The sequence below is a fragment of the Boleophthalmus pectinirostris genome, unplaced genomic scaffold (assembly GCF_026225935.1).
Source record: "Boleophthalmus pectinirostris isolate CB_2022bp ecotype Guang Dong unplaced genomic scaffold, ASM2622593v1 HiC_scaffold_9, whole genome shotgun sequence".
NCBI classification, from domain to species: Eukaryota; Metazoa; Chordata; class Actinopteri; order Gobiiformes; family Gobiidae; genus Boleophthalmus; species Boleophthalmus pectinirostris.
Genome location: NW_026571541.1, coordinates 18,718,867 through 19,007,224, shown reverse-complemented (window position 1 = coordinate 19,007,224; position 288,358 = coordinate 18,718,867). Strand labels below are relative to the sequence as shown.

At 37.2% G+C, this 288,358-nt stretch overlaps 18 protein-coding genes and 1 pseudogene across 32 annotated transcripts in view; 9 read left to right on the top strand and 10 right to left on the bottom strand.

The window, feature by feature from the left end:
* mmp13b (matrix metallopeptidase 13b) overlaps positions 1-3,228 on the top strand; it is a 3,807-nt gene extending 579 nt beyond the window's left edge. Inside the window, exons 3-11 of the mRNA XM_020926769.2 lie at positions 192-319; positions 409-557; positions 713-838; positions 1,219-1,374; positions 1,474-1,594; positions 1,798-1,931; positions 2,010-2,169; positions 2,633-2,736; positions 2,834-3,228. Of these exons, the coding sequence (XP_020782428.2) occupies positions 192-319; positions 409-557; positions 713-838; positions 1,219-1,374; positions 1,474-1,594; positions 1,798-1,931; positions 2,010-2,169; positions 2,633-2,736; positions 2,834-2,934 (1,179 nt within the window). The 3' untranslated portion in view covers positions 2,935-3,228. The remainder of the gene's footprint in view (positions 1-191; positions 320-408; positions 558-712; positions 839-1,218; positions 1,375-1,473; positions 1,595-1,797; positions 1,932-2,009; positions 2,170-2,632; positions 2,737-2,833) is intronic.
* Positions 3,229-14,755: 11,527 nt separating this feature from the next.
* On the bottom strand, positions 14,756-24,157 carry tsku (tsukushi small leucine rich proteoglycan homolog (Xenopus laevis)). Of its 2 annotated transcripts, none has more exons than XM_020926869.2 (3): positions 23,878-24,157; positions 18,589-18,903; positions 14,756-17,367 (listed from the first exon to the last, which is right to left on the bottom strand). In XM_020926869.2, the coding sequence occupies exons 1-3, from the start codon at positions 23,905-23,907 to the stop codon at positions 16,627-16,629; spliced, it is 1,086 nt and encodes a 361-aa protein (XP_020782528.1). In that variant the 5' UTR covers positions 23,908-24,157; the 3' UTR covers positions 14,756-16,626. The 2 variants fall into 2 exon arrangements, with proteins under 2 accessions (XP_020782528.1, XP_020782529.1); XM_020926870.2 differs by lacking the exon at positions 23,878-24,157 and adding an exon at positions 23,457-23,611.
* Positions 24,158-27,239: 3,082 nt separating this feature from the next.
* On the top strand, positions 27,240-37,600 carry gucy2f (guanylate cyclase 2F, retinal). Its single transcript, XM_020926801.2, has 18 exons — positions 27,240-27,978; positions 29,099-29,397; positions 30,288-30,639; positions 30,742-30,826; positions 31,300-31,396; positions 31,995-32,120; positions 32,211-32,291; positions 32,757-32,933; positions 33,438-33,594; positions 33,724-33,873; positions 34,155-34,303; positions 34,770-34,933; positions 35,425-35,617; positions 36,076-36,250; positions 36,642-36,740; positions 36,812-36,906; positions 36,982-37,067; positions 37,519-37,600. The coding sequence occupies exons 1-18, from the start codon at positions 27,240-27,242 to the stop codon at positions 37,598-37,600; spliced, it is 3,306 nt and encodes a 1,101-aa protein (XP_020782460.2).
* A 1,992-nt stretch (positions 37,601-39,592) lies between these two features.
* On the bottom strand, positions 39,593-43,669 carry serpinh1b (serpin peptidase inhibitor, clade H (heat shock protein 47), member 1b). Of its 3 annotated transcripts, none has more exons than XM_020926859.2 (8): positions 43,555-43,665; positions 43,114-43,145; positions 42,406-42,555; positions 42,128-42,320; positions 41,762-42,032; positions 41,569-41,667; positions 40,895-41,127; positions 39,593-40,426 (listed from the first exon to the last, which is right to left on the bottom strand). In XM_020926859.2, the coding sequence occupies exons 3-8, from the start codon at positions 42,522-42,524 to the stop codon at positions 40,124-40,126; spliced, it is 1,218 nt and encodes a 405-aa protein (XP_020782518.2). In that variant the 5' UTR covers positions 42,525-42,555; positions 43,114-43,145; positions 43,555-43,665; the 3' UTR covers positions 39,593-40,123. The 3 variants fall into 3 exon arrangements, with proteins under 3 accessions (XP_020782518.2, XP_055004026.1, XP_020782519.2); XM_055148051.1 differs by having other exon boundaries at positions 43,114-43,206; positions 43,555-43,599; XM_020926860.2 differs by lacking the exon at positions 43,114-43,145 and having other exon boundaries at positions 43,555-43,669.
* A 5,531-nt stretch (positions 43,670-49,200) lies between these two features.
* Positions 49,201-94,404, top strand: gdpd5b (glycerophosphodiester phosphodiesterase domain containing 5b). 2 transcript variants are annotated; one of them, XM_055167024.1, is made up of 17 exons: positions 49,201-49,605; positions 66,224-66,402; positions 74,132-74,235; positions 76,049-76,142; positions 77,046-77,105; positions 77,855-77,953; positions 78,644-78,737; positions 81,392-81,537; positions 83,029-83,111; positions 85,889-86,039; positions 87,437-87,658; positions 88,170-88,330; positions 88,783-88,930; positions 89,116-89,198; positions 91,894-92,009; positions 92,694-92,927; positions 93,304-94,404. In XM_055167024.1, the coding sequence occupies exons 2-16, from the start codon at positions 66,286-66,288 to the stop codon at positions 92,708-92,710; spliced, it is 1,695 nt and encodes a 564-aa protein (XP_055022999.1). In that variant the 5' UTR covers positions 49,201-49,605; positions 66,224-66,285; the 3' UTR covers positions 92,711-92,927; positions 93,304-94,404. The 2 variants fall into 2 exon arrangements, with proteins under 2 accessions (XP_055022999.1, XP_055023000.1); XM_055167025.1 differs by lacking the exon at positions 49,201-49,605 and adding an exon at positions 61,002-61,144.
* Positions 94,405-94,542: 138 nt separating this feature from the next.
* hspa13 (heat shock protein 70 family, member 13) lies at positions 94,543-98,689 on the bottom strand. Its single transcript, XM_020926778.2, has 4 exons — positions 98,525-98,689; positions 98,081-98,421; positions 96,971-97,184; positions 94,543-96,413 (listed from the first exon to the last, which is right to left on the bottom strand). The coding sequence occupies exons 1-4, from the start codon at positions 98,547-98,549 to the stop codon at positions 95,680-95,682; spliced, it is 1,314 nt and encodes a 437-aa protein (XP_020782437.1). The 5' UTR covers positions 98,550-98,689; the 3' UTR covers positions 94,543-95,679.
* A 5,778-nt stretch (positions 98,690-104,467) lies between these two features.
* LOC110162006 (SAM domain-containing protein SAMSN-1-like) lies at positions 104,468-112,878 on the bottom strand. Its single transcript, XM_020926866.2, has 8 exons — positions 112,647-112,878; positions 111,700-111,771; positions 111,018-111,146; positions 110,179-110,281; positions 109,313-109,461; positions 107,920-108,141; positions 107,216-107,366; positions 104,468-105,504 (listed from the first exon to the last, which is right to left on the bottom strand). The coding sequence occupies exons 1-8, from the start codon at positions 112,701-112,703 to the stop codon at positions 105,353-105,355; spliced, it is 1,035 nt and encodes a 344-aa protein (XP_020782525.1). The 5' UTR covers positions 112,704-112,878; the 3' UTR covers positions 104,468-105,352.
* A 2,362-nt stretch (positions 112,879-115,240) lies between these two features.
* On the bottom strand, positions 115,241-125,967 carry LOC129412607 (uncharacterized). Its single transcript, XM_055166682.1, has 9 exons — positions 125,806-125,967; positions 121,874-122,050; positions 120,236-120,282; positions 118,571-118,611; positions 117,945-118,031; positions 117,346-117,440; positions 117,129-117,237; positions 116,084-116,508; positions 115,241-115,291 (listed from the first exon to the last, which is right to left on the bottom strand). Exons 1-9 carry the CDS (start codon positions 125,833-125,835, stop codon positions 115,241-115,243), a joined length of 1,062 nt encoding a protein of 353 aa, XP_055022657.1. The 5' UTR covers positions 125,836-125,967.
* LOC110161958 (P2X purinoceptor 5-like) lies at positions 125,894-134,945 on the bottom strand. The gene is made up of 13 exons (XM_020926800.2): positions 132,970-134,945; positions 131,939-132,089; positions 130,979-131,050; positions 127,824-127,899; positions 127,661-127,757; positions 127,521-127,601; positions 127,277-127,418; positions 126,997-127,133; positions 126,839-126,932; positions 126,458-126,523; positions 126,257-126,339; positions 126,121-126,195; positions 125,894-126,010 (listed from the first exon to the last, which is right to left on the bottom strand). Exons 1-13 carry the CDS (start codon positions 133,104-133,106, stop codon positions 125,977-125,979), a joined length of 1,245 nt encoding a protein of 414 aa, XP_020782459.2. The 5' UTR covers positions 133,107-134,945; the 3' UTR covers positions 125,894-125,976.
* On the top strand, positions 134,162-138,409 carry LOC110161989 (uncharacterized). 4 transcript variants are annotated; one of them, XM_020926839.2, is made up of 11 exons: positions 134,162-134,239; positions 134,940-135,287; positions 136,738-136,836; positions 136,909-136,965; positions 137,256-137,333; positions 137,416-137,442; positions 137,667-137,810; positions 137,913-137,960; positions 138,048-138,095; positions 138,182-138,208; positions 138,282-138,409. In XM_020926839.2, the coding sequence occupies exons 1-11, from the start codon at positions 134,179-134,181 to the stop codon at positions 138,338-138,340; spliced, it is 996 nt and encodes a 331-aa protein (XP_020782498.1). In that variant the 5' UTR covers positions 134,162-134,178; the 3' UTR covers positions 138,341-138,409. The 4 variants fall into 4 exon arrangements, with proteins under 4 accessions (XP_020782498.1, XP_020782497.1, XP_020782500.1 ...); XM_020926838.2 differs by having other exon boundaries at positions 137,241-137,333; XM_020926841.2 differs by lacking the exons at positions 136,738-136,836; positions 136,909-136,965.
* On the bottom strand, positions 137,801-143,901 carry tmem150c (transmembrane protein 150C). Its single transcript, XM_020926901.2, has 8 exons — positions 143,716-143,901; positions 142,860-142,946; positions 142,710-142,763; positions 142,585-142,617; positions 142,418-142,482; positions 142,218-142,345; positions 141,587-141,764; positions 137,801-140,039 (listed from the first exon to the last, which is right to left on the bottom strand). The coding sequence occupies exons 1-8, from the start codon at positions 143,730-143,732 to the stop codon at positions 139,840-139,842; spliced, it is 762 nt and encodes a 253-aa protein (XP_020782560.2). The 5' UTR covers positions 143,733-143,901; the 3' UTR covers positions 137,801-139,839.
* Positions 143,902-144,159: 258 nt separating this feature from the next.
* dhx40 (DEAH (Asp-Glu-Ala-His) box polypeptide 40) lies at positions 144,160-152,415 on the top strand. Of its 2 annotated transcripts, XM_020926798.2 has the most exons (17): positions 144,160-144,489; positions 145,046-145,191; positions 145,281-145,400; positions 147,614-147,850; positions 147,958-148,024; positions 148,119-148,250; positions 148,615-148,714; positions 148,792-148,878; positions 149,217-149,399; positions 149,741-149,821; positions 150,003-150,160; positions 150,976-151,090; positions 151,171-151,279; positions 151,366-151,460; positions 151,556-151,625; positions 151,846-152,074; positions 152,249-152,415. In XM_020926798.2, exons 1-17 carry the CDS (start codon positions 144,318-144,320, stop codon positions 152,365-152,367), a joined length of 2,220 nt encoding a protein of 739 aa, XP_020782457.2. In that variant the 5' UTR covers positions 144,160-144,317; the 3' UTR covers positions 152,368-152,415. The 2 variants fall into 2 exon arrangements, with proteins under 2 accessions (XP_020782457.2, XP_055004008.1); XM_055148033.1 differs by lacking the exon at positions 148,119-148,250.
* Positions 152,416-154,539: 2,124 nt separating this feature from the next.
* On the top strand, positions 154,540-164,448 carry akt2 (v-akt murine thymoma viral oncogene homolog 2). The gene is made up of 14 exons (XM_020926908.2): positions 154,540-154,903; positions 155,926-156,057; positions 156,124-156,255; positions 156,347-156,458; positions 156,972-157,125; positions 157,945-158,076; positions 158,154-158,219; positions 158,298-158,366; positions 158,442-158,564; positions 158,643-158,771; positions 159,457-159,671; positions 160,574-160,661; positions 160,756-160,858; positions 161,230-164,448. The coding sequence occupies exons 2-14, from the start codon at positions 156,012-156,014 to the stop codon at positions 161,307-161,309; spliced, it is 1,449 nt and encodes a 482-aa protein (XP_020782567.1). The 5' UTR covers positions 154,540-154,903; positions 155,926-156,011; the 3' UTR covers positions 161,310-164,448.
* A 1,792-nt stretch (positions 164,449-166,240) lies between these two features.
* On the top strand, positions 166,241-172,027 carry ccnp (cyclin P). 3 transcript variants are annotated; one of them, XM_055147701.1, is made up of 9 exons: positions 166,241-166,337; positions 166,951-167,121; positions 168,018-168,116; positions 168,199-168,315; positions 168,378-168,476; positions 168,565-168,702; positions 169,419-169,577; positions 171,120-171,298; positions 171,627-172,027. In XM_055147701.1, exons 2-9 carry the CDS (start codon positions 167,068-167,070, stop codon positions 171,790-171,792), a joined length of 1,011 nt encoding a protein of 336 aa, XP_055003676.1. In that variant the 5' UTR covers positions 166,241-166,337; positions 166,951-167,067; the 3' UTR covers positions 171,793-172,027. The 3 variants fall into 3 exon arrangements, with proteins under 3 accessions (XP_055003676.1, XP_055003674.1, XP_055003675.1); XM_055147699.1 differs by having other exon boundaries at positions 166,245-166,337; positions 168,547-168,702; XM_055147700.1 differs by lacking the exon at positions 166,241-166,337 and having other exon boundaries at positions 166,940-167,121; positions 168,547-168,702.
* Positions 172,028-172,775: 748 nt separating this feature from the next.
* LOC110162025 (CLOCK-interacting pacemaker-like) lies at positions 172,776-178,194 on the top strand. Of its 5 annotated transcripts, none has more exons than XM_055148056.1 (5): positions 172,776-172,865; positions 172,940-173,121; positions 174,331-174,495; positions 175,112-175,296; positions 175,875-178,194. In XM_055148056.1, exons 3-5 carry the CDS (start codon positions 174,339-174,341, stop codon positions 176,760-176,762), a joined length of 1,230 nt encoding a protein of 409 aa, XP_055004031.1. In that variant the 5' UTR covers positions 172,776-172,865; positions 172,940-173,121; positions 174,331-174,338; the 3' UTR covers positions 176,763-178,194. The 5 variants fall into 5 exon arrangements, with proteins under 5 accessions (XP_055004031.1, XP_055004033.1, XP_020782546.2 ...); XM_055148058.1 differs by having other exon boundaries at positions 172,818-172,865; positions 173,019-173,117; XM_020926887.2 differs by having other exon boundaries at positions 172,824-172,865; positions 173,019-173,121.
* A 143-nt stretch (positions 178,195-178,337) lies between these two features.
* LOC110161955 (sodium- and chloride-dependent GABA transporter 2-like) lies at positions 178,338-188,010 on the bottom strand. Its single transcript, XM_020926796.2, has 15 exons — positions 187,797-188,010; positions 187,566-187,710; positions 186,887-187,021; positions 185,879-186,019; positions 184,050-184,134; positions 183,820-183,952; positions 183,280-183,414; positions 183,052-183,155; positions 182,328-182,452; positions 181,766-181,878; positions 181,193-181,330; positions 180,604-180,706; positions 180,049-180,149; positions 179,808-179,978; positions 178,338-178,439 (listed from the first exon to the last, which is right to left on the bottom strand). The coding sequence occupies exons 1-15, from the start codon at positions 187,803-187,805 to the stop codon at positions 178,338-178,340; spliced, it is 1,740 nt and encodes a 579-aa protein (XP_020782455.2). The 5' UTR covers positions 187,806-188,010.
* A 1,756-nt stretch (positions 188,011-189,766) lies between these two features.
* Positions 189,767-211,441, top strand: LOC110161953 (alpha-2-macroglobulin-like). The gene is made up of 35 exons (XM_055166681.1): positions 189,767-189,849; positions 191,772-191,952; positions 192,343-192,496; positions 192,562-192,614; positions 193,243-193,263; positions 193,677-193,842; positions 194,519-194,603; positions 194,674-194,797; positions 195,272-195,377; positions 195,437-195,546; positions 195,643-195,810; positions 196,212-196,442; positions 196,887-196,950; positions 200,602-200,747; positions 200,832-200,981; positions 201,394-201,534; positions 201,604-201,697; positions 203,437-203,539; positions 204,209-204,434; positions 204,983-205,109; positions 205,456-205,577; positions 205,644-205,695; positions 206,565-206,648; positions 206,878-207,054; positions 207,138-207,213; positions 207,878-208,034; positions 208,114-208,188; positions 208,559-208,721; positions 209,289-209,476; positions 209,668-209,880; positions 210,567-210,682; positions 210,790-210,880; positions 211,043-211,111; positions 211,179-211,284; positions 211,364-211,441. Exons 1-35 carry the CDS (start codon positions 189,773-189,775, stop codon positions 211,426-211,428), a joined length of 4,281 nt encoding a protein of 1,426 aa, XP_055022656.1. The 5' UTR covers positions 189,767-189,772; the 3' UTR covers positions 211,429-211,441.
* Positions 211,442-212,710: 1,269 nt separating this feature from the next.
* Positions 212,711-225,646, bottom strand: LOC110162022 (ATP-binding cassette sub-family G member 4). The gene is made up of 14 exons (XM_020926883.2): positions 225,538-225,646; positions 222,335-222,452; positions 221,125-221,257; positions 220,913-220,963; positions 219,656-219,801; positions 218,842-218,965; positions 218,252-218,366; positions 217,309-217,451; positions 216,421-216,507; positions 215,820-215,988; positions 214,889-214,989; positions 214,232-214,390; positions 213,473-213,591; positions 212,711-212,936 (listed from the first exon to the last, which is right to left on the bottom strand). The coding sequence occupies exons 1-14, from the start codon at positions 225,644-225,646 to the stop codon at positions 212,711-212,713; spliced, it is 1,800 nt and encodes a 599-aa protein (XP_020782542.2).
* Positions 225,647-244,874: 19,228 nt separating this feature from the next.
* On the bottom strand, positions 244,875-244,993 carry LOC129407315 (5S ribosomal RNA; annotated as a pseudogene).
* Between the last annotated feature and the right edge of the window lie 43,365 nt (positions 244,994-288,358).

Here is a 288,358-nt window from a genome sequence, read left to right as displayed (position 1 = left end):
TAAAATTGATACAACTTCAGCTAATATATCTATATTAATTATCACAACTGCTGCTAATACTAACTTTACCACTTAGTCTACATTAGTTACCAAGGTCAAGCAATTTGTAAAGTTCCACAATGTTCATTTCACAATAATGGAATCATATTAAAATAGATTTACTTTACAGAGTGTATGTGGTATTTTTTCAGGTTACGGGGAATCTGGACGAAAACACTCTTGACTTGATGCAGCAGCCCAGATGTGGAGTGCCAGATATTGGAGAGTACAACCACTTTCCCCGAAAATTGAAATGGCAAAACAACAACCTCACATTCAGGTATTTATAACATTTGCATACAATGCATACAGCATACAGTTATGTTTGTGGTCATGAAGTAATGTTATCTTATGCCTCCTGGTGGTTAGGATTGTGAATTACACGCCTGACCTAAAAAAGGCAGACGTGGATAGAGCCATTCGAAGTGCATTCAACGTTTGGGCCAAGGTTACCCCTTTGACCTTTAAGAAACTGAAGGAGGGCATTGCGGACATCATGATCAGCTTTGGGAGCAAAGGTCTAATTTTCTTGTTGTTTTAGCCATGATACTCTGCTTTTAAAATGCCTGGCAGTTTACATGCTGGTGCCTTGTTGAAGGGAATAATAACATGGTTTGAATAGACATTGTAATGACACACAATCATGCTGGTTGTCTGGCTTCTTTGTCTGCAGAACATGGAGACTACAATCCTTTTGACGGGCCTAATGGGCTCCTGGCTCATGCCTACCCTCCTGGACCTGGCATGGGGGGAGACACGCACTTTGATGAAGACGAACACTGGACCAAGGACTCAAGTGGTGAGCAAAGTACACACACTAGATAGAAGTTATGTTTCTTTCTCATGTATATAGGGGTAGATTATGAATTGCACAATATTTGAACAGAATTCTGCCATAATCCCTATTTTTGAAAACAGCAAATGTACTTTTTTTTCTCCCGTGTCTTCCAAATATATTCAGAAGAACATTTGGAGCAACATTTGTACCACACATCAATAGATTGTTTATTCAATTTATTTTAATCCAGATTGATCCATATAAGTATATACACACAAATACGGTATAAATGAATGTGTTCTAAATTAAATTATAACCTTTGGCGAAAGCATTTTTGAGTATTTTCCCCTCCTGCTTCATTCCACTTTGTATTTATTTTAAATTGCTGTTTCTTTGTCCAGCTTACAACCTGTTTATAGTGGCTGCTCATGAGTTGGGCCATGCACTGGGCATGTCCCACTCCAATGACCCAGGTGCCCTAATGTACCCTGTGTACTCCTATGAGGAAGGCTACCCCCTCACTGAAGATGATATCGAGGGCATTCAAGAACTCTATGGTAAAAAAACAACAAAAAAACATAATTTTGTGTTATTTTGAGCAACATTTGGTTGTAACAGAATGAGGTTATTGTGATTATTACTGTTATATCACACAGGACCAAACCCAGATCATAAAAAAGTGAAGCCAAAGCCTGATGCCCCACAGAAGTGTGACCCCACATTGAGTTTTGATGCTGTCACTGAACTGAGAGGAGAGACCATTATTTTTAAAGACAGGTGCAAACACTAAAAAAAATCCAAAATATATGTATTTATTTTTATTAACTAGAGTAGATTTTTACAAAGCAGCAAATAATATGCCTCTTTAATTTGATAAAGTATGACATTTTTCCTCTCTGTAATATTACTAAGAAAATATCTACAGCTCAGAATACAGTTCATTTTTTGTTGTTAATGTGCATTCACTGACATTGTTTCAGATTCTATTGGCGAATCCACCCTCAGTTTGTTGAACCAGAGCAGACCCTGATCAAGAACACATGGCCCTCACTGCCCAATAAAGTGGATGCTGCCTACGAGAATCCAGAAAAAGACATGGTCTTCATTTTCAGTGGTGAGTTTCACTTTTTCAGTCTATGATATCAATACAAAATCTTAGTCTGAGCATTACTATAAAACTATCTTTCAACAGGGAATAAAATGTGGGCGTTGAATGGATATACCCTTGTGGATGGTTACCCCAAATATATTCACAAGCTTGGACTACCAAAATCAGTCAAGAAAATTGACGCAGCGGTGCACATCCAAGACACTGGAAAGACTCTGCTCTTCACTGAAGAGGAATACTGGAGGTAATCAAGGACAATCACAACTTTTACAACATAAAAGTGCCTCTCAGAAGCAAGCCTGAAAATTATACATAACAATCCATGACTGTCAAACTTTGAAAGCGGCTTAAAAAAATGCTAATAAAGAAAAAAGAGATGGACTAGGCAACTATGAATCTTATTTATGTCAAATGGTAAAATAAAAACTTATATGTAATTATCTAGAAATTAACCCATGATTCAGATTACAACTTGGTCAGGATCAGAATCAGGACTAAATAAAAGGAAAGGGAAAAAATAAAATTGCAAATATTGGAATAAAAGTATTTTACTATTTACTTTAATGCTGTCTCCATAGAGATGTTATTGCTTTCCATTTTTATTCCATTAACATATTTATCCTGAATTTATTGAATTACAAGTGACAATCATGTGCTTAATATATGTTTAGTATGTTATTTTTCTAATATCATTGCTTTATTCACAGCTATGATGAAGCCTCAAGCAGCATGGACAAGGGCTACCCACACTCCATAGAGGTTGATTTCCCTGGAATGGGTGATGAAGTGGATGCTGCTGCTTATCATTATGGTACAATTTAGCTTCACATATTTCAAACAAAAACAAACAAAACAAAAATTTCCACACAAAAATGAATCCTTGCTAACATGTTAACTTTATATTTCAGGTTACTTGTACTTCTTCCATGAACATATCCAATACGAGTACAGTTACAACTCCAGAAAAGTCATCCGCGTCCTCAGAGCTAACTCCATGTTAAACTGTTGATCAAGACTCCTTCAGTGATAAGTGTTTCTAAAATTCACTTAAAATACATTTGATTGATTCTGTATTGTACAAATAATTATGCAGGACATGTGGACAACATACTTTACCAGACACAGAATTCTGGAAATTCAAAGACAGTCTTACCCTTGTTATTATATTTATTTGCACATTTATTTATGTCTAACCAAGGACAGATCTTTTGAATGTGATATTTCTACAGTGTAATAGCATTTGCTTTGTATTCGAGTTTTGTTTTGAAAGTTTTGTGACAATAAAATCCACTAAAGACAAGAATTCCCTCTGATCCGTTCTCATGTTTGAATGATATTGTCCCATATTCTGAACAATTTTTTTCTGTTGATCTGTGTATTTTAATCTATCCTTCCAGCTGTTCACAAATATTTTTATTTCCAAATTTTAAATAATTACAACTAAAAACAATTCTCCAATCATGAATAAACAGCCATTTGTGATTACATGTCTTATATGGTGCCAGAATGAAATAGTTCACAGGCACCTTAAAAACATTGATTCAAATAGCCCCTACATGGTGCAGCAAGAGCTACTTTGAAGTTGTAATTTCCAATGATGTCCACTAGAGGGAACTCTTCACAGTAATACAGCAGGACATGAGCCAATTAGCCATAATCTTACGTCGTACAGTTACATAAAAAAAAAAAAAAAAAATTTTTTTAAATTTTTTATCTTTTTGTAATTACTTTCAGAATTTGAGATAGGAACTCAACAGCACATCTTGAAAAAGAACTTAATAATAAATAATATTTTGTGCTGTGCTAAATCTCACTTAATCTGAATGCACAAGTGACATCACTCTGGAGGTGTTCTACATGTATGTGTATGTTGGAATGATCAGCAATTATTATTGTGACATAATGTATATATTAAGAAACACTTCCAAAAAGGTTTTAAGATGTTGGCTAATACTAGCTACCTTGTGAGTGTAATGTTATGTGAGAGGGACTGTTTAACAGCAAAGATCATCCAACCTGCTGTAGTTTCAACAACTCAACTCTGTCTGGTCAGATTGTGGGAATACAGATGACATCAGCTGCAAAGTACCAAAAGAACAGTTGTTTTGTTTGTTTATTTGTTTGTTTGTTTGTTTTGTATTGTTGACGCATTGTGATTATGTGGGGCTTGTCTTTAACATTTCAGACCGTAGCTATAACAGTATTACTATAACTACAGGCTGATCATGTGGATGTTATTACAGAGCAGTGGAGCACTTAGCATAGTTTTCTGATGTCAGCCCAACTCATAAACCTGGCAATTTCTGGCCTGACCTATCTTATATGCCTCAAATTACACCTACACTCATATTTATACTAAAAGTGAATGTATTTTCTTGATTAAAACGTTACTGTCCTGTCATTAGATTATGTCAATGTTACACTATGTCTTTAGGCTCACCACATTGTTTTCATTGGCACATCTGTGTTTAAATGGTAATTGTGTTGTGGTAAACTGCAAGGAAAAGTCATGACAAAGAAAAATGGGGACAACGGAGTTCATTGTTCAGCACAAGGCCGGTAGTGTTACAGCATGCTCCAGGCTCAAAGTCTGCTCCAAATGCTCTGTTCTCTATTCTACAAGTTTTCACTGTAAGCCTCTTTCAAAATGACCATGTGAACAACTCTGAAAACCCACCACAAAATATTATTGACGTGAATTATAATTTCTAATAGAGATGGGACTTTCGGCTCTTTTATGGGAACCAATGCTTTTGGACCTGTTGATGTCAAAGAGCCTTTCAAAAGAGTGACTTTATTCATATGACGTGAGTGTGAGAACTCATTTAACTAATCACAGAGCAAAATGGCTAAGACTCAGGTTTGTTTAAAATGGTTCAGTCTGAGAGTGGGAGTGTGTTTACCTTTGGAAATGATGAAATTCTAAATAAAATGTTATTTTAAAAGTAACTCACCAAAGCTCTCACAAACGCCGTCTACTCTGCTTCTGTGCTGATTTTTGCATTGGTTTAACATTAATCGTTGTAAAAATGCATACAAATTAGAAAGAGTCAGATTCAGTTCATTTAAAAAATGTTATCCCGATCCAACAGTTCACATTAAGGAAACATTCAAAGAGCCAACTCATTCTTTAACATCACATCACTAAATTATAGTGTCAAAACATTGAATCACTGGTTTATTTACATATATTTGAGTACTTGATCATCTTGTGACCCCCATCTTAAAGCTAGCCCCATGATCTAAAACATCTATAAAATGTGCATTGGTCATGGGTTTATTTTGGTGCAACTTAGATCTGGATAAGAAAGTTCATGACAACCTATAATGGAATCTGTTCTTCATACCAATCATTATGTTCATAATGCATACATAAAATGTTTACGTATCAACAAAAATTTTAATCACTATTATTAAGTTAAAATGCCTGAGCTGTATATTTGGATCCAACATTTTTTATATATGCATTCATCAAGTTTTCTTCAATAAGCTCAACTGTATCTTATATATCTGTGCAAATGTATCATTGACCATGTGTCTCTTGATTGATATTGACAGAAATTTTACCATATAAATTGGTGATGCAAACCTTACTTTGTGATCAGACTGAAAAATGAAACCCCATGTGCACTTGTGGGTTTATTAGTTCAGTATGCTAATTAATACTCATCTCATAGAAAGAAAGAGGTGAACCTTCAAAGAAAGCTCCCTCTTGGTTGTCCTGTGTTTCTGACTGAAAGCAGATGGCAAAGCAGTGTGAGGGCTGGGGAAAGTACCTCCTCAGACCACTCCGTAAACAAAAACAAATAGTGTGCATTTCTACGCCTTCAGGTGGAGCTATTTTTCTCTTAATGGGCTTATGTTACGTCATTTTCTGATCTATGTTATAATGATGTTTCCTCATCAAAAACACACCTACAGTTGTGCTTAGTTTCATTCACACACGTTTAACACACAAACCCTGCATATTTAGGCTTTCTTCTCTCAAGGTCGACCTTGTAATGTTGTGTGTAATTCAGGAAATGCTCCATTGTGTTTTTAACTCCATACTCCTTCACTAGAATCATGGATACTGCATAATTTCAGCTGTGGAATTGCCAATCTCTACTGAATTAATAGTAAAAGATGTTAACTGCTACATGACATGGAGCAGAGCATTATGAACTTCGGAGATGCAGACAGACTAGTAATGCAGGATTACTCAAACGTGTGAATGAAACAAAACATAATGACAGGTATTGTTTTTGATTAGGTAACAACATTACAACATAGCTTAAGGCTCACAAGAGTCAATTTTAAGTGCATAGGACATTTACCTTTTAATTATTTGTATTTTATTTTATATTTTATATTTATTTTTAGCCTATTTGAACTTATTTATTGCTATGTTTATTTTACCCGACTGGTGCTGGTATGTGGAGAGAACTTAAACTAGTTCAGAACTCTCATTTAGTATAACCAGAAGCTCTTTACAGCTGCATCTTAAACCAGTTCCTATTTACTTGTTCCTGTCTTTAAAGTTCCTCTTATCTCTTCTGCAGGTCATCGTCAGGTCACTAAAATGTTTTCCTTTTTATACCCTAGGCAGTATCATTGGCTCTGTTGAAATCTTTGAAAACAAAACACATGGAAGCACAAACAAATGTACAGTTTTATCAGTTTGAATAAGCAAGTGTAGTCATGTTCTCGACAAACAAGAGATCATCTACTTCAGTTGTAACTAGTCTATTCAGAGATCTCTTACCTCATAGAGAATACACTAACATGAATGCTTTTATATAACTGACCTCTTGGAGATTTTTTGACAGTCCCTTCTGAGAAACTAGATTTATAGGCTTACAGAGTGAACATATTGTGTGGTTTATAACAAGTTTCACTGTTGTTAATCTGAAATCTAAAACCTTGAGCTGATGTCTGACACAGTCCAGGCCTGTAGGGATTCGTTGTCACAAAACATTGTAAAAATGCGTTCACATTTTTTTTGTATCGTAAAAGAATTATAAAGCAGTCTTTTTAAGCATGTTCAGCAAACACCTGGGGGAACACAAAAGCTTTAGAAACTTCTCATAGTGGAGCTGCTCTCAAGTTTCACTGAGAGAGAAAAAGTAAGATCATGAATTTAACAATGGGGTGTATTTAGTATTTGAGTAAAGAGAAAGGACTGCAGGATACTTGAAAATGTATCTATTGAAATAAAAACAAATAACTGTAAGCATGTTTGAGATTTTTTTGGTTCTTTTTGAACACTTTTGTCTAAAGCTTTCTCCCATGGTCCCAGGTTATGGTTGTGGTTGTAAAATTGAAGGCAAAGATATCTTGTCCTCAGGCAGACCAGTAATGATCTGGCAACACTGTGCCAATGCCCTGAAAAAACCCACCAACAGCAATTCAATACTTGACATCAGCACTGATGACATGAGGCACTAATGGATGAAGGTCCTGGTACATTTGTGGCTCTATCTTCTCAGGTTTTTATCATTTAATTGATACTTTGCGGCTGATGTCATCAACATTTCCTGGGGTGTGATGCTAACTGTAGGCATGCTCTGTCTGAGGCTCTTTGATCTGTCTTTATTTCAACACAATCTGACCAAGAATCTGAAAGAACTCACTTAGTTGGAAATACAATAGATGAACTGATTTTAAAGCTGAGCTTAACAAGCCTCTTTCAAAAAATATTCACATACTAGCATTAACCAACAGTCACACCTAAGCTTTTCTTGAGTTTTCAAACCTTTTTAGCTGTGCTTGTTAATGTATGCATTGTGTCATCACGGTAACTGATGAACATTCCGCCATACACATAGATGTAGAACACCCCCAGCACGATATTACTGGAAATAGTAGTACTCTAGCCACAGTTACTCTGGGGTAGACCGACAATAGGCTCTGTGCATAATATCACTCAGCAACTTCTCTTATCGCGACTACTTCTTATCCAATTTCATCTCTATGTGGTTTTTGCAGTCGTCAAATGAATATTTCGAAATATGTCAGTGAACAGGAAACTGCAGGTGGATGTCACTGACAGTGTGTTAAAAAGTACACAAATAAAGTGAATACTTGATACTTATTCTGTGTTTAGAAAAAGAGTTGTTTGTGTCTCAATGCAAACACTAATGCTAATAAAACAACACCACAAACTGAAGTATTCTGCATATAAAAATAATTGGGCAGTCTTTATTTTAATTAACTTGAATTTTATGTTTTACAGTTTGAATACAAGTGAAGGCACAGTACCACATTACCACATTATCACAGTCACCCCTGTACATTTATTCTTGGCAATGTGGATGTCTTGCCTAAGGACACAATGACAGTATATATGAATGTCATTGCAACTACAGCACCCAGGTATCACCCTGAACTGAATTTACCATGAGAAATTGCAACTATCCTTTTTATCAGATTGGTGAAAGTGGATGTAAACATAATTCAACCTGGAGAGACTCAGCCACACACAAGAGAAAGTATTAGTAAACTTGATTGAATGAGTTCTCTTTGGTGCGCTGAAGATATTGGGATGAAGTCATGGATGATTAGATGACGTTTAGGAGATGTCTTCCCCCCAGGTCTTTACACTAGCTTCATTACTTTGAAATCATGTATATTGTGAGACACTTGCTAATCATGTTTTGACCCAGTTTTGCAGTGAGATAGAGAATATCTTGAAAATGACCCGTTGTGCCGTCTTGGTGATTAGATGTCCTTGTATCTGCAGGCCTGATAACATCACTTAAAATCCCAATGAGCACCATGCTGTTGTCAGGCCTCCTCCTTTCCCCGGCAGGGAAGATAAAGAGGCTGTATCTATCACTCCAGACTTAGGTTTGTCTGGTCACATCATCTCTGTCCAACTAGATACTACATCTTGCATCACAGTTAACTATTTTTATAACTGAAATTATGTTTAAGATGGTTAAAAGTAGTGAAAGAGTTGCCTATATATAGTTACTTTGGTTTGGTTTTCATGTACTATTATCGAAACACATTTGGAATTTGGGATTTTTTTTTTTTGTCTCTGCGAGAATATCATAACAGCTGCTTGTAAGTCATGCATATTTCTCTCTCTCTCTTTTAACTTTACACACTGACAGCCTGTCTCCTGCGTCCAGCTAGGAGACTTCTGTAGCAGATTCAGCCTGTAACTTATCTTTGATTGATTTCCCTCAGAGCAGAGTGCAGACTGTAGAACATGCAGTTAATTCAGTCTCATGCCTCTCTGTACAGACCACAAAGACTACAACATGTGACTGGTGCTTCTGAGGTTTTCAGATGGTGTGCTTAGTTTAGTCCTAGTGTGCTGGTTTAGCTCTGGTTCCCATGGCTCAACTTTGTTTTTGTTCACTTGCATTAGTTTAGATTTGCACTCATTTTATACGGGATTAACCCCGGAACAAAACATAGACTACAGCAGTTCTACAACAGGACCAATCCCACAGAGTAAATGTAATACAACAATGTTAGGGCGTGGTTTTAATCCTTATTATTCTTTCAATTATTCTCCCTTTAGTTAGTAATGCATTTCATAGGTTAATTTTTGTTCCTTGCTTTATGAGTTGTTCAGACATAGTATAATATTTGGTTAATTAATCATAAGACTAAATCCTGACCTGATACTTGGTATGACAAATTTGAAAAAAGTTTGAAATGACTTGCCAGTTGCCGTGGTTAAAAATATAGCATCATGAACCTCTCTGCTTTTAATCTGATTATCTTTGGTTTGCTTTGCTTCGCCACAGCTGACGTGAGAGGGAGCTTCCATACACTTAAATATATAGCTATGTTTTGACTTGGTCTCAGTGGACTTTAGGAGACGACACATCTGGAAGTGTTTAGTGCAATGGGGTCATCCTGAGACAGCCTCCCCCAAACTGATGAGAAATGACGCACACAAATCCACACCAGCTTAGCCAACAACTGCTTTCACAATCGTGAAGGTCCTGGTGACAGAGAAGCATGGTAAGAGTATTGTCTAAGTTTGTTTTAAAGAGAATCTATGGAGAAAATACATGGTGCTTTAAATAAAAATGAGTTGTCTTGTCCCATGTCATAAATTTCACGAGTCCACACTCACAAATATTTAAAACCTGCATATCTAACAAAGAAAGAAAAGTTTGACACTCCAAAAATTCTGAACTTTTTTGTTAAAAGGTAATTTACTATTACTACAACAACTACCACTGCTACTTCACCTGTTACTACTACTAAGCCTTAATCATTATTAATAAAATATTTGTTTATTATTATGGTTGGGTATCATTAAGAAGCTGCTAATATGATCTCGACATCTCTATACATAGACCACAATATGATATGTATCTCGATACAGTGAGCTTCCGATTTGATAAGATATATTTCAAATCGCCCCTCCTTGAACCGTCACCTTATCGTGGTGGAGGGGTTTGAGTGCCCGAATGATCCCGGGAGCTATGTTGTCGGGGGCTTCATGCCCCTGGTAGGGTCACCCAAGGCAAACAGGTCCGGGGGGACGGGTCAGACGAAGAACGGTTCAGAAGCCCCTATGATGAGTGTACGAGCAAGGCCAGTTACGTCGCCCGGATTGGCGTCACCGGGGCCTCACCCTGGAGCCAGGCCTGGGGTGGGTGCTCGCCAGCGAGCGCCTGGTGGCCGAGCCTCCCCCCACGGGGCTCGGCCGGGCTCAGCCCGAAGGAGCGACGTGGGGCCGTCCTCACGTGGGCCCACCACCCGCAGGAGGATCCATATGGGGCCGGTGCAGAGAGATCTGGGCAGCAGTCGACGGCGGGGGCCTCGGCGACCAGATCTCCGGACATGGAGACTAGCTCTGGGGACATGGAATGTCACCTCGCTGGGGGGGAAGGAGCCTGAGCTTGTGCGGGAGGTTGAGCGTTACCGACTAGATATAGTCGGCCTCACCTCCACGCACAGTTTGGGCTCTGGAACCCAACTCCTTGAGAGGGGCTGGACTCTCCATTTCTCTGGCGTTGGCCGCGGGGAGCGGCGGCGGGCTGGTGTGGGCCTGCTCATTGCCCCACAGCTCAGTCGCTGTGTGTTGGAGTTCACCCCGGTGAACGAGAGGGTCGCGTCCCTGCGCCTTCGGGTCGGGGACAGGTCTCTCACTGTGGTGTCGGCCTACGGGCCGAACAGCAGTGCAGAGTACCCGGCCTTCTTGGAGTCCTTGGGAGGGGTACTAGACAGTGCACCGACCGGGGACTCCGTTGTTCTCCTGGGGGACTTCAACGCCCACGTGGGCAACGACAGTGACACTTGGAGAGGGGTGATTGGGAGGAACGGCCTCCCTGATCTGAACCCGAGCGGTGTTTTGTTATTGGACTTCTGTGCTAGTCACAGTTTGTCCATAACAAACACCATGTTCGAGCACAAGGGTGTCCATAAGTGCACGTGGCACCAGGACACCCTAGGCCGGAGGTCGATGATCGACTTTGTAGTCGTGTCATCTGACCTCCGGTCCGCGTGTCTTGGACACTCGGGTGAAGAGAGGGGCTGAGCTGTCAACTGATCACCACCTGGTCGTGAGGTTGGGTTCGCTGGCGGAGGAGGAAGCCGGAAAGACCTGGCAGGCCCAAGCGTGTAGTGAGGGTCTGTTGGGAACGTCTGGCGGAGCCCTCTGTCAGAGGGACCTTCAACTCGCACCTCCGGGAGGACTTCTCCCGGATTCCGGGGGAGGCCGGAGATATGGAGTCCGAGTGGGCTTCATTCTCGGCCTCTATTGTCAATGCAGCTGCTCGGAGCTGTGGGCGTAAGGTCTGTGGTGCCTGTCGCGGCGGCAACCCCCGAACCCGGTGGTGGACACCGGAAGTAAGGGATGCTGTCAAGCTGAAGAAGGAGTCCTATCGGGCCTTGCTGGCTCGGGGGACTCCTGAGGCAGCTGACGGGTACCGGCGGGCCAAGCGTGCTGCAGCCCGTGTGGTCGCGGAGGCAAAAACTCGGAGCTGGGAGGAGTTCGGGGAGGCCATGGAGGAGGACTATTGGACGGCCTCAAAGAGATTCTGGCAAACCGTCCGGCGCCTCAGGAGGGGAAAGCAGTTCTTCACCAACACTGTTTACAGTGCGGGGGGAGAGCTGCTGACCTCGACTGGGGACGTTGTCCGGCGGTGGAAGGAATACTTTGAGGATCTCCTCAATCCCACCGTCACGTCCTCCGAGGAGGAGGCCGAGGCTGGGGACTCGGAGGCGGACTCATCCATCACCCTGGCCGAAGTCACTGAGGTGGTTGGCAAGCTCCTTGGTGGCAAGGCTCCGGGGTTGGATGAGATCCGCCCTGAGTACCTGAAGTCTCTGGATGTTGTGGGGCTGTCTTGGCTGACACGCCTCTTCAACATCGCGTGGCGGTCGGGGACAGTACCTCTGGACTGGCAAACCGGGGTGGTGGTCCCTCTGTATAAGAAGGGGGACCGGAGGGTGTGTTCCAACTATAGGGGGATCACACTCCTCAGCCTTCCCGGTAAGGTCTATTCCAGGGTACTGGAGAGGAGAATCGGCCGATAGTCGAACCTCGGATTCAGGAGGAGCAGTGTGGTTTTTCGTCCTGGCCGTGGAACACTGGACCAGCTCTACACTCTCCATCGGGTGCTCGAGGGTTCATGGGAGTTTGCCCAACCAGTCCACATGTGTTTTGTGGATCTGGAGAAGGCATTCGACCGTGTCCCTCGTGGTGTCCTGTGGGGGGCACTCTGGGAGTATGGGGTCCGGGGCCCTTTGCTAAGGGCTGTCCGGTCCCTGTATGACCGGAGCAGGAGCTGTGTTCGCATTGCCAGCAGTAAGTCAGACCTGTTCCCAGTGCATGTTGGACTCCGCCAGGGCTGCCCTTTGTCACCGGTTCTGTTCATTGTGTTTTATGGACAGAATTTCTAGGCGCAGTCAGGGGCCGGAGGGGGTCCGGTTTGGGGACCACAGGATTTCATCTCTGCTGTTTGCGGACGATGTTGTTCTGTTGGCTTCATCGAGCCAGGACCTGCAGTGTGCACTGGGGCGGTTTGCAGCCGAGTGTGAAGCGGCTGGGATGAAGATCAGCTCTTCCAAGTCCGAGGCCATGGTTCTCGACCGGAAAAAGGTGGCTTGCCCTCTCCGGGTGGGTGGAGAGTCCTTGCTTCAAGTGGAGGAGTTCAAGTATCTCGGGGTCTTGTTCACGAGTGAGGGAAGGACGGAACGTGAGATTGACAGGCGGATCGGTGCAGCTTCGGCAGTGATGCGGTCGCTGTATCGGACCGTTGTGGTGAAGAGGGAGCTGAGTCGAAAGGCGAAGCTCTCGATTTACCGGTCAGTCTTCGTTCCTACTCTCACCTATGGTCATGAGCTCTGGGTAGTGACCGAAAGGACGAGATCGCGGATACAAGCGCTCGAAATGAGTTTCCTCCGCAGGGTGGCTGGGCGCTCCCTTAGAGATAAGGTGAGGAGCTCAGTCACACGGGAGGAGCTTGGACTAGAGCCGCTGCTCCTCCACGTCGAGAGGAGCCAGTTGAGGTGGCTCGGGCATCTGTTCCGGATGCCTCCTGGGCGCCTCCCTCGGGAGGTGTTCTGGGCATGTCCCACCGGGAGGAGGCCACGGGGAAGACCCAGGACACGCTGGAGGGACTATGTCTCTCGGCTGGCCTGGGAACGCCTCGGGGTCCCCCCGGAGGAGCTGGAGGACGTGTCTGGGGTGAAGGAAGTCTGGGAGTCCCTGCTTAGGCTGCTGCCCCCGCGACCCGGCCCCGGATAAGCGGACGAAAATGGATGGATGGATGGATATTTCAAATCGATTCAATACAGGTCGATAAAAAATTATGGCTAAATCATGGCCCTGAAACTAAATAACTGAGTAAAATATACCAAAAAACATTTGATATATCAATACAGCAGCCCACGATATTGATACTGTATCATCACATTAACTGATACAATATATCGATATTTCACTATTTTTGCACACCCCTGTTCATTATGGATTAAAACTTTGCTCATGCTTTATTCATGCTAATTAATTAAGGTGTAGATATTATAAAACAGTACCAGTCTTGGAGGTGAAAGAAGGGCTTTTTCTCACTGCCAAAAACAAAATAAATCAGCCAAGTGTCTCTGGTGCATTTTCTCCTTGTCTTCCTGCTGTAGACACCTCTTTGGCAGGACACCAGCACACTATTTCCTGCCAAACCAAGCCATGTATCTGCACTCAAATGTCTTAAACCATTTAAAGCTACAATTGGAGTATTCTTCTCAAGTAAACTGAACTAAACATGTTAGTAGGCCTCTCACCATTTTAAATACGATATAATGGTGAAGAAAATATAGACAATAAACAATAATACTGAAACTAATTTGTCACCGACACAATAACCCTAAAATAGAATTATCCCCAAAAACTATTCTAAATATCATTAAAAACATGACATATAAAAGAAAAAATAACTGAATGAGACACTTATAATATTGACCCCTAAAATGCTTGTTTCATCTAACATATATTTAACGCTAAGTTGATATAGTTATCTATCCTGACAGGCCTACATGTTAGAGAATTTTTAAAGGGCCAGAAATGTTGTCAACCCAAAACCACTATTTCTTAATATAGAAGGGCACACCCAGTCAGACAGTGATCATGCCCAATAATGTACCAAAACACACACTTTCAAGCTTGATGATGCAGTTTGACTCAACCACACAGTCATTTTCAGTGACTGTTTACTTCCCTTGGACACATAACATTGCCAATTTGAAACAATTTAACATGTATTTATATAAAGAAAAGTAAAGTGGATGCAGTATTACATTTTCAAATTCTTAGTTTGTAGTATTATAGTATATTTTGTTTGCCATAATAGTTTTTTTTTTAATTCAAGCAAAAGTCATTCAAATGTTTTCTCAATTTTATTGTAAATTCTTTGTTTTAAGCAACACTGTAACAGAGTCTGATAATATCAGATTTATTACATAGAAAGCACTTTGTTATGTACAACATAATTACAAACATACAAATATAAACCTCTACAAATGCAAAATGTAATATTCAGTTATCAAAATCCCTTATACCACCTGCAGTCCTGAGTCTATAAAGTATCCACAGGAATGTTGCACAATACATAACCACTATTTATTTTGATACTGTACTATATATGATAGGGGAGTTGTCATGCAGCTCTAGTATCCACGCAGAATAAGATTAGTCAGTCCTTGTTTGGTGACTAATTTGGTCCTGACTGAAGTTGCACAATATAAAATTCAACAAAGTCAAAGGTAAAACAGTTCATTTCAGTCAGTCAGTCTATAAATGAAATACATGAGTAAATCTTTACATTTTAATTGTAATAATCAATTATTATTAACCAGTAGTATATAGGAATGGTATGTTTAAAGTGCCTATGACAGATTAGACTACTCATTCTTCCAAAACACAGTTAAGATCATCATTATAAAATGAAATTTCACTTTTTTTTCCCAGTTTGGCCAATGTGTTTAAATTTTACTTCTGGGTTGGAAATCATGACATCACACTAAGGAATTACTATTACCGTTACTGTTAACCTCGCAACCATGATGTACTCTGGGCCAAAACTCCTCTAATATACACTGATATTTTTATATGACAAATAAAAATACAAGAAAACATCTTTATTTTGTTGAAATAATGTTCAAAGTGTCTGAAAAATGTGTTTGTGTGTAAACTGTGACAGTATTCTCCCTAGTGTGATGCCATCAGTGTGGAACTCACCACTTCCTGTAATTTAACATATTTTTCAACTTTTCTTCTCAAATTGCTTCTTGACTGGTGTAAACTATAATTTATATTTACAACAGTTATTATTACACCAGATTAAGTCAAAATTAGATCATCTTAAAAACCTGTCATATCCACTTTAAAATTTTAATTGCAAATACCATAAACAAAGCTAAACGGTTGTTGTCACTTTATTAAAATAAAGATTGGCCTCATTAAAATTATATTAATCATTTTATGGCTCAAAAAAAACAAAAACAAAAAACATAGTGGTTATAAGTGTGGTGGCCTATTGACACTTTGCAGCTGATATCATCAACATTCCCTGGAGGTGCAAACTGTAGGCTCTGCTCTGTCTGAGGCTTTATTAGACTTTAATCTGTGCTTTATTTGAACACAATCTGACCATAAAGAACAGATTTAGCTGGAACTACAACAGGTGAGATTACTTTTTACTGTAAAATAAGTCTCTCACACATAAAGTGATAGTCACAAGCTTTTTGTTTGTTTTTCAGTTACTCAAATTCACAATTTATGATAAAAATCCTAAATAAAACCACGAATGCTTGTATTGATCACAGACTCCTGAGAATGTTATTTAAATCCATTTTGTAATTTTTCTTGAGTTTTCAGACATTCTTAATTTTTGACAGTGTTTGCTAATGTGTGCATTGTGCAACCATGGTAACTCAAACATTTCACCATTTGAGATACATGTAGAACACTCCCAGCATGATGTCACTGCAAAATCCCAATAGTGTATCAGTCTTAGTTATGTAAGTGCTGAAATGTATTACTACTAGAGTAAGTGCAAAAGGCTTTTGTTTGGTCATGATTAGTTCATACTTAAATGAGTATTTGTAAGTCTACAACAAAGTTCATAATAGTTTCCAGTCATTTAGAACATCAAATATTGACTCAGTTAGAGATGTTTGCATAACAAGATTCATAAGGCACACCACTGGCACTGGGAATCATTGCACTGGGTCAATTGTTCTAATAGCCTCACAAACCAATGCCCTCCACGTTACAGTTCAGCATCTCTGTAGGTTGTAGTTGTCCCAGGTGCAAGTGGAACTGCCCTGGCTTCTTTGTCTTCCAGCAACGAATATTCTGCCCCAGTTTGATGCTTTTTATACTGGGCAGGTGAGCAAGCATTTCATTTGGCAACGACACCAGTCCAGAGTTGGACAAATTCAGCTCTTGCAGTGAGTCTAGTCCAGTGAACACTTTAGGATCTAAGTTTTTAAGATATGGGTTGTTAGAAAGATCCAGAACTTGCAGGCTTTGTAGACCTTTGAAAGCAAATGGTTCAATGTCCTCGAGGTCTTTGCTGCCACTGATGGACAAATAAACCAAATCTTCTAACTGTGAAAATGCTCCTTCTTTAATGCTTTTTATAGGGTTTGCGTCAATATTAAGGTACCGCAATGGTAGTCCAGACAACTTTGGGACACTTGTGAAGAGATTGGCAGTCAAGTTCAAGCTTTGAATATGCAACATTTTTCCATGCGAGACTGTTGACATTGTTGTAAGTTTATTATTAGACAAATCCACAGTCACTGGTTCCCCATTTACTTTGGTCGCAAACACGTTCATGTCAAAATCTGCAAAGTTGTTGTAGCTTAGATCCACCTCGGATAGTGGGAGGCCAGAGAAGAAATCCGGTTCCAGCGCTGCCAGACTGTTATGGCTCAGATCCAAAGACTCCAGATAGCGCAGCCTGGACAAAGCATTAGGGCTTACCTGCGAACGATAAGACAATTACAAAGTAGGTAAAGGGTTTATCAAGATCTTGAACCTGCATGTAAAAGAAACAGGTGAGAGGTAGAAGATAAGAAACTACACAGAGGCCAAAAAAGTAGTAAGACATATTATGTAATGTAATAAATGTTGATTGATTTAAAACTGGATTTGCATACAACTCAGTTACCTTTTCCCTAGTCATGATTGAAGTTAATGTTGTATTCAAATGGCAAAATCAATATTAAAAGTAATCAAGAATTAGTTGGCAAGTAATAGTTGTGTGTCTCCAGTGCTCTGGGAACTGTTAATATAATCACAGCATTACATATCATGACAGGTTCGTCAAGGTAGAAACCAAAACATACTGACATAACTTTCACACAAATGAAAACGTGTAATTTAAATGGCTGCTATTATACATAACAAAATATCTAATCTCCAAGGACCTTAGTAACAATATAAACCAGTTAATGCAGTTGTTCATCTCTCTAACATGTTCTGAATTGCTTGTTTTTCCTCAACAGGTTATGCAATAATATTAATGCTTCTAGACATTGTAAACTAAATCATTACAATTGCACAAAGCTGCACTGTAAAAGCCAGATTAATAAGAACTCTGACTGCAACTGTGACTAACTGACTGACGAAATACAACAAAATTCAGTTTAGGTATTTCCAGTATTAGAATATATACAGCACTGGCTTTGTAATACCAGTACTTGAATGATAGTTTTATTACTTTAACAAGTACGTAAAAAGTAAGTAATTAATTCATAACCTTTATAAATAAAAATGACTATATTTTTGTGAAACCAGTAAATAAACATTAAAAAATCCATTTGTGCAGAGCTGCCAAGTAACTATATATAGCTTTCTACATAGCATAAATAATAATATGGTTCCTGTGAGAATATTCTATTTTGGCAAGTTTGTCATATTCAGTAATTCTCAATTCAAAGCAGCTCTGTGCTCAACACTTTTTCTAATCCACTTCTCCTATTGGTCAAGCTCTATCATGCATTACTGAGTGACAGATGGCTTTAACCAATCACAGAGAAGTGTGAATTCTTAAAAGAACCAAATGGCTTTAATTCCCTTCTACATCCAGTATAATTAGTATACATGAATAACAAAATAAAATCAAAATTGTGATCTAGACTGTAAAAAAACATGAACTTCTTATTTGGTCCCCCAACAGTTAAGTGTGTTACTGTTACGTACTGTTGTAATGTGGTTGTTGCTGAGGTCTAAGCTAACCAGCGTTGTGTACCCCGGGCCGGACAGCATGGAGTCAGTGAGGGGTCCCATGATGGAGATGTAGGACAGGTCCAGGTGGGCAGTGTCCAGGGGGATGGGGACAGGCATGGTGGTCCCACGGTCCAGCCCACTGCAGTCCACTCTGGTCAGACTGAAGCTGTCGAACAGGCCGAAGCTCTCCACCTCACAGCGGCAGCCTGGGTGACAGTTCTGAACCGTGCTGGACTGGACCAAAGCCAACGAGGAAACAGCAATCCACAACACGAGAAGCATCATCGCCTGTGGGAAGAAAGAGTGCTATTACCGGTGATAACTTTATAACTACAGGGATGTTAATATTTTATAATTACAAGAATATCACATTTAAATGGAGCTAGAGTAAATTCAGCCTGGAAGAACCAACTTTGCTCCAGTTTAGGTGCTCCTTAGCCTTCAACACCTCACTCCAAATACTCCTCCCCACTGCTCGTCGCACCACCTCCTGTCCAATCAGAGTCCAGTCTGCCCAATTTAAACCCACATTACAGATACATGGCTGCTTTGGTTTGTGCCACACCCCACAACCTCCCCATCACTGCCTCAGCTTCTGATCGTTCCTTTCACTCTCTTCAGCCTCACCTCTACCACCTCCAGTGTCCAGGCTCCGTGGGGAAGACATCTCCTAAACTGAATTTATTCTAAAAAATCGAATCGACCACACCCTTTATCGCAATGTCTTCTGCCTAGGTCTGGGCGCCAAAGCAAACTCAATAAAACTACTAATAATTTCTCTTTGTGTCTGTCTGAATCTCTCCAGTTGAATTGTGATTCATTTAAAAAGGTACACACAGCAGGATAGGAAAATAACTCTAACCCCAAGTCACACTCCTATCAAGTTAAAATAGTAATAAACGAACATAGTAGGCTTTACACAAAATCTAGAAGTATAAACTAGGTCAATCTGAATGCATTTACTTTAGGACTACAATGATCTTAAAGAAATAGTTACCTTAATGTTTAGTTTGAACTTATTTTAAATATTTTTAAAATACTTTGAGTATTTTCATGAATCCATAATTGTGTAATTGAAATGCAATGTAAAGGTAAAAAATATAGATTGTTTTCTCCCTGTTAGCATAACTGAGTCAAAAATGTTTCTATGAATGTAAGTGTGTTGTAAGTGAACCACAGACAAACTAGAACTTGAAAAAAGAAAAAGTTTGTGGGTTGGACATTGGTTAAAATGAACATTGTTCCAGAGTCTAACAGACAAGCAGATTGTTGTGAAAGTTTAAAATTGCTAATGTTTTACAGGTACGACATAAAATTATTTGGAGGCTTAACAAAAACACTGTTTTCCATTTGTAATCCACAGCTTGTACATGAAAAACTAGCATCGCCTAAATGCTTTAGTGTAACATGAGCAGACCTAGTTCTTACAGTTTTAGTCTGTACTCTGACTTCCCAATGGGTGTGACCCAATTTCTTTAATCAAAGCGTTCATTTGCACTGTTTTAGTTGCTTAGTTGTTCTTGGAAAAATGCTGTGTAGTATCAAAGAGGCACTTCTTTTCTTGGGGCACATAATTTAACAATACAAGACAAAGTAAAACTGTTAGACTGACATTTCACAGCAATATCATCAATCTTTCACCAAAAATAAGAAATTAGAGGAAGATATTGTGCAAGAAAAAAAAATCTCACATCAGCTAGGTTTTTTCATTGTCGATGGTAATCTGCAGATATTTTTAGGCTGATATGTGGGGCCGATTTTGAACATTTTCCTCAAATTATGTAATTTCAATTTACTACAAACTCACCCACATTCCTTTTTACCGCAAACCTATAAGAAAGATTTTGTAGTTATGTTTTCAGCAGTTATCTCGTCACACTAAAGTTTTCAAATAAAGTTTGTGTGTATTTTTTAGGCAGCAGATCGACCAAAACAAAATATTAGACAGTGCTGGACATTTCAGGCCATAGCCAGTGTGCTAAGAAGTCAAAATTTCAGTCCAATATATCTCTAGACCTAATCTTGCAATAAACTACAATTCAAGTCAATAAATGAAAGCATGGTGCCAATAATCTACTCACTTCAAGTAAAATAACAAAATATTTACCTCACTTTCTAGATAAAAATAAAGGCAAACAAATAGATAGCATTTCCAAGTACAGTTTACACATAAAGGTCTCAGAAGGTTGAGATGACCCAAGGATGACACAGCAAATATGAGCCCTACACAACAGTGTGACTACAATTAATCTCATCATACCTTTAGCAGGCTATGACGTGAATAATCATCTTTGTATCACTTTGTTTAAACTTGTTCAAGAAGAACTTTATAAGCTTTTTAAACATGCGTTGTTAAATGCAGGTCATTGTTGATTGCATGCGAGTTCACTCTGTTTGGATAATGCTGCTATCAGAGCTGTAACAAAGGTTAGGCTTTAGTTATGCAAGACAAGGCAAAAGTAACAGACTTTCATGACCCGTTAGCAAACGCAGGCTAAGTACACGTCTCAAAGTTCAACAGTGTGCAAAGATCTCAGTGTAAAGTTCAACATCTGTCAACTTGCTTTTGAATTTTTTTTTTTACATGATGGTCCACAAGTTATTGGGTCATTGTATGTTAACAAGATACTTCACCAACCTTCACTGGTATGAAAGTGGTGTGTGAGAGGTTGGTGGTGATAGTAGGTGCTGGGAAGAGGTCAGACTGTAGCCATTTCCATCAAATAAACAACAGTGTGAAGCACAGGCCGATCTGAATTTCCTGAGGTTACTTCTTGTTGTGAGGCAGGAGTGTTAATCAGTACTTTGCATGTTGTCAGTGCACACCGAGTACTTTATGTTTGAAGTTTTCTGACACCTATTAACAGTAGGGATGCACCGGTCCAGTTTTTTCACTTCCAATGCCAATTCCAATAATACAGCTTTAGTATCTGCCAATAACCAATGTAAACTGATACTGGTGCAGAGACAGAAAACAGCATGTATTGCCTTTAAACAAAAATTACTCAGGACAAAACTGATCCAAATGCGTTATGCAACTGTTATTTATCCAAGTAACCACCAATATCCGATCTAGCTAATGTTTCAGTATTGGCACCAATATCAAATACCAGTATCATACCAGTGAATCCCTAATTAAAAGGACAATTTTTTTTTTTTCATTTTTGGTGTTGATTCAGATCACTATTAGATGCCCTGTGTTTCAAGCAGCTATTTGCAATTGAATAGTTTGATACAAAAAATAAATGAGTCAATGGAATACTTGTACCCCAAAGAGTATATACTCCAGTGCCATTGCAGACGACACAGAGGCTTTGTTTTATTTATTTAGTTGAACACTACTTATTCCCTACAAGTACCTACTGCATGTCTTTCCATATTGTAAACATCCAAAGTCCTGCTACCAAACCACACCGTAAGTAGACTAAACATGAGAAAACCAGTGAAAACAAAAGCTGTTCCATGTTTTTACAAGTCTACAAGGTGGTCATCAGACTCTCATCGTCTTGTTTCTTCCGCTCCTCTGAATTTGTACCTCCATCTGTGGCTTCACTGACGGCCGTGAACTCTTGAGACCAGGTGGTGCTTCCAGACTTCCAGTAATAAATCTCATCTAATAACAACTCCTTGTCAACAGCATCTCCCTTCAAATCTGTCATAACTAGGCCTGTCATGATAATACATTTTGAAGTGCGATATATTGCTGAAGTAAATATAGATGATAAATGATAATACTGAAACAAATTTATGCCACTGACAAAATAACCCATGAGCAGATTTAAGTCACCACAACAAGTACAATATTATTAAAAAAAAATTCATGAGCTGCAATAAATAAATAGCAGAATGAAACACAACAGTACTTAGTTTGCATCTGTAATGAGTCACAGAAGTTATTCAACCTTATACGGCTTAAATTTGATCAAAAAGCTGTAGCTGAGCCTAAAGGTAAAACTCTCACTTGACAAAGGTTTGTGAAATTACGCCCTGACTCCTTCTCACTTTAACGTTTATTTTCACACAATGTTGTCATGGGAAATCTTGAGCCAGCTTTCATTGCATCAGACGAGATTTTTACACTTCTAATTAGGCTAATAAATTGCTATTTAGGCTACGTCCCAGTGCCATTGTCACCACTCTTTACTTCAAAGCACAAAGCTGAAAGTGGTACCACAATAATCCCTTTAAACCACATAAAGAAAGTGACTGGGAGTTTAATTAAAGTGGAGGCCCTTCAGGGGTTTAAAAAATTAGGCAGAACCAGAGCTGAAGTTTTGTTTTTTTTTGTGAGTAAATACACAAAGTTAATTGTGTATGGTTTTGTACAATGTTTATGTTAGGGTTAGTCATTTACTTGACAAAAAAAAGGCATGGTCTTTTTTTTTTTCTAAACTAGGGTATCTCGCTTTCATAATCAACGAATGCAAAAGAAATGCTCAAAAGCTTAGAAGATAAAACTAAATAGTGAACTTACTTCCCTCTACTAGCCTTCTACTAACTTGTAGCAGTATATAACAATTTCATATTTGAGAGATGCATAAAGAGATAAAAGGTAACTCTCATAATTCCTACAATAGGCTATATTAAAACTGGTATAACAACTTGTAGGTCTATATTCACTTAAATTTAATATATCTCCATAATAACACTTGCAATGTGAATTTGTTAACATATTAACAATAATTCTGGATATTAAATAGAAGAACTCTGATGCAAACTCTGAAATGTGCTTTCAATTTGTTGCATCTGTCAGTGTTACCGCCTACATCTGTTAATCATCTGAAAATGTGCAATGAACAAAACCACAAACTCCTGTCATAGTCTGGGAACTTTATACTTACATAGAAATCACCGCAAAAATCACATTTATTCCAGTGATGCTTGTGAAGCGCCGCAAATCAAAACACTGACCACATAAAAGCTTCGCCTACTGATCTTTAGTTTACCAACCCCGCCCCTCTGTCTGCTGTCAGTCAAATCTTCACGTGTTGAATTACTTAACACCAGTTTTCGCACTGGTTTTAGTTATAATGACAGAACTCTGGTCAGTTCAACGAGGACAGTCCAGGGGCGGTTTCTTAAACACAAGGCAAAAGTGAAATTTGATCTGACCACAGAAGAGGTCCGGGCTCTTGCTTTCTCCTATCCCAAACCACAAGATAACCAAGATTTGCAGGTTAAACGGCTCATTAAAAATGCATTCAATTATCGTTTCTACTATTTCTTATATATTCACAAGTCTTACTTTGAGTTTGCACTTACTTTGGAGACTTTGGTCCAAACTCGCCACATTTTCGGGGATTTTCACTTCACTGCTCCCATTTTCCCAAAGCCCGCGCAGACAGCAGCTCCTCGCTCCCGCTGAGAATGCACTCTGTCTCGGGCTACATGAGTTTATGGCCCGCGGTCTGTCCGTCTCATTCACCGCATTAAACTCCACCACAAGAGCTGTGTCTGCTGCTGGAAACACTGGGACACATTTCGTCTGGCCCCATCCCATAAAGTCCCGTCTGCTGCTGGCTTCAGTTTGGCACGTGTAAAGTTTGCTTCTCTCGCATCAAAATTACATCACTTCCGGTTAAAGTTAAGAGCTTTATATAGTTTATTTTTGGTAATGGTTTATTCGTTTGAAAACCACAAATTCACCGGAAAATAGGTCATTGAAGTAGTTTAAACTAATCATGAGAAATATGGTGTAATTTCACGTGGTTAGTTTATCTTAAATCTAATATCAAATGCAAGTCACTTTTAAAAGATCATTGTAACTTGGATAACTTAGCTAATTAGTTTTCAATATGCATCTTGTTAGTTGCATGCATGAAAATATCTGAATAGTATGTCGGTCTTATAGCAGACACTATATTTCGATATATAATAGTTTCATTAACATAAAATGTAAGTTTATTTATTGCACCATCGGATTTGTATTTTGAAAACCTCAGACAAGCAACTTCCGGAGTCTGTCTTGCACTTTTGAGCGTCCTCTTCTGGCTGCTTAAGGATCGGAAATCCCAGAGGAAAAGTTTTGTATTTGCGAAACAAGGCGGTGGTTTGTTTGATTTGGCGTCTGGATAAATCCGTTAAAACATTATGTAAAAAGGAAACACTGAAGTTTCCTGTTGATGCTTACGTGCAAAAGAGCTTGTGATGGTCCAACAAGATACTACAGGCCCATGCGCTTACTACATGCAAGAAAGTATTGGGATGTGTTGAAACTAGCCTTAAGAAATGCTCACGTTTGAACCCCATAAAGTAAAAGTGCGACTTGCAGATTTGATATGATGTCATAATTACATTGGTTATAATTGTTGTTATTGCATGATTTGATAGGGCTAATGGCAAATTAGAACAACTAGTTTTTAGAGGGATAACGCCAACCTTTTTATTTTTAATTTACAAATATAAAAAGCAATTTCATACCACAATTACATATTGTATTGATTATTGTTATTGTTAGACATTGTTTCTTTAAAATTTCAGTTTCAAAAAGTAAAGCAGTAGTAGTAATAGTAGTAATCAATATTATTAATTGTCAATTTTGTTGTTACCAAGAATATCCACTAGATGGTCCCAGTGCGTAAGAATATGTGATACTCTCACAATATAATCTTTAACTATATCTATCTAACTAATCTCTAACTATATATATATATATATATATATATATATATATATATATATATATATATATATATATATATATATATATATATATATATATATACTGTAATTTCTTACATTTTATATACATTTTGTAGCCATTAAGGTGTCAATATATTCAGGCCTGTATGAGTCTGTTTCCTCATTTCATGCTTTCATTTTAATGAGATATCCCCAAAAACTGGGGGCCTGAAATATTTTGGATGTCTTTATGCATACTAATGTACTGTTGTATTTATTTCATGTTGTGTGCTTTATCCATAAAACCACATCATTATCAATATACCTGGAATTTCAACTCACTGCATAGCGTGCGCTGATTCATCATTTGTGGCTCTATTCCTGGAGCAGGACAGTGGTTTCAAGGTGTTACTTTAAGAGGCTCAACAGCTTATCTGGGATATAGGTCAACAAAGGTGCAGGCACTGTCTCGAGACATACAAAATATTAATTAATTTACATTTTATTACTAATGATAATTAATCTTTGAATTAATATTTACATTTCTCTTTGATTTCAGGATGATGATGCTTTCTACATAAAAAAAAAAGACATTCAAAAAATAAGACAGCCAGACAGAAGAAAACACGTGACGGGTGAACTTGTATGTCTGTCTCTCACTCTACCCCCTCCTCCCCATCCTGTACCTCTAGTTTTATTATTACTAACTGACCTATGATCTATTCTTGCTTTATTTAAGGAAGATATTATTATTATAATAAACCATTTTTGCCTTCTTGTCTTTGATTTTGTAAATAATGTCAAAACAAAAACAATCAGCCAACATAATGATTGGTTCACATTTCAATGTTGTGGAAACTGTTGTGGCTGCTTGGCTGGTTGCGTCTTTTCAGAAAAAGCAGAAATGACTGACGCAGGAAAACCATAGTTGAACCTGTGGGACCTCAAAGGAGAGCCCTTCGTTATCTCTAATTACTCCCTCTCCACTGGGGTTCAAATTAAATTAATCTTCTAGACCTGCACTGCTAACATGCTGCAGCAATTAAAACAGGTGACTGAACAATGTGGCACTGTCTCTACGGCAAAACAAGTGACCTTAACTACACCTGGAAATCTCAATGCTGAAATTTGAAAACTTTAGTCTGATATATTTGACTCACTCACTTTTAGAGCTGCCACTAGAAAATAACTTCTTACAAATATTGACATTGTAGCCTTTTCGTAAGGAAGTTTAGTAAGTTCATCTTGATAGAAAACAAATTTTACATAAGGTTTTTGTGGGATCATTTTGGAGATCATACCTCTAAATAAAAAAGTAGAAAATAGTAGATAAATTAGCTTGTAATTTTTCCAGTAAACATGAAGTGACTGAAGGGTTGTGGCCTCAGCGCAGCCTCTGTTGCCTGCATAATAATAAAGGTTTTAGAGTAGACTAAGGCCTGTTGTCAATCCTCTTATTTTGTGCTGCAGTGAAAATGGATTAGCGAGTAGCACCTACATTTTGGCCCCAGGTCACTTTGTAAAGATTTGCCTGACTGGGCCTTGAGCAGACACTTTCACCTTTATTTAAGTTTCACTTCTTAAATTTTCACTTTTTCTTGTGTCATTGGAGTCTTGTATGTTAGCTAACTCCTGTGATTCTTCAGGTATGGTGCGCTGCTTGAGGGGCCCACAGGAGCTGCACAGAGGAGGTGACTAAGTAGCTCTCCAGGGTGCTGAAAACGCAACCAAGGCAGCTGTCCAGGGCTTCACCTGTCACTCTCCTTCGGGCCAACATTAAAACAATGGCCTTTCAGAAAGAACAGCAAAAGTTGATAAGGTGATGTTGATACAGAGAGGGACACATGCAGAACTGGACTGATATAACATGAAATGGTAAGTACTATTTTGTGTTTTTTATACAGATATTTTCCTCCTTTTATAAATACAAATTTTCTTGACAAGATCTATTGACTTCAGCTGTGAACAAAATGTTTCACTAGCTTTAACACACTGGAAGTACAATGCAACAAATTCCTCCAAACTTCAAATGGCCGCTATGGGAGACCAGCCAGCCATGTCCTCCAATAATTAAAACAAGAACTACTTTCTCAAATTTCCCAGTTTATAACTTCCCGCTATGGATCCTACTTGGAGTATTGACTTTCCCTTGTTGCGTGCACTGTTTAATTTTCAAAGTTGGAGTTTTAGGGCCTTGGAACTGCGATCCAATTTATTACAAGGCGTATCCTACTGCAGCTGCCAGACTGGCTATAAGCAGGATCAATGGCGATCCCAGTCTAGACTTGGGCCTAACCATGGAGTTTATCATCTTGCAAGAACCATGTGAAACGTCAAAAGCCCTAACTGCATTTATTTATTATGAAGAACAAGCTGATGCATTTGTAGGACCCACCACCCCTGGATATTGTACAGCGGCGTCACTTTTGGCCAAAAACTGGGAAAAGGCTCTCTTCTCATATGGATGCATAAACTACGAACTGGATAGAGCAACTGGATACCCAACTTTTGCCAGGACTCTGCCTGTAGCCACCGATGTGTTGTTCACTGTGTTCAAACACTTCAGGTGGGCTAATATTGCAGTGGTTTCTTCAAATGAGGACATCTGGATGGACTCTGCAGGAAGAGTGGCCACAGCTTTGAGGAACAGAGGGCTCCCTGTGGGTCTGGTGGCCTCTGTGGGCAATGAGACAGAGATGGAGGGTACACTGAAGAAGATTGAGAATACACCAGAGATTAGAGGTGAGTTTGAATATTCGGCCAGTCACGATTACTATATTGAGTTATTGTTCAGTGTACGGTAGATGGAACAATTCCATGTGCGTTTTCAGAGGTCAGTATTTATTGTGGGGACTTTTTCTTTGTAGTGGTGAACTTTTTGTTATTTTTTTGTTTTATGATCAGATTTGAGCTCTAGAGGGCTGAAGAAATAACGTCTCCCACTCACTATAGGTTAAAAAATATCCATATTGGACATTTAAAATATTTTTTGGAAAGGACTTTAGATTTATTGTGTCAGTAGTAAAAATTACTCTCAGTATTATTGTTTATTGTCTATATTTTCTTCAGCAATATATCATACTTAAAATGTTTTATTTCAATCATGATTGTTATCATCCTATTGAATATAAGCATAAAGCATACATGTAGCTATTTGTTGTATAATAGTATGTGTAGTTTTGTTATTGTGGCAGCCTTCTAAAATGATTTTTAAAAATCTCAAGCAGATCTCAAAAAAATCACAATTAGATTATAAGTTTATATGAAATGTTACAAAAACAACTTTTATTTTATTTGAACAAATTTCCTATAAAATATTATTGGCTGCTTTTGCTAGCCTGTTTGAGAATTACTTTTTCCAGTCCTAAGTTTTATTAGACAGGCCATAGTAAGTGTGAAATGTGTGAGGAGTAGGAGAGACCAAATTACACTGTGAGGTCTGCACAGAGCCTCCTATTTCATAGTATTTTGAAAATCATCATTTGCAGTGCACTTTGTCCACATTTTAGATCTAGTTGAACTGTAGTTAGCAATCCATCAGTGTGCTCATTGTGGTAGGGTTAAAGGTGCACAATGCAACATTTCCACCAATCAGGTGATTCCACAGGTGACATGGTCAGATCTGTGTAGAACTAAACCTGCTTATAGTAAGAATGTTTTTCAAGGTATTTTTGAGCAATAAAAACATGTCAAATTGAATAAATGCATGGTCAGTTTAATGCAATAGTATGTAACAATCCAGGAAAGCAATAAAATCTCCATGGAGACAAGCAGATTGCGAACCCCACTACCTGAAAAGTTACACAGTACACCTTTAAGCTTGAACTGTTTTGCTTCATATGTTTTTCCGTTTGTGCTGTAGTGATCATCATGTGCATGCACTCGGTGTTGATTGGAGGAGAGCAGCAGGCCACTTTTCTGCTCGCTGCTCATGAGAGAGGTTTTACGGCTGGAAAGTACGTCTTTGTTCCCTATGACACCCTGTATTACAGCGTGCCCCACAACGTCACATACTTCGCCCTGAAAAACAACAGTCGGCTGAGAGAAGCCTATGACGCCGTGCTTACTGTTACCATGGTGTCAGACCCCCTGTCTTTTCGTGAGGCATTTAATGCTGCAAAAATGTCCCAGGAAGTGACACTAACCGTGATGCCAGAGCAGGTAGGGATTATTTATATATGCATGTAGTAGTCAGAGATAGCATCTAGTGTAAACACTTAAATATAAGGTATGTAAAATACTATAACTCACTATATTAAAAGTACAGTTTTTATTGCTTAAACACTGAGTGAACTGCTAAGAACTAAAACAAAAAAATCTATTCTCACTCATGTGTGTATAGACCTAACTGTTTTATGTATTATGCAACTCTTTAAATCATGAACATATTCATACATTTGTTATATTGAATATGCACAATACACTTAGCTAAAGATAAAGCTTGGCTGATATTTGCACCTTTTAGTGTATTGACTATCGGCCTTAAAGCTGCAAGACAGGCTGATATTTTATTTTGGCTGACCTCATGCCTAAAAATACCCATAAAGCTTTATTTGAACACTTCAGTGCAAAGAAATAACCTCATTACATGTGACTATGCAACTCTCTTCTAGGTTTGTGGGGTAAAAAGGACTGTGTGTGAGTTTGTAGTAAATTTTAATTAGATAATTTGAGGAAAATAATCAAAACCGCTCCTACATGTCATCACAAAAATATTGGCAGAGCTTAACGGGTTCTTTTGATTCTAAACAATTGGTATTGGCATCAGCTATACATGACATAATATTTGTCACTAAACAGCAATACTTTAAAATCAAGTAATGTTTTCTTTAGCTTTCTACTCACTTAATAATAATATTTAGCAGTTGTAATATTTCCTTGTCTATCATGCATGGATGTATACTTCTTTTTAAAAAAAAACCTGAGCCACACTGTTTTGTATATCAAATCTTGAATTAATTTAGGTAATTAAAAAAATAAAAATCTTAAAAAATTTACAATTGTAATTTTTTTTTTGTCTGAATTTTACAACATGTTTATTTGTTGTCCAGGTAAACCCTCTGTTTGGGACCATCTATAATAGCCTCTACCTTCTGGCCAAATCCATCCACAGTGCCCGGAGAGCAGGCATGACACTATCCGGCTCTAATCTGGCTTATTTCACCAGAAACACTGTCTTCAATGGATTTAACCAAAAATATCTTGTCGACAAGACCGGGGAAGTCAAAACCAACTATATCATACTGGACACTGACAAAGGCTATACTCTGTACCAAACCTATCTCGTGGATCTTCAGTCTTCTAAACTACGATTTGCTGGAAAGTCAATTTTTTTCCCTGGAGGAGGACCACCACCGTCAGATTCAATCTGCTGGTTTGACCCCCTTATTCCCTGTACTGGAGGTAAATTTGTAGCATGTATACTAGTTGTTTGCATGACTTTGAATGCTTAAAATAATGCAAATTTTATTGAGAACTGAGATAGCATTTTGTTTGTTTTTATAGGCGTGCAAGTGACATACATCATCATTGTTTTTGTTGTCACCTTTTCACTGGGTCTTGCGGCTCTTGGAATAAGTTTATACATAAGGTATTTTTGGGGGATTTTGGCCATAGGGAGTCACTATACAATATCAGACTCAGAAAGAAGTTCATTGCCAGTGAAAGTGAACAAAAATAATTAACTAGCTTGCTTCCTTTGATGATATGCAGTTTCTGTTGTAATTGCGAATAGTGGAAAGCACAATATATATACAGTAGGCCCAGCACAAGAGTTAGAAACAAACTGAATGCATTGTGAAACAGTTTGACACTGATAAAATTTGTAATGTAAGATCCCTGTCCTTTCTTCAAACTATTAAAATATAACTTTTACAACAAATACAATTTACAAAGCTTTTATTTGTTAAGAAGTCTGTATAATCCATATGTAATCCTTCTATTGTTATTTATTAAGGATATTCCACTATTGTCAGTCACATATTTATTTAATTTAGATTTTTTTTAATGCATGGTTTTCAAGTTGTGATTCTTTGAAAACATTAGACATGTTATAATTCATAGGAGGAGGCTTCACCAAATTCAGCTGATTAAAGGACCCAATAGGATCGTTTTGACACTGGAAGATCTAACTTTTATTAACCCCCAACTGAGCAGAAAGGTCAGTCATTACTTTTAAAGACTTTTTAAAGGGCCTATATTATGCTATTTTCTGATCTGTGTTATAATGTTGTTTCTTCATCACAAACATGCCTGGAGTTGTATTTCATTTACACGTTTAACACACAAATCTTGCACATTTAGGCTGTGTATTTCTCTCAAACAGAAAGCACTCCATGCAATGTCATGTGGTAATGCAGGAAGTGCTCCAAGGTGTTTTTAAAGTCCATACACCTTCACTAGAATCATTTGGAGCATTTCAGCCCGGGAATTACTAATTTCCATTGAACTACTAGTAAAGGTAAAAGGTAGCTCTTAACTTGAAAACCACCATTTTGTGATATCATAAAGTGGAAGAGAGCATTTTGAGCTTTGTAGAAATAGACATCTTAATAATGCACTATTACTATTACTTAAAGGTGTGAATAAAAAAGAAAAAAAACACACAACTCCAGGTGTGTTTTTGAGAAGGTGACAACATTATAACACGTCTTAAAGCTCACAAGAGTAAATTTTGCATAAAATAGGACATTTAAAATAAAAATACCACAAATGCTTTAAGTTTACAAAATCTCAGTTTTATTTATTGTGATCTACAGAAAATAACCTTGGAAGATCTGAGTGAGTCTAAAAGTGCAATAGAAGACAAGTCACAAGATCGCTCCCACTCTCTGAACAGCATGCAGACAGCCACTCACGAGACCACCAATGTCGCTGTTTATGAGGTAGACTTAAACAAAGCGTGATCAATGATATTTAAATCCACTCTCAATCAGTCCACTTTAATTTTATATCTAAACACATTTGCCTTTCAGGGTGATTGGGTGTGGCTAAAGAAATTTGAAGATGGACAGTTTAAAGAAGTGAAGCAGCAAACCACCAAGATTTTCACAAAGGTGTACACCATAGTTCTTATATGTAAATAGACATAACTAACTTACTAGCGCATCATGTTCCAAATAGGAAGTGAAGGTGCTTCTGGCTCCATCGACACTGTTTCAGTGAGCCTCGTCATTATGGTCTTAAAATGTTCGTATTAACCCACTCTATATGATTCTGGTGTTTTTATCCCACTATTTTGTACACAAATAAATTCCTAGAACTGGCTCCAAATTCACTCCTATAACTGCAAGCTTCATGAGCTTCATTTGACTGGAGCCAAATGGTATATGGGTAACGTCACATGCCTTTAGTCCACTTCTTTATACAGTCTTTGATATACATTAATTATATGCATTTGATTAGCCATTTCTTTGATGTTTAATATTTAAAAAATCCAGTTACTTTTCCTGACTTTATAGCATAATGGATCCTTAACATGTTTGATTGTTATGATAATATTTTTTTCTTCATATTTCCAGATGAAGGACCTCCGAAATGAGAACGTGAACCCTTTCTTGGGCTTCTTCCAGGACATTTCGATGGTTGCTGTGGTGACGGAGCACTGTTCCAGGGGCAGTCTGCAGGATCTGCTCAGGAATGAGGATGTGAAGCTGGACTGGATGTTCAAGTCCTCACTCGTATTGGACCTCATCAAAGTATGAAAAACGAAGATTTCTGCCATTAGGATTAGATTTTTTTCTGATTCAAACAAATAAATAGGGTCTCAGCTTGAACAATAAATTTCAACTACAGTGCCATTTAATGCATGAAATTAAAATTTATTCTTCCAGAAAGCTCTTACCAATGTGTTTTTACCATCACAGGATTTGTTGTAAACTCAAAGACTTAAAATTCAATTAATTCCACAGCTCTAATTAGAGTGTTCTCCATTGGTCCTCAGACTTTTTCTACAAATTGTCATGTTATTAGTTATAAGGGAAGTAAGGCAAATACAACAGATACCCGAACTAAACAAAATCCTAAACTACAATCCTAAACTACAGATTTAAAATGGGATTATAAAGAGTAAATACCACTCAGTTGAACCAGTGGCACCCCAACCCTCATGTTTAGTGTCGCTTTTAAGTCGCTTGTATGACCCCCTGACTAACTACTTCTGACAATGTTGTGCTTCATTAACAACAATATTTGCATTCCAGGGGATGAAATACCTCCACCACAGAGATTTTCCTCATGGGAGGCTGAAATCTCGTAACTGTGTGGTCGATGGTCGCTTCGTCCTCAAAATCACAGACTATGGTTTTAATGAATTACTGGAGTCACAGAAAGCCCCGTATGAAGAACCACCACCTGAGGGTAACATACATTTGATTTATTGCTGTATTATTATTATTACCCAACTGTAGGGAGCATCTATATTATACTGTTTATTCTGTACTATAATATAATTTAAACAAGGTTGTTTTACTTTACTTGTCCACCCAGAGTTGTTTTGGACTGCTCCAGAGCTCCTCAGAGACCATTTAAGTTCGCGCAGAGGCACTTATAAAGGAGATGTGTACAGTTTTGCCATTATCCTCCAGGAAGTGGTGGTCCGAGGACCTCCATACTGCATGCTTGGACTACCACCTCAAGGTTATATAGGATATATTGATACAGGATTTTCAAACTAGACATGTGATAATTTCTTATTGTTAATTTGTTTTAATATAATATGTACTGTAGTGTCACCATAGACTGTTTAAAAAAAGTATATATATAGTCTATGAGAGTCACTGATGTGTTTTATGAGTCATGGTAATGATTGTTGCCTCCTACTACTGCCATAATTTCAACTAATATTTACTTCTGATTGAATGACGAGCTTAAACAGAACCCTAACCATGTGACCTAATATTTTAATATCTTGATTTCAGAGATCATCCGTAAAGTGAAGAAGCCCCCTCCGATGTGCCGTCCCACCGTAGCCCCTGACCAGGCCCCTCTGGAGTGTATCCAACTCATGAAACAGTGTTGGAGCGAGCAGCCTGACCGCAGGCCCAACTTTGATGAGATTTTTGACAGGGTAAGTTTGAGTTTGTGTAAAAGTAACAGTTGTATAATAAACTATTACTACTAAAATACTAGAATCAGTATTACTCTCACCCAGGAAGTGCAATTTTTATCGAATTGAGATCCACTATTATATATGTAAAGGTATGTGTTTTAGAGCAGAGTTGTAACTTGGGAGGAATATTTTTTCTGTGTGTAAAATGGAAATTAATATTTTAAAAAAGAAATTTCCTTTGGTCTACATAAGAAAAATAGAATCAAATTGAAAATTGTGATTGATTAATTTCAGAGTACTTTTTTACCATATTGCCAGCCTTACTCTAACCACTATGACTACGCTCCTATGCCAACCAGTATCTGTACTAATCGCTACTAACTACTTCTACACTAACTAAAAAATGACACTGCTCCTACTAATGAAGCAGCTACTACCGCCATATATTTGACTATATACTTGAGTGTCAATTTTCTTTGTCTAGTTCAAGATCATTAACAAGGGCAAGAAGACCAACATCATTGACTCTATGCTGCGGATGTTAGAACAGTACAGCTCAAACCTGGAGGACCTGATCAGGGAGCGGACTGAGGAGCTGGAGGTGGAGAAGCAGAGAACGGAGAAACTACTGTCAGAAATGCTCCCACCGTGAGTCACTGATTTTATTTATACAGGAGCTGATGTAACTCCATGGATAATTCATTTATTTTTAACGAAAGAGTAGAACAGTATAGTGACAAATGTATCAGTGACAGGTGTCATGTAATGTAATGTCTCTCTAAAACACGTGAAATCCAGTCCCATGCAAATGGTATGTTTAATGTTATTGGGGTGTTTCTATTGGACATTAGTCTACAGCTTAGCAAAAATAATAATGTGACTTAAAGTCCATTCAGTTGACAACAATTTATTTGTGTTGTTGTGTATTTTAATCCTGTTTCTACTTATTAATTATGTGAGATAGGAGAACCTGAGATATTGCCACAGAGCTGGTCACAACTGCAAAGGGAAATACTACAACAATTCTGACTAACTTCCTCCTCATTTTTAACAATATTATTCACTATATAATTTCACATGAACGCATCCTATATCAGACTCTCGAGTGACACTACAATTGGTACTCTGCTTCTCTGCAGTTCTGTAGCAGAGGCCCTGAAAACTGGAGCCACAGTGGAGCCGGAGTACTTTGATCAGGTGACCATTTACTTCAGTGACATTGTGGGCTTCACCACCATCTCCTCCCTCAGCGACCCCATCGAGGTGGTGGACCTCCTTAATGATCTCTACAGTCTGTTTGACGCTGTGCTTAGCAACCATGATGTCTATAAGGTACACAATATTATAGCACTTATGTTATTTTAGAAAAACAAGACTGAGTGGGTACATTTACATGGCCAGTAAAATCTGATTAATTAATTAAGTCTGTGTTTTTACTGACTGAGTGCGTGTTTACAGAAAAGGAAAAAAAAAAAAAGGAATATGATTATGAAAAACACCTAGCGACATGTGTCAGGAAATCGTTGGATATTTAGTGGAACTGTTGTATTAGGAAGACAAAGTGCAATTCATTTAAAAAAAAATTAAAACCCACATCAGATTGACTGTTTTACATGAGTTCAATAGTATTCATATTTTGGTGTGCATGTATACATAACCACTGTTAGTACACATCAAAAAATATTCAGGGCATGGCAAAAATTGGCAACCATTGGTATTTAATAAAAATTTCACACACATACCTAATCTTTTGTATGGAATTTGACAGATATAGTTCTGTTTTTGTGCAGGTGGAGACTATAGGTGATGCTTACATGGTGGCGTCTGGTTTACCAAAGAGAAACGGAAACAAACACGCCGCAGAGATCGCCAACATGTCCCTGAACATTCTCAGCTCCGTGGGGACTTTTCGGATGCGCCACATGCCCGACATTCCGGTCCGGATCCGCATTGGGATCCACTCAGGTCAGCTTTCAGCCAACCATAATTCCTGTTATTTAAAGGTATACTATGTTACATTCTGGGTAGCAGGTATACCATTTGCTTGTCTCCATGGAGATGTTTTATTGCTAAAAAATGTCTTAGAAGCATGCACATTTAAGGTGAGTGGGCTCGCCTTTCTACATATTGGAAAGACGTAAATACAATACTGTGTAACATTCCATGCAAAGCAATAGCATTTCCATGGAGACAAACAGGCGGCATACCCTCTATCAAAAAATAAACAGTTCACTTTTAAGAAACACTGTTTAAATCTGGATTTAGTTATCTGGGAAGTATAAATTTCAATTAACTTTTGAAAACATATTACTTTAATTTAAATAAAAAACAAACATTATCACATTTTTTGATGTAGGACCATGTGTTGCTGGAGTGGTTGGTCTGACAATGCCTCGGTATTGCCTTTTTGGAGACACTGTCAACACTGCCTCAAGAATGGAATCTACTGGACTGCGTGAGTTATCCACAACATGAAACATTATTTTTCTTGACTTTAAAAAAAAAATGTTTTCCTATTTTTTGCAGCTTACAGAATCCATGTAAATCTCACCACTGTAAAGATCCTGCGTTCACTGAATGAGGGCTACAGAATCGAAGTCAGGGGCAAGACTGAGCTGAAGGTTTGGCCTTAATATACAATTTATTCAACAACACTAGCAGCAGCTCTTTCATTCATTTGTTTTATTATTTTTCAGGGTAAAGGAATTGAAGAGACGTACTGGCTTGTAGGGAAGACAGGATTTTCAAAACCATTGCCAAAACCGCCAGAAATCAGACCTGGGTAAGAGCTTGCTCATTTACTCATAACATTAAAAAACTTTTGAAAAGCTATTAGTACACATCATCAGTACCATTATTTTACACAACTCATACACAAACTGAAACTGTTTACACCTGCTCCAGAGAGGACAATCATGGATTGAACCCTGAGGAAATAGCCAATTACAAGAGAAAGAAAGCTGAGAAAAAAAGAGTGAAATGATGGAGGTAGTGTTGTATATTGTATGTTTTGTGTGCTCCTGTGTGGTGATCCAGCTGTGCTGTGCTGTGAAGTTTCACTTTCGTGTTGTTTTGTGATCAGCCGGTATCATTAATCTTTTGATCTTATCAACTTAATCTTAAGCTCTGTGCATGTTTCCTTATTTTCCTGACAAACCCTGATATGTAGCTCTATGTACAGTATTTAGCATGTATCTAGAGAACTATCTAATGTAAACCACTGTCTTCTCCAGGGACAATTGGCAAGAGATGGTGACAGAGGAAATCAAGACTCTGTTTCGAAAGGCAAATCGTCTGGTGGACAAAAAGACTTGAATGAGGAGAGCTGAGGACAGACACTGCAGCTCTCCCTGAGGCTTACGCAGACGGTTTTAAGAGGATCGTCAGGCTAATCTGCCTGCAGCCAGCGCAGCAGAACAAGATGGTGCTAATGTAATGAGAGTGATGCATTACTCAGTGCTAGTGCTTGGGCAATGGTCCCAAAGAAGGATGCACTCTGCACTCACTGACCACTGAGTGGTCACCTACAACTAGCATGAACTTTACCAACGTCAATAAGACTGAAGATCAGACATGCCTGTTTCAATCATTAGATAATTACAGTTTTGCTTCGACAAATCCGCCTCATAATAACTCTAGTAGATGTTATGGTTGAGTAAGATTTGCTCTTCAGAGTTGGAGCTTTTGGCTGCTAAATAATAACTAAGACACTTTATGACATCTTTATTGTTTAGAAATGTAAATTAAACTATTGCTAAATGTCAGCAAAACTCAAATCCCCTGTAATGTACTAGTACTAAAAACGCTCACTGTTCCAGTGTTTTAGTACAAACTGGCATATTTACATCATATTTCTTTTAAAGTGTTTTTCGGTCATAGCATATGACTATCAGTTAACTGCTCAGCAGGCTTTTGCTTTATTTGGACTTGCTATACTCTTTAAAAGGATTAAAGGAACACTATTCTTCTATTTTTTGTAACAAGTTTAATTGATTCTCCATAGAATTCTCCAGTTTAACAAAAAAAAAAAAAAACTACTTTAATTTATGTGACCAATATATATTGTCTACAAGCCCTATGAGCACTGATACATTTTCAACTAATTTTATCAAATAATTCTAATATTTTGTTATAAGATTCACAATTGTGTTAATAAACTTTAGTTGTTTTTCTAAATGAAAAATATCATGACAACAGTTAAAGCTTTGTATGCAGATAGTACCGTATTTATTTATTTATTTGTATTTTAAGTTGAACTGTCTTGTACAATGTGTTATCATGGTAATTAAAAATTATTCCTAAATCTAAATAATTAATTAATTATTGAAAATTATACTTTTATAAAACATCACAATTCATGCGTCTTTATTTGTATTTAATTTCATTTGTCAGCCAGAAGAGGGTGCTGTGGACTTGATCAGATTAGAACAATAGTTTTATTCCGATCAAACTAAACTTAGATTTAAGAGCTTTGCCTTAAAATATGCATTACTTGACATAAATGAGTACTATTTGATATTGTGCAGCTTATGTTGAAGTTTTCATTTCTTTATTGTAACATTTATTGTAGCACTCTACTCAAACCACTGTATTTCCTGGTCACCATGAGATCCTTGTCCTCCAGGTTCTATCCTCCTTTAACTGCCCTATTCCCTTTTTATTTTGACTGTGCTAAATGTGTCCTGTGAACTCAACCGTATAATTTAAGTCTGTATGGTTTGTGTGGTTATCTTATAGTTTAATAGCAGAAGCCAAAGCCATGTTTGTTTAGTCTAATCTCCACATACCAGGAATGCATAGATGGAAAGATTGTTGTCATTTGTATTCAAGATTCACCGCACAGCTGTCTGCCATGGCATATTCCCCCTTTTTGCCTTCCCTTTTGGCCCTTCTGGACTTATCACAGTAAATCGTAGTATTATTCTGCTACTATTGTGCAGAGAAACATACAGTATTAATAACATGCTTGCTGTAAGTATTGTTAATATTGTATACTGGCTTGAGACCAGCGTAAAGAAATAATCAGGTGTGTGGCCCTTTTTTCATCTTCATATATTTAGGCAGAAATAATAGCAACGGCAATAGTAGAAGTAGTAGTTTGTCTGTAATAATAGAGGTGTTACTTTGATCCTTCCTTTTGTTTTTATCAATAACTGGGACCAGCATGGCCACACTGACCAAATCCCGGTAGAATTAAAATGTCTAACATTTGTATTTTTCTTTAAAAAAAAACAAACAAAAAAAACAAGCTCCACACTCAAAACATATATTAGTACAAAACTACACAAAAACCATTTGGCAATCAAACATATTTTTCATTTTTTTATTGAAAAATTCACAAAATGATCACAATTTATTCCAACAGCATCTTTGTGGAACATACCAACAGCAACAAAAATGACACAATATGGCAATGAGTGGACATATAAATAAGCACCTGACACATGCCACCTTTCCTATGTGAACAAAGGAATATTTCAGTGCAATCGGTGGCCAAAGATGTCTAAAGAAACTGGAGTGACTGTAACAGAAGTTTGTGCAAAAATCTTTTCTTCTTTAAACGTTAAAGATAATGCAAGAAAAAGCACCTGAATTTGACACCATTGGACCATTAATTGCAAAACAGCATGTCATAGGAAGAGGCCATACTTAATGTAAGCATTTTCAGCTCAGCCTTTTCTTAATGGGCCTCTTGATTGTGTGCATATGTAAAGCAAAGGTATCAGTTCCACAGTTTTGCCTATTGGAAGGTGAGGTAACAGTAAAACCACAAACACAAACAACGTCCTGTCATAGTTTCATTAGAAAAAGCTACCAAAAATACCCAGCATCTGTTCACTATAACTCATCGCGCATCTTGTCTCCCTTTGGTCTAACTACTCGTCCGATGTACAAGATTGAGTTGGTCTTGTTGTCTTTTATTAGGAAAATGAAAGGGTGGTCTGCATAAAAAAGTTTGGGGTTTCTCAGCTTCTCGTTGCTGAAGATGCTGGGGTCGAATGGATTTCCAGCTACATCAAACTCAAAGGCGGAAGCGTGGAAAACGTTTGAGAGGTACAGGTCCTTCTTTCCAGAGATGTTAGATAGATCTGCTTTGGACTTGTCAACCGCCTCAGTCAGACCCAGATCAGCGAGATGTTTCTGTAAAATTAATATAAAAAATTTGACTGAATAGAAATAAGTAAGCAAGTAAGTACAGTTAACTTGACAGTATTGGCATTGTACTGTATATAATAGCTGAACCTAGGTGTTTGTTGATACTACTGATTAGTATTGCTATATGATCACAGTAGTAGTATTTGTTGAAGTAGTTGTTGTTAATAGTAGTAGTATAAGAGGTATAAAATGCATTTATAATTGGTTTTAGTGACATTACTATTTTCTGATATTATTTGACCTCTAATCCATTCAAAACATGCACACATATTTTGTTGAAAGTTTGTAGTATAGTATAGTTGTAGTATGTAGTAGCAGCAGCAGCAGTAGCAGGAGTAATTAGCAATAGTAGTCACAGTAGAACCAGCAGTAGAAGAAATTATATAGTAGTAATAGTAGCAGTAGTAGTACCAGTAGCTCCAGGAGCTGTGGTATCACAGCAGCTTGTATTACCTGCAGGTTATGGCTGACTTCCAGTGAGATCTTGGGCAGGGAGATGGCCACAGCTCTGTTCTCCATCTTACTGAGCCAAGTGTCCACCTGTTTCCTGGTCAGCAGCTTCTCCAGTCGCTCCAGGGGCTCCAGATGATAGGTCATAATGTAGATCATAGAGACCTGCTTCTGCCCCAGAGGCATGTTCAGGACATACAGACTGTTCTCAGTGTCCTCGTAGAAGTCATACAGGCCTGAGGGAAGCACAAAGTGTTAAGTGAATACATTAGCATATAATGTTATGTATATACTAGATTAGTGGTTCCCAAATTGTAGTGCCAATACACAGTTCAAATATTTACTGAATGTAGAGTCAATTTAATGCATAGTTTTCTTTTGGGTTTGTCCTTATCATAGACTAGTTGTAGACCTGGGTTAGATCTGGCACTCAGAATTGTAGTGTGAAAAGTTTGAGAACTGTAACTAGAACATAGGAATGAGAGAACTATCCAATGTAAAAATGTATATGCAAGCAGTCATAAACTCCATTTGAATGTATTTATTTATTTGTCATTATTTGTAAGATCTTAAGAGTTGATTGCCCTGATATTGTTAAACTATGTAGCTTAAAACAATAATAATAAAGCAACATATTGTGAAGCCGTAATAGTAGAGTATACATTCAAAGCTCTTACCAGTGCGGTGCATCATGGGAACTGAAACAGTGAATGAACGGGTGACCAGGAAACCACGGTTGTCCACCATTTTCTCATGGAACTTCTCATGCCAGTGGGCTATGGTAAAAAAAATTAAATAATTTTCAACTCACAGTGCTCTATAAAACTTAATATGTAATATTATGTATCAAAATATCTAATCTCTACTCACGTTTGAAAAACATGGCATTGACAATCATGGCTCCATCAGCGTTCTGCACATCTTTGGTGATCTCTGGCAGTTTCCCGTCGGTGGACTTGGCAGCCCACTCATTAATGGAGTTCAGAGTGCTCCTCTTGTCTCTGAAGTTGATCTTTGAGTGGTCATAATTGTAGTGTTTCTTGCTCATTTTTACAAAGTCGTCAGCGAAGGACACAGAGCTGGGGCCGTATAGACGGTTGTTGATCTTCCAGGTGGTGTTACGGGTTTTGCCATCACTCACCTGAACAGACAATGTAAAGCATGTTTCTATTAATATATATACAGTAAGACATACACATATACTGTGCATCTGATTCACTGAGAGCAGCCCCATACCTCAGACAGCAGCTCTGAAAGGCCAGAGTGCAGGTGCTCGTCCTTCAGTTTGTCTGCGCTCAGAACAGTTTTGACCTGAGCCGCAGTCGACGCTTTTCCTCCCAGAGCAACCAGACCCAGAGAAGAGGCTACAACCACAGGAGAGATCAGGATGTTTTCAACTCCCTTCTCTTTCACCATGTTGTGGTACAGGCTGTAAAAAAAGGTTTATATGTTAAACAAAAATATTATAAACCAGTCATAACCATGTTTAGTGATAATGCTGTGCGTTTTCTGACCTGAAGGCGAGATTGGCGCTGTTATCAGCCAGCGTGGAGGCATGGCTGCTCAGTTTCTTGTCCTCTGCAGAGGACACGAGGCCCAGAAGGCACAGAGCTACAATGTTTGTCATCCACATCCTGTCTGTTTCCAACAGCAGCGCGAGCAGCCTGGAAGAACAAAAGGAAATCCTCATGAAAATACACCTTCTGAAAGCTTTAACATAAATCTCTTAAATATGTGTATTTAGTCTATGATCCCAGAACAATTCTATTGTTTCCAATATTTGAGACCTAGTAAAGAGCCATTCAATGTGTGGGCTGTGGGTCTATAGGGGCAGGGCCTCCTCCTTCAGACATGTCTATGCCACGTCAGCAGAGGCTGAGGCCTGCACAGCTGGAACAGCAGACCACTCAGAGGAGCTCTAACTCCAGACTGTAATATGAACCCTCTATTCTTCACTATTCTTCTCCTCTGGATGCCTCCATTACAAGATCAGTCATTTCAAGTTATACTCAGTGTATGTCCTGACCTTCCAAACCTTGTTAGAGACAAATCACATGCCTGCAGGCTACCTCTAGATCTAATCCCAGTCATTATTTACACATCACATAGTACACTTTCAGCTTTTTAAACACCACTGTTCTGAACATTGCTTTTCCCCATTGAATGGCATGTTATTTGCATCTGTATTCACTGTGTGCAGAGCAGCTTTATATCATGGATACCTTGGGTTGTTTTGAAGTCTGTGTTTTTCATTCTGAAAGACAAGAGGTGTATGCAGTAATCTCCAAAGAGCAAGAAACAACAGTACTGAGGCTCTGGTGGAGACAGACCCACAGACAGCAAGGTTAGATCTTATATTTTTAAATTGTACTTTCTCATGTTAATCTTTATCACTCATTCAGAGTTCATTCAGTGGATGCATTTGACCCAGGAAACAAAAATTAAACCATGTCTAACTATAAGACCACCATGAGACCAATCAGGATCCCAGCTCAACTACAAGAAATGAGTAGAAAATGAAGAAAATGAAGGGCGTGCATAAGTTTCCTTCATGCATCAACTCTACAGTCACTACTTGCATTCATATGGTCGTTGGTAAAACAAAGCAGCCCATTCACTCTCCTCTGCATTCCTCAGTGAAATCAAAGCCAGTTGAAACTTACCTGGCACAGAATAGCAAGATATCTTCTTCTCTTCTTCTCTCGAGTTGTGTTCCGTAGCTGTAGTGTCTCGGTCACACACGGTGGGCCTATATATCCGGCACTGAGAAAGTTCTGGAAGAGGGACCGGAATATTCAAATAAGTGTGTGTGAGCTCAGGAAGTTAGGAGCTAGGAGTTAGGACATCCCCCTTTTGCAGTTTGGTATGAAGGGGTCGGCTTGAAGTCATCTGATCTGGGACCAGCCTGGGAACTTAACCTCCACAGTAACGCAATGCAGAAATTAAAAAACCAAACTGACCCTAAATCAGCTTGTAATGTTAGACTTTTTAAATCTGCTTCTTATTTTATGTGCAGCTGACTCAATCTTGATAACCAGTTTCATCATATGTAAAATATTGATCATATGCTTTCTGAAAAATAAAAATAGTTGCATAAACATCCTCACAACTTTTTGAACTGCACCTAACTGTAACTGCAATAGCATTTGGTAAACTATATGGACGATTTGCACTTGTTAAATGCAAACACATGACAATAGCCATAATAAACAGTATTTGCATGTTTTATTTGTCTATATCTTATCATTGATTGGTAAAACTGGTGTGTAATTTCCAATAGAACAATCCAGAAGTCCCAAATTACTGAGTGCAATGTTCCCCGCAAGTCTGGCCCTGCCCCCCTCTCCTCACTGCCACGTCTGTCCAACTCAGCAGCTCAGGGTGATGCAAAGATGGAGAAGCAACAAAAGGCCTCTGTCTGTCGTAAAATTAATTGGCTTTAAGGAGTTAACCGTCTGGACCGGCGGTTACAATCAGTAATTAGAGTTAATTGTAGAAATATAGTGAAATATAGTGGAATCAGTATGATTATATTAGAGAACTCAATATCAAAACAGTAATCCCCCAAACAAATCAATAGGAGTATTTTGTCTTGATCAATATGAGTAATGCATTGTGATTTCTTTAACATATCTCTACTCTTTGCTTAGAGCATGCAAACTTCATGCTTCACTCATAAATTCCATTAACTCGAGTCCAAAACCCCAAACGACTCAATAATATAATATGATATAATAATGAATTAATAATAATAGTACTTTTCATTTAATAATGTATAAAAAACAAATACACTTTGTTTAAAATTTGGATTTCCCCCCCTTAAACCCTCTTCTCCTATAACAAACATGTAAATTGTCTGGACTTGCCAGTTGAGATTACTGACAGATGGAAGGGGGTTGGCATTTGAAACATCCTGCATGTTGAACTTGTATTAAAATGCACAAATCTGTTTCTTTATTAGTTTTGAAATGTACAAATCACTGCTTGCCAATTAACAATCCACAATTTTTTGTTAAATATATGTTTTTGTTTTTTTCTAGAAAGTATACATTTAAAATTCTTGTTTAAGGTGTTACAAAAACACCTCTTTACCTCCAGGGGTTGTTGACCGTCAAAAGCCCCCCCCAAAAGCAACAGTTTACACTCAAATTCCTCAACTGTGGGCTACCCCTGGGTCATCCAAGTCCATACAACTAAACTAATACACATCTCTCCCTAATGAATGAAACAGCAGCCCCAATAGCATTCACATATAGTAAGACTTCTTCTAACAGTTAAAGGTCTATCTGTGTGGTCCCTCAGTCATACAGGTATGGTCCATAGCAAAACAAAAGAAATTCAATTCTGTTACCTGGGCAAAAAGACAGAATTAAAATTTTCTTTTGTTATAGTTAAAATGCTACATCTGTGAGGAAGGAAACACATCTAATTTGTCCTAAATTAGGAGAACAATATGATGACGTGTGTTTCAGGAAATCTGGGGGATGCATGAAGGTAATTACTATGGTTTTATATACAGTGGAGTAACAAAGGCAGTGGCAAGTACAGTAAGATGGAAGTGTTTGGAAATAGACAGAAATATTGTGTCTAAAAATTTTACTTTACAAATCAATGTTTCATGTATTTAGTTTAAAATTATTTACTGCACTGGACATTTTTATAACTGCTTTTAAACTGTCAAAAAGATTTTTGATCTCTACATTTGAAAGAGACCTTTAAGACTTTTAAGATTTTATATTTGGTATCATTTTCAACCTCTGCACATACTATGTCTGTGTACAATTTAAAGACCAAAATATCTATCTGATGAAAAGGTTTGTTAAAAAAATCTTCAAAACACTTTTTTCCTGACTGTAGAGTTTCGGATTGGGCGGAGCTGTTATATAATTCTCTACAGAGCATCTGAGGACATGAGGCAACATCTGGACGTCATTGCATCGCCCTCAGCTTCGGTGCTCACACAGAGTTGTGGCAATTCGCTAAATTTAGTCTGGCTAATTCTACTGAATCAAAGTCATTTCTGAAGTGGTCTTTATCTTAAGATTTGACCATTTTCCTTTTTTAAAGACAGGATTCAAGTTCAGTGACCAAATAAGGTGATTATTATATCTCTGAAATATAAATATCCGGTATGTGATTTTTCTCAAGGGACTTAGTATGGAAAATGTGAAAGAACGAGGAAAGATGGTTTACTACACTTCTTGTAATAACTCGAAGTCCTTCACTGTTTTGTCCCCAGACAAGAAGCAAAAAACTTTACACTATACATGGATTTCAAAACATCTTATTGTGACTCCTGGTGTCTTTAACAAATCTATTCATTTTCTCCTTAAAATCACACAATTGATCTAATACATTGTGCCCATTAAAATATCAGTAGATGGTGCCATGTATAAAGTAACTGTGCATTACATATAATGTGAGTACTTTCTAGAAAGGTAAGGTAGACTTTGGCAAGATAAAATACTGAGGGAAAACATCACTGTATAATTTGCAGCTACGTTTTGTGGTAAAACTGCAAACTCAGCAACTGTAATTATATAAGTGATGTGGATCTCAAAGGCTCCACTGGAAAAAGGAAAGTGTCAATGATGCAACAGGTCTAAAACATTTCAGAAGATCTGATCTAAAGTTTCAGAGTTTGGTATGAAAACAATACTTTAAAACAAGTTTCTCAGATGTTGTTGAAGTTTATACCAAATGTATTTCATGCTTTTTGCAATGACTAATGAGCTAGAACTAGATTTGTCTCATCCAACTATATTCCACTATAAACTTACATGTTTCTAATACAAAAATATATATTCTTAGTACTTGTATATTATAAAGAAAAAATATAAATTATATTGGAACTAATATAATGTAATTTAGAGCCTTGTTCTTAAGCTGTAGTATATTTTATTGTGATGACTGGATTGGCATTTGCCACGCACAGAACTCAGTTGTACTGCGGACATTCATCCACTAGATGGCAATAAATATTCAGAGCTAATTACCTGAAGCTGAGATACACTATACATGGGGTTCTTTATTCCTGAAAAGACAATCTTACCAACACTCTATTAGTCAAGCATATATATGAAGATTTATTGCTCATTATTTGCGTCACCACTGAAAATTATCTTAAAATGTGCAATGATTTACATGTTGCAGATCTCACACCAGATGTCATACTGGTGTTACTCTGTAGCATCTGTCCAGGTTTGGAACAGCTGATCTTTGTAGCTGGATGGAAATTACTGAAATGTTTTTTTTTAAACAACTTCACAATGTTCAGTTTGCTTGTCCTAACTGAAAACTACTAGCTATTCATATTAAGAACATTACAATTAACCGGACCACATATTGAAATATTGACCGATCCCTTTAAGCAACATGAGTCACAAAAATACCATCATGCTCGCCCAGTGAGCAGACTCGTGGGGTTGTGTCCGATGCCTGCAGCAGGTGGATGCTGGTTGGCCTTTAAGAAAAGGTGAGTTCAAAACGTGCCACAGCAGCCCGTCTCTCTGACTAATGCCAACCTGTGGAGAGACGAGAGGGAAGCCCGGGTCAAATACTTCAAAAACAGACACGCTACAAGCAGGAAGTCCCCAGCTGATAGTGCTCAGAGGCAGAGTGGAGATGAGGATAGAGATCACTGACTGTTTATTAACAAATCATTAAAGGGCTTATATTACAAAAATGACTCTTACGAGCTTTTAGTCATATTGAAATTCTCATCAAACGCATACCTAGAGTTGTGTTTTGTTTCATTCACACATTCTTGAGTAATCCTTTATTATTAGTTAGTCTGTTTCCAAAGCTCAAAATGCTCTGTTCCACCTTGCGATGCCATGAAGTGATAGTTTTTGAGATAATAGCAACCTTTTACCTTAACATATAACTTAACATACATAAGGAAAAATAACATAATATGGGCTCTTTAACAAAGTTTACTATACATAAAAGTGTATAGGAAAAATAAGTGCATGTTTGAAGCAAAGCAGATGAAAATGTACTTAGGACTATTCTGTGTTGTTTATGTATTTACTAGTGTTTATGTATTTTCTCTTACATGCCAAGCAACAGAAATGGGTTGTTATGCTACAGTTTGGTACATGCATATGGAGAAAACAGATTACATAGTCCAGATCTCACATTTTACAATAAACGTTTGTAACAGTCCTACAGTATTTTTTTCGATGTGCATTCATATTCTTCCTATTGATATAGTCCTTGATTTTCTCTTGATAGTAAACCTTTCAAGTTAAGACGGCTACACACAAAACACTTTGATTAGGCTTTTACATATATTTCACTGGCTTCAACTTGCAGTCTGTTTCCTTGGTGATGAACCAGGCAAGAAGCTCTGTAAGATGTATAGTAATCCAGTTTGATCCAACTATTGTTCTGTTGTAGAAATAAATTGAGAAAATGCTATATTTACTTATTGAATGATTGCACATTATTATCACATGTGTTTTGTTACATTTCTTAAAAGGAAGAATCTAAGACACATCTTTAACATCACTGGACACAATCTGACAGGATTGAGCACTATCCCATTTACCTTTTTTATGCCATTTTGAGATATTTTAAATATTTGCCATGCCACGACTTTACCAGTATTAAAAATAATAATATAAAAATATAATACAATAAAACACAAACATTATATGGAGGACCTCTGATAGATCCACAGTAGGCCTACATTGGCAAGTATTCACACCATGCCACCGACAGGCGGCAGTCTGTCTCTGTCCCAATCAAATACAATCTAGTCCCAATCACAGACCAAATTTAATTCGGACCACACCAAAGATATTTGGGGTTTATATTTTTAAGTAATCAAACATGTGTCATGTCATCAGAACGTCTAATGTATTAATCTTAAATAATACATTTTGACAAAAAGGAAAACAACAACAAAATATTAGCCTTACCCTTCGTTGATTTAGGCATAGGCTATGTCATGGTGCTCATACTCATATAAAAAGCAAGTAAGCACAATCAATAATGAGTAATAAAAAGCCAATTTACAGCATATGGATCATGGATCTATTCTGTGGACCAAAGATGCACGTTGTTGCGTTCAGTGACCAAGAGGAGATCTCCCTTATATTGTTCATCGCTGGTGATTACTTGGTCGCGCATAAAATGATTAGCACGTTTTGGATATTAAAGATGGTTATTTAATCCTTGATATTATTTTACTCTTTATTATCGTCAATATATTTCAAAATGTCGAAAAACTATGATGTGAAGGTTACTATTTCCCACTGTATGTGAAGGCGCTCCGTCACTGTACACTCGGGGCAGAGTTAAAACAGACCGACTCTCCTCTCTTGTCTCAGTCATGCTTTGAATTACTACAGATCGGGAACAAACAATACACGGGCGCACGCTATTACCCAATGAAGCCTTCTTTCTATCAAGATGCAAGACTTTAATTCGCTAAACTAAGCAGCCCGCCACTGCCGTCCCGTGCGCAAAACCGAACCCGCTTTTTGTCCTTTTGTTTTCGCGGAGAGAACTTGAGCACTGTCAGCATTTTGCCATCGCGGGACCGGGGCCACCCACCCACCTTTGGTTCGACTCTGATCGGGTTGCTCCAGTCGAGTTATCCCCGCTCGACTCTCCTCTCTGGGGGTACAGCCGGGGGAAGGAAGCGAACACTCAAATCGGTGCCAAAAAGACAGGAAGAAAGAGGAGGGGTACTTAGCCTCGGACAGGTGAGTTACTTTGAAATATTAGCGCTCCTGTTTTCTTGCCTTTACAGAGAAGAATGATAAACGAATAAGCCTTTATATTATAAACTATTATCTTTCTTGATCATATCAGCTTGATTGAAAAGTTGTCATACAAACCGTTTTTTAAGAAAAATATGACTAGACTACAAACATTGTTATTGAATTAGGCTTAACAATTTAACTAATTGCATTTATTTAGAAAACTTTTAAAGAATTAGCCTAATTTTAGTGTACCTGTTAAGTAAATGTAGTAGTAGCACAATTTGAAGTAACCATGGTCACACACATGGTTTGTGTTAGATATCCTAGCTAATTGGGCCAGTTACTTCTAACATGGCTCATAAACTTTATTTTATGTTACCTTCATGTTGCCCATGTATTTTACCTAATTAGCTCTCTGTCTCCACTCTTCATAATTGTGTAATTTCTATTTCACATTCAAAAAGGGGGCAAAATTAAAGGTCTTATGTTACACAAAATGGATTATTTTGCGATTTAAACCGTTATAATGACGCTCCCTCTTCAAAAAACAGACCTGGAGCTTGTAGAAAATTTATCTATTCAACAGAGCTGTGCTTTGTTTCATTCGCACATGTTTAATTAACCTTTATTAGTCTGTCTACATCTCCAAAGCTCAAAATGCTCTGCTCCACCTTGTGATGTCATGAAGTGGTAGTTTTCAAGTTAACAGCAACCTTTTACTTTAGTCAGGAGATACTGGAAATTCCATGGCTGAAATCATCCAAATGGTTGTTGTGAAAGTTTATGGAGTTTAAAAACACATTGGAGCATTTCCTGTATTGGCACATTACATCATAAGGTGGAACAGTGTATCTTCTGTTTGAGAGAAGAACACAACTTTGGGTATGTTTGTGAGGAGGAAACAACATTATAATGTAAATCAGAAAACAGCGTAATATGGGCCCTTTAAAACTTCATTTATTTGAACAATTGCTGCTTGGTCTTCTAAAAATACTATAAGCCTGAGCACATCAAGAAAGCAAATGCCAAGTAACCTCAGGTTTGCTTGCTTTTCAGTTGGTTAATGGGTAGTATCACTGAATTATTCATAGCATTTAAAATGTCTGAAAGGATTGTCATTGATATTAATAGTTAAAATTCACCCATTTGACTTTTACCATCTTGAGTATGTTGCCTTATTTTAGTGCTGCTAGGTGATCTTTCATTAAAAACATGCAGTTAAGGGTCCCAGTGATTAACTCTGCATCGTATTTCTTGACATAGTTAGTTTGGTGGCTCAATGCCCAGTGCTCATATTTTCAGCTCTGTTCAAATCACTGTAAATCATGTCTGCTTGCTCTATCTTGATTTTCCCTTTTGCAAAATGAACGGAATGATTTGTTGCTTCTGTTGCCGTTGTTTTTAAGCTTCTGCCAATTACTGGAGGTTATTAATATAATAACTTGAAGGTTATGACACTTTGTGCAATCGGGCTTGAAGTCATAACTTTTAAAAAATAGGATCTTTTAGAGGTAGTTTTGGTTAACGGCTACCTTTCACCTTTAGTTCAGTACAGATTGGCAATTGCACAGTTGAAATCATCCAAATGATTCGGATGAAGGTGTATGGAGTTTAAAAACACAGTGGAGTACTTCCTGTATTACCAGATGACATCACAAACTGGAACAGAGTGTTTGACAGATGAACTCTAAATATGCAGGGTTTACGTGTTAAAATGTGTGAATGAAACACATGATGAGGAAACAGCATTAAAATAGAGATTAGAAAAGAGTTTAATAATTTAAGTTTAAGTTTCATGTGAATTGGACTATATATGAAACCAATTATCACATCTTTAGCTGGTATTTTATCCTATATGTTTTATGAAATATTTATAATGTTATTTTCTTTGTCTTGCGTTCTGGATACCAATATTCAATGATGAAGGCTGTTCCAAATGTACCAACTGTACCCTACCTAATAGCCTCTCCTACACATTCTTGGATAAGACAAGCTCCAATATAACACCTCATTTGAATGTAGCCTGTCTAGTGTCAGTATCCACGCGGACAGCTCATTTGAGACGTGCATTGATTGTGTGTCCTGTGGTATTACCTTGCTTCTTACGTAACTGCAGTTGTGCTTACCCCTGTCTGTTTACCACACCTTAAATGAGATAACATGCCAGAAAGTCATCCCTGGATCAACTGAGGGAGCTGCAGCTTGGATTACAGTTAGGCTGATACTGGGCAGGGTTAAAATGAAGTCAAAATGTCAATCTCTGTGCGTTGTCAACGATCAGTTATTTTTGTGTAGAATAACAAGAAAACAGTTTTGCATAAAATAGGGCTGTCACGCTAACAATTTTTTGAAACGTGATATATTGCTGAAGTATAGACTATAAACGATAATATTGCAACAAAACCAAACCATAAAACTTATCATCAAAAAAGTATCCTTAATCTATAGTAATCTTAAAAAAAACATGAGCTACAATAAATAAATAGCAGAATATAACACTTTACTAATAATTTGTATCCTTCAAGTTCATAAGTCAACCAAAAAATAGCAAGATTTCCCACTCGTAAGTGCCCATGATAACTATTGACCCCCCTAAATTTTTGTTCCATCTATCATATATTGAACAGTAAATTTATAGTAATTAGACAGGCCTAGCATAAAAATGTAATGCATGTCTTACATTGCTATTAAAACTGTGTTAAATATTAATTTACAAAACTTGAGTCTCTTATTAAAATAGCAGCAGATACAACAATAATGAATTTTTTTGCTTTGACTGTTCTGTCGTTGTGTCCTTGTGTATGGCATTATCCTGTCTTAAACGAGACGAGTCATTTAGATCATAATAAGAAGGTATGTTTTCCAAGGTACCTTTGAGCAATAAAAACAAATGTTTTAATAGGAAATAATATGGATATATCAGTTCCATACTGTAACACCCTAGGCAACAGATTATCATCTTCATGGAGGCAAAGCGGCGAACCCTCGAGAAAAGTTACATCGTGCACCTTTTTAATATTTAAAGTAGCAACCAACATGCGTTCAATAGCTTTATACCCATACCACAACATGGCTCTAATAACCTTCGTGTTTGAAATGGATTAAGTGTGCTTTTAAAGGTAGCATCTGTTTTTGTTGATGGCGATGTTTGGTTCTTTGTATTTCATAAGAGGCCTTGAAGCATACCAAGACAAACAGTGGCAGTTAGCATAATGGAGTCATGCTTCCCCTGTGGTTACAAAGTGAATCTCCTCCATTTCAATTGAATGTAACTTAAATATTGATTGGTGAGGCCCATTTTTTCTTTGGTGAAGCTAAATGAAAAGCCTGAATTCATGGCGGTTTAGCAACCGACCACTCTACAACTAAGGTAGCTATTAAAACATGGCTCCAGATGTTTGTCAGGTTCTTCAATTTTTTCACGATTGTGGTTGTTGATTTAGTATGTTTGCAACTCAAGGCAATGTTTTTCAAAACTTCAAAATGATAGAAACCTTTTATATTTTGAGGCTACATACATATATGGACCTATTGTAATGTAATGCGTTCATGCCGTCTCACATTGGCTAAAATATAATATGTGAAATCTCTGTACTGAAGTTAGGACATGCTAACTGAGACACTTTATTAGATTGAACTCACAATTAGGGCTGTGCAATATGGTAACCAAAGTCACATCTTGATTCCTGAGATTACTATTATAGGAGGTGTTGTCGTAGGATACACTGCTTCTATTTAATGCAGCTCTTCGCTCAAACACAGACACTTTCCCCAACCCACTCCTTAGTGAGTGGCCAATGGAAATAACCAATCACATAAAATGTGAAATTTACTTAGGTGCTAAATATTTAATGGCATTATTAAGATACCAAGTGTACATGGATTGTGATAAAAAAAAAAAATTAACTGACCTGTAAATCTTTGAAAAAATAAAAGATCAATACTGCTGCCCTAAACAAGGATAGTCTATTCCTAAGACAATTCCTGAAAAGTGCTGCAGTGTTTCCCATTAATACTAGGATTATGCTAGCCCTCCCAGTCTGAAACATGCCACAATAAAATCACTTTTAATGACAATGTACTGTTGTATACCGATAAACACAGGATAATTATGTGTGCTACCATAGTCTCAAAAAAAAAGTCCTTCTGAACACCATACTAATTATGTTTATATGTCAATACAACAATTGGATGTTGTACACTACTACTACACACAACACTACTACACAACACTAGTGTCATGTCTTCTACTTGATTTGTCTCCTGTTGAGTCCCATGCTGTTTGTCTATAGTGGTCCCCCTCTGTGTCAAAGATGCCTGACATTTGTGTAAACACCACAAACTTCCTCTATCACAGCTGAGCCATGGTTCAGCAGCATCTAGGGCTTTAGTCCTCAAGAAATTCTTAGTCGAAAGACATGATGGTGCTGGTTGATTAGTCAACTAAAAAGGAAGCATGGCAAAAGCTCTCAAAACTCTTGCATATCTATGTCTCTGACACAAATTGCACTCACAAGACTATACCTCCACAGGAATTCATTGTAAACACAACTAATTATGTAAATACATTTTTACTAGTACTTTTACTGCATAAAGACAGATTAAACTTAAATCTCACTTTTTACACATAAACAATAGGGGTCTACATTCTGCCACTACAGCTACACGAAAGGCTCGACTCTTTAATATTCACAAGGGAACCCGTCTGTGATTGGGGCGATAGTGTTTTCCAAAGTGCTTTATAGTTGGGGTGGCCTCCTTGACAATTGCCCCCTGCCTTGACTGGTCCTCACTTTTGCCTTTCGCCGACATGGAATCTCCGCCACTAAATGATTAGTTGTCTACAATATCGGCTGATTAATGACGTGAACTTAAGGCCTACAGCCTTAGTAGCATCCAGTCAGAAAGGGCCCTTCAGACCAGTAACATAAGGCATGCTTTTGAGTAGGTATATGGTTAAGGCCTAATTGATATAATTGTCTCTGGATTAAAGGACTACAGTGGGCTATTGTGTCTGGGCAACTTGAGCTTTCTTCAAAGTCCTTCTCCTGGTTTCCCATTGAAATAAACAACAATAGCTTTTTGACTGGTTAGCAAGTGCACTGTATTCCTCTCATTCACGCTCCAAATTCCCACCACTTGATCTCTACCATTCGTCACTGTATTGTATTCTCCACCATGATGTTATTTGTATTCAGTCTAGACATGCTATATTAAAGTTTACCTTTCACATATTGCTTCTTGAGGAAATTTCGACCTTATAATGAAATGAATGTTGCTACAGAAGTTACACATGTTCCCTGGGGCTACAGACCGTACAGAAGAGGCAGGAGTTGTCAACCATAATATTGACATGCCAACATGCCAACGTGGAGATAAACCTGATAAAACAATGCCACATCTTTCTATGAGTGTATAAAGTTAACAGCAGTTGTGTATAACTTAGTCTCTGCCAACTATTTATCACATTGTAGAAGCCAGCTCAATTCTTTCTCAGGGGTCATTTATACTAGTACAGTGCAAGTTAATATTCGAAGGAAGACATTTGGAGATAAGACTTTTACTGTATTTACTGTAGTGAGTAAAGACAGGACAAAAATACACAAAAATAGATGTTGTAGAGACAAATACAAAGGTGCATTATGTAACTTTTCTGGTGGAAGGTCCGTGAAATGCTTTTCTCCATGGAGATGTTATTGCTGGAATATTTCACAGTATGGTATTTAACCTTTCTATCTTCATGGAGACCAAACCAGGCCAAGTAACAGGTCAGATCTGTGGAGAGGCAACCCTGCTCACAGTCAGAATACCTGTTTTTCAAGGTATTTTTCACCTATAAAACCACCTGCAATTTAATAAATATATTAAGGTAGATCTGTTTAATGTCATACTGTGGAACAGGCAGAGCAATGGCATATCTATAGAAAAAAGCAGGTGACAGACCCCCAACTAAAAGTTACATAGTGCATCTTTAACTGAAAATGGATCACTCAGCATTGAATGAATAACCCTGTATATTTTTTTATGAACTCATCACTTTTGCTCTTTTGATCACTGGGCTTTAAACAAAATACATTCACATTTTTATCTGTACAACCAATTTACAATTACCAACCCCGATATAATATCCAAAATGTTCTAATTATGTCTGTGTATGGCATGGAATAGTAATGACTCTTTAATGCTCTCTTTTTAAAATAAGGAGATGGAGCTATTCTTTCTTTCAGCACATTATCTCTACCACGCCATTCAGGATTTTATCAGCCAGCAGCAGATGTTACACAAACTATTCAGTCTATTGTTTTCCCTTAAAAGTCCATAGTTACTGTCTCTTGTGGCTCCTCCCATGAAGAATAATGTAATGACAGTTATAAATGATATTCAATAATGTCAGCAGAGGGGCATTGCATAATCTAGAGACTTACTGACCGGCTCAGTGCCACATTGACTCAAACCATAGGAATCTTTTAGTTCAGATATAAAAATGGCTTCTTGTCATACATGGCTATATTATCTTCATTCATTACATTATGTGTGGGTTGAATCTACAGAACAGCAAGTGGGCATCTATCTGTTAACAGAGATATGAGCAGGTTTGACATGGGGCAAATTGTTTAGACGACTAGGTCAGACTGTCTCCAAAACTGCAGCTCTAGTCTTTCAAATAACTTTTCTTAGTCTTTTATTTATTTTTATGGTTTTACTCTTTTTATCTAATTAAGGCAAATACAATAAGAGCAAAAATATGGAGTTAGATAGACGTAGACTTTTGTTTGGACACAGTAGCTCACACATCACAATATAATACAATATAAAAAAGAGCAAAAAATATAAATGTTAATAATAAATTCAAAATAAGTAGCAAAAATAGTGCTGGTGTCAAATAAGAAATAATTACATAAATATATATATATGTACCTGTAAAAAAAAAAAATTGAAATATAGTTATCCAAATATCTCTGCTATATACAAGAGGTTGTAAGAAGAAAACAAAGATGCAAAGGTGAAATAGTGGTTGACATGACAGAAGATAACCTATAATATCAGTCGTTGTACAGTTGTATGGAGTACAGTATGAATGTGGTCCTGTATCTCACTGTTTGAGCGGAGCTGTAGCAGCCTCTTGGAGAATAAGCTCCTCTATGTCCCTCTGGAGTCTGGTGCAGTGGGTGAGAAGGAGTGTCCATGATGGAGAGCAGTTTGTCCAATGTCCTCCTGTCCCTCACTGTGGCAGATGTCTCCAGCTCACAGCCACTCACGTGACCCACTCTATAAATTCCATTGTCTTTTTATTTTTTTATTGTGTAGCACTTTCATACATTTTCTGTTTATGAAATGTGCTATATAAATAAAGTGCATTTGATAGTTAAATTAACTAACTGTAAACAAGGAATAACAGCTGCGTTATTAAACCAAAATGCCTCAACATATTTTGTGAATTTGATGAAAAATTTAATCTATTGAAAAATAATCAATAAATCATTAGTTCCTACTTGACAAACAGTTTTAGCACAAAGCCCAAACACTGAGAAATATTTCCTTCTTGGCTGTGATCTCAAAGCTTGACATTTGAAGCATATGCTTCCAGGCAAAACCTACTTCGTAGCTTTTCTATATTCTGAGTCCATCTTGCTTTGTCAGATACTATCCATTCTCCAGCACTGGTTGCACTGTCTTCTCTATTAAATCACCTTGGCTCTGAAAACAGCCCTTCTAGCTTCTGTGGAATCCTTTAGCTTCAAGCCCATGATTATTTTTATCTTGTCATGACAAATGAGAGTAATATTTCCACCAGAGTTTGACCCACTTCCACCTTTGTTGTTCCATCCTCTCTCAAAATGAGTGGGTGGATTTTTCCCTGACTTTGTTTGCTTCAATAATAAAAGTAATTGAAAGTAATGGTTGCTTCTGTTGCAAAATCGAACAAAGTCATTACATTTACTTTGGAGTTTAGTTCATCAGTGACACATTTTTTCTGATGAACTGTCACTTTGAAATGACAAGACTTAAAAGCTGTGAATTCATTGTTGGCACCTTCCTCCCCCACTATTGCTAAGTCATGCATCCATCAGTATATTGATATGTTCACCTGCCGGCCTTGAACTACCAACTACCAACCTGAATTTTACATTTTTATTACTCTGCGTTGTTACCACAATAAACTGGCTGCACAGTTTTTACTTTTTTCACATGATTCCGAATACACACTTACTTTATGGTCACATTCGAATCACCTGTTTTCAGAAGGGCATGATTGACAGGTGGATTAGCCAATCAGGGACACGCATGGAAGCCTGATTCATCAGCTGGTTTCCACAAAGTGGATCTGATCTCACAGCATTAGAGTTTGTTAACTTGACAGTACGCGGGTACTTTTTTATTTAACCAGTCGCTGCTGTTTGGTTGTGACATATTTAATGCACGGCTAACAGGGCTAACTGGTATATTAAGCTTTTCCCAAATCCTGTAGGAAGAAGGGAAATAATATCTTTCCCCTTGATAAAATTCACCAAACATTCTCTTTGTTCCAGCTTTAAATCCTTGATTTCAGGAATCTTTGCCAGCACAGAATGTATATATCTAGTGTATTTCGATTCCTGACCTAGTCGCTGGAGAGAAATGAAATTGAGTGGAGACACTAGGTAGCGCCAGCCTGGCTACACACATGTTCCATCCATATCAAAACAAATAAGGAAAAAAAATATTCACAAGGGTCTGATAAACATCTTGCAGAATCAATTACCAAAGCACTAAACTCTTTGAATCTGACGTGAGAGAAGTTTGATTTTGTTGATCAGTGAGCTCCTTCATTTCGCAAGCTGACAAACTGAAAAAAATGAAACGGACTGAGGGATCATGTCTGGTTGAACTTGAGACATGACAGGGTCCGTGGGCACCAGACTGATATCCATTTGTATTAAAAATATAGAGAGCGTATTTTGGATTTGCCAGGCAAATCACCTCTGGCACTGCACACAGTTAAAGGAACGTACATGTGTTTTGCAGATGAAGTGTCTTGCCTAGGGACACAACAGTTTGCACTGTCAATGTTTGGTTGGTCAGATCTCTATTCCATTTAAAACTATAGCACAATTAAAAAATAGTTGGCTGCTGAACATGTCAGTGCCTGATCATATTCTATGCACATTACTAAGTTAGTCTCCCCTTTTAAACAGGTTTTTTATGATTACATTTTAGATTCTCCCTATGTGCGAATACATGAAAGTGAAGGATATTAGCACCGACAGTCTCAGGAGTTCTTATGTAACCCATTTGCAGGGGTCCTTGAAAACTTTTGTCAGGCCAGAATGTTCTAGCAAGGACATATCTCTCTCAACTATGTGAGGAGCTCTGAATTTCTGAAGTTCACACTGCTTGCCTAATATTGTATTGTATTGCAAAAAATTTGAGAATGTTATGAAAACTTTTGTTGCATTTTGTAATCTTTTATCTATTTCATTTTTGTATTTTTCTACAGTTGATGTGTTAAAAGTAAAACTGGAAAGGTGTAAGGACCTAGTTGTAAAGAAGGAACAAATACTGCAGTTCCAGGCTCCTAGTTTGTTGCAATGTAATGTTCAATATACGAAACAAGAACTGATCCCTGTGTAGCTACCACTCCAAAAGGGAATTCTGGCTGTCAAGTACATTTTCCACAGAGGTGAAATATGAAGAAATATCAGGCTGGTTGTTTTAAAGATTTTCCTCTTGCTCGCTATCGTCTTCACTTGCTGTGGTAGCATATAATTTTGCTACAAATCAGGTGGCAATGAATAAAGCAATCATAATAAAATCTACTCTTATTCAGACTTCAAGTGACTGTTAATTTATCACTGATATTTTCCCCTCCAAATCTTCTGAACAAGTGCATTTTCTGTACTTTAAACTGCTCTGTTTTGTTACACTTAAAAGCCCATATAAGAAGCCGGTGGTGGTTCGCATCATTGATCTCGTCTCTGGCCTGTCCGGGTGTGATGGCTGTAGCTGACTGGGCAGAGGGAGGGGTCTGTGCTGAGGCTGGTGTCAAACTCTAGCGTGTGCCTTCATTAAATCTCCCCCTTTAACAGCAGAGCAGTTTGGAGTGACATAAATCAGGTATGGGCCGACTGCGGAGTAAGTAATAAAGTGAACAGAAATAAGGTTTAGTTTAGGTCCCAACTCCCCAACAGACCACCACCTTCATACACATATTACTCTATTGGATTTATGTACATATACTGTAGATTCTCTTTGCATTATTGTCATTAATACACTTGGAAAAGCCATCCACCACCACCAAGTGCTACCCTATGCACACATATTCTTAATAAATGTACAGCTTGACCATTTTTAAAGCAGGTGTATTCTGCAATCCACTTTTCAGAGCTTTTCCCTCATTATTTACTCACCCAAAGTTGTTTCTAGAGTGATTCATGCATGTTCGAATAATCTTTAATCTCCACTTTTTAAGATGTAATTTTGGTGATCAGTCCCTGATTTCTTACTTAATTGTTTCATTCTTCAATTTAATGTTCTTAATCAAAATTCCAGACTATTCAGGTTACCAAACACTGACTTTTACACTGTATAAACTTCAGTAGGCCATGTATACATTAACTGTGAATGTTAGACAAATGCATCCAATAATTAACACTCCTAACAGTCAATGACCTAGTGTTTCCAGTCATTCTTTAGTAACAGAGAATAAGTAGAGACCATTTAAAAGTAGGAGATATTTAAAATGAAAATGTATAATATTGACATTGTTTTGAAGAAAATGTAGTTGATATTGAAAATGTGCACATCATCTATTATTAAAAAAAAAAAAAAAAACTATAAAGAACTGCTTTGCTTAAAGATATAAGAGAAACTTCTGTGTATGATCTTTCAAACAAGGGTATATTTATTTTCAGGGTATGCATTTACAAATATACTACTATATAAAGTACTGTGGTATCAAATATCTAATTTCCTATGATTATTGTTAAAAGCAGAAATTTGACTAAAATTGTTAATGGGCTTTTGACATACACTTATGTGAATCAATATCTGGTGGAATTATGTCTTTTTCTGTGCTTCTGATCATGCATATTATCCATTGCCCTTTTACAAAATACTAAGTGATTTATTCAGACAATGAAGAAAGTTTCAGGTGATAATCATCCACGTCTTTCTTGAGCCAGTTCTGTCGGAAAGACCATGTTTTTGGGTGAAAATGCTGAAGCAGTTCCTTCGCTGGTTTTCCTCCAAATGCTTTTGATTGAAGGAAATGAGACAGCAGAAAATGGAGGTGTTTTTTGTCTTTTACTCAAGTTCAGTGTCATCATCGTGACTTGGCGATTTTCTTTCCTTTTGTAAATTTTTCCAGTGAAAATTCTCTGTCCTGTACATTTGTCTGTTGAACAGTGACTTTGTCATATGCTCCTCTTTGTTTCCTGATCCATACATTCAACCTTTGGCTTGTTGGGACCTCTTTGACTGACTTACGTATTTGACACATCTACAATATGTGTTTTTTGATCAGATTAATGCCATACTGTGAAACATCTTCATGGAAAAAGTATGTGACAGACCGTCGACCAGAAAAGCTGCATAGTGCACCTTTAACCTGTTATTACTGCCTCTAGAACAATAATTAGTCCCTATACTCAATGTTTTTTCCAAGTTTCTGGAGTGATGGAAGTTAAAGCAGAACAATTATGCAAAATTGACTTTTCTGAGCTTTAAACCATGTTATAGTTGTTTCCCCTTCTCATTTACCCTCTTTAAGTTATATTTGGATGTTTGAGTAATCTTTAATCACTTATTTTCAAGATGCCATATTGCAGATCAATTCCTGTTTTTTTGCCACCAGTATACACCCAGTGCTCTGTACTTTCATTCTCCCAATTTTATCATTTTAATCCAAGTAATTTCCCTTGTGGATCAATTAAGTTTGTCTAAGTCTAAGTCTAAGTGAAATGGTAATACACGTAGGATTTGGCAGTGTTGCGCACTCATTTTGACACAAATGGGGAAAAAAAATCTTGTACTTGCTTGCTAGCATGAGCAGATATGATCATGAGGGCTGACAACATCATGGGTCTTTGTTGTGATGATGATTATGGAACTATTTTTTTTTAAGCGCAGAAGTCACTGGACTTGTTTCGTTTATGAAGTAATTTTAGATGAAAATGAGATTTTAAAATGTGCAGATTATAACAATGATTGATGGGTGTTGTTGATTCTAACTATATAGCAGGCTCAAGCACAGTAGGTCTTCTTTAATATTAGCTTAGCATTTCCCATTAATTTAGATTTGCATTGTGTCTGTTCATTTCTTGCTGATGGATTTCCAGTAAAACCTCATGCTGTTAAAGGGATTAACTTTGGCACGTAGCTGCAATGCTAACATAACCCAGGAGTAATTAAGTAGTGAAATATGCATGAATCTTCAAGGTGACAAGTCTGTGGTCTGAGCATTTCTCCACCCAATTATGTTAAGAGAAAGTGTATTAAACGACTGATGTTTCCTCGTTTGACTGATTCAGAGGCAATTATGCAAATATTTCGGACTTGGTGCGTCAGTGTTTTTGGTTTTGGCTTTTCCAACATAAACATGTTGCAACATAAACTACAGAAACCAGCCAGATCCAGCAGACAATCTGAACGTTATAATTTGACAAGTGACAACATGGAGCTGCCTTAATAAACTCATAACAAACATGTTTGTTAAAGAAAGGCTGGAGTAGCATGCCAAGACATCTCAAATATTTATGGTTGGTTTTCCTGTGAAAAAATATTACACATTCAGTATTCTCACATATAAAATCTCTTCTCATTTAGATTTTTTTAGATGTGTTGTCAACTGCACAGAAAATGACTGTACACTTGTATTTAAATGATTAAAATTTTTGCATTCACTAAGACCACATCTCAACAGCTATGATGATGAAACTAATGTAATAGATTAAATGTGAGTTTTTATTTTAAGCAAGATTGTAGGTTCAAGATATATTAATAACAAGTTATACTGATTCATGTAACAAGACAGAAGACATAACGGGACTGACACTCAAGACAAACAGTCACTCATGGTTTATTTTTGTGTGGGTAGTGATGAAATATGAGATTGAAAGAAGCTTGACCAGTAGGATTGAATCATTGTTTCTTGGCTATGAAGATGTGTAGGAGCATTATACCCAGGTCTCTCTAATTTTGGATTGATATGACTGACACTTGAATTAACCAATCAGAAAGAAGAAAATGCCATGCTTGATATAATCTACAACATACAAAATATGCAAGTTTGTGACTGTAGTGCTGAGTTATAATAAATTAATAAAAAAAATATTATTTGATTTACATAGACAAGACTGGTGTTAATTATTACCATATATCACAGTTAGATTTCTTTCACTGACATACGATTGTCTGTGGACCTGTCGATTAAAAGCCCCATCTGATTATTGAAGCTTTTAAACATTGATAGGATTCAACTTTGATTAATTGCACAGCTGTACTTGTGACTTCCTTTATAGTTTGACTTAATGGCACAAATGTGTAATGTATAACTACCATGACTGAACATCTCTTCTCCCTCACATTATTAGACCTATTGGTGGACTTGTAAAAAGGGGGCGGACATATGAAACAGTCCTTGATGTTTGGGGGCAGATGTGGATGTTAACTACTCTCTTCCTGCTGTAATCAGTGTCTTAGGCTCTGGGCAGCATCTCATTAGGATCTACAGCAGAGCCACGTGTCCTGTTATTAGACCAACTGCACTGGGGAGGTCAGGACATGTCCCGGGGCCCTCATCTCCACACAGCGGGAGCACAAGGGGCAATGGCAGTCTTCAATGGAGATATGTCATTTATAAGAGCTTATTTATAATGCACAAAGGTTACACTGATGGCACTGCTATAGATAGTGATGTGGTAGTTAAAACATAGTTCGCTCGGGGCTGGTGTTGTTTACAATACAATACCACTTGGGGAAAAAAAGCTCGATACTTATACCACTTTTCATAGCACAATTAGAATGGAAAACACCAAGTATGTGGTTTTAATATCAATTAGTGTCTGAGTATCTACTTTTGACAACCCTGGTGGTAGCTATGTTGTAAGTGGCTTGTAACCACTCAATTTATTAGTATGCAAAAAAAAAAAAAAAAAAAAAAAAGAAAGAAAAGATGAGTAAATTGTATATTAATGGTACTGGACCTGATTTTTACTGTTCTAAAACTAGATTCCTCACATCCTTATTGCATTCAGAGCATCCTAATTGTGATGAGTGCTTTTCACAACTTTCAGGCCAGAGCAGTCACAGTTATGCTAGCATGCTAACTGCAAACTTCCTGATTATTGTACACTTAAAACGTTTTATTTCTAGATACAGACAGTACAGAGAGGACTTATTTTGACCTCAACGGCTGCTTACACAATGTATCTGTACTGGAGCAGGACAAATTTGCTCAAATGCATGGAAAAATTGGATACAGGCCCTTTAGCTGGGCATATGACTGAAAGTTTTTTATCCCATGCTCTTCTCTCTTCTCTTTGAATGCAAATTTTGTGATTATTTATACTCTGATATTGTGATTTTAATGTCTCCCTTATTCTATAAAGCACTTTGAATTACTTGATTGTACTTTTCAAATAAACTTGCCATGCCTTTTAAAATAAGAAATGTGTTTTGGATCTGAAAGTATGATATGATCCAAGTCTTTCTCTGTTGTACGCAAGAGGTATGCAGACTTCAGATTCACGTTGTTATTACTTGCCAATAACAAGCTGTGGAGATGTGTTTTGAAGCAGAACTGCAGCATAACAGGCTGGGTCATGTTTTTGCAAAGTGCGTGAACAGTCAACACTACTGTAATATGATTATCATTACAGCTGAATCAGCAATTGTTCAGTGAGCCACACAGGCTGCCAAGATGATAGGGCACTGTTTTGTGTTTTGTGTGTTGGGAAGAGGCAATCGTATACTGTATGTTGACACTTCAACAACTGTACCATTTGTAGTTGTATACATAAATAAATAAGAAAAAAAAATAAAACCCTCCCATGCATAACCCTCTCTCTACACATTTTTTTGTTTATTTATTTTTTTAACTTAGAATTTGGTTTGATTCACTCTTTAGGTTTGTTAATATTTGAAGATCATTTAGAGATGTCAAAAAGGAGAAAGAAAACAGTTTGTCATTTTTGAGTGTTTTTTTTCTTTTTATAAACCAGAAGAGTTTTATCATCTTTTGTGTTTCTCGAATCAATAATGATTGATTGATTAATATTATTTAAACAGGTACAAGAACTAAAATGTAACTGAGACTTTTAGAAGCAAAATTAGGTCATTTCAATCTAGTCTCCAAAAAGGCAAGCTTAAAGTAAATATATTTTCTCTGTTTGTCTCATATAAATAGATATTATTAGTTGTGTTTCTGAATGTACTTTTCTTCTCTTTTTTATTTTTTCAGAATTTTGTAAAAAAAAATTATTAGCCCGATCTAAGTGGAGAATATTGTCACTTGTTTCTCCTGTAATGTTGTCCCTGTGCATGTTAAGATAGTATTTTAACAGTTTCTAGTATAGTAAATGACAGTGGTGCCCCTTTCCTGACCTTATGGCTGGCCACAGATTGGAGCATGTCTCTCTGTGATGTATTCATAGGCACACAGATCCAATACAGTGTTCAATATGTGGTTGGCTCAATTCATTTACCTTTCTTGGTCTTATTGATGAAACCTGCTCATTGCGTTGGTTGTCACTGGAAACTGCAGCTGGAAAACAAGCACCTGATTTAACCTGTTTCAAAATAACATGCTCTCTCAAAAAGACATAAAAGTAGAGGGCAAAAGTTTAAAATGATGTTTTATGGCACTAAATATAAGCTATGGATTTTGAGAAATTAGATACTGATGTAAACTTAAAAATTATACGTAATTAATGGTGCATTGTGTAACTTTTGTGGTGTCACCTGCTTGTCTCCATAGAAATGTTACACACCAAAAAGCTACATAGTGTATCATAGTGTAAGATTAATCTCAACTGAATCAAAAACGCAACTGGAATTGGTGAACTGTATTATGCCTTAATATGCATACAATTTTTTAGATCTGTGCAAACATTTTCTGAAATGTGATTTTTGTGTTAGCTTCTCAGTTGATATTCCAGTTTTTTGGTCAGTTCTTCTGGACATATTTAAAATGTGAACTTCGAACAGGATGCTATTATTAAAGCATAAATTGCAAATCTATTACAATCACTATGTTCGCCAGAAATATTGCAAGCAGATGTTTTTCCAGAATCATTCAGTAGACCTGTCACAATAATTACTTTATCATACATACATTTTCGTTCAATATATGAAAACTGGAACAGTATATTTTGGGGTCAATATTCATTGTGTTTACTTTAATAACTTTTATGACACATTACAGATGCAAACTAAGTACTATAGTGTGTGTTTCATTCTGCTGTTGATTTTTAAAATTTCATTTTATTTATTTATTTTTACTTTTTGTGGTTAAATCTGCTCTTTGGTGTTTGTATCAGTGGCATAAATAATTTGCAACATTATCATTTATAGTTTATATTTACTTAGCCGTAGTGTACCTTTTATAATACTCTTTTCACCAGTGTTTTCATTGATGCAGGTTCCTGTCTGTCAGTGGGATGTTCGTGGCCTGGAGGCAGCTCAGGCACTGACTGAGGGAGCATGGTCAAACACCAGCCTCTGCAAGTGTACGAGCGACAGCTGTGCTTGTCCTGCATCACCGGGATCTACGGTTGCCGCTGGAAACGATACCAACGCTCCCACGATGACACCACCAAGGTTTGTCCAAAACAGAGCCCTGAAAACTCCAGGGATCCTAAGACTGCAGATGGGGGATGCAGGTAGCACACAGGGATTGACTGAGACCCAAAGTCAGCATTGGAACTAAACCGGGTTGAAATCAGGAGCAACCGAGGCCTAGTATAAATGCAAAATGAGTGAAAAATTTTCTTCCAGAAGCATAGCAAGTAGTCACTGTTGAGCTGTATAGGCAGGGTTTAGAGATCCACATTTTCTTCCTTTAGTAGTAATGCTAATAATGTGTTCAAGATGTTTATTTTAACTGCAAATATTTTCTGTGGCAGCACTGCATATAAAGGCTTCTTCAGGGGAAGCGTGTTCATTTTCACATAATATGGTGTATATCCCCTAGAGTGTTTATCTACTATCGTCACTCAATCTGTTAATGGACCCTCAGTGACATTAGCTCGACCTTGGAGCAAAAGATAATGTTTAGGTCCCTGTATTTTCAGCACCACAGCATGCACAGTTAAACCAATACATCCAACAAACATGGCCAGTACATCAAATTATATTCATTATTTTTTATTATTTCATTTTTTTATTTTTTTTTTATTAAATTGCTGCTTAATGCAAGAATCCCATGCATTTCAGACCATGTCTATAGAGGTCTACAAAGAGTTGGCAATTTTCCCCCTCTATAATTTTGTTGTTTACAGTGAACATTGTATTAGCTAAATTCTAAATGTTCGCTGTCTTTGTGATTGCACCTACTCATATTGCTATTTTAATTTGATTGCAATATAGTGTGCTACCCTAATTAGTATCTATTACAAAATAATTTAATAACATATAGGATAACACATTCTGTAAAGATCATGAATACTAGGAATACAAGATGGAAGCTCTATACAGAAAGACCAGAGATGCGATAAGGAGCCAGACTCATGAGACCAGGATGTAGTCAATGGAGATTGATTGGAAGAAGCCCATGAGATCCATGATACATATAAAGCAAATGACAACTGGTTTAGTACCATCCACTACTCACAGATTTTTCTGCAATCATCTTTAAAAGCTTTATTTGTGTTATTATTAAAATTTCAGAACATTTTCAAATCCCAGTAGATTTATTGAAAATAGTTAAAGTGTGCCTCAACAAATGGATATCAGACACCCATGCCCAAGTCTCCAGATTCCCTTCCTACACTAATGTTGGTTCTTGGTCCTGTATTGATTTTTAAAGAACAATTATCTGAAGGAAATGTCCCTATTGGTTTGTGCTCTCCAGAGTAACCTTGAGCTTTCTACACCAAGGTTTATTAAAGCTCACATGAATCCAATTTCCAGTTTGAAGCCAAGTGCTGACAGACATATTTTTTATTATTAGTTATAGTTAATCAGCAAGTTGTTGTTTCTCTTATGGGCCAAGACTGAGTGATATGAAAACTTGATACAATGTAGAATAATTGAACATTGTTTGTAACTGTACTATAAATAATATTGCACTTTTTAATCTTTCTGATGGAGGGTCTGCTACCTGCATGGAAACATTACACCATATGACATTAAACTTAACTTGCCTTTATTCAGTTATGTTTAATTGTTCAAAATTACCTTGAAAAGCATGCAGCTTGCTTGTCTCCATGGATAAAATGAGAAGTTTAATTCTTTACTGTGGAACATCCTCAGGAAAATAATAACTCTGTTCGTGGAGACAAACAAGTGAGAGACTCTACACCAGTAAAGTAACAAAGTGCACCTTTTTCATGGACAAACTAATTTTTAAAAATTTTATTCTATTATATTGGTGTCCACAAATAAATAGCTAAATCAAATATTTATGCTCCAGGCAAACTCATTTCTGCCTTTCCAATTATTTGTTTTTATTTCCTAATCATATTACAATTGACAAACTATTTTAAACTTGTTCTATTGTGCAGGACTGAAGTGCTAGTTGGGCCTTGACCAGGAGAGGCTCTGTCCTTCACTTTATCTTTGTTTTTCAGTTGTTAAGGACAACACAGAGAAGCATGTCCAGACATAACTTCAACATTGAAGTGAGGACATCCCACTTACATCATTAATTCATGCCCCCATACCATCCTGCAGCAGGCACCCTCCCAGGTCACCAGCTGCTCCAGTAATACAAAAGTTTGCCTATGCATTGTCTAACCATAATAATAGAGATGTGGATAATATTTGATAGCACTTATGATATAAAAAGCATTGTGGTCCTAAATAAAGACGTATTGATTTTTCCTTTCTGAACGCAGTAACTTGATGCTGTGTAAGTTTTTCCTCTGGCTCGTGCTTCACTTTGGACTGATAGGATAGTGCCGCATCAGCACTCTGCCTTTGTTCACTTGTGTGTTTGGATCGTGAATGGGTCCAGTCTCTTTCTGACCCCAGTGAACCAGGCTAAAGAGGAGGACAGTGCATCAGGTGACACAGAGAAATGTCTCTGCTATGATTGTTCACTTAAAGATGCATTATGTAATTTTTCGCTTGGTATAGTATTCTCCATGTAGACAAACAGGTGACACCATCAGACCTAGATCTGTGGAAAGGCAAGTCCACTCAGAACAGGAAACAGGATAACCAGTTTTAAATTCAAGATGAAGTAACTGAACGTCCCAAACAAAACAATAACATGTCTTTGGAGGCCAGCATGCAGCAGACCCTCCACAAAAAATGTTACATAGTGTACCTTTAAGGAAAGCATAACTAATGAACTTAGGTTGAAGACATTGGGTGTTAGGTCATATATCATTTTGTGATAAAAGAAAATGCAGTGATAAGATCTGGACATTTGAACTCATGAAGTGCCCTGCCTCTATAACAATATTTATTATATGAACAAAATACAGTCTTTGTGTCTAAATTTGTTTTAGGTTGGATGGAAACAAATATATGTAAATATTATCATCATTAGTAAAACGTAGCTCAGAGCACACGCCAAGACTGTTTTAACTTTAACTTACTTTATGCATTTGTTACAAATAATGGATTAATATGATACTGGTATAAGACAATGGTGCCAGTACTGGAAAAATTGCTGGATTGGTTATCTGCTTCCAAATATCGGTTCAGCCATTATCCTGGTTGGACATATACACTGATGTCATAAGACTATTTACTGATTGTAGTTGCCCAGAAAGTCTCAGAATGTTTGAACTTTTATTTACACAAAGCTGTTCTTTACTTATTTGGATGATAAATAACAGCTGAATAACACTTTTGGATCAGTTTTATCTTCTGTTAATTTTTGTTTTAAAGAAATAAATGTTGGTATCGAAATCAATATCAGAACTGAACAAATTGGATTATAAATTCATCGAAAGTCCTAATTATGTAATAAATGATGTAACACTCAAACTTTATTCCAAAAAACATTTGGCTGGTTTCATTAACTGTTACCTGTAATTAAATAAGTAGTATAGTAGGTTATGATTAAATACTTAACATCCTGATGTATTAAATAAATTACAGATGATTTCTAGCTCTGCAGCAAAACAGTTCAGTGACAGGGGCCTGCTGAGTCAAGGTGATGTCACTCCACTACATGTTTAACGGTACCAGTAAACAAACTGTGGCCAATCAAGAACACAGGTATCAGCTTCAGGTAACAGGACCCCTCCAAATCACAGGAGCGTGAGACCTGACAATCTCATGTTAAAACAGCTGTCTGCTCATCCATAATCCAGCTACCCATAATGCATTTCGTCCCCACTCATCACTGCACAGAGTATCCAGTTGTTTAGGATGGACAGAGAGGTTTGTGTAGCTCCTAACTGTCTTTATTCAAAGCTCTTTGTAGGAAAACGAGCCACGTCACCACCTGGAAACCGATCCGGTTGCTCAGTAATAATTGAAAGTATTTCCATTTAGCTTTAGTCTTTAGCGTTCAACAACAAAAGAGTCAAAAATAGAATCGCTTGTTTGCCTGTATTTGTGTATGTGGTGTTGACAGGGAGATAATGAACAGTAATCCTGGCTTGTTGAGGGTATCCGGCATTTTTTCTTTTTATTATATATATATATATATATATATATATATATATATATATATATATATATATATATATATATATATATAATAAAGTTGGGTGCATTGATATCATGCTTTTGCAAATTATGTAACTAAACAAATGAGTTAATTATCGTTAATATATCACAAATGATTAATCTTTTTCTGCTTTATGTAACTCTAAGATATTCTGGGTTTTGGGCAGAGTATAAATTACAAAAAAAATTTCTTTGTAAGAATAATCTGAATACGTTACTGTAGTACAGGTAAAATGTAGTGTAGGGCTAAAAAATTATGTTTTTTGTCTCTCCTATTGATCACAAGTTTTCTTATTTTGTCTCCCTAATAAATCAAAAAACAATGTGAATGTCAGTGTGAATTTCCTGAACTTAAACAATGACAACTTTTTTTTTTTTTAAATATATATTTATAATTCAACAACAACAACAACAAAATTCTTCTGAACTCTGACCTCTCAATTAACAAGACCTAAGCATATCACTGACATTTACAAATAACTGAATCTTGATCTTGGTTCAAATTGTATGAATTGCCCTGTCCTTAAGTAGCATGTGCAAAAAACTACTGCTGTGTGTGTCTTGGGCTGGGTGTCTGCTATCGGTGGAACACTTTATCATATAGAGCATGTAGTTCAGTATAAGTCAATGGGTTCTACCTTTGATGTTTTAGCCCAGAGCCTGGATAATGGAGGGGTGCTGCAGTAGACCATGCGTGAAATGCCTGGGACTTATCGGGAAACGCTCTGGAATGTGACAAGGGACTGAGGTGTTAAATCCAGTGAAGACAGGAGCTCTGAGAAAAACATGGGAACTTCACTGAGAAAAGGACCACTACAATTTGGCCTACACAGTTAATCATAATTTAATCAAGATTGCAACAGAGTTATATCCGGTCTTTTTATAGAAAGTCTTGCATCTGTAGGTTTGATCTGGAGCCTACAAACAATTGTGTTAGTTTATCAGTTGATATGTCGGTCTTCTATCAAATGTTAATGTCTCTGGAGTTGTTTACTTGTCAGAAAATTACAATTATCTTTTGCTTCCAAAATCATGAAAGCCAAATTACAGTAGTGTAACAATTCTCGCTGCGCTTCAATGTAATCTGATGTACAGTTCAGTGTCTCAAAAGACAGGAGAAATGACTGGTGTGTCAGAAGCTAGTTCTAGAAAGACTATACCATACCATATGTACCATAACCTTATGGAGCTCACAGTGACCGCTCACCCTCCAGGATGGAGACAAAATTTCTCATACATTTATCCCATAGACTTCAAAAAAATTAAATAAATAAATAAATAATGATAATAATAATTCAAAGTTTGCAAACTTGCTCAAGGCTTATTGGCAATGTAGTATCTGTTTCTGAATCGTTATAAACCTCTAAGTTATGAAAACATTTAGCCAAATCTTGTGTTTTAAATGCCTTTTTTGGACTTACAACAACATATTATGGATATTAATTGGCAGGTAGCCGATTATCCTCCGCGATGCTTTTGAGCTCTTTTACTATTTGAATTTGTTTTGAAAGTTTATGGGAAAAGTGAATGAATGGAAAATTTACTTGCAGAATCGGAGCAGCCAGTCACTGTTGTTGCTGTTACTGCTGTTTCTTCTCGAGAGTACCTTGTGTTTACTTCAGCATTTTCAATATGTTTAAACAAGGTTATGTGGAGAAGCTCAGAGATCTCACAGTGACTGTTGCTGCCGCTCTGTGTGGTGAGGGGCCTGTACAAAATGCCAGTGGTGCACTATGGTAATGTGATGTCAATAGGGCAAGTGAGAGCTGCTGAAATACCAGGGAGCAGAGGATGGTAGAAAGCATAGTTGTAATGATTGTAATAATTTGGTTTATTTCAAGCATTACTTTATCAAACTCTTACAAGGCTAAAATGTTATTATAGTGTTTTATAAAGTCCAGCTCTTATGGGTCTGTATGTGCAATGTAATACACAGATATAATGGTTTAAATGCAGAGATGGGGTGAGGTGAAAGATTGTTACTGAGATGCAGCCTGGTCTTTCACAGGTATTTGAATGAAGTCATTAAAAGCCCTGGGAACTGGAGCTACTGCTTTCATCACCAGTCTGTGTTGTATTTAAAAGTTTTTATCTTCTCTCATTAGCATGAAAAATACAATAAATCAGTCTCAGTTAGAATAAGTTAACAATATGGCTGATTGCTATGTAATCCCACGGTGAGATTTGTTTTAGATTTAGCTATAGATTTGTTTTAACCTAATATTTCAATGTAAAACTACTCTTTACTGGTGGAGGGTGTGCCAAATATCAGTATGTTATGGTGTGATATTGGCTGTTTAATCAAAATAAAATGCATTTGCGCGCATTCACTTGAGACGTTCAGATGACAGTTTCAAGGCTTCAGCTAAATAAAAATACCACGGATAATCTATATTATGTTTCCTCATCAAAAACATACCTGGAGTTGTGTTTTGTTTCACTCAGACACATTTAACAGACAAACCCTGCATGTTTAGGCCAAGTGTTTTCTCTCAAACAGAAAACACCATGTTCCACTTTGTGATGTCATGTGGTAATAAAGGGAGTGCTCCACTGTGTTGTTAAACTCCATACACCTTCACTATGATCATTTGGATAATTTCAGCCATGAAATTGCCAGTCTCTACTAAACAGAAGGTAAAACATGAAAACTATCACTACATGACATCATAAAGAAGAACAGAGCATTTTGAGCTTTGGGAATGAAGACAGACTAATAGTCAAAGGTTACTCAAACATGTGTGAATGAAACAAAACACAACTCCAGATATTTTTTTTTAGGAGGTAACATCATTGTAACATGACTTAAAGCTCACAGGAGTCAATTTTGTGTAATATACTATAGGACCGTTACGTAAAATAGCTTCCGGCAAGTGTCTTTTTAAAGTTGTCTGGTCCCTTGTGTCTCTTCTACTGTAAATGATAAGTAGCTTACAAGGTTACAAGGTGATGCAGAAATGTATTTAAGGATTAATTTTGCCTGCAGCTGTCTTTTTATCATAGTTTAGTCATTTTAATATGTGTAGGTGAAGTGTGAAGCACTTGGTCGACAAGGACAGTAATTAGTCGCTCTGTGCAAAGAAGTCATTAAAATAAGTTGTTTAATTAGGGGAGAGGATAAGGGAATACACTGTCTGTTAATTTCTGCTGACGTGCTGTGGACCAATGAGAAATAACAGATGTGCAAAAGTTAAGAAAGAAGTTTTTGAGATTATTATCAATGCACTATATTATGCAAGTTGATTCTTGTAAGCTTTTCGCCATGTTATAATGTTGTTACCTCATCAAAACACACCTGGAGTTGTTTTTTTTTCATTCACACATATTTGAGTAATCCTTTATTATCAGTCAGGCTACATCTCCAAAAACTCATTACAGATGTAAAATAAGTACTGAAGTGTTTTCATTTTGGTATTTGTTTATTACAGCTCATGATTTTCTAACAATATTTTAAGTTTTAGAATAGTTTTTCTGGTATACTAGTAAATCTGCTGTTGGGTGTTTTGTGTCGATGGCACACTTCAAATTTTGTTATCGTGATAGGCTTACAGTTTAGTCCATATTTGCTGCTTAATAATATTATCCTGATGAAGTTCCATTTTTGTCCTTTAGTAAAATGAGACCATAAATCCCTTGTCTCAGTAGATAAATATGTCTTTGGGGACTGGGATAATGAATGGTGCTGTCTGCTGTGTTGCAGTGGGAGCTGCTCTGGTCCTTCGTCCTGCTCTTCACCTTCGGCCTGCTGCTGCTCTGGTCCTACTTCTGGTGGGAGGCTCATAATGACTACAGCGAGTACAACTGGTGAGGAGACTGCTTTTGTGCATTATGTTTGACCTGTTAGACCTGTTTGTATTTAATATAGTGATAAGCAGGTACGTCAACATAAATTAGAGGCTTGAGGCAAGAAAGCTCACATGGGCCCCCTTCTAATATAATAATTAATAGACAGAGGTTCCACTTTTGGGCCCCTAAGACCCTGGGGACCAGAACAACTGATCCCACCCAATCGTCATGACGTTCCACCTTTTCCCAACAACTTTCAGCGAGAGCCACTCAAGATTAATGTGTATAACTCAATTCAGAGAGCTACATATATCAGTCTGACCTTAGCCAAGTTAAAAGGTGTAACTCATGTAACTTTTAGTAGAGGGTCTGTTACCAGCTTGATCTTGCCTGTTCCACAGTATTTAGTCCTTATACTTACCTATCTATTCAGAGACAACAGGTGACTCACAAGGGCCAAATTACATGTTAAATCTGTGGAGAGGCGAGCCCAGTGATTAAGAATGCAAGTCAAGAAATCAATGAAAACCCATGTTATTGAGTAAATGCAAGATGGGTACATTTAATGCCATACTGAGACATTCCAGACAGAGCAACAACATCTCCATGGAGACAAGCAGATGGTGGATCTGCACCAGAAAAGTTATACAATGCAGTGTATCTTCAATGTCAAGTGGGTAACATGTTGAATCAACATCAATATATCCTCCTAACCAATGAATAAAAAAGTGAAAATGCACAGAAACCATTTTACTGGAAAAGACATACAGTATGGCTTCATACAGTGACCCTTCCCCCACTTGAACCTCCACAATGTCACCTCTACTTTTTATTATTGCGCACTGTCCATCTCTCACACCCTCTTCCACTTGGTCTATAATTATCCTGCCCTCTTTCCTCTCCCATTAATCTCCTAGTTTTACTCCTACCTCTGACAAACTGTATAATTTACCCATCTTGCTATTATACATGTAGTCATATTAATGAATTACAATGAGCCTTATTCTGCTGTAGGCTAAATTACTAGCCATTTGAAACCTCCAAATTCAAAATGGATGTTTCAAAACTTCTCAACACTTCAATACATTATACATAATTTAGTGTGTAAAAACAGTCAGTTTTCTGACCAGTTTGTTCTTTCTGCCATTTGAAAACTACTGTATTTAACTATTTGTATTTGTAACTAATGCTACTAATGCTGCTATGCAATAACATGAAGTATTAAGTAATATGGGTATGGATGTGATGTGTGGGTGGTGTTTGTTGAGTGTGAAGCCTGACCTCCTTGTGTTTGTCAATAATAAATAACTTAAAACATATATAAAAATAAAATAATATGAAGACCCATCCAGGGATGTCACAATATCAAATTATTACTGGGGGGAAAACAAGTATTAATATCATGACCAAACAACAGTGAAATCATAAATTGACTTATATTAGAATCAAATGCATTACAGTTGCTCTAGTATGTGTCTTCTATCCGATATTAAGTAAATTAGTTAATGTGACATAAAGCCAGATGAAAAGCACTTCATATATGGCTTACGTTTTTGGAAAACAGAATGAATACAAATGACATATTTTTGCTTATAAAATTATCACAAGTGTGCCTCCTAGTGTTTCTATAGCATCTATGTTGTCTTAGTAACCCTGCTGTGTTGCTGCACCTACCACCACTGCTCTGAAGACTCTGAATGTAATTACTGCTACACAGGGCCCAGCGGTCATGTCACTCCCACACTTTGTTATACTCAGTGTTTGCACCACAGCTGTGTCCAGGACTTTTAACACAGACCTTTTGAACTGTGCGTTTCTCTTGTTGTGACAGGTTTCTCTATAACCGATCTGGGGAGTGGAGTGATGGCACGGCTCCTATCCTGGCCTCCACCGCTGCAGGGTTCACATATATCACTTTTTTAATGGTAAGTACTAAGTCTAATCAAACATTGTAACCATAGATGGGTGAAAGTAATAACAAATTATGCCTTCATATTGGCACCTGTTATTTAAAGATATGAATATCTAGGGGGTTGGCCCGAAAGGTCATAATAATCACTACACAATAACCGCAAAACCATAACATTGTAGTGTGACACAGACCTAAAATATGTGCCCAAAGTCTTATTAAAGGTGTATAAAGGAAGCTAATGTTAAATGAAGCCATCTGAATGACTCATTGTATTGACCCCTGGTCCATAGCCATCTGTTACCAATATGTTTCAATATGTAGCCCATAGTGTGAAATGATCAATATATTGTTTGGGGTTTATCATTATATTATACTGAAAAAAAAGATGTAACATAGTTGTAAATTTAAGTCAAGTTTAAGTGAAAGTGCATACATTTTTACCCTTAAGTTAGATATATATTTTAATCAACTCCTATTGTAGCTATTTAAAGATTATACACTCACTATTATAATTTTGCCTCTAACTATATGTAGACAAAATTAAATACTGTGTTCATCCCAAAGAAGAGACATTTCAGTGCTCAGTAGCATACAAACACTCATCTTAAGGCTTTTGGAACATTCATAAAAAGTTAATTGCAAGTTACAACATTTTAATAAAGTAAAAAGTATAGTCCACATGCACTTATTGTGACAGGAACCAACAAAGTTAAGGCCCATCACCTTCCTAAGTGCAGCTCTTGTGTCTAGTGATCAGTGTTTGAAGTGGTCCAAGAGAGGAAAGAGTAGTTATAGTTTGCAACATTTTATCATTTTAAAATGTCAGAGTCTACTGAAAATGTCATAAATTGTAATTTTTATTTTAGAATCTAGCAAATAAAGCTGTTAACATATTATTTATCTCTTCTGTTTTTAGGTTTTAGCACTTTGCCACGTTGCAGTTGGCCAACAGTTGAATTTGCACTGGCTCCATAAGGTAAAGTGTTGAACGTGAGACTGCAGCTGATTGTGCTGAGTGGGTGGAGGATAGTACATATTGTTGTTCTCTTTTGTGTACTTAAGCGTGGGAACAACAGCAGATAAAAGGTGTTGATGTGGTATTGTGAATTAAAGATTGAGAGCTTCTCATAATATCAAATGACTTTACAGTATATAATATTTACAAATATCTCTTCACAAGTTTTTTATTCAGATTTAACATTTTTGAAAGATAACACAACATTATGCATTAAAAAAAAAAAAAGCTAAACTCACATACATTATAACCATCCTCCCACCCAAAACACACAGTTCACTCAATTGGAATCATGGTTTCTACATGTCAGAATTCTTTACATTGCACAAAAAGAACAACCAAATGTCTTTTAAAGTCCTCAAGTTTTCCTTTAGATACGGTATGTCGCTCAACTTCTCCTCTGCCAAATTACTGGTACTACATTGAGACATGCAGGTGGCAGACCCCACACCAGAAAAGTGGCTTGAACTTTAACCTGATTTAAAGTTTGTGAGTTAAATTGCATATATTTAAAACTGCAAACCTGTTGTGAATTTACTTTTTGGATATTAATTTATTATTTGTTGTTAGTATCCTTATGTCCTCAGCTGTACCCACAGTGTTATCAGTAAACCATGGAGGCCAGGTGTCTATAAATGTTGCTGTGTTTCTGTTTTGTTTGTGTATAAATAAATTCAAAGTGACTGTGACTTCCTCCCTTGTCCTCACAGATTGGAGTCACAGTGGCGCTCCTCACCACGGTCATCGGGGTGATATCAGTCACCCAAACATGGGGCTACGAGTGGGACATCGTGCCTATCTCACTGCAGGTCAGGAAACCAAACAAGCACAAAGCACTAAGATATTTCACATTTTTATATGACCAAACTAATTCAGGAGAATGTTGGTCTCTTTGTGTCCAGGAAAAAAAATCACCAGTTATTCATGGATGTCAGCTTTCTGTTACATGCAACATATTGGGGATTTTTCCCCATTGAAAAGATATAATATTTAGTTAAAAATCAGTATGTCAATAGTCATCATTCTGAACGCTTGAAATGCCAGCCAACCATAGGTAAGATTTTGATATTAAATATCTACTAGTCCAGTTTTTTAATAGATGGACTAGTACTTACTAAGAATGAAAATAAAACGTGTGTGTCATTTTATGCAAGATTAGGAGCTGACAACCCAGATTCAGTTGTGATGATAATACCTTTTTTAAAACTGTAAGCACACAGGCATACTGCATACTGTTCCATTTAAATTTTGTTATTGAAATCTATGTTTTATTGTTGTGTGAATGAGGACAGAACACAGTTTTGTTTGTTAAAAAGCCAGTAACAATTGTTCATCATCGTGGTTTTCTAGCACAAGCTCTTTGAAGACTCAAGTGGGATCACTTGAACCTGCCAGTGGCTTCAGAATTATAGCTATTAACTTAGAATGAGGTTTCTGATGGCGTGATGTCAGTATTTATTTATTTGCTGACTTTAAGGTAACCCATATTTTTCTCCTAGGCGACTGGTCCATTCCTGCACATAGGGGCGGTAGCAGCGGTCACAGCTCTGTCCTGGATTGTGGCGGGGCAGGTGGCTCGGGCCGAAAAAACAAGTGAGTCTCTTGTAGGGTTGTCAAAAGTATCAAAAATCAAATACTAAAATAGTATTGGAAGTAGAGGCTCATTTGAGCAGTTATTGATACTAAAAAGTGACATTCACAGAACAGAAATAAACTGTTCCTGAATAGCTTTAGAATGATCTTGAGCTTTGTCAGAGCGAGTATGAGACCATGTAGACTAGTATATGCCCATGGACCACTATGGGGACCTACCTTGACGACAGAGGATTACACAAGATATAACACCCCAATCAATCAAACATTATTTATAGAGCCCTTCACAACACTCAAGGTGACCAAAGTATCATGACAACACTAGTCTCTTGTAAAACTGAGATTATGAGTAAGCTTTCCTGATGTGTGAGCGTCTGTTACACACATGAACAGAAGAGTCAATGATTTACAATGTGTGGACACAGGCAGCCCCTCCGCCCTCACTGTTGTGATAACGAACATTCCTACAGGATCACGTGACCATTTCCCAGCCGGGACATTGACTTTTTCTCCTTTGTGGATGACCTTTTTACAGGATGAGTTCCTTACTCGGAACAAGTGATACATTCTTGCATCATGATTTTAATGACAATTGCCCGCCCTTTGAGAGAGAGGGAAAAAACATAATAGTTTTGCGATTTAGGTGACATATTTTAAGTCCCCATGTGACAGTGCCATGGGTTAAATTTTCTGTCATTGCTTCTTTATCCTGTCTAACCTTTGTCACTTTCAAATGAAATTTATAGATGATTTATTTTAACAGCAAAAATTATTTGGTATATATTGTTCTGTGTCAAACTCGCTTAAATATTTCCATTTGTAATTTCCCAAAATTCTCACCCATTAAAGTGCCCATGATGGATTTGATTTTGCTGAGAATTTTCTGATTTGTTTTCCATTTTTTTGGTTTTAAAATTTACTTTCTGATGTGATATTGACATCGCAATAGGGAATTCAGTGATTGTTACCTAGCAACTATATTGTGCACTGGCCTAAAACCCCTCTAATGTGCACTGAAATTATTACTTGACAAATGAAAATATTATTTCAACAAAATTTGAAAAAATATGTTTCTTACTTGGAAGTGATGCCTAATTTTTATAGAATTCTCCTTAGTATGATCATCATTTTGATTTAGACTCTCCACTTGCTGTCATTTTTAACATATTTTTTAACTTTTCTTTGCAAATTGGTTCTTCATTGTTGTAAAACTGGTATAATCCCACCAAATGAAGTCAAAATTTGAGAATCATAAAAACCTATCATACACACTTTAAGTATAAAATAAGTCCCAGTGTTTGTGGATAGTCTTTGTGGATGAGGGTTGTCTGTAACAGGAGATGTGGCCTGGCTCCACCCTATGGCTGACCTTGAAATCTATACACTCCCTGTGTGAGTGTAGATCTCCTTTTCACTGTCTTCAGTGTTGATTTGAACAAACATGTGTCTGTTGTCCATAAGGGAGTTCAGTGTTGAAGTATGTTTCTATTTACAACACTGAAAAAGGCTGGAGATTAGAAAATCCCTATTATAAACACTGAATTTTGTCAAATTGTTCAGATGAAAATTATGAAAATGTTCTGTTCAGTTTTGACATTCAAACTAAATTAATTACTAGATTTTTCTAGAAATAGATTCATATTCTTCAACCTAGTAAGTCATTTGCTAATTGCCTCAAATAAAAAAGCTTTTAAGTTTGGCTGTGTTTTTATGGCCAGTACTTCAGATGTTGGTGCCCTGGGTTAAAAATGTGACTCAGTGTCTTTATCCCCTTTAGTGTCTAATTTTAGGATTAATAGAATATTAAAGGGGACATATTTTGTAAATTTGACTTTTCTATGATCATTTAACCATGTCATTCTCTTACAGTTTTACTCTGACTGGTTCTTGTTTGAGTAATCCTGTATTGTCCTGTATGCTATTTTAGGCTTGAGTGCAGAGAAAATTTCACGTACCCGCCATCTCCAATAGCTTGGTAGTTACTTTTGATTACTGAAAGTCATATCTTACATATAGGGTTCAGATACCTCGCGTTGATATTTTCCAACACTAAAAATAAAAATCTGCTAAATAGAAATGTCACTATAAGGATGCGGAACCTATCGGTTCTGCAGTTTTTACAAGGAGACATTATTAATCCGCTTTAAATAATTTATTGAAATCAATTTGTTTTCAATTCAAAAAATGTTAAGTGATGTAAATATGTTAATAGTTTAATTTTCTGATCTGCTAGTATGTTACTATGTTGCTTCTTCATCACAAACACACCTGGATTTGTTTTGTTTCATTCACACGTTTAACACCCAAAACCAGCATATTTATTTATTTATTGAGGTTTTGTCTCAGACTGAAAACACTGTTCCACCTTGAGTTGTCATTTTCAATCCCCATACAACATTAATGATTTGGATAATTTCAGAACTGGAGTCTCTACTGCACTAAAGGTAAAAGGTAGCTGTTTACTTAAAATATACTACTACATGACATCACAAGGTGGAACAGAGCAGGGACAGACACAGCTCCAGGTTGTTGAGGAGGCAACAGCATTCAACATGGGTTAAAGCTCACAAGAGTCAATTTTGTGTAATATAAGACCTTTTTAAATCCTGAAAGAATATATGTCTTTCTTAACTAATTAAATTTTTTTCTCTCAGTTTTCCAGGTGGTGGTGGTGCTGCTGTACTTCTCTGTCCTCTTGACCCTGTACATGGTGCCGTTGTACATTACCTCTCCGTGCATCATGGACCCCTCAAACCTCAAGCCACGTCCAGAAGTCATTGGCCACCAAGGAGCAGCCATGGTGAGTCAGCTGACAGTCAGTTTACAGTTTAAATTGACTTTGCCGCACCTCCATACAGAGCTCCACAACTGCTTGGATTGCATTGTTTCTTATTACTGCATTGTCTATAGTTTGCTGCATCCACTTTGACAGTTACAGTTAAAGGTCCTGTATATTACGCTATGTTACACTTGACTCTTATGACCTTTAAGCCATGTTAGAATGTTGAAGAACTAAGCCTAAATATATAGGGTTTAAACATGTGTGAATGAAACAAAACACAACGCAGGTATGTTTTTGATGAGGAAACAATATTATAAACATAGATCAGAAAACACTGTGATATGGACCCTTTAAATAAGACATTGAGGAAGAGTGTAATGGTGAAGATTTTTTTTTTTTCGAAAGGCTACTCTTGTTTTCACTGTGGATTTGTACTTAAACCAAATGTATTTAGATCAAAATCTCAAAATGGTTGCTGCAAAAAAATCAAGCTCCAGACCAAATCAAATTCCACGTTATTTGACCCTTCTTTTCCCTGACATTCCCAATAAAATTAATGCAATTATAAACAACAAAAATGAAAGTGTATAAGAATAAATTCACACCTTGCTAAAACCATAGTTGTACATCTACCCAGTCTCTTTCCTATAACATCTCTGCCCTTTTCCTTCTAAAACATAGTATTTCAAAAGTGATAATATTTTATTCATAAGCATTATAAGCCCGGTTACGGTCTCTGCTCCGTTCCCTGGTATTTGTGTAATCAATCACCTCTAGTCTAAATTTAGGTGTGGCTGTACAGGCTGTGAGAGGCTCCCACTGGGTTACACAAACTCCACTTGGTTTCCCATAAGGACTGTATTGATTAAAGCATTATCCCTCTACTGTGTTCTAACCTTCGGCCTTATGAAACCAGCAATTCAGAGAGCGACCTTGGCTTCACTTCTGTTACTTAATTTTTGGGAAAGGAATGTTATTTTAGATGACATCTTCTGGCTTTATGGACATTTTTCCTTAATTTAGTATATTGTTTACTTGATTGAGTTTCTGATGATTCTGTTGATTTTCCTAAATGCATTTGGTGAGGGCATCATGTTTAAATTCAGGCTATTTTAGAAGGGTTGCACTGATACCAATACTGGCAACTGATATTGGTGCCAATCCAGGAAAATTTGCTGGATCGGGTATTGGTCTTATGATACTGGTTCAGCCAATATCCTAGTTGGGCTTTTAATTTGATGAAATAAGACCTTGATCGCCAAAGAATTGATATTGGTACCGGAGCTAATATTTAGCTATATCTAAATGAATATCTTAATATTTTGTGCTAAAATGTGTCCTTTAAATGTATTAGTTCAGGTTTAAGTATCAATAGATGTAAAGGCCATAATTAATTTCATATACATTTTTGAAACCTTAAAGATAAGTTTGTTCCATTTTTATTATTAATTAGGTCTTTTTGCAGCACTTTTATTTATTTTGTTTTTATAATATGTATCATTTTCCCAGCTTGCTCCAGAGAACACGATGTGGTCTTTCCAGAGAGCTCTGCAGATGAACGTCACTGGACTAGAGACTGATGTAACTATAAGGTATTTGCACACAGCACACATACTCACACATACTCACACGGAGAGTTTATCTTATTGATTTGCCCATGTCCCAAAGTCAAACAGAATCAGAGCTGTGACCCCAATGTTCAAATACAGCTTCTGTTTTCCAGTCATTGTTTTTGTCTGTTCCAAGATGACGCAAAACGTGTAAATGCCAATTACATACACTATTATTTAGATCAATACTGTGTTGTCGTTTTAAAAAAGACAGGGTTTTTTTGTCCCGTTGACAGAATAAAATTTCACTTTTGGCATGCTGTAGTCATTCTAGGTTTGGCTTGTTTCCCAGTGCAAAGGATTTGTGCTAAATTATCAAATGGACAGCATTTTGGATGGTCAATTAGAAATGTATACATCTAGATTAAAAGATGATTTAAGATTATTTTTGTAAATCCACAACTGTCTAACTGTGATTACAAACATTGCTTCAATTGCGAAAAATAACAATACAATTAAATAAATTCAGCTTTGTATCCAGTGGATTTAAAAAAGCGTAATCCATTTTTTATGATTAGATCTTTTAGAAATGTACTCGTGCAATGACAGTTAGTATCTGCAAGTGGGACATCAAATACCAAAAAGTAGCCACAAGACACAAAAAAATAAAGCTTAATTGTACAAGTGTAATTTCAGTGTGACCCAAATGATAGTGATTATAATTGAGCAACCCTAGTGTGAGCTGTGCATAGTGCAAAGACATTGAGGCAGGACATGGATAACCTAATGAGAGATGACAGACTGCGCTCAGAGACACTTAAACAAAGGCAGAGGAAGTGGTGGAAAAAGACACTGCACTTTGTGATGTGGAGATAGCATGGATTCACTGTGCGTGTTCTGTCTAGTCTCTGTAACAGTCCTTTTATAATAGACTTGGAGAGAAATCTTAGTTTTCTTATAGTATGGGATTTGTCTCAGACCTGGACTCTTTGGCCATAATAAAAAAAAAGAATAATAACATATTTTGTAACAATGACAATGTTTTATATTATGGGTAGGTAATATAACAATACCAAATAATTGTGTTCTGACCTTTTGATCCATTTTGGAGTAATAACTTAAAGGCACAATGTCTACTTTTACCCACCCACTCCTCCTATTGGTCAGCCTTAGTGATTGACAAGGAGATTGAACATTCTCAGTGATGAGTGACTTGTCAGAATATAGCAATCAACAGTCTAAACTGTGTACAAGGACTGTGAATAAAATTGTGAAGAGAAAACATGATTTAACACCTCTATATTCAATTTAAAGGTCCTATACTTGACAAAATTGATTCTTGTGAGCTTTAAGTCATGTTATAATGTTGTTACCTCCTCAAAAACATACCCAAACATATAAGAATAATCCTTTATTATTAGTCTGTCTACATCTTCAAAACTCAAAATCCTCTGTTCTGCCTTGTGATGTCATGAAGCAGTAGTTTTCAAGTTACCTTTTACCTTTTATTCACTAGAGATTGGTAATTCTAGATCTGAAATTGTCCAAATGATCCTAGTGATGGTGTATGGAGTTTAAAAACACAGTGGAGCACTTTCCTTTAAAACTTCTATATTGAATTTACTGTGTTTTTTTAATGCTTGATGTGTAGCTTGTTGTTTGCTACATGTTTTATGAAGCTTGTTGACAATGCTCATGTTAATTAGCCTCATGCGTCTCTGCTGGTTTAGTAACTGCCTTATGGATGTGTGTTAGTCAGTCTTTGGAGAGGTTAGCGGTATATTATTGGTGTGGACTGCTGACAGGTGAACTCCTGCCTAATTAGACTTGATGACAGCCAGAGAGACGGGGAGCGCCATTCCGGCATTACAGTGCGCTGACTTACAAAATGGACTAGCTAATAGAGTTATGCCCTACTTACTTGCAACTTCCAGATTCTGCTGTTTGCAAATAAGTCAGCGAGATGGGGCAATGATTTGAATGGCAAAAAACACCTGTGCTTGGTGTGTAGCTGTTGTTGTGTGTGCTTTTTCAACTTTTTATTCAAGTCAGGGGAGTAAAGGTGTCAAAATAATAAAAGTTACTGTTAGGATTGCTAAGACCATAAACAGCCACAGTGAAAGCCTTTTCTTTCTGATACCTCTCAATTGCTCAAATATGTGACCAGTGTTATGAAATCAAATGGTCTGAATGATGTGATTGATGTGACTAATGGCTTAAATTTGCTAATTCTCTTATTATTTTTGTAGTTTTTAAGATTATATTTACTAATTGTTAAACCATCTTAACATCCTTACATGGAAACTACAAAGAGAGTTGCATAAGAGAACATTTGGGCAACTACAGTCTGTATAAAGAAGTGGACTAAAGACATTTGACTGAAGGACACCCAGTGGCTGGCTCCAGTCAAATGAAGCTCACGAGGCTGGCAGTTATGGGAGGGAATTAGGATCAGAGTTTCATATTAGAAATAGAATTAATTTACAGACAAAATAGCAAAATAAAAACACCAATGTGTTGTCATGTAGAGAGGGTTAATATGCATATTGTAGGACCAAAATGGAGCAGGAGTAACCAGCAGGAGTTACAGAGAAAGGGGTGAAAGTGAATTGTAGTCTATGTATCCGGAAGTGCTCCCATGCGAACTTCCTATTTGGAACATGGCAGCTAGTGGGCTAGCTTTGTCCATATATATATACGGTCTATAGGTCAAGCTAAGCAAAATCATATCAATGCATTTAAACTGGTACTTAGTTATGGCAACCTCAGATAGAAAAAAACAACTTGTAATTTACTTGTAAATTAATGTTTGTTTATAGTCTGGATGGAGTGCCTTTCCTGATGCATGACATGACATTGCGCCGTACCACAGATGTACAGAAGGTGTTTCCAGAACGACAGTGGGACGACGCATCCTCCTTCAACTGGACAGACCTGCGCCAACTCAACACGGGACACTGGTTTCTTAAGGTAAACTAAAATGTCTATCTTGAAATCCCTTTTAAAATATATAGACAATTTGGCTGTCTTGTTTAAACAATCACACAGTCACTTTCCATCAGAGAAGGAACTGTATTAAAGGACTTCTGTTACGCTTTTTAGGATCTATGTTATAGATCTTCCTCAACAGAAACATATCTGGAATTTTGTTTTGTTTCACTGACACAAAACACAAAACCTTGCATATTGAGGCTTTATTCTCAGACAGAAAACACTGTGCTCCACTGTGTTTTTAAACTGAAACAAAACACAATTCTGGGTATGTTTTTGATGAGGTAACAACATTATAACATGGCTTAAAGCTCACAAGAATGCATTGCACTATATAGGAACTTTGAATGATCCAATTTGAAATGGACTTAAGACAGTGCTTATTCTTTTAATCATAAAATGTCATCCATAGGTTGTGCATCCATACAATGCCTTTGTCAGTGTATATTTGTGAATTGTATCGAATTTTGGCTTGACTGGATTGTGTCCTTATTGTCTAATGGCTTCAGGGTACTCGCATGCATAATTTCCCCATGTTCTTTATGGTCACATTTTGCTGGAATAAATGTCAACATGCTTTTGAAACATAAGCACTTTGTTCTCGCTGAATGATCTCAGATAATTGTTTTAGATACTTCATAAATTGTTGAAATTGAAAAATTGTTCAGCTCAGCTGTGTTTCAAATATCAGTTCTTCCACCTTTTAAAAGCTGAGAGGGTTTACTGACACCAAAACATTTCATGTAAAGGACAAGGTTGCATGGCTGCTCTGTTCCTGGTTTGTCTCTTCTGATTTGCATCAGGATTACTGACTCTTAGTCTTTCCCATTGTGTCTGTCTGTGTTGCTATGCTACTTTTGGGTCTAGTTAAGACAATTCCAGATCATACAATGATTGAACTGTTTAATGTGGAGAAGAATATGACCAAAATTATATATATATATATATATATATATTTATATATATATATAAAACAATAAGATCTGGTGTCTGAAAGTAAACAATGGTATATTTTTATTTTTTGTCAGGGTAAAAAATTGTTACTAGGATGCTAACTGATCAAAATTGAATACTCAGTTTACAAGTATGATCTCAAAAACAGTTGGACCATTCCTTAATATTTTCTTGGATCAATTATCAGAACTAGATAACCATACAAAACTATAGGATTATATTAGACCTTAATATTTGTGTTAAACATACCATCTATTCTGAAAAATGTGTTTTAGGATCAGTGTGGCATCAGATTGTCTAATCCAAATGTCAGTGCTTTCTCAGTAAATAAGCCGATAGCCTGTTGAAGACACCTGCTCTCCCTGACCCCACACTGACCCCCCTCTGACCCCCCTGTCCTCCCTGTCCTCTCTGTGCCTCAGGACGACCCGTTCGGGACAGTACAGACCCTCTCCCCTCACGAGAAACAGCTGATCGGGAACCAGACCGTGTGCAGTCTGGAGCAGCTCCTAAAACTGGCCTCCTTCAACAACTGCACAGTGGTTTTCAAACTGAGGAGACCGCCCCCTGAGCACCCCAGCCACTACAGCTGGATCAACGATACTCTGCAAGCAGTGCTCAAATCAGGCATTCAACAAAGTCTGGTGAGAACATGAAAATTGTATTTTGTTGTTGGGGTTTGTAAAATGCACCCTAGATAAAAAGTAGGTGCAGGAAGAGGCAAAAAACCCAAAAAGACTTATATTAAAGCCTCCACCTTATGAATACATGAAACTGAACATTATAGCCATGTATGACTTAAACACATTTACACACCTTAAAAAAATCATTGCATTCAAACATGGATTAATATTCAATCACTGAATGATTATCCACGAATATAATTAATTTATCATTATGCTGAAATTAAACTGAAAACCTAAATGGACCAAACTTTTTTTTTTTCTTTCTTGCTTGAATGCGTCTTAATGCATCCTTTTATCTTCTGTTAACATCAATTTTTCTGAAGTTTCAATTTTTTAAATGCCATTCATGACAGCTTTAAAATACAGTATTGTAGTTGCCATTGGAGTTTCTATCTGATCAGTGGTCAAAAGTCCTCAAAATGTTACCTATAAACAAAATATTGCTTAAATGAGTTGTTTGACTCATAAGGTGTTTTGGACTCCTGAAGAGGACAGAGCAGAGGTGAGAAAGCTGGCACCTGGCCTGATCCAGACCTCTTTGGTCAAACCTGAGACTCCAGCGCCACTTCAGAGAGAGGGGATCAGTGCGGTTCTGCTCCGGTACAATCAAGCCACCACACAGGAAATTAGGTAAAACTGTTCTACCAACTAGGCTGATCAGTAGATTGCAAATTCATTACACCCAAATCAGAAAAAAGGGGGCCAAATTGGAGCCGTGTTTCATACTAGGAATAGGAATTTATTTACGGCCAATGGTGAAATAAAAACACCAGGGTCAGGTACAGTGGGTTAATATGAACATGAACAGAATTGGAAACAGACTCGATAGAGCCGGAAGTGCCCCCGTGTTCACTTCCTATTTGGAAAGAGGCAGCTAGTGGGCTAGCTATTTCCATTTATACAGTCTGTGATTATTAGTTAAAGTTTGATTGCAGCACAGTTCCAACTAGTAGACACATTTCTGGTTTGTGTTATTTAGACTAGCTTTAGCATGATTTGCCAGATATAATAATGATGTTGCAACACTGACTATGTAACATAGTACAATATAAATGATAAAGATCCATGTTATGTGTTTGCAGAGACTTTTCTCAAAACAACATCAACCTTACTCTTTACACTGTAAATGAGCCCTGGCTGTACTCAGTGCTCTGGTGCAGTGGGGTATCCTCTGTCTCTTCTGAAGCTCCGCATATTCTCAATAAGGTGCCTTACCCCATCTGGCTCATGGTAAGTGTCCCAAATATAAACATATGTGGTTTTAAACATACATAGTCACAGTGCACATGCTATTAAGTGTCTATAAGTAGCAGAGTTGACCACATATTTAATTGATGTGGTGTATAGTTACTTAATCTCTTGCACCCTCTAGTGGACAAAGACCTGTTTTACCGTAGGGATTTGTGTATTTGCAGAAACCTGATGAGTACTGTGTGCTGTGGGTGTCAGTGGAGCTGGTCTCTTTTGCTGTAGTCATAGCAATATTCATATTCCAGAAGTAAGTACAGTCCAATGGTTTCTTTATAATACAAATTTTATATTGCACTTGATTGCACAAGTCAGCGTAAACATTTAATTGAACAGTTTGCACTCATTCAAGAATATCTAAGAAGGAAAGATGACGATGAAGATTTTTAGTTTGCAGTTGGCAACTTCAGTTTAAAAAAAATGGTCACCGAACATGCCTGAATGACTAAGGGACAATTGTACAGATAATTGTAACTCTCACAAGTCACAAGAGATAATAAAGTACTTTTTTCTTAGAAAAGGACATTGATGTTTGTGCTAGCATTTGCAGATGTTAAAGGGTCCATAGTACGCTATTTTCTGATCTATGTTATAATGTTGTTTCCTCATCAAAAACATGTCAGGAGTTGAGTTTTTTTTTTTTTCACTTACACATGCTTAACACACAGGCCTTGCCTAATGAGTTCTTCTCTCACAGAAAAGAGAAAACACTCGACTGCCCCACTGTGTTTTAAAATCCATACACCTTCATTAGGATAATTTGTGTAATTTTAGTCTTGTAATTACCTATCTCTATTGAACTAAAGGTAAAAGATCACTGTTAACTTAAAAACTACCACTACATGACATCACATGGAACAGAGCATTTTGAGCTTTAGAGATGTAGACAGACTAATAATGAAGGATTGCTCAAACATGTGTGAATGAAACAATCTCCAGATATGTTTTTGATGAGGTGACAGCATTCTAACATGACTTAAAGCTCACAAGAAACAATTTTGCGTAATATAAGACCTTTAAAGAAATATTCACGATTTTGGGGGTCAAATTGCTTTCATTTTTGGCAGCAAATTTGACCATATCTTACTTCACACTCTGAGACCTTAACAAAGTACAAGTCTTTTTGTACCCATCAGTATCTCCGTCCTGTTCCCTAGAACACATCTCAAGTAGACTGTGTTCCTTTCTGATTAATTTAAACCAAGCTTTCACTGCAGATCAAGTGAAAACTGCAATCTACCTGCTAAGTTTATTTCTATTATCCTTTAATTTATTGGCCAAAATTATGATAAACTTTATACAGAAGTGTGTAAAGTGTTGTTGTCCCTTTAACTTTGCACTGCGTCTGAACTGACTCTGTCTCTTGTCTCCTGCTCTGTTTTTGTCCTGCTTATGTTCTTCTCTGCTCTGCCTGATGTGCATGCCCCTCTCGGCTGCACTCTGGCCTCTCAGCTATCACACAATCAGGTAATGGGTCCCTCACCTTTAACTCCCTCCGAAATCTTTATTTTACTGTATATTTTTGTCCTTTGTTGCGTATTCCCCTGTCTCTTTCATTCTTTTCTCTAAATTATTCAAATTCATTATATTAACCGAATCAACACTTATATACTATCAATCATAGACTGTATATATAAATGGACATAGTTAACCCAATAGCTGTCGTGTTCCAAATAGGAAGTGAACATGGGGGCGCTTCCTATTGACTTTACATTGAGAAATTGTCACACTTCTCTCTCTGTAACTGCTATAATGAGCTTTATCATTTTTGTTCTTAAAATAGTAATGCACTGTACATGATCATGGTATTTTATTTAGCCATGTTCTCTGTAAATAAATTGCTATTTCTAATATGGACCTGGCTCCAAAGTCACTTGAGCTTCATTTGACTGGAGCCAAACGCTATGGGTGACATCATACTCCCTTAGTCCACTTTATACAGTTTACTGTATCAGTAGCCTCATTGCATAATTGCTGTGACATTTTCAAGGTTTTCGAGAAAATACAAAAATAAACAATAATATGATTAGGGAGGTTTGAGGGGAGTTTTTGGCTGTAAAAATTTTTCTAATTGGACAAGGATAGACCTAGTTACACTTACAGCAGGGTCTGGAGAGTTCTGAATTTAGCAACAAAATTACGTGGCAAGTTATGCTATGAGACTGGTGATATTCAAACAAAAAACAAACAAAAAAACAAACAAAAACTGTCCCACTGATCCTTTCATCTTTACATCTACCCTACCCAACATCTTCTCACACACAGCATTGTCCATCAGTCTGTCCTTTCAGATGCATTCTTTAATTCATAATGTCATTCAGTCTTAACATCCCTTCGCATTATTTTACTCTCCCATTTTCCCACTCAAAGCCATGGCGAAGTAATGCATTTTAAAATTGCATTATAAAACTCACTGTCTAGACATGTTCCTCCACTAAATTCCATTTCACTTCATTCACTTTCCTTATGCCCCTTCCCCTTGTGTTTACAACCTGAGAAGAACTGTGGGTGATTGAATTGAGCAGAGCAAAGTGATAGTGTGTAACTTTCTGGAGGTGGAAGGTCAACTGCATCATTTCTTAGAAATAGTTAAAAATAAGTTATGGCATGCTGGAATATTATATAGTCAAAGGAACAACATTTCCATGGAAACAAGCAGTAGGAAACCCTCCTCCAGGCCAAATAAGAGGAAAAAATTGCATTTCTTCTCTTCTATTAGCATCTCCACAATATCACAATAATTATCATATTATCATATCTTATAAGAGTGTGGTGTTACAGTGCTGAGTTTTGCCATGCTGAGGAATTGATTAGTCATCTCTCATTCTCACCAATAAAAAATCTATTGAGATACATCTGTTCTTGACCTAAAGCAACCTGGTCAAACATGTCCAATCACCTCCCCATACCGTCCTTTATCTGATGTGTCCTATTTAATCCTGCAGGTATCGCTCCAGTGGCATTCACAGCTATAACCCTGAGCAGATCATGCTGAGTGCTGCTGCAGTGAGGAGGACGAGCCATGAAGTCAATGTGATGAAGGAAAAACTCATCTTCTCTGGTAGGTCACTTTTATTCTACAGTTTACCTCTTGTGATGTGCTCATTTAATCTTTAACACAAGTTGGTTCTCAAAATAAAAGTTGTTCTGGTCATCATTAATTATCATTAATTTGAAGTGGCTGTATAGCATTCCTTAGTCTAGACCTCACTATCCACTTTTGTCTTGGTTTACCAATCTTAGTCCTGTTTCATTTTATATATAGTTTATAATCTGTTATGTCCTGCTATTATCTTGGGTTTAATCCTGACTTAGTTTCCAGTTTCATCCTGGGGAAATACTAGTTTTGTTTTGGTTTAGCCCTGGCTCGTAGACTTGAATAACTGTCCTGTTTTTACTTAAGGTTAGTCTTGTTTTGATCCCAGTTTAGTCCTGGTTTTGTTTAGTCTTGATATAGTAGCAAAAGATTATTTATTATTTTTTGGTAATACATTTTTAAGGGTCATTCCTTCTTAGTTTATAGTTGGGGTGCTCCTGTTTCAGTCCCATTTCATTAATATAAAACAAAAACACAGTATAAATATAAAACAAAATACAAGGCTGTTTGAGCAACATTTTTGAGAACCACTGTTGACTGACTGGCTCTTTTCTGAGTTCTTTTAATACAGCCATGGTCTGAGCATGTATCTCTTGAGTGCCCACCAATGTCTGCTTCCTTGTCCACTTCCTGTTTCCTGTGTCAAAGGTCATGCCGTGTTGTAGCTGTGTGCCTCCTCACCTCCTCATCTCCACCAGCATCGCCTCTGCCTTTTACCCCATTCACCTCCATCACAACCACTGCCCCCTAAACTTTATGCCCCCATCCACCCCTCGCCCTGTCTCCATCTCCCCTCCATTTGCTCTGCTCAAGATATCTTCAAGTGTAGGGGAGTCTAAGATAACCCCAAAATGGACTTGTGTTAGTCCTGAAGGGGGAAAGGTAAGAAGCAATGAAGTAGATTTTCAGTTTTACAGGACAAGAAGTTAGCCAGTGTAATAAATTAGTAGTAGCCTGTACTGCAAATGTAAAAAAAAAAAAAAAATTTGTTTTGTTTTTTTTCTTTAAGGATATTCAGCCTACACTTCAGTGATCATTTAAAAAATAGACTTCCTATACACAAGTTAAGCATTTGAATTAAGGTTACTTTTGAAATTGAGCATACATTCCATGTAGACGCCATTTACAAATATGGCTACTGAGGAATCGTTGCAGTCATGTTAGTCCTTGATGAAGTAATTGCAATTATTTTTTTTTGCTTTTTCATGTAAAACTGTCCTAGTATTGACTGCATATCCTCTTCTGTGTTGCCCTCTAGAGGTGGAGAATGGTGTGACCAGTGCTGAGGAGCTGTATACCAACAATGGCTACAACTACTACACCAATCAGGGGATCGGCCAATGACAAGGACACTGTAGCTCCCTGTACATTGTGTAACATGTTTTGCGCATAACTGAAAACACTAGCACTTTTATTGATTCAATTCACCAAATATTTTGTTGCTACTTGATGCTTGGTTTTATGTTTGCTTAACATTGATATCTGTTGTTTTCTATTGAAGCACTGCCTTGGAGATCCTCACTATATTTCTGACTTTACAGCATGACATAAACTGTTCTTGCTCTTGAGACTACTATTATTATTACTGACATAAATATTTAAAATTAAACTAAGCTGTTTACAGAAGCCCTGCCTTCCTCTTCAGGTAAATACCGTCAATGTAAGATAATTACTGATGATCAGTGCATGTGAATAACAGTAATGAGCATATCTAAATGTGAGCTGTTCAAAGACTGTAACACGATAGATGATGAGTTAGGGCTCATCTATGCTCTACTTTCTAAACGCATAGAGACTTCTTCTGTATGTCCTCTGCGTTGTTCTGTCTGTAATCTGGCCCGTCTCCTCAGAACATGTGAAATTTTAGTCACGGAGCTGTACATGCGCTAACCGCTGGGGGCAGTAGTGAACACAGCTCGACAGAGGAAGCTAGTTTTTTCAAAGGTGACTACAACCAGCTGCAAAACAGATAAATTCTTCTCTGACTTAATTGTCTTACCTTTTTTCCAACAGATGCCAAAAACTGCCTGGGCACCTCCATGTTTGTTTATTTGTTGCTCTATTTAATTCGTTTTGTTCAATTGTCAAACTGACTTAGCGCCCTCTGATGGCTGTTTAAGAGAATGCAGCCTCGACATTACAAACGTTTGGAAGTATAAAGGCAGCACGGATCTGTTTACACACGGCAGTGGAGCATAAATGAGCCTTAATAGTATTTTATGTTTAATGTGAATGTTTGAGTTTTTTAATATGTTCGATGTATTTTTGGTGGGAATGTATTTTTAAGCTTGGCTGCAGTGCCGTTGAGTGTTATTGTAAAGTTGAATTGCGTGACCAATGAACAATATGACAGTAATAAACTGTGTCATTGATAAAATTAAGTCTAGTCATTCCTTACACAACAATGGAATGTATTCTAAGATGGTGATAAGTTATTTGTTTATGCAAACAAGAAACTACAGATATGTAAACTGTGCCACAAGTAAATACTAAACAATTCAGTTATATCAAAGCTTTTTAATTCCAAGGTTTAAAGAAATTACATAGCAAGTAAAATAAAAATAGCAAGTATTTTTAACAAACTAAATAAACTGCTCAATTTAAATTTACATTTGCTAACAGTACAGTATACTTCATATTTCATTAATCTGTATTTGACAAACCAGACAAAGTGTATGCAAAAAAATAGCAGTTCATACATTTGTAAAAAACACACAAGGCACTATAAGCCTTTGGTCCTGCAGTTGGACAACCACAGTTGACCTGCCCATCTACAGCAGGACAAGCACAAAGCTTTGATGGAAAAACTAAAGTAACAATGAGGTTGAGCCGGTCAACAGATGGAAGTCCTCAAAGTGCAACTCTCTCCTCTTCAGTCTCTATTGGAAAATGTACACTACCAGTCAAAGGTTTGGACATATCTTTTCATTCAATGTTTTTTCTTTCTTTATTTTTACAATTTTTTTCATTTTTTATACAGACTTCATACATTTGAGGTTGTGTCCAGACTGGTAGCATAAATTCTAAAGTACCGACTTTTCAATAAGGATCTCATTTGACACTATTTTTTCTATTTCATATTGCACTGGAAATGAAAAATAATGGCCATTACAGCCTCTCTGCATGAACAGTAGTTGACTGTCAAGGAAATGCAAAAAAGTAAAAAAAAATGGTCCAAAATTCACAAATGTGTGTCCACACAAAAAAGCTTGTTATTAAATATTAAAATAATTGACACTAACCACTTTGTCATGTGTTTATAATAGACAAAAGCTAATTTTTTACATTACAGTATGAATAATTTTGGCTTAATTGGACATGTAAAAGTAGCTCTCTTTTGAAAAAGGCACATTCGCTCTCACAATCATATGGTAAACAAAATAAATTAATAAAATAAATACATATAGATGTACTTGTTTCTTTAAAAAGGTGGTTGGTTGGTTGGTCTTCCAGATAAACAACTATATTTCTCTTTCACATTAGACATTATACCCCTGGCAGTATTGAGCTTAATAACTTCCCTTTCTTCAGAAATCCAGAGGATCCTGGTGATGCTGTGCAAATGGGGCTCCAGTATTAAATATTAGAGAAGCATTAACAGTATTGAATGCAAGTTCTGAATAATAAAAATCAATCAGTTCAAGTTCGTTTTGCGTAAGTGTCTATTAGGGATCTCTAAAGCACTCACTTGTAAAGGCCAGGATCCACCCATTATCCCTGCTTGAATGGCTACACCAGTGACCACAGCCAAGTCTGGGTCTACCGATGTATTGGGTTCCTTCCCAAAAAACTTTGTAATAATTTTCCTGATGCGCGGTATCCTGGTCGAACCTCCAACCAGGACAATCTCATCTACTTCCTCTTTTTCCAAATGTCCTTCAGCTAAAACAGTCTCAATGGGAGTTAAGATTTTCTGGAAAAGGTCCTCGTTGAGCTCTTCAAATTGTCTGCGAGTTATTTCGGCATTAAACACAACCTTTTTAGGAGGGGCAGAGCTAGCCTGGATTTGAAGGTGAAGTGGTACACTGATAGTAGTTGTTGGAAAGACAGTGAGGTTGAGTTTAGCAGCTTCCACAGCCTGGCGCAGATGGTGAATATCTTCTTTAAGGGCAGGGGTGACACCAAACTCTTGTGTAACACGGTCTTTTGTAAACTGAAGCAGGCGTTGGCTGAAGTCCTGACCTCCCAGTTTGTTGTTTCCGGCCATGGCTCTGGTGAGGAACATGCCCCCCTGTTTGTTGAGCAGAGACACGTCTAGAGTCCCACCCCCCAGGTCCACCACCAAAACATTGAATACATCCACCTTATGCAGACCGTACGCCATGGCAGCTGCAGTTGGTTCATTTATTACTCGCAAGATCTCCAAACCTGTAAAAATAAAAGTAGTAATACAATTTAAAAGGGTATGTTAAATCAGCATATATAACTTGAGGACACAAACATCCATCCATTTTCTTCCACTTTATCCAGAGCCGGGTTGCGGAGGCAGCAGTCTGAGCAGGGAGACTCAGACTTCCCTCCGCACACACACTTCATTCAGCTCTTCCGGAGGGATCCCAAGGCGTTCCCAGGCCAGCTGAGAGACGTAGTCCCTCCAGCGTGTCCTGGGTCGTCCCTGGGGCCTCCGTCTGGTGGGACATCCCCAGGAAGGCAAACAATGTAATTCAATTTGGATTGCAACACAGTCACACAACTGGAAAAATACAGATAGAGGAATGCTTGAGATTTCCAGATCCAAACATCTCTAGTAATTGTGAGGCAGAAGTAGTAGTAATAGCCTAGACATTTTAAATATCATTAGGAAATAGTCCAGGAGCACCCTATGCTGGCCTATCATGACTCATATCACTCTTTCAGCCCCCAAAGCTGGTACACTGCACGTTTTAATCTCCTTTGCAGCCTGCTACATTATAAAAGGGACTGACCAGCGAGGTTAGCAGCTCTGATGGTGTAATTCCTCTGGCGTTCATCAAACTCCGCAGGTACAGATATAACTGCTTTCTGGATGGGGACACCCAACTGTCGCTCTGCCATCTTCTTCATCTTGAGCAGCAGCCTCGAGCCGATGAACTCCGGGCTCACAGTGAACGTGTGGTTAGTGGAGATCTCGAACTCAGCACTGCCATTGTTATTTATCACCTGAGGACAAATCAGAATCATTATTATTAACAAATGAGCAAAATTTGCATAGTTAAGGATCAACAACTGTATAGCAACTGTATAGCAAACACTTCAATCAGCGAATCTGCACAGACCACATTACATCATACATTCTAATGAAATTTAATTGCAATAATATTCTCAACAATCAAGTAAAGTGGTACGTTGAATATTATATACAATATAAAATTACTGGAAGTGTTACACAAAATTGTTTGCAATAGCAATAACATTTTGACCTCTCCCTACCTGTCCCAATAACTCAATCACTATATCAACTCAGTTGGAACAATATTTAATTGGGGTGAATATTTATCTTGTGTACATTTTCTTTGCACGACTGGGACATTTTTGGTTATTATTTAGCTATATGATAAGATTTAAGTCATAAAAAGGGTTGAATTAATTTATAAACTTCTATGACTCATTACTGATCCAAACAACTATAGTGTTTCATTTGGCTAATTATTTATTGCAGTTGATGATTTTTTAAAGTATTTAAAAGTTTTTTGTGGTTTAAATTTGCTCTTGGGTTATTGTGTCAGTGGCATAAATTAGTGTCAGTGTTAATATTATAGTTTATCGTCAGTATTTACTTAATCAATATATCATATTTAAAAATTTGTATCATGACAGGTCTAACCTCTCCAGAACATACTGAGTTTCTTAACTATTTGAATTGAGCAACCATATGGTCTAGCAATGGTACAAGCCTTGCTCATGGTTAATAAATGACACTGTATTTCAAGAGGTTACTTTGGCAGTGTTGCTTGCAGTAGACCGTTGTAATATTACTGTCACACAACAAAATCAAGTTAAACCGCCTTTCGCACACTCCTGTCTGGTAATTTCCCCATGATGTAAAACAGTCTTACCTTAAAAGGATACCGGGCGCTTTCCCTCTCCAAGACTTCAGACTCAAATATTTTCCCTATAAACCTCTTCGCGTCGTATATCGTGTTTTGTGGGTTGCTGTCTGCCAGGTCTACAGCCTCGTGTCCCGCCAGCACCGCGGTGGTCGTGAAGGAGACCGCGCTGGGGATGCTCTTTCTGCCCTCTTCATCCGCGATCACCTCCACCTCTCCACTGCCCGGGTGAAAAACGCCTACGGAGCAGAAGGTAGTACCCAGGTCCAAGCCGATCACTTTGGGTTTAGGAGGTGGTAAGTACTGCTGGCCCAAGTAACCAGCCAGAAACAGCGCCAGTATTACGGAACCTGTGATAAAATACGCAGGTGAATCAAACCATAATCAAACCGGCTAGCATTGCGAAGCTAAATACATCAACATGAGAGAGAAAGAGACGTTTCTGGCACTTACCGATCATAGATATTTCACCCGCCATCGCACTACGTTATCCTCAAGAGGACTGACGCTAACATGTACAGTTTATCAATATATTTGCCGTAAAGTTCGTACCAGGATGTAAGATGAAGCAAATGAGACTTTTCTGACCACCAATAAACTACACGTCAACGTTACATGCGCTGCGGTGCATTCTGGGTAATGTAGTAAAAGTAGGCTTGCTTTTCCAACACGAATGTGCCTAGCCTTTCCAATTTTACTTCAATTCCCATGAACGCTTGCGGTGTATCGCATACAGAAATTCTCTGCGCCATGCCTGAATTATCAACCAATTGAAGTATAACGCGCTGTTTATTGTTTATATTCTACTATTACTAGCCTATTATTCCGCTATTAATAAAATATTACTACTATTAATATGATTATATTCTACTACTATTACTACTATTAATATAGGGTGATCAGATATTCAAAATTAAAAACTGGGACATATGGTTAGAATAAATTTGTGAAAAGAGCGTAATAATTAAATATAGCCGCAAGCGGCAATGATCGGCCCTCGCTACGCCCCGCTCCGAAAACGTAAATTTTCACTGAAATCGGAGTTTATATGCGAAAATTTGAGTCATTTGTATAGATGCAAAATTCCATAAATTTTGTGTAAGCGACATGCAATGTGGGCAGAGTTGAATACAAACATACTTTTAAGAGGTTCACTTTACCCTGAGGCAACAGAGCTGCTCCTGTGACACCACTAACTTAATAGAAACTACAAAACATTGGGTAATAAAACTTGTGCAGAACCGAGAATAACCTGAGTACAGCTGCGTATGAGTCTAATAATCTGATAAACATTATGGAGGCATGGATCTGCAATAAGATCATACCCTTCCATAGATGGAGGACGATGCTCTGGTTGTGTTTGTACCATGTACTTATACCTGTGTCTTGTAGCTCCACTGCGGTGCTTCGGGTGAAAGTTCCGCTTCTTTCTCGGCCTCTTGTCTTTCTGCTTTTGGCCCATCTGCGGACAACGAGCCTGGGCTCACAGACAATAACTAAGATCTCATGAGACAAAAGTACAAACCTCAGCTAAAAATGAGTATTAAAAAGCTAAAAAGATTATTATCTGAATATCACAACACGTTTAACAAAACCTGAAAACGAGACAAGCTACCAATTACCATAGCAACGGTGTCTGGGTCAGCTGACCAGAGTAGGACAGGTTTAAAATTTTTCAGGAAAAAAAAACAACTCTTAAATAGCCTATCCCATAAAACAATCAAGTGGGACTAAAGAAAACCTTCATTCTGTTGTTTTCAACTTATTTAAAAATAAGGGAATGTGACTCAAAAGTGAAATCAGAGGCAATTTAAATTTATCTGAAATTTCAATAAATCACAAATTTGGTCAGTTATCAAAAAAGGACACCTGGATGCAATGTATTTTGTAACTGGAGATTTCTGTTTGTTCTGTGTTTGAATATTGTAAATCCGGAGGTCTGGTTCTTGTATTCCTTCTCCAGCAGATGACACCAATGCACTGGGCTATGTGGAGTACTTTGTTAGATACAGAGCCAATTTCATAACTTTTACCTTGCAACCATACTGTGAAAAAAGGGTGTGTCTAAAATTACACAATAGTTCAATTATCCCTTTACGTTCACTTTAAGTTCAGGATAAAAAAGGCAGGTTTTATGCCGAAGCAACCCTCTCCATTTATCCAGGCTGGGGACTGGCACAGAGGGACACACATAGCGTCCTCTGTGGCTGGATTAGACCCACCGCCCATGCTTGTATAGACTTCGTGTGTTAGTAAGCACATGCAGACATACTCACCATAAACAGCAGCCTTTGGACCTGTGAAGACAAGTTAAAAAGTTAAGTAAAACAGTGTAGATCTACAATGAGAGGAGTCAGAAGAGTTTGGGTTAGAATTAGGGATGGGCATTCGATGAAATTTTCTTAATCGATCGTCGGAAGAATTAACGATCGATTATCGATTAATCATTAAAGTTTTTATATTAAAATGATCATCATTTTTATTACTATCTGCACTACTAATCTGCATAAATAAATTCAACTTTACGACATATAAACCGTAACGACTTTTGAGCCACATCAATCCGTTTGACATTATAATGTGTTTAATGCAGTTTTGCGCAACTCTCACAGAAACGAAACTTAAAACCGCATCGCTAATTTGCATAAACTAAGCAAAGACAAAACTACAGCTCTTGTGCACTGATGCGGTCAATTTCTGTCGGATTAAAAGACATGACTCAGTGTAATACAGGTTAGTGTGACCATATTTGCGTTTGTCAAATCCAGGACACCGTACGGGGGGTAGGAGGTGGGGACTTGTCATCGATGTTGCGCGACTCTCACCTGGCAAAACGTTTTCCCACTGGACACCGAAACATATGTGCTGCTTCATACACTGTGCGCATGGCCTCCCACTTGTCCCGAACGCAACGGAACGCGTAGAATTTCTTGTACAAATCATGTTAAATACGCATTTGTGCTTCAGTGCGTTGCAGACTGACCGACTGTTTCTGTTTGTGTCTCGCTCCTTCTGAGTGCAGAGAGCTACATGTACGGAGCCCTGTTTGGTCACGCTACGCACAGCAGCCTACATTTGGTTTGTCGATTAAAATGAACGTAATCGATGAAATTCTTAATGATCAATTATCGATAATCGACTAATCATGCCCATCCCTAGTTAGAATTGTCATTTCACAAGAAACCCCCAAAAATTTTTACAACATACACAATGGCAATATTAACATGAGATTTAACCTTTAGCACTGTAAAGTTAATACAGTGTTTAAACAGAAATGTCAATGTATTTCAAACTGGTTAAAATGAACAGACCCTGTGCAAACCTATGGAAGAGTTGGATTAGGATACTACAACTAGACTTTCAGTTTAGTGTAATGGTTAGAACCAGAGCCATCACACTCTATAAAGCAGTCCAAATCTGGCCCACGTTTAGACCAGTTCAGACCAAACCAAATGTAAAACATACACACAATCCAAAGATCAAGTCAGTTTTCAGACCTTTTTAACTCCAAATGAAACTGTTGAAGGGTTAGTTTACAACAAGTAATTTCAGTTTCACCCAACCATAACATGTTTTACCAGCCTGTTTAAATCTGGCCCATATTTAGACCAGTCGAAGCACACAACAAAAACACAGAAGGGCCAAAGCCCAAATGCAGCCTGTGGAAATTATGGTATATAATTTTATAATTATAACATTTAATCTGGCCCACATTTAGACCAGATCAGACCAAAAGAGACCAGCAGTCTCCATAAAAGTGCACCAACATTTAGAATATGGCCTGCTTTCGGACCAGTTTAGGCCTAAAACTAAAGCCTTAGACTGTAAACATAAAATCCTCAGCATATTCAGGCCTTGTTTTGAGATGATGATTCACACAGAAATGTCACCTACCTGAGTTAAAGTCTGCATAAACAGACCAATAAAACCAGTGAAACCTGCAGCAAGAAGAGATCCCTGTAAGCTTATATCGGTCACAAATGCAACATCAAAGGGTCAGAACTATTACATTCAGACCACAAAAAAGTGACAGAACACAAGGGCCTCAACCCTTGGAACAAAGCTCAAGTGAAGATGAGTGGCTGAGCACTCACTCACAGTAAGAAGGTTCCTTTCTGCACAGGTGTATGGCAGTAGTTCATTGCTCCTGATGAATGTATCAAATGCAGAGGACAAAATTCCCTCAAAAAGGATTACTAAAATATACTGTACCTTAAGATTATTCCAAATGATCTGTTTTTTAAAAGATGTGGGTTTCTCCATTTGGTTCCATTTTCTTTGGTTTTTACTTCCTTTGGGCTCCCATCAACATTACATGAGTGAGGTGTTAGAAAGATTTCACTTTTGTGCACAAATTCCATAAAAAAAAGTTTCTTTGTATTAATTACTTTAGAATCCTATCTTTTGTTGTTTGGTTTCCTCTCTGGTTTCCCTGGTGCAGTTTGTGTTTGGGATTCTCCACTTCTGTTCGGTCCTGTTTTAATATTTAATGCTTTGACTTAATAGCGCATTTGGTACTGAAATTGTTGCACTTCTGTGTGTATAATCTCTCTGGAATGGGTCCAAATCTGAATTCCTCCACAGTTCTTATTCATTCCATATTTTTTTATTTTTTTTCTGCTTCAGCAAAATGGGAACAACTCTTTGAGAGTACACTGACATACAGCTATTTGTACTCACCTATTAATGCAGTATGTGTGTGTGCGTGTGTGTGTGTAATGGGTTTAATGTTTGACTATTCACATTATATATATTTACAGTATTTACAATCCTTTGATTGTTTAATAAACCATCTTTTCTCAAAGGAGTGATGTCTTTCTTCATAAACTCACTTAAATACATCCCCGGTATAAATGTAATCCTTTATCAATTTAAGAATACTTTATTAATAATTAATAATCTCATCAGTTTTTGAAACTTTAAGGTAATTTAGTCTATTTTAGATGTATCCCAGAAATATATATATATATATATATATATATATATATATATATATATATATATATATATATATATATATATATATATATATATATAAATATTAAACATAAGTTTTCGTTTTTAGCAATAAGATTTGGATGAGAATTATTAGAATAACTTGGTCTGAAATTCCAACAGTTTGATTACCTGTGCGTAATCTGCTTGGTACGTTTTGTTAGCATTAGCATTAGCAAAGTGTCTCGGTTGCTAGGCGACGGGGCGGCTCCGTGGGCTATACCGGTCACATTTCAGCTACGGTGAGGGCTACAGCCTTCACAGCCTTCGAAAGCTGCCGCCCTTGAATTGGGACACGGCTAAAATGGCTAATACGAATAAAAAATAAAAGTTTATCGTAGATATGACGTGTATCCGGTGGAGGTCACGTGTTTCCGGTCTGGAGTGGAGCTCCACTTTCCCCATGTGTCTGCATCCAGACCCCTCTCACCCGACCCGGTACAGAACTCTGCCTTGGATGCATTGCTCCTTGTTTTCGCCATTGTCTTGACTTTAGTTAACTTATCTCCATTGATGCTGCCAAAGTTGACTGGGCGACTTGCCACTTGCACAGTTCTACAGTGAAACTAACAGCTGATCACGGCAAAAGTGAGGATTTCAAATATACATTTCAAAGCACTAATTAACAGTCTTTCTGCCCCAGAAATACACTACATTGTGCTCATGATAAATGCACAAATACAACAATAGATGCATGCTCTCTATGTATTTTGAAAGCATGCATCTATTGAGCGTAAGCACGCGTGCCTACACTCACGTAGAGTTTCAACAAATAGGTTGGATCCTGTATTTTCTGAAATGTACGCACTCATGACGTGCTCCTCCATAGAGCCCGTGCCACGCGCATACGTACTGCTGGTGCTGCCGGTGTGACCGCCTTTTGCACTGGCGTCCGACTGTGGTTTCTCGAAATTAAGCATATAAATGCTGGCACGTGCAGTGTGGCCAGGCCCTAATGCAATTTTTTCTTGTGTGGGGGTTGGAAATTGGAAATAGCCAAAAATGAGAGAACCACGAATTTTATTATTGGGGCAAATTTTCCTGAGTTTTCGCCACTGTTCACTAGGTGACAAATGGGTGGGTTGGTTAGGAGAACAATGTTCCACTTTTGTCTTAAATTATAAATTTTCGGAAACCTCTGTCGCATTCGAACATCATGGCTTCACGTCAATTCACTTCCTGGCCACTCTTAGCATCGCATCTCTTTGAGATCATGGATCTATGTTGGAGATACTAATAGGCCCTTCGCCAACCCGTCGCCAGCTTCTGCCGCTCGAGTCTGATAACATTACTAGGCATTCGGTCCATACACTACTACTATTAGATTTGGATTGAACAGAAGTGTGGGTTTTTTCGGAAGGTTCAATGCGTGTCCTAAAAAGAAGCACGAGAGATGGAGAATCCGAGAGAACAGGCCACTTTATTTCAGCATTTCCATTGAGAGAGATTCAAGTTGATTACCAAGTACAACTGCCACCCCGGAACGACGTCTCTGACCAACTCAAAATCAGGGGTAGCTTTATACTACATCTTGACAAAACATTAACTTGTTGATTTAGCATATACAGCAAGAAAATGAACAATACTGCTGACCCAGTACACCTTATCATGGGTGGGAACATGCCACTGGGTCCACATATGTCAGTTTTTCTGCTTCGTGGCACTCAAAGTACAGAAAAACATGTTCTTTATGGCACTCAAAGTACAGAAAAAACATGTTATATAGACCTATAGATAGTCATACGTGTTTTCCACCGTGTTGTCATTCCAAAGTCCATAATATTGGGTGAATTAGCATGACCAACACATAATATTTCCCACAGAAGCAATAAACATAATTATTGCATTATAATTTATTTTATTTTGTAGGTTAATTACAAAATGTACAGAAAATGATACACACACATCTGGTTCACAGACTTAAAAAAAATAACATTCGTATTTTTATAAAGATATTTACACCCAATATTAATATGATAGTTAGCGAAAAGGAAATTCACAAAGAAATATTAACAAATAATCAGTGATAAATGGGCGACATGTTATGTAAGTATGATAAATTATATATAATATATAAGAAACATGGATTTATACAGATAAATACACATGTAAAATAAAAAATTATAATGTACAATTGATTCCAATCAGTAGCATTTTTTAAATTCACAAACATGACAGTTCTACCAAATCTTGTGTGCGGTTTGGGCCACTTGCTTCCTTCTGTCATGTTATTCGGTGGTATTCAAAGTATTCAGTTTTCCTTGTAAACAAATCAGTTTTGAGTCCTCATGAGCTCACTGCCTCCGTGAGCCCTTCAGTATCGTCTTTGGTGTCGGAGCATTCAGATGGGATGAAGCAACCTGAGTCTCGGGGGCAGTCGCTGTCCTCTTCCTGTAGGCTGTGGGTCGATTTATCCTCCTCTGTGTCCACAACATCGTCTGTGGAGATGAGATTATAAAATGAGATGAGGTTATTAATTATAAAATTATAAAATGTCACCAAATTATCAGCATCAGTAGATAGATAAGTGAATAAAAATTATATATATATATATATATATATATATATATATATATATATATATATATATATATATATATATATATATCCATTTCATTTTTGATAAACACTTCCTATGTGGTATATATTTATATGAAAAGCATATGATCTGGGAATATGCCAAAAAAATAAATAAAAATGTAGAAACCAATAGATATAAATATATATTTACAGGCAGGCAACAAAAAGCATGATTTTAATAATTCCCAAATAGGAAGCACTAATCCTTGAAACTACTGTCAAACCACTAAACTAATGGTGTCTGGATGGTGTCTGTAGAGCCTGATTAAATGACTGCAGTGTTATGAGTGAACATGCGCTTGGCTTGGCACACTGCAGCCTACCCATCTGCCAGTCACAGAGCAGCCCATACAGGAAAATGACAATGAACAAACTAACTGCAATGCACACATGACATAGGGCAGAAGTAAAATGGAAATTGATCAAACTTGGGTATATTAAATTAATATTTTGTTAAAAAAAACTATTCACAATATGAAGGCAACATAAATCGAGGGTTATAATTGACACAGGGACTGATGCTACATGAGGCAAAATTATTTTAAAAATCTATTGAAATGTGACTATATTATGCAAAATCATTTCATGGGTATCACGCGAACAGTTATTCCTTTACTTAATCTTGTAAAGCTGCTAAATACATTGATTATCAATTGCAAAAAAGATATTAAAAACATATATATTACACAAAATACTACTGAAACTGCACTCCCAATTTAACTGTGTCCGATTGTAGGAGTTTACTTTTTATTTAGACTTTAAAGCTTTAAAATAAACAGACGTCTAATTCAGATTACAGGAACAGCTTCTGTCTCTTAAGCACTTTCTGTCTGAGTCACAGGAAATCATTGCTAAGCTCCTCTCAGTAGGCACAATGCTTTTCTGTTCAGACTGGCACCCAGTTTTGAAACAAAGCCCTAAATCCCATTTAAGTTGTCCACTGTTTTCATTTGTATTTGTTAATCTTACTTGAAAGTAAACTAAATGTGATGCTCAAAAAGCAGTAGTGTTGTGGGTTGTGCCATAACTTCATGTTAGTACAGCTCACCACTTCCTGCTACATGGTTCACTGTATTATTCAGTAGTAAGTATTAAGAAATATATCCTCTCAGCTAACACAAAAGAAAAAACTATATGAAGTTGCAGTTCTGGGAAAGTGAAGTGCCCTTTTTAATTTTGTGAAAAGAACTGACAGATTAGATTTGTCTTCTACTAACTTTACTGTGTAACATTTTGAGACATTTTTGTTATCCCTTTTATTGGAATGTTCCACACTAAGGAATCAAACTTATCTATCGTCTACTACTTGAAAATTCTCTCCACAGATCTGATCCTTAACTTGGCCTGGTGGCGTCACTTACAAATTTCCTACAATGACTATTAAAGTTGACCTTTACCTTAATCTTTTCTCATGGAAACAGATAGAAAAGTTTAATGTTCAGCTATATATAACAATCCAGGCAGAGCAACAACGTCTCCATGGAGGCAAAAGGTGACATAGTGCACCTTTATTGTTGCTGTAAAGATAAAAAACAGATGCACATTCAGACATGATTATTTTCCTCTAACCTTCTTCAGTGTAGTGGAGATCAGCAGCTGCCAGCAGCTTAAGTCTGTGCTCAGGGTCTTTGACGTTGAGTTCAATCAAATGTTTCTCCTGAAGGTGCCTCAAGTCCTCCACAGTCTGGTATCCGTTCAGCAGCAGGGCAGAGGCATACTCCTGCAAAAAATAACAACAAATAATTTGACCTATTGCATTATATGTATCTAAACTGATTACACATGACTTTATAGCCACTGAAGAGTATCATCATCATGGCATATGTTAAAGTAGCATATAGTATGAACATTTTGCTGACTGAGATCAATTAAGTATCTGTCTATGAAAGGTGATTCAGTTCACATGCGTCACTGAAAAACAAACAAATCTGATGCACGATCATGTTTGATCAAGCTCGAGACGAAAAGAATGGAGGGGGGCCAAACTTGTGTTATTCTGTGTAAAAAATATAGAGATATCATTTAGAATTTGCCAGGCAACCATGCAATGGAAAATGTCACTAAATACATCAATTTAAAAATATTATTTTCTTTCTATTCTCATAATACTAATGGTGGGAACCTGGTGTCCAAAGGATCTCATTTTATTATAGTTTTTTCTGGTTTGAAATATCCATCTTGCATCAATATTTTCTTCATTGATGGCAGCTGATCTTTTGTCTGTATTACTGACAATGATTTTCTGTTTGATACCAAGTGAACTTTGACCTCACCTCCAGATTGAGCCGTTCCAGTAACTCCAGCAGAGTTTTGGGACGTGGCCTTTTACACAGTTTCTGCTGTCGGATCACTGGAGGTTCTTCCTCTTCCTTCTCTTCCTCTTTTTCCACTAACATGTCCACATAAATGAATTTGAAGTTTCCCACTTTGTTGTTGAGCATGCCAGTCCAAATGCCCATCGGAGGCTTACTGATGATGTTTATAATGTCACCAGCCTAAACAAAAGACAAATGCATTATTTTACTGCAGGTTACTTACATTATTATTTGTTCTGTTTTATATTAAAGCAGATATGTGAATCTGTGTTAAATGTTGCAAAAACAATAAGACTACTAAAATTTAAGTATTTTTTCAGTTAGTCTGAGCCAGGTCTACACCCACTCTTAACCAGGCCCACTGCAGGATTAAGTCTGGTCTACAAGTGGACCAGGGTGAACGTGATCTAAACTGCCATTTAAGGGGAATTAAACCACAGCAATCTTAATCTACAACAAAGTCTACTACATAGTGTGCAGTGGCTGAAGCCATAGTGACAATTTCAAAGTACCACAGTATAGTATCACTTATTTGTTTTACACATGCTGCTGTATTCTTCAAACTGACATACCGTATTTTCCGCATACTATTAAGTGCTCTGGATTATAAGGCGCACTGTCATAGAATGGTCTATTTTCAAACTTTTTTCACAAATAAACCGCACCGGACATTAAACGAAACACAACAGTTAGATGGGTCAGTGGGACTTTGTTTGGCGTGTTTGCAGTGACTCAGTTGTTCAGTTGTGTCTAGAAGCGTATAAGCGTTGTGTATAGGGTGCTCTGGATTGCGGACACGTAGTCGTTTTTTGATGGGGTTGGAGGCTTAAGAGCGCGCCTAATAGTGCGGAAAATACAGTAACTTAAACTGATTGTGCAAGCAGAAACATAAAAAGAAGAAAAAACAAGGAGTGACCAAATTGACCAAGTCACTAGTTTATCTGCAATTTTATCTATTTGTCAAAGCTAAGCCTTCTTCTAACTCTGTTGGTGTACCTGGCAAAGCATTGGAGTTGCACACTGTATCCTGGCTGGAACAATAGTAGCATGGACAATGGATACACCAAACACCTTGAAACTACCGTATGTAGTCATTTGGAATGACATGAGCCATCTCATGTAGTTTTAATTAATAGCTAAAATATAAGAGTGACAAATGTAATGATCAGTCCAAACAGAATTTTTTTGTTAAACAGGTGCAGACTTGAAAACAATTTTGCAGATATGCGAAGAACTACTAGTCTACACAGTTACTCTATAGTGTTTTTGCTTTTTGTATTCACTGTAAACACTGTGATAACTATAACTGTGCTTTGACTTGTTCAGGCCTAATAATAAAAGTTAATAATACCTTCAACTTCAGAGAGTCTGTGTCGTAGGGGCTGGGCACAAAGTCTGTGTGGACACGAGCTCTTCCACAGAACTGTCCCTGATATGAACCGTCCTCCTCTAGCTTCACACTGTCCCGCAGAGCAGAGGCCACGGACTCACTCACTCCACCTGAAAACACAGCAACAGTCAATATACAAGACTCTATTATGAACTACTATAGGACAACTCAAACTAAAGTATTCACTGAGGGAGCTTGTAACGCAGAAGAGTGAATCAATATGTACAGCAATTTTTAAAAATATACAAAAACTAAAAATGGTTTTATATAGTTTTCATAACTACACTAATATCTTCAGTGGGATCAAAATATCTGGATATACCCATAGACTGTATATATAAATTGACATAACTAACATAACTAGCTGCTGCATTCCAAATAAGAAGTGAACATGGTGGCACTTCCGGCTCCATCGACTCTGGTACAGTTGATTTTACATAGAAAATTTATCACCCCTCTCTCTATAACTGTGAGCCTCCTCATTTTGATCTTAAAATGTCCATATTAACCCTCTCTGCATGATCCGGGTGTTTTTATTTTCTTTTCACAGTTTAGTGTGTAAATAAATTCATATTCCTAGTATGAAACTTATAACTGCTAGCCTCGAGAGCTTCATCTGACTGGCACCGAACACTATGGGTGACGTCACACTCCCTTAATCCACTTCATACAGTCCACAGATATACCCCAAAATAATTGACCCATAATATTGACCAATGTAATATTAAAAAGGAATAACTCAAAGAAATAATACTGCATCCCTCATTAAAACGTTTGTATTCTGTTATTTTTTAATATAGTTTATGTAAGTAGTATTGGGTACTTACTAGAGCAGCTCTGTGCACTGTAGAGACTCTCCAAGGAACGAGCAGAGTTTTTCTCAATGGGAGCTCCACTTTCTGCCTCTGCCTCTCTGTCTGTGTCATTCCCCTTGAATAAAATGAAATAAAAACTTTACTAAAAAGAAAACTTGATGACTTGGCAAAAGGACAAAAACAGTTATATAACTACAAAAGCTGACTTCAGGATCTTAACAATCCACACATTGCATACATTTATTTATCTTGTGAAATGGAAAGTGTGCTTATATTTTTTGACCCATGATGCAGCATTAGTATCACCAAATTATATAAATATTTAGATCATTTTTCTTTTATTAGACATGATTTACTAACTAAAAATGTATTACTTTCATACAGTCAGTTCAGTTCAATAATGCAGATAATGGTTTATGTTTTTAAAGAGTGATCATGTCATTGCTATAGACTAGTATACACTCAAATTGATTCTATATTTTTAATTCATTCAAAGTCTTGCAAGCCAATGCAAAAAAACAAAAGTTGCGGATTTCCCCTTCTTCATATCTTATCGTGAAAACCACCTCCACACTTTGAAAGTTTGTGAAAAACAGATCAAGGATGTGGACTGTTAGAGATGTGAGAAAGTGATAGAGCTTCTCGAAAATACTCTGTTCCTAATAAATCTAGTGATAAATACAATCATTATTACATTTATGAGTGTGGATAATGTGGTCTGTATAATTTCTGTCAATTCTGTATAAAATAAAAATAAAAGTTAGATAAACAGTAAATAAGAATAGAAACTAAATTAATGACATAACAAAAAAAAATCAAAATTTATAATAATGAGCCTTGATGTCACTCACTGTTTCTTCAGAGAGGGACTTGTTGTGTTTTTTGCCCATCCTTTTGCGCATGGTCAGAGAAATCACTTTTATTTTCTTCCCAAGTCCAGCAGATTTATTTGAGTCTGAAGTTTCATTCTCTTCTATCATCTACAAAGATACAGAAAGTTCATTCAAACAAAATGAAACCAAAAAAGATTTTAGCACCTGGAAAATGTGTAACATCCTGTACAGTGAAGGGGATTTTATTGCTTCAAAGTTTAATACTTTTCAGCACAAAATTTCCATAGAATGATTGAGGCACAAAAAAAAGCTAAATCACCATACAATGAAATTATCATTAGTTTGATTCTTTACTACTGTGGAGTTGCACTATTTCAACCTTACCAGTTGTGATACAGATATGCATGGGTTTCAGAATGATGAAAACTTATGATTGTTGCCATAGTGAGCAACAAATTAAAACAAATTATATTTATTTTGAATGGGAAAAGGTCCTCAGGAAGTTGAACCTATGAACTGATACTTTGTTAAAGCGACGATTAGTTATTTGACAGGCTGACCCATCCCCATTGTATTCTCACATAACACCACTAGATGATGTCTATGTTCCTGAAGTCTGATAGTGTACAAGATTTGATCTGACAGAAGAAGACCAGATTTTTAAACACTTTCACAGTTTTTTATATTCATAAATACCAACCCCATTTGGTCCATTTTCTTCTGTTTTGGACGGTGAATGGTGTCTGTCAAATCTACCAAAGCTTGTGGAGCGCTGTGCAAAAGGAAACAAAAAAAATGGAGTCAGCAAAGTAAATACATATATATTTTAAAACTGTTGTGTGAATGAATCTATGCAGAAAATATATGACTTAAATGACAAGACAAAATGCAGTTTTTGTGAGTACAAGATATACACCCCCCATTTCCCCATCCACCGGCCGCCACATTTTTTTCATAAACTAAAATTATAATCTCTCCCAAATCTCTCCATCCACACAGCAGCCGAGCCACAACATAATCATATAAATGAATAATCCCTGGAGAGCCTGGTTAAATATGAGCTACACTCCTAGATAGTCTCTGGTTTACCACAGTGCACAAATACAAGCCTCTGCTCTGCTTCCTGTTAGAAATCTATACCTTTTGTCACAATTAAAATATAGCTATTGTCAAGACTCTATCAGGTACCATTTGTGACACAGAGGCTTTTTATAGCAGTAATCAGCTGTAACACATTTTAACAGATTTACATTTACATTTTGGATAGATGCTTCATTGACCCCAAAGGAAATTCAAAACAAACATAGCAACATAGAAAAGATATTTGAAGTCATGAGACTAGTCTTGATCTTCATGGTTTCATTTTACTATATAATTATAACTTAAGTCTGATAAATTCCATATAATACACTCACTATGTTTGTCAAAGTCACAGTGCATTAGCAAACAGAAAATCCAATAATGTATTCATAGATTGAACTTTACAACAGCAAGAAATATTTAAAATGTGAAATAAAAATCTAAAATAACCAAACTAGGACTTACAGATCACTGACAGCCTAAATTCAAATACTTTACAAATAAAAGTTGTAATTTCTCTTTGAACTGTTCCTTCTCATATATTATATTAATTATTACTGTACATACCTTGGGTTTGCAGGTCTTTGCCTTATCTGAGACATTGGATGCTGCCCTATGCAACATTTTCTGTATTATACTATAACTATTTCTACGAGTACTGCTATAATTATTACAGCTACTACTGCTACTACTACTTCAGACTGTCTTGGCTTAACTCTTCTGGCCCTAATTACAGTAGACAGTGAATTGACTGAGTTCTGGGCTCTAGTTGCTTGACTTCCTTTGTGCTAACAGGATGTGAGGCAATAGAGATGGTGGTGCGCTCAGAGCAGTATCGCTTTGAAGGGGAAAATACTGCTTAGCTGAGCATTTGTGGCATGTTGAAGAAAACATCAAGAATCAGTTCCAGTAACCTCTGTAATAAGACTGAAGATTTTGTGGTTTTGGTTATATAAATGTGTATCAGCTACTGCGTCTCACAATTAAAATGTGGTTAGTTCGAGAGTTTCAGAAGTAGGCAGGTGACAAAAATATTACTTCAACACACATAAATGATGATAAAGTTAACTATTCAAATTAGTATAAAAGTATTAAAACTACTTGGGTATCTATGAAATTAAATGCAACTTTTCAAATCAAAGAACAAAAATCCTTCTTTTGATGGAAATAGTACATTTCAATCCTTGAAATACCAATGAGGAAGTTCATTTTGGTAAGTGACGTTGGACAAGTTTTCTTTTCTTTTTTTCTCATTTATTTCTTAATTTTGGGGTGAGGACCTTTTGGGGAAGTGCTGACTTAAGTATGACAAATATAGAGCTATGCTGAATTTTGCTTTCTCTTGTTTTACCACTTCCCAATTTGTAAAATATTAATGTAATGGGAAGTTTTAATTGGATTAATTGGATGAATTTTCTTTTCTTTAAAATCACAGCCAATACTGATATTACCCTATTTTCTGATCTATATTATAATGTTATTTGTGTAATCCCTCAGTCAGCCAGATAGGATCCATAGCAAAGGAGACATTTTTGTCCAGTTGACAGAATTGAATTTCTCCTTTGTTATTCATCAGCATATTTAGACTGAGTTCTTCTATCAAACAGAAAAACACTCTGTTCCACCTTGTGATGTCATGTAATAATACAGGAAGTGCTCCACTGTATGTTTAAACTCCATACACTAGAATCATTTGGATAATTTCAGCTCTGGAACTAAAAACCTCTACTGAACTAAAGGTAAAAGGTAGCTGTAAACTTGAAAACATGATGACATCACAAGGTGGAAGATGCAGACAGATAGTGATAAATAATAAAGGGTTAAAAACATGTTCTAATTAAACAAAACACAACAGTGGGAAGGTAAGTTTTTCAGGAGGTAACAGCATTATAACATATCTTAAAGCTCACAAGAGTCAATTTTATGTAATATAGGACCTTCAAAATGTATGACATAAAAAAAAAAGAAACAAAGACACTGGCCTTGGCTTGACAGTGCTGACGACGCTGAGGCCATATTGGAGTTGCCACAGTGTTTACACAGTGGCAGATTTCACTTAGTCATCGACACAAAAGGTACTTCTGCACAAAAGCCATTGCTTAATCTGAGCATGCTCCTCTCAATTCAGATTACATTTTCCATAAATTTTACTGCAATGGCCTGTTTTCAGAGAGTTCACACTTACCTATATGATATTCTGACCATCATAGTTAAGAGATTACATACAATTACAATACAATGTATTATATGAATTAGTCAAATGGATTTGCCATATGAGGTCAAACAGGTCAAACTAACATACTGACAGGCTTGGACTTGACTGACTCTTAATATTTATTTGGGTCAGTTTTTTTTTGTTTTTATTATGTATAATTCTAAAGGTGCATTGTGTAACTTTTCTGGTGGTTGGTCTGGTTGGTTTCACAGTGTGGTATTAATTATATTAATTAATTGTATTTATTGAAATGAAGACTTGGTTTGATTTTCTACAAATAACCCAACTGGGAGCTTTATTGTTGTTTTATTATTATTATTATTTTAATGTCAAAAATATGTTAGTTTGAAATAAAACCTTTCATTTGGTATCTTCTGTTAATATGTAGTGGATGCTTTAAAGTCATTAAATGTGTTTCCACCTCTCAAATTTGCATTAACTGTTATGCATATACACACAAAAAATACCTCAATAGAGCGTATAAACTTATATGATACGATATTTACACATTATAGCATTACAAATAGCTTTATATGTTTCAGTGTTTCTTATTTTTTTCACTGATAGGGTGCAATTTGAAGACTAAACTTTGTAATAAAATAGTGCAATGTATTCTTTTGATTTCAGAAAAGTAACTGTATTCTGAATACCATACTATAAATGACAGTGTAATATGTGATAGTTCAAAATGCACATTAAATATAAGGTTCTATTGTAGTTACCCAGAGGTCTTTAACTCTATGTCATACCGTCTGTCTTAAGAGGCTTCTGTCCTGTGACACTGCACATCTCTCTACAGCATCTATAGACTCTTATAATCTCACAGGGATCATCCTTTTCATCTTGGGCGCTTCTCTCTAAACTCATGTTAAGCCTGAGCTTTGTGTCGTTGCACTGCACGTGATGCCCATAAGCTCTGAACGGGTCAGAGAGAGAAAGACAATGGTCAATCTGTGATGAGATCAGCCTCCGCAGGAAATAGGATGACCACAGCACCCTTTTATGATTAAAGGACCCATATTGCCCTATTCTCTGACCTATGTTATAATGTTTCCTCACCACAAATATACCTGGAGTTGTGTTTTGTTTCATTCACATGTTTTTAACACATAAAGCCTGCATATTTAGGTTGAAGTCTTCTCTGAAACAGAAAACACTTCCACATTGTAGTGTCACATGGTAAGACAGAAACTGCTCTACTGTGTTTTTAAATTCAATACACTTTCACTAGAATCATATGGATAAGAGGTAATTGTTAACTTGAAAATTACCACTACATGACATCACAAGGTGTCAACAGAGCATTCTGAGCTTTGAATATGTAGACAGACTGATAATAAAGAGTTACTCAAACATGTGTGAATGAAACAAAATACAACTCCAGGTATGTTTTCAAAGAGGTAATGACATTATCACCTGGCTTAAAGCTCACAACAGTCAGTTTTGCATAATATAGGACCTGTGAGTTTGATTCATATCACATTTGTTTATATAGTAACTGATTCAGTGAGGACACAATGCCAGGTATTTTTGACATCTTAATTATTCAGAATTTTTTATTACCAGCTATTTGATCTTTGATATTGTACTGTAATGTGTGAGCTATTGTTTATCAGTAATTTCCTTTCAATAAAGTTTTTTTATAAGTTTAGTCTTGACATTAATATACTGTTCCTTTTCTAGGGACAGTGGTAAGTTCCCTGTTTGTGCTTTCTGTTTATATATTGCTTGACTTGCTTATAACCGAAAAACAGTACTGAACTGTATTATATAAGAGGTGCAGTCTTACATTTCCTTGGGTCAGTTCCACATCAGTACTGGACCGTGGCACTCTGGGAGGAAGTTGAGGCCTACTGTCCCGTTTGAGGCTACTGTCCTGGGAGAGTCCGAGCTTCTCCTGGCGCTGGTCCCAGTCCTTCTCTGGTGGTACAGTGAGGTCCTGAGATAGAGCCCTGTACTCTGTGAGGGGCCTGTGGCAGGTGTGGGGGACGCTGCTCCAGAGGGGGCTGGCATCTCCGGGGTTACTCCAGCGCTGGGCATGGGTGGGTGTTGCTCCCCCGGGAAGACTGACTTTATCCAGACCTCGCTTATGGGTGTTATTCTCCTGAGCAGGAAGTGTGGAGCATTTGCCCAAATATGGTCTTCTGTCGCACCTGTACTGTACATCCAGGAAGTTCCCAGTGAGGGGGCTCATGGCACCTGGTGGAGATTGCACTAAAAAAAAAATAAAATAAATGAACTCAAGTAACTCTTAATGGGTGTGAAGAGATTAACTGTACAGTATGAGCAATAGCATTAGCAGAAGTAGCATATTAGTCATCATGCCACCAAAATAAGAACTTTAAAACAAGCATAAAAATTCAGTGGTGAAAGAAGTACAAAATTTTTATACCTAAGTAAAACTACAGATACCGGAGTACTCAAGTAAAAGTAAAAAGTAAAAGTATTAAAGTATCCATTTTGTTAAAGAGTAAAAAGTAAAAGTATTTTGCAAGGTCTTATAAGGCTTAGAATAAAAAAAAATAAAAAAAATAACTGAATTTATTTTTTTTTCTAGCTGTTTTCATTACTATTGTTTGTTTGCTCAAACTACAAATAAACCCTCAGCCTTTTCAGCAGGTCTCAAACAATAAAAAAAAAACAACTTTTATTTTTATGCCCTGTTCAGAAATGTAGTGCAGTAGAAAGTACAGATATATATAATTAATACTATAAAATGTACCTAAGTATACATTTTACTTTACATAAGTACAGTACTACTTTTACTTTGTTATATTCCACCACTGTAAAAACTCCACATTAGCTCAGAGTAGAGTTGATTTTCTGCTGAATACCTCTGGAGTTCTGTGGCTTCTTCGTCCCATCCTTCCCATTTTTTGTAACTGGCTTCTTCCCACTCTTTTGGCCTCTTTTGACTGTATTTTTTGAATCGTGACCATTGCTCTGAAAAAGTTGTCATAGTACAGTTACAATTGAAATATCACTAAATAAATAACTTACATTTTTCGATAACATGTGTTTATGGTTATACCAAAAAGTGTTCTCATCTACCTGACTTGAAGGAGGCTTCTCCTTTTTCTTTGAGCCGGTATGATGCGCTCCCTTTCCTCTTTTGTTTTCTGTTCTGTGTTTTATCCTTTTCATTTCTAAAAGACAAATGACAAAAATTATATTTAAATATTTAAAGTGCCTATATTACACCATTTTCTGATCAGTTATAATGTTGTTTCTTCATCAAAAACATACCTGGAGTTGTGTTCTGTTTCATTCACACATGTTGAACACACAAACCCTGCATATTTAGGAATTCTCTCAAACTGGTAACACAGGAAGTGCTCCACTGTGTATTTAAACTCCATACACCTTCACTAAAGTCATTTGGATAATTTCAGCTCTGGAACTGCCAATCTCTTCTAAACAAAAGGTAAAATGTAGCTGTTAACTTGACTTAACCTGATATCACAGGATGGAACAGACCATTTTGAGCTTTGTAGATGTGAACATTACTCAAACATGTGTAAATGAAACAAAACACAACTTCAGGTATGTTTTTGAGGAGGCAACAGCATTATAACATGGGCAAAAGCTTACAAGAGTCAATTTTATGTAATATAGCACTTGTAATGAGTTCTACATACATTCCCACTCACCTTCATTGTGATGGTGGAGGGTTTGGTTTAAATCTTCTTGACTTCTGGCTGGTTGCCAAGCAGATGCATTATTACAGCCTGGACTATCTGTAATTTAAAATGCAAAAGAATGATTTATCAGTCTAAAGTTTTATTACACCCTTTCATTCAGTGTTTGTCTTTATTTTTACTATTTTCTACTATTTTCTTATTCATTTTACATACACACAGAAGACAAATATATGAAACAAGACATATGGAATTATGTTTACATTTTATATTCAAATCCTTTGCTTTGTCATGAACAATTAGTTATGTAATTTTCTTTACTACATAATTCATCTTCAGCTTCATGTATTTGATGTCTTCTGTATGTGTCTAAAATGCAGAAAGGAGTTTAAAAAAAATTTAAAAAAAAAACTGAATGGGAAAGTGTGTCCAAATTTTGGGGGGCTGGCAGTGTAAGTGAGAAATGAGTGTTTATTGATACTAAAATCAAGGAAAATAGTCAGTTTATTTCTTGTTACTAATGTACATGTTCTTGTCAATAATGTGCATGTTCTGCTTTTAATATCTTGTGGAAAAAGATTTGTTTCATTATATATTTGTATCTCTCCCATATTAATAGTGTTAGTCAATCCACTTACCAAAAGCCTCATTGTCTGATGCGGATTTGGATATTTGTGTGCTGAAATAAAAATGAAACAAGCACATAAAGCACATTAGATTTAAATCTGGTTTGTTTAGTCTTTAATGATCCAATCCCAGCTCATCATTCATATCTGTATGTTGTGTATTGCATAGCTATACTAGTACTTAGCATTTGAGGCTATAGGCTAAACAGTGAAGGTGTTGACAGCTCAGAATTAGTGGGTGGGCTTTGAATCCTCTTACATCAGCTCGTCCTGTGTTATAATCTGAACTGGTCCATTGCATCACAATCCTTCTCTTCAATAAATTGATTAAACATCCACCAGTTTCAACTAATATCTTCCATGGACATTCCCAATGTAGACTCCCAGTTCAATTTTACTACTAAAATTTGTCAATACTGAAATTTGACAATTAAAATTTCATTTAGTTAAATTCTAAACATTTACTTATTACTTTATTTTCTGATCTATGTTATTGTTTCCTCATCATTTGTTTCATTCTCACATGGTTGACTTCTGGTGCACCTTGTGATGTCATGTGGTTAGGCAGGAAGTGCTCCAACGTGTTTTTAAACTCCATACATCTTCACTAGAATAATTTGGATGATTTCAGCTTTACCAATCTCTACTACACTACAGGTAAAAGGAAGCTGTTAACTTGAAAAGTACTACACTATGGCACCACAGGGTTGAACAGCACATTTGGACCTCTGGAAATGTAGACAGCCTAATAACGCAGAATTACTCAAACATCAGTGAACAAAACAAAACACAACTCCAGGTATGTTTTCGATTAGGTAACGACATTATAACATGGCTTTAAGCTCACAAGAGTCACTTTTGTGTAATATAGGATCCTTAATTTTATTACACAAAGACACGTGTAGAAAATATAGTCCAGTATTGTAATTGCTGCTGTTAAAAGAAGAGTACAGATGGAGTTCAGTGGAGCAGCAGTCAGAAGGATTAACCCTGAGTGAAATTAAACAGTGAACCTTTCAAGCCATAGTATTACTACAGTGTATGGGGAAAACCCTTTCACTGCTATAAATAGGATATTTTCATTACTGCTGGATGCATTCAACAACACATAGATTTAGAGTGGGACTGGGAATAAGATCTAATCTAAAAACAACAAACACATTCAGAGTTTCCTGAATGTAAATTGATAATTCAACATTTTATGCTAAACATTATTAATATTAATATTTGAATGGATGCAAAGGCTGCAATTTTAGAGAAGTACCATTTCTTCCACAAACAACAAAATAGCCTTTTTCACATATAAACTGCTAACTCTGTAGTTTAGAGCTGTATAAGCAAAACGCATGTGATTCTTGTATTCGTTTGTTAGGCCATATTTAGTCAATTCTAAACACGTTTAAAACGTAACTTTTAACTAAATCATATTATTAAAACATAATTGAACATTGAAATTACAATACTTATATTAGTACTAATACTACTAGATATTTTTCTCAAATGATTCAGCTCAGACCCTATTGTCAAAATGTAAATTCTTAACCTTGTTTTTCATTCATATCTTCATATTTTATGCTTTTTAGACCAACATTCCAGACCACCCACAAATTGGTGCCAAGATGAAATGGTACCAGTTATTTGTTATTTATTTTACAGCTACTGGTCGTGCTAGCTCACCTTCTTTTCTTTTTGTTGGAGGTGGCAGTGTTCATCTGAGGCATGTCCTGGACACAAAACAAACAAAAAAATAAACAAATTGTCCAGATTAGATTTAGGCCCATTTAATTTATGTAATCTTTGGATTTAGCAGCAGCTGTCTAACAGTCCATCATTAGGATTTTTAAGCAGCTTTTTAGTCCAATCTGGTCATTTTGTCACTCCATTTATAAAATTATTTAGTGCCACTTCTTTTACAATGCCTTTTTAGTATTGTCTTTAATTGAATGAAATGAGAAACCAGAAATGAAACAAATGTTTAAATTACAATAACATCAAATACCAGGTTGATTAAGACAGGCATGTCTTGAACTGTGCATAACCAGAAACTTGCTCTGAAGTGACAACAGTGTGTAATTTGCAAGATTTATTTATTTATTTATTTTTACTTTTTTCAGTTTTTTTCATCTATTTCCCCACTTCCACAACAATATTTATTTCATTCATACTGATCAAACACTCTGTTACACACTGTGTAACTTTTCCAGTAGAGAGTCCACCACTTGCTTGACCCCATGTTATTTTTTTCCTGAAATGTTCCACAGTATGGCATTTAATTTAACTATTTCTATGGAGACAAGCAGGTCATCATCACCAGGCCAAGTTACAGGTCAGATCTGTGGAGATGTAGACTTACTCACAGTAGTGTGCAGGTGCATGTACAACTTCAAGCTAATAAAGTTAAAACAAAATTCTGACTTTGATGATTACAGCACAAACAATTATAAATTCTCCTCATTCTTAAAAACAAAACAAGCTGACTACAGTGAATAGAAAAAATTTTTCAAGAACATAGAGGACACGATTCAAATTCAGACTCCCACGAAACAAATAAAGGACTAGACCAGGACCAAGCCAGAACCAAATCAGGACAAAGGCACTCGGACACTTTACAAAGGATTAAAAGACATGAAAAAATTATCGGCAACACATAAAAACAATAATACAGAGACAAAATGAACAGTGAAATCTGAAGGGGAAAGCTATCCTGAACAGATGGGGTTTAAGTCAGAAATCTGTTGCAATTTAATTCCCAATGATACAAGATTAAAGAATGAAAAAACTTCTGACCAAACCACATTTATACATGCAATAAATAAACCATACCACAGGAAAAAATGACATATTGTATCTTAGAGATGCACCAGTCCAGCTTTTTCTGTTCTGATATCGATGTCAATACGTTAAATATCTGTCAATCCCCGATATCATCCCACACTAGAGCAAAGACTGAAAATATAATTTCTTTCTTTTAAACACAAACAGCATGAGGTAAAAGTTATCCAGATGAGTTTTGTAACTGTTGTTTATCAGTTAAAGTAACTATAGAACAACATTTAAAACTATTACAAGTTTTTTTTGGGCCAATATTGTCCAGTAAATTGTCTTATCACACCAGTTTATAGACCAAAATGGGACCTCAACTGAACTGATATTCTGGGAACTGATATCTGATCCATGGAAAATTTGCAATACTGGCACTGATATCCAACACCAGTATTGTATCAGTGTTTCCCTAATAAACTTGAATGTCAAAATTGACATACTGGTGAAATACTGTATGAAACAATAAAGCATTCAAAAATAAACAAAAGGTACCATAGAAATAGACCTCCCAGATCCTCTCCATTTCTTCTTGTCTTCAAGCAGAACTGCAGGGCTGCCGGAGCGACTCACGGTCCGGCTGCAGGGGCGACTGGAGGCTCTGTTCGGGACTGGCTGTGGAGGGTCTCCAGAACTCTGCACCGCCTCATACAAGCTGTCCATGGACCCCTCCTGATACACACATTTGCAATACAATTATTAGGACTTGACAAGGTTTAAAGGGCCTATGTTACACAAAATTGACTTTTGTGATCTTTAAGCCATGTTATAATACTGTTACTTCATCAAAAACATACCAGGAGTTGTGATTTGTTTCCTTCACAGGTTAAACATGAATCTAATATTGTGCTTTATATTTTTTATGCTTTATGTAATAATTTTGGGCAAATGCAGTACACAGCTGGGTCCAGTCAAGCGGTAACGGAGGGAAACAGGGGCAGATTTTTTACATTCAAATAGCTCTTATTCAGAAACTAGAGGGACTATTGAAATAAGTAATGTATTAGAATGTAGGAAAGTTAGCACTCCAATAGGGTAAAGTTAACCCTGCGATATTCTTTCAAGTTGTTGACAAAAATTTTTAAAACTCATGTCAGTAACGGAGGGAATGAAATATGCAGCACTTTTTGGGCAATAAATACAAACAGCGATAACTAACGGTTCTCACTTACATATCCTTAACAAACTGGTTTGAATATTTGCTTAATATACTGTTCTACAATATGGTACAAGATTAGGTTGAAAAACCAGTTACTTTTTGAGTAATGAGATTTTTTTATTAAGAAAGGTCATGGTAACGGAGGGAAAAGTAACGGAGGGAAAATTGTGCAAGCAAATAGAAGGTGCATGATTTTGCATAATTTGTCATCTTTTTTCTTCCGAATACTTTAATATTACTTCAAAATGAATGGAAACTATTTCTATAAAATATGTCAGTCCTTCCAAGCAAATTTTTATCATTTTAAATAGATTTTCTTTTTTTTTTTTTTAAATCATGTACCTTCATCAACAGTTCAAAGATCAAATAACACAAGATATGATTAAATACATCAATTTATTTACATGATTTGCAGGTCTTTGAAATTTGGGAAATAATTTTGTTCCATATTGCATCCAGGTATATTTAAAACGTATGTAACTTTAGAACCAAAAATGGTACAGAAAAAAGGTAAACAGTTTCATAAACTAGAGTACACATGCTATCTGTTGAATACATTTTTATATCAGATGCATTAACTTTAATTTTTGGTCTTGCTGTATACTTTTGCTTGACCGGGCCCAGCTGTCAAAGGTTCACAAATGAATCTGATTATAAAAGTCCTCCATGATATGAAGTTTATGAATGGAAGCCACACCAGAAAATTACATCATATTTTCATACAATGTGTAAATAAATACGGTTTAAATTTGCTTGTCGTCTGTGCATGTAAAGCCAGATTGAAATATGTCAGATAAGATTTTGTATTTAAGATGAAAATGTATTCTAGGAGTAATATCCTCCTAGAATACATAGGAAGGCCCAGAATTTTGTGGTACACTTCTGCTAACAAAACAAATACATTAACAAATACTTGATTTTGCAATGTAGTAATGACTCTTCTTGGAACAGCGCCCTATGATGAGTGCACTGGTGTTGTTTATTATGGCTGGATGGCTCTTAATAATCCTGTCAGTGATCGACATCTGGTCAAAGACAGGTCTCTACATTCACGCCCCGTCCACGTGGAGCTGTGCATCTGCTGCAGCATCTGAACAGCCATATGGGGCTTCCTACGCAAACTGCAAGTATGTCCAACACAACTCAAAACATCAACTTTATTCACTTTCAATTTACTTTCTCTAGGTGCATTTATTAGACTTTTATGAAACTTTGTAAATACTGAGCAATATGTGCAAACAAGTTAACAACAACAACAACAACAACAACAAACCCTAACCCTAAAAGTCTGAAAGTCAAGAGTGTGTAATAGTGATCCAAACATATATGCACATAGGCCTATTACACACCACAACAAACAAATATCTCTTATAAACAGCCATAATGTTATAACCTAGTTCAAATGTGGCAATGAAAATTGTGATTTATTTGTTTGAAAAACCACAGCATAAAAGTCAATGGTAAAATATGGACTACGTAACTTTCAGGTCATCTTCATGAAGATATATTATACTCACAGTAAGAATCATGATAATCTATGGTAAGAATGCACGTTTGTCAATGTAAAAAAAAGATTGAGTAGAATAGGCTATACCCAAATGACCAAAGTTAACATATATAGAGTAAATGATTTTAACTTTAATAGTATAAGCCTGAATAGTCTATAGCAGAATAATGCCATCACTATGCCCCATAAAGAAGGCTGGACAGTAACTTTACCAGCTGGATCTGCTACATGAGTTGTTGCTTTACGTGACCGAACCCTGCGCACCCGTACCAGACCAGTGCAGAAGAAGCTTTAGCCACACGTACCAGTGAGAAGCAGAAGAGGTTCATGTTGGAGCGGTCCTGGAGGTTCTGGAGGAGAGCACGGGTGCAGGACAGAGCGGTGACCGGACACAGAGACACAACAGCGGCTGCCTGCGTGAGTGGCGCGCGGGTCGCCTGCTGCTGTCTTTCAGATTAATACCACAGTGAAATCCCCGCGCTAATCCAATAGATGGACCACCACTCTGCTCACTGTCGACAGCACGCCCACTATAGGTAGGCTACGCGTTGTTTTTTGTTTTGTTTGATTTAGTCAGACTTCAAGTGAATCAGCTTTTTCCCATAGTGTGTCCAAGGAATCCATAAAAATAGTTGGAAGATAATTGGCCCACTTGGATTTTCACTTTTTAAATAGCCTAGCTTTACCTTTGTAACCTTTTTCTTGTGCATGCGTTTTAATGAAAGAAAACAACGCTTTTAGTTGATTTGATTTTCGTCTCTGTTTAGTTTAGTCTATAATTAGCCTATAATTAGTTTAATTGCCACATTGGCTCGCAACACGTGATAGCTATAGTGTAATTGGTCCACAAGGGGTCGCTTTCCCCATGTAATAACCTTTGAGTTTTTTGTTTTTTGAGTTAAGACGTTTTGCGCCTCATCCAGTCGGCTTCTGCAGTTCTGGTCAAATTAAAACACTGTTTTATATCCAGCAGCATTCTGATATATGAAACAAATCTCAACAACAGGTATGTTTTTGATGAAGAAACTACATTGTAACATAGATTAGAAAATAGCGTAATACGGGCCCATTAAATGACATTATTTTAGACTTCTGAAATTAGGGGGCAGCAATTTTTAACTGAATCTGCAATGCACACTTATGCATCCCTGTAATGCCAGGCCTGAATCCAACGCCCCTGCCCAGATTAAGAATAGGTGTGAGTGTGTGAGGGCATCAGCAGTATCAGTCTAATCCGTCTGCTTCTATCTAATATGCAGACAAACAGCTGCAAAGATTACATGTATGACCCATTTTCACTCTAATGTGTCAAACCTTTAATACACATAAAGAAATTCTGCTCTGACACTACTTTTCATTCGGACTCCGCTCTAGCTCACTGTATCTGTGTCAGTGAATGTACCTGTAGAAGTACCTGAAATGTACATGTTTTTATACAGTCAGTTATTGTGAATTACAATGCAGAATAGTCATGTTCAGGTTAAATGCTGTTAGATTCAGTGGTGGAAAGTAACAAAGTAAAAGTAGTAAGGCATTGTATTTGTGCAACATTTCTGGTGGAGGGTTCGCCACCTGATGTCTCCATGGAAATGTTATTGTTTTGTCTAGAATGTTCCACAGTATTGATTAAACCTACCTATCACAAGGGAGACAAGCAGGTTACAGCATTACGGCCCTATTCACAGAGAGCATTATAGAATTTCTGAGCAATACAAACACCTGTAATGAATAAATAGTAGATGAAAATGTTTAAAGTCATACCATGTTGCATTCCAGGCAAAGCAATAACATCTCCGTGGTGACAAGCAGGTGGTGGACCCTCTGCCAGAAAAGTTGAGCAATGTAGCTTTAACAAAAAGTATTAGCAACTTGATGACCAAATGAGAAAGGGACCCCTTTACCCAAAATAATTATATTTATTTATAGTCCTCTTTATTCTTGAAGATAAAAAAATTTCCTCTGATTTCTAGAGGGGAAATGGGTAAATACAACACAAGAAGATATAAAATACAATATATTAGCAAATTAGTAAATTTTATTTTTAATACATAAATTGAAATTAAGATATAATTTTACTGGTTCAACTTGGTTGGGTCTGTGCTATTCCTCCTGTCCTCCATACTGTTGTCTTGAGATGTGCCTTTTGCTTTTCTATTAAGAAATACATTAGCAGTTACAGTATCAAATGTAAACACGTACAAATGTGGATTACCTTTTTTCCTCATATTTCCTCTCTCGATATGAGGTGCTCTGCTTCATCAGGTAGAGGAGGACCATGTCACAGAAAAAGGCTCCCTGGAAAAGAAATTAATTTAATATAAAATACTATTGCCCGCAACTACTACTAATCTACTACTACAAATATTTTAACTATTATTAAGTAGACTACTATATGTTAAGTGAGATGACTTACCGCGCCCATCAAAGCCAGCCCTGAGCCAACATTAATTGCTGTTGGGATGATGCTGAATTTGCCTGCCTGTGTGCAATAATTCAAATACAAATAGAATATCAATCCAGTGGTTCTCAAGATGGGGTTTGGGGACCCCTGGGAGTCTCAGGGCCATGTGTCGGGGGTGCCCAAATATTGTGATAACACTGAACATTATTTAAATACTACAATTTCTTATGATACACAATCCCAAAAATACAATGTTGTGATGGTAATAACTTCACCAAAAGATTAGGCACATGAGAAATTTATCTGAATTGTATTCTGAAGAATGATATTTTCATACCAATAAGGAGTCCCTGGCCTCAAAAATGTTGATCTAATCTAATTTCACATGATTACCTTCCCATGTACCATGATGTTGAATCTCACTCCATACACTTTGAACAGGGAGCGGTGTATCTCACCAGTGTGATGCTTAAAATAGCGTGTGTGTCTGTGGAAGGAGAAACAAAGCAATAGCACTTATATTCATCTCATAAAACAAATATGAACCTTACCTGAAGTTGAACCCCATTGCAATGCTTCTGTTGGAGACGCTGGTGTCCAAGCGCGTGAAGTAGTACTGTGGATGGCACTGGGAGTATCCTTTATCAAGATCACAGTCCCAGTCAATCATAATGCCAACTGACCCGCCCTGCAAAACACACTGTCAGTAAGAATTTTGACGGATAATTCTAAAGTCATTTGACAATCCATAACATGACATTTATGTAATGATTTAATTGAACATAACCAAAGGTAAACTTGCAGGTATAGTATACTAGGATGTGTCTTTACATATATAGCCATGTCTTGAAAGTTGTAGCCTGCTCTCCTGGTGATGTCTCCAAGCCGAAATATGGGGCAGTAAGGATGGACCTTTTCATTGTATTGGCATGCCTTTAAGTACGATTCGTCACTAGTTTCCAGAACATTAGACCTTAAATGCACCAAGATATTGTAATAAATTAATATACATATATTTTATTGTTTTGAAGACACTAATAAGTTAGGTAGATTAGAAAAGAGTAAAAGATCTTACTTAGAAAATGAAAATTTAGGAAACTGTATGAAATTCTTGATGTAAATAGTGAAATTTTCTGCATTTGCCAGTAGTGCTCGCCTGTAAAACACAACATAATATAATATGAAGTAACTGTTTAAAATATATTTTAGGCTTACCGTGGTTTGTATTTCTTTTCAACAGGACACCAGCCATAGATTTCACATGTCCCAGTTGAATTCACATCACCGCTTATGCACCGACCGCTCATCAGTCCTAAGGAAAAACACATAATGGTAAATAAAATGAAAAAGACTTTTGTCAATCCTATTTGAAAGTTACCATTTCCAGCTACAACTGTGTGTCCTTCTCTACAGTCTGCATCAGATGCACAGTGACCATCCACAACCTTTGAGCTCTGAAAATAAAACAAATCATTGAAACCATTATTAATACTTTGTTGTCAGGTGCTCCCATAGAAGTATAATAAGATCCATGGATGCTCCTTAAATTCACCCATAGTTCTGTACTGAGCAATACAACTCTTATCTAAACATTGAGCCCTCTAGTGGCCAGAGTGAGACATGACCTCTCTCATGGCTGTAGCCCATGGAACAGTTTGAATTGAAAACATAAAAATTTGGTCTGGGTTACTTTGTTGTTATGCCAAGTGTTCTATAATGTTTAGGTATAGTCCAAATTAACAAATTGAGAAGAAACTTATGGTAATTAAAGGCCCATATTACACTATTTTCTGATATGCTAGTCTGTAATGTTTTTTCCTCATCACAGACATACCCGGAGATGTGTTTTGTTTCATTCATACATGTTTAACACATATTTAGAGTTCTTCTCTCAAACTAAATACACTCGACTCCACCTTGTGATGTCATGTGGTTGTACAGGAAGTGCTCTACTGTGTTTTAAAACTCCATACTCCTTCCCTACAATTATTTGGATAATTTCAGCCCTGGAATTACCCATCTCCATTGAACTAAAGGTAAAAGGTTGTTGTTAACGTGATCACTGCTTCATGACAGCACAAGGTGGAACAGAGAATTTTGATGCAGACAGACTAATAATGCAGGGTTACTCAGACAACAAAGAAACACAACTCCAAGTATTATAACCAAGTTTCTGATGAGGTAACAACAGTATAACATGGCTAAACGCTTACAAGAGTTAATTTTGTATAACATGTGTAACTTTAAGTAGTAGTTAATTTCAAGTGCAACTGACTAGTAAAAACTAGTGCTGTCATGCGATTAAAAAAATTTATAGATTAATTAATTATGATCTGTAATTAATTAATCTAATTAATCTAATTTTAATCTCATCTAAAATTGCTGAGAAAAGCTTCAATTTGAGGTATTTTCATTTAAATTCATTATTACATTATTGTGGCAGATCAAAACACTGATATAGAACAAATAAAGTGACTTTATAAAGTCATTTATTGTTTAACAAATCTCTCCAAATTGTCTGTTGAGCCCAAGTCTCCATGAATAAGAAAATGTTTGCTGTAAAGTAGCAAAGACGAGGAAATCTGAACATAATAACTTTTGTCTACTTAAAGACAATAAAAAGTCCAGTCTTTCCTTAACCATATTAAAAATATTATTGATAGAGAAATGCTTTATATATGAGATCACTGGTTTTAGTCCTTGTCTTGGTTTAGACCTGCTTTAGTCCTACTTTAGTCTTAGTTTTGTCCTGGAATGGATTAATCCTGGTTTTAGTCCTGGTGTTAGTTCTGGTTTAGTCCTGGTTTAGACCTGGTTTTAGTTCTGGTTTTAGTTCTGGTTTAGTCCTGGTTTAGACCTGGTTTAGTCCTGGTTTAGTCCTGGTTTTAGTTCTGGTTTTAGTTCTGGTTTAGTCCTGGTTTAGTCCTGGTTTAGACCTGGTTTTAGTTCTGGTTTAGACCTGGTTTAGTCCTGGTTTAGTCCTGGTTTAGTCCTGGTTTAGACCTGGTTTTAGTTATGGTTTTAGTTCTGGTTTAGTTCTGGTTTAGTTCTGGTTTAGTCCTGGACTGGATTAGTCCTGGTTTTAGTCTTGGTGTTAGTTCTGGTTTAGAGGCGCACAGGAGGAAGCGCGGTTTACGCCGCGTACGCGAGAAAACACGATCCACACGCGGCTCACAGGAGCACGTCGGTGTCCACGCAGTGTCTACGGAAGGAAACGTGGTCCGCGCGTTCTCAGGTTGATGACGATGATGAAGGTGTGTGTTTGTGTTTGTGTGTGTTTGTGTGCGTGTCCCCTCATGTGGCAGGTCACTATAGGACAGTAGTGCAGACATCATGAGCCTATGCAGGTTGTTTTCAGGCGATATTATATTTGTTATTTTCTTTTATATTTCACGTCGGGAGAATAATTTCCAAGACACGAATGTGTTTTTACCTGTGCACTGCTGACTCTGTTCTACTGGCTCTTCGACCTCGTCCATTGTGCCTGACGCCGCCAACGTTACCATAATGTTTACATCGCTCTTACTGCGCGCGTTTTGTGTGGGTTTCCGGCAATGAGTGGAATTACCGAAATAAAAAAAATATATAAATGTGTTTTTGTGTGTGTGTTGTTGTCCCAGCAACGCATAAAAACAGATTTTATAATAAAGCAACTCGCATACAGAAACAGTAAAGTTAGAGATTAAAAATGAGATTAACGCGATTAAAAAACATAACGCGCTAAATATGACTGTAATTAATTAATCGCAATTAACGCGATAATTTGACACCCCTAGTAAAAACATTTCATCAGCTCTGCTCTCTCTTGCATGAGTAAGTGGTCTGTGCATGCTGGGTATTGTGATGATTGTTTAGTTTCCGTTTGTATCTCTGACTCAAGAGTGTTAGTTTCAAAGAACAGCCCCATTGGTCACTGAACGCTCTGTGTACAGAGCCTTGGTTTATGGTTTACATCTTACGTGCAGCAAGGTATGTGACCATAAGAGGCCTGGTTTATGTACCTACAAACTTTATTTATTGCAATGATTAACTATGTAGTGGAAAAAAGTATTCATTACAACATTAATGTGTGGTGCAAAATTTGTCAGCACAATATTAGAATACATTTATTTCTATAAATTGATGGCTACAGAGTGAACTTATAGGCCTGACACTATAAATACTAGAATGCCGTGCAAAGTATGAAAGATGGAACAATTACTTTTTCAGTAGTTATCATATCTACCATTTCTTTGCATTAGAAATGCAATTTTTTGTTATTTTTTGGCTTTATAATAAGATTTGAGTTGTAGAAGTTAAATTAATAACTATGACTCAGACAAAATACTGAAGGGTTTCATTCTGCTATTTATTTATTGCAGGTCATGTTTTTTTTGACAATACTGTACATTTAAAATAATTTTTGGGGGGGGGTAATCCTGCTTTAATGTTGTTAGGATTGTGTCAATGTCATAAATTGGTTTCAATATTATGGTTTGCTGTGTATATTTACTTCCACAATATATCATACTACTACCACATGTGTTAACTTACCTCTGCACAGTATCCAAGCTGCTGATTTGGTGTCTCTAGGAAATTAGTCACAACAAAAAGGACAGCTTCTCCCTGAGGAAACATTAAATAATAATCATGTGTTATATGTGTTTTTTCCAGATACTTCGTATTGAACTATAACATACGCAGAACATAATTTTTACATTTTGTTCATTAAAAATCACAATATGGATCTAAAATAATAATAATTATAGAAACTCATCTATTGACTTCAGGTTCAAAAATAGGGTATTTTTAAGTCTGAGTCTTTTCAAATGCACTGCACTTTCTGTGCATTCAGTCCACTGCAAGACAATACATGATTATTCAAGCATGCATGAATAAGATAAAGATGACACAGCTAAAACAAGTCTATAAGCTAATTTAAAGGTGCACTGCGTAAAATGTCTAGTGGATTGTCCACCACCTGCTTGTCTCCATGGAAATGCTTTGTCTAGAATGTTCCACAGTATAGGTTAACCCTATTTAAGTTGATTCGCAAAATCGCAAATGGCTACATTTTATATAGCACATTTCCAATGCATTTTTCAAGGCATTCAAAGCGCTTTACAACAAGAAACCACTCACCCATTCACACACATACTCACACACCAATGTATGTAGACACTGGGTGAAGTGGGCTAAGTATCTTGCCCAAGGACACAACAATAGCATTCATCTGTAGGAGATGAAATCACACCGCCAAGCTGTCGGTCAGTGGATCCGGCAGCTCAATCAATGACCAAGGATCAGTGGAGAAACACTCTGCCAACTGAGCTACTCTCTCCTTTAAAAACTGTCTAATATAACATCACACTATGATGATAAGAAGCTGTAATATTATGTCTCCCTCAGTTTGGCAAAAATTATTTGATTAATTGATTTAATTTTCAGATAGTGAGCTCTATTCATAATAATCCCAGTAGTACTAGTAATATCCTAGTGTAGTGGTAGTTTTACCTGTGGAGGAATGACATAATCCTCAGGCCCCCACACAAGGACCCCAGACTCGCTGGTGTTTGTGACAGAGACGCCTTTGAGTTTAGTGATGACAGAGCTCTGGATCGCCTCATCTGTCTCCTGGTAGCCTTTCTTACTCACAAATACCCACCTGGTGCAAAACAATAGTGTTTTTAGGGATGTCACAATATCACATTTTACTGTTACAATTTCTTATGAAGAGAAGTTGAACTGATTTACACCATGACAAAACAACTGTGAAATCCTTCATCTTCATCTTCTAAGGTTTAATTCATTCTACCAAAAGTAAAGATAATGTAGCCAGATAGAAAAGGTTTGATTTATCTTATAAAATTGTGATTATTTTGTGACCTGAATAATACAGATAAATGATTGTCAGAATAAGTTTAAAGGGCCAATATTACAATATTTTTTGATCTGTTATCATGTTGTTTCCTCATCAAAAACATACCCTGAGTTGTGCTTTGTATCATTTTTAACACACAAACCCTGCATATTTAGGCTGAGTTCTCGTACCTGTAACAAAAAACATGCTCCACCTTGTGATGTCATGTGGTAATACAGGAAACCCTCCACTGTGTTTTTAAACTCCATACTCCTTCACTACAATAATTTGAATAATTTCAGCCCTGGAATTGCCCATGTCTACTGATCTATAGGTAAAGGTAGCTGTTAAACTTGAAAACTACCGCTTCATGACATCACAAGGTGGAACAGAGCATTTTGAACTTTGGAGATGTAAACAGACAAATAATAAAGGATTACTCAAATGTATGAATGAAACAAAACACAACTCCAGGTATGTTTTTGATGAGGTAACAGCATTCTAACGTGTCTTAAAGCTCACAAGAGTCAATATAAGACCTTTAATAACAAAAATGTAATAATAGTGACTAATATTAGACTACTGAATTAACATCATATTAAACAAAATAAGAATTATTCTTGTTATCATAGAAAATATACTGGCTACAAAGTATCCACATAAATATTTACTGTATGGAACTTACCCAATGATGTATCCAATAATTGTCAGCTGAATGAGTCTGTACAAAACACCTACTTTTTTGTTTTTTGCTACAATATATTTTTCCGTTTTATAGTCGAACAAAGAGAGGAGACGAGCCTTAGAGCAGCTCCCAGCCATCCCTGAGTGTGAGCCAGAGCCCTGTCCTTTTGTGGAAGAAAGAGGACTTCATCCATACATCATTGTCAGGGCCAATGTAAAGTATGGGCATAAACCTTTAGGAGCATGGCAGCAGCCATATCTATGGGTTTCAGAGGGATGAAAAACTATAGAAACAATACAGAGAAATTAAAAATACAAAACAAAATATATCTATCTAATGGTCAAAATCCTCAAAATGGCTCCTATAAACAATAAACCGATTCAGCTCAAGGGTTAGTTTAAAAATAGATGTCATTCTCATGTTCCCGTCATTTGAAAACTCCAGTTGTCAAATATACTTTGAGTAATTAAAGGTGTACTATATAACTTCCTTGCTTGTCTCCGTGGAGTTGTTACTATTGCCTGAAATGTATAGTATGACATTCAATCAATGATTGGTTAAACTTATCTCTGTAGAAACATACAGGTGATGCCACCACGCCATCTTACGGATCAGATCTGTGGAGAGACCTTGTTCACAGGAAGAATGCTTATTTTCCAGGTTATTTTTGAGCAATAAACACCAGTATGAAATGACTGCTAGACAGACACATTTAAAGCCATTGGTACATTCCAGCCAAAGCAATAACATCTCCACAGAGACAAGCAGTAGTCGACCCCCCACCATAAATGTTAATGTAATTTAGCATATATAGCATATAACATAGCATGTATTAAGACATTGTTTCAAATAAACTGTCCCATTATAACAGCAAGAGAAAGGTCAAACAGAGAGAGCAGCTAATGTTAGTGAGGGTTAGTTTAGTTATTAATGTTTATTTTAACTTAATATAGAGCAGGAAGTGATCTGAATCTTTGTTGCTGTTACAAGTACATTTTTACATTATTTGTTTATCAGATTATCTTAATGACAGTATACTGCAAATAGGCATAAGTGCAACTTGAATTGTTGTGGGACAATCAATTCATGTGAAACTTAAACAGCTTTCCGGTGTCTCTCTCTACTGGGAGTCTCTGTGGTTTTCTCCCATGATGCTTTGCGCTTGAAATTAGTCGAAACAGCCCCACTCTCTTTCACATACTGAGCAACATGCAGAAGAGCAGGTTTGCTATCCTCTTAACCTTGTGCTTCACATGTGCATCAGCCACTGGTGAGTATATCTTACAGCTGTTTTGTTGTCTATTATTCTATAGTCTATGCTGACTTGAAAAGCTCAACAGAAAAGATTATTGGTTAGAAATGGAAAGCACGTGATTGTAAGATTTACCAAAGAAGAAAATATTTCGTTGTTACTGTGTACTATATATGTACTTTTTTTCTACTGCTTAACCTTCTCAGTTGTTAAATAGAAACACCAAAATGCTTCATTAACTGATGATTTCTTTCTACTTCTTCTTACACCAAAATGTTCTCTCTGAACATCAGTAATTCATTTTAGACTTTGACAAACTAAAAGGTAAATGTCACTCGTTTGTTCCAGTTTTATACCAGAAATGTCCCATGTGTCCTTATTTTTGACCAATTTGATCTAGACCAGGTCTAAACCAAGACTAACCAGGACTAAACCAGGAGTCCCAACTTTTGACCAATTTGATACCTGCCAACAGTAAAGAGCAGTATATGTTGTTATTTGTTTAGCAGACGTACAGACAACCATGCTTGAAAATTAACATAAGGCAAAAAAAATTCCCAGAGACACAACTGCGTCAAGAAGGAACTATGTTACGTGTTCTTTTCACAGTTTTATTTGTACCAGCCGTTCTAGCCCGAATGTGTGTCAGTTTTGAATTTTGAAAACTCTATATGAAATGCAAATTAAGGTTGATTTAAATGTCTTTCTTTTTGTTCAGATGATGTTCAGATTGAGAAGAGCTGCATGTTGAAGAATCAAAGCTGTGAGACCCACCACCTCAGCACTGAGTTGGGCACCTCTGTGCTTTTGCCTTGTAATTTCACCAAACATGCCCAAAACATCGTCTCCTGGATCCACTCGCCGGCTGTAACCGTGGTAACCATCACTTCAACAGGACAAGTAAACTTCTCTGACCCCAGATTTGGCAGAATACACGTATTTCCAAATCAGGGCTCACAGGGAAACTACTCCATTTCCATCATCAATGTCAATCACAGTGACCTGGGCTGTTACCAGTGCCTGAACCAAGAAAGATGTGTTCAAGTGGGGTTGGCTCTCAAAACAGGTACATCAAATCAAATGGGAAAATACTTAAAAGTGTACTGCGTAACATTTCTAGTGGAAGGTCTTCCACCTGTTTGTCTCCACTGAAATGTTATTGCTGAAAAAGAAAAACACAATGAATAAATGCTAGATGGATATGTTTAATATCATACAATGGACCATTGTATCTCCATGGAGAAAAAGTTGCGCAGTGCACCTTTAAATACATAAATATAAATGGAAAAAGAAGATGGCATTTTGTGTCAGTGTGTTTGTGTGTATATATTAAAATAACACATTTTTTAAAAACCTACAATAAATAATAATAACTCCACAAATCAGATAATGATCCACTTCTCTTCCTGATTAGTTATAAATTGTAAATTGCTATGACTGTCCTATTTTTCTTAATTCTGCAACCTGTGGGTAGCAACACTTCGGTAAGAGGGGTCCATGCTTGTTATAATGTTCTTATTAGTGATGCGCCCATTCAGCATTTTCTATCCCAATACAGACACAGACACTTTGCTTTAAGTATCCGTTACTGAAAATAATTGTATTTCCTTTAAACACAGACATCTAATGGTAAAAAATGTTCAATGTCTTGTAACGGTTATTTATCATTTAAATTTAAGGTAATTACAGAACAGCTTTGAAAAAAGTTTAATATTACGAAATGTTTTTTAAGAACATTGGCCAGTATTAAACATTAAAATGGACATAGACTGAACCAGTATCTTGGATCTTATGTTGGCGCAATGCATACATACTAATATATTTATGTTTCAGCTGCAGACACCTGGATGTTTCCCTTATGTATTTATATAATTTATGTTGTATCTATCTTCATTGTTCTGGGTGTTAGATGTTTCCTCTGTGTCCACTTTTATAAGAAGTCCTAGTATTTTAGCGCTACATAATTGGTAATTGATAGCAGTATTGTATCGATGCATCCCTAGTTCTTATTCTATGCATCTGTACATATTTTTGCAACTGGATATATCATTTTACAGGAAAAGATTTGTACTTTTCACTTTTGATTGCATTTAAGTAGGTCTAAATGACCAAAGACTGAGCTTGGGTTTCCTGTCAGGCACACTGCTCTAAAGCCACAACATGTTTATATTTCAGAGGCAGACACCTGGCTGTTTACATATTATATTTATATAGTTTATGTTGTGGCTATCTTCACTTCTTCTGGGTGCGGGATGCTTCCTCTGTGTCCGCTTTTGTTAGTACTATTTATTTTAGTGTTACATAATTGGTAATTGATATGAATATTTTATTGGTGCATCCCTAATTCTTATTCTATGCATCTATGCGTATTTGTACAACTTAATACAGCATTTTACAGGAAAAGATTTGTACTTTTCACTTTTGATTGCATTTAAGTAGGTCTAGGGCACCAAAGACTGAACTTGGGTTTCCTGTCAGTCGCATTGCTCTAAAGTCACAACATGTTTGTATTTCAGAGGCCGACACCTGGCTGTTTCCATTTTACATTTATATAGTTTGTGGTTTGGCTATCTTCATTGTTCTGGGTGTGGGATGCTTCCTCTGTGTCCGCTTTTGTAAGTACTATACTATTTATTTTAGTGTTATGTAATGGGGATGCTGTGAACTCTAGTTTTGTTTCATTTCAGTAGGAAATAAAGATACTGAGGAGAATCACAGTGTAACTGCCCATCATGCCAATGATGGTAAGTGTATAAAATGTGTAAAGATAACAGAAAGGTAACTAAAAGGGGACCTGTGCAACTTTTTGGTGAGGAGTCTTTGACCTGTGTGTCTCCATGGAGATGTTATTGCTTTGTTGTTGCAATGTTCCACTGTATGGCTTTAAAAAAAAATTAAATCTATCTTGCATTTATTAAAGTACAGTAGTTGTTACTGCTAAAACAAGTGCATTGGAAAGCATGTACTCTTACTGTGAATGCCCATACTGTGTTGACTTGCTTGATTAACATAAAAGTAGAGTTTCTCATTTTAGATCTAAGCCATCCAACCCAGGAGAGTGGGAGAGTGCCAGGGGACGGACAGCCCCAGGACACGCCTCAGCCCAGATCTCGTTAGTGTCATATTTACTCATTTGCCATTTGAAGATAATCTGAATTCCATTTTAAAATACAATTGTCTGTTTCTTTTTTAAGCTGCATACGTAAATAACACCGTGTATGGTAAGTTTGACACATAATATTTAAACATACCAAAATCTGTTCTTACAAAAGTATCGAAAGAATTACTTAACTTGATTAAGCAAAATTTTCCAACTACTACCTACTCTTACGGTGCTAACTATGCTACTTACAGCATACCACTACGAATATTATATTTCATACTGCTTTGAGAACTGATGTTACTTCCCACTGCTAAATTTAACAGTTTTTATTCTTTTATTCAGAAAATGATGATATTGAAGAGGAACCAGATTATCTAAATCAAATACCAGAACGCAGTCAAATGGACAGAAATGAAGCCAGCCAACGTGGCCATTTTAATTTTGTGAGAATGGAGAGTCAAAGAAACAAGCAAAGATTTCATACAGGTAAACAATAATTCATTTTATTTTTCAAAAGACTTCAAATATTTTAATGATTTGAAGTTACAGCAGTACAGTATGGTAAGTTTTCAATATTTGCCTCTCCAGAACTAATAAACCGATTACGACAGGCAAGTATCCGCAAACATTATTACGGTAAGAACAGATTTATTCATTGTAAATTTTCTATTAGATAATAATAAGTGCATTCTTAAAAAAAATAAAAATCTATTATTTTTCTAGTCAATCAAGATGAACTTCACAAGCAGCGGGATACTGGACCAACTAAAGGTTTGAGTCTATACAGTTTTAAATAAATTTCATTCATCATATTTTCAGTTTTGTTTTCTTGTTACCATGACTTGGTTTTTAAACAGGTGCCCAAAAGAAGAAAGACAAATCACGTGAGTACTTTTAAAATAATTTCAAAGTAAAAATTAAGTATCAAAACTTCATTAATTTTGTCTTGATTTGTAGATCGTCAGTTTCCAAATCCAATATATAACAGGAGTGCGGAAGATCTTGACCAAATGTAGACCCAACTGAATTAACAGTTTTTTCTTTTAAATAAAAAAAGGACTTTGTCAATGAATCTATAAAATCTTTCAAGACTCTTGAAATTTCATTATCTCATATTTACCGTAGATAGTATTGGTAGACATTATAAACTCATTTAATCAGTGTATAATCAATACATAAGTGAGAACACAGAAGACAATTGTAGTGAAAATGAAACTACAATTCTCCATCATCAAAAACTTCAGTAACAAGTAACACCTGAATTTCAAAATGAGTCATGCAGTTGAGACTGCATTTGCCTCGCCAACACTGATTTTGTGGACATTAAACCACAGATAATATTATAAAATAACAGCTTACCTGAAAGAAGTAGTAGTAGTAAGAAGTGTAGTGTTACAGTAGTCATATCAGCAACATGTCAAAGTCCTGACAAAGAAAACATTGTGCATTTTAAAGCAAATTATCACTGAAAAATTAAAAAAAAATATAGCTTATACATACCCTATATATTTGTTCTTTAAAGGTCCTATATTTCCCAAAATTTACTCTTGTGACCTTTAAGCCAGGTTATAATGTTACGTCCTTAAAAACATAGCTCTAGTTTTGTTTCATTCACACACATTTTAGTATCACTTTTATTATTGTCTGTGTACATCTCCAAAGCTCAAAATGCTCTGTTCCACCTCATGATGTCATGAAGCTGTGGTTTTCAAGTTAACCGCTGTTACATTTAGTTCAAAAGAGACTGGCAATTCCAGGGCTGAAAACACCAAAATGGTTCTAGTGAATGTGTGTAGAGTTTAAAAACACAATGGAACACTTTCTGTATTACCCCATGACATCACAAGGTGGAGCAGAGTGTTTTACGTTTGAGAGAAGAACTCAGCCTAAATATGTAGGGTTTGTGAATGAAACTAAACAGAACACAGAGTATGTTTTTGATAACGAAACATTATATCATAGATCAGAAAATAGCATAATATGGGCACTTTAAGATTTTTTGGTATGTATTTATTTCTTTTTCAAGTACATAACCGAAGCTGAATTTACTATTTAGTCAAAATGTGCAATATACTCTACTATAATTAAATGTATTTTATTACATTTTACCTATAATTTAACGTATTTTATTACCTTTTATTACCTTTGTAATAAACTAAGATTATAAACTTACACAAACTTATTTCTTAAAACATGATCACTGCTTATAATAGCGTACTAATAGCATTGTATAATCTCTAAATAATTGTCCTGCGTAACTGTCTTACCTGAACTTAATTACATTATATATATATATATATATATATACACACATAAAATATGTGGAAACACAGTATTGAAACCGTGTATTTAAAGGTGTGCTGTGTAACTTTTCTGGCAAGATGGATACGTTTAATGCCATACCGAGACATTCCAGACAAAACAACATCTCCATGGCTTCCAGCAATCAAATGCCACATGTTGACAATCCTAAATAAGGCATTAGTACAGCATGGTAAGCTTTCCTGTAGGATTACTATGTATCTGCATAGTGTGTGGACATTTCAGTGAAGGTCATACTGACAGGCTCTCTACTGATGTCTGTGACCTGGAAGTCCAAGCGGTAGTGACGAAATTCAACACAAAACGTCCCGATGAAGGTTAGGAAGAGGATAACGAGAGACCACTGTCCTCGGGCCGCGTGCATGTGGAGCTCTTGTGCCATTAAAGTGGAGTCTACAGGTCAGAGGTCAAGGTTAAACAAAAACTGTGCTTAGCATACCTGTTTTGTAAATACATGTAAATATTGCAAAGAGTTAGGAGGCTAAATTCATTACTGTCAAATCAGAATCGCAATAAGTTCACAAGAAGCAAATTGCAAAGGCTGCAAAAAATAACATACATTTCTCTGCAAACAACAAAGCATCTATTTAATGTCTGCAAAATGTATAATATATTCAGTGGTGGGAAGTAACTGAATACATGTACCAGAAATACGTATTCTGAATACTAATTCTGTATTCCGGTACTAGTGGAATTCAGAATACAATTACTTTCCTAAATTAAAGGGAATGCTAGTATTCAGAATACAGTACTTTGATTCGGCCATGAATCAGAATACATTACAAACTACATTTTAATTTGGGTATTAAGTATTTTGTAACAAAATACATTTTAATGTACTTTTAAAGTATTCTTCCCATCACTCAATATATTTAAGTGTGTGACGGAGCAGACCCGTCAGCCGCGTGGGGCCAATTACACTCATATACGCGCACACGCACGCACACACACACACACACACACACACACACCCACACGCACACACACACACACACACACACGCACACACGCACACACACACACACACACACCTACACACACACACACACACACACACACCTACACACACACAGCGATGTTTCCCTTACCTGCCCGTTTGCCACTATCCCTGAGGTTCCCGCACATTTCCATGGCAACAGTCATGGGTGCACACTTGATTGTTGCACATACATTCCCTTCTCCATAACCATACTCCAGTTTTGAACCCTCACGCTCTCCTCGAGGTCACATTGACCCGAAGATTTATTTTTTTTTTCCCTTCCCGCTCTCTAGGGGGTTTCTCGCCTGGCGAGAATTTATTTGAAAATAAATTTTTTGGTCTGATTGACCCGCCCGAAGAGAGCGGGAAGGAAAAAAAATGCTTTGGGTCAATGTGACCACGAGGAGAGCGTGAGGATTAAACTTCCCTCCATGTGGGCCGCCCGTGTCTGTCGGCCAACCTGAGGGTCAGAAGCTTCTGCATTATATTGTGTCATGTAGGGCGCGCATGCGTGATGTCATCAACAACGTCAGGTGACTTTCTGTTTTTGTAATTTAATTTTTATTTTTTACCTGTCTGTGTTTAAAAGTTATTAATAGAATATTTTTGTTTCTGGTAATGTTTGTGATTTTTTTGTATTAAAAAGGGAATCCAATTATTTCTATTAGTAGAGAAAAAGCTGTTTTCGTTTGGGGGAGGGGTCTCGTACTATAAAAGGGGACTCCTATCTGCACAGAGGCAGTGTGTGTTTTGAGGAGGAGAGCTGTGTGCACCATAGGCACCAGCTCACGAACTATGGGAAAGATTACCATAACTTGTAAATATGAATTTTTTCAATTTTTCACTGTTTTGTGCACTTGTGTAAATAAATTCACAAACACTATTTTTGACTACGGCCATATTATTTCTTTTCATTAAAAAGAACCCACGACAGTGTTACCTGGAGCAAAACAAAGGATACACAGTACGAAGCAGATGGTGATGCCCGTCGACAGAAGGAAGCGGAGAAGACTTGTTCTGAATCCTTCTTTCTTGAGGTTCACCTTCAGAGTGATGTACGACTGAATCCAACAGAAGAGAGTGCCCAGGCCAAATGTCAGAATGGTGCCAAAGTTATGGATTTCTTCCTCAACAAATAACTACAACAAAAAAGACAGGAACACAAACAATTATAAGTCCTATATTGTACAAAATTTACTCTTAGGAGCTTTTAGCCATGTTAGAATGTTGTCACCTCCTCAAAAACATATCTGGAGTTGTGCTTTGTTTCATTCACTCACTAATCCTTTATTATTAATTTGTCTACATCTACATTTAACAGTTAACAGCTACATTTTACTAAAATATCCAAATAATTGAGTGAAGGTGTATGGAGTTACCCATCCCAGCATCATAACATAGAAAAGAACATCAGAAAATAACATAATATGGACCCTTTAATAAGACTGTGTTATGACTGAATTAGGCCTATACTTAAAAAAAAATCTAATCCAAGGCATATACTAGTATATAATTTTAAATTGTACAGCTGAAATAAACTGCATTTCCATTACATTATGACTTGTTTATACAGTATTTCTTTGGGACATTACTTGGAAATTTCCGATGAGTGTCATCCCAAAGCAGGCAACAGAAAAAGCAAAGACACAAATAATGTTCAGCCATGGCTTATACAATGTGTTCTTGATCTGGAGGTATCGGAAGACAGCAATAATAAACCCTGAAAAAGAAATGTCAGTTTAAAACTTGTCCTATTTAGATGGCCATTCAACATGTATACCTACTTACTTACCTGCAAAAGCTCCCAGGTTCACCTGACTGAAAATGCAGCTGGCCGGTGGGGAATTTCCTGCAATGCTAAAATAATCACAAAATAAAAAATGATACAAGACTACATGACAATTTGAATATAAATATAAATATGAAATAAACTATTATAATGAATGAACAAAGTCAAACCTTATGTAAGGAGGAAGGACACTTTTATTTGGCCTTAAAATGAGATAAACAGCATAGGATGTGAATACAAGGAAAACAAGGAATGTTTAAAAGTAATTCAATTCACAGATGCAATTATTACTTACTGATACTGTGAGGTGAGGGGTACAACTTGACCATGGGAAACAGCCACAAAATATCTGTTAATGAAAGACAAAATATAGTATAATTATTGCAATAAATATTGTAAAAATGGGTAGTAAAGAAAATGTGGAGTTATTACATGGGTTACTTACACCATAAAAAGGCCAGCAGCGACACAGGTGGAGAACAGAGGAGGTAGGAGGGCCCATGGGCTGTGCCTCTTTAGTCTGTCCATAGGTCTGAAATGGAAACAGAAACTTATCCATGAATTTCATCTTCCTGTAAAATGGTGCCATTTTGAGGACGGTTTACCATATAAATGATATCATATATTGTTTTGAATTGTTAATTATTATGGCAATTACTAAATTTTCATCATTCCAAAACGCTAAACTAAACAAAGCTACATCCTATTTTGAGATCCTTTAATAACTTAGTAATGTCTTACATTACTATTAAAAGGCCCATATTACCCTATTTTCTGATCTATGTTATAATGTTGTTTCCTCATCATGTTTCATTCACACTTGTTTAACACACAAACCTTTCATATTTAGGCTGAGGTCTTCTCTCAAACAGAAAACACCCTTGCCACCTTGTGATGCCATGTGATAATAAAGGAAGTGCTCCACTGTGTTTTTAAACTCCATACACCTTCACTAGAATGATTTGGATGATATCAGCCCTGGAATTGCCAATCTCTACTAAACTGAAAGTAAAAGATAGTTGAAAACTACCACTATATGACATCACAGTGTGGAACAGAGCATTTTGAGTTATAATCATGTAGGATTACTTAAAACTGTGTCAATGAAACAAAACATAACTCCAGGAAAATTTTGAGATGACAACATTATAATAACCTCACATGAGACAATTGTGCGTAATATAAGACCTTTAAGGGTTTAATGTCAATAAGGGCTTAATTTCAACAACAGAAATGCAACAATTATATTATAGTTACAATTATTTTTGTTGTAGCTAAGGTATACTAACAACGTAACTTACCTGTCCATCTCATTCATTCTTATCCTCAGAGTTCACAGCTACTGCACATCAACCAATGTAACCTTTTTATTGGTCTAATTACTACAAAGGAGTCACTGTAAGTCCTTCTTCATTGACAAATTGTTGTGAACATTGTCATGTACGTGATGTTTCTGACTGCTCGGTGTGTTGCGTCGGTGTTCTCCAGTAAGCCGAGTTTCACTTATGTCCTTTCACAATAACACTCCTTTTGACTTTCGTTATTGATAAAGAATAAAAAAACAATGCAAAAACTCACACCAAAACGAGCACTTTATATTTATATGTTATTACAAAAATATATAGTGGTAGTTTGTTGTGATTTCTCCTTAGTATGTGAGATAAAAATGCAGTTTGTCTTTTATTGTGGTTGACCCTGTTTGTCATGTGACATCATAGTTGGACGAATGGGAGCACAGAGCTTAGAGTTTGCGGAAGTATGAGGACGCTCATGTGTTTTGAACCCTTTGAAGCGTTTAACAGTAAATAAATACATTTTCGTAGATTTCTTGTTGGCCTGCGTGTTAAATATAACATTTCTTATATTGTGTGCAGATTTTTAAATATTTATAAAAGCTTAAATTATGTCTAAATCAAGTAGATCGGAACCCAAAGAAAGCGACTCGAAACCGCTGCCTATTTATCATCATAAGTCTAAACTGATTCGAGCTGTAAAGGATAGTACATTTTTAGTTGTAACAGGAGAGACTGGCTGCGGGAAAACCACACAACTTCCTCAATATCTCCACGAAGCAGGTAGCTACTCTTACTTCATCTAGTTTCTTTACTTTTTCAATAGGTTTTCCCTTATCTTTGTCATTTACTTTTTTACTATACCGTATGCAATGCTGTTATTTTGTGAAGTGGAAAATTATTATATTTAATTCTTATGCACAGGAAATATCCTACTTCTGGCATCTTTTGCATGTCTTCTTAAGTAATTTCAAGGTGCATTACATAACATTTTTGTTGGGGACTGCCGCCTGCTTGTCTACACGTAGAGATTTGCCTGGAATATTCTATAGAATGGCTTTAAACTGACGCCAACAGGTCTGATCTGTGGAAAGACGACCTTACTCACAGCAGAATGCATGTTCAAGGTATTTTAGCTATATAAGAGCTGACATTTAATAAATGCAAGATAAATGTATATCACCATAATGTGAAATATTCCAAGCAAAGCAATAACATCGCAATGGAGACAAGTACCAGAAAAGATAAATATAGTTCACCTTTAATACTTTGTCTCCTGTGATTGGAATTGAGAAACTTTGCTTTTATTATACTAGTGTAATATTTTTTTCTGTTTTAGGATTTTGTAAAAATGGAAAAATTGGGATCACTCAGCCTCGCCGTGTTGCAGCCATCACAGTGGCTCAGAGAGTGGCTCAAGAGATGGGGTACACATTGGGAAAAGAAGTTGGCTATCAGGTCCGCTTTGATGATTGCACAACTGAGGTGAAGGAGACAAATTCAAAACCATGTATGTTTAAATCACAATCTTATATTTGGCCTTTTTGATTTGAAAATAATGCTTGTGCACACAGGACACAGAGGTCAAATACATGACTGATGGCTGTCTGCTCCGTGAGGTCCTGGCTGATCCTGGACTTTCTCAGTACAGTGTTGTGATCCTGGATGAGGTTCATGAGCGCAGCCTTAACACAGTGAGTCACACATTAGACTTTAAAGGTCCTTATATTACACAAAACAGATTATTGTGGGTTGTTAGTCATTGGTAGTGAGAACATTGTTACCTCATCATAAACCTAGAGCTGTGTTTTTTGTTCACACATGTTTGAGTATTACTGGATTATTCTCTTCAAAACTCAAAATAATCTGTTAGACCTTGTGATGTGATGTAAAGTTATCATGTTTACAGCTACATTTTATTCCAGGACTGAATCATCCAAATGATTGTAGTGAAGGTGTAGGTGAGTTTAAAAACACAGTGGAGCATTTTCTGTATTACCACATGACATCACAAGGTGGAGTGTTTTCTGTTTGAGAGAATAATTCAGCCTAAATATGCAGGGTTTGTATGTTTAACATGTGTGAATGAAGCAAAACACAGGTCCAGGTATGTTTCTGATGAGGAAACAATATTATGACATACAGTCGATGACAAAAGTCTTGTCGCTTATCCATTTTGTAGAAACAAAAGCTTATAACCTGACTTTAAAATAATTGATTGGTTTTAGAAATGTCTCATATGAAAGCTAAAACCCTCCCAAATTATGCTCAATATACTAAAATAAATTTGCTTGACTGAAGAAAGATTGATCATTTAATAAACACAGAAAGGTCAGATTTTGGCAAGACAAAAGTTTTGTCGCCTACAGAAAATTGAACAAATAATTTACTTCAAATACAAAAATATGTTACATAACATCAGTGAATTAAGTAGTGGTGCTGTGAGATCCATATTTAATATCTTGTATGACTTCCATGAGCTCGAAGGACTGCATCCATGCGGTTCGACAATGATTCATACAATTTGTTGATGAAGTCATCAGGAATAGCAAAGAAAGCGTCTTACATGCCTCCCAGAGTTCATCAAGATTCTTTGGTTTTGCCTTCCATGCTTCCTCTTTCATTCTACCCCAGACCTGCTCAATGATGTTCATGTCTGGTGACTGGGCTGGCCAGTCCTGGAGCACTTTGATCTTCTTCACCTTGAGAAACTTTGATGTAGAGATAGAAGTATGCGATGGAGCACCATCCTGCTGCAAAATCTGACCCCTTTTATGGTTGGGAATGTAAGAGGAGCTAATACTTCTTGATATTTTAGGCTATTGATATTGCCTTCCACCCTGCAAATGTCTCACACACCCTTATACTGGATGTAACCCCAGACCATGATTTTTCCGCCACCAAACTTAACTGTTTTCTGGGTGAATCTTGGATCCATGCGGCTCCAGTTGGTCTCCTGCAATATTTGTGGTGGCTGTGATGTAATTCGATCGAGGATTCATCTGAGAAATCCACCTTCTGCCACTTTTCCAGTGTCCATCCTTTTAGCAGGCTGTGGGCCTTGGCAAATTCCACACGTTTTTTTAATTGCCTTTTGTTTAGTGCTGGTTTCTGTGCACTGATTCGACCATGGAGGCCATTTTGAGACAGAATTCTACAAACTGTTCTGGTTGACACAGGGACTTGAGGTGACCAGGCCTGGTGGAGCTCTGCTGCAGTGGAAAAGGGGCTGGCCTTGGATTTTTGAATCAACAAACGGTCCTCCTAAGCAGTTGTCTTGCGGGGTCTGCCGGACGTGGGCTTGTCAAAAACATCTCCAGTCATTTCAGATCTTTTTCTTATTCTTTGTACTTGACGCTGAGACACATTGAAGGTGTCAGCCACCTCAGCAGTGGATCTGGTCTTCAGCCTCTTGATAATTAAGGCTTTGGTCTCAGGGTGGCTCTTAGGCATGTTGTCAGAGGTCAAGTTGCAGTTGATGTGAAGGTCTGGTGTGCTGGGGTTCTTTTTATACACACCCACTAATTGATTGATCAGTAATTGATCACAGGTGAGGCTGTAATCTAGGATTGGGTGCATCATATGACAAGGCAACAAGACTTTTGTCTTGCCAAAAATCTGACCTTTCTGTGTTCATTAAATGGTCAATCTTTCTTCAGTGAAGCAAATTTATTTTAGTATATTGAGCATAATTTTGGAGGGTTTTAGCTTTCATATGAGACATTTCTAAAACCAATCGATTAATTTAAAGTCAGGTTATAAGCTTTTGTTTCTACAAAATGGATAAGCAACAAGACTTTTGTCAGGGACTTTAGATCAGAAATTGCATAATATGGGACATTTAATTCATCTTATAATGTAAAAAAAAATACATACAATGCATCAAAATTTTCATTCTGTGTTATAGGATATTTTGCTGGGCTTATTAAAGAAGGTTTTTTCCAACCCTGATAAGGCCAATATGGGTCGTCGCCTGCCGCTAAAGATGGTGGTGATGTCTGCCACAATGGAAACTGAAAAACTCTCTGCCTTTCTTGGCAACTGTCCTGTTTTTGTTATTCCAGGAAGGACATTTCCTGTCAAATGTTCTTTTGGCCTAGCTGTTGGGCCTAAAGACACAGAGAGCACCGGTTATGTTAAAGAGGTACTCACATTTACACAAGAATTAGAGAAGTGTTTTAATTCTGCATTCTTTCAACAAGTTGCAGATTGCTAGTTAGATTCATTTGTTTCGTTTTCGTTGATTTCCAGGTTGTAAAGGTAGCTCTCGATGTGCATACCAGTGAAATAGCTGGAGATATTCTAGTATTTTTAACAGGTGGGTTCTTAAAATTCTTTACCTGATCATGCAACACCTAAGCTCTGTTGAATGAAGCACATTTTCATTAAATGTTTGAGTTTTTTTTGTACAGGTCAAAATGAAATTGAGCGAGCTTGTGACATGCTCTATGAGAAAGCAGAGAGTATAGATTATCGCTATGACGTACACGACCGGACAGTAGAGGGCCTTCTTATTTTGCCTCTGTACGGCTCCATGCCTACAGGTGAATATAATACTATGAACGTGACTAATTATAGAGATTGGAATTGTGTGTTCACACTATTTCATATTTTAATTCAATTATTTAATTTAAATAAATTTAATTGTAAGCTATAAGGGGATGGGGTTTGCATTCACTTAAGTTTTTGATTTTGACACAACGGTGTGTTAGATGTATTCACCAGTCCTTCAGGAAGGAGTTGATGCAGAGATCTTCTATTTGTGTTTTAATATAATTTGGCTAGTCTTAACTCTATCGAGATGCTGCATCCAAGGTGGTAGATTTTGCCAATACATTCGACCAAATGTGTATGTTATAACTGGAACTCAGACAGACTTTTATTTGTTTGCATTATGGTCTCTCATAGATCAGCAAAGACAGATTTTTCAGCCTCCGCCTCGAGGAATCAGGAAATGTGTTGTAGCCACAAATATAGCAGCCACTTCTCTGACCATTAATGGTATCAAGTATGTTATTTCAAACCCTTTTCTCTTTATTTAGCATAAATGCAGTCACTACTGTTATAATAAAACTTCTTGTACAGGTATATCATTGACAGTGGATTTGTGAAACAACTTAATCACAACTCAAGAGTCGGCTTGGACATCTTGGAGGTGGTGCCTATTTCAAAGTAAGAACCTAATACTTGTAATGTGTAACAGTGTGTAATAAGAGAGATGTTTAGAGTAGGACTGCAATTTAGGACAGCTGTATTTTGATTCTCGCAAATTATACTTTTTATTTGGCTTTTGTCTTCATAGAGCTAATAATGATGAAATATTTATATTACATTTCAAATTACAGCAATATGTTAAATTTCTTTTTAATAATAATACTGATGTGATTTTCATTAGATTAGATATTTGAATCATATTTTAAAACTCTAGTTTTAAGTGTTTTTGTTTATCCTGATGAGAGTCTTACCGGGACAGATTTAGACTGGATTTTGGGGGGATTTTTTGTGATTAGAAGTGAAGCGCAGCAGAGAGCCGGCCGTGCTGGAAGGACCTCAGCTGGAAAATGCTTTCGAATCTACACCAAAGAATTCTGGGAAAAGTGTATGCCTGAGTACACCATTCCAGAGATACAGAGGACCAGTCTCACTGCAGTGGTGCTCACCTTAAAATGTCTTGGAGTCCATGATGTTATCAGGTAAGTCAGTATTTATTTTATTTCTTTTCATAGTTTGATATATTTTTATTCATAGTCAACAAAAACTACGTATTTGCTAATTTAATACAAATAACGTAATATTTACAGTTGTATAACAGACATAAAAGACAATAAATGCTGGATGGAAATGTTTAAAGTCATACCATGGAACATTCCTGCCAAAGCAATAACAGCTTCATGGAGTGCAGCCCAGTGCACCTTTAAGGATCGATATAAAACACCAGTACTAGATTGTTTTGTATTAAATCATTAAAATATAGGATAAACATTTTTATTTGTACTTTTACTACTGTATATCTTTAACTTGGCTATTTATTTAGATTCCCTTATTTGGATAGCCCAGAGGAACGATTTATCCTTGAGGCACTGAAACAACTGTATCAGTTTGATGCGATTGACAGGTGAGTTTATCAGTTTATTCTTTCTTTCTTTCTTTATGTATTTATTTATTTGTTTGTTTATTTATTTATTTTGGGCAAGTAGAGATTTACATTCTTAAACAGTGGAACAAATAATTCTTTTTACCTTCCCAAGAAATTTAAGGAGAATTTAAAGTTGCTTATTATGTTGTTTATACTTTAGAAGAGGGCGGGTAACTAAACTTGGAGAATTGATGGTGGAGTTTCCGCTACATCCAGGTCTGACCCGGGCGGTGCTTAAAGCTGCCTCTTATGGATGCCCAGACCTGATGCTGCCAGTGGCTGCCATGCTTTCGGTAGAGAACATCTTCATTCGACCAGGTCAGTTCCTAGTAGGGGTGTCACGATAACAAAATTTTGTCTTATAGTTACTGAAAAGAAACTTAACGATAATTTATGATTATTGACACTATGATCAAACAACAGTGAAATCATTAATTTTATTCCACTCTTGTTGTCTAATTGAGTAACATTGCCTAAGTATGTGCCAGCGTTATAGAATCAAATTTTTTGAAAGAAAAAGAAAAGTTAAAGGTGCGTTGTGTAAATTTCTCTCAAATGCTTTTCTCCATGGCAGTGTTTTCTCTTTCTCTGGAATGTTTCACAGTATGATATCAAACCTTTCTTCATGGACACCAAAGTTACAGGCCAGATCTATGGAGGGGCAGCCCTGTTCAGTCAGAATTCCAGACAGAGTAATGACATGTCCATATGTCTGTGTAATCCCTGTAATCCCTCTATGGACATATCCATAGAAACAAGCAGTTGATACATAGTGCACCTGTAATGTGACATAAACAGAGAGGTAAAATTATATTATGAATTAAACATTTAATTATCCATCCATCCATTTTATTCCGCTTATCCGGGGCCAAGTTGTGTGGGCAACAGAGACTAACTAAGCAGAGACTCCCAGGCTTCCTTCACCCCTAAACATTGAATTAAAGAAAGTTATTATTTTTTGGTTGTTAACATGATATTCTGAACTGAATAATCAGGATTTATCATTTTATGCTTATAGATCTAAGAATGTGCTATAAAGAACAAGCACATCATAATTAGTTTCTGGTTTTCATTTAAGCTCTTTTACATTTGTTCAGAATCTGTTTGTGTTGAAATCATTTTTTCTCCTGAAGGTCACCCTGAAAAGCAGAAAGAAGCAGACCAGAGACACCGAGAGCTGGCTTCAAAAAGTGGAGGCATGAATGATTTTGCTACACTTTTGAGTATTTTCCAAATGTGTAAATCCAGGTTTGTAATTAAACTGTTGGAGGATGATAAAAAGTAAAGTAAAGAAATGCCCATTGCTGACCATGTTCTGCATTTCATAGTGAAAAGCCATCTGCCTGGTGCAAAGAAAATTGGATCCACTGGAGGGCGCTGAAGTCAGCCTTTAGTGTTGAGACACAGCTGAGAGAGATCTTCCTCAGACTACAGCAGGTGTTTAATTTTACAATAGTTTAAAAAAAATAATTTAAAAAAAAGAAGGAAATTATCACTGATCAAAGTGTGTTTTTCGTTTATAGAGGAGTGATTTTCCAGTTGAATCATTTGATGGTAATAAAAATGAGCTCTTCAGACGATGTCTATGTGCAGGATATTTCACAAATGTTGCCAGAAGGTATTTTAATTGTTCATGTTGATTTATTAAAAACCATAGATTACATTTGAGGAGTTATTGCCAAAAATGTTATTATGAAAATGTTCACTGTACAGGTCTGTTGGAAAAGCATTCTGCACAATGGACGGCCATGGCTCCATGGTTCACATTCACCCATCCTCAGCTGTAAGTTAAATTTAAAGGTGCACTATGTAACTTTTCTGATGAGGTGTAGTAGGTGTTTAGTTGGTGTTCTGTACCTGGTTGTCACTATGGAGATGGAAAAGTTTAGTACACTACTGGAAACTGGAAACTTTAAATAATACATAGTGCACCTTTAGTAAATTAATGTTTGTTCGGCTATGGATACGTGTATCTTTATAATGATGATTTCTCTTTCTTACAGTTGTTTGAAAATGAGAAGGATTTGGACTGGGTGATGTTTTATGACGTGTTGGTGACCTCTAAAGTCTACATCAGGACAGTGTGCCCAATCCGATACGAGTGGGTCAAGGATTTACTGCCAAAGCTTCACGAGGTGGATGTTTATGAACTCAGTAATGTGGCACGAGAAGAAGTCACTGAGGAAGAAATGGCCAAATGGGAAAATAAGGAAGCAGCAAAAAGACAACAAGGTTTTAGTGTTTAACGGTCCTATATTACACTAAATTCATTTTTGTGGGCTTTAAGCCCTATTATATAGGTCAGAAAATAATGTAATATGAGCCCTTTTAATTACATCTAGTATAAGCCATAGTCTTTTTTGTTTAATGTTAAATTACTAATCTATAAATATGTTACTTTGACAGAGGCAGCAGCTGAGGAAGCTATGAAAAAGCTGGAGAAAAGAAATGACGACGCTAGTGTCAGTGATGCTCGTGCTCGATACCTGCAGCGGAAGCAACAAAAACAGAGCAAAGCAAAATAAAACATTCTGTTTTTTTATGTGTTCAAATAAAAATGATACTTTCTTATATTTCTTTTCATTTCTTTATATTGAGATCAGGCATCATCACAAACATATTTATTTTTAAAGCTCTTTTTAACCAATCCCATCACTAATGTATTTAACGGTGATAATCAACACACTCTGTTAAGGTGTCCTATGTGGTGAATAGTCCGCCACCTGTTGTCTCCATGTACTTGCCTAGAATGTTACACCATGTGGCATTAAAATAGCTAATCTGTCTTGCATTCATTATATATTAATTGCTCAGTAATACCCAAAGAGTCTGGTAATACAGAAAATGCTCCACTGTGTTTTTAAACTCCATACATCATCACTACAATCATTTGGATAATTTCACCTTTGGAATTGCCTAGCACCATTGCACAAAAGGTAAAAGGTTACTATTAAATTGAAAAGTACCGCCTCATGACATCACAAGGTGGAAGATTTGGAGTACAGGCTAAGGGTTACTCAAATGTGTGAAAAAAGAAAACACAACTCCAGGTATATATATTTATATTTTTATATTTATTATATTAAATATTTATTATTGTTATTTATTTATATATATATATATATATATATATATATATATATATATATATATATATATATATATATTTTTTTTTTTTTTTTTTTTTTTTTTTTTTTTTTTGACTTAATATTCTAACATAGCTTAAAGCTCACAGGAGTAAATTTTGTGTAATATAAGACTTTTAAGGTTTCTGAAGAAATAAGAAATCTCGGGGTAATAATGGACTCAGACTTGAACTTTAACAGCCACATCAAATCAATAACATCTGCAGCTTTTTACCATCTAAAAAACAGCAAAAATCAAAGGTTTACTGTCTAGAGCAGACTTGGAGAAACTTATCCATGCATTTGTCTCCAGTAGATTAGACTACTGTAATGGTCTGCTCAATGGTCTCTCCAAACGAGCTGTGAGACGCTGCAGAACATCCAGAATGCTGCACCTCGGGTCCTTACTCGAACTAGGAAGTACGAGCACATACGTCCTGTGCTCAGGTCTCTGCACTGGCTTCCTGTGCCTCAGAGAATAGACTTTAAAGCAGCTCTGCTTGTGTACAAGTCTCTCCATGGCCGAGCACCAAAGTAAATCTGTGACATGTTAGTGTCATATGAACCATCTCGCACTCTGAGGAGCTCAGGGACCGGCCTCCTGCTGGTGCCCAGAGTCAGGACTAAACAAGGGGAGTCAGCGTTTCAGGTTCATGCAGCTAAAACCTGGAACAGTCTTCCTGAACATGTGAAACAGGCCTCTTCTGTGATGCTGTTTAAATCCAGGCTCAAAACATTTCTGTTTAACTGTGCATATAACTGAACGGTTTTCATACCTCACTCTTCTCTCCAATTTATGTCTCTCTTTTTTAATTTTAATCTTCATGATTATTTATGTTTTGATTTGTTTTTATTATAATTTTAATGTATTTCTTATTTTGTAAAGCACTTTGAATTACTTTGTGTACGAATTGTGCTATACAAATAAACTTGCCTTGCCTTGCCTTGATGTGTGGTAGGTGTTTGAAGAAACACATCTGTATAGCACTTTAGAAAAGGTGACAAGACCTCATTCACACTTGAACCCCCTTGCCTTCACACAGATTCCTTCAAGAGTTGGGTGACCAGTGTCCCTGTTTACCCGGGACAGTCCCAGTTTTGAGCCCCGCGTCTCCAGTCCTAGCAGATTTATCCAAAACCAGTGATTTGTCCCAGTTTTATCTGATACCTGTCAGTAAAGTGACAGTAAACAGTAAAGAGAAGCATAAATTGTCATTTCTTCAGGTAAAATATAGGAAAGCGTGCTTAAAAATGACCAAAACACAAAAAAGAAAATTTGACTATACTGACTCGCATTAGTGCTGAGTGCATAACAATTTTCCTCAATTACATACTCGTTTCACAATTTTAATAGTACTAACCAACCCAAACCAGGGATGTCCCAGTTTTGTTTTGGGTTGTTTTTTTGTTTTGTTTTTTTTTTGTTTTTTTGTCACTCTATTCAAGAGCAGTTTCATAGACGTGTAGCACTGTGGGGGGCATGCTGTGGGGGTCTGGGACATGGTCTGGGGGCGGTGGGTGGACTGTCTCTGGGCCGGCCCGAGCCTGACGTCACTTCCGCTGTTGAGTCCGCGAGGTGCTGCGCTGTCTGTGGGACGGAGGAGACTGCTCAGCCCTCAATTCAACACACAAGCGGATATAGACATGAACATTTAGTCAAATAACAATCGTTTTATTAACACACACAATCCAGAGGTCGGAGGCGTGTGTACTATCGTTCCTTTTGGGCTGGTTTGCGTCGGCTTGCGTGGAGCACTGCAGCAGCGCGGAGGAGCACGCCGCCGCTACTGTTGTTGTGAGTGAAAAAACAAGCTCGGAGTGTTAGCTGAGCGGTGTGATCATTGACAGAGTTCAATACACACTCGCTTTGGGCGCTCGGAGCGGACTGCGGCCAACCCAGGCACGTCTACAAGAAGCCCTTACATCTGAAACTGAGGTAAGGAAGCACCGGCGCATGGAAAGCTTCACTGGCCAAGTGACATGCTAAGTGCTAACCCTGGCTAGCTGCCCTGTTTGGCCGTAATGCGGTCAGCCTCTGTCCCCTCTGAGGTCCAGCGCGCCTTGGGTTTTACCAAAACAGCCAGGGCCGCAGCCAAAAATCTGCTGTTCTTGACTCCATCGTGTGTAATTGTAGGCCATGCCATTATTTTCATGCTTCTTATTATGACAACAAACGAGCTGTTCAGAAACTCGTGGTGTCTACCTAAAGTACAGTCAGTCATAGGTGAAAACATGTCTCCTTTACAACAGCTGGAGGTGTTGTTCAGGAAACGAGTAATATTTAGGTAATAAAACTTGATACAGGCTCACTTACCATGCCATTCCAAAGAATTCAAGGATAAAATAATAATATAGTTATGAAAATCTATGTGAACAGACCAGATTTTTGGATTTGCAGTAATTGTCCAGAAAATGTACTGAAGTTGAAGTACCTGTAGAGGTGACAGGTGGTTCCATCACTATCACTTAAACCTCCTGGAAAAAACTCAAATGTTTATCTCTCTTGTCATCACTGTAAATAATGGTCTAACTCTGACTCTACATGATTTATACTCAAGTTAAAACTCTTTAGACTAAACAGAAAGACATGACGATTGTGCATATTTCAGCATATTCTTTTGACTTTCAGCTCTGAGAAAACAGGAATGAGTGAACTGCTGACAATACTCTGAGATAAGCATCTACAGAGAAAGTCCTGTTTTTCCTGGCTGTATTTTAATGTTAAACATGTCATAAAATGTGTGTAGTTTATTATAATGTGTAAATTACATAAATTATGCTTCAACATTGGTACGCTGTTTGTAAATATGTACCTGGTTTTATTGAACCTACCAGTTTGTTTGTTTGTTGTTGCTAACTTTTTCTGTTTGCCTGAATGGCTAAGGGTCATCTCCTCACAGTGTGTTAAATTCACTTTAATAAAATAATGTTTTGATCAATGATCTTGCATTTTTACAGTAGTAAATCCGAACCACAGGCAGCAGACATTCAAAACAGACACAACTCTCAGTGTTTTTCCGGCCCAGACCGTATTGTGCCCCATCATGAATGAGGTCACTGTTGTGAGAGAGGGATGGCTCCTTAAGAGAGGTAAGAGCACCTGTGAGAAGCATTAAGTCCACCACAAATCTGTATTAACTCTTTATATTTTCCCAGGTGAATATATCAAAACATGGAGACCTCGCTATTTCATTTTAAAGACTGATGGATCTTTTATCGGCTATAAAGAGAAGCCTGAGGTGTCCAGCGATCACAACCTCCCGCCCCTAAATAACTTTTCAGTAGCAGGTTTGTTAAACATTCAAGTAAAAAATATTTTAAAGTGTAAAAGTGTTATTTAGCCTGAGTCTGGTCTTATTCTGTTACCTGTGCACTGTAGAATGTCAGATAATGAAGACAGAACGGCCAAAGCCTAACACATTTGTCATTCGGTGCCTTCAGTGGACCTCCGTTATCGAGCGCACCTTCCACGTCGAGACCAATGAAGAAAGGTAACATTTCCTTTTACCAACTGTTTATTTAATCGTTTTCAGCTATTTACTCAAATCTCTTATATTGATCTTAATGAAATGAATAAGGAATTTGTGTTTTCAGTTGATAAAGATAGTAGCCCCCTATAGTTTATAAACAAGATGTGTGTAAAATAAATTATACTTAAAGCTTGTAGTATTGTTATAAACATATATTTAATATGTAATCTTTGTTTTTTAATTTGTACTGGCAAAAAGTGACATTTATACTCAAAAAATGTTATTAAATCAAACAATTCAAATATGTCTGGCTTATGCCGCCATAGTCTCTGTTTGTAGTATAAACCTGTGGATAACACTGGATATTATCAACATAAATGTGATGCTATTTGTCTTTTGTTGTCCCTTGCTAACTAGATTGTGTCTGTTCTCAAACCTCCTCTATTTGATTTTCTCTGAGCTTAAATCGACAACAGATTTGACAGGGCATTGGACAGATTTAATAAACCTGGTTTATGTTTTGGGGCTGCTCAGGGAGGAGTGGATGCGCTCAATCCAGGCTGTTGCCAACAGTCTGAAGAGCCAGCAGCAGGACGAGGAGCCTATGGTCATAAAGTACGGCTCTCCCAGCGACAGCAGCGGAGCAGAGGACATGGAGGTGGCAGTGTCCAAGGCTCGCAACAAAGTGGTCAGTAGTGTGCAACACTGTTGTAGAAAAACATTAAAAACAGAATGAGGTGGTTTTAAGTTTGAGAGCGTATTTCTCAAAAGCCTTTGATCCTGCTTTGCTACAAATGTTCGTCATCATTCAATTATTAAATTATTGCTTGTTTTTATTGGTCAAAAACACCTTGATAAACATTCATACCATAAATGAGCTCGACTCTCAGTAGATCTGACCTGTAACTTGGCAATCGCACACTCAGCTTGTCTCTGTTAAGATACATATACAAGCTTACAGTGAAACATTCCAGGCAAACATCTCCATGGAGACAAGCACGTGGTGGACTGTCCAACTGATAAGTTACATAGTGCGCTTTCAACAAAACTATTTAGGGATGTGGGGAAAAAAAAAAAAAAAGTTGAAAGCAAGAAGTTTTAAACTGTCAAGCAAGAATTTAACAAATACATTCAAAACCTGCTCCATTGGCACAATAGGTTGTTTTATTTTATTATTTAAAAAATCAGATTAGATGCCATTAACTGTAGCCATTTTTTGTTTTTGTTGAAGACGCAGAATAGTTAAAATCTAAATTTGAAATTAATTTTAGATTTAGTTTTTGTAGCAGTATCTATAGTTATTTGCATCAGCATAGCTCTGTCTTAAGTGTTTTAAGGCAAACTGGGGAAGTGACATGGCATTTTTGAAAAGTTATTTATTAATTTATTTTTCCAAAACAGACATTGCGAGTTTAACATTAATGAGTGAGTGAAATGTTTTTCTTCAGTGACCTGTCAGTGATCTTATGTTTTCTATGGCTAATTTTTGACCCCGGCCTCTCCACAGACCATGAGTGATTTTGATTACCTGAAGCTTCTCGGTAAAGGCACTTTTGGTAAAGTCATCCTAGTGAAGGAGAAGGCCTCAGGGATGTACTATGCCATGAAAATCCTCCGCAAAGACGTCATCATTGCTAAAGTTTGTGCTCAACACACGGTTCATTGTTACAATAACTCTGGAAATTTTATATAATTTCTTTATGACCATTTGTTTAGGATGAAGTGGCCCACACTGTTACAGAAAGCAGAGTACTTCAAAATACAAGACATCCCTTTTTAACTGTGAGTGTTTCTAACAAAGTAACAACCAATTAATTTAATGTTATATTATAAACATTTTTACTTTACTGTTTTCCACAGACTCTCAAATATGCATTTCAAACCCACGACCGGCTATGCTTTGTGATGGAGTATGCAAATGGAGGAGAAGTATGCTTTTTAACTACGTGTTATTTAATTAATTGTTGGTGATCCTATATTTTATTACACGTCTTTTCTCCTCAGCTCTTCTTCCACTTATCTCGAGACCGTGTGTTCACTGAGGACAGAGCTCGCTTCTATGGAGCTGAAATAGTATCAGCATTAGAGTATTTGCACTCATGTAATGTTGTTTACAGAGATTTAAAGGTACTTGAATTATAATAATGTTAACTAACCATTTATTTCCATGTTAATAATTCAATCAATTTAAATGTTCTTGTTCAGCTGGAGAACCTGATGCTAGACAAGGACGGACACATGAAGATTACAGACTTTGGCCTTTGTAAAGAAGGGATCACAGATGGAGCCACAATGAAGACTTTCTGTGGGACTCCAGAGTACCTAGCACCAGAGGTAACAATACTTACAGTTTACTGGGTTTCAGAATTGAACAGCAAGTTTTTATAAGGTATTTAGAAATTTTCTTAAGTCACTTTTGCTGTCCCATTTATATAGATATAGATATATATTACATATATATATATTATATATTTTACCTCCATTGGGAAACCAAAGTATGGGACCACTCACCCATTTACACACACATTCATTCTTTATACAAGTTACGGCTGTTAAAGGCCCTATTACAAAAATTTAGTTTTGTGAGCTTAAAGTCATGTTAGAATGTTGCGACCTCCTCAAAAACATCTGGAGTGGTGTTTCATTTCATTTGCACATGTTTGAGTAATTCTACATCTCCAAAGCTCAAAATGCTCTGTTCCATCTTGAGATGTCATGTAGCAGTAATTTTCAAGTTAACAGCTACCTTTGACCTTTGTTCTGTCAAGATTGGCAATTCCAGGGCTGAAATTACTTAAAAAACACAATAGAGTACACCCTGTATTTCCACATGGCATCGCAAGATGGAACAGATTACTTTCTGATTTATGGGAAGCACTCAAGCCTAAATATGCAGGATTTGTTTGTTTAAACGTGTGAATGAAACAAAACACAACTTCAGGTATGTTTTTTATGAAGAAACAACATTAAAATATAGATCCGAAAAATGGTGTGACAGTCCTTTTTTTGAATGTCCCAGGTGTTGGAAGACAATGACTACGGGCGTGCGGTGGACTGGTGGGGTTTGGGCGTCGTCATGTATGAAATGATGTGCGGCCGTTTGCCTTTCTACAACCAGGACCACGAGCTCCTATTTGAGCTTATTCTGATGGAGGAGATCCGCTTCCCCAAAAACCTGGGTCCTGATGCCAAGTCCCTGCTGGCAGGTCTGCTCAAGAAGGACCCCAAGCAAAGGTAGACCACCTCCCACCATTGCTACACAGCTCGTGCTATCTTTCTATAGTTCACTTTTAATTCAAGTCATGCTAATTCTAACTTAAACCTTGATATTGGATTTATTTGTTGTCATATGATGATTTTTTTGTTGTCTTTTTAACAGTTGTTGCCCTTACCAATATATCACTTAGATTTAGACAAACTTTATTGTCAACCAGGGAAATTATTTTAACACAGTAGCTCACACACCACAATATTTTATAATGACAAAGAGCAGAAAATATAAATGGTAATAATAATTTGGCTTGTGTCAAATAAGTCATAATTATACATTTAAAATAAAACTGGTGCAACTTCTATCTACAATGTATACAAGAGTAACAGAGGCATGAGGATTACGCCATGGACTAGAACAGGACCAAGCAAAGTTTACATTAAGATTAAACCGAGTGGGCTTAAACCAGAACTAAGCCCTCAGTTAACCTATATTGCATTTTACCTCCCTTTTTATTCAATTTTTATTATTATTATAATTTTTTTACAATTGTGGTTTCTGACTTGAATAATCTTGTCCTCACAATCCCTGGAGGCACTATTTCCCCCTCTATAAAATTATTACATTATCTGATCATTTGGTCCTGGGGTGCAGTTTGGCTCAAGTTAATGGGCATAAACATGGACATAAGTGACTGTTGTTTTGCTTGAACCCCCCCATGTTTGTCCTCACAGTTGGCTAATATTAGCACACTGGGTTCTGCCTGCAGGCTCACAACATTATCTGCTACAGAGGAAATGTGTTTAAAAACGGTTAATAAAAGACCAAAGAGAACATTGTGTCTTAAGTGTTTGTTGTCTATTTATTTTAATAGTGTTTTCCCAATTATCTAAGGAAATGTTGTTAACTCTGATGCTGTTTTTAGACTTGGAGGAGGACCAGACGATGCCCAAGAAGTGAAGAGCCACGTGTTCTTTATGTCAATCAACTGGCAAGATGTGATTGACAGAAAGGTTAGACCACCATAGTCTTTACAGAGAAATAAAATAAATTAAATTTGTGTAGAAGCTGTATTTTAACATTTCATTTTGTCGTTATCTGTTTTAGCTCATTCCACCTTTCAAGCCCCAGGTCACTTCAGAAACAGACACCAGATATTTTGACGATGAATTCACGGCACAAAGCATCACTATAACACCCCCTGATAAATGTGAGTAAATTGTTGATTTTTGGTGACACAATACAGTAACTGAAAAAAAATACATCTCAATCTCTTCATCACGGGACGTATTCCAGGATCATGGGTCGAGCTATTATTGATTTACTTTAGTATAGATTTTTATTGAATATCTAGCATATGTACCATCCGTGGTCAGGGGTGGGGAACTATTGAGATGTTGTTGCCTATAATTACCACAGTGTAGCATTAAACTTCATTTCTTAAAACCCATCTCCCTGGAGACAAGCAGGTAAGGTCAATAAGCTTGTAATGTGTTCAGTAGTTCTTCAGTAGTTCTGCAATAGTCTGGTCAATATTTGTCAAAAGTGAACTTATTTGTATCATATTTGCTTATATTCCAGATGACAGCCTTGATGCTGAAGATTCCGACCAGCGAACACACTTCCCTCAGTTTTCCTACTCCGCCAGCATACGAGAATGAGCAGGCAACCCCTCCCACTTCTACACACACATGTGCACTGCTGGGAAACACACAACTGGCACAATTTACATACTCACTCTGTCTCATTTGGGCAATTTAGGCATCAGATCTTTTTAAATGAAGACGCAGGCTGTGAATGACTGCAGAAGGTTTGTGTGTGGGAGACTGGCAGCTTTGTCAAGATATCCTCTCTTTCACTACACACACCACATTAAGGCCTTGACACTTGAGAACCAGGTTATGCCAGCAAGTTTTACCTTTTTACCAGCTGTACCCATACATTACCCTCTTATGTGTGAAGCAGTCCCAGCAATTTAGTTTTATAAACTTTAAAGATGCATTATGTAACTTTTTTTAGTGTAGTCTCCCACCTGCTTGTCTCCATGGAAATGTTATACCCTTAAATCATACTTACTGAGAGCAAGGCTGCATCCATAGATTTGATCAGTAACTTCACCCACACATGCCACTTTTTGTGCCCATGGAGGTTGATACATATGATCAGTCTGTATAAAGAAGTGGACTAAGGTAGTGTGATGTCACCCATAGCGTTTTGCTCCAGCCAAATGAAGCTTATGAGGCCAGCAGTTCAAAGATCAAATTTGGAGCAGAGTTCCATATTAGAAATTTATTTATGGACAAACTAGCAAAATAAAACCAGAGTGGGTTAATATGAACATTTTAACACCAAATGATGAGTCTCACTGTAGTAGTTACAGAGAGAGCGTTGACAGTTTTTCCCAATGTAAAGTCGACTGGATACAGTTGATGGAGCTGGAAGTGCCCCCATGCCCACTTCCTATTTGTTCTATGTTGGCTAGCGGGTTAGCTATGTGCATTTATATATACAGTCTATGCATAACATGCAAGCCCCAGGATCTAAAAATGGCTGCCCATTCATGTCAATGGGCCGAGCTCAAAGGAGCATGTCTCCAGATTAGCCTAGCCTGGCTAGGTACTTTCCAGTGGCTCCCTGCCCATTGAACATGCGCAGTAGTGCTCTTTTCTCCCACAGGCACACACGAATGCACAAAAGTGCACACAAGGAGCGCGGGTTTGCGTGCATTTGCTTTGACCAATCAGAGTGAGAGGAGCTAGCGTGGAGGAGAGCGTAGCCATAACTTACATATTAAAAAGCTGTTTTTAAAACAGCAGACTGATTTTGAGCTGAGAAAACGTTTATGATCTGAAAATAGGCAAAAATCATCACAAAATCCGACATTTTTTCAAGTTAAGTTGTAGGTGCCCTGTCAGCCGAACCCAAGTAGTTTGTGTTTACATTGCACTCTATGAGAAAAATCGTTTCTGGGCCGGGGGGATTTTTTCACTGAAGTACCAGTGAGTGGCCACTATGCCAACTCACGACAGCTACAAGCTAGCAATACAATATCCAGTTATTTAATAGATCAATGATGTTATGGAACATTTAAGCAAAGCAATAAGAGACAAGCAGGTAGCAGACCCTTCACTCAAAAAGGTACATAGTGCATCTTTAGAAACACAGCATTTTATGGTGATGTTTTTTAATAGTTTTAAATGTAAAGCCATCGAGTGCATAATATGTGATGTGCAGTGGTGACCAAAGTTATTAGTACACCTGACAGACAGGACAAAGGATCAACACCAAAGTTAAAAACTGAGTGCTTATGTTAATGCTAAATACGTAAAATGTTCGTTAACATACATTAAATATGGTTAATGTGGCTGCATGCCCCTCTATATTACTACTGCTTTGGGTCTATATTTAAGACTAATATTGTTGTTTCCTTTTTTAGCTTTTTTTTCTGCTGTTCTGGTTTTGACAAGGATATTCACAGTGAAATGGGTCTAACTGTTCCTCATAATATAGAAATGACCAAAATTTCCTAATTAGAAATGATAGTATTCTACAATTAAAGATATTTAGAGAGATTTAATTTATTTTAGTTAAAGTATTAACATAATGTCAGGTGAGCTAATACATTTTGCCACCACTGTTATTGGTTTTTCTTTACAAGTTCTAAATCATGTGTTTTAAGTTAGTAAAGTAGGAGTTAAGTGGGAGAATTGCTAGACCGGGTAACGCACGTCTGAGCAGGTCTGTAAAGTCTGTATGAGAGTTGTTGATTTTGAACAACCATTTTAACTGTGGCTCATTATGTGTTTCATGCATGTATGTTTCAAAACATCTTAAACAAGAGACCACACTACACAGCACAGCCTTTTTAAAGTTGCACTATGTAACTTTTCTGGTAAGCATGTAATACATTCTAACCAGAATCACCTAATCTAAATCCTGGCGTACTGCTGGAAAGTGAAGTATTTAAAGTGAACTTCAATTAAGTTTGACATTTGCATTGAGAGCTAAAATATGATTATTATTTTTTTAAACATTCCTTTTTTCCCATGTGTTCCTGAACGATGGGTTGCTATAGAAACCTGCATGGCAAATGTTTCACGTTGTGCTCAGGATAAAGATAAACCAGCCATTTCAAAACTTTTAAGGCCAGTTCTGTGAAAGACACAAATCCGCAGCATGTATATCTCTAATAAATATTAACTAACCATTGCTTTCCACGCTTCCAAGTTCAGTAATCTGTAAATTGTTAGGCACCATTGTACCATTCCTAACTGTGTTTTATGTTTAAATTATATTTTAATTTAAGCCTCTGAATGTTCCTGTATTTAAAGTGTGAGAGAGAGCTATTGTTGGTCAAAACCCACTTTAAGTGATTCCACATTTTACATTTATTCTATTTTTCTTGCTGTATCTAAGCTCTTAAATCAACGTTGTCATGCACCTGCACCAGTTTTCCATTTTTACATTCCAACAAAGCACTTTTCATTCTTGAATTCTCAGCTAAACTATGCCGCTTGAGAATTAGAAAGTATTTCATACATCAGCTGAGTTCCTTTTAAATGCCACAAAAACCTGTTTTTAGAGTCATGACCGCACAAGGTTTAGAGGTTTTTGACAGCGTTCTGAAGTGCTCATATTGACGCAAGCAAATTCCATATTGCTGGAAAAAAATATCACTTTTTTTATTTGTTATTGTTCATTATGTTAATTTTTTATCACTGTTGTCCATTTCGCAAATTCTTTTGACACCTGTATACGTTATATAAAGTATCTATATTAAAAGTTTTTAAACATTCCATATTTAAGTTCTTCATTGAATGTTTTCATCATGTGGCATTTCAGATGTTTGTTTAAAAAAGAAAAGAAAAAGAAGAAATTAACAAAAGCAAAAGACATTGCAAAAGAGTACTAGATAACTTGCCTGCGATCCAGAATACACACTTCTTCAAAATCAAACTGTATTAAAGGTCCTATATTACCTTTAAGTCGTGTTCTAATGCGCTGTCCTCCTCAAAACATATTCAGAGTTTGTTGGGGTTTTTTTTGTTTTGTTTTTTCCACACGTTTGAGTAATGCTTTATTATTAGTGGAGCACTTCTTGTATTGTGTGTGTGTGTGTGTGTGTGTGTATGTGTATGTGTATGTGAATGAAACAACAATATTCAAGGTATGTTTTTGAGAAATATTGTAACAGATTAGAAAATAGGGTATTATGGGTGTTTTAAAAATAGAGATTCTGGATTTGCTAGACAAGTAGATCTACCTCTACAATAGTGGGTAGAATATTGAGTAAGATTAGACTGAATCAGGACAAATAATCCGATTGAATCCATCTATTATACAACAAAATATTGTGTGTTATGATAACTAACTCAACCGATTTCAAAATTATTCTAAAAATATCTTGGGTGGAACATTGGTTCCTCAGAAATCCGCGACATTTTTCAGTCCCTTATGATTTTTGTTTACTTTTTGTAAACGGGAGAGATTCACCAGTGACCAGACTCACATCTAAGTACTGAAGAAGTGTGCATTCTGGATCCCAGACAAAAAATAACAGATTTCTTTCTAGTATTGAGAAGTGTTTAAAGTTATTCAATTTGATGGTCTAGAAATCAAGGCATTGTTTTCATCACGTTCTATTGAGTTAAGTGTGAAGTGTGTGTGACAGTTTGAGCAAGTCAGAAAATGTATTCACGTAGGCTACGTTATGCCAGTCACGTGCTCGTTTGTTATGATGCACGTGGACACCATCAGTTTTCATGTACATTTCCAGCAGCACCTCTTGCCACTGCCTCAGGCCCAGCCACCACACAGCCTCGTGTTCTGCCTTTTGGACGAAGCAGGACCTTTCTATTCAGATGGACTCTTTACTGTGGATCTGCCTTCATTGATTCCTGTCTCAGCCATAGGGGGGCGCTGCTGGGCTTTTCTATGGTTGTTAAGCCATACTCTGAATCTTGCAGCTGGCTTTAGCTTTGAAATGTATTCCCCTGACCTCTCCTGTAGTTGCCTACTAAACGCTATTGTGTAGATACCAAATAGAGAATGCAGCGCAAACTGTACGAGGCCTGCCGCTTCTTAGAACTTGATTTGCAGCTTCAGTCCCTGCCTTATAGCCTATGAATGCCTATATAGTGCACCTGATTCAGATGTTTTATTTTTTTCTTCCTTCCCTTCTTTCTGTTAGTTATGGCTCGGAAAAAGCTGTCTGTCTACTATTCAAACATTTCTCCCCCCCCCCCCAAGACTACAATGTAACGGGTGACCTGCTGCAATTGCAAATGTAATGTGCCAGTAAACCTTTTACAAAAACCAGAGGGTCTGAGATTTTTTTTTCTCATCGAAGAAGTGGTGGCTATAGAGAAAAGGTGGGACTAGACATGGTCATGGTGAGTCTTTAAATACTAGGCCAGATTCAGAGCATAGATAAAAAACGAAACAAAAAAAAAAATAAGGGCCGGTAATACATTTTCTGATTTATGTTTCCTCATCACACCCGAAATATACCCGGAATATATCCGAAGTTGTGTTTTATTTACCGCACAAACCCTGCGTATTTAGGCGGAGTTTTTCTCTCAAATTGAAAACACCCTGTTCCACCCATAGAGTCTGGTTCCACCTTTTAATATTATAGACTCATTTAGATGAGTTCAGCCCTGGAATTGCCAGTCTCTACTGAACTAAAGGTAAGAAACTGAAAACTACCACTTCATGACATCACAAGGCGGAACAGCGTTTTCTGTGCTTTGGAGATGTAGACAGACTAATAATAACATGTGTGACAGAAACGACTAAACACAACTCTGGGCATGTTTTTGAGGAGGTAACAACAGCATGACATGGCTTAAAGCTCAGAAGGGTCTATTTTGTGTAATAGTTGTATATATATGTATATATATATATATATATATATATATATATATATATATATATATATATATATATATGTATATGTGTGTGTGTGTGTGTATGTGTATATGTATATATGTATATATATATGTATATATATGTATGTATATATGTGTATATATGTATATATATATATGTATGTAGAGAGAGAGAGAGAGAGAGAATAGAGAGAGAGAGAGAGAGAGAGAGAGAGTGTGTGTGTATAAATATATATACTGAGAGAGAGAGTGAAAGACCGTCACAGCATACACTTTCCTAAATGCAGTCAGACTCTTCCACCTGCTTGCATGTTTTTTTCATCATGAAAGTTCACGAATTTTAACCGGAAATAGAGAGTGTTCCGTGCGTGTACCTTGACCCCAGTGTGACCCCAATCAGTGGCTTTATTAGCAGGAGCCGGTGCAGACCCATGGCGGTCCTCCTCGCTGTCCCGGGTTTCCTTCGCCATCGGCCGTGGTTAAGTAGCTGCAGCGGCCTGAGGAAGACGCCTGCTCTGCGGTTGTGGACATGGCCGGGGCTGGCTTCTGCGACTCCAGGCCTTTGCTGGACTTACACCAACAGGTTAGCCCCCCTCCCTCTCCAGGGTCCATCTCTACTGTGGCACTTTGTTATTGTAGCCAAGTTTGAAGTGTATTAGGGATTGGTCAAGCAGGTAGGGTGGCCAGATGGCAATTACCCAAAAACCGTGAAAATGAGGGACATCTTGTTGGGGGAAAAAACACACACATTTATTGCTTCTCCACTCCCCCATTTGAACAAAACGCCTTAATTCCTGTATACTGCTGCATTTGCTCAATATTTTCCTCAAATACAGGAAACAAAGCTATAAAGATTCCCGAATCCCTAAATGCATTGCACTGGGCAGCATGCCATTTGTGCAGTTTGAGGCAGACAAGCTTAATGCATAGAATTTGCCCAATTCCTCTTTCAACTGACTATAAACTTAAGGCAGAACTAAGAATGCTAGAATCAACCATTTCCCAATTAGGTCTACCGGAACTGCCCATAGAGATCGGTGGCATCTGCGTAAAACAAGCCTATATAGCCAGTGGTGGAAGAAGTACTCAATTTTGTTTAGTAAATGTACAGGTACTAAAATATAAACATGAAAAAAAAGTCTATTTATGTAAAAGTATGTGCTTAAAGAATAAAAAGTATTTCTTTGATTTTGGGATCTTTTATAAGGTTTTTCAGCAAGTCTCAAACTAAATAATTAATTTTCAATCTTGTTAAAAATGTAGTGGTGTAGAAAGCAAGTAAAACGTATCCACTTTAAAATGTACTTAAGTACCGTACTTCACTACTTTTGCTACGTTTACTTTATTATGTTCAACCACTGCCCATCTCTAACAGTAGGTGTAATGTAAGACTGTTTCTGTTGCGACCTTTTTGTATGATACGTTTGCTCATGGCCAGTCCTCCAGCTACAAGCTTTTCATTGTAATATTCTGTTGTAGGTGGATGATCGAAGGGCCCTCTTCAAATCCTGGCAGTGCACAGATAAATATACGGACTCAAGCGTGGTGCCCCTCAGCCTGGAGGCAGAGTGCAGATGGGTTTGTGCTGAGCTTTCATTGATAGACTATTATTTAGCTATAGGCCTGAATCATGCCTGAATATATTTATATACAATTATAGGATGCACTCCATGCACTAGTGCCCACTCTACTGCGCCGGGAGGTGGAGATTGCATTAGAGAAACTGGACCTAATATGGGACCATGCATATGCTTGGGAAATGTTTTTGGACATGATGGTAAGATATTAAAACATAAATGTGACTTGTTGATAAGTTATAATAAATATTACAAATTTCAGAGAAGTCAGGCCTTGTGTACATTTTCCACTAAAGACCTTCCTGCTAATTTTACTGAGTCCACAAGAGGCATTCTAGTCGACTGGCTAATAAAAGTTCATGTAAGTCTTATAATCATTCTATATTATTGCTTACCTGGAAAATTTCATAAATGTGTTTACACTTCAAAAGGAGATGATGCACTTTCAGGATGAAACCTTGTTTCTTGCAATTCACCTGCTGAACCGGACCCTCCGCCTCCTCAAGGTGCCCACTGCCAACCTACAACTGCTGGGCATGGTCTGTCTCTTCATTGCTGCCAAGAAAGAGGAGAGCCTTCTTCCAGAGGTATGCTCATTAAACTTTCTGTTTAAAGGTCCTATATTATGCAGAATTGACTCTTGTGAGATTTTAGCCATGTTAGAACATTGTTACCTAGTAACTTTTGTTTCAATCACACATGTTTATCACTTGGTCTACATCTCCAAAGCTCAGAATGCTCTGTTCTGCCTTGTAATGCCATTTAGTGTTTTCAAATTGATCTTTACATTTTACCTTTTCAGTTGAGTAGAGATTGGCAATTCCATGACTGAAATTATCAAAATTATTCTAGTGGGAGGTGTATGGAGTTTAAAAATGCAATGGAGCACTTCCTGTAACACATGACATCACAAGGTAGAACTAAGCCTAAATATGCATGGTTTGTATGTTAAATGTGTGAATGAAACAAAACATAACTCCAGGTTTTATAACATGGACTAGAGTATAGTGCAATATGACCTTTAACCATTTCCCTCCTTCCACATTTGACAATAAGTTCATGTTTTTTCAAGAATATGAAAATAATCAGACCATTTCCTTAACAGTCTATATATGTATATTCGCCTGGGTCATTAGCAGTCCCAAATGCTAATCCAAACCATATTTTGAAAATATTCAACATCTTGAGCTCTCCTCTGGTCTTATCCCCTAACTACTGTCTAAAGTATAGAGCTACTCTAAATAAACCTTCTGTAGACTGTGCCTTATTTGGGTTGTTTATCAGTCCATGTTCCTTGTGCCAGGTGTCTGACCTCTGCTACGTGATGGACTACACCTATACCAAATCACAGCTGCTTCGGATGGAGCGGAAAGTGCTCAGTCGGCTGAAGTTTGATTTGTCGTATTGCGCTCCTCTTCATTTCCTACTCCTGTTTGCCTCCGTTGCCCGCTACAGTGCCAAGGTTGTATAATGACTTTAATTTTAAATTGAGCAGCTGTTTATCCAGAAAGTAATTATGATATAAAGTGATAAAGTGTCTGGCAATCCATGGATTTCAGGATGATACAAAATTGATAATGTTGCCATAGCAATTAACAATTGAAAAGAAAATGCATCTTAAATCCTTACTATGAATGAACACATGCATACCAGCTCAGAGACTACACTACCATCCACTGGTGCTTCATAATCAAGTCTGTGGCAAGTGGGTCATCCTATACGGCTTATTCCAGAAGTTGCTGTGGCCGCTGCCATCATCATTGAGGTGGTGTTATCTTGCATGGGTTTTCCAAATCTCATAACAAATGAGACAGACTACAAGTCATTTTAAAGCCTCCCAGGGAGTTTGTGCATATGAACACTGACCATTTGACAGAAATTAACTTGCTTTATTTTAAAATTTAGGCAGTGAAACTCCAAATTCTCAGTTGAAATAAAGCATGGTTTACACCCATTTATGGCAAAAGTGGGCAGTCCATAAAACTTGGATCTGAGTAACATGCAAATATGTATCAAACATACAATCTTTATTATATTTTATTTTAGAATTAATGTTAACTTTTATATTACACATGTATTACATGGTTGGATGTGACCTTCACAACTCAGTTTGACTAACTCTTGCCAAGTCCATCTGCGAACTAATAAATCTTGAGGTGAGACGAATGCAAAACGGAACTAAACCACAAAAAACTGGTCTTTGTTCCACTACTGGACAAAATGAAAAGACAAATGTGTTTGTGCTACAGGGACCAGACATTCCCATTTACTTGAGACAGTTAGTTTTGAGCCCTGTGTCCACTTTCCCTGCAGATTTTTATAAAACTAAGATAAATCAACAGTTTTGGATAAAAAATGTCCCACATGTCCATATTTGACCAAATTCAAACCTGCCAACAGTAAAGAGTAGGGATGTAACAATAAGTGGAATATTGTATCAAAGTTCTTACAATATAAAGGGCTGTCAGTAGAGGTCTGCAAAAATATCAATATATCGTATCGTTTAATGTGATGATATGATGTGTATCGATATTGTGGGCTGCTGTATCGATATATTGCCTAGAGTATTTTTTGGTTGATTTTATTCAGATTTGTTGCTTGTTCAGATGAAGGAAACTCGTTTACACAACACATTTGACATTTTCACTGTTTTGAGAATTTAAATATTTGTTGCATATGAACTTTATACAAGTGGTTTAACAAAAGGCTTTTAGTGTCAGACATGATTTTATTCTCAATTTTTTTTTTATTGAACCATATCGAATTGATTTGAAATACATCATATCGATTCGGAAGTGCACTGTATTGAGATGTGTATCGTATCATGGCCTATGGATCCATGAGATTATATACTCACAAGTGAGTGGAAAATGGACAGTGTTACACTCTTTTCACTATTTTATTCATACAAACAATCCCAACCTCGGTGTGTCCCAGTTTTGAATTTTGAAAATCTGATCTTTCTAGTCTATACTTTTGCCCTGTTACAATCATTTTGTTATAGATGACTTGGATGGCCCGTTACTTCTTGGAGCTAAGTCTCTTGGAGGGGCAGTGTGTGGTTTTCCAGCCGGTGCAGTTGGCAGAAGCAGCTCTGTGTCTCGCTCGCCTCGTCCTGAAGGAGCCTCCCACCCCCGAGGGAGAGGCTGCATGGTGCCTCGTGTCCAGCCTCCATGTTGGCAAGTGGGTACAGCAGAAATGGGATGATATGGGGAGAGAATGCACATAATATAAAACACAAGACTTTTCTACTTGTGGTGGTGGGGGGTGGGGGGGAAATGGCACAGTACCTGGACTTAGGGCCACATCTCATTCCAATTAGGTATATTTTACAAATTTATAAATGTTATGCTTGTAGAAGTCCCTTTTGGTTGCAACATCTTTCAGAATTATGACATAAAATTATTTTTTGACTGTTAGATCATGGTTGGCTTAAATTAGGATCAAATGTTTGCCTCCACTGTTAAGTGTGCATTTTACTGTAGGTAATTTCCTGTCTCTTTTTGTTTAGTGAATCCATTTTGCTGAGTATAATGCATATACTGGCCACTGCTGCTGCCAGCGCTCAGAGAGACACCTGCGCCACTTACATTAAATTCTCCTCCCCTGAAATGATGCACATCAGCAGGCATCCCGGTCTCGTGAATGCCTCCTTACTGCTGGGTGTGCACAAATGATGCATAGGCAGTAAACGCGTTATTAAAAATCATGTATTATGTTGCACTTTACCATTACCGTGGTTGAGGAAGAAGTCGAATGTGTATGCTAAATGCATACAGTTTTAAGATCTTATCTTGCAGCTGATTCATTATATTGTATCCATTTCTTTGTTTTGTGATCTGAAATTAAGTGGGTTGTCATGAAATCAAAGCCTTTTTAATGTTAAAATAAAGTGTATGCTGCAATTTGAAATGATTTCTGTTGTCATCTATGTACAATAATTGACAACTTTGAGGTAGACCACAATGCGTAACCTATCCCCTTTAATGCATATTGGCACAAACAAGCTAGAATATTGAAATGGAGAGACTTCTGTTTTGTTCCAATGCTTTACATGGGGTTCTGATATTTTAGAGATGTTATTTAAAGGTGCACTATGTAATTTCTAAGGTGAAGGGTCTATTTGATTGTCTCCATGGCTATATTTCTTTGCATAGAATTATTACTATTATTTACTTATTACATGAATTATTGCCCTGTGCAGGCTTGCCTTCTCCATAGATCTGACCATTAGCCTGTATCCATTGTGACTGCCAAGTTTATTTCCATACACTGGAATAATCAAGACAAAATGGTAATCTCTCCATGGAGACAAGCAGATGACACTTGGTCTATATTAGAATAAATAATATAATGTGGTAAAACAATCACATTTCTAAATGGGATTTTACATTCTTTTCCATTTCATTTTGATGTGGGGTTCCGGATCAGTTGCAGTTATTTTGGGGTTCCCAATCTAATCTGCAGTAGTCGACATCTCACCATTCAAATCTTATCTATTAACGTCCCAAAATACTAGTATTTTATTTCGCCCGTTTAAATGGGTCTATAGTTCCCCATCCCTGTCTTTGTATAGCCCATAAAGTGTCCCTTGTGTGTGTCTGGTCCACCACTCAGCGCTATACGTGCTCGTGTTTGTGATTGGAGCTCTAAATTGTGTGTAAGCCAATGCGCTCGCGGCTCTCACTCGCAGCTCGTGTTGGGTGTCTGGCAGGAGGCGGTGCGTCGGGGCGCTTCGGGTTCATCTGAGGTAACGTACACAATCTTTCGTGCAATTCTTGCGAAAAAAAATCAATATTTATCATGTTGGATGCATCTTTACAGCATTGGTCACGAAATATAGACGACTATATGGCCATGTTTTTGCTTACACGCTCTTTTGTTTCATCGTAACCTCAAGCAGAAACGTAAAGCTGCTTTATTACGTGGATGGGACTTTCAAAAGAAAAGGTTGCACCGTGTTTTTCGCCCTTATGATAAAGATTTCTACAGCCTCGGATTGGTAGGTAAGCACTGTCTGATGTATTAAAAGAACGTAATTTGATAATAAGAATTCACATTTTTTTGCTTTCAGAGGTGGAATTTTAAATTTTTATAGTTTTAAAATGGCTCCCGACCGGAAGTTGTTTGTTGTAACGCGAGGTTTGTTGACAGTAGTTATTCTTTATTCTGTTGTCACAAACCTACCACGGCACATTTCACAAAGGCGTGTAGAATATTGTAGATTCATTTTCAAGCTTAATATTAATTAGAATTTAAAATGTTTTTATGGAAAATATGACATTTTAAACAGGGAATAGAAGGGGGATGATCGACGAGCTGTTTTGAAGGTAAGTTGGAATAGACAGCGAGAGCATACAACTTGAAACTGAAATGCATAAAGAGTTTATCAGTTTACTTTGCTTAAGTTTGGTTTCTGACATTCAAATTTGTAGAAAGGACTGTTGCATTTTGCGTTGCCTTAAATGATCTTTCTTTGTTTATGACCACTATGAGAGGAAGTGTGAGCCTTGCAGGAGGGCTGGGCTCAAAGTTAGTGTTACATAATAGCTGGAAAGGAAAAGACAGGGCTGGTTTGATATGCTTCCTTCACCTAAACTCTAAACTGTAGCAAATACTTAAAACAAACTGTAAAAGAACAAGGAACACTGAAATTAAATGTTTACAATTGTCCAAGCAATGTTACATGCTTAGTTTCCTTCTCTTTGCATCCCAGCATTGTAACAATGTTGGCACACTGATAATTAAAAATAAAAAAATTTAGCTTCAACCATTGCTATTTACAGTTTTATGCAAGTTTATTTAAAGGTGCACTAGGTAACTTTTCTGGTGAAGTCTGCCACTTGCTGGTCTCCATAGAGATGTCATTACTTTTCCTAGAATGTTCTACAGTATGGTTCTTTTTTTGTGCATTTAATTACAGGTGTTAGAAATGCCTTAAAATGCATGCTAGCCTCATATGTCAGATCTGTCATGTGACTGGGCCTTGTGCCATCACCGGCGTTTCTTGATGGAAATGAATAAGTTCAAGAACATTCTAGGAAAAGTCATAGCATTTCCTTGAAGATGAGCAGGTGGTGGGCCCTCCTACAGAGATGTTGCATAGTACACCTTTAAGGCTCACATAATATAGTAGGCTACATGGGATTATATGACAAGGGCAGACCCATCTGCTCACCTATTAAGATATAGTTTCATTATTTTTGCTTCACCAGGGTCCACAATGCCAAGGGAGCAGCCCAGTTCAGATGAGACCAGCTCGTCCGCTTCATCCACCAAGAATGCTAAAGATAAGAGTAACAGCACGGCCATGCAGGCGCTGCATGGGGCTGCCGACGACAACAGGAGGAGCTGCTCAGAGAAAGACTCAGGTTACTCAGGTGAGTCAAAACTAATAATAGCTGTAATCCAGATATTCATAGTTTCGTAATTGCAGATTGCATAATAGCAGATTCGGTATTTCATTTCAGGACATACTTCAATTTGGACTAACCCTTTATGCAACAGTTTGATCAGACACATTGTTAAAGATGGTGTATATAACTTTTCTGGTGAAGGGTGTGCCTCTTGCTTGTCTCTGTGGAGATGTTATTGCTTTGATTAGATTGTTCCACAGTATGGCATTAAACGTATCCATCTCCATGGAGACAAGAAAGTGACCCTACCAGGCCATGTTACAGGTCAGTGGAGAGCATTCATACCACTCACAGATAGATGAATGCATGTTTTAAGGGATTTTTGAGAAATTTGTACACATGTCATAAAAATGCCAAATAGATAAGTTTAATGCCATACTGAGGAACATTTCAGTCAAAGTAATATCATCACCATGGAAACAAGCTGCTAGCGAACCCCTCAAGAGAAAAGTTATATAGTTTACCATTTACTCTAGTGAAATTTATTGAGTTCCCCCCCCCCCCAAAAAAAAAAAAAATATATATATTTTTGAGCTAGAGTACATCATCTTAAAGGCCTTTTTGTTGTGCTTTGTTGCAGACACAGGCTCTGACTCGAAACACACCAATGCAAAAGATCGCAGCAACAGAAAATCAAGGGACACCTCAGATGAGTTACCTCTAAACCAAAATGAACCACACAAAAATTGTGGAAATGCTGTTGTGGCGCCACCAACAGGACAGCTGGCATCATTTTATATAATTAAAAATATGGTTCTTGAGCAGGTAATTTTTATTTCATGATCAATGTTTTATTAACTTTGTCAAGGTTTGTATCCTATTCCTTTCATTCCAATTACGATACAAGTTATTCATATGATATTTGTAATGGTAAATTAAAAGTACATTAGGTCTTTTCTTCTTTACTGAAAAGAAATATATTTAAATCAGTTATTTTTATTTGATGAAATAATGATCAACTTGGATCTTTTTAATCAAGATACAGCCACTCCTGTCAGTAAAAGCATGTGGTATGGATCTGATCTGGTCTGAAGTTCAGATTTAGGAGGAATAAATGAGGGTCTTTTTTGTATTGAATTGCAGTGTTTAAAATTCTGTATAGTTCTGTTAAGGACATGAATTTTCATTGACATTTTTTATTAATGTTTGAATAGGACAAAATAAAATAAGATCTAAAATTGTGATACATCAAAATGAGGGAATAAAATGTGATCATTTGTTATGTCATATCTCCCAGCCCTAATGTAAACTACTTTGACTTTTGAATTCAATTGAAAAATCTTTAATAGTAAGAAATTGCGTATTCCTCAACCTAATCTGCATATGTTTTCGTCATATTGTAGCCTCATATTGTCCAGAAGAATGGTCGACTCCTCTGGTCTAATGGAGCCAACCCAAATGTCTCTGGTTCAAACCCAGTCCTCCTCCTCCAGCCTTCTAACCCCCCCGCACTCCAACCCAGACCACCAGGCAAAAACAACCCCACTGTGAAGATGGAGAACCCTGCTTATCTACCCATCCTCAACTCCTACCCTCGCATCGCCCCCCACCCAAACAAAAAACCCCCCGACAAAACTGCCCCAACCGCTGAATCTGACAACCAGAGCAAACGTGTGTGCACTGAAAGTAATAATACACAAGTCAATGGTAGTCCTCAGGTGCAATGCGTTCATAAAATCTGTGCCAGTAATACCGTAACATCCTCCGACAACGCACCAGTGTCTTCAGGCCAACTGACTTCGTCCACTGAACTCAACAAAACTAGCATCATCAACACCCGCCATAGACATGTTGTTAACACGGTGCAAGTCTTGAAGCAATCGGGGCTTTTGGATATAACTCTGCGCACCAAGGAGCTGTTGCGTCAAAGCAATGCAACGGGGCGAGATGTTGCCCAGTTGAGACAGCATTCGGATTTGTTATGTCAAATGGCCAGCTGTTCCAACCAAAACCCAAGCAATATGGAGGCTTGGCTCACTCTACACAAGAATATGGCAGAATCTGGTTGCTACCCTGATCTTAAAGATGTACAAGCATTACAGGTCCCAACTACGCAGCAAAATGTTAGCATTATTAAAACACAAAGTGGGGAAGGTGACAAAGATGAGTCTCTTGTTGATTCAAGTAACTTAAAAGAACCTACTCCAAAACAAATGGATGTAACCAGGGAAATCAAATCTGAAACTATTGTGGACAACGATACAAGCCTAAACAGTTTGGATAATGAGTGAATCTCAGGTTTAAATTTAGCTGATAGTAAAGAGGCACTATGTAACTTTCCTGAGGGTTGGGGCCATCACCTGCTTGTCTTCACGGAGATGTTATGTGCCACAATGACAGTAAACTTGTGCATGGAGAGAAACAGATTTCATCTCTTGGCCAAGTAATAGGTTAAATCTGTGGCAAGACATCCCCACTCTTGTTAAGAAGAAAAGGTATTCCAAGGTATTCATTAGTGCTAAAACCACACGTAACATAATACTTGCAAGATAAGCAAATTTAATGCCACACTGTGGAACACTAAAGGGGAAAGTATCTCCTTCTTCCATGGAAAGAACCTGGTAATGGAACCCCACACCACCACCAGAATAGTTACATAATGCACCTTTAATGACTAATGTGAAATATATAATGATAATAATATTCATGTCAGGAGCAAAATAGGGCTGGTAGAGTACTCAGGACACTCTACCACTCTACATCAGGCATAACATTATGACCACTTGCCAAATATGCCACCTCACAAAAGCATTAAATATTGTGTTAAAACTTAAGCAAATAAAGTAATTTTCAGTCCATTTAATGCTTTTACATTTTTGCCCATTCTTGCCACCACAGTTTCCTCCATGGGCTAATTTTATGTTTAAACCACTGTCTTAAAACAATTCAAAAACCCACAATTGCTCCTCTTGCATTGACCTAGTCATTTTGTCAAACTTACTTAAAAGCCTTTTCTTGCCATCTTTTCTTCTAACAACTTTCAAGGAAGGATTTTGTGTCACAGTTTATATCAACCATATACAGGTTTCACATTAAAGACGAGCTAAATACCAGTGGTCATAAAGTTACATGCACAAAAGCCTGGTCGGTGCAAAACGCTTTAAAGCATTAACAAAATAACTAGTAATTTCAGGTTCTTACCCAAATACTAAGGGCACTTAAACCAGCAGAACTACGGCCCGGCCATCCACACCCATAGAAATATATTGGTCTATTTCTTCTTTTTCCAATTTCAAAAATCTTTTGGATTATTATTGTCAGATTAATTTCTGTACTTTATAAGAGGCTCTTAGTTTTGGCTGAATGGGATAATGATAGGGTTTTATTTCTCTTTCAGCTTTGAATATCTGTTGAAATATAATTGGGATGGTAGGTCAGGCTAGCACAAACTTGCCTATAATGGTGCCTTGTGACTTTGGGTATAAGAAAAATCTATGTGCTTGAAATTGCCTTAACTTTTTGCACTTGTTTTGTGACAACTGCAAATTTTCTCACCAAGCTTTGTCTGTTTTATTATATTATGCTCTTTTATGCACCTTGCTTTAAATATTTTAACTGTAATTTTAGCCTATTTTATCCAGTCTTGGATTGTGTAGTACTAGTTGTCTGTTTGCATGTGGGGCTTGCATGATTTGATTTGTGTGCATAGTGTAATCAACCACTTCCAACATTGTAAGTTTATTTCACTCTTATTTAAATAAAGTTTTTAAATTCCTAAAACATTTTGGTATCATTTACAATAAAGTGAGTTCAATAGAAAGTAAAAATACACTTCTAGGAAAACACATGTGGTTATGTAATGTCTCTCATTGTTTCACTTGGAGCGAGTCTTCAATGTGGTTCAGCTCGGTCTCTTGTTTAGAGGTCAGTGAGTACTCTGGATTGGGCCTGCACAGATGACTAAAGCGCTGAGGAAACAAAACAAAATATATAAGCTTTAAAGGTTCTGTATTATGCAATTTTCTGATCTCTTATAATATTGTTTCCTCATCACAAACATACCCGGAGTTGTGTTTTGTTTCATTCACATGTTTAACACACAAACCATGCATATTTAGGTTGAGTTTAGAAAACTGAAAACACTTTGTAAAATGTAGCTGTTAACTTGAAAACTACCACTACATAACATCACAAGGTGGTGTAGAGCTTTGAGCTTTAGCAATGTAGACAGACTAATAAATACTGAAACGTGTGAATGAAAAAAAAAAAATACAACTCTAGGTATGTTTTTTTAGTGTGAAACAACATTAGAAAATGTGTTGAAATAAATTTTGTGTAACAGAGGACCTTTTAAAATGATTTTAATGACATGCAAACTGCAAAATCTGATGTGGGAAATTAGAAAAAAAACATGATCAGGAAGGAGTAGGATAATGATTTTCCTGTTTACATTTATTTTTAATAATCCTCTAAGTACAAAAATCCTGTAATAAGTAGAGTTTGAGTGTGTACATGTAACTGCAAGAAGGGATTTAAAACAATTACTGAACAGGTCCAGAGTTGTCATTGTATTTTTTGCAATAACAGAGAATTATGTGTAATGAGTACTATTTACTGTAACATAAAAATGTTTCACACCTCAAACGTTCACTCCACCCAATCTGCCAAGGCTTCAGTCTAATATTCATTGTCATTTCGACTGAATAATTTATGAGTGAACAAACAAATGGTGTAATATCGTACAAATGTGGCACTATTAAACAGGCCCTCCAAATGTGCTGTAAGATTTATTGCCAAGAAGCTTTGTTGTGGCCATGGTTGTGGCCAAAACAAATTACCAAACAGAAATTATAAAATGTTTTGTTCTTACTATTTGTATCCAAAACATTACAATTTCAACACTCTTAAAGATAATGAAAAAGTAAACATTCACTAGTATATGTTTGACCTATATGTGCAGGATTGTTGCCATATACACTACCAGTCAATAGTTTAGACACACCAGTTCATTAGACATGTAAAATGTATGGAATTATGTAGTAAAAAAAAAAAAGTAATTAACCATTTTACTAACTTTTTCACAATCTTTTTTACAAACACCATTTGCTTTGTCAAAAAAAAAAAAAAAACTGAAGTAGAAGTAGAATTATTTAGCTTTTTTCTATACTACATAATTCCATTATCTTGTTTCATATATTTGATGCCTTCCGTGTGCATCTAAAATGTAGAAAGTGGTAAAAAAATAAAAATAAATAAATAAAAAACACATTGAATGAGAGGCTTTGTCCAGACTTTTGACTTGTATTGTACATAATCTAGATATATCCTCTTCATACCCGTTTCAGTGTTCCAGACTGAGTGGTCATCAGGTACAGGGCCCACCCCGGCACCAGCAGGATGGAGGAGAGCGCTAGCACCCAGCCCACAACATACGCCCAGGAGGGGTACACATACCAGTGGTTAAAGGTGAGAGGCTGGTACTCAATCAGAGAACAGATAAAAGAGACCTGCAGAATAATAATAATAATGATATTACTTTATATTATCATTAAGTGGGTATGAGAGCATCAAACTCACCAGTGACACTCCTGGGGTGAAAAAGAGCCAGCAGATTTTGAAATAGAAATTGGGCCTTGAACCTGTCATGTCCTTTATAATCCCAAACAGCTTCTCTGTACCTTTGATGGAAAAGGATGTGAAACTTTTTATACTTACTTCAGACTCTACACAGACATTATGTTTGAAGTGGAGTAAATATGATTGCCTGAGATTCAGAAACAGGACCACGCCTCAACCTCCCCCTGCTCCTCTCCAGCGAACCACAGCTTACCTCAACTGCACCTTCAATTACTCCGAAGCCCTACTGTACTTATGCAGGCTTAACCCAACAATATTGTCTTTCTCTACTCTCTCGACCACTTTCCTCCCACCCTGTGTCTCTTGTTCATCCTTCAGCCTGAAGACATTATCTACAAAGGGAGGTCCTGAATTGGCTGGGCTGACCACCTGAGACAGAGGCCCCAGGCTGAGTCTCCTCCCAGCCATCGCATTTACCCATCATTAATAAATATCTTTATTGTATACCATTGTTGTGGCGTGGTCCTTGCTAGTGAATCAGTTCATATTACCTACCAAAAACCCATCCAACAGCCACTGATTCAAAGACACAGAGGAAGAGGATGCAGGCTCCATTACAGGCGTAATAGTCAAACATTTGGAAGACATACATTCCTCCCTGCAGACAGTTAGCAATAAGCCTTTATAATGTTACATTTATGTGATTAGAGTCTATAGTGTAAAGGGCCCATATTACCCCATTTTCTGATCTGCTAAAATGTCTATACTATATATAATGAATGTCCTCATCAAAAACAAACAAACCCTGCATATTTAGGCTAGTTCTTCTCTCAAACTGAAAACACTTGTGATATCATGTGGTATGGGGAATTGCCAGTCTCTTCTGAGCTCAAGGTAAAAGGAGCTGTTAACTTGAAAACTACCACTTCATGACATTACAAGGTGGAAAAGAGCATTTTGAGCTTTGGAGACTTTGGAGAAGGACTATTAAGTGTTATTCAAATGTGAATGAAACAAAACACAAATCCAGGTATGTTTTGATGTGGTAACAACATTGTAACATGGTTTAAAGCTCATGAAAGTTAATTTTGTGTAATATAGGATCTTTCAAAGAAGACTGAATAGAAACGAAATGATAAGAAACCTCAGTGATCATGATGAGCTGCAGGACGAAGCAGGTGAGGCAGAAGAGGAGGAGGAAGAGCTCACGATGCCCACTCCGACGCATCACAGCAGGAAACATGTCTGTGATGGATGTCATGATCACCTCCATGGCAACAAACTGGACACACAAATGACATGATGTGATACATGATAATATACTTAAGGGAAATGAATTTACCATTTAAATCTATACTGCATATGTATTTTAGTAAATATATATGAAATATTTTGAGAGAATATTGCTTAAAGGTGCACTGTGTAACTTTTCTGCTTATTTCCATGGTTATTGCTTTGCCTGGGATGTACCACAGTATGACATTAAATAAATATACCAGCGTTTATTCAATTAAAGGAGTGTTTATGCTTCAAAACTACCACAAAAACATACATTATTACTGTGAACTGGCCCAATGCTCTACACAGACAAACAAGCTGGTCTGGTGATGTGGCTTGCTTGTCTCCATGGAGATGGTTAAATTAAATGCCATACTGTTGAACATTCCAGGAAAAACAATACATCTACAAAGTTACACAGTGTGCCTTTAATACTTACTTGAGTGTCCAGCCCCAGAAGGATGAGCATTATAAAAAAGCAAACGGCCCACATCTGAGGCAGGGGCATCATGGCTATAGCCTGTGGGTATGCTATAAAGGCCAACCCGGGTCCTAGAAAAGCATAACACTTTAAACATTAAACATTGACGTCATTGTTGGATGCTTGAATATAATGATAAATTGAGTGTGGCGTAAATGACTAATTCACTGTAAAGTCTCTTTGAGTGTCCAAAAAAGAGCTATGTAATTCTGATCCATCATTATTATTAAACTGGAGTTGTCCTAACTGTACTATTTGACCATCATCCTTAATGTCATCAGTAGGAATGGGCCAAAACACAATGAAACAATTTGTTATATTATTGTGAAAATTAGTATAGCCAACTAAAATAAATTTGAATCCAGTACTCAACTTGAATCTCAATATAGCAGTGTAGGCTCTGACATGCATTGCATAAAGACATTGCAGGACCTTTTCTCTGTATTTTTCTGCCAGCTACACATGTAGTATTGAATAATATGACCACAGACATGATGTAAAATACACAATAATCATGTACCTGACTCAGCCACCTCTGAAATAGATACTCCTTGTTCTTTTGCCATGAAGCCAAGCACGGAGAAGACTGCAAACCCAGCCAGTACACTGGTACCACTGTTCAGCAGACACAGCCACATGCAGTCTCTGTCAAATCAAAGAGGATGTTATGTTTTAATCACTTCTGCATACACTTCTTAAACCTGTATGGTTACTTACATGTGTATAGTACATGTAAGGGCTTGACCACTAACCATGTGCTGACCTCCAATGGGAGTCTTCCAGGCAGATCCAGGCAGTGAGCCACTTACGATGATGATGATTTTTATTATTACCTTTATATTTTTACGCTTTGTTATATTATTTAATGACATGTATATATTTATTGTGATGAATGAGCTACTGCATCCAAATTTCCCTTGTGGGGAAAGACTTTATTGTGTTACGGTTATTTGTTTGTGCTTGTGCTCAACAAATCCAACTAGTGTTCTCACTATGCCTGTCCTGATAATTAATATAGACTTATCATTCAATATGATCAATCATTTATCGTATGTACTTTTTCTTTGAGCTGGTGAAAAATCTTGCGTATTTTTTTCTACAATATGATAAGATTTGAGCAGTAGTGTTAAGTTACAAACTTGTGTGACTCTTTATAGATACAATTTAATTACTTGATGACATGCAATAGCTATTTTATATATTTGAGATTTTGTACATGTTTTCCAACTGAACAACTGCATTACCTATAGCAATTGTTGTTGTACTTGTTATAGCTGCCCAGTACAGTCAGAGAGCCCACACCAATGCTGAAGGAGAAGAAGATCTGAGAGCCTGCCTCCATCCAAACCTGATACAACACAACACACTCACTAAACATGACTACTAACTCAACATGTAATGTAATAAGAGATTAACTTGTAACATGTAAAAAAATATGAGACTTAAAAGTTATATAATGAGAGGTCTGTCACCTGAGGGTCCAGGAGTCGAGAGGGTTCTGGCAGAAGATAAAATACCACTCCCTCCAGAGCCCCAGGTAAAGTCACTCCACGAACCAGTAAAATCAACAACATCACATATGGGAAAGTGGCAGTGACATAAACCACCTGAAAAAGATATATGCTCATGTTACACTATTTTATGATATTAATGTTTTAAGGTTGTTTTCTCATCAAAACATACCAGACACGTTGAATACACAAATTGTGCAAATTTAACCCTGGAATTGCCAATCTCAACTAAACAAGTTAAAAGGTATCTGTTAACTTGAAAACTACTGCGCAAAATGCTCTGTTCCATCACAAGGTGGAACAGAGCATTTTGAGCTTGGGAGATGTGGACAGACTAAAAATAAAAATGAATAAACATGTGTGACTGAAACAAAGCACAACTCCAGGTATGTTTTTGAGGAAGTTAACAACATTGTAACATTGCTTAAAGCTCCCAGGAGTCAATTTTGAGCAATACAGGACCTTTAACAATATTCATAATGAGTTTTTTCAATGGCCTACTTTTCCAGTTGACTTGACCCCTTTCCAGATACAAAAGTAGCAAATAATCCACATAGCAATTAGACACAACAGAATCTCAACACGGATACTGCCAATCTGCTCTATTCCACCAGAGATAGATAAAACTCTGCGCCTAAACAAGAATGACAGAAAAAAAAATTAATACAATTATTTACTATTATTTTCATTATCAAATACAATGTGACAAAATGATTGTCTAAAAGACTTACTCCCAGAATTCTGTGGCAGCAGAGGAGGAGGAAGTGTCATTGCTCCTTGATGTGTTTCTTTTGATTGTAAGGTCTGTGCAGTCAGCTGTGAACCAATATGTTAAGATTACAGCTATATGCATTAAAGAAGCACTATGTAACTTTTTGATTGGGGATCCGACACCCGCTTGTTTCTATGGATATGGTTTGGTCTCCATGTACAGGTTTAATATCATACTGTGAAACATTCCAGACAAAGCAATACAATTTCAGTGAAGAAAAGCATTTAACAGATCCTCCACCAGAAAACTTACATAATGCACCTTTAAAGGTGACACCATTTTCTGGTCAATGTTATAATGTTGTTTCCTCATTAAAAACATATCCAAAGCTGTGTTTTGTTTTATTCACACAAATGAGGAAGTAACAACATTCTAACACGACTTAGAGCTCAAACAAATCAGGTGTGCGTAAGACCATTTCAAACCACGAGTTAGGGATATGTTTTATATTGAATGACTGGCCTCATCCGCTTAGTTATATTACAGCATGACACAGAAACAACTGTCTGGAATAGTGTCAAGCATTTCTTTATAGTTCTCCAATCTTGGCCTGCTATAGATCTTTTTTCACAGCGTGTGGAAGTCCCACGATGCAGGGTTACAGGAACTTCCAGGTAATGGTTTTCTATGGCAAAATATCTGTGGAAATGTCTCTTGTATTTCCCACCAGCTTCAAAACTCTGCCCCATCATCAAATCTTCATCCAACAAGGTCGACAAAGGACACAGTCACTGTGTGCACAATAATTATTAAAAATAGTAACAGTAATAGTAGTAGTTATTTTGCCAAGTGGGTATTTTACCTAATAATTGTGCACACAATCACTGTGTGTAAAATTATTAGGCAAGTGGGTATTTTGACCATTTGACCATGAGATGAGACTGACTCTTGATGGACCAGACAGATGGGCCTGTGGCTGGATCAGTAATAAGCACAGAGCTCCACTCTGACTCAGATGCCAGCAAGGTGGAGGTGGGGTACTGACATGGGCTGGTATTATTAAAGATTAGCTTGTTGGACCTTTTTGGGTTGAAGATGGACTCAAAATGAACTCCAAAACCTACTGCCAGTTTCTAGAAGACACTTTCTTCAAGCAGTGGTACAGGGAAAATCTGCATCTTTCAAGAGGACCATGATTTTTATGGACAATGCTCCATCGCATGCACTGAAGTACTCCACTGTGTGTGGCCAGTAAAGGCCTTAAAGATGAAAAAATAATGACATAGCCCCCTTTGTCACCTGGGATATTTCCTGTTGAGAACCTGTGGACCCTGCTTAAAGAGGAGATTTAAGGTGTAGGAAAAGTACACTGCTCTGAACAGAGCCTGAGAGGCTGTGGTTGCTGCTGCACAAAAAGCTGATTGTCAAGAGATTAAGAAACTGACAGACTCACAGAAGAAGGGTAGCTATATTAGTCTCAGATTTAAATTTATTTATTTTTTGGTCAGAAATTTTGAGTTGTTTACTATTCTAACAGATGAAAATAAACAAATGAGAACGGAAAATGTAAATATTTCATTTTCATTTGCTTGCCCAATAATTGTGCACACATAGATTTTCTCCAAAGAAAGCCAAAACTTCACTTTTGCTTTCTTAAATATTCAGGTTAAACTTTTGTATTGACCGAGAGCACTGTAGTTATTCAATTATAAAATGAATCCTCTTAAATACAACTTGCCTAATAATTATGCACACAGTGTATTATGTGTTTCACCAGGGCTCTTCTACTCTTTTTCCAATGCACATTAATAAATGGTGAAAAGGATTTACATAATTTGAATAACTGACCAGTATTCCAGTAGTTTTTGCAGCTGGCCCAGGGGAGCTGTGAGCTGAAGGAGAAAATCAGGTAAAGCAGAGCCCAGGAGAGGATGATGATGTAGGTCATGCAGCTGTACAGAAGGATCAACTGGCCTCCATAACCAATACCTGTAAAACACCAGTGTGGTACACAATATAAACTCTTTAATTTCCCTTTGTCATGCCATGTTACAAAACAGACAGAACTTTACTGATCAAAGTGGACAAATTAATTCATCATTTCTGCTCTTAATACCCAAAGAGAATTATGAACCTTGAACAAATTCATAAGATGCAGCTATTTCTATCTGTTATAATCCTCATCAAAAACATACTGGGAGTTGTGTTTTGTTTCATTCACCCATGTAACTCGTGATGTCATGTGGTAAGACAGGAAGTGCTCCACTTTGTTTTTAAACCCCATACACCTTCACTAAAATAATTTGGATGATTTCAGCCCTGTTACTGCTCATCTCTACTGAACTTAGTAAAAGGTAAAAGGTAGGTGTTAACTTAAAAACTACAGCTACATGACATCACAAGGTGAAACAGAAGATTTGGAACTTTGGAGATAAAGACAGACTCATAATAAAGGGTTATTGTAACGTGTGAATGAAACAACACACAACTTCAGGTATGTTTTTGATGAGGTAACAGCATTCTAGCAGGGCTTAAAGCTTAAATTTCCATACAAAATGCTAGTGAATACCATTCAATAGTTTATGGCATAAAGGATCTAATAAATTCTGAGTAAGACTGAAATTACAGCTAGAATTGTTTTAAATGCAATTCAAAATGCATGATTTTTTCATTTTGCTTGTTCTGGTTGCTTAAGTACAAGTTGACGAGATAACTTAATTTGAGCAGTTTACCATTACCAGATTTATTCATGCTCCTCTCTCATTCTTGTCTTTTTAAACATTAATTTGTTGCAACTGTTTTTGGCATTATATGTATGTTTCTCTTTTAGTTAAAGATACAATCTATAGTTTGTACCTTCGGCCAAAGGGCAGATCTTCCTCCAGCAGGTGATACCTCCTTCCTGGGTGTACTGCCCAATTGCAGTCTCTAGAAGAAATAGGGGAATGCCACAGGTCGCCACAAACACTAGATAAGGTACCAAAAATGCACCTGAAATGCAGAGGTGGATGAAGTACTTAATTTTAAGCAAAAGTACAGATGTAGAGACAAAATGTACCACATGAAAAAATCTAACCAATTTAAGGACCAATTTAAAAATATACTTTAAGAGTAAAAAGTAAAAGTATTTCACACAGATTTTGATAAAGTGTGTTTCTGGACACTAATGTCAATAGTAATGTCAGTGTCAATACAAATCAATTTATTTTTTCTCATGAATTATGTGCATTTATTTCAGGTTCCTTAAAGCTGAAGCTTGAACTCAAAACCTTTAGTCAACATGTTACCGCAAACATGGTAAAAATCACTCCTAAAATCATGAAAAGTAACAAAAATGTAGTAAAGTAGAAATACAGAAACCTGCTATCAAAAGCGTATTAAAAAAAACAAAAAAAAATCCACTGTAAAATGTACTTAACTTAATGTAACTTAAAAAAAAATCTATATTTTCTACTTTTACTTTGTTACCTTCCAATGACACAATATGCAAAAAAACAAATCATTTTCAGTCGAAACACATATATTTCTGACTTACCTCCTCCATTTTTGTAACATAGATAAGGAAATCTCCAAACATTGCCAAGACCAACTACATTTCCAGCCACAGCAAGAAGAAACTCCACTTTACACGACCAATGTCCCCTCTCCTCTGGGCTTTCATCCTTTGCAGTAAAAATATTCTTCAACATAGTAAAAATAAAATCGATTTAATTTAGGGATTTAATGAAATGTGTATAGGGTATAGTTCAGTGTACCATATGCCCACTTGTGTCATGCAATGAACAACTTCTTGAAAAGTCACAGGGTTGAAAAGTAAATTATTTCTCAACTAAACTGCACTTGGTGAAGGATTATCCACAAGTTTCTAACACAAAAAGTACCTAATGAATTTTATAAGAACGTTACGAACTGGCTCAAGGTTCAAACAATGGAGAATCCACACATGTTTAAAAGAATACAAAAACAGATATTTATTTAAAAACAAGGTGCAACTAAAGTTGTGGCCGCACAGTGGAGAGGAGAGAAGAGAGTGAGCAGTCTCCAGCAGCAGCTTTTAAAGGTGGTGGGCCACACCCACAATCAGGTGCAGCTCGTTATGTTGGCTCTCCCACTTGAATCTGGAAGGGAGGGAGAGAGAGAGAGACACAGCAGCACAAACATGCACCCACAAATACTGACCCAAGCTGGGGTCGTAACAAAGAAAATAAAAATTTGTAATTGATATTTTGCAGCTGAAGTCATCAACATTCCCTGGGGGTGGAAGCTAACTGAAAACATTACTCTGTTAGATGCTTTGTTTCTCAAATTAGACTTAATCTGATCTTTATTTTAACACAATCTGACCAGAAAGAGCTGATTTAGCTGGAACTACAACAGGTGAGCAGATTTTTACTGCAACTCCCTCAAATAGGAAATAGCATGAATGCATGGGTCTGTTATTAAAATAACTGGATATATACGGTCTGTGGTTTAGAGCTGTCTTGAGTTGGGTTAGTGGCCACTCACTGGAACTTAAGCAAAAAAAATCAGGCACAGTTTTCAAAAAGGTTGGATCTATTTTTAGATTATAAACTTTTTCTCAGCTCAAAATCCTTCAGTTGTCTTAAAACTGGCTACCTCTGGCACTGTTCCATAAAACTACAGCAAGATCAGCAGGATTACCAGACTATGTCACTTTGAGCTCTTTTTGCGCATGTCTCCTGCAGATAGAGCCTCTGTCCTGTTAGTTATCATGTCAGTGTCTTGTAAGATTTCAGCCACGGATCTAGTAAAATAACAGCATAATTTAAATAACAGTAGATTTCAGGCTCTCCCGTGGGAGGGCTAGTTGTAATGATCAGGTATGAATTGTATGTCAGGCTACTGAAGTTTGAGACATTTCTTCATTTACGCACTCACCTGCATTTAACGCATATGGGTCATAAAGATGTATCCCACTCACTAATGTTCATTTAGCATCATAACTTAATTTATCACATGGCGATGAAGTATATATTATGTAGTATTGTAGAAGCACTGATGTTTATTAAAACTCCAGAATTTTAATCATTTGATCTGGTCACGTGACACGACACAGTCGTTCTCTCCGGAGCCTGTTCCATGTGCGCTCGGGTGTGCTCCCAGGAGCTGTGAGCAGGACACTCGGCTCGGCTTCGGAGGAGCCCGACTCAGGAGCAGTGCTACAAAGTAGCCTTTGGAGGAAGAATTCTGGGAATTGAGAAACACCCCATTGATTTGAATGGATAGCCATGTTTAGGCCCCAGGGCTTGCGCGATGGTCACAAGCTAGCTAGCATGACCCAGCAGTTTTTCAGTTAGTCACTCTCACCTTTTTGTTGAAAATGAAACTCCTAAATAGGACCATGACAACTCACGTTGATCACAGGTTTCACATTTTGTATTTTTCAGTTTTCAAACTGAACGTGTTTGTCTGTGTTTGCTAATGTGTGCATTGTGTCACCATGGTAAAAGCTGAGTATTCTGCCAATGGAGATATATGTAGAACACCCCCAGCATGATGTGACTGCACTGTCAATAGGCTTAGTACACTGTAAGGAAGGCAACAATATACCTTCATAATTGGGAGTCTGACCTACGTACTATAATTGGAAGAATTAGCTGTGCTATTGTATTTCAAGTCTGTTTCACATGTTGTATTGATTATCTCCCTCTGGTCAGTGTGTAAAAGGGACTTTAGGGGTCATAAGTTGCATAGACTCTGTTTGGGTCACTTCAGTCCATCATGAACTGCTGCTGGTTTCAGACATGGACTTGGGCGCTTGTCTTCAGTGTCTATTGGACATTTGTTGCTGGAGAGCCGTGAGTACATCATATGTGTTTTTCTTGTCTAGACTGTTATATTTGTTAAACTGGGAATTGTATAAAATTTGAATTTCCTAACTTTGTGGGCACTGATTTAAGCTTATTGACCACTGTGCTGTGTATGTGTGACTCAAAGAACATATGACAGATTTTCATGTTTTTTGTTATTATTACTTGGTTTGGTGGGTAGTGATGAATATTTATCATATTCTTACACCAGTCAAGTATTTTTCATTAGTTTAATCAAAAATTATTTTCTCAAAGCTATAAGTTTCGGCCCTTGTTAATGTTATGGTTGCTGTTATGAAGCATGAAACAAAATCTAAAAACTAACGTTAGAAAAAACTAAGCAAGATTTTTTGTTAAAAAAAAAAAAAAGTTAAAATGGGACTAAACCCCTAAACTCTGCTCTGAACCACAATTCAAACAGAGCTGCCAAACTGAGCACTACCTGAAGGGCTAAAGAAGAGAGTGGGTAATTCTCAATTCCCAGGATCCTTCCTTCAAAGATCACTTTGTTGCACTTCTCTGGAGTCAGCTCCTCCAAAGCAGAGACAATTGTCCTCCTCACAGTGGAGAGAGTGACTGCGCCATGTCATGTGACCAGATCAAATGTGTTAAAACCCAGAGTTTTAATAAACGTCAATGCTTCTACAAATGTAAAGTGTTCAGAGGTGTCTTTATGTGGCAACATGCATTAAAACAGGGGTGTTCAAACTTTTTTCATCAAGGGCCACATATCTAAACATAGACAAAGCAGAGGGCTGATCGAGGGTTGTAGACTGGAGCTCAAAAACAGTGAATAATTGAAATATGTGCATGTTTAACACATTAGAATGAGCCACCAGTCTTTACTCATGCTAAGATCCTTAAAACCACACACTAAATATTAAATATGAGCTTTATCAAGGTAGATTTTCAAAAAACTCGCAGTAAAAAGTTAATTTTTAATGGATGCAAGGTCATTTGGGCCAATTCACTTGGAAGCCTCAGGGCCAAGAAACGTGTGTCTGAGAGCTGCATTTGGCCCATGGGCCATAGTTTGAACATACCTACATTAAAACGTGTGAATAATGAAGGCTGACTGAATCATCTGTTATTGATTGAGAGGCTAATTGTATTCCCAATCCAATTTTGCAGCAGTTGTCCTGATTTTATTTGATTTGATCTGATAATAGTGTTATCTGCAGCAATATGGCTACAAAAACAAAATATTATCTTCCTTTTTTATTGTATAATGAGTTTGACTTTATTAAAATGCATTTTACTGCTTAAATAAAGGTTGTAAAAAAAAAATTGCCATGCACTGTGGGCAATTGTAAGTGTTCTGAGGTGTCCAAGGATCCACCCTTGCCTCCTTGGTAAAAGAGCAAAATGGAGGAGTCAAGCATGGAGAATGTGAGGGCTTTGGGGTAATTTGAACACCACTTGGCGGAGCTCTAATGACGTGGATCTGTCCGAAGTGGTTCAGAAGCCAAGGATCCTGGCAACTGTGGAACACCCAGTGAGTGAGGAGGAGGGGCAATGTCTGGACATCCAAGGAACAGTATGATTGGTCGAATACATATCCACACTTCAAACTCTGCCCCTACAGCCAGGTGGTTGTACTCGAGGACACCTGGCTATAAATGGGACAATCTGATGTGATATCATGTAGTACTTGAAATTGCAGTGACCACTGGAGGCAGCACACACTTGGATTTAGATGTTTTTGTTGAGAAAGCTGCAAATTTACCTAGTTTGCTCTGTAAATGGCAAAAGATAATTACAGACAGTAGACAATACTTGTAAAACATCATATACAGTTTAGTAGCAAGAAAGTGGATTTAGTGTTTAGTTCCACTTAGAATTTTTGTGAAATTCATAGTATAACTTACATGCTATTTGCGATCTGCTATCTGTGTGTTCTCTGTATGTAGTGTGTACATGGTGGTCTTCCCTGCAGTGATCAGAGGAGGATCTGAAATCCAGTTCTGCTCCAGTTTGCTCCAGCCCAATGAGACGATCACTCTGACTGCTATTCTACATCTTAGAGGAGACAGAAAGGTCCTCTTCCAGCACACCTCCAATGAAGAGTTTCACATCTGCTCACATTTTCAGGTGTGAAGTGATTTTAGGACATTTAAAGCTATACTATGGGACTTTATGGGGAGGGTACAATACCTGCTTGTCTCCACATACATGTTATTGTTTTCCCTGGAATGTTCTACAGTAGGACATTAAAAATATCTGTCATGCATTTATTCAATTACAGGTAATTATATAGTTAATAATAAAAAATATACATCCTTACTTGGTCATGTACTTGTTTCCATGGTGATAGATAAGTGTAATGTCATTGTGGAGCATTCTAAGTAAAACAATAGAATCTTCTTGAACACACTCAGGTGGCAGACCCTTCACCAAAAAAGTTAAGGTTGTATGGGAAAACCATGCAGTATTTGTCAATTTTTACAGTGATTCATTGTAATAATTAACCATTTTATTAAGGCTCCTTTAGTGGAGGGCGTAAAGAAAATCCATGTGGAGGCTCGGGGGCTGGCATTTTACTCAGAAAAAATTAAAAAAGTTGATATCAGAGCTCCTCCTTTACCATTCACAATTATTCAGACAGACAAACCTATGTATCTCCCTGGACAAACAGGTGAGTTATTCATAATATTCGCTGTTAATAATGTTAGTGTTACTATTGGATTTCTTTCTTGTCAGTTCATTTCAGGGTGTTTACACTGGACATCAAGTTCAGACCCATCAATGGAGTGGTGAGTGTCATAGCAACACTGGTCATATAAGGTCACTGAAAAACATTACACAAGACATTAAACCCACTGTTTGTTTGAATGGTTTGTTCAAATATTGTGTTCTGTGTGATGTTTAGACAGACTTTATTGATCCATATCCATGTCGTTTCCTCATCACAAACATACTGAGAGTTGTGTTTTGTTTCATTCAGTCTCTTCTATCTTGTGATAGCATGTGGTAACACAAGTGCTCCACTGTGTTTTTAAACGCCATACACCTTCACTAGAATCATTTGAATGATTTCCGCCCTGGAGTTGCCAATCTCTACTGAACTAAAGACAAAAGGTAGCTGTTATCCTGGAAACTACCTCTACATGACATCACAAGGTGGAACATTTTGAGTTTGAGAGCATTTTGAGTTTTACAGATGTAGACAGACAAATAATAAAGGGTTACTCTTACTGTTACTAAAGAACAGTGAAACAAAACAAAACTCCAGGTATGTTTTTGATGAGGTACCAACATTCTACCATGACTAAAAGCTCACAAGAATCTTTTTTTTTATAGCACAGGACCTTTTAATCTGTAACATTTGGCAATCCATTATCTGTTCATAAATAATTTGATCTGGTTTTATTTTTGTTACAGTATCACATCATTGAGATTAAGGTAAGACAACTTTTGTATTCTAGAAATGCAAGATTTCAGATATAAATATTGTAATGTTTGTTTATTTATTTAGAGGTACACTAACTTTTCTTGAAGAGGCCTTGCTCACCTTCAAAGAGATGTTATTGGTATACCTGGAATGTACCTTAGTGTAGCATTAACCTTTAATCTTTCATTTATTCAGTTACATACCTTACTGTGAGAGGGGTCACCTCTCCACAGATCTAACCTGTAACTTGGCCTGGAGCGTCATCAGCTTGTTTATACGGAGATATACATTTTACGTTTACCTACAGGGAGACAAGCACTTTAAACATTGCACAATGCACATTTAACAACATAAACTTTAATATTAAACACAGTCTCAGTTCTCCGTTTTTTCCTTTCTGACCATTAAACGGCTCCCCCTACAGGACAGGGCTGGTCACACGATTGGCCAGTGGCTGAACATGAGCTCAAACAGTAAACTTGTCCAATTGTCGCACCCTTTAAACTCTGAGGCACCAGAGGGAAAATACAAAATAACTGTTGTGACTAACCATGGGAAAATAGAGCACTTTATCAACGTGAACAAGTATGGTGAGTTTTGTGTTTTTTTCCTCACAAGTGTATCTGCTTACTTAAGGGTTAGGGGTTTGATCCTACCCTCTATCAAAATTTCATACTGCCATTTTTTCCATGGGCAAGATACAATTTTTGCCTGTAGCTAAAATGTACCCATGTCAAATCTCAAATATGAATAAGGAGTGAACATAGCCGCCCCATTCCAAATAGGAAGTGAGCACGGGGGCGTTTCCGGCTCCATCGACTCGGCTCCAATTGACTTTACAATGAAAAATTGTCACACCTTTCTCTGTAATTGCTCGTCATTAGGTCTTAAAATGTTCATATTAACTTGCTCTACATGATGCTCCTGGTGTTTTTATTTCAGTATTTTGTCCGTAAATAAATTCTTATTCCTAATATGGAACTGGCTCCAAAATTGCTACTCTAACTGCTGGCATTGTGAGCTTCATTTGACTGGAGCTGAACACTATGGGTGACGTTACATTCTCATAGTCCACTTCTTTATACAGACTATGGGAGTGAATGAATACAGAAATACACTTGGGAAGCTTCTTTGGGTCTTAGACAGAGTACATCATATATAGTCACAAAGATTACACAGAACATTAGCCCGCCTCTCGCAATGCATGTTCTAATTGGCTTGATTAATCGCTCATGTTTTCATGTTTTCCCAACATGTTTTCCCCAGTGCTTCCAAAATTTTCAATTCATTTAAAATCCACAAGTGAATTAAGTATTGGTGAAAAAGAGTATGAATTTCAAGTTTGTGGCAAGTGAGTTTATGTATCATTATGGCAACATCAAAGACAAATGTATTTTCTTAAATTTGAACCTTTTTTGTAGGTACGTATTTGGACAGGGGGTACGGGGGACAGCTGAGGTGGAGCTGTGCCAACATCCTTTCGCGTACAGTTATGGTTTTCCTCCAAAGATCATGACGTCTCAGTGCTACACAAAGACACAAGAGGTAGAGCATAAATACAGACAATTACAATTACACACTAACGAAAGATAAAACTGTTACTATCTTGAAAAAAATTACAGGACTAATCCAGGACTAAGCTTGGATGGATGACGTAGTATATAAAAGAAAATCTTGGTTTGAATCTGGTCTAGTTCTTACTGATTCATTTTGCGATGACATCACTCTAGGATGTGCTGTATAGATGTCTATGGAGGACTGTTCGGCAGTTGTTATTTTATGTGAGAGACTTACAACAGCATGAATCAGATCACCTGTTGTAGTTGTAACTAAATCAGTTCTTTGTGGTTAGACTTAGTTAATATAAAGCTCAGGTCTAATTTGAGTAAATGAGCTTCAGACAGAGGAGTGCCTGTTAGCATCACACCCCCCAGAAAATGCAAAATATCAATTTAATGTTGGTTCTTGGAATACATATTGACTTTACCAAGCAAACTATGCTGTAACTCTATCTATCAGGCAGACAAAGATGGCTGTGCCCCCTTTAGCTTTGAGATCCCTGAAACCACTGCTGGTATGCAGGATAAGATCTTCCTGAAAGCAAAGTTTGAGGAACATGGCACAGGTGAGGTCATAGAAACATGCTTCAACATCAACTGCTTGATAACACTGTGCTTTTTGCAGGCATTGTAAAGAAACTAGATAAAACAATAGAACGTACATATGCTATTGGTTGGGTATCATTCATAGAAGCACCAAGCCATTACAAAACAGGATCAGTTGTCAGTGTAAAGGTGCTGTAAATCTAGTCTATTATATGTATAAAAATATAATATAATATAATATAATATATTATATTATATTTTATTATATCATGTCATTTTTTCTAGGTTAAAGCAATAGATTTCAGAAATAACCCTATCCCTGACTCAATGGTATACCTATTTTGTACACAACTGGGAAATACTGAAATGCTACAGCAACAAAAAACCAATAGTGAAGGCATAGTGAATTTTATGCTGAACACCACTCAACTTAAAGCAAATCTTGAACTATGGGTAAGTTGAAAATATATAAAATTCATTGACTGTAAATATTAAGTTGATTCATTGGTTTGTTTACATAGTATAGGTATAACATTTTATAATAACTATACCTTAATAAGCCTTAATAGAGCACAAACAAAGACTTAATTCATAATGAACAAATAGTTTATTATATGACTCAGGCTTAGTAACTACTTTAAGGGTTTGTATTATGTTATTTTCTGATCTATTTTCATGTAGGATTACTCAAAAATGTGTGAATGACACAAAATACAACTCTGGGAATGCTTTTGAGGAGATAAAAGCATTATAACATGGCTTCAACTGACAATAAAATGGCTTTCATGGTTTCTGGAATAAATTTTATTCATACAGGACCTTTAAGTGTTTTCTATACCTTTATTTTGACCCAGGCCAGTTTACATGGAGAGTTCAAAAGCAGATATCATACTCCACATTATTCTCCTGGGTTCCATGAACTCTTCCACACTGAAAACCCACGTTGGATTAATCCAACAGAGAGTGCCCTGGAGGTAACTGGGGCTAGGAGAGGCAAGGGCTTGGCCTGTGGAGCAGAGCAGGAAGTCTTTATCATCTACACACTGATGGGAGAAAAAAAGGGTCCTCTGCATGTCATGTACCTGGTGAGTTATACATATATGAGGTTGTATTTAGATCACTGTAATCGTTATCTGAACTTTAAACTCACATGAAAAAACTTTTAAATAAATATGATTTTAAAAGTTATCAGTAATACACACAGTAATATGCTCTATTTCAACTTTTATCTGGTTGATAATGCATTTAAAAAGAGTCTGTACAATTGTACAACAGAAACAATTGTTTGACTGGTCAACTAAAGCTACGGTATGAAACAAACAAACAAAAAAAAAGAAAAAGACTAAAATAAAAGTGAACGGGATGTGATTTTGAGTGGACTTGCAGCCCCACAAACCTGACTTATATTTGGCCTGGAGGCCTGCTTGTTTCCATGAAAATGTTATGCTGGCTGTAATCTTCCACAATATACCATAAAACTGGTCTATCTCAAATGTTATTATCTCATGTTTTGTTTTTTTTTTCTTTAGATTGTGTCAAAAGGGGAAATTCTAAAACATGGACATTACTCGACAGAGGTGCAAGGTGGTTCAGGTAGGTAAGAATTGTCAAAAACACCTGGTGGCATGTGACGTTCTTTAACATTTCACTTCAATTTTTGTGTCGACCAAAAAAATAAAAAATAAATAAAAAAAATTTGTGTCGACCACATAAATTTGCTCCCCCCCGAACTGCCACCTTACCGTGGTGGGGGAGTTTGCGTACCCGAATGATCCTAGGAGCTATGTTGCCCGGAGCTTCACGCCCCTGGTAGGGTCTCCCATGGCAAACAGGTCCTAGGTGACGGGGCAGACTAAGAGCAGTTCATAGAACCCATATGAACAGTTTAATATCGAGGACCGTGACGTCGCCCGGTATGGCACAGCCGGGGCCCCACCCTGGAGCCAGGCCTGGGGTTGGGGCTCGAATGCGAGCGCCTGGTGGCCGGGCCTTTGCCCATGGGGCCCGGCCGGGCTCAGCCCGAAAGGACGATGTGGGTCCACCCTCCTGTGGGCTCACCACCTGCAGAGGGGTTCATAGGGGTCGGGTGCATAGAGTACTGGGCGGCGGTCGGGGACGGGTGTCCCGACGGCCTGGTCCGCACACACCGCATCTGGCTGTGGCAACGTGGAATGTCACCTCGCTGGGGGGAAAGGAGCCTGAGCTTGTGCGGGAGGTTGAGAGATACCAGCTAGATATAGTCGGGCTCACTTCTACGCACAGCTTGGGCTCTAGTACCCAACTCCTTGAAGGGGGTTGGACCCTCCATTTCTCTGGCGTTGCCCACGGGGAGCGGCGGCGAGCTGGTGTGGGCTTGCTTACAGCCCCACAGCTCAGCCGCCACGTGTTGGAGTTTACCCCGGTGAACGAGAGGGTCGTGTCCCTGCGCCTTCGGGTTGGGGACAGGTCTCTCACTGTAGTGTCGGCCTACGGGCCGAACAGCAGTGTAGAGTACCCGGCCTTCTTGGAGTCCCTGGGAGGGGTACTGGACAGTGCACCGACCGGGGACTCCGTTGTTCTACTGGGGGACTTCAACGCCCATGTGGGTAACGCCAGTGACACCTGGAGAGGGGTGATCGGGAGGAAAGGCCTCCCCGATCTGAACCCGAGCGGTGTTTTGTTATTGGACTTCTGTGCTAGTCACAGTTTGTCCATAACAAACACCATGTTCGAGCACAAGGGTGTCCATAAGTGCACGTGGCACCAGGACACCCTAGGTCGGAGGTCAATGATCGACTTTGTAGTCGTGTCATCTGACCTCCGGCCGAGTGTCTGGGACACTCGGGTGAAGAGAGGGGCTGAGCTGTCAACCGATCACCACCTGGTTGTGAGTTGGATCCGCTGGCAGAGGAGGAAGCCGGAGGGACCTGGCAGGCCCAAGCATATTGTGAGGGTCTGTTGGGAACGTCTGGCAGAGCCCTCTGTCAGAGGGATCTTCAACTCACACCTCCGGGAGGACTTCTCCCGGATTCCGGGGGAGGCTGGAGACATGGAGTCCGAGTGGGCTATGTTCTCAGCCTCCATTGTCAATGCGGCCGCTCGTAGCTGTGGGCGTAAGGTCTGTGGTGCCTGTCGCGGCGGCAATCCCCGAACCCGGTAGTGAACACCGGAAGTAAGGGATGCCGTCAGGCTGAAGAAGGAGTCCTATCGGGCCTTGTTGGCTCATGGGACTCCTGAAGCAGCTGACGGGTATCGGCGGGCCAAGCGTGCTGCAGCCCGTGCGGTCACAGAGGCAAAAACTCGGACCTGGGAGGAGTTCGGGGAGGCCATGGAGGAGGACTATTGGACGGCCTCAAAGAAATTCTGGCAAACCGTCCGGCGCCTCAGGAGGGGGAAACAGTTCTTCACCAACACTGTTTACAGTGAGGGGGGAGAGCTGTTGACCTCAACTGGGGATGTTGTCGGGTGGTGGAAGGAATACTTTGAGGATCTCCTCAATCCCACCATCATGTCTTCCGAGGAGGAAGCAGAGGCTGGAGACTCAGAGGTGGACTCATCCATCACCCTGGCTGAAGTCACTGAGGTGGTTGGCAAGCTCCTTGGTGGCAAGGCTCCGGGGGTGGATGAGATCCGTCCTGAGTACCTTAAGTCTCTGGATGTTGTGGGGCTGTCTTGGCTGACACGCCTCTGCAACATCGCGTGGCGGTTGGGGACAGTACCTCTGGACTGGCAAACCGGGGTGGTGGTCCCTCTGTATAAGAAGGGGGACCGGAGGGTGTGTTCCAATTACAGGGGAATCACACTCCTCAGCCTTCCCGGTAAGGTCTATGCCAGGGTACTGGAGAGGAGAATCCGGCCGATAGTCGAACCTCAAATTCAGGAGGAGCAGTGTGGTTTTCGTCCTGGCCGTGGAACACTGGACCAGCTCTACACTCTCCATAGGGTGCTCGAGGGTTCGTGGGAGTTTGCCCAACCAGTCCACATGTGCTTTGTGGACTTGGAGAAGGCATTCGACCGTGTCCCTCGTGGTGTCCTGTGGGGGGTGCTCTGGGAGTATGGGGTCCGGGGCCCTTTGCTAAGGGCTGTCCGGTCCCTGTATGACCGGAGCAGGAGCTGTGTTCGCATTGCCGGCAGTAAGTCAGACCTGTTCCCAGTGCATGTTGGACTCCGCCAGGGCTGCCCTTTGTCACTGGTTCTGTTCATTGTGTTTATGGACAGAATTTCTAGGCGCAGTCAGGGGTCGGAGGGGGTCTGGTTTGGGGACCACAGGATCTCATCTCTGCTGTTCGCAGATGATGTTGTCCTGATGGCTCCATCAAACCAGGACCTGCAATGTGCACTGGGGCGGTTTGCAGCCGAGTGTGAAGCGGCTGGGATGAAGATCAGCTCCTCCAAATCCGAGGCCATGGTTCTCGACCGGAAAAAGGTGGCTTGCCCTCTCCGGGTGGGTGGAGAGTCCTTGCCTCAAGTGGAGGAGTTCAAGTATCTCGGGGTCTTGTTCACGAGTGAAGGGAGGATGGAGCGTGAGATTGACACGCGGATCGGTGCAGCGTCGGCAGTGATGCGGTCGCTGTATCGGACCGTTGTGGTGAAGAGAGCTGAGTCGAAAGGCAAAGCTCTCGATTTACCAGTCAATCTACGTTCCTACCCTCACCTATGGTCATGAGCTCTGGGTAATGACCGAAAGAACAAGATCGCGGATACAAGCGGTCGAAATGAGTTTCCTCCGCAGGGTGGCTGGGTGCTCCCTTAGAGATAGGGTGAGGAGCTCAGTCACACGGGAGGAGCTCGGAGTAGAGCCGCTGCTCCTCCACGTTGAAAGGAGCCAGTTGAGGTGGCTCGGGCATCTGTTTCGGATGCCTCCTGGACGCCTCCCTCGGGAGGTGTTCTGGGCATGTCCCACTGGGAGGAGGCCCCGGGGAAGACCCAGGACACGCTGGAGGGACTATGTCTCTAGGCTGGCCTGGGAACGTCTTGGGATCCCCCTGGAAGAGCTGGAGGACATGTGTGTGGAGAGGGAAGTCTGGGAGGCCCTCCTCAGACTGTTGCCCCCGCGACCCGACCTTGGATAAGCGGAGGAAAATGGATGGATGGATGGACATAAATTTGACCTTGATTTGTATTTTTTTCCTTGTCAAAACCTGTGTGAACAGAATCAAATAGCTGAACTCATGTAACTGACATTTCAGTAATGTAAAAACTCCACAGATCAATACATTTTTGGTTGGCATGTAATCGTAGATTATTTTTCCTCTGTTCTTACAGTGATTGAGGGAGTGGTGCCTTTCACATTCGTGATGACAGGTGAGATGACGCCCCAAGTGGAGATAGTGGCGTATGCCATCCTTCCAAGCAAGAAAATTATAGCAGCGACTGAAACGTTTGGTACAGAGTTATGCTTTAATAGTGAGGTAAACTAATAGCTTCTAACAGTCTTTTAGTATAAATATTTCTGAGCATAAATAGCCTTTCTGTGATAATATTGGATTTTGAAGGTGTCTGTGGAGTTTTCCACTCCCTCAGCGGTCCCACAAGAAGGCATCAGTGTTAAGGTACAGGCTCCGCCCCATTCACTGTGCGCTCTCAAGGCCATAGACCAGAGTGTCCTCCTCAAAGACTTCACCGCAAGACTGAGCGGAGCCAAGGTTAGAGAATATTAACCATATGTTCAAATACTACAGGCATTCATAGCAATTTTACATTCTGCCCACTCTGGTGTAAAATTTAACAGATATCTTAATCACATTTGAGTTAAATAAGACACAAAAACTTTGATTCTTTAAGCATCATTCAAACATTTAGGGAACTAAAAAAATCGGATTACTGATTTAGGTCACATTTTCCCATATTATTTTCTTGTTAGAAGATTGAAGTGACTATGTTGTTTAGATTAACCTAAAATGTAATATTTTAGGTTAGGTTGAGGTTTTATTCATGTTCAACAAACAAACAATTCATAGAAAAAGCTACTATAAATTGACGACTACATTTTGTGAGTGCCTCCTGTATAATTTCTACTGATCATCATTTAGACTCCAAATGGACTTTCCATTTCAGTTGATCATTTTGTTGCCTAACCTGAGTTCGGACCCATATCCTCGTGAAATTGAAGATCATCATGATTGTGGCCCCATGAGAAAGAAACGATCAATGATATTGGAGCCTGATTTAGACAAAGACGCCCACTCTGTTCTCAAAGTAATTTTGAATTTGCAATATTTTTATATAAAAAAATACAAACTAATGATTTACCAATTTCCCTTATAGGATCATGGCCTGAAAATTGCTACTAATTTGTTGATTCCAATACCAACATGCTTGAATCTCATACAAGCATTTGACGATCTTAGAATCCCTCTCTGTAAGTCTATCTGTGTCTTTTTAAATTTAAAAAAATAATAATTTATTTATTTAATGAGACAGGGACAGTGCACACTATACATTAATCTTAACAGGAGAGATGCATTGTACCAGGTTGGAGCACCAGTGCTAATTTCCACCTGTAGTCCTTGGGAAGGTTCATTGATTGATTGTATTTAATTGACCTTAGCTATCATCTGTTCTTCCTAGAGACCTATGTAGTAGAGCCCGACCGATATATCGGTTGGCCGATATTATCGGCTGATATGGGCACCTGGAGGCATATCGGCTATCGGCCGATATGCTTGCTGATAGGGGCCGATATTTCACGTGGGCATGTGATACATCGTTAACAATCTTAGACTCTACATTCTGTTCATTTAATCCAATTTACAGACAGATAAATGACCTAATATGTGGCTCCACATCAGTATTTATCTACGGAGTCATTTGTCTGTGTGTGTCCGTATTGTCCCTGAACACACCTCAGAGTCGCGTCACTCAAGTGTGTTTGTTTACACCTGCAGCGGTGCGCAACACTGAGATTATTTTCTTTTTTCGGACAATCGGTTTGAGTCTGGATTAAAAGGACATTTATTAGTTCAGACTTGTGATGTGAGGAGGAGCCTGTGTGAGGCTGAGTGTTGGAAATATGTCGACTCTGAAGCTAGTTTTGATCATTTGTATGGGTTAGCTGCTGTAGCTCCCGCACATAAACAGACTGTTTTCTATTGGTCTGTTCTAAAGTGACTATATTGGCCGTATATTTGCTACTGGACCTGCACTGATATGTAAATGAGCTGTGAACAGACGTGTGAATTATGACATTTGCGCATAATTACCGCGGCGCGCACGTCTTTACGGCTAAAGGCTAATAGCGCTAGTTTCTTTACTAGTTATGGGTCCGTCGCGAACGAAATGACTCTTAGAGCCGGCTCTTTGAAGCGAACGACGGGAGCCTGATCCTTATTGGGAGTCGTGTTTTCTCTTTCTCTCACTTTTTTCTCTTCACGCCACGTGCAGACTCGTGGTTTGACAGCGGCAGCGGCTGAAAACGAAACTTTGAGAAATTTGCGTTTACATAGGATAAAAAAAGGAGCATATTTGGCTGTAGTTTAGCATAAAATAAATAAGTCCCGGTTTAGTCCTTTTTCAGTCCTGGTTCAGTCCTGATTCAGTCCTGCTTTAGACGTGCTTTAGACCTGCTTGCAACAAAACAATCTGAAGAGCCGCTTGGGAGCCAAAAGAACCAGCAGCTTTTAGTGAGCCGAGCCAAAAGAGCCGGTTCTCTAAAAAGAACTGGAATACCCATCACTAGTGTCTAGAATGTGATGCAAAAATGCCACTAAGCCAACCTACTGTCTGTAAATATGATGTAAAGAGGCAGAATAACAATAAATGTTGCCTAAATAAACCCAATTTAAAATCCACCAGAGCCAAACCTAAGTTTTTTTTAAACAATTCAACATTTACAGTGAATTTTTACATCACTAAATATATCGGCGATTATATCGGCAGCTCCAACTCCCATTATATTGGTTTCATATCGGCCACAGCAAAATCCATATTGGTCGGGCTCTACTATGTAGCATGTTTTGGGTTGATCTGAAATATTGCAGGCATCAAGTTTATGAACACTGCTCAAAAGTACATTGAAATACTTTTTTTCACATTGAGATCTGAGATGTTTTCAAAGTGTTTCTTTAATTTTTTAAAGTAGTATATGTTTGTCTATACTAGCTCCAGGACGTCCTGATTTGGCCACCTCTGGTCAGCCTGGACCTATTCAAACCATACGCGACTTTTTCCCAGAAACTTGGATCTGGGATCTGGTGGACACTGGGTAAGGACAGGCATATATAATGTTTGACCCAAGAGTAAACCTGCATTTCTCAATTTTGCCAGAAATTGATATTCATTGGCACCTTCCAGGAAGTTTGGACACACCCTCTCATTCAGTGTTTTGTTTCATTTTTTCTACTTTCTACATTTTATGTACATACAGTGGACATGAATTATTGAGTAAAGAAAAAAACAAAATAACTCTTACTAAATATTTTTTGACAAAGCAAAAAGTGGGTAATATGAGGATTGGGCTATATAGAAAAGATATATTATTAAAGTTATTGGTTATTGATTTATGCTTTGGCTGTACAGTTCTTGTGATTAAAATTTTTTTTTTGTGGATTGGGATTTTTCTGACAGGCGTAGTGATTGCGATATTATTTGCGATATATGTTTAAAAAGTAGGATTTTCAGAATGCACAAGACTATTTGAGAGAGGACTGAAATATAAACTGATTTATTAATACAAGAATCCCATAAGATTTAGATGTCAGTTTGTGGAGGTCTAAAGTACAGGTACAACAAGATTTTTTCTATATATTTTGTCCTTTGTAGAGGACAGATCTATTTCTTTGATAGTCAAATCAAATTGGGTTTTGACACAACAATAAGCATATTATGGTTATTTTTATTTTTTTTAGGCCTTATTTATGTACATATATTTTAGAGAGAGTGGATCACATGTATTGCCTGTATCTGCCCCTGACACCATCGCGACCTGGGAGATGGAGGTGTTCTGTCTGTCCCCCCAGGGCTTCGGTCTGGCCCCCCGAAAACACTTCACCGTGTTCCAGCCCTTCTTCCTGGAGCTGAGCCTGCCCTACTCCATCATCAGAGGAGAAAGCTTTGAACTCAAGGCCACTGTCTTCAACTTCCTCACCAGCTGCATGATGGTACCTCCTCCAATTTTAATTAGTGAAAATGTTGGGGAAAAAAAAAAAAAAAGTCATGTAAATAGAGGTGTGTAGTACAGCCAAAAACAATTACTTCAAAGCTATTTTATTCAAGTAGAAGCAAAATATAGGTCAAAGAAATTATTGAAGTTTCTCAAGTGGACATAAAATCTGATTTATCATTTGAAGTTAATGTAATATGAAGCAAAACACTGAATAAGGCATCAGGATTTCAAAGCATATACACAAAAATGATAAAAAACGACATCATGTCTGCAGGAGCAGTGCAATGAACACAAATATTCAAATAATTTAATATTGTCAGTATAATACTTTTGTCGCATATAGGGAAGAGTAACCCCACTTTTACTCAAGCAAAAGTTCTGTTACACTGAAAAATATATTAGTCAAATAAGAGTAAAAGTACAGTGTTTGGAAACTACTCAGAGAACTACATTTTTCAAAAAGTTAGTCAAGTAAAAGTAACTGAGTAAATGCACCTATCGCTAACTGTAAACAAGAGCTAAATGATGTTTATTTTCACATAGGTGGTAGTAGAAGCACTCCCCTCTCAGGACTTCAGCCTGACTCCCACCACTGAAAACTCCCACATGTCCTGTATGTGTGCCAATGACCGCAAAACCCTCAACTGGACTCTGGTGCCTTCTGTCCTGGGTATGAGGCTAACACACTGTGTATTCAGCATAAGGCCTGTTCTCTCTTGGCCATATACCTCAAGGCATAGTCCAAATGACCACAGTTCTACAATGATACCAAAAATATAAAGAATATTATGTTAGCTGTTCACAGAAAATTGTTACTAGCGACTTTAAACTCTTTTTATTCATTTAGTTATCTGACAGGGACAATGCAGTCATAAACAGGCAGAGCATGCAGCTATGGTGACGCATATATAACAGCGCCATATCACATTTCAGACATTTGATAACAAAATGATTTTCTGTTTGAATTTTATGATTATTAAAAAAATAACACAACAAATGTTAAACACTCCTTGCAGGTGTAATAAACGTGACGGTACGAGCTGAAGCTGTCTCTTCTGATGCTTCGTGTGACAATGAGATTGTGAGCGTTCCTGAAAGAGGACGCATTGATGTAGTCACAAAGGCACTGATAGTTAAGGTAGACTCTCTTAAATTTATATGATGTACTTTTCCATGTCACTGTATAATAGTTATCTTTTCCCAGGCAGAAGGAACAGAAATGACAAATACCCACAACTACTTTCTTTGCCCTAAAGGTATCTATCTCTCTCTCTCTCTCTCTCTCTCTCTCTCTCTCTCTCTCTCTCTCTATCTATATATATATATATATATATATATATATATATATATATATATATATATATATATATATATATATATATATATATATATATATATTTAAACACTAGTAATAGCACCCACACTTTGTAATCTCAATGTGAGGTGTGACTAACTATATGTGTAATGTATTAAAGGGTATATATTGGACCATTTTCTGATTTATAATCACTACATGACATCACAAGGTGGAGCAGGGATGGGATCTCTGGAGAGGAGACTCTGAAAAAATTTGAATGCATGTTTTATAGTTGTAAAAATGAGCAGTGATTGAATAAATACAAGATAAATAATTTTAACAACATAATGTGGTCCATGATTGGCAAAGCAACAAGATCTCCACTCAGACAACCGAGTGACGGACCTCCCACAAGAAAAGTAAAATTGTAACATTTATTTAATCATTTTCTGTTTTAAAGGTGCACTGCTTTTGAGGTGGAGGGTCCACCCCCAACTTGTCTCCATGGAGATCTTATTGCTTTGCCTACTATTTTCATGGCAAGAGGCAAGTAATGCCACCAGGCCAAGTTCCAGGTCAGATTTGTGGAGATGTTACCCTGATTACAGTATAAATGCATGTTTTTTATTGAATGTATGAGCAATAAAAAAAGTTTAATTGTATTAAATGTAAAATTTAAGTTTAATGTTATATTATGAAATATTCAAGGCAAAGCAATATCATGGAGACAAGCAAGTCGCAAATCCTCCACCACAAAAGTTATACAGTGCACCTTTAATTGACTTCTTTTATCTTGTTTTTGTCATGTTTGTTGTTATCTTCTCTCAGGAGAAACTTTGACTGAGGAGATTTCTCTACAGCTTCCTTCTAATGTCATTCCTGGATCTGCCCGTGGTTCAGTGTCAGTACTGGGTAAGCACTCTATTATAACTTAAGTCTCAATTCATAGCTCCATATCCACTGTCCCTAAACAGTTGCTTGACCAGCCAGTCCTTCTACATTCTGTTCAAATCCAGAATCTGTGAGGCAGGATATAGCTCCAGATCTACATCTCTTTGCACAGTTTTTTCAAAGCATCTGATTCTGGCTGGCCAGGCAAACAAAACAATCCTACTAACATAAAAGATTATTTTTGTTGCAGGAGATATCTTGGGCCGATCCATGGAGAACCTTGACGGGATGCTACAGATGCCTTATGGATGTGGAGAGCAGAACATAGCACTTTTAGCTCCAAATATTTACATTGTGGAATATTTGAAAAACACAAAACAGCTGACTGCAGTCACCATGGACAAAGCTAGAAACTTTATGGTCAATGGTAAAGATATGAGTGAAGTGATTTTTTTTCTTTTCTAATTTTTACATCTCTAAATCACTTTAGCTCTGTGTCAATATTTTCAGGTTACCAAAGGCAGATGAACTACATGCACTTAGATGGGTCCTACAGCACGTTTGGAAGAGGACAGGGAAACACCTGGTGAGAGCTTCTATTTAAAGTGCACATATTATGCCATTTTCTGATCTATGTTCTAATGTTGTTTTCTCATCACAAACATACCTGGAGTGCTTTATTTCATTCACACATGTTTAACACACAAACCCTGCATATTTAGGCTGTGTTCTTCTCTGAAACTGAAAACACCCTGTTCCATCTTGTGATGTCAAGCGGTAATACAGAAAGTGCTCCACTGTGTTTTTAAACTCAATACACCTTCACTAGAATCATTTAGATAATTTAAGCCCTCGAATTGCCAATTTATCATAAACAAATGGTAGCTGTTAACTTAACAAGACATCATAGGTGCAAAGTAAATTTTGCAATATAGGACCTTTAATATAGGCTATTTAACTCATTTACACGAGTCTCTGCAATTTCTCCACTGCTGGACAAATAAAGGTTCTCTTATCTTACCTTATATGGTGGAACGGGATTTCAGTAATAAAAAACATTCATAAAATGTAAAGTAAATAACGCACATAAGGTACGTAATACAGTGCAATTTATTTAAAAAAAAAAAAAAAAAAAAAGAGAGAGATTTTACATAAAGACTATAGCGCCGCTCACTGGCTGGAATAAAGAAGACATGTTCATCGTCTGAACACTTCGCATAATTTTGTCTAAAGGTGTTTTATCTTTTCAGGTTGACTGCTTTTGTGCTGAGATGTTTTGCTAAAGCCAGGGAGCATATCTTTATTGACCGCTCCAGAATTGAACAGGCAACAGAGTGGCTCGTAGGAAAGCAGAAAAGAAACGGCTGTTTTGTACAAAAAGGGAAACTCTTTAACAACAGGATGAAGGTAACGAATTTAGAATTTAAACCCAGACACAACTTTGATAAATTTGATGGATTTTTATTGTGGTTGTGTCTCTTAAAAGGGAGGTGTATCGGATGAGGTGACTTTGACTGCTTATATCTCTGCTGCCTTCCTTGAACTGAATATGTCTGTATCTGTAAGTCCTCCTTAAAATGTGTTTTTAAAATTTATCTTTTAAAGAAGAGATTTTTTTTTTTTTAAAATTAAAGTAGGACGTAGAATAATGCTTAATTGACTTTTAAGACCATTTGTACTTTGGATTTTGTGGATTTATACATGTTCGATTTTGACTCTGGTTTGAGCCCATTTTAGTCCTGTTATTTTATTTTTATTTTTCACTTTTTGTTTGCATGTGTGAGGACACCCTAATTATCATCTTTCTTATCATCATCCTTTTTTTTTTTTTTATCATTATTTGTATTATATGTGTATTTGAGTGATTAGTAAACTGTACTTTCCCATTATATGTCTTTTTCAAGGGTCTAATATTGTACTGTGCCTTGTAGCATCCTGTGATGAATAAGAGCCTGTCATGTCTAAGAGAATCCCTAACTGACCTGAGCAACACCTACGCCACTGCCCTGCTAGCATACGTCTTCACTTTAGCTCAGGACACAGAGACAAGAGCGCACCTCCTAAATCACCTTTACAAAGTAGTACACGAACAAGGTCATTGTTGGCATCTTTTAATATAAGTTATATTCATAGGGCCTATATTACACTATTTTCTGATCTATGTTATAATGTTGTTTCCTCATCAAAACCATACCTGGAGATGTGTTTTGTTTTACATGTTTAACACTCAAATCCAGCATACTTGGGCTGAGTTTGTCTCTCAAACAGAAAATACTTTGTTCCACATTGTGATGTCATGTGGTAATATAGGTCCACTGCCTTTTTCTCTATACACCATCACTAGAATCATTTGGTTAATTTCAGCCCTGGAATTGTCCATCTATATTGAACAAAAGGTAAATGGTAGCTGTTAACTTGAAAACTAACATGGAAGAGAGGATTTTGGAGATGCAGGCAGAATAATAGTAAAGGGTTACTAAAATGTGTGAATGAAACAAACCACAACTCCATGTATAGTGCGGTAACAACATTATAACATGGCTAAAAGCTCACAAGAGTCAGTTTTGTGTAATTCGTGTAATATAGGACCTTTATTAATCCATTATTACTACTGTCTTTTTTATTTGACTGTAATACATTTCTTCTGTCTGTTTACTGTAGATGGTTCTCTCTATTGGTCCCAGCGGGCTGCAGACTCCTCAGACTCCCTCTCTGTAGAGATCAGCTCTTATGTGCTCTTGGCTAAACTCAAAGACTCTCCCAGCGCTGAGGATCTGTCCTACTCCTCTCACATCGTCCAGTGGCTGATGTCACAGCAGAACCAATATGGCGGCTTCACTTCCACCCAGGTAGGTCAGAAAACACCCATCAATCTATTTCACATAATCAATGCATACAAATAAGAAAAAAAACACTTTATACTAAAGGAAGTATATTACTAAGTATATTATTTCACAGCACTCAAAAACAAATTCTTTGAAATTGTACTGCAGATAAAATACTTCATGATGTTAAACCTGTTTTATGTTTGTTGTTATAGGACACAGTGGTGGCTCTGCAGGCTTTGGCTCTTTACTCCATGTTGACGTACTCTCCTGAAGGTTCCAGCACAGTCATGGTCCAGTCTCCCAGTGCACAGATGAGGTTTGAAGTATGTCAGGAGAACAGGCTCCTTTATCAGGAGAGACCTCTGCCTCATGTCACAGGACAGTACAGTGTACAGGTGCAGGGCAGTGCTTGTGTCTCTGTGCAGGTCAGTGAACACAACATTCTCTGTTTTACACTGCTCTTAGTTTCTGCTGTATGCGTATGTTGAATGCAACTACATATTTAAGATTGAATGTCACTATATGAATGGCATCTTTTTGTGGTGACTTTGTTTTTGGCTGGTTGTTTTGGCTGCTTTCCCCAATCAACCTCAAACATGCACAATAATTAGGCCTCAACATAGGCTGTATATATAAATGGACATAGCTAACCCACTAGCTGCCAGGTTCCAAATCAGAAGTATTTATGGGAGAGCTTTCAGCTCCTTTGGCTTTACAATGAAAATGTGTCTTCCCTCTCTGTAACTTCTGCTGTGACCTTTGCCATTTTGGTTTTAAAATATTTGTATTAACCCACTGTATGTGATCCAGGTGTTTTTGTTTTAATATTTTGTATGTATATCAATTCCTATTCTTAATATGGAACTCATCCCCAAATTTAGCCCTGTATCGCTATTTGATTGTGACATCACATTCCCTAAGTTCACTTCTTTATAGTCTATGGTCTTGAACAAGCCTACTTCAAGATCTTGAGCTTGAACTCCAGTTGTCTAAAACAATACTATAGAATGAGCTAAAAGCAGAGGACACGTGTCTATTCAGGCTAGTTTTGTTCTAGCTTTTTGTGAATAAAAACATATGAAACGTGACAGAGATCTCTTTTTCTTTGCAGATTTCTCTTCACTACAACATCCCGACTCCCACAGTGGGCTCTGGTCTGTCAGTCACATCAGAAGTCAGCTGTCATTCCACAGATCCACCTGATCTGAGCCTTAAGCTGATGTGTCTGTATGCTGCTGTTACAAATAGGCCTATACATATAATTTAATAAATTACTTTTTTTTTCTTCCTTTCTTTTTTTGTTTTTAACTATAATTGCATTTCTTTCTTTCCAGCTACTTTGGAGAGGAAGACTTTTCAAACATGGTAATTCTGGACATAAAAGTGCTTTCTGGGTTTGCTCCACACCCAGAGTCTCTCAAAGAGGTGAGTTTTTGCAACAATTTCAGGCAAATTTTGAATTAGATTTTTTAGGATTTAAGGTTTCAGCTTCTGCTCTTATGACCATAATAATCATTCCTTGTAAAAATGTATGGTCTTCTTGTTCCTTGCTAGACCATGCTGATTATAATACATTGTATGTTACAGCTTCAAAACAATCGGCACATTGATCGTGTTGATCAAAAGGAAGATCACTTTTTGTTGTACTTCAAATGGGTAAGACAAAATACTAAAATTGCTTCACTTAATGTATTCAGTCATTTAATATGGGCTCTGTTCATAGTTGAAGAAAAACAAAACTTTTGACTGCCACTTGAAGTTCACTCAGAATGTGGCAGTGCATAACTTGAAGCCTGCTATTGTTAAGATCTACGACTACTACCAACCAAGTATGAACAACTCTACTTTAATCTTTTGTGGCTACAGTATTTGTTCTATTTTGTAATGTGTCTTTCATGTGGTCCACAGGTAACCAAGCAGAGACAGAGTACTCTTACCAATGCGCAGAGGCCACCACAACCACAAACAAATAAACTTGAGACAGACACTTTAATTAAAATAAATTACATACAGTATTCAAATGTATTGTCTTTGGTTTTCCAAGTGTCCCTGATGAGCTGTTAAAGCATGTATTAAATACACAATACAAGCTAGCTTTAGATAGCATCAAAGAACATGGAAAAAAGTAGTACAAAATTGGAGGAGTTAGTAAGAGACATGCTAGAAATGCTAGTAATGATATGTTGCCTTTGAAAAATTAACATATTACAAATTACAAAATTACTACATAAAAATTATATATTTATATCGACTTAATCAAAGTATAAAAAATGACAAATATCAGAAAACAATAGAAAATTTACATCTATTATTAAACCATTTTAAACTTGTAAAAGTGTTTTACATTGTTTTGTCTTTCAGAATTGCCTTTAAACAGGAATTCAGTACAGTCAGTACAGTACCAGTCCAAGTTTAAGCTAAAGAAAGGACAGGATTTGCTGCTGGCTAAAATAACCCAAAACATATTTTGTATTTCACATGGAAATGGTTGATTTAAAGGTGTGCAATGTAACTTTTTGGTTGGGGGTCTGTTACCTCCTTGTTTCTAAGAATATGTCATTGCGCTGCTAGGAATGTTCCACAGTATGACATTAAACAGCTCTACCTTACATTTATTAAATTACAGGTGGTTTATAGCTCAAAAATATCAGGGAAAAAAAAAGCATTCTGACTTGAATCGGGGTTGCCTCGCCATAGATCTGACCTGTAACTTGGTCTGGTTTGATCTCCATGTAAATAAAAAGGCTTAATGTCATATCGTGAAACATTCCATACAAAGCAATAACATCTCCAAGGAGAAAACCATTTGACGTACCCTCCACCAGAAAAAAATTACACCATGATTCTTTAAATGTAACACCCTTTTTACTGCTCATCTGTCCCCATGTCTGAGGTAAAACAGGTTTGTGTGGGATTCCCTGTTTAATGGCAGAGGCAAGTGTTGTGTTTATTGTGGCTCTCTACAAAGCCTGTAAAAAAAGTATTTTCACCCTTCTTGTTTTAGCATGCCAGGAAATGAGTAAAATGCAGTAGTACACTTGTAATAAATACACAGTTCACTTTAAATTATTTTAGAGTTTCATAAAGGGAAAGGTATGTTTGGTCTTAAAAAGCTACATAAAAAAGAAAGAGTTCGGTTACCTCACAGTGAATGTTGAGGGGTGCAAATACTTCTCATGGCACTAGTTTATTAATGGCCTAAAACAGCAAAATCAGTGTACATTTGCTTGTGTTCATGTTCAGTCAAAATCAGCCCTATCTCTCTGCCTTGATCTTGTAGCGGAGGACGAGGTACGTGGCCAGACGCAGGATGAGGAAGAAGATACCCAGAATGATGAAGTCCATGTAGATCTTACCGTCTTCCACATCCAGCAGCTCTAGTACCTGCTCTGGCTGCTGGAACTGGCACACTGTCTCAGGGCACTCCAGCTCCGTGCGGTTCATGCCATAGATTGACAGAATCACTCCCTCAAAACCATACCTGAAAAGATAAGTCTGACACTGTATCACAACTTCTACACAATTTGCTATTTAAAGGTGCACTATATGTAAATGCCACCTGCTTGTCTCTATGGAAATTATGGTTTACAAAATGTAATTATCTTACCTATCTTTCATTTATTCAGTGACATTAAGGTTACAGATGTTTTAATATTCAGTGGAAATCAGATCTGAGTTAAAACTTGGCCTCCTTGTCCCCATGGAAATAGACAAGTTTAATGTCTTTCTGTCAAAGCCATGAGAGTTCCAAGAAAACAAGCAGGTGACAGACCCTCAACCTGAAAAGTTACATAGACTTACATCTATTTAATCTATTTACCCTGTTTAAATATACTTGTGTTTGAGAAAAGAACTCAGCCTCAATATTCAGGGTTTGTGTGTTAAACATGTATGAATGAAACACAACTAAAGGTATGTTTCTGATGAGGAAACAGCATTATAACATAAATCAGAAAATAGTAATAATAAGGACTTCAAAGAGGGCATGGTGTAGTGGATATTCTTTCTGATACAGACCTGACATAAGACAAATAGGAGCACCACTGCATATACTTGGGGATTGTATCAAAGTTGACAAAGAAGCCAGAGAAGAGCAGCACAGGGATGGCAGTGACAGGGCCGATAAATGTAGCAACCTGAAAAAAAACAACAACAAAAAACAAGGAAAAGACTGTAATCACTGGAAGATTTTTGGTGGAAAGAGTTTTTTAATTATCTAAATATGATTTGTGCATTTACAAAGATAACTGTAATATGAATGAATAAATATAAATCCCCACACACTTTACAACACATGGTCTAAACAACAGGGTTTATGCATAATATGACCCCACGGAAAATGTTGTTGTTTGAAGAGGAAAAATTACATTGCACATATGGAGCTCAACAGTGATCACTTGCTCCAGTTCCGGAAGTAAATTTTCCATAAATTTTTCCCATAGACTTTAAAATTTCAAATACTGCATGTCAGTTTCAAATCCAAGATTCTGCGAAATGTTGTAGTTTATATATTTCCAGAAACAGAAAAAAATAAAGGTCTTGTGGTCATTAGTTACCACATGATTGATTATCCCAGAGCAAGCTTTCAAACTTTTAATATTATTTTTTTCTGAAAGTCTATGAGAAAAATGAATGGGAAATTTAGCTCCTGAACCAGGGGGGTGGGCATTCACTGTTGAACTCCATTCTATCTACAGTGCATGATTTAATTTTTTGTTCAGTTGCGATTAATCTGTCTTATTTGTCAATCATAGACAGTGGAGTATTGTATAGTACCTGTAGAGAGGTGGCTCCAGCCCCGACCAGCAGCCCCAGAGACTGTGCGACTAGAGCAGTGCAGATGGACAGAGCCATGAAGAGCAGGTACCGAGCTGCTTCGGGGGGCTGTTCCGTCATCCAGTACACTATACTACAGTACAAGATTGGACACAACACCTGGGGGACAACACAAACCAGTGGTGGATGAAGTACTCAATTGTAAGAACAGATACTAGAGCAGTAAGTAAAATAAAATGTATCAGATGAAAAAATACCTAACTATAAAAATAGTTAAGCATTTAAAAATGTAATACTGCTTAGTAATTTTGATGCAGATTTGCTCTGAATTTTGTTCACTAGAAACAAACTCAAACTTCAAATCTGTTAAAAACATCCCCGAGCCTTTTCAACTGGCCTCAAACAATAATAAAAAAAACAAAACTTTTCAATCCTGTTCAAAAACTCAGTGGAGTAGATACCTTCTCCCAAATGTAGTGAAATAAAAGTAAGATGTGTCTACTTGAAAATCTACTTAAATAAAATACAGGTACAGTACCTAAAATGTATATTTAAGTAAAGTTCTACTACTTATACAAGTGGATCTAGATATACATGTAGAATCACAACTCAGAACTCAGTGAAGAACAAGTCTGAATTCTTGTCAGTAAGAGTCACCTGAAAGGGTATGTCCGCCATGGTTTTTGCCAAATAGTATGCCTTCAGACTGTACCAGTAGTTCAGATGTTCTCTCAAGAATACAGACATCTCCATTGGGACTGAGGGAAAATTGTACAATTAAAAGTCATGGTTATGGCAGACTGATAAAACTGAGGCTGCGAATTTGTGCAAATGGCCTCAAACCACCATCAGTCACAGTCACACAAACATCTTCATTCATTCACAAAACTAAAGGGGTTAACTAAAGGGGCATTGTGTAACTTTTCTGGTGGAGAGTCCATCTTTGCTTTTCTCAATGGAGATGTTACTGCTTCGTCTGGAATGGTTCAAGGAATGGTATTAAATCTTTTTTATTTTCATGGACACCAAACCAGACCAAGTTACAGGGCAGTGGTCATCTGTGGATAGGGAACCACAATGCCTATTTTTCTAGGTAGCTAGAAAACCAATTGTAATTTAATAAATATAGGTTGAGCTGTTTAATGTTATACTGTGGAACATTCCAGGCAGAGCAGTGACACAGAAACAAGCAGGTGATGGATCCCTAACCAAAAACTTACATAGTGCACCTTTAAAATAATGACTTTTAATAGATTATGGACACTCAAAGACAAATAACATAAAAAAAACTTATGAAATGCTTTACATCAAGGAGTCATTTTCTCATTCTCAGATACATATATAAAGTGTTTTGCCCCAGGACACAACATCTTATGGGAGTGGTAAAATCTTCAAACTAGATACAAGTGGGCCACATTCGCACCCATGGCATTCATGTTACTTGTTGCCATCGTTAGTATCAGGTACAAGACCACTCTTTAGTATTGTTTTCTTAGCCATAGTTGTTGCTACCCAGGTAATAGAGACACATCCAGGATAGTGTTACTATATTCACATAGAATGACAATAATTAATTACTGGTACTCACATGTTAAGACAGTGGGCATGAGGGCTCCAAACATGAGGAAGAGCATTGAGAAGAAGAGGAAGCCAGTGTTGTTAAAGACTTTACTCGCATCATTTCCAATTTGGAGATACAATAAACCTATTAACACGCCGATCAGGATGTGTGACGCGAGCCTGAGGTTAGTCAAAACCTGTATATAGGAGGAAGAGATGTAACTGAGCTATTTATTCAATTTGAGTTATTTAAAGACACATTGTGTAACTTTTCTGGTGGAGGGTCCATCACCTGGTTGGTCTATGGATATGTCATTGCTCTGCCTTGAATGTTCCACAGTATGACATCAAGCAGCTCTACCTTACATTTATTATATTACAGGTGGCTTTATAGCTCAAAACTACCTGAAAAACAAGTATTCTGACAGAGAGTGGGGTCGTCTCTCCACAGATTTACTGTAACTTGGTCTGGTTTGGTATACACAAAAATAGAAAGATTTAATACAATATTGTGAAATATTCCAGACCACACAATAACAGTTCCATGGAGAAAAAGCATTTGGCAGACCCTCCACCAGAAAAGTTACACAATGCAGCTTTAATATTAGAGTTGATTAGAAAATACTTACCTGATCTCTACATATGGTTATAAACGTCCTTTTGAACAGAATGCAGAACTGTGTTAAAGTGCTTGTTGCAAAAGTATGGCTTTCAACCTGGACACACAAATAAGCAAAAGAAAAGAGTGTTTACAACTGATCATTTAATAATCACGTGATATCAAGTCATGCTAACTCTTAGGCTTAAAGGTACTATATTATGCAGAACTGACTCCGGTGAGCTTTAAAACGCTCCTGTTCCACCTTGTGATGCCATGTTGTGGTAGTTTTCAAGTTATCGTCTACCTTTTACCATTTTTTCTGTAGAGACTGGCAATTTTAGAGCTGAAATTATCCAAATGATTTTAGTGAATGTGTATGGAGTTTAAAAACACAGTTAAGCACTTCATGACATGACCTCACAAGGTGAAACTAAGTATTTTCTGTCTCAGTCTAAATATGCAGGGTTTACGTGTTAAATGTATGTCACTGAAACAAAACACAAATCCAAGTATCGTGTGATGAGGAAACAACATAATAACATAGATCAGAGCATAATATGGAGCCTTTCACATAGGATTCCTCAGAACCAAAATGATGCAAGTGCCTGTAACTGCCAGAGATGTACTCAGAAATGGCTTAAATATGGCTAATAGCTCATTAAAGTTCATACTGCTAGTTATAACAATTATTGTATGTTGTTAATTAACTAGCATGCATTTATATGTTGTCTTTGTTGTATGAAAAAAAGTGAGGACAATACAATTTTTCAGGACAAATTTATTAAAAGTAAAATTCAGGTTTCAGTAACTCCTGTCAAGTTAGCAGAATGTTTATTAGCTTAAAAATGATGCATGAAATCAAAATGAATGAGAAATAAAAATGAAGCATAAAAGAATATAGTTCTGTATTAAGTACCCTGTGGTTGGTTGTGGTACAGATCGGGCATCCATTGTTTTGGCTGAGGGTTTTCTTCTCGTCTAAAGCACACAGTCCATTCTGAACTGCTTCAAATAGCATGGGGTTCATGTTCCCATACTCCCCAGAGGCCACTTCAATGACTGCATGGCAAAACAAGACATGTTACAATTAATATTGGAAAGAGACAGATATTGGGTCATTTTTTGGACTCTTCAGCGAAGGTCAACATTTTGTTTTGGGTTACCTACGCCCTAAAAATAAAGCTTTATTTGAACACTTCAGTGCAAATAGATAACTGCTGAAAACATTTCTACACAGCTCTCTCTGAGTTTGTGGGGAATATGTGCTGTGGGTTTTTAGTAAATTTAAATAACATATTTTATTTATTAATTAATTTATTTTCATTTTAAAGGTGCACTGTGTAACTATTCTGATAGAGGTTCTGAGGGTCTGCCACCTGCTTGACTCCATGTTTTTTTCCCCTGAAATGTTCTACAGTATGGCATTTAATTTAACTAGCTCTGTGGAAACAAGCAGGCCACATTGCCAGACCAAGGTCAGATCTGTTGACAAGTGGACCTGCTCATAGAAATAAGGCATGTTTTTGCAGTAATTGTGAGAAATATCAACACCTGTAATTGATATGAAGACATGTTTGTTTAACGCCGTACTGTGGAACATCCCAGGCAAAGCAATAATGTCACCATGGAGACAAGCAGATGGAAGACCTTCCACCAGAAGTTACACAGTGCACCTTTAATTCAAAAGCAGCCACACATACAGTATCAGCACAAGAATATAATGGAATATAACGTAACAGTCACTGGTGGCTCTAGATTCTAAACAATCAGTATCACATTGTCCATCAAGAAACCCATATTGGTCGATCTCTAATGAATATCTTGTATTTAATCAATGATTGTTTCTAGATTTTCCTTACTGAAGTTGGCAGGGTTGTGGTAGGTGGGACAGTACAGGCCAAGGGTCTTCAGATACGGGATGAGGTATGGCACCGAGCCTTTGTAAATACATTGGCCCTGACTGACAATATAGAGCTGTGGAAGAACAAGAGATAATAGCCATTATAAACATTCATATTTACACATTTAGATCACAAACAAACATCTTTACACTATTTAATAAATCAGTTTATTTATCAGAGCCATAACTACCATAAATTACTAAAGACATGTAAAGGTCCTATAATTGACTTTTGTAAACCTTAAACTAAGCCATTCTGGAATGCCGTTACCGCCTCAAAGACATATCTGGAGTCGTGTTTTGTTTAATCCAAAATGGAGCACGTACTGTATATACATAACATCACAAGGTGGAACTGAGTGTTTTCTGTCTGATAGAAGAACTCAGCCTAAATATACAGGGTTAAAAGTGTGAATGAAACAAAACATAACTCCCGATATGTTTATGATGAATAAACAACATTAAATTATGACACATTATAACATAAATCAGAAAATAGCATAATATGGGCCCTTTAAATATTTAGGTCAAATTTAGTATATTTTGTACCTTGTCAAACATCTCCAAGAGTTTGGCGCTGGGCTGGTGGATGGTGCAGATGATGGTGCGTCCGCCCTGAGCTAAAGAGCGCATCAGTGACACCACCTGGTAACAGGAGACACTGTCCAAGCCACTGCACACAGAACACACAAACAAGTCATCACTGTATAACTGGAAGAGCTTTGCAGAATAAGAAAGACATTGAAATCACAATACAAACAAATCAAAACATGAATAATCACCATAAAATTTACATTAAAAGAGAAGATTCAGTCATATGCACAGCTAAACAGTGGATCATAAAAAGCCAGTAAACAGATCTCAGAAAGTTATTTTGACCACTGGAACTCTTATACCATATATACATACACTAAACAAGATCATAACCTAGACTATGGAGACCAAGATGAAACTATTGTTGTTCTTCAATCAATCAATCAAGCTTTATTTCAGACTCCAATGGGTCCAGTGGGGCAGTGAGTTAAGTTTACTGTTTAACCCAAAGCACCACTAACCTACAGAATATCATAAATATACTTTTTAATCAGTAATATTATATTCATAGGAGCATAACCCTAAGTAATCTCTGCTGTTGTAAGACTTGATGGTGATAAAAAATAAACAAACCACACACAAACAGATGAAAAGTTACTTATTTTAAAACAGAGGCTAAAATAAGACCTTAACTAACCCTAACTAACAAACTAAATAAAAAGTTTAAAAAAATAAAAATAAATCAGAACTAACTTAAACTGTGGGCACAACATTTGAAAACTGTAGTCAATAGTCTACAAGTATACAGTAATAACAGTTCTCCTCTGACCTGGTGGGCTCATCGAAGAACATGACAGGGGGGTTGTTGACGAGCTCCAGAGCGATGGCCAGTCTCTTGCACTGCCCCCCGGACAGAGCACTGGTCCTGGTGTTGGCACAGTCCAACAGCCCCAGAGAGCTCAGGATCTCACCCACCTGTACCCACAGAGACAGAAATTTCAGAAAGACATCACTTTAGCAATGGCCGGTTAATATAATGTACCAATTAACATTCATTTAGATCACTTTATAATAATTACACCTAACAGTTAGCCTTAGTAAAATGTGAAGATAGGCCTTTTTATATAGAATGATTCAAACTCAGTGTCTATGTATTTACTACCCTAACCCTAACTTCTAAATTGGGATACACAGGGCTGATACAGGTATGGGATAGTGGCATCAATACAAAAAAAAATGCTGGATCAGATATTGGCTTCCAAGCAGTTCAGCTGATATCCTCCTGGTGGGGCATATAAATTGATGTAATAAGACTACTATTTACTGGTTGTAGTTGGTGAAGAAAGTCTCATAATATTTGAACTTTTGTTGTTTATAGAAAGCTGTTCTGAAGTTACTTGTACAGCTACATAAAACATTTCTGTCAATTTTACTTTTGTTTAAAGGAAATAAATGCTGTTTTTAATCTCTGCACTGGTATAGGTTGATCGGGTATTGGCAGATCCTAAAGGCTAGTATCGAAATTGATATCAGAACTGAAAAAATGGATCAGTGCATCCCTACTCCTAACCTCAACTAACCTTAAGTAGTTACTCAGCCTTCATTCTATTTGTTCAATGTGAATGATATCTTTCTTCATGCTTTACTATTTAAGATAGTTATTATTAAGTGTAACACAATTGCCATGCAAATTACCCCACTGATTGCCCACAATTATCCACTGATACTTAACCACAAAAATTTCAACGAGGTTTAAGGCATTACATGGTAACAACCAACAAAAAACATTCCTACACTTATTAGCCATCTCAGTTACAATTATAATTATATTATTACCTGTTATAATTAATCTATCTTTATCTATCTATCTCTATCTTATACAGTAAGGGTTGTTTTTACTGCTCTAAAATACATTGGAAAAACATGCATTCTTATTGTGAACGGGGTGCCCTCTCAACAGATCTGACCTGTAACTTTGCCTCGTCTCCATTAAGTGGAACAATTCAAGCAAAGTAATAACATCTCCATGGAGACAAGCAGGTGGCAGACCCTCCACCAGAAAAGTTAGATAGTCTAACATACTCACCAGTTTTTTCTTCACATGTATGGTTTCATTCAACTTCAAGTTTGCTGAAACCTGTAATAAATGGAAAACTGTTAACATACACTCGTAATGCAGAAGGAATTTGAGCTTTAGGTAACACAGGCCTGCTCTTGTCACTTTTTAGCACTTATTTAAACTCCATTCAAATACAAAAACATATGACTCCTTTACTATAGGTACACTGTATGTCTCACCATCATGGCCTCTCGTACGCTGAGGTGTGGCAGCAGCTTGTCATCCTGCATTATATAACAGGACATTTTTCTGAACTTTCTTAAGTCTCGAGGTTTTCCATTCACCAGGATCTGACCTTTCATCCCAGTTTGTCTGCACAGACACACAAAGTAAAACAATAAAATCAATGTATCGGAAATTCTGTTTTTATGTTTTCTGTTTTTAATATATTTGGCAGTGACTTTAGCTAAATCTGGAGTAAAACATATCTTCTTTATGAGACTGAAGTCCCTGTTGACGCATAGTCCCTATTAAATAAACTAATAAAATAAAATTAACCCAAACATTGGCAGTGGTTACATGAGTTATAAGACTGTTATTACTCACATCAGATTTTGTGTTGTGTCTTAAATGTCCAGAACCACAGGCAATGTTGTACCTTATATTATAAAATTTAGATTTAAAGGTTGATATTACTATATTATAATGTTGTTTCCTCATCAAAAACATACCTGAAATTATGTTTTGTTCACACATGTTCAACACACAAGTCCTGCATACTTAGGCTGAGTTCTTCTCTCAAAGAGTAAACACCCTGTTATATGGTAATACAGGAAGTGCTTCGCTGTGTTTTTAAACACCATACACATTCACTAGAATCAATTGGATAATTTCAGCCCTGGAATTGCCAATTTCTACTGAACAAAAGGTAAAATGTAGCTTTTAAATTGAAAACTACAACTACATGACATCATAAGGTGGAACAGAACATTTTGAGCTTTGGAGACAAAGACAAACTAATAAACAGTTACTCAAACATGTGTGAAGGAAATGAAACACAACTGCAGGTATGTTTTTGATGAATAAACAACATTATAACATAGCTTAAAGCTCACAAGAGTCAGTTTTGTCTAATACAGGACCTTTAGCTTTAAGATTCTTCACACTATAAGAAAAGACATGTTTTCCATTTAATTTTTAATTTATCTGACATTTACTGTGATTGGAGAGGGAAATGTAGTTAAAATGTCTGGCCAATACATATAACTGCATTCCTGTGAACACATGCAAGGTTTGAACCAGCTACACTCCAGTTTGTGGTTTACTACTTAACCCACTGCACCACTAACCTAAAAAATATTATTAAATCCTTCAGATTTCTCAATATCAGTATGTAACTATGCCCCATGCTGCTATACATTTGATTATTGGATTGTAAATCAGTTTTACCTGTATCCAGCCAGTATGTTCATTAATGTGGACTTGCCGGCGCCTGACGGACCCATAATTCCTATGAGCTCTCGGCTGCAGAATTTCCCAGACAGACTTTTGAGCAAGGATTTAAAACCTGTAGAACAGTAATACAAAGAAAGAGGCATAAACCATCACAAACATTGTTACAGCAGTGTCAGGACTACATTTATACATCTTACTCTTATGTAATAGATAATGTCATGTCAATCACTATTTCATCTTTGCACTGTTGTCTCCTTACTTCCTCTTTTACAGAATATAGCTGAGAGATGTTAGTGGTATTACTATATTCCTATTTTTATTTGTACATATACATTAATATAATTACGCCTTATGCCACCAGGCACTTTTTGTTATATGTTATATGTTTTGATATTTACTTTGCTACTTATTTTGAATATATATTTATAAATATTTTTTGCTCTTTGTTATTATAATATATTGTAAAGTGTAAGTCCAAATAATTTCCCTTGTGGATCAATAACATTTGTCTAAATGTAAGTCAACAAGCAATAAAATAATCCTTTACAAACTTTTACAATGCACCATTTTACACTCAACTCATTTAAATAAGTGATATGAAAATATGTGCATTTTCTGACCGCCTTTCATTATGGTTAATTATTATGGTTAATAGTAGCATGAATATTTAACTATGCACAAGTTTAGTAAAATCACTTGAGAATTTACTACACTACTTCTCAGTGAGTACAGATACTTTTACAACTGATGTCAATAACATTTCCTGGGGGCGTGATGCTAACCGTAGGCACTGCTCTGTCTGCGGCTTTATTAGACTTTAATCAGTGCTTTATTTTAACACAATCTGACCATAAAGAACAAACAACAGGTGAGCTGAGTTGTGCTTTAAAATATGTCCCTCCAGAAAATGCCTTGTTTAAACCCATTTTGTATTTTTTCTTGAGTTTTCAGACAATTTTTTTGATAGTGTTTGCTAATGTGTGTATTGTGTCACCATGGTAACTCCTAAATATTCCACCATTAGGGATATATATAGAACTCCCCCATCATGATGTCACTGCAAAGTATCAATAGAGTTCTCCCAGATATAATCACTGGTGTTGAATAATTATGTTAAATTGGCTTATTCAACAATACAGTGTCTTATGTCCATGAAACAGAGTGCAACTACTAAAAACAAATAAAGATGAAAAAAAATCACAGATAGCAGCACTGCCACTAAAACCTATATGCTTCCAGTATGATTTACAGTAAATGCAGGTTGTAATGATACCGTAATGTTTTGTAAAGTAAACCTCTGTAAAGTGTTGAACAGTTATTTTCTTATTTGTCCTTCTTTTGTTCTTGAGCAAATACTGAATGCAAAACATCATTACAAAATTTTATTTGAATGAATAACCAGGCAGTAATCACACGTAGCACCACTTCCAGTAAAAGCTATATTCTTAGTGTATTGCCGTAATGTCACCATAATTTTCTGTAAAGTAAACCCCTGTCAAGTGTTGAACAATTATTTTCTTATTGGTCCTTCTTTTGTTCTTGAGCAAATACTGAATGAAAAACATCATTACGAAATTTTATTTGAATGAACACTTAAGACTATGAAATAACCAGGCAGTAAACACACGTAGCTTAGTGTAGATACACACGTATCTTAGTGTATTGCTGTAATGTCACCATAATGTTCTGTAAAGTAAACCCCTGTCAAGTGTTGAACAATAATTTTCTTATTTGTCCTTCTTTTGTTCTTGAGCAAATACTGAATGAAAAACATCATTACAAAATTTTATTTGAATGAATAACCAGGCAGTAATCACACGTAGCAGCACTGCCAGTAAAAGCTATATTCTTAGTGTATTGCTGTAATGTCACCATAATTTTCTGTAAAGTAAACCCCTGTCAAGTGTTGAACAATTATTTTCTTATTGGTCCTTTTGTTCTTGAGCTAATACTAAGTAAAAAACATCATTATGAAACTTTATTTCATAATGATGTTTCATAAAGCAGTGAAATAAACACAGTCAGTAATCGCTATGTCAATCAAATACGTTTTTCTGTGAGCGTTTGTCTAGGAATGTAAATGTATGATATATAGGACACAGGAGCCTCTGGGCACTGGCTCACCTAGAATCACCTCTTCTCTGTTTTGTCCCCTCTGTCACCCTGTAGTTTTATTGTTAATTATCTCCTCTGTCTCAGGCAAAGAAGTACCATAGAGAGACTTGAATAAGAGTGATAAACATGTCCTCTTTTTTAAAGTCAGTGAGACGTGATGTGGAGAAACAGGGATGTGTAGCACCTTATTTATTTTGGGTAAGAATGACCCAAGTGGTAAATGGGTTGCCTTATAACCAGAAAGTTTGTAGCTTGGTCCCAGCTCTTGCCACTACTGTAGTGTCCTTCAGCGAGACACTTCCCCTACTTTATCTAATTATGAGTTTGAGTGTTAGTGAGTGACTGTAATGGTTATAAATACAATTGTTAATACTTTAACAATTGTCATTTTACATTTGAACATGTTCACAATGTTCCCTTTTATTTGAAGCATGTTCAGATTAGGTAGGACCTGATATAGTGCTTTAATCTTAGTGCTTTTCGACTTTCAAAGTCATATTTCTTGCATCATTCATTCCCTTCTTACTTCTGCCCTGGGGTATACTGACAGGAGAAATGCTGCCAATTTACTAGGGATCCAACGATCCAGCTTTTTATTTTCCAATACAATGTGGAAACTATATGTATCAACAAAAACTAGTGCAAAATATGATTTATTTCTTTTAAACCAAATAACATATGGTAAGCAATTATCCAAATGCATTTTGTAATTTATTTATCATATAAAGACATTTCAGAATAGCTTTGAATAAAAAGAAAAAAACAAGTTCAACATTACAAGATGTTTTGGGCCATTATTCTTCAGTAAATCATCTTTTTACACCACTTTATACACCAAAATGGGATATCGACTTGACCAATCGGCTTGAGCCACACTAAAGTTTTCCACATCTGCGCTGATATCTGATATATGTATTGGTGTATCCCTACAGTTTCAATTACTCACTGACACACCACATTCATTTGCAGTTAAGGTGGGTGAAGCGTCTTGCCAAAACCCATTATGCACTGATCCAAGGGGTTTAAACCATCGAGCACCTATAACTGGGTAGCACTTACTAAGAAGTGTCTGTAAATCTCACCTGTCCTCCTCCAGCAGGGCCCTTTCTGGACACTGTACGAGAGGTCTTTAAACTCCAGGTCCACAGCAGAGCGTGCGGGCAGATGGCTGAAGCGATGTGCCTTGGTCATCTGGTTGTGGGCATTCTTCGGATGCATCGTCATGGAGCTGTCCTGCTGCTGGATCTGCCCATTACCGTTATATACAACCGGGTCGTCTACGTGCACGCTCACCGAGTCCAGCTCCAGGCCTCTATTGTCCAAGGCGGGCATCTGTGTGAAATAAGGAGTGGTGGTGATCGACACCAGATAAAAGGCAGGCTGCATAGACATGGTGAGCCTTCAGTCTGCTCAGATACAAAGACTCTGCTACAAGAAGAAAAAAAGTGGCAATAAAGTGAGAATTCCCAAACCAGCACCTGAGGCTCCAGGATTATATAGCTGAGCACATGCGCAGACCAGACTGATGGAAAAATCACTATGAAAAATGTTGATTTGGCTCATAATGAGATGATTTACTGAGACCAAGTTGCAGCTTGACTTTAGCATCAACATCATGCATACAGTTAAAATTATAGTAAATACAGCATGGAACTTGTCTCCATGAAGTTAGATGAGTTTAATGCTATACTATGGAACATTCCAGGCTAAGCAATGACATTTCCATAGAAAAATTTCAATTCAATCAAAACATTCACAAGATAATATATTAAAATAATTTCAAATCTCTCAAACAACCTGAAGTCAAATGCCTTTATTACCATGGGATAGTCTTGTCACAATACTTTAATTTTAAGCAAATTTTTGATACTAATACTTCATACTAAGATATTTGTCAAGTACGACTCTGTGGTCTTACATTTGTGATACAGATCCAATACAGACCATTCTAAAACTGTTTAGAAAAGGTCACATTTTCATTTTTTCAGTTTCAATACTTCAAATGAGTTTTAATGCTAGTACTGTTAGTATCTGGGAATCCACTTTTTGCCAAATCTAACATGGGTTTTAATAATTGTAACTATAGGCCTGTGACGATAACACATTTTGAAGCTATTGCTACAGAGATATATTGCCATAAACGATAATATTGAAACTACTTTATGTCACTGACACTATTGAAATAGATGGATAATCCCAGTAAACCATATTTTAAATAGAGAGTATCATTATATGGTTACTAAAAATGTAAAAAAAAAAAAATAAATTAAAAAAAGATGTCCCCACTATTGCAAAGAAAATGTACACATGATAAATAGAGCCCCAAAATATATTTTTCCAGCTTTCATATATTATAACAATAACTCATAGTAATTATCGTGACAGGCCTATGTAACTAAATCATCTACATTCTTGGGTATTTTACATGTGATTGTGATGGGGACAGTTGAGTCATCCCGAAAATGCATCATGTCCCTATGGTCCACATACAAATAGAGTGTAGCACAATAGACACAATTAAAAATCCCACCTAACTACATGACCTCAGTAACACCCAGGTTATTCTTAAGCCTCTTTGTTAGCTGCTTTTGTGTGTTGCTTTTCCTCATCTTTTCTCATCAAGTTATTTCCAGTAACGTCAAAGTGTCATCTCACTTTACACCATTCTGTCGGTGAAGTCCATTGTCCGTCTGATGTTATCTGACCACATTCATAGCGGTCTCCACTGACTCTCTAGGTTTTTATCACAAATAGCACATTTTGAAGGCTTTAACACTAAATCCCAACAATGAACCAGTGACAACCAGCCTCTATTGAACATCATAAAATTTAACAAATAAAACTGAATGATTTAGTAAAAAAATACTGAATTGCAAATAAGGACTAATACAAGAATCCCACATATTTATACATAATAGGACATTATAGAGGAATTAATGTTGTTTAAATAATTGCTGTCTTTGTGATTTGCTTATTAAGACCATACTAACTGTGATAGTGATTTGATTCTGATTCATCTTGCAGGCCACAAATAATGCTATGGTTAAAGCTGTGCTATGTAACTTTTCTGGTAGAGGGTTCCCCATCTGTTTCTGTCTATGGAGATGTTAGTACCTTGCCTAGAATCGTGTATTTATTCAGTTATATGTGTTCACATTGCCTTGAAAACCCGTATATTTACTGTGAGCAGGGTCGCCTCTCTGCAGACCTGACCTGTAACTAGGCTTGGTGGTGTCAACAGCTTGTCTCCATAATGTCCATTCTGTGGCATTCTGGTCAAATCAATAACATCTCCATAGAGACAAGCAGGTCCAAAATGTTACATATTGCACTTGATGTAATACTCAACACCTTTACCTCCTGTCTACAGCTGGCATTTGAACTTGAACTGGTGACACTGTTACCTAAGCTTGGGAGACCTTCATACAGTATAGGTTTCCTGGGAAAAAAGTGCTATGCCCTCAATGACTGGGGGCCCAAATTCCATGTTAATAGTTCTGTCAGAAGTATAGGACCTCTGTAAAATGACAGCAGATTACAATGATGAGATCTTTATAATCCTCTTTGTTCAGCAGACACTACTGTAACCTGGTTCTCAGGTCTAAGGTGGTACCATTGGTGGTACAGTAATTTGTGCTTTTTGAGACAGAGGGCTCGTCTAATCCTCAATAATCCGTTTTAGGATTAAAATCAGCTTTCTTTTCTTCATCTGGTGGAACAGAAGAGCCTTGGAGTTGCCAGCTTGGGAAAATTTCTGCAGATTCACTACTAAGGAAAAGCCCATGTACAGCATGGGAAGTTGCTTGGAATGAATGAAGTATGAGGCAACATGCTACGAGTCACGTTGGACCTCTCTGGACTTTGTGAGTTGATGGTTCACAGAGGGGGAGAAGAAGAGAACTCAATGACCTGGGATCAGACCACTTCAGATTAAGCACTTTTCTACCCCAATGTCCCAAGCAGGAGATCTATTAAAACGCCATTCAAATCAAATCATGAGATCACAGGATTCGTCTAAATCTCAGATATAATGTTTCAACATGGTTTACCTTGATTAAACTTGGTATTAAAATAAGTTTTGTTTTGTTTCATGCACACATGTTTAACACACAAACACTCTGTTCCACATTGTGATGTCATTTGGTAATGCTGGAAGTGCTCCACTGTGTTTTTATACTCCATACACCTTTCAGTTCTGGAAATGCGAATCTCTACTGAACTAAATGTAAATGGAAGGATTAAAGAAGGCTGTGATTTCCATTAGTGATTCTTGTCTTTACATTTAACCTTTGACATTTGAGTCTTCTGGTCACTTCTTGTTGTGCTGTGTAATTAGACCATGAGTTTAATTGTTTTTGCTGAGAAGTCTATCATGCATGAAGCTCCAAAACAGAAAGCATACGCAGTCACTCTATTCAAAAACAACATCCTAAACAGTCCCGCAGCCCAATACATGGGGAAACACAGACACTTCCTCTTGGAGTCAATGACTGCTTTTAAGTTTGTGATTCACCTTCTGGATTTTGACAGTCCAGAGTGCACCGTAAACGTGTATAGGGCTGAGAACAGACAAGAATCAAAATGGAGGGATTCAAATGACCCTGTTCCAACTCGGCCTGTAACGATAAATACTATATCAAAATATCGTATGTACTTTTTCTTTGTAGTGGGAAAGTTTTGATTATTTTGGGTTATACAACAGTGATTTTTAAGATGTACAAGGTTGAATTATGAACTGTGACTCATTATAGACACAACTTAATTGCATTAATCATATTTATTGTCAAAGTTTTTTTTTAGCAAGATTGTACATTTAGAATAGTTTTGGGGAGATATTTCAATATTGTCATTTATGTTCTATGTTTACTTCAGCAATATTTCAGACCTCAAGATGTGTTATTGTGACAGACCTAGTTCCAACATGGCTTAATTAAATTGTCTTAGCCTTGCCATTTGTATTGTGAGTAGTTAGTTATAATTAAAGAGTAGTATTGTATAGTAATATGGTCAAGTATTCAGGTGAGCTGTTGGTAGTAACATTAGATAGCCTATATACTGATATTGAGATTAGTTTCATTATGTTTAAGATTTTTTTTTTTTACTGGAGGGTCCCCCACGTGCATATCTGCATGGAAATGTTCTTGTTTTGTCTAGAAAGTTCCACGGTGTAAATTAAACCTATCTATCACAAGGGAGAAAATTAGGTCACAGCACGACGCTACATTACATTTTTGAGCAATAGAAACACCCCTACTGAATAAATACTAGATGGATGTGTTTAAAGTCAAGCAGACAAGCAGGTGGCAGACCCTGCACAAGAAAAGTTGAGCAATGCACCTTTAACATCTATTATATTATTATTATTATTATTATTATTTTGAGTACCAACATTTTTAGACAAGACTGAGATAACTGTCCCATGTTTCTAAAAAAGTTTCAAAATTTTTATTACTACATTTAACCTTGTGATATGAAGCTGGTGGTTACATAACTGAACATGAGGATTTAGGATCAAAGTTGTAAAAGTGGGTTAACGGAGCTGCTCGCCCATGACTTCACAAGATGCTAAGTCACTAGAGCTTTGACACAGGAGAAAAAGTCACAGTCACACATACATTCCTGAGTACACAGTGGCTCATTACTGCACTACTTTTAACATAGTAACACACTCTGAAGTGAATACAAAGTAATGGAGGCTGGTGCTTAGAACAAAGTGATTTCTTGGTATGAACACAAACAAATAAACAGAATGTCATCATGTTCAAATTAGATACTGCCAGTGACCACACGAAGTACTGCAACATCATCCAAACATCAAGACAAGGCCAGATTCACAGAAGTGTCCGCTAACTTTTCAGGAAAGGAAAAGACAATGGCCAAGTTTGTTTCTTGTGCCAATTGTGAAGTTCTGAATGATCAGGTGGATGGTTTCAAATGAACAAATCCTCCCCACAAAAGGCTCTTGACCTGACGCTTGAAGCAGGCTGTAGAAGTCTTTAATTCTCAAAAACATTTGTTAATTCCATACATTTTAATAGCTCTGATTGCAAATAAGAAAACACTGATTAAGCCCCAAACGCCTCCATTTCCCAGCCTATTTACAGAATTATAATGGATTAAATTATACTTTTTTAAATTTGGAAATTTGTTTTTTTTTGTAACACTGATTAAGTTAGAAGATTGCCTCTCTCTACTGGTAACTAGTGACATATTGCCCAGTCATTTAAAAAAAATACTAAACTATTCTAAGCACTAGCAGATAGGGATACTTCACCATGGTAGAAAAAACACTGTATTTGTCACTCATTAACAAAATATAACCAAATAACAATACAGGTGAATAACGAGATGTTTTTCATATGTTTAAAAATGAAGTTAAGTTCCACCAAGTTGTTCTATTTGACAGTGGCATGTAGGCACTGCTTAATTAGAGACTGCACAGGGGGACAATCTGGAGGGCGACAGCTGAAGATGAGTCACGTCCAGGCACAACATTTTAAAAACAAAAATAAATAAGTTCTTACTTTTTCTGCAGTGCGGATGTCCCGGGTCTCCTTCTCTTTCTTGGCTGTAGTTAGATGCAGTTATCCTCTGAGTGGTCCAGTCTGTGCCGCATTTACAGCATCGTCCAAGCCGGAGCACGAGCGAGACGCACGGAGGCTTGCAGAGGGAGGGGCCACACGGAGGAGACACACGGACAGGAATGAGCGACGGACACGGGAGAGCACGCACTTTAGTACTGGACTGCCATGGTCACGTGCACAGGTGAGTTACAGTAATCAGAAATACTGTAAAAGCGAAAGTAGGCTATTCGTGCTTTATGCCTTTACGGGTAGGATACTGTTTTCAGGGCGACCACCACATTATTTACGTTTATTTGCCCCTTGACACCTGTCCCACTGAAACAGAAAATACTCTAAATACTCTGTCCCTACAAATTATGACGTAGCTTTTTTTATATTTTACCAACTCACTGAACACATTAAAGGGCTCATATAACGCTGTTTTCTGTTCTATGTTATAATGTTGTTTTCTCATCATAAACATACTTGGATTCTTGTTTTGTTTCATTCACATTTAATACACAAACCCTGCGTATTTACGAGTTCTTCTCTCAAACAGAAATACAAACAAACAAACAAACAGTTTTTAAATTGTACACACCTTCTCTAAAATCATTTGGATAATTTCAGCCCTGGACTTGTCAATCTCTCCCGAAGTAAATATAAAATGGAGCATTTACTTCGGGAACTAAAACTACTTACTTTAGAGATGTGGGCAGTCTTATAATGCAGGATTACTCAAACATGTGTGAATGAAAGAGCACAACTTCAGGTATGTTTTTGAGGATGTAACAACATTCAAACATGACTAAAAGCTCACAACAGTTTTATTAGATTTATTTATTTATTTTTGTATAGCTCAATACTCACACTATTCTAAAGGTTAATGAAGTAAAACTAGCCTAATTCATTTAAAACATGCACCTTCAGTCACATGGTTTCTCTAAAGGTTTTATCTCGATCAGTAATGACAGGTGTAGGCTTATGTATGTTTATGTAACTTTTCAACAGCTTAAGAAGTGTGGACTTTTTGGATTACCACAGACATGATGATATTCTATTTGCTCTAGATTAATATCCAAAGTGTCCTATTTGTACAGGAGGCAATTTAAAAACCTTTACAATGCAAGAAGGGTGCATTAAAAATAATTTAAAAAATTAAATAAATAAATAATATTAAATCTGTTCTGGACTAGCATTATCCACAGTTCACCCAACAGGGAGAAACCTAATCTAACATACAGTTCCATTTTTTTCACTGATCTAACAATAACCTTTTTAATCTCTAAAGGGTCACTATGTCATATTTTTGGTAAAGAATCCACCACCTGCTTGTCTTCATTGAGATTTTATTGCTTTGCCTGGATTGGAATGTTCCACAGAACTGAAATAAAAATCTGTCTGGCATTTATTCAATTACAGGCAGAAGTGGGACCAAGTAAGTCTCAAGTCTTTGACCTCAAGTCCGAGTCAAGTTCTAAGTCAGTGGCCCATAAGTCCAAGTTGAGTCTTTGAGTTTCAAGTAATTTCAAGTCTTTAAACCGAAGTACTAAATACAGCTTATATTTTTGCAGTTTATATTATTTTAAATTAAATTGTACTTTAAAAATCATGGTATAGTTATATATGCAATAAAAGAGGCTTACAGCAGATGTGAGGACTTGCAAGTCGTGACTTGGACTTGATTCAGACTTGAGTCACTATTTTTAGGACTTGAGACTTGACTTGATAAAATGATAAAAAAAACAAAAAAAAACTTGGGGTTCGACTTGGACTTGAGCCCCGTGACTTGAGAAGACTTGATGCTTCTCCTAAAAAAAAAAAATTATATATATATATATATATATATATATATATATATATATATATATATATATATATATATATATATATATATATATATATATATATATATATATATATACACATATACACACACATATATATATATATATATATATATATACATATATAAAAAATACTTTTCTCTTTACAGTTGATACATGCCTTACTTAATTTTACAGGAATAAACCCACTTTTCCATTTGTTACTTTGCATGTAACTGAAGTACTGTGATATGGTATCCTCAAATGTCTTACAGTAATATACAGTACAATAATGTAAACCAGAGGGAACTACAAAGAGCATGATCCTTCCATTTCAGTGCAGACTATCACAAAATACAGATCACAAAATAACTGTTATTCAGCATATTTAAATCTTAATTCTTTCTATTCTGACTATAATGATTCACACTAAGGTCTTGTCTTGTCAAGACATTTGCATTTCTACAACTCTTATATAATACTCATAAATATACCATAACTTTTTAAGTACAGCTTAGTTTAAAATTCCTATAAATTGCAAAAATCTAAACTATATTTGGTACTTTGGTTTAAAGACTTGAAATGACTTGAAGCTCAAAGTAGATGACTTGGACTTAACTTGTACTTGGCCAGTGACTCAAGACTTGGCATGAACTTGCTTCTCTTTGACTTGGGACTTGACTTGGACTTACGGTCTAAGACTTGAGACTACTTGAGACTTGCAAAACAATGACTTGGTCCCAGCTCTGGCTTACAGTTGTAGAAATGCAATTTTTTCCATTTGACCTTCAAGTTCAAGTTGGGTCCCAAGTCTTAGTCCATTTTATTAAGTTGAGTCTCAAATCTCAAAGTGACTGAAGTCTGACTCGAGTCTAACTTACGACTTGCAAGTTCCCCCCTCTAATTACAGGTGCTATCATACACAATGTAGACTTCAATATCTGTGTTCATATTGCTGTACAGTGCAGTAGAAGCTTAACTTGTGTATGGCTGTTCCTCGAGAGCTGATCACATGTTGTCATGCATTTCCTCCTCAGTGTTGCTTTAGTGAATTCCTTGCGTCTTGAGGATGTAACCGTGGTGACAGGCCGAGACACGCTGCATTTCTGAGGCTGAAGCAACGACAGAACGTGAGAGTGACAGGTCCGGACTTGAACTTCACGCCGCCCCCCTCACCGTGTACAAACAGTGACTCCACTCTGCACAATGTGACTCTGCCCACTTAAAGGTCCTGTATTACACAATGCTGACTCTTGTGAGCTTTAACCCATGTTACAATGTTGTTACCTCCTCAAAAGCATACCTGGATTTGTGTTTTGCTTCATTCACACATGTTTGAGTAACCCTTAAAAAAACACTCGTGGAGAGACCCCTCAGGTAAGCAGACACTCAAGTAAGGCAGTTCAAACTACAATAATTATAAAAAACATGACACAACCTTTTGTATTTCAAGACAAAAGCACATTTTCTGTCTATTGATACTTTGCACTTACATCATTCTGGGTGTGTTCTACATGTATGTGTAGAAGTTACCATGGTGACACAATGTAGGCATTAGCAAACACGGTTAAAAAAAGTTTCAAGATTGTCTGAAAACTAGAGAAAAAATACCAAATGGATCCTGTGATCAGTATGACCGTTGATGGTCATGTTAGGTGCTTGATTTTCAACAGAAATGGTTAGTGTAAGTGAAAAAACTGTTGGTTAACTGTTGCTAGCTTGTGATTGTAATTTTATGTGTGAGAGACTTAAACAGCACAAATCACCTCACCAGGTCCAAGTCCATCTAAGTCAGCTCTTACTGGTCAAATTGTGTTAAAACAAAGCACAGTCAATCTGCGCTTAAAGCTTCAGACAGAGCAGAGCCTGCAGTTAGCATCACACCCCCCCAAAAATGTTGATGACATCAGCTCCAAAGTATCAGTAGTGGCTACAGCAGTAGAAATTAGACAGTGTGATAAAAACTATTCTTAGAAATGTTATCTACTAAAAAACCTACACCAGTACATGTAAGTCACTTCTCGCCAGCTCTTTCACACCCACAGTGATGTAGGAGGGACTTGCTTTCAAATGGACAAAAGAAGTCTTTTGGGACGAAAAACCTTCAGCCTCTGAGAATCCAGTGAATAGTTACTGCCTCTTTGTTGTGCGGAAACAGTTTGTATTTTAGAGCACATCCTGGGACATTTCTGCCGGGATGTCTCAGCAAACATGGAATTCCTTGAATAAATAAATAATCATGGTTTTCTTGTTAAACTGATATGTGTGCTTGACAGTTTTTTAATTATTACTATATTAAAGATCCTATATCACACAAAAAGTATTGTTATGAACTTTAACATGTTTTATAATGTTGTTACCTCATCAAAAACATACCCAGCGTTGTGTTTTGTTTCATACAGAGACTGCTAATAAAGAGTCACATTGACTCTTTATTATTAGTCTGTCTACATCACAGGTGTCAAACATACGGCCCGGGGGCCAGATCCGGCCCTCCAAGACCTATAATCTGGCCCTCGGCTGATTTTCTTCTAAAATATTTTAATTATATTTTTTATTAAAATCGTGTTAATTTTCTGTGGTGTTTATCACAGCAGCGTCTCCAGCGTCTCTGTACGTGGCCCCTCCCACCAGAGCAGCACAAATTAAGACTTGTCTCTTTCCAAACGCTCTTAAAGGACGATCGTTTTGACTGTTGACCGTGACACCCAAATCAGAAAAATGTCCAACATGAGAAAAGTGAAGCCGAGTGCAGGATTTTCCAAGAAAAACTGACTTATTCCTATTTACATACAAGTTCATGTGAAAACATTGTGTTGAAATTTTATTTTTCTTAAAGTTTCAGGTTGTTCATAATATTATATTATTTTGTAAAACAAAGAGTTCATCAATTAAAAAAAATTAAGATTTCTGTTAATTCCCTGCAAAAATATTTGAACTTATTGTTATTTTTAAGGTATACATACCATGAGTTTTCTGATCCGGCCCCTTTAGGATCAAAGTAGGTTGGATACGGCCCCCGGACCAAAATGAGTTTGACACCCCTGGTCTACATGAACATGCGGCCCATGTCATACCATGTTATGGCCACTAGTGGGCATTAATGATTTGAAATTGCAGGTCAGGTTCATATATACGGTCTATGATCTACCAAACTTAAAATAACCATGTAACAGACCCACAGAGTGAAATTAAATTGACAGCAGTAATAATTCTTAAGAGGCAAATGTTGTTCTATGAGGTTTAATGTTGTTTATTCTAATATTTTATTGTGTTATTGGACTTAATTTCAATTAATGGTTTTCAGTGAACAAATAGATTTAATACATCCAGAAATTTAAATTACCAGGAAGAACTTATCTTTCATTTCTAGAAAATGTGTGTTTTCTGGGAGATAATCCTCTTCACTTGTTTTTGTGTTTAAGTTTTTTTTTAATCGTTGTGACACATTTTTGTAACTTTGTTTAGTTTGATCATGAGATTCAAACATGTTGAACAGAGGTACAGGTGCTCATATCATTAGGAACAGTTGTCATCAGTTCACACAGTTTTCAGGCTCTTTCTCATAACATTTGACAGCTCTCATTCACAAATACACATGATCAGTGAATTCTCCTTGTTTTTTCAACACTTCTGTTCTCATATGGCAAAGGATTTTGGCCCAAACTCTGTCACTTTCGATACAGAATCTCAAACAGAATAGCAAATCAAAATTTGTGAGCACCAAAAATCTAACAGCAAAGGATTTGACATGTGAGTCAAACAGGGAGATGAATGTGAGTACAGACACTGAGTATATGTATAGATTATACAGATTTCCAGTTACATACAGTTCAAACACATTTCATATTAGAGTACAAAAGTAGTTTTGATGTATTTACTATTCCAACATCTTTCAATTTGCTTCAGCATAAATATTTTTAATCAAATACTACAAAATCTACTTTGCAATTGGTAATATACTTTTCTATTTTATATAATCCATTACAGACCGGTCTGGCCTTTGGGAGATGATTAATCAGTTTTGAATGAAAAACTGCAATTTGCTGAGATAAAATAATTTTGTTTAGGAAAACTAATATTGTGGTCAGGATTTCGTGTGCGCTGTTTTGCAAACTGACAGTGTAACGTTCTGTATAGGTCATGTTAAGACATTTGGAGTTGATTCAAGTCACTCTGTTCTTCAGACTCACACATATTTGATGTTGATAAGTTTTATTGTTTCGGCACACACCCAGGACTTCATATCTGAAAGATCTCACAGATGTTTAATAATTAATTAGGCCCGAGCCCTGACAGGGCGTAGGGTCTATTGCTTTCACTATGATGAGTGCATAGGCAATGATGAGCGCAAATGGGTGTATGGGAGAGGACGTTATGCAGCTTCGTCCTCTCATTTGCCCCCTTCATGAAGAACAGTATCCCAGTAACCCACGCCCGAGGCCTGAGCCATATTTATCACTGGTACAATGAATAGTCAATGGGAGGTCAGGGGGCGACCCCGACTCGATGGTGCAGACGCACCTGTCACTCACCAATGACCCCACAGTGATGTGGGGAAAGTTGAGAGCTTTCAAAACAAAATAATATGCTGTTCCCATGTTAAAGGATATATTGTTTTACTAAAAATATTCTTCTTCTTCTTTTTTTTTTTAAACTTTATTCTACTTATGCTTTTTGAGCTCTAATTTGACCCCTTAAACACGTGCGTTCTCTCAGCTTGAATATAATACACTATAATATATGAATATAATACACTGTAATATATGAATACACTATAATATGTAATATGAAAAATGTACACTATAGCACCCCCTACCATAGACATGACACATCAGATCTGTACCAAATTTGGGAATTATGCATGAACTATGCATGACAACGAGCATATATATATATATATATATAATATATATATATATATATATATATATATATATATATATATATATATATATATATATATATATATATATATATATATATATATATAATTCTATTAGGATGAGCAACTGACGAATCACTATCATTGGTTTTAAAATAACTACATTTTGGTGACTGATCCTACTTCATTTTTGACATCATTGGTGATGATGAATGCTAAAGGACTGTGTGTGTAGTATTCCCACATCCCATGCACGTAAGAATATTTAGAATTTAAGAAGAAAGTTTCCCTCTAATCCAGGGCTCTCAAACTCAATTGGAGGAGGGGCAGAAGTTATAAAAATCAGTGTTGGTCGGGGGTTGCATATTATATAACATATGTAGAATTTTTTATAGACTACAGTTGATCAGAATTATTATAATATGTTATAATCATAAGATATTAGGATCCTGTATTATTGTATATATAATGTGAGACAGAGGCCCTGATGGGGTTAAGAAAATAATATGATAGTTAATTTAAATAATATTCATGATTTATTACAGGCTTTTAAGCACTGTTCTAAATCATAAAGCAGGGGTACTCAAAAGGTCCACTTACCAAATTTACAGTGTTTCCAGGGTCCTAAAAAGTCACGGTGTATTACCAAACTCAACTCCAACAAAAAATAAATCCAAAAATCCAAAAAGTAAATCCACATGGAACATTTGAACTATGTAAAAGTACAAAATACACTACTAGATACTACTAGATACTAAATATACTAGCTAGATGGCTACTTTCGCAAAGCTAAGTTTCTGCTGCTCCCATTCCTCCTGTGCCACTGTCACTGCACATGTGCCTGCCTCCAGTTGACATAGTGGCCACTCACTGGAACTTCTGCGGAAAAAATCCTATGGGCTGAGAGAGGATTTTTCTCATAGCGCGCAATGTAATCACAAACTGCTCATATTCGGTTGACAGGGCACCTACAACTTTCAAAACTGTCTGATTTTGTTGCGATTTTCACCCATTTTTAGATCATAAACTTTTTCTCAGCTCAAACCTAACCCTTCAGTTGTCTTAAAAAACACTTTATAATCACTAGCTCTGGCTACGGTTTACTCCGCTCTAGCTCCGCTCTAGCTCCGCTCTAGCTCCGATTGGTCAAAGTGATCATGTGATACACGAGCCACCGGAAGTACCTAGGTGGGCTCAGGCTGGGCTACGCTAATCCGGAATTATACACCATTGAGCTCGGTCCATTGACTTGAATGGGCAGCAATTTTGAAACCACAGGGCTTGAAACAAGCTTTATAGAATAAGAAAATACATTAAAATCACAATAAAAAGAAATTAAAACATAAATAATCATCATAAAATTAAAAAGAGAGAGAGAGACATTAAATGCAGTGCAGAATTTTCTGTCATATGCACAGTTTAACAGAAATGTTTTGAGCCTGGATTTAAACAGCGTCAAAGTAGAGGCCTGTTTCACATCTTCAAGAAGACTGTTCCAGGTTTTAGCTCCATGAATCTGAAACGCCGACTCCCCGTGTTTAGTCCTGACTCTGGGCACCAGCAGGAGGTCGGTCCCTGAGGCCCTGAGAGTGTGAGATGGTTCATATGGTACTAACATGTCACAGATGTACTTTGGTGCTCGGCCATGGAGAGACTTGTACACAAGCAGAGCTGCTTTAAAGTCTATAGTCTATTCTCTGAGGCCACAGGAAGCCAGTGCAGAGACCTGAACACAGGACTTATGTACTCGTACTTCCTAGTTTGAGTCAGGACCCGAGCTGCAGCGTTTTGGATGTACTGCAGCGTCTCACAGCTTATTTGGAGAAGCTAGTGAGCAGACCATTACGGTATCTAACCTACTGGAGACAAACGCATGGACAAGTCTCTCCAAGTCAGTTTTAGACAGTAAATTATAAATTATTGCTGAATATTAACTGGCCTAACAGCAGCATGTAGGGATTGACCAAAAGGGGGCCCAAACCTGAAACTGACAATCTCTGCTGATCAAAAGGTAAAAGGTGGTTGTTAACTATCATTACATCACATCACAAGGTGGAACAGATAATTTTGAGCTTTGGAGTTTTGGAAAATTTATTAAAAAAGGTAAATATTGAATCAAATAGTTCTTTCATATTACTTCTGTTTACCTATCATTTAACTTATAAATATGTTTTTCTTTTTTTGGGACTTAATCTGGGTTTGATCACACATAGATGCTTAATTCTGCAAATTTCTTGTTAATAAACCTGTTCTCCATCTGTTCGTAGGGATGAAGGAGGGACAGAAAATCACATTCAATGGAGAGGGAGACCAGGAGCCTGGACTGGAGCCTGGAGATATGATCATGGTTTTGGATCAGAAGGACCATCCCATGTACCAGAGACAGGGAGAAGACCTGATCACAAAGATCAGAAGACATCAAACTGGTGGAAGCTCTGTGCGGATTCAGAAAAACTGTAACAACACTGGACAAGAGAACCCTTGTCATCCCCTTCTCACCAGGTAACTGAAGCTTAGGATGGTTGATTTAAAGATGCACTGTGTAATTTTTCTGATGGATGGTCTGCCAACTCCCTGTTTCCATTTGCCTTGCCTGAAATTTTCTACAGCATGGCATTGAAGATGCATTGTGTAACTTTTCTTGTGGAAGGTCCGTCAATTGCTTTTCATCATGGAGATCTGTCTGGAATGTTTCCCATTATGGCATTAAACCTTTCTATCTTCATGGAGACCCAACCAGACCAAGGTACAGGTCAGATCTGTGAAGAGGTGACTCCGCTCACAGCCAGAATGTCAGTTTTTCTAGGTATTTTTGAGCTATGAAACCACCTCTAATTGAATCAATGTGAAGTAGAGCTGTTTAATGTCATACTGTGGAACATTCCACACACAGCAATTACATCTCCATCTCCATAGATTAGTAAATTCTTAACTTACTAATAGTTTATTTTTTTTAACAGAACAAGTCATCAATGACATCAAATGCATTCAGAATGAAGGAATGCTGATTTCCATGAGATCCATGGGACAAGGGACAGCTCTTTGTCAATTTATATGTAAGTACTTCCTCAGAATGATGATTATGGTGATTCAGCATCACTTCAGGAAGAATTATAAACCATTATGTCTTTGTAAATGATGTGGAATTCATAATTACATTAGAAAAACACAAAGATATTGGCCATAATTATTTATATAGATACAAAAATGTATCAAAGGGTTCATGTTACATATCTAGTTTTAATGTTGTTTCCTCATCATAGACAGACCTGGAGTTGTGTTTTGTTTCATTTCATTCACACATGTTTAAAGCACGAACCCTGTAGATTTATGTGAGTAGAGTTCTTCTCTCCTACTGAAAACGCACTACTCCACCTTGCAATGTCACGTGGTAATACAGGAAGTGCTCCACTGTGTGTTTAAACTCCATACACTTTCACTAGAATGATTTTAACCCTGGAATTGCCCATCTCATCTACTAAAGGTAAAATTATCTGGCATATTAGCTCCCCCTGCAGATTGAAACAAAATTTTATATGGGAGAAAAAAATTTTGTTTTTAAAAAATTACTGATTTTGCACAAAATTCAGTTTTGGCATCCCAATCTAAAAGGTCAATGACACCCATGCCATATTTTTTACAGCATCTCCATAACGATTACATAAACTCTCCATGTTATTCTAATGGTAAAATTGCCAAATAACATAAACTTTGGAAGATTTCACTCAAATTTTAATCGTGGATGCACACTGCGAACCTGAACAGCTTGAAGGTCGGGTTTCAGGTTTTGAAATGATTGCATCGTTCACTTAACCACTTAGTCCCACTCCTAACAAATAGTAATATCAGTCACCAACACCCTAAACTAAGGTTAGAGTTATGTAACTGGTGTTAATGATTGCCAGTGATATGGATAAGTCAACACTAATAATGCAAATAGTGAGAGAATATAAAGCAGATTTTCTCTGGCCAGATTTGACACTGACAACATGGCTCCTGTAGCTGTACTTTTGCTGCCACTCCTACTGCTCCCAGGGATTCGAACTGAGGGTAAGTGGATTCTTAATTTTTTTTGTTTGTAATTTAGTTTTAGTTTATTTCTCAGGGACAATGCACATAAAAACATTGACCTACACAAAAAAGTATGTTTGCGCCAGGTTATAGCAAAATTTACTGGCAGTCCCTGGATAGATTGATGTCATAAATGACGTACATGCAAATAAAATACAATGCATATTAATGCAATCACTCATCCAGTCAATAAGTAAAATAGTAAATAAGTAAAAATAGTCCCATTCAATCTCAGTCATCACATCCATACAGTAAAGATGCATGATGAACTTTTCTGGTAGAGGACCTACATTAACTACATGTCTCCACCATCAATGTTAGTGCTGTTCCCTTGAATGTGCCACACTATGGCATTAAACCTCAGAGACAAACAATAAACCAGTTACAGGTCAGCTCTGTGCAGAGGTAACCTTGCTCACAGAAAGAATGCATGTTTTTCAGTATATGTTTTGGCAATTAAAACTCTTGTAATTAGCAAGACAGATAATACAAGTTTAGTGCCAGTTACTGTTGTAGTATATATATTTTATTTGGTGCTTTTTGTTTTTGCAGAATATGGGTCTGTCCCAATTGACATCAAGGTGAAGAACAGTCTGACGGACACTCCAGCTCAGAGTTACAGCACGTCTGTTGTGAATGGAGGGATCTTGCTGGGAGCCATGCGACGACTCATGGCCACCAATACAGGATTTAAGTATGAGACACATTTTAAAATAATTCATTTTAGATCCATTAGCATGTTTGATATTGCAGACTAGTAATATTGTAACTTTTGAATACTATGCTAGTGTCTTGTTTTAAACATTTTTATGTAATGGTTTATTTAAAGGTCCTATATATTACACTATTTTCTGATCTATGTTATAGTGTTGTTTCCTCATCACAAACATACATGGGGTTGTGTTTTGTTTCATTCACACATGATTAATACACAAACCTTGAATATTTAGGAGTTTTTCTCTCAAAAATGAAAAACTATTCCACCTTGTGATGTCATGTGGTAATACAGGAATTCCTCCACTGTGTTTTTAAACTCACTATACATTCACTAGAATTATCTGGATAATTTCAGACTTGGAATGTCTAGTCACTACTGAAGAAAATTTAGATTTTCTTCAGTAGTGTGTGACATCACAAGTTGGAACAGAGCATTTTGAGCTTTGGAGATGTAGACAGATATAATAAAAGATTACTGAAACAACTCCATATATGTTTTTGAGTAGGTAATAACATTCTAATATAAAAGCTCACAAGAGACAATTTTGTGTAGTATAGAACCTGTAAATGTAACTTTACTGGTGGAGGGTGCATCTTACAATGGACCTTTTCAAATACTGCTTATGTTCATGATGCATATCTTTACTGGTATTTATTGTATGCACCTTTTAGATTCACAGTTGAAGAGGACCCAAACTTTGGCCCTTTCCTGGTCAGTGTGAATGGTTTGGCTGGCAGTGCCCAGGACCACACATACTGGGAGCTCCTGGTTAAGACTCCCACGGGTGAGATTATCCGACCTAATGTGGGTGAGTTATGATTTCGTTCAACCACGAAAAAAATATTGCTATGATGTTTTGAATGTTATAACTTATGTTGTGGTTTTCAGGGGTCGGATGCTATATACCAAAAGCCGGAGAGCAAATTATCCTCAATTTTAATAAGTGGTGAGAATGCAGCAACTGGTCAGCATCCAATCATATAGAAATGCTATAAACAGTATGATGGGGTCAATAAAGCTCTATTCAAATACAGTTGTGTATACACAATCAATAAGTATCACCTACAAATATTTGACTTTTTAAAATTATTATTATTATTAAAGTCACTGTATCATACCATTTGGCAGTTTTATTCTTTTTTCTGGGTTGTTTGGAAAAAAATAAAAAATAATTATAATTTTGTGAATTTCTTTTATGCTATTTTATCTTATCTGTTCTGTTGTTTTCCCATTAAAATCATATCTGGAGTTGTGTTTTGTTTCATTCACACATCTGAAACCATGAATATTTAGGTTGAGTTTTTCTTTCAAGCTGAAAACACTCTGTTCCACCTTGTAATGTCAGTGATAATACAGAAAGTGCTCCATTGTGTTTTTAGACTCAATACACCTTCACTAGAATCATTTGCATAATTTCAGGCCTGGAATTGCCAATTTCTGAATTTATGGTAAAAAGTAACTGTTAACTTGAAAATAACTGTTTCATGACATCACAAGGTGGAACAGAGCATTTTGAGCTTTGGAGATGTAGACAGACTAACAATAAGGGGTTACTCAAACATGTGTGAATGGAACAAAACACAACTCCAGGTAAGTTTTTGAGTAAGTAATAACATTATAACATGTCTTAAAGCTCAATTTGGCATAATATAGCACCTTTAAATGTTCTGGTTAAAAGGTTTTGACAAAGATGTAAATTTGTTCCAGGCCACCAAGACACAATGAGATATGTAAGACATTAAGAGAAAAAGAAACAACAAAGGGTAAACAACAACAATTAATTAGGCTTAAACAGATTATATTTAGTTATGGACTTGGACTACACCCATAAGATTAAACCAATGCAGACTAAAGATTGCATGATTATTTTTACACTTTTTATTTGAAGAAAACCTTTTGCCCTCCATGTTAAAACAAAACCCAAAACCTACTATGACAAAGAAAGATCAGGGATTATAGAAAGGAACCTAGTTATGGTTATTTAATAGAACTCTTCAACCCAGTTCTCCAGCTGTAGATGCTTTTGTATTTTTCTCTTCCTTGTTGTACCACTGAGTAAGTAAGAAAGTAAGTAAGTTTTATTTATATAGCGCTTTTCACAGACATATGTCACAAAGACACTTTACAGAGCATGTATAGATTCATTATTCTTTTCTCCACACCCGGTGATGGTAAGATACTATTGTAGCCACAGCTGCCCTGGGGCAGACTGACAGAAGCGCAGCTGCCATCCCAATCAGCGCCATTGGTCCTTCCGACCACCACCATCACTCATCCACACACCACTTTCATTCTAGGCTATGTGGGTGAAGTGTCGTGCATAAGGACACAACAACAGTTTTCTGTGACTGGCGCCCCACTGTGGCACCTGATTTTCCCAGGGGTCTCCCATCCAAGTACTAACCAGGCCCGGCCTTGCTTAGCTTCTAGAGATCTGACGGGATCAGGCTTTGACAAGCCAGTATGGCCACAATAATAGTAATTCAAATACTGTATTACAACATACTAAGTGACTCAGTTTGTGCAATGTTTCTTTATTTTTATCCACATGTAATCTCCAAGAAGGAAATAATATTCTCAGCAGTGTTTCAGTTCAGACTATGGTGGCTCAAATTTAAATGTCATAGTTATTGCCAGTATGTAATATAAATGGCACTTATTGCTTGTATTTAATATTTTAGCAGTCTTTTTAAGCAGTATAGTTACTTTTTGTTATGTATAAAGCAACAAAGGGAATTTTGTGAATGCCTATATATAGTCCATGTTCTTTTTAGACTATGTGGGAGAATTTTAGACTATGGGAGCCACTGTTGTCTCTTCTCGTAATGGGAAACACTGCTCAGATAATGGAAAATAGGCATTCTAGCTCTTATAAAGGTGCAGTGTTATCATCCACAAAGTAAAAAACAAACTAAACAAAGAAACAATGTTAGTTAGTTAGACTAAATAACCCAATGACAACAGTGTACAGATGCATATATTTTATGATTAGCAAGTATTTTTTATTATTATTATTTTCAGTTCAAATTATTATTGAACAACATTTTGAATTAAATGATTGAATTATATGTGAATTAATCCAGTCAGTGAGTAAGCGGTAAGTTGTCTTCAGTAGGTGGAAAACTTAAAGATGATCTTATCATTTGCAACAGGAATGTAGCACCCAATACCTGCAAAAGAACACAGTTAGTGTTGTTTGATGTAAAAGAATAATTCAATATATTATTCCAAAAACTGTACTGTAAGAGAAAAATTACTTCAGAATAAACTGTTTGGACCTAATATCTGATTTAAAGTTAATGTAAGTACTAGGACAAAACATTAAATAATTCCCAAAATCTGCTATTTTCAAAGAATAGAGCAGAAAAATTTGAAAAACTAAATTCTGGATGTACAAATACAAAGACACACCCCAAACCAATAATTAATTTGTTCTCTTTTCAATAATTGTTGGTTAATGCCTACCATGTTGATTCACACCAAAATAATGCATTCATTGTTGATATTTTGGACACACCTAAATCATAACAAACCAGCTTTTACTCACCAACATCAGGCACTATGATAGTCCTGTCTGGTTTTTCCACCAGGAGCTGCCAGTAGGTGCGCTCAGAGAAGTTTCCATACAAACCATTGATGCTCCACAGAAAAGGGCCGTAGTTTGGGTCCTCAGTGTAGGTAAAGCTGAACACAACATTTCATATAAGGAGAATTCTCATCACAACTGACTATAGATACTGTGCAGCTGATGTCATCAACATTTCCTGAAGCTTTGTTAGAGTTAGTTATTTTATTTATTTTAATACAAACAATCTGACCACAAAGAGCTGACCTAGTTGGAACTACAACAGGTGAGATGACTTCTCATATAAAATTACTGTCACAAACTATCTTGCAATAGTCAACAGTTTTTTTTGAGAGATACTTAAGTTATCTTGAGGGAAATTCAGGATTTCACTGTCACCTTTTTTGTTGAAAATCAAACACCTAAACAGAACCATGAATGCTTGAATTGATTACAGGCTCTTGTCCTGTTTATAGAGATTTAGTAATTTTTCATACTATCTGAAAACTTTTGCTAATATGTGCATTGTGCGACCATGGTAACTACACCCCTAGCAAAGAATGCAAAGAATCAATAGAAAATGATCAAAATAATTCTAACCTAAAGTTGTTATTGGTGTCCTGGAGCCGTCTCATTGCTCCTATCAGGATTCCTCGGTAGACCACATATGTGCTGTACATGAGTTTGGGTCCTTTGGTGACAGAGTTTGTCACCTGAATCGTGATGGGAGTCTCAGAGGAATGAGGTGCTATAAGTAAAATAAAGTATTGAATCTCAAATAAATATGAAAAACATGGAAAGAATTTGTCAGAGCATCTATAATATATTGAATCTCTTCAAATAAATAAATAGGACAGTAATGAAATGTTGATAGTTTGTGCTTAAACTTAGTAGAGAGTTTTAGCTTTGACTTTTTAAGTTGCGAGTTCATGGTCAAAACATGGATGTGGGAAAAAGTCAAATAGTGTGTTCAACTTGTCCTGGTTTAGCCAGTTGTAGTTTTAATTTAGACTGGGTTTGGTCCTATTGTAATCCAGATTTTTGTCATGGTCCGGGTTAGACCTGTCACAATAACAAATTTTGAAGTACGATATATTGCGAAATAAATATAGACGATATTATAGACGATAATATTGAAACAAATTTATGGCTCTGGCAAAATAACCCAAGAGGACATTTATACCACAAAAACTATTCTAAATCTATAATATTGTTAAATAAAACATAAGCTACAGTAAATAAAGAGCAAAAAGAAACACTTGAGTAATGAGGCAAAGAAGCTATTAATTCAATCTTTCACAGCTCAAATCTCATCATATAGCCAAAAAAGTACAAATTTCCCAGTAATGCAAAGAAAATGTCCACATGATAAATATCTATGCCAAAAATATATTGCTCCAGTTTTCATATATTGAATGATTCATTATAATTAAAATAATTTTGTAAGATATAATTATTGTGACAGGCCTAGTCTGGATTTAGTTCCAGGTTTAGTCCCAGATGTGGTGTGTGTGTACCAAACAACACCCATTTTCTCTGTCTTATTGTACATACCTTCTGTGGAATGGCCATGAGACTGTCCACCTGTAATTCAAAAAACATAACTTTACAAGATAAATTTACATCCACTTCCTGCTTCTGAAGAGTGCGGACGCTATCCTTGCTTGCTCCTGCTGTTTTTGCTTTTTAATCAGTTTACCTCCTCCAACAACGGCTATTTTTGATTTCCTTTTAAGTAAATTAATACTTTTAAACATTTTTACATTTTTTAACAAATCATCTGATGAGCCAGCAACATGTCGGGGAGAAGAAACCAAGGGAATTCTATCTGTGAGCGCTGTCGGAACTATCAACAAGAAATTTATGAGCTACAAGCACGGATATTTGCTTTAGAAACTGAAAAAGGACTTCATCAGATGCTACCAGTGACTTCCAGTGGTGAGCAACCTACAGTTACTTCTAGAGAAGAGGGTGGAAATTCTTTCAACTTAAACCTGAGTGATACTGTGTCTTTTCCAAAACTTGGTACAGACCAAAATGCTAAGCCAGCGCAGCGAGTGATAAAAGACAATGCTAATATCGTTATATCACCCACAATAAAGCTAACAAACAGATTTTCACCACTGTCACAGACTGATGTTAATGTACAAAGGGATAATGTACTGTCATCACAAAACAAGAACAATAAAGTTGCCAAAAGAGTGCAGGCATACCGGGAATCTGTGCCAAACGTCAAGGTCAGAGATACATTTGCTGCTAGGAGACGGGGCTATCAGTGGTGTGAGTCACAGAAGAATCCTAACATGCTGCTACCCGACGTACACTGTTTCTGAGATAACAAAACTCCTGCCAAAAGTTTTGTCAACACACCAAGGGGTCAAACAGCTGATTGTGCATGTGGGTGCAGTGGACATCAGAATGGAACAGAGTGAAGTCTTGAAAAGGGATTTCACAAAATTATTCGAGGAGCTTAATAAAGTGGAGGTTAAGACATTTATCAGTGGACCTCTTCCCAACATAGACCTAAGGAACAGGAACAAATTTACCCGACTGTTTCAGCTGAACACGTGGCTGCTGAATGTGTGCACGGCCAGAGGATTGCACTACATTGAGAACTTTGATCTTTTTTGGAAACGGAAGGACCTGTTCGAGGGAAATGGCCCACACCTAAGCAGAGGTGGAGTGAGAGTGTTGACGGAAAACCTCCTCCACGCTCTGAGGCACCGGCCTGGACAGGGTCCTGTGCATCCAGTGAGAGAAAAGAGAAATGGGAGAAGCATCCCTGCTGCACCTAACAGAGAACCAGCCAACAAGTCAGCACCATTGACAGCACCACCACTGCCACAACCACAACCACTTCCCCCTCCCCCAGACAACAACTCAGCAGCATCATCACCTCCCCCTCCCCCAGAGAACAAGTCAGAACCACCTCCCCCTCCCCCAGAGAACAAGTCAGCAGAACCACCTCCCCCTCCCCCAGAGAACAAGTCAGCATCACCACCTTCCCCAGAGAACAAGTCAGCAGCACCACCTCCCCCAGAGAATGAGTCAGCAACACCACCACCACCTCCCCCAGCGCCACCAGCACACCCATCACCTCCGCTGCCCACAGACCAGCCTGGAGTCCCCCTTGCTACATCTACTCCATCAACGGACTCTTCACTCTCCTTCTCCTCCCCACCTTCACCCATGGCACTGCCCAACCATCTAGAAAGCCTCATCAGATCGGGAATCAAGATGGTTCCTCTCACACCTAACATAGCACGGTCAAGGGTTATGTTGAACTCTCCCCCATACAAAACTGTGCCTGTTTCACCACCAGAGACTCTCTCAGCTCTCCCCTCTAATTTTTCACCCAAACCTCCCCCTACTCCACCTCCTCGGTCCTTACCAGGCCCCTCACCCAAACCTCCCCGTATTCCACCTCCTCGGCCACCTCCTCGGCCCTCACCTGGTCCCTCACCTGGTCACTTACCCAAACTCTCCCCTGCTCGCCCTCCCCCGCCTTTCCCCAGAGCTGTTATCACCAAGAGCTAGGACGCACAGGGCCTCTGCTGTCCCAGGACATACAGTCATGATAAAGGTAATATCAGGCTGGGGCCCTGCGATGGAGCTATAGCTCCAGTTACAACACGTAGACAGATTAAAAGAAGGACAGTTAGACTGTCTAATCAGAGAAATTTAGTTCACGTTCCCTGTAAGAAGATAACATCCAGTCCTACTGAAACTAATCAGAAACTTGCTGTGCTCAATGTCAGATCTTTATGTAACAAATCATTTCTAATTCATGATTTTATTTCTTCTTTTAATCTTGACTTTATGTTTTTAACTGAAACATGGCTTGACAAAAACACAGGTCATGCAGTGCTAGTGGAATCAACCCCTCCCAACTTCAAATTTGAATCTGAAACACGAGCAAATAAAAAGGGTGGAGGAGTGTGTGCATTTTTTAGAGATCATTTGGTTACACACAGGTTGTCATTTGGGTGTTTTTTTATCATTTGAGTATGTTTCCTTCAAAATGGAGCTAAAACAATCACCGTCCATACTCTACATAGTCATATACAAACCTCCTCAGCACTGTCAAAGTTTTATTGATGATTTTACTGAGATGCTTTCAGTTGTATGCACAGACTTTGATGGTTTAGTCATTACAGGTGATTTTAATGTACATGTGGATAATGTGTGTGACAAAAATGCCAAAGAGCTTAGTGTTGTCCTTGAAACTTTTGGTCTGACTCAGCATGTCAGTGAGCCCACTCACAACAGAGGGCACACTCTGGACCTGCTCATTACAAAGGGTGTAAATATTTCAAATGTCAGTGTGGTTGATGTTGCTCTGTCTGATCATTTCTGTGTCTTCTTTGACCTGTCTGTTATTCCCAAACCACCGGCTGCTTCTACAGTTGTTCGAAGGAGACACATAAATGATAACACAGGTGCACTGTTCATGGAAATGATACATTTTGAAATTGCCTCATGTTCTAATGTTGATGATGTGTTGAACTCTGTGACTTTGAGTGTTTTGAATGTTCTGGATGCCATCGCCCCGATAAAGGTTAAAGTGGTTAAAGATAGGCAAAAAGCTCCGTGGAGGAATGATGACTCAGTCAGAGCACAGAAAAGGGAGTGCCGGAAGGCTGAGCGGAAATGGCGCAAGTCAAACCTCCAGGTTCATTATGAGATTTACAGAGGAACAATGCATATGTACAACTACACTTTGAGTAAAACAAGAGAGAAGTATTTTTTCGGACATTATTGGTAATTGCAGTAACAACTCTCGTGTCCTGTTTGCAACAGTGAACAGATTAACAAACCCTCCAGCTCCACTGCCACTAGAACTAATTTCCACATCTAAATGTAATGAGTTTGCAGTTTTCTTTAATGACAAAGTTCAGGGCATCAAAAATGCCATCAATTCCACAACACAAATAACAAGCATGCAGCCACAGAGACACTTAGAGCTGAATCACTTTGCACCTGTAACTGACAAAACTGTTTTAGAGATCGTTACCAGTCTGAGTTCATCTACTTGCTGCCTGGACATGTTACCCACTAGATTTCTAAAGTCCGTCCTCAACAGTTTACTTTCACCACTCACTCACATAGTGAACATGTCACTTCAATCTGGAACATTCCCAAATGCGTTGAAAACTGCGGTCATTAAGCCTCTCCTAAAGAAGAGCAGTCTTGATGCCACAGTACTGAACAATTTCAGACCCATCTCAAATCTGCCGTTTTTTGGCAAAGTCCTTGAAAAAGCTGTTTACCAACAGCTTACGAACTTTCTCCAAATGAACAACTCCTTTGATGTTTTCCAGTCAGGTTTTAGAGCCCACCACAGCACTGAGACTGCTCTTATCAAGGTGACAAATGACATCCGCCTGAACACTGATGCAGGCAAAGTCTCAGTCTTGATCCTGTTAGATCTGAGTGCTGCTTTTGACACTGTCGATCATGGGATCCTCTTACAGAGACTAGAGGACTGGGTAGGCATCTCTGGTACTGTACTAAACTGGTTCAAGTCCTATCTAGAAGACAGGAAGTATTTTGTTGAAATTGGAAAACTGTGTCTCAGATCACATGGCCCTGACCTGTGGGGTGCCTCAGGGGTCAATCCTGGGCCCCCTGTTGTTCAATCTCTACATGCTGCCATTAGGCCAGTTAATAAGCAGCAATAACGTGTCGTACCACAATTATGCAGATGACACTCAGATCTACGTCTCTCTGGCAGCAGGAGACTATGGACCAGTGGACTCACTTGGTCACTGCATCCAACAGATCAGTGTGGATGCAAAACAACTTTCTCCAGCTAAACTCTGACAAGACTGAAGTCATAGTGTTTGGTCCACAGAAACAAAAGGGACAGTGTCAGCAGTCACCTCCAGTCTCTCGCTCTAAAACCTTCAAATCAGGCAAGAAATCTAGGGGTAATAATGGACTCAGACTTGAACTTTAACAGTCACATAAAATCAATAACATCTGCAGCCTTTTACCATCTAAAAAACATAGCAAAAATCAAAGGTTTACTGTCTAAATCAGACTTGGAGAAATTTATCCATGCATTTGTCTCCAGTAGGTTAGACTACTGTAATGGTCTGCTCACTGGTCTCTCCAAATGAGCTGTGAGACGCTGCAGAACATCCAGAATGCTGCAGCTCGGGTCCTTACTCGAACTAGGAAGTACGAGCACATAAGTCCTGTGCTCAGGTCTCTGCACTGGCTTCCTGTGCCTCAGAGAATAGACTTTAAAGCAGCTCTGCTTGTACAAGTCTCTCCATGGCCGAGCACCAAAGTACATCTGTGACATGTTAGTGTCATATGAACCATCTCGCACTCTGAGGACCTCAGGGACCGGCCTCCTGCTGGTGCCCAGAGTCAGGACTAAACAAGGGGAGTCAGCGTTTCAGGTTCATGCAGCTAAAACCTGGAACAGTCTTCCTGAACATGTGAGACAGGCCTCTTCTGTGACGCTGTTTAAATCCAGACTCAAAACATTTCTGTTTAACTGTGCATATAACTGAAAGGTTTTCATTCCGCACTCTTCTCTCCAATTTATGTCTCTCTTTTTTAATTTTAATCTTCATGATTATTTATGTTTTGATTTGTTTTTATTATGATTTTAATGTATTTCTTATTCTGTAAAGCACTTTGAATTACTTTGTGTACGAATTGTGCTATACAAATAAACTTGCCTTGCCTTGCCTTGCCACTTTACTGTGTAACTTTTCTGGTGGAGGGTCCATCAAATGTTTTTCTACATGGAAATGTTATTGCTTTGTCTGGAATGTTTCACAGTACAGCATTAAAACTTTTTATCTTCATGGAGACCAAACCAGACCAAGTTACAGGTTAAATCTGTAGAAAGGCAACTCAGAGTCAGAATGCTTGTTTTTGTAGGTATTTTGAAGTTTCAAAACCAGCTGTAACTTAATATATCTTAAGGTAGAGCTGTTTTATGTCATACTGTGGAACATTACAGGCAGATCAATGATGTATCCATAGAAAAGCAAGTGACGGACCTCCAACCGAAGTGATGGACCCCAAACAAATGATTTGCATAGTGCACATTTAACAACAAATAGAAGCCAACTTACATCCAGAAGTGACAGTCAAAAGAACCACCAGGAGCAGCAGAGTCAGAGAGCCTGATGCATGTGTCGCCATCGTCAGCTACAGTAACTTGCCCTGGTTTGTGTTACTCCTTTTAAAGTGCCAGGAATTACCAGGAAGTTTTTTTCATGTATTGCACTGAGTCATGAAATATAGGCCAGCACTACAGTATAATTGCAAAACACCTTTTATTCAGTCACAGGAGGACAATACAACAGTGAGTCCTTGTGTATTAATTACATGTTGTTATGAGGATATCAACATTAGATAACAGAGAGAAAAAGAACAGAATGTCCTCTTTGCCGAGAAGAACAAAATCTGGCCCAGCAGCTGTTTATGTGTTGGATGAGTTTATAACATAATCCTAACCCTAACTCTTTATTCTCCACAGTGAATTAATGCTTTATTTAAAAGTGCAACTGGAAATCCAGCAAGTATGATAATGGTACATGAATATCTCACAAGAAGAAAAGTGTTAAAATAATCATCTTGTGTTCAAGCTTCTGTAGATGGTCACATTATTATTTAGTACTTTTCTAAGGCACTCAAAGTGCTTTACATCAAGGAACCATTCACCCATAACAGCAGTGTACATAAACACTGGAGGCAAGGTGGATTAACTCACGGGAGTCACACTCAGGACCCTATGTATGTGGCCATATCAGCTCCTCAAAGCCTGATCCCCCTCAGATCTCAGAAGCTAAGCAAGTCTGGGTCTGGTTAGTACTTGGACAACTGTCATTGTGCACTTCACCCAAATTGCCTAGTATGAAAATGGTGTGTGCGTGAGTGATGATGGTATATGAAGGGGCCGACAGCGCAGGTTGGCAGATTGAATTTTACAATTATTAGTAATATTACATTACAAAAAAAATGACCTCTAAAACTCAGATATTTTCCAGAAAACGGAAGCCAGGGTATAATGGGGTACATTTTGTCAATAAAATTAAACCAATTCAGATTGGTTGATTATTTTTACACTTTTTATTTGAAGAAAACATGTCTTCCTCCAAGTAAAAACAATACCAAACCTATGACTAAGAAAGGACAGAGTGGGTAGTCATCAACTGGCATGTGATGTTCTCAGAACCAGATGCTTGAATCAACATTTACCACAAACTAAACAAACAGGTGTCACTAGACTAAATAACCCAATAACAGCAGTAATACAACTAATTACAAATAATGAATGAGCAGGAAGTCTGTTTTTATTGGCCCTATGTTTAATCCGTTAAATTCATATTATAGCACTACATTTATGTTTAAATGCACCAATGAATGAATGTTTATTTTAAGTGCTAATATTGTTGATGCATTTGTCTATTTTAAAGGCTCATCTCTGTTATAATGCTGTTTCCTCATCACAAACATGTGGGTGTACATTATCAAGTATCACATACAAATATTTGACAATGCTGCAAAAATAAAGAGTATCCCACTATACCATTTTTTGTCATTATTATACAGTTTTAGCCATTTTGTTCATTTTGTTTTGTAACCTGTTGTTTGTCTCCCTTGTGATAGATAGGTTTAATCTATACTGTGGAACATTCTAGACAAAGCAATAACATTTCCATGGAGACAAGCAAGTGGCAGATCCTCCACTAGAAATGTTGCGCAGTGCATCTTTAAAAAGTTTTGACAAAGATATAAATTTGTTCTAGGCCACCAAGACACAATGACATATGTAAGACATTAAGAGAAAAAGAAACAACAAAGAGTAAACAATAACAATCAATTAGGTTTAAACAGATCATATTTATTTATGGACTTGGACTACACCCATAAGATTAAACCAATGCAGACTAAAGATTGCATGATTATTTTTACACTTTTTATTTGAAGAAAACCTTTTGTTCTCCATGTTAAAACAATACCAAACCTACTATGACAAAGAACAGCAACCATAGATACTCTTGTATTTTTCCCTTCCTTGTAAAGTACCATTGAGTAATTCAAATACCGAATTACAACATACTAAGTGACTCAGAGTTTGTGCAATGTTTTGTTGTTATGTGTTATCCACATGTAATCTCCAAGAAGCAAATAATGTTCTCAGCAGTGTTTTGGTTCAGATTATGATGGCTCTTTCTATAGCATCATTTTCTTTCATACAATTTGTGAAGTTTAAATATCAGTTATTGCCTTATATATTATTTTAACGGTCTTTTTAAGCAGTATAGTGACTTTTTGTTATGTATAAAGCAACAAAGGGAATTATGTGATGACTATATGTATGTAGTCCATGTTGTTAACAGACTATGGGGGAGGATTTAAGACTTTGGGAGACACTTTTGTCTCTTCTGGAAATGGGAAACACTGCTCAGATATGGGAACACAGGCATCCTAGCTCTTATAAAAGTGCAGTGTTATCAACCACAAAGTAAACTATAAACTAAACCATGTTAGTAGATGTTACATGCAAGCATCTCTCTTTCTCTCTCTCTCTCTCTCTCGCTCTCTCTCTCTCTAAATGCTGCTACCTCTGCTGGCCAGGTATTGTTTGGTTGGGAGGTTGGTCAGGTAAGTGGGATCCCTATATTTCTTTGTTAGACACACTAGTTTTATCGGTTGTTGCCACCCTTGTTGTTTTGAAGTATCCAAGTTCCCTTTTTTAGATCAGATAGGCTAGGCTTTTTTGATTTCTTTACTTTTGTAGCCTAGTTTTCAGTTAGGCCTGTTTTGTTATATTTTCGGTTCTTTTATTTGGCACAACCGGCATGCACCTCCTCCCACTAAACTTTTTTTTTTTTTTTTGTATACGTATTGGTGAATGTTTGGCCTCAAAATAAAACTTGAAAAACTGAACTTCGTCTCAATGATTGTTTTATAATGGTTGTGTCCCTTGTTAGATATAGGGGACATAACTAAATAACCCAATGACAACAATGTACAAACAGTTGCATATAGTTCATGATTCGCAAATATGTTTTTATTATTATTATTATTTTCAGTCCAAATTATTATTGAACTACAATTTGAATTAAATGACTGAATTATATGTGAATTAATCAGGTCGGTGAGACAGAATTAAGTTGTCTTCAGGCGGTGGAAAAATTAAAGATGATCTTATCATTTGCGACAGGAATGTAGCACCCAATCCCTGCAAAAGAACACAGTCAGTGTTGTTTGATAAAAAAGAATAAATCAGTATATTATTCAAAACTGTTTTTAAGAAGGCTTAGAATCAGAAGTGAGCAGAGTAGCCAAAAACTGCATGTAAAAAAATACTCTGAAAAGTACAAAGTACAAGTTACTCAAGCAAATGTAAATGAGTACTATCCACATCCGCTTACAACATACAAATACAAAGACATACCCCAAACCCATAGTTACTGTTTTATTGTTTTCTTTGTTGGTTAATGGATATGATAAACAAAGATGAAATTATCTAAAGTTAATGCTGATTCACACCAAAAAAGGACATTCAGTGTAGTAGCACAGACTTGATGTTTTGGACACATCTAATTAATTAATTGATCATTGCGTTTATATAGCGCTTTACAGCTCATTGTTCATTCACTCCATGCTCAGTAGTGGCAAGCTACTATTGTAGCCTCAGCTGCCCTGGGGCAGACTGACGGAAGCAAGGCTGCTGACCACCACCAACATTCAAGCACATTTTCTTATTAAACAATGTAGGTGAAGTGCCTTGCCTAAGGACAAAATAACAGTTTTTGCCACTGGCGCCCCACCTAAACCATAACAAACCAGCTTTTACTCACCAATATCAGTTATGATGGTCCCGTCTGGTTTTTGCACCCACAGCTTCCAAGAGGCACCCTGACATGAGTTTACATACAAACCATTGATGCTCTCCAGTAAGAAGCCGTGGTGTGGGTCCTCAGTGTAGGTAAAGCTGAACATAACATTTCATATAAGCAGAAATCTCATCACAAATGACTATTGATACTGTGCAGCTGATGTCATCAACATTTCCTGGGGGTGTGATGATAACTGATGGGTATATTTTATACCTTTTTGTTGAAATCAATTACAGGTTCCTGAAAATGTGTTAAAATCCAGTTTGTAATTTTTCTTCAAACTTTTTGGGCAGTGTTTGCCAATGTGTTTGCTAATGTGTGCAGCTACACCCCCAGCATGATGTCGCTGCAAAGAATCAATACAAAATCATCAAATTCATTCTAACCTAAAGTCGTCAATGCTGTCCTGGAGCCGTTGCAGTCCTCCCAGCAGGACTTCTTGGTAGTACACAAATGTGGTGTATATCCTTTCGGGTCCATTGGTGACAGTGTTTGTCACCACAATAGTGATGGAAGTCTTAGAGGAATGTGGTGCTATAAATAAGATAAAGTATTGTATCTCAAATAAACATGAAAAACATTGGTTGAAGAAAAAAAAACATTTGTCAGAGCATCAGTAATATCTTGAAATCTCTTAAAATAAATAAATAGGACAGTAATGAAATGTTAATAGCTTGTGCTTAAACTTAGTACAGATTTTTAGCTTTGACTTTATAAGTTGCGAGTTCATAGTCAAAACATGGATGTGGGAAAAAGTCAAATAGTGTGCTCAACTTGTCCTGGTTTAGCCAGTTTTAGTTTTAATCTAGACCGTGTTTGGTACTATTCTAGTCCTGATTTTGTCATAGTCCGGGTTAGACCTGTCACAATAACAAATTTTAAAGTACAATATATTGCTGAAGTAAATATAGAAGATAAACGATAATACTGGCACAAATTTATGGCACAATAACTCAAAAGCACATTTATCCCACAAAAACTATTCTAAATCTACAATATTGTTAAAAACAAACAAACAAACAAAAAAATATAAATGAAACACTTTAGTACTTAGTTTGTGTCTGTAATGAGTCATAGAAATGATTCATTAAATCTCTTACGGCTTAAATGTATTCATATAGCCAAAATAACAAATAACCAACAATTTCAATAAACAAATAACACATTTATATAATTGTTATAAGATATAATAATTATCATGACAGGCCTAGTCTGGGTTTAGTTCTGGGTTTAGTCACAGATGTAGTGTGTGTGCACCAAACAACATAAATTTTCTCTGCCTTATTGTACATACCTTCTGTGGGCTCAGAGTGTCCAGCACCTGTAATTCAAAAAATATAACTTTACAAGATAAATTTACATCCACTTTAAAGGTCTGGTGGAAGGTCCATCAAATGTTTTTCTACACGGAGATATTATTACTTTGTCAGGAATGTGTCCCACTATGGCATTAAACCTTAAATCTTAATGGAGACCAAACTAGACCAAGTTACAGGTTAGATCTGTAGAGAGGCAACTCAGCCCACAGTAGGAATGTTTGTTTTTCTAGGTATATTTGAGCTATAACAACCACCTGTAATTGAATAAATGTAAGGTAGAGCTGTTTAATGTCATTCTGTGGAACATTACAGGCAGGGCAGTGACATCTCCATAGAAAAAGCGGATGATGGACCCCATACAAAAGATTTGCATAGTGCACATTTAACAACAAATAGAAGCCAACTTACATCCAGAAGTGACAGTCACAAGACCCACCAGGAGCAGCAGAGTCAGAGAGCCTGATGCATGTGTCGCCATCGTCAGCCACAGTTACTTGCCCCGGTTTGTGTTACTCCTTTTAAAGTACCAGGATTATTATTCATGCACAGGAAGACAATACCACAATGAGTCCTTGTGTACTGTATTGTTATGAACTTGTCAGCATCAAATTATTGAACCTAAAGGCGTCCAACAAGATCTGGCCCAGCAACTGTTTCTGTGTTGCATGAGTTTATACTTTATTCTCCACAGTGAATTAATGCTTTATTTAAAAGTGCAACTGAAAATTATGCAAGTATGATAATGGTACATGAATATCTCACAAGAAGAAAGTGTTAAAATAATCATCTTGACTTCAAGCTTCTGTAAATGGTCACTTTTTTTTTTTATTTATTTAGCACTTTTCTACCTTCAAGGCACTCAAAGTGCTTTACATCAAGGAACCATTCACCCATAACGGCAGTGTACATAAACACTGGGGGTAACGTGGGCTATGTGTTTTGCTCTAGGACAACAGTACCACCAACTTGAGTGTTTGTTGAGAGTAGGATTTGAACCACCATCAGTCATCCATATGTTAAACTTCTGCATATTATAAAGGTAAAAGTACAGTGTAATTTGACAAACTGAGTATCACTAGGCTAGACTGTCATCATTGTGCAGTGCTATTGTGCCAATGAACAAGGCACACCATCTATTTTACCAATTAAACCTATTCACATTCAATTTTTACACTTTTTATTTGAAGAAAACAATACCAATCCCATATCTATGACTAAGAAAGGACAGGGTGCGTAGCCACCAACCGGTAAATACTGGTTCCTAGACCCAGTGACAACAATAATGCAACTAATAATTACAAATAATAATTATATATTATAGTTACATAATACAAATAAATCATAAATGATTATATATTATAATTATAAGACCTATATTTATTAATCATGTCATTTAATATCATTCATATTGCACTATTTATATCTAAGTGCACTGCCCAGTTGAATAAATGAATGCTTGTTTTAAGTACTATTGTCTCTGGCTTTTCTGTTTTATCATTGGTTTTGTTTTTTGATCCTTGCCAATCCGAAAATATACTGACGCATGCGATGAGCGGGTGGAGTAGCCAACATAATCCGCCTCTTTTGTCCTAATGAGTTGACAGCAGTGGACATGTGATGAGTAAACAAGAGAACCTTGGTTAGCTGTTAAAAAATCCAAAGCAATTATTGGAGAGCGGTGAAACTTTGCAGTCTAATAGTGCTCTCCCTGTTCTTTTCTGCCTTTTAAACCAATTCTTCATTGATCGTTAATTATCGGCGACCTGGGCCCTTGGAGACAGCTGGCCCCCTCCTTACCTTTTCCGGGCGTCAAAGCAGCTATAACTTCCAAACAGTCGTTTCTGCGGCTCGTTGTGGCAGCTCGATAGCCTACAAGACGTTTGACTAATCATCGTGGCCTTTTTCCCAATACAGGGAGAGGAGCCATTGTGCGCAATAAAACAGCGCTAAACCAATATCGCTGCGTCCATAGATAGCGCAATAATGTGAGTGACGCGCAGGCCGCACTGATCTCTGCCCCAAATAATTCATACACATAGATGATGCACAAGGTGAATTTAATCCTACATAACTCCAGTTCAACTTTCCTTGTATTGACCACGGTGTTGAATCAAAAGTGCAGGATTGATAAACCTCTCGCGATAATGACAGGAGTGCCTCTACTCATCGATGTTTCAGTGTTTGAATGTGAATCACTCCGCGGCCTCGCCAAAGAAAAAAGCATTAATGAGCGTCATCGATGACAATGTATTTATTTTTTCAAGGTCGGATCAATTTTGAGGGTCTAGGTTTTGTCTCGAAAATCTATGGCCTCTCTCTGGTGGAGGATGCGGGCTATAAAAGGGCAGTTGTTTGGCGGAGGAAGGGACCGCTAGTGCACCGGGACAGACGGGGCCAAAAGCGCACCAGCCGTCTCAAGCAGGTAAGCCCAGGGCGCGTGTTTACGTAGCTAGGTCAAGCCACGTGGCACCAAGGCTAATTTAGAGCTTTGTAAAAGTTATTGTGACTGGACGCAGAGTATTGTGTTTGGCATTTACCCGACAATGTTGCGAAGTTGTGTGTAAAATGAATGAAAGACAAGTTTATGACATTTGGATTTAAGAAACTGAATAGGGTACATTTTTAAGCATGTGACGTTCAATGGTTCATTGTTGTTCAAAGCTAATTTAGAGTTTTGTAAAAGTTATTGTGATTGAACACAGAGTATTGTGTTTGGCATTTACCAGGACAATGTTGCAAATATGTCTGTAAAATAAATAAAAGACAAGTTTATGACATTCGGATTAAGAAACTTGAATAGGGTACATTTTTAAGCATGTGGTGTTCAATGGCGGTGTTCCTTTCTCAGTGTAAATTGTTTACTACGAGGCCATCATGACTTGATTTACGTGGGGTATTAATTCAATTTAGTAATTTCCACAAACTTATACTGCTAACTCTTACGACGCATCCCTGATCTCTTCATTTCACCGGGCTTGGGAAATGCGCAGCAATTGTCTCATTTTAAGTTTTATCTGCTCCTAAATGCAGTCTGTTTAGTCAAATCCATGTTTAATGTCTCCAAACAGCGGCATCCGTGAAGCGTGAGCATTTTCCAGTGTTTTTGTGAACTGCGCTCCCTGGTGTGTCCACATGAGGGCAGTAGAGGCTCACGTTAACGTCGCTTACGCTGTCTGGCTGGAGCTCCACAGTCAAACCAGGCCGCTGTTTTATTGGTCGCTCCCTCTGTGTCTGGTGTCGCCTCTCTTTCTGATCGTCTCCTCCTCCAACCGCAGTACGATGTTGTGGTTCAAATTAGGACATTTTACAGCCTGAACATTTGGTGATTTGCTTATGTCAGATGTGGTAGTCATTTGGTTTGCTGGCCTATCTTTTTTCTTTATGAGTGTTTCAATAGAATAGAAAAGTCTCAGATCTATTCATTATTACTACACTATTCTTCTTTGTTTTTCATCTTAGGTATTGAAACTGTCTAAAATTACAAGTTTTATTAACCAGATTCAGATTATCTTTTTAAATATGAAAAATAAATAAATAAATAAATAAATACACACGCTCACACAAATGTTGTTTTCTTTTTTTTCTTTCTTTTTTTTTTTTTTTGCTTATTTCAAATATCACAATTGACTATTTAGTACAAGGTGCACATTTAAGCAGCAGGGGCATTTGAGTGGGAAGCTAGACTAAATTAATGCAAGAAGGATATTATTTATTTTAAAAACATCATATGTCTAAAAGTGTAGGATTAGCAAGATTCATAGTTAATTAAACCCAATGAAGACAACTATATTAGAAGCCTTTTTGTATAAACACATTTAGAATTAGATGACAATTAAAACTGCAATTGTGACAGACCTTTCAACCTTACTCTTAAAAATTTAAAATGTTGAGTTTAATGAAAGTAGCCTTGGAAACTGATTCATGAAAAAAATTAAAGTTTCATGTTTTATCTATATTTTGTAAGTAAGATGCACTATTTGTAGCTCGGAGGGCAACATTAACTATTAGAATAGTTCTCTTCTAATTTGACTTTTATCTTTGTGTAGTTGCTTCACATACAGAATAACACAACATAGCCTTTGTAACATTCATTTCAGTTTTTTCTAGATAAAATGACCCATGGCTTCCCTTTCTTTGTGTACTTTATTTCTCCCTTTCTATTACCCATATGAATCAATATGGACACGATCTGTGTTTAGCAAGTTCAACATGTCTGCGCGCTCTCCAGCTTCTTGTTATTGGTTTATTGACCGAGAAACCGACTAAACAAACTACTGCCTGCCTGAAATTATTGCCCCTACCCTCTCTCCCTCCCTCTCTCTTTCTCTCTCTCTCCCTATCTCAGGCTCAGTCTCTCCCTCTCTCTCTTTGTCTTTGCCCTTATACTGTATGTCCTTTAGTGTTTCGTTGTGTGCAGTTCCTCTTTGCCTCTCTCCGGCCCGTGTTTGCTCAGGAGCAGGTGGCACTCTGCTAGCCTCACACTGGGCGTAACTGTAAACATTGTTGGGCTCTTCAGATGCAGAGGTGGCCAGTCTGTGTCTTATCTTTGTTTATGAGTTGTTAGACAGTGGGCTGGAGGAAGCGACTTTAGAGTGGGTTGCAGCTAAGCATGGGACAATATTGAAATTTTGTGTTACGATTATCATGGTCAGTTGTGACGTGAAATATCGTGATAATTATCAAAATTATGGATAATTATAAAATGTTATGGAAATATACTCAAATGATTATATGCATTATATAATTATGTTAAGAAAGAGATGAATAAGTTCCTTATAATACAATTGTACTTTATTATTTTAAGTGAAGACTGCAGTGATGTACAGGGGAACATCAATATGGATTATTTGCTTTTAACTGCACAGTCTGGTTGGCAATTATTTAACATTATTTTAATTACACCAAATGTACCAGAATACCTAGTTGTGGCTGTGAATAGGCTTCATACGATTCAGTTTGAGGAGGCTGCAGTTTAGAACACTTGACTACGAGCATGCATTGCCATCAACTATGAAACATTTTATTTAGTATGAAAAACAAGTTTGAAATTTTTGCATTGAGACGACAGATTTAGGCCCATCACAATAAATACTGTATCGACTCATTGCTCAACATATGAAAGCTGGAATATATTTTTAGGCTCAGTATAGTGGCAAGGTTAAATTGAGCATTTATACTCTATTGTTTTTAACACCTTTTGTTGTTTGTATCTTTACACATGCAGCATTTTGGAAACTGTTTTGTTTATAAAGTGTGCTATAAAAGTAAAGTGGATTTGGATTAATTTCAGTATTATTGTTTAGCACAAATAGTCTCTTTATCGATATATCATGCTTCAAAATTTGATATTGTGACAGGCCTAATCTAGTCTACCTTTTGAAGTCTGTGCACCAGGAATAAACCAGGTCTAATCCATAATCACTTAAACCAGGAGGACCCATCTTTTCTCTGTCTAGTCCGCTCAGACAGCAGAGGTGTCTATACGGTAAACTTAAAGGAGGGGTTTAACCTTGATAAACATTGAACTGCTGTTTATCTAACCCACTTCATTTGGGCCCAGACAGACCGCTGGTGAGGAGGGGGCGGTGGGGTTAGGGCAGTGGGCGAGGAGGGTCCCACAGATCCAGAGTTAATGACAGGGCTTTGTGCAGCGCCTGGGCTCGTGGCGGGACAGGTCCAGCCCAGACAATAGCAGAGGTCACAGTCCCTCGGAGAACAGGGGAGAGAAGGCTAATGAGTGGCTATTGAGCACGGCGCTGCAGTGGGCTGGTGTGGTTCGGACATAGACAAAGCCAATTTGTCTGTTTTGTTCTTGACAACAGACGGCGGTTGTGCGCGCTGTTGTGTTAAAGGCCAGACTGTTATTTATGAAGCTTTCTCCAGTACGTAAAAGTCAGTAATATATAAAATCTACAAGGATCACAAGTAGGCCTGTTACAATAATTACTATATTGATTTATTGCTCAATATATGAAAGACGTAGCAATGTTTTTGGGGCTCGATATTTATCGTGTGTACAATTTCTTTGTAAAAGTGGCGAAGTTTGTGGTGTTTTTGTTATAAGAAGATAAGATTTGAGCTGCAAGAGTGTTGAAAATGTAACTTTTGTGGCTAGTTATTGCTTCATTCAGCTATTTATTTGTTGTAGCTCATGGTACTTAATGATACTGTCTATTTAAAATGGTTTACTGGGATTATCTTGCATTGTTAATTTATCAGTAGCTTCAGTAAAGTAGTAAAGTAGCTTCAGTATTATTGTTTATAACAGTATATCTATGTACCGATATATTGTGCTTCAAACACGTATTATTGTGACAGGCCGAGTCACAAACTAGTTTACCAGCTCCTGTATATAAACAGAAGGTTAGTTTAGCAGCTTAGTAAGTGTTAGTGTAAAAATAAATACTCGAAAATTATTATGCAAACAGACATACAGATATACATATCAGTGTATTGTTTAGGGCAGGGGCTCTCAAACTTTTCACACAACCTAAAGAAAAATTTGACCATCTAATATAGACTAAGACTATCTATATTCGGGCTGTTCCAGGTCTAATCAAGGGCTAAACCAGGTCTAAAAGTGGACTACCTCGTTTGCACTTTAGTTCCAAAGAAATTATACAAAGGATGTCAAAAAAGTGAATAGTGAACTCTAAATTAAGTGAACCCACGTCTGAAGATCCACCTGAAGGCACTTGTATACCTTCAGTGGTACACGCAGCACAATTTGAGAAACACTGCTGTGTAGGGATGTGCAAAGATGTATACGTGATACAAAATTTCAATATATCGGCAAGAGTATTTTTATCTTTTATCTTTTTATCTTTTTTTTTTTTTTTTCTGACTGTGCTACAATTGAGATGCTTATTTAGTAAGGGTGGAAACTTGTTTATGCAATAAACTTGACATATTCACTGTTTTGATTATTAAAATAAATGTATTTCAAATTAACTTTAAATACGTAGTGGTTTAACAAAGAAAAACTGTTGCTAAAATGCATTGTGGTTCTTAAAAGTAAACCATGTGCAATATATCAATGATCACATGTATCACTATGCCTTGATAATATTGTATCTTGAGCCATGTATCCCATCGAAATCAATCGTGAGGGACCCGGCCTTATTTCTTTGGCAACCAAGAGGAAAACTGCAGTGTCTTTCTATTTTTGTCTTCCCACAAAATTAGCTACAGTTTTAAGAGTGTTTGGTGTTCATAGCCAATGTGTAAAAGTTTAAATTCCATCAAATCTTTCTCTTGTGCGTGATAAAAAATAAATGACTGAGCAAGTTCTATTTATTCTGACTGATGACTAAGACAGCGCTCACAGGGTTTTAGAAGCCATCAAAATATACAATGCGAGGCTAATTTATCTCCAGCAGATGCGGTGTCAGCCTGTAATTACAGAAAGAGCACCTGACTCATATTATGCAGTGTGTGAGACTGTAATCAATTATGAATTTACAAACAACATGTATTTCGCCATTATTCTTATATTTCTCAAACTACCAAAATCTAAATTCTTAAATAAAACACATTCAGTCGGTGATTTAGGTGATTTTCTCTTAGCTGAAAAGTGAGAAATGGCAAATGAAATCATAATAATTTAAACAGAACTATCAATATGACTGACTGTCTTCAATAATACACGTGTAAGAAAGTGATGAGGCTCCTTAAGCTGATCCACCATTTACTATAAAGTAAACTGCACTATATGTACAGGTGTGCTGTTTTGGTCTATAGATTCCTATTGTAAATTTAGTATTACCGGCATTGTGTTCATTTTTGTGAGCTTTAAACCATGTTAGAATGTTGGCACCTCATACATAAAAACATACCTGGATTTGTGTTTTGTTGCATTCACACATGTTTGAGTAACTGTGTATTATTAGTCTGTCTAGATCTCTAAAGCTCAAAATGCTCTGTCCCACCTTGTGATGTCACAAAGCAGGAGTTTTCAAGTTAACAGCTACCTTTTACCTTTAGTTCTGTAAAGTTAGGCAATTCCAGGGCTGAAATAATCCACAAGATTCTAGTGAAGGTGTATGGAGTTTGAAAACATAGTTAATCCCTTCCTGTATTACCACATGACATCACAAGGTGGAACAGTGTTAAGTTTGAGAGAAGAACTATTGCAGGATTTGTGTGTTAAACATTTGTGGATGAAACGAAATGAAACTCCAGGTATGTTTTTGATGAGGAACCAACATTATAACAGATCAGAAAATAATGTAATATGGGCCCTTTAACCATTCTAAAAGCTTTAGTTTCCACCTCACACTGAGGACAAGTCGAGTGCTTCTTTTAATATAATAGTTCAGTGCACACTATCTGACTTCTTGTAGTAAATCTGTGTGCTTATCCCTTCCCAAATGTTTACTCTCCCAGACAATATTTCTCCTCTTAAATCTCAGAGGTGACTTGGCCAAGCTTGACCGCATTGTCTGCTCTTTTGTTGTGCTTTGTAGCTTTTTAATTTCAGGCCCGTTCCATCCTCTTGGACACATGCGGCTTTAGCTTATCCAGCCGTGGCATTGACTCTTCATCTTCATATTGACCGGCTGTTTCCCATGACCTTTGAACTCCAGGGGTCAGTCCTTCAGCCGTCTGGACATGGCCCCCCTCTCCCCCCCCTTCCTACTTTCTCTCTCACCTCGTCCACCTGGCCCTATCTCCACCCTTCACTTGTTCCAGATGGGCGTTTAAATCAAGTCTAGATACAGGGATTCTCACAGCACTACATGAGATAATATAGGTCTTCTATGCATCATTTTTAGCAAATTAAAATGAGTCTGGCTTTCATAACCCACTGAATAAAATAGACATAAATAGTGGGGAAATAAGTATGAGGGGCAAAATACAGGTGTAACTAAGAACTAAACCGGGCCCAAACTAGAACTAAACTGGACCTAAACTAAGATTATCGGGCTCAACCTATGACTATATCAGATAAAAATGAACCAGGAATTAAACCATAACCATTAAATTACATCAGGTAAGAAATTGATCCAAACCAAGACAAAAAACAGGGCTAAACCAAGTATAAAACCAGGTGTTATCCAGATTTAAAAAATGATGATGTAAAAAATGAGGCAATATGTCTTCAAAACAAATGCATAGCTTTTTATAGCAAGGTTTGTGAAAATAGAAAATGCACACTTTTAATCAGCGCCATTTGACACAAAAAATCTAATTTGTTCCTCCTCAATGTGACCTTCTCTCAAAGCTGCATCTTTGGGTGAGAGACAGCATAATCTAAAATCACAATTTTCAACCCAGATCTAAATCAAATCACAATATCTGAACTTAAATCCCCCTGGAAAAGGCCAGTGGACCATCAGTTGTTCCATGCCTTGCCTGAAAATGTATGAACCTGTAGTCTTCCATCTTGCAGAAACATCGCCGTGGTGTTTAATATTGAAAACCTTTCCTAACAGACCACCACCAGTGTGTAAACCTGCTCTGTTCATAGTAAACCCACTTGGCTGATTAGTCATTTTTTTGTTTTATCCTGATATGGATCGTGGTGTTCCTCTCTCCCTGTATCTCTTTCTCCCTCTCTCTCTCCCTCTCTCCCCCTTTCTCCCTCTCCCTCCCTCCCCCTCTCTCCCTCTGTCTCCCTCGTCTCTATCTCCTGTTCTCTCCCATCTCTCTCCCCCTCACTTTCTCCCCTTCACTCTCCCCCTCTCTTTCTCTCCCTCTCTCCGCTCGCTGCTGTCTGCCTCTGTGAACTCGTTGTCCTCATTCCAACAGCCTGGTTTTGATACATAGTGTCCCGATAGTTTTCTGCTGCTGGGAGAATGTGGGTCAGAGAGGCAGGCCTGAGATAGCACAGACAGGCGGATGAGTGGCTGAAGGCACACGTCACATGTGGCGTTAGAACAAGGACTAGAGCAACACACAAACAAGCTAGAAACACCATAGAAATATCAGTTTATATACGGTGTATTACTAGGCCTGTCACCATAATTACTATATAGGCTTATCGTGTATATATGAAAGCTGGAACAATATTTTTTAGGTCAGTATTTATCATGTGTATATTTTCTTTGCACTATTGGGAAATTTGTGGGGGGGGTTTTGGCTTTATATGGTAAGATTTGAGCTGTAAAAGGTTAAATCGAAAACATGTTATCATGACAGACCTATATATACTAACACCAATATGAAAAGTATGTCTGTTTTTCATTATTTATATAACTTCTTCCCATGTCTAAGGTAAACTGGTCTGTTAAAAATCATGGAACTAATGCCATAAAAGCTGCTAAACAAATACGATTTTACCATATACATATATATATTTTAAAAAATGGTATTAACATCAGGATGAAAATTGATGAAAGGAGAGCGTGGAGTGAGTTAGCTGAGAGCAAATCATGAGTTAATTCTTTTTTCTTTTTCTTTTTTTACAGTGAAATGTGAATTTTGAGCTTTTGCCATCACCACAACACACCCCCTTTTTAGTCGACACAGCGCAGGTCATAAAGTGACCAAGAATTTCTTAAGTTGACTATAACCCTAGAAATATATTATAAGTTGATAGATACACTACTAATATCAATATTAAAACTGTATATAAGGCTTATTTGTTCATTAAATATTCACAGGACATCATTGTTTCCATGTCTCTGTTGCATTAGTCTGTGAAAATGGGAGAAACTGATATCTCAAAGATTGTAAACTGTAAATAAGAACCCTTTTTGCTTTAAATGTATTTTTAAATAAATCAGTAAATCCAAATGATATGTACTGTAAGTAAAAGTCATAAAGGATTTCTTGCTAACTACATCAGAAAAACAGAAGAAGACATGCAAATTATGTTTCTACTGATAACACCAAAAGTGAAAAAATCAAGTCAAGTCAATCAAGTGAAATGTAAGATTGTTATGCTGATTTAGTTTGAAAATAGAGAATTTGACTGAGATTGTCTTATTTTTTTATATGTGTATTTTTGGTGATGATTTGATTTGATGATGATATGATTGGCCTTATGTTTCTCATAAAGTTGGAAGGTAGGCAAAACTATATCACTATACTTATCTACCACTTATCTTATCTACCATAACAACTTGTAACACAAAATCAAGTTAAAGTCTAATAATAAATTCAAAACAAAATTAATCCTTTTAACTTACCTTCACATGTATATGTATACATGTATCATACTGTTTTTGTTTTGTTTTTCTTTCCTGCAGCCTCCCTGGAGCTTGGTGGAGTGGACTTTGGTCTGGTTCCTGGTTAACACAGCGGTCCGGGAGGCGGAGAGGAGGGGTGGTAGGAGAGCAGCAGAGGACTACGAGAGAGGGAGGAGGAGGAGGGGGAAGCGCACGGGGAGAGGGAGAGCCGGCAGCAGGAACAAGGAAAGTGAGCTCTGCGTTCATTTCAAAGTGTCGGTTGAGTTGTGGGCATGCCCAGTAGACTTCACCGTGTAGCCTGAACAAAAAAAAAAATCTGTCTCTAAATTTGAACAGGAGCGAGAGAGAGGAGAGTGGAGTTTTGTGCGGCTGCCGTTGTAGTGAAAGCATGGAGGAGAGAGACAGACAAGGAATCTGCAAGAGGAGAATTAACAAGAAGAAGACTAAAGCTTACTGAGACTGTTGTCCACTGTGCGGCCGGCGAAATGGCAGAAAGAACTACTTCAAAAAGCAGCCTGGAGGGAGTTGAAGTGTGAAATCTGAGACCAGTCCTCTGTTGACTCTGCTGTCCAGGTCAGTGCATACAAAAACCCTACCCAAAACCTTACTTAACATTTTATGAACCTATATTCTAGCCACGTTGGGACGATATTTAAGTTACAAGGTGCTACTTTTGTCCCGTTATAGACTGTAAGAATGTGCAGTACAGATGTGGTTGCACTGTGTTGTGGAACAGCGGTGATGCACGTGTTTAAAGTTGCCGAATGTGAGCCACGTGGTTTTGATAAGACAGAAATCACACAGACGAATTGTAAGCTGAGTCTGTGCTGTCACTCGTGGGTGGGGAAGAGTAAAGAAAAGTACACTGTATTAGAAATTTCTCTTAAATAGTAACATATGTTATAAACAAACAATACTATCCATACATTTTTATTTATGCAGTTACAACATTTGTAGTTAGTGATCTGGTCAAAAGCAACAACAAAGGAAAAAAAACTGGTTGATCGCTTGAAACTGCCTCCAAAAGTTTACTGAAATTAATAAAAAAAAAAAAAAAAACAACCAAGCAAATGCATATTTTTATTCTATCATGTCAAAAACAAATTCATAAGGTTTTACACAAACCTAAGGATAAAAACTGTTTGCTTGGATTATGTTACTATATATTGCATTTTCTATTTGAACTTCATTTCATATTTGAAAAAAAATCACGTGACGTTTGGGAGGAGTCAGAACCCCATGGTGACACCCTTTTGTGTTTTGAGACACATGCAACTTATTATTTTTTATATTCACATTTTATCCTGGCATTTTCACTATTTTCTCTTTGTTTGCACTTTTTTATTGGTGAGACATAAGGAATAGTTGATTAGGTTAATGTATTTGATTGTAATAATTAAAGGACTTTAAATACATCGTAGTTGTACTAAACAGTCACTAAACATTCACTGTACACCTACTTCTCATGAAATGCACCAAAACTTTCACTTTTCAGTTTTCATTTTCAGATCTCACTACCACATTTATTTCTGTTGATCTATGTGAATACCTGCATAAAGATTACTAATATGAATAAATATATGAAGAAAGAAAAAGAAATAAAGCCAAGATGACGCACGAGCAACAGCACACAGACAAAAGTTTCATATCCTTAATGCTCAGTTCGACTCCTGTAGTTACACTGTAGATGAAGTTAGTTTTTCGGTGACAGTGAAGATATTAATAATGACACAAGAGTGGTGAGTGTGTGTTTGTGAGCGTGGATAGGCTCACCTGTCTCTGGATGTCCCCTCTCCCCCTCAGGCTCTGTCCCATTACGCTCCCCAGTGCTCCTCAGACTGACAGGCCGGTGTCAGCGTGCCTCCCCAGAGACCACTTTGTTGACAGGTTTATTATTCCTGAACCCTGGAAGTGGGGCACAGCGGGAGAAGACTATATATGTGCTTCTATAGGAGGATTATGACTTTTACTCTTGGGCTTCACTGTCTGGCTTGTTAGCTTAACATTTGGAAAATATTTGGATATTTGGACTGGATTTATTTATTTTTTATTTTTACTATTTTTGTGAGACTTGCTCTCTAATTTCATAGGGTTAGCTTGCCTTTTGTTTGAATCATTTTATTTGTAATGATACTGTTTATTAAACCTCAGAAATAATATTCTGTTCAGTTTAACCTGGCTGTCATTGAGAGCATTTTGTATTGTGTTCTGTTTTTTTACCTCTTTTCTTTGTTGACACAGCATTGCTGTTTCTACAATTTATTATAACTGAGACCACTTCTGTACATTTTTATAAGTTGACTTTTTTTTTTTAGAACCAAAGTATGTGACTAAAGAAACACAGACAATATTCAGTTAGATTAATGTTAACGCAATGGGGATTTTAACATGGTATATACTAAACATAGTGTTCATTCAAAAGTATTCTAGCAATATAATGTGCTAAACATATTTATTACTATGTTCTGTATCCAACTGTTTATTTGGTTGTTTCATGGCTCTTTTCTTTCCTTTTTTACATTATTATTATTAAGGTATCTCTGGATGTTTTGCATGTCTGATCAGAAATATAAGGGTTTTGACATTTGATCCTGAGCTCTGTAGGCCAAAGGCAAATACTCGATCAGGAGTCCCTAAGATTCTGAATCATCTTTAAGTTTGTACATCAGTAACTGTGTCTATTTTACAGATTTCACTTTATATTTCTCAGAGTTTTATATGTTACTTTTTTATCCCCAGTCTTTGGCACTCTTCAGAGATACTTGTGTTTACTTCAGCAGCGGTTGCTGTCGTCATGGCAGCATACCACACATTTCTGACTCTAACTCACCAAAGACTCTAAATATTTCATTTTATTACAGAACAGTTTTATTTGACGTTAGATTAAATGTTGTAATAAAAGGAATGCTCGCAGTCCAAGCGTGAACTAGTTTAAAACAGTTATGAAAAATACTACTAAACAACTTAAACCCATTTTAATTATGTTATTTTCAACTTTATTTTCACACTATTGACATTTAGAATAAATATTTACCACTAAAAATAATGCTTTAGTTTACACACCAGTTGACATACACTCCTATATGGTGGAATACACTAGCTGAAGAAAGAAGGTGGAAGGCACTTTTTTACATTTCATCGTCTTAGTAAATTATATCATTTCAGTATTGCATTCTATATATGATTCTTTTTAATTGCTATTGTAGCATTTATAAAGGGAGTCACAACAACTAGTTTTGGTAAAGTATAAGCTGCTGAAGTAATCTGATTGGAGTCCTTCTCATCTGCTCCCAAATCTCACAAAATATCACGTAGTTTGTCTTTTTTCCTCCTTCGTTTCCATAGCCACGCTAATAGACTGTAGCTTGTGCATTAGCGTTAGCGTGCTAGCAGCTGTACTGTAGCTGGGAGACAGTCTCTCTGCTGGAGCTGCTCATATCACACACATAAGCCATTTATTTCTGCACTGGGCTGAAGACGGAGCTGCTCTCTGGAGGCTGGGTTCCCATGCGTTTCTCTATTGGAGGCTTCATGATCCATCACACAGCAGGCGGCCATGTTTTCTGAAAGGGCCTGAACTTGTTACCTCCCTTCTGCCTGTTTGCCTGAATGTCAAGACCATTTTTCTCCTTTCACTCGGCTCTCTCCCCCGGATCCAAATAATTGGCTTGTGCATTCACTGTGGTGGGAAGTAATGAGTTACAATTACTTGCATGGACATGAGTAAATCTATGAATAAATTGTGCTTTTTAAGAGTAAATCTTATTAGGTATAAGAATAAACAATATTAACAATAAAAGTACTATCCTACATTTTTCTTTTAAATGAGTACAAAATTTTGTGTTGTTATTGTTAGGATGAGTTATTTAATTGTATGTTGGGGTCTACTCTGCTTCACTCCCATTCAAATTTTCCAAACCATTCAAAGTTTTTTTTTTTTTTTTGTAGTGTAAAATAATTCTGGATATTGCAATTATGTCTTATTTGCCTAATATAGTTATTCAAAATACAAAGTGTAACTTAACAATTGAAAAATCGACTTAATATTTTTCCTACTTCAGTAATTTGAATCATTACACAATACTTTAACTTTAGCTGTTCTACCCTTGTCTGTGCCTGTCACAATCATTTCTTCATTTTAATAAATTACAGATGGAAAAAGCATATTTTTGGGGGTCAATGTGTCTGGGTATCTTTGTACTTTATATTTTGTACTTTTCTGTACTATGATAAGATTTAAACAGTAGAGATTTGAGTAACTTTCGTGACTCATTATGAATTTTAACTACCTTCTAAAGTGGTGCATTCTGCTATTTATTTCTTGGTGCTCATGTTTTTTTTTTAACTATATGGTTCATTTAGAAACACGTTTTACTGGAATTATCCTGCATTAGAGTTATTTTGCAGAGGCATAAATTAGTTTCAGTATTTAGGCCTGTCACAAGAATTACTATATCAGCTTATTCAATATTTGAAAACTGGAACAATATTTTTTGGGTGTCAGAGTTTATCATGTGTACATTTTCTTTGCACTACTGGGAAATTTGGCATAAGTTTTTGGCTATATGATTAGACTTGAGCTCTACAAGACTGACCTTTGGAGTACTATAGTGTTTTACTCTCCTCTTTAATTATTGCAGCTCATAGTTTTTTAATAATATTGTAGTTTTAAAATATTTTTTGTGGTTTAAATGTGTGTCAATGGCATGAATTCGTTATTATTGTTATTGTCTATATTTTCTTCAGAAATATTTATCATACTTCATTGTGACAGGCCTATTCTGTGCACTAAAAGTTCACCACGTATTCTTCACCAATTGCGTCTTTCCCAATAGAGATATCGCATTTTTTCTTCGACCTTTTCGCTCACTTTACTTCCTCCGCCTTCTCCTGGTGTCTCCATAGGTCATCGGCCTCTTCCCCAGAACAATAAGAGCATGTCTATGCTACATTATCTACAGTTGGTCAGCTGGCCCCTGTAACTTTCTAAAGACCATTCACCCGAACATGGCACGTATTCAAAATGGCAACCTCAAGAGGCTTTTATTCCACGACCAGCCAAATTCAATCACTTTTTTTTCATGGAGTTTAATGAGCAAATTCAGATAAAGGGAAGCTTATGGGTTGCTGCATGACGGAGAGGCTGGCTTTTTGTTTTCGGGAGTAGCATTCGTATAGACTGGGTTCTGGTGAAATGGGGTTTTGTGAGCGGGACAGAATTGAAGCTGATGGAGATGTCTGAGAAAGAGCCCGCCAGTCTGCTGCTGTCGGGGTCATTCAAGTGTCACTGGAGCTCTTCAAATATTCTGTTGGATTTTGGTTACAGTCTCGTACAGCAAAGGTTCACTTAAACAGCCAGAGATTCACAGCAATGTGGTGGGATTATACAGTAGCAGTAGGAGTTATAGTTTCAAAAAGTTTTCTGTATCATTGAGAGTAATTTCAATGTTGAGATACTAAAATGTGAGCCTAAACTTGATTTCAGTACTAAGGAAAATGCGTGATACCCATGCCCATAGATGCCCATTTTGATACCACAATTATTAGAGATAGAACAAGACAATTCCCAAGATGAGACAAGAGCTTGTCTTGTGCTATCCAATGATTATTAACATATTTTTATACAATAAAATATAATAGGGATGCACCGATATGACACTGATATTGGATATCTGTGTCGATACAGAAAAATTATCAGAAAAAAATATTGAGTCAGCCGATATCTTGGTTGGAGATATAAGTTGATGTAATAAGATTATTTGCTGGTCGGCATAAGTTTTAAATTTTATTCAGGCAAAGCTGTTCTGTAGTTATTTGAGAGATAAATAACAGCGCCATAACACATTTGGATCAGTTTTGTCTTATTTTATTATTATATTTTTACTGTTTATAGTCTCTGATCTGGTATCGGTTGATATCGGGTATCTGCAGATATTTAAAGCTATAGTATTGGGATCGGTATTGGAAGTGAAAAAAACTGAATTGGTGCATCCCTAAAATGTAATTTTCAACACAAAGTAATTGTGGTTTCTTTTGGACGCACACTAGTTCAGAAATAGATGTTTGTCTTGTTATGTAACTAGTTCAGTATTGATAGCACTGAAATTATTATCTAGAAGGGGATCAGACATTCAAACTTTACCTGAGTGGTGATGTTGTGTCCCTGGGCAAGTCACTTTACCCACACTATCAGCTTCAGTCATATGTGGTTGGTTTGTGAGTCAGTGGAAATCTAAAAAAATAGTGGTGCAGATTGTTGCTTTTGATAATTATTTTTTAGTTGTATTTAGAGTGCTTCTTTATTTTGGTAACTTAACATTTGCTAGTGAAAATGTACATGTACTCTTTAACCCTGATTTTTGCAGATTATTTTTCAGTTTTTATTTAACCTGTTAACCCTATAAATCTATCATAATAAATACATTTTACTCAGAAAGCAACTTGCTGAACTCCAAGTGAGCCCCAGTGGTGTATGAAAAATACCTCCATTGTCTAACCTATTGCAACACATGATGCAATAGCTATTCATAAGTATTGTCTAGCAACTGTCTATTTTCCTTTTACAGTTTGACGCGAGATTTCCGGAGCATAGCGTAAAATGATGACTTCATTCCCTTTCCAGTCAAAGATACATCCAATGTCAGCTACCTAATAAACATAAGTGCTGTTTTTACATCACTACATTATGTTTGTATATGCAGTTCTGTCCCTGGATTATCCCGTTACATAAGCGTGTGTGTGTGTGGGTGTTTTTGGAGACAGATTCAGTGTGCGTGGGAGGGCATCAGAGCGTTTTTGGAGAAAGTACACACAGTTGACGTTGGACTGTACTCTTGTTTTGAGGTTAAAGTGTGTACTATGTATCAGCTGTGGCACTTTGTGTTTGGTTTAGGCGCAGTTCAGCGTCATTGGCGACGTCAGAGTCCTGGGGCTGACATCACAGTTTCTCTGCTCACTGATCTAAACCAGAGCCCTCCTGTCTGTCTAACACACACTTAGGTTTTCAGCCTCTATGGGGACATTGCACTGACTTAACATTCATTTCCTAGAGATCAAACCTACCTTTAACCCAAATCATTAACCTTAAAGTTGCACCGTGTAACTTTTCGGCTAGGGGTCAGTCACCTTCTTGTTTATATGTCATTGCTCTGCTTAGATTGTTCTGCAATATGACATTAAACAGATCTACCTTCAATTTATTAAATTACAGGTGGTTTTATAGCGCAAAACAAAAAAAACAAACAAACAAAAAAACAGAAAAACAGACTCATAGAAAGGTTGAAAGCTAAACTGTGAAACATTCCAAACTAGAAAAGCACTCAGAGAGCGCAGACCTCCGCCAAGGACTGCCCCCATTTTTTATATAAATTGCGATAAAATCAGTCTTCTGGATCAGATCCGGATCAGCCTTTGGAATATGAAAGAGGATCCCATTGTCCATCCCTGAGTCAAATTTCATGGGGTTTGGTCAATAATTAACCGAGGTATTGAGAAACAAAATTTTTGGCCCCATTTACCACAATGTTAACTAAAATTTCAAAGTGATCTAGAATCCAGGATTTCTTCCGGATCACCCCCAAAATGAAATCAGTTCTTCCTTTTCACATTTCCAACAAATCCTGAAAATTTCATCAAAATCGGTCCATAACTTTTTGAGTTATGTTGCTAACAGGCAAACAAACAAACAAACAAACAGACAAACGCCAGCAAAAACATAACCTCCTTGGTGGAGGTAACAAAGCAATAACAACTCCATGAAGAAAAGCATTTGACAGAGCCCCCACCAGAAAAGTTACACAATGCACCTTTATCAAAATCACTAACCTTAGCCTAAATCAACCCATTTCTGAACTTTAAGTCATGTTGTTGATCTAATAATAAAGTCAGACACACATGTAGGTTTTAATCCTTCTTGGGGACATTACATTGATTTAGATTCATTTCCTTTACCTAAAACCTAATCGTAACCTAAATGAACCCATGTCCAAGCTTTAAATCATGCTGTTCATCTAATAGTAAAGGATAGCCATCATAGGGACTAGGATTGTCAAAAGTATCAAAAATCAGATACTAATGGATATTAAACCTAGTATTGAAACTAGATACTCATTTGAGCAAATAGCGATACTGAAATAGTCACATCCACAGAACAGAAATGAACCTTTTCTGATTTGCTTTAGATTGATCTTGAGCTGTATCAGAACAAGTATAAAACCACATAGACTAGTATACACCTGTGGACCACTAGGGAACCTACCTGAACCACTGAGGGATTACACAGATATAAGGCCACATGGTAATATAAAAGAAAGTGCTATGATTTAATGTTGAAAAGCATTAGTTTAAAGAAAGAATAAATTATTGTGGCATTGGAATCAGTATTGAGTATCGAACGTATTCCTTGTATCAAAATCGAATTAAAAACTTTAGCATCGTGACAACACTCCTGATTTTTGTCCCCATAATTTGAGTCTGTATATAGATTTTAGTCCCCAAAATGTGATAAATATCCTCTCCCGCCCACACAAACAAGTCAGTGGGGTCGTCTCTGGACCCAGGGCTGTCCACACTGCCAGCTGCTGTGGACACTGAGTTCCTAGAAACACCTTGATGGTAAACATGCACTGATTTATGAGCCTCTCACTTGGGTCCAGACAGGGCTGTATTTAACAAGATTATGCACCATACTGGACAGGTTTATATAAAGAAGTGACAATTTAGTGCAAGATGGGTTAATTTTTCAAACATTTTAAACAGCAACAAATACTTTTTAATTGTTATGATAGAATATTTTTCTGTCTATGCAAAAGATGAGCCACAGTGCAAAACCCATGTATATAAAATATGGTATATAATCGTATGAAATCAATCAGAGAATATAGTTTTCCTGGTTTGTACTGAAATATTCGTTACTGTAGCGTATCTTCTCTAGTTGTTCAGGTGAAGAAGTGGAGTGGCTGTGGTGCCTATATAACTGCTGGTTCTGCTGCTGAAATAACATATGCTGTAGGTTGAAAAGAAGAACCTGTATTTTATAGACTGACAGAAAAAGTTGTTGAGGTACAATTTGAATGTATGCCTGTACATGGGAGTGTAATTTGTAGAAAAAAAGCTATAATACAACAATAATGTTTTTATCAGTTGTGTATGTAGGCCTGTCACAAATTTAGAAGGGTGATATATTGCTACAGAGAAATATTGTGATAAATGTAAATATAGAAACTACTTTATACCCTTTGCACAAATCAGGATAATCCCGGTAAACCAATTTTGAAATAGAGGGCAAAATTAACCAATGATTAGCCATAAATTATATAGTTCCAGCTTTCCTGTATTGAACGATAAGTTAATATAGGACTTATTGTGACAGGCCTATTTATAAGTTGATGAATAAGCATTGTTAAAAACTGTAACCTTATAGCAAACTCACATATTCAGTGGCAGTCAGTCTAGGTGAATGCTGCAGGTTGGCAGCATCACGGGTCCCCATTACACTGTCTGTGAACCAGGGCAGATTTATGTGTCTATAAAGTCTGTCTGAAGGGCAGTGAGGACCACAGACTGAAAGCACCAGAACTCACTCTGTCACTCAAACAATATCGACTCATGTAAATAATAACTGTAATCACAGTCAAATCAAAGACTCTTCATAGCAGATACTTGATAAATACAATATATAAATATGTAGGTGGCGTCAGAAAGAGCTTGTAGCACTATTTTATTTTCAGTTTGTGTAATATTCTGTCTGGGCTTTGGGCACAATATGAGTGTCTTTATGGCTGACTGCTATTTTGTTCCTTTTTGGAAATATAATTTCAGAGGCTTTACCTGAAACTTAGTCTCTGTAGCTGCAGAGTTAAAAGGTCAATATCAGTTGGTAAAGTACTTTCTGCTCATTTGTAATGATTTCAGATTTAATGCACTTTTATTTTATTGTTTTCTATATTTTTTTGATTTCCCATTGTTGGGAACAACATTTCTCAAGCTTCTGATATTTTCAATTTTTTAAATGTTTAGTATCAGATTTCCTTTCCTTTTCTCTTCATCCAGACTTGGGACTGACACAAAGACTACATTGGATTGTAGCATATAGACTTGCATTTATTAATTTTGTAGTATTTCTTTTTCTTCTATAGTGGATAAAACAGACAATGAAAAGCTTTTGTAACAGTCAGATTTTCCTTTTGGGTCCTGAATGCTGACCTTTCAGTGTGACCATTTCCTATAGGTGACATCTATACATATGTGTTTGTCTAGCCCGCACACTTCCACTGCACACAGTGTGAAAGGTAAAGCGTTTGCCCCCTCCCCAAAAATGCTCATTTGGTCCAGACTGTCCAACTCCTGGGTCTTTCACTCCATTCTGGGGCCTGTGCAGTCCCATTTGTGGTTGCATTCATATGTTAATGGGGGTCAGGAGATGAGGCGGTTCTCACGTTCAATGTGGAACTCCAGTCTTTGTGAACAAGCTGCCGCCGCTGAGGCCAGAGGTGAAATTGAATTCAGCTCAAATTCCCCAGTGAGTCTGGCCTTGGGCTGGACCGGACTGGACCGGTGCAAGGGGCGCAAGCTGTGGCCCTCTGTGAAGCCAAGCATTCTGGGTAATTGAGGATCCTGATGATTAAGCCAAGACTCAGCCGGGGCCAAAGGGAGTGTTTCCATTATAATTCGGATGGGATTGGCCAAAATTTTAATCTTTACCTCAGCTTTTGCCTTCTGGGGTCACAAAGAAAATCATCTGCCTCCTAATGTGAACTTAATTGTATATTATGAATACATTATATACCAGATGCTCCTGAGAGTTTCCTCTTATTATTTATCCAGGCTTGGAACTGGTTCGAAAGTCATACTCCCTTTTGATCCTTGTAGCTTTTCTTAAAGGTGCTTTGTGTAACTTTTCTGGTGGAGGGTCTGTCAAATACTTGTCTCCATGGAGATGTTATTGCTTTGCGTGGAATGCTTCAGAGTATGGCATTAAACCTTTCTATCTTCATGAACACCAAACCAGACCAAGTTACTGGTTAGATCTGTGGAGAGTCAATCCTACTCACAGAGAGAATGCCTGTTTTTCTCGGTATTTTTGAGCTCTAAACCTCCCATAATTAATTAATGAATGTAAGGTAGATCTGTTTAATGTCATACTGTGGAACATTCCATGCAGAGCAATGACATACCCATAAAAACAAGCAGGTGAAAGACCCCTAACCAAAAAGTTACATAGTGCACCTTTAAACACCGTTAAACTCTGATATCAAATATCTGGAGTGTATAGCATTTTTATTCTCATTTATGTCCAACCCAATCTAATCTAATATCAGATTATTGTTGGCTAATTGTGCAATGGGACAGCTCTCATTCCGTGTATTCTATTGGGAAAATGTTTATTTGGGCTCCATGCTCTGATTTAGCATCTGGGGAAATCGTCAGTCAGACTCTATCCTATTATTAGTACTTTTTTTGTAGTAGTTTTTTGTACTTGTACTTGTTTTTTTTGGGGGGTTTTTTGTAATAATTTGAGAGATGAATGAGTTTATAGGCCACAGAGGGTTGTGTTGTGTTTTATACTGTTTACAATTACAATAACCCAGTATTGTATAATTTGCATGTTTGCATATTTTTCTAGCCTCAGTAATGTTACAAATCTTTTAGAACCCTTTCTAAATGTTTTGTTTTTGTATATTTTGAAATGGTTACAAAAGTATTGCTAAAGTAAACAGCTTTGCGTGTTATGATTTGTGGTTCAACCATCACAATCCCCTGTGAAATCTAATGGCTTTCTTTGGCAGTCTAATGCTTTTGTGCTTCATAGAAAAATTGCTCCCAACAGTTGAAAACAGCAGCCAAAGCGGTGTGCAGATTAAAGAAGTACGTCAGGACTCTTTATGTTTCTACTTTTAGGCTTTGATGGCCTTGTCATGTTTCTCCCAGTACAACCTGGTAAACGGGAACATGCGGCCATGCCCTACAATCAGGGCCAATTTTCACAAATTATATCATAATTATGCATCTCCGTTCATGTACACTTTATTATTCTTTGCACCCATGCTCGGAAAAGACAAATTACACACAAAATCTCAAGTCGAGTAATAGTGAGCAGAGTAATCAGAGCCTGAAGGCTGTGCAGAGATAAGTCTGTGTAATTTTGGGAGCGACCTTGCAGAGGTGCCACTGGATTTTATGAATAGTCTCCTGTGTGCGTAACCTTGAGTGAGAGAAGTGAGAGTGTTTGGCTCATGTGAATTCAGCGCTGCATTTCCCTGTATAAAAACATGCGTCCTTGGGCCTTCACTCAAACCTCTTATTTGCGACTTCAATAAAAGATGGTGGATGCCTCATAAAACACCTTTGGACACTGCCAGGGAGATTTTTGAGCATAAAAATGAAGGCTAGTTTGAAACCTTGCTTTTTCATGTTGCTTGAAACAGCAATTTTCTCCTGTGCTTTTCTGATATTTCTCAGTGTCCATTAATGATGCATTTTGTTTGCAGTAGTTAAACCTCCACTGCATTGCTCTTTCATGTGTTTGGGGTTAGAAAAGACCTTGTACATGCTAGAGAAATCATTTTTGAATTAATTAATATTTTTACAGTCTATGCTACAGGGCTACATGTTAAATAGGACCTGAAAACTTGAGTGACATCCATGCACATTTATTTTTAAAGGATTTCGTAATGATTCAAAATGAGGACTGTCACCATAGCAATTAACAATTTAAAATCTATAACATTTTGAATGGTGAAAAGGCAAACTGTTGTCCCCATACATCTCTATTAATTGTGGAAGTTGAAAACAAGAAACATCATTGTAAAATCATATATTTTTCTATAAGGCTTCTGAATCAGACACTAATTAAATACAGAATAATGGTTAAGACTGACTATTTCTTACCACTGCTTCTGTGGGCCTTTAGCACAGTCTGCACATGATTGCACTAGTTTCACCAGCCCTTTTCAAACCAGGAACGGTTTACTGAGTTACGTTTTCCTGCCGAGAGTCCTGTTTCAGTCTCGACAAAGAAATAAGAGGTGCTATTTTTCAAACTGCATCCACCCACAGCGGCCAGTCTGGAAACACGAGCCAGCTATTTCCAGATAAACTAATGTTGTTGGAGCTCTCAGGGGGAGCGCAGAGATACCCCTACTCCTATTAATAAAATTGTAGCGTCATAACTCAATAGTATGTATTTGTCTTTTTGTACAAGGTGGTCGGTTCTAGCATCCATCATCCTAGAATGTATATGTATTATATTCTATTTTAGTTCCTATGTAAATTTTAACCTCCCATACTTTTTGAACTATTGAAAAGGGTTGGAAAAAGGTTTAGCACTGTAAAAGTTAGATTTTTACTTTTCTTTTCTTACTAAAAAGTTGTCCTTTTTTAATACAATTTTCATTCAATGTGTAATAAAAAAAATATTAGAAGAAAAAGTTGTATTGCTATTTCAGTGGAGCAAAAAAAGCCTAAATACATAAATAAATGTACAACTGTGAATTTTTGTGTAACCTTGCCTGGGATCTAGAATAAACACATCTTCAATACTTTACAAATATGTGAGTCTGGTCACTGGTGAATCTCCCTGTTTTCAAGTGGATTAGCCAATCAGGGACTTGCAGTATAGTCCATATATAAAATATAAAGAAAAAAAAAACATCACAGGGGACTGAAAAACATTATGGATTTCTTTAGAATTAATGAAAAAAAAAGTTTTGTAAAAGTTTTCAAAATAATATGTGACCAATGAGTTCCTTCGTTTCACACTGAAAAAACAAATTTGCCTATACAAAAATGTTTTGGGATTTGTCAGGAAATGTGTAACCCTGTTATACTATCTGGCCACACCAATTATTATGAGTACCATTGTGAGACAAAGACAGGATATAATGTGACTAAAGTACCTAGTTTGAGTGAAGAATACATCTTTACCTAAGCCTGTCACAATAAAAAAATTAAGTGTGATATATTGCTGATGAAGAAGATGATAAACAATAATACTGAAACTAAACTATGCCACTGACATGATCACCCTAAGGCAGGACATCCCCAAGAAACTCTTCTAAATGTACAATAAGTAAAAGATTAAACAACAAGGAGCAGCTCATTCAATAATACTTTAGAACACCACGAAACATTAGCTTTACAATTCAAATCTAATCACAGTACAGAAAATAACAAAAAGTTTCCCACTAGCACAAAGAAAAAATATCAACGGTAAATATTGTTTCATTGAACATCATTGATAGCAATTATCATGACAGGCCTATGTTTACCTAGTAGGCTTTGTGGTTCCATTAATTGTACTTGTACTACTGAACTAGTTTGTCTTCTGTACAAAAAGTCATATTCAGCTTATTTTCAAAGTGCTACTGGTTATTTTGTCCAGGGAGGTCTGATCTTTTTTATCATTCTTGGTGATTTTTTGCAAGCAGTTCAAATACAAAGTTTACAGTCGTAGTCTTTGTTTTTTGTCATAGGCTCCGAACTACCAGCCTCGGTGGTATATTTACTCTGGTTCAGGGGGCCCAGATATGGAAGCAATTACAGGGTGGGCTCCATAGGGCTCCCGGTGGGTGAAAGTAAACAAGCAGTGTAGTTGAATGTGACAGAACCTGTGTCTGAGAGCTGTACAGGATGACAGGCCCAAGGTTAAATCTACAGCAGCGGAGCAAAGAGGCCACTGTCCCACACCAGTATATGTATGTAGTATTTCACCCTGTTGTAACTGGCAAAACTGAATACTGTGATGTGTGTCTAATTATAAATAAGCACATGGTACATCTTGACATTGTCTTTCACCATGGGGTCATCACTTCATAAGTTGTATATAGTGCAGATGCATTGATTAATGCCAGATGGTCTTCCTTATAACACTTTTATATAGCTTTGGGAGTAGGCCAAAGAATGGTCTACGCTGAATTTAGGGTTCATGATTTCAGAAATGATCATATATACAGTATATACAGTATCTTACAATATAAATAGTATAAAAGTATTTTTTTCCTAATTTGAACATATTGAATTGCACTTATTTTCTTCTTTCAGTGGCAGCAATTTAGATCACAATACCACGATTTACGATTTACCAAGATCTGTAATGCACCAATCCAGCATTTTCAGTTCCGATAATATAGCTTTAAGTATGTCAATCCCCGATATCAGTCGATACCTGTGCAGAAACTGAAAGCTGCGCTTATTTTCTTAAAACAAAAGGAAAACAAGACAAAACTGATCTTTTGAGTTTTTCTGGGCCAGTTACAACCAGTAAATAGTGTCATTAAATCAATTTATTTGTCCAAGGATATCAGCTAAAGTGATATTTGGAGGCCTATATCCTATCCAGCTAATTTTTCTGTATCTACACTGATATCCTATAGTACCAGTAACAGATCAATGCTACAAAATTAACTCTCAAAGTTATGTTTGTCTTGGTTCATGGTATAAATTGTGGTACAACTCAACTTGTATCAGTAGTTATATAGAAAACACTGATATCTACTGTTAGGAAATCGTAAGTCATTTAAAATCACCAATGACCAGCTTATGTCTTTTTCATTGAGAGGTCTAGCCTATTCCCTGTCAGTAAAAGTATGTGGTTTGCAGTTCAAACTGTTCAGAATTTTTGGTAGTAATGGCAATGATTAAAACTCAGCCTTGTTTATTTTTAAGAAATTAAAATTGAAAAGCAATTTTATTTGTAGCAATCAGTAATGAACTATAAAACAGTGGTCGATCAATATGAGAAAAATAATTGTGAAATTGTTTTGTCGTGTTGCTCGGTCCCAGAGACAGAACTGTATGTGACTTCCTGTATTCCAAATCTGAATCTTGAACAGGACACATTATTCTAATTGTATATTTGAGGCAAAACAACACGTTTTGTTAGTGGGTCGCCCCGAGCTGCCTCCGTCTGGTCACACGGCTGTTCCTCTGCAGTGACATGTTCATAGGCGCAGTATGACGTATGGCCCAAAGATTAATTTGTTTATTCTTGTTTTTGTGACTGTTTTTCATTCAGGGCTGGAGCAGAGCCAAACTCCACACTCTCTGTTTATTCTGTAGGCAGTCGTGCGAGAGGTGGATGTGAACCCCAGCCTTCTCAGAGCTAAACTCAGGATGTTAGCTTCATGATCCAGAATATGGCTATTGTCCACATTGTGTTGCACCAAGAACACTGAGGTTTATGACGGTACAGTGGGACATTTACATTCCTGCAGTTCTTTTTAGTACCTTCCAACATTAAAAAATAATTAGACTCGAAACCTCATTCAGTGCTTTGGTAAACCACAATACCATAATTTGAACTGTGATGTATTGTAAATATAGACCATAAAACTACCACAATGTACAATGCCACAATAACCTTAAAGCAGATTTATCTCAAGCTTAAAATTGTAAATGTACAATATGGTTAAAAATGAGCAGCAATAAATAAATAGAAGAATGCAACAGTAATAAGTTTGTATCTTTAAGAGTCATAGAAGTTCTCAAATCTTATTGTATTGTATTATTGCCAAAAAGACAACAAAACATTTCCTACAAGTGCAAAGAAATTATACACAAGATAAATACTGAGCCCCAAAATATATTGTAGATTTCATATATTGAACGATAAGTCAATATATTAATTATTATTTGGTCCAATTAACAACAATGTAAACTAGCCACTGTGTACATTTTACCATCAGTTTCTCCATGGATGCCTTGCCTGGAACAGTTCTATGGATACAAGCATGTGACACCACCAGCCCAAGTTACAGGTCAGATCTGTGGAGTAGAGAGGAGAGTCTGCTCACAGACTGCGTATTTTTCCAAAGCATTTTTGATCAGTAAATACGTTATTTTTAAGGTACACTTTATTGTCCGAGTAAGGAAATTATTTATCCAGTTTTTGGCTTTTGAGCAAGGCTTTTTCAAGACTACCCTAGCAGAGGGGTATGAAATACAGTATGTAAAATAAATACTTTTAATGCCATATTGCAGAGCATTACAGGGAAAGTGATATCATATTCATGGACACAAGCAGGAGGCGGACAATGTACCTTTAAATATTATACCTGACATTTGTAGAGTCCTATTCTGGCCTTCTGGGTTTCTTCTTTGCTCATTACACCAGGGTGAACACATTTCATGGAACCCCACACTACATAATTACAAAGTGCTGAAATGTCCAGAACTTATTTAAACTAAATACTGCTTTCACTCATGTCCCAGAGCGTTCCTTGCGTTTATTATTTTTCACACATGGCCATTCTCCACGGCTTTTACTTGTTATTTATGGTACTTATCACCTAAATGTTCCTGAATATTTCTTGTGTGAATTTGCCTGATGATTGACAGCAGGTAATGAATTATAGAGTAAAATGACAGACCACCGTGGTAAAGAGGAAGTGAGTGAGGAGAGACGGGCGATCAAGACCCCAGTAAATTAAACGTGTAGAGCCTGAAGGAGTCTCCGATAGACAACTTTATTTCATGGTGTGGAAATGACCGGCTTGAACCACAAACCATACACAGCTCTATGTGACAGACAGGTAATTTTTTTGGCAGGCTGCAGACCTCCCTAAAGCTATGTGCCAAGCCGATATATACTGCTGCTGCTGCTGGTCTCTCGGGGGGCAGTGTGGACTCTGCTACCCCACATAACTCACCCTGATGTGGGCTGGACTGCTCTGATCTTAGCCCTGCGCCTGGAGCTCAGACTGGGCCTCACTGAACTGTGGTCCCTGGAGAGGAAGTTTCAGGAGGCAAAAGGCAATGGTAATAAAATTTTTAAGGGCAGGTACAGTTGCCCATTGATAGGGTCTGAAGTTAAGTTTTCTCATTAAAAATAGAAATTGAAGTATATATTTAGCAAAACTGATAGTTCAGATGGCCACAATTACTATGTTTAAAGTTTTGTAGTCATTTTAAAGGTTCTATACTGTATTACGGAAAATTGACTGTGAGCTTTAAATCATGTTATAATGCTGGTACCTCATTAAAAACTTACCTGGAGTTGTGTTTTGTTTCATTCACACATGTTTGAGTAATTCTTTATCATGATTCTGTATACTTCTCCAAAGCTCAGAATGCTCTGTTCCACAGTGTGATGTCATGAACCAGTAGTTTTCAAGTAAATGACTTTCCCTTAAGTTCAGTAGAGTTTGGAAATCTTCTGAATGATTCTAGTTAAAGTGTATGGAGTTTAAAAACACAGTGGAACCTGTCATGTATTATGACATGACATCTCCAGGTGGAAAAGAGTGTTTTCTGTTTGAGAGAAGAACTAAATATGATGAAAACCAAAATGAAAACCTGCAGGGTTTGTGTGTTAAACGTGTGTGAATGAAACAAAACCCAACTCCAGGTATGTTGTTAGAAGGTAACAATATTATAACAAAGCTTAAATCTTACAAGAGTTAATTTTGTGTAATATAAGAGCTTTAAGTATTAGAGATATACAGTTATAAATTCATTGTACATTCTGTTTTGTATCTCAGGCTCCACACTTTACATTTTTGAATATTAATGGTTCAGATGTTGTGAGTTGTAATACGATTGCAGATTCAGCCACGTTATTGTGATGAACCCCGGTCTCCCAAGGGCCAATTAAGATTTGTTCAGAGGCTAAGACCGGTCATTAGGATCCATCTGCCCCCTCCTCCATCTCTGTGTGTGTTTGTGGTGCTTCGATTGGCGCAGTAGGACCCACACTTTAGACAGCACCTGCCTCTGTTTGTATCTCGTTTTATTGATTATTTCTTGCAGTGAGAAACAGGTCGGCGCTGGGTTGAATCTGCACTTTGTGATTTTCATGCTAATTATTGCACTCCTATAGTCACCTTGCTATAAGACAATACTGTGCATGTATTTGATATTAATCATAGTGCTGCAGTGTAATTTAAATATTCATGGATTATACATAATAACATCACCCCACTCAACCTTTCTATAAAATGGATATGAAATGA

Coding starts and splice junctions, on each gene's coding strand:
- tsku (XM_020926869.2), bottom strand. CDS start 23,907: ATGTGGCGAGTTTGGACCAAAGTCTCCAAA. Junction 18,904..23,877: donor TTTGGACCAAAGTCTCCAAA/GTAAGTGCAAAC, acceptor TTCTTCCCACAG/GCGATGATGCTTCTCGTGTT. Junction 17,368..18,588: donor GCAACAACCACATTACAACA/GTACGTAACAGT, acceptor TATCGTTCGCAG/GTAAGCCCTAATGCTTTGTC.
- gucy2f (XM_020926801.2), top strand. CDS start 27,240: ATGCAACAAATTCCTCCAAACTTCAAATGGCCGCTATGGGAGACCAGC. Junction 30,640..30,741: donor CCTTATTCCCTGTACTGGAG/GTAAATTTGTAG, acceptor TTGTTTTTATAG/GCGTGCAAGTGACATACATC. Junction 37,068..37,518: donor CCGCCAGAAATCAGACCTGG/GTAAGAGCTTGC, acceptor TGTCTTCTCCAG/GGACAATTGGCAAGAGATGG.
- serpinh1b (XM_020926860.2), bottom strand. CDS start 42,524: ATGTGGATGACAAACATTGTAGCTCTGTGCCTTCTGGGCCTCGTGTCC. Junction 42,033..42,127: donor TTTCAGAGCTGCTGTCTGAG/GTATGGGGCTGC, acceptor TTGTCTGTTCAG/GTGAGTGATGGCAAAACCCG. Junction 40,427..40,894: donor AAGTCAGCCATAACCTGCAG/GTAATACAAGCT, acceptor TTAATTTTACAG/AAACATCTCGCTGATCTGGG.
- gdpd5b (XM_055167024.1), top strand. CDS start 66,286: ATGGTCAAACACCAGCCTCTGCAAGTGTACGAGCGACAGCTGTGCTTG. Junction 66,403..74,131: donor CCCACGATGACACCACCAAG/GTTTGTCCAAAA, acceptor GCTGTGTTGCAG/TGGGAGCTGCTCTGGTCCTT. Junction 78,738..81,391: donor GGCTCGGGCCGAAAAAACAA/GTGAGTCTCTTG, acceptor TTTTTCTCTCAG/TTTTCCAGGTGGTGGTGGTG.
- hspa13 (XM_020926778.2), bottom strand. CDS start 98,549: ATGGCGGGTGAAATATCTATGATCG. Junction 98,422..98,524: donor GGGTGAAATATCTATGATCG/GTAAGTGCCAGA, acceptor ATTTTATCACAG/GTTCCGTAATACTGGCGCTG. Junction 96,414..96,970: donor CAGAGCTGCTAACCTCGCTG/GTCAGTCCCTTT, acceptor TTATTTTTACAG/GTTTGGAGATCTTGCGAGTA.
- LOC110162006 (XM_020926866.2), bottom strand. CDS start 112,703: ATGTTGCATAGGGCAGCATCCAATGTCTCAGATAAGGCAAAGACCTGC. Junction 108,142..109,312: donor CAGACTCTCTGAAGTTGAAG/GTATTATTAACT, acceptor TCTTTTGTTTAG/GCTGGTGACATTATAAACAT. Junction 105,505..107,215: donor TCTCCACTACACTGAAGAAG/GTTAGAGGAAAA, acceptor TCATCTCCACAG/ACGATGTTGTGGACACAGAG.
- LOC129412607 (XM_055166682.1), bottom strand. CDS start 125,835: ATGTTATTGCTTTGCCTGGAATGCAACATG. Junction 120,283..121,873: donor CTGGGAGGTCTATTTCTATG/GTACCTTTTGTT, acceptor TTTTGTGTCCAG/GACATGCCTCAGATGAACAC. Junction 117,238..117,345: donor AGAAGCCTCCTTCAAGTCAG/GTAGATGAGAAC, acceptor CAACTTTTTCAG/AGCAATGGTCACGATTCAAA.
- LOC110161958 (XM_020926800.2), bottom strand. CDS start 133,106: ATGGCTGGGAGCTGCTCTAAGGCTCGTCTCCTCTCTTTGTTCGACTAT. Junction 131,051..131,938: donor ATTATGTCATTCCTCCACAG/GTAAAACTACCA, acceptor ATGTTTCCTCAG/GGAGAAGCTGTCCTTTTTGT. Junction 126,011..126,120: donor GACCCAACCAAGTTGAACCA/GTAAAATTATAT, acceptor TTTCCCCTCTAG/AAATCAGAGGAAATTTTTTT.
- LOC110161989 (XM_020926838.2), top strand. CDS start 134,179: ATGCAGAAGAGCAGGTTTGCTATCCTCTTAACCTTGTGCTTCACATGT. Junction 136,966..137,240: donor TGCCCATCATGCCAATGATG/GTAAGTGTATAA, acceptor ACATAAAAGTAG/AGTTTCTCATTTTAGATCTA. Junction 137,811..137,912: donor CAAGCAAAGATTTCATACAG/GTAAACAATAAT, acceptor TTGCCTCTCCAG/AACTAATAAACCGATTACGA.
- tmem150c (XM_020926901.2), bottom strand. Junction 142,346..142,417: donor GAACCTGGGAGCTTTTGCAG/GTAAGTAAGTAG, acceptor TTTCTTTTTCAG/GGTTTATTATTGCTGTCTTC. Junction 140,040..141,586: donor CACCATCTGCTTCGTACTGT/GTATCCTTTGTT, acceptor TCTGACCTGTAG/ACTCCACTTTAATGGCACAA.
- dhx40 (XM_020926798.2), top strand. CDS start 144,318: ATGTCTAAATCAAGTAGATCGGAACCCAAAGAAAGCGACTCGAAACCG. Junction 148,715..148,791: donor CTGACCATTAATGGTATCAA/GTATGTTATTTC, acceptor CTTCTTGTACAG/GTATATCATTGACAGTGGAT. Junction 150,161..150,975: donor GAACATCTTCATTCGACCAG/GTCAGTTCCTAG, acceptor TTTCTCCTGAAG/GTCACCCTGAAAAGCAGAAA.
- akt2 (XM_020926908.2), top strand. CDS start 156,012: ATGAATGAGGTCACTGTTGTGAGAGAGGGATGGCTCCTTAAGAGAG. Junction 158,077..158,153: donor AAGACGTCATCATTGCTAAA/GTTTGTGCTCAA, acceptor CCATTTGTTTAG/GATGAAGTGGCCCACACTGT. Junction 160,662..160,755: donor AAGATGTGATTGACAGAAAG/GTTAGACCACCA, acceptor TATCTGTTTTAG/CTCATTCCACCTTTCAAGCC.
- ccnp (XM_055147699.1), top strand. CDS start 167,068: ATGGCCGGGGCTGGCTTCTGCGACTCCAGGCCTTTGCTGGACTTACAC. Junction 168,316..168,377: donor AAATGTTTTTGGACATGATG/GTAAGATATTAA, acceptor TACAAATTTCAG/AGAAGTCAGGCCTTGTGTAC. Junction 169,578..171,119: donor TTGCCCGCTACAGTGCCAAG/GTTGTATAATGA, acceptor ATTTTGTTATAG/ATGACTTGGATGGCCCGTTA.
- LOC110162025 (XM_055148056.1), top strand. CDS start 174,339: ATGCCAAGGGAGCAGCCCAGTTCAGATGAGACCAGCTCGTCCGCTTCA. Junction 174,496..175,111: donor GAAAGACTCAGGTTACTCAG/GTGAGTCAAAAC, acceptor GCTTTGTTGCAG/ACACAGGCTCTGACTCGAAA. Junction 175,297..175,874: donor AAAATATGGTTCTTGAGCAG/GTAATTTTTATT, acceptor GTCATATTGTAG/CCTCATATTGTCCAGAAGAA.
- LOC110161955 (XM_020926796.2), bottom strand. Junction 180,707..181,192: donor AGCTCATCATGATCACTGAG/GTTTCTTATCAT, acceptor AACTGTCTGCAG/GGAGGAATGTATGTCTTCCA. Junction 180,150..180,603: donor GGCTGTTGGATGGGTTTTTG/GTAGGTAATATG, acceptor TTTCCATCAAAG/GTACAGAGAAGCTGTTTGGG.
- LOC110161953 (XM_055166681.1), top strand. CDS start 189,773: ATGAACTGCTGCTGGTTTCAGACATGGACTTGGGCGCTTGTCTTCAGT. Junction 208,189..208,558: donor AACTGAATATGTCTGTATCT/GTAAGTCCTCCT, acceptor TGTGCCTTGTAG/CATCCTGTGATGAATAAGAG. Junction 208,722..209,288: donor CAAAGTAGTACACGAACAAG/GTCATTGTTGGC, acceptor TGTTTACTGTAG/ATGGTTCTCTCTATTGGTCC.
- LOC110162022 (XM_020926883.2), bottom strand. CDS start 225,646: ATGACCAAGGCACATCGCTTCAGCCATCTGCCCGCACGCTCTGCTGTG. Junction 219,802..220,912: donor TACATGTGAAGAAAAAACTG/GTGAGTATGTTA, acceptor CTGTGGGTACAG/GTGGGTGAGATCCTGAGCTC. Junction 215,989..216,420: donor TAACCATATGTAGAGATCAG/GTAAGTATTTTC, acceptor TCCTATATACAG/GTTTTGACTAACCTCAGGCT.